At 45.5% G+C, this 269685-nt stretch overlaps 7 protein-coding genes across 17 annotated transcripts; 4 read left to right on the plus strand and 3 right to left on the minus strand.

Moving 5' to 3' along the window:
- Positions 1-33950: 33950 nt before the first annotated feature.
- On the minus strand, positions 33951-46752 carry PRDX5 (peroxiredoxin 5). 2 transcript variants are annotated; one of them, XM_032962662.2, is made up of 6 exons: positions 46523-46752; positions 40754-40888; positions 38991-39122; positions 36006-36044; positions 34972-35036; positions 33951-34297 (listed from the first exon to the last, which is right to left on the minus strand). In XM_032962662.2, the coding sequence occupies exons 1-6, from the start codon at positions 46610-46612 to the stop codon at positions 34192-34194; spliced, it is 567 nt and encodes a 188-aa protein (XP_032818553.2). In that variant the 5' UTR covers positions 46613-46752; the 3' UTR covers positions 33951-34191. The 2 variants fall into 2 exon arrangements, with proteins under 2 accessions (XP_032818553.2, XP_032818554.1); XM_032962663.2 differs by lacking the exon at positions 46523-46752 and adding an exon at positions 46368-46474 and having other exon boundaries at positions 33977-34297.
- Positions 46753-49703: 2951 nt separating this feature from the next.
- Positions 49704-68161, plus strand: LOC116947187 (breast cancer metastasis-suppressor 1-like protein). Its single transcript, XM_032962661.2, has 8 exons — positions 49704-50017; positions 52488-52578; positions 53143-53270; positions 54115-54194; positions 54580-54676; positions 55230-55322; positions 57171-57235; positions 58180-68161. The coding sequence occupies exons 1-8, from the start codon at positions 49876-49878 to the stop codon at positions 58243-58245; spliced, it is 762 nt and encodes a 253-aa protein (XP_032818552.1). The 5' UTR covers positions 49704-49875; the 3' UTR covers positions 58246-68161.
- A 10198-nt stretch (positions 68162-78359) lies between these two features.
- Positions 78360-89207, minus strand: MBIP (MAP3K12 binding inhibitory protein 1). Of its 10 annotated transcripts, none has more exons than XM_032962649.2 (10): positions 89034-89207; positions 88522-88623; positions 85009-85122; positions 84360-84527; positions 83964-84060; positions 83387-83452; positions 82797-82949; positions 82138-82235; positions 81631-81672; positions 78360-80471 (listed from the first exon to the last, which is right to left on the minus strand). In XM_032962649.2, the coding sequence occupies exons 1-10, from the start codon at positions 89190-89192 to the stop codon at positions 80352-80354; spliced, it is 1119 nt and encodes a 372-aa protein (XP_032818540.2). In that variant the 5' UTR covers positions 89193-89207; the 3' UTR covers positions 78360-80351. The 10 variants fall into 10 exon arrangements, with proteins under 10 accessions (XP_032818540.2, XP_032818539.2, XP_032818549.2 ...); XM_032962648.2 differs by having other exon boundaries at positions 88477-88623; XM_032962658.2 differs by having other exon boundaries at positions 88522-88633; positions 89034-89167.
- A 214-nt stretch (positions 89208-89421) lies between these two features.
- Positions 89422-107018, plus strand: NUDT18 (nudix hydrolase 18). Its single transcript, XM_032962647.2, has 7 exons — positions 89422-89972; positions 93577-93811; positions 94482-94695; positions 95829-96048; positions 97553-97678; positions 98457-98610; positions 99573-107018. The coding sequence occupies exons 2-7, from the start codon at positions 93584-93586 to the stop codon at positions 99741-99743; spliced, it is 1113 nt and encodes a 370-aa protein (XP_032818538.2). The 5' UTR covers positions 89422-89972; positions 93577-93583; the 3' UTR covers positions 99744-107018.
- Positions 107019-109053: 2035 nt separating this feature from the next.
- RNF103 (ring finger protein 103) lies at positions 109054-139554 on the minus strand. Its single transcript, XM_032962645.2, has 6 exons — positions 138841-139554; positions 124106-124263; positions 122722-122837; positions 117228-117316; positions 114613-116147; positions 109054-113998 (listed from the first exon to the last, which is right to left on the minus strand). The coding sequence occupies exons 1-6, from the start codon at positions 139064-139066 to the stop codon at positions 113705-113707; spliced, it is 2418 nt and encodes an 805-aa protein (XP_032818536.2). The 5' UTR covers positions 139067-139554; the 3' UTR covers positions 109054-113704.
- Positions 139555-140010: 456 nt separating this feature from the next.
- Positions 140011-166307, plus strand: RMND5A (required for meiotic nuclear division 5 homolog A). The gene is made up of 9 exons (XM_032962646.2): positions 140011-140310; positions 145640-145785; positions 146898-147035; positions 148473-148573; positions 150850-151016; positions 151988-152153; positions 153324-153426; positions 157086-157240; positions 163401-166307. Exons 1-9 carry the CDS (start codon positions 140175-140177, stop codon positions 163462-163464), a joined length of 1176 nt encoding a protein of 391 aa, XP_032818537.1. The 5' UTR covers positions 140011-140174; the 3' UTR covers positions 163465-166307.
- Positions 166308-212541: 46234 nt separating this feature from the next.
- On the plus strand, positions 212542-258386 carry LOC116947180 (pineal opsin). Its single transcript, XM_032962643.2, has 6 exons — positions 212542-213186; positions 240173-240624; positions 246547-246757; positions 248812-248929; positions 249999-250238; positions 252502-258386. The coding sequence occupies exons 2-6, from the start codon at positions 240234-240236 to the stop codon at positions 252880-252882; spliced, it is 1341 nt and encodes a 446-aa protein (XP_032818534.2). The 5' UTR covers positions 212542-213186; positions 240173-240233; the 3' UTR covers positions 252883-258386.
- The last annotated feature ends 11299 nt before the right edge of the window (positions 258387-269685 follow it).

Genomic DNA, 269685 nt, shown 5'->3' on the forward strand with positions numbered 1-269685 from the left:
ACGGAGAGATGAGTATCCACTGCACTGTTCATCTCTGCAGAGGGAGAGAGAGGGAGAGAGAGACACCACCGACTCTTCGACTTATCGCATCCCGTTCGTACATCCCGTTCGTACATTTCTAGGTAGAACATGCCAGCCACTGGAAGACGAAGAAGAGACGTAACATTGCGGGGTTTTTTCTTTTTGGCTTAGATGCTGCCGCGGTGTTCATGGTCGCCACTTGGATTTGCAATCCACGTGTTATCCGGTTCGATCTGCCGGCACAGCAGTTGAAACGACGGCTGAGTAAAATGTTATCATCATTCATCTCCCTCCCAACCCCTCCGCCTCTATCTACCCAGCAGTATGCGGCACAGCGCAATGAGTCGATCAGCATGGGCATGCCTGTGACGAGGTTAAGTGCGGATCCTCTGACCTCTTCCAAGACGTCTTGCCAGTGTGGAAGAGAAGACCTAAATACCCACTTCGAGGGGCTCTCTCGAGCTCCCTCTCGAGGAGGGCCATTCTGCCCTCCGCTGTATTAACAAGCCCTACCAGAATGTACAAACAAATATCCCCCGTATAGCCTGTAACAGACTGTTGGGGCAAGTGCTGTTAGCGAGCAGCACCTATGAAGGCCGGCACGGTACACGGTGGTCAACACCACGCCCGACCGCCTTTGTCTCCCCAGTGGCGATGTTTTTTTTTACGCACCGCACCAGGTCACTCAATTGACGCTTAGTCGACTTAGGGGAGGTCCAAAACCGGTTCAGATAATCGTCACTGGTGTTGGCCGTGATCGAGGAATCGAACTCTGGAAAACCAGGTTCGTAGCGCAGCGCGCTAGCCGCTACACCACCGCTCCCCTTGCACACACGAACGGTAAGAGAGAGAGTGGGGTGGGGGGGGGTGGAAAAAAAAACTGCCCGAGATTAGCCTAATGTTTTGATCAGCAGTTGAACTCTGACAAGAAAACCCCGCACCCACGGTGCCGTGTGTGGACAGGGCTAGGCGCGCTGCCTTGCGCTGAGACGTGGCCGTTATGCGGGGGCCCTTGAGATGGAGAGGGTGAAAGGTTGCTGAGAACCCATCTCGAGCGAGAAGAAAGGAGCGGTTTGAAACGTGGATAACCCCCGGCGGTGGGAGTGTGGTGGGCTTGGCGAGAGAGAGAGAGAGAGGGGGGTGGGGGTGGTGGTGTTTAAAGCAGGAGACGAGATCGAGACTGGCCCATCTCTCTTTCTTCGCGAGTGGTGCCCACAATGTAGCACATATTTTACCTCCTCGACAAATGCTCGCGATTTGAGTTTCGCGATCTCGCGAACGTGAGCTGCTAGCTCAGGGCTCGGCAAAACCTGCTGAGCTCCGGCTCCGCATGCGACTCTTTAAGGACCGCTGCCTCGCGACGTCATTCGTTGAGGCTCACCGTCTCGTATCCACACGCAGTGTGCCTCTTGAAATATTGATGGTGGTGGTGGTGGTGTTTTTTTGTTGTCGTTTACCAAATTCGAAAACAAATGTCTCTTCTTGTTATTTTGGATACCGACCCCTGTGCTAGATACTCGGGCAGTGCTGTCGAGACACGAGTTCGATTCACACCCCCCCATCCCCCACAGCGCACGATGCTGCAGCCACAGCTCACCGCAACAACGCACAGACACACACACAGACACACACACACACCAATAGACACACACACACACACACAGACACACACCCATCCTCTCCGCCAGCCGTTGCAAGGCCCGCGGGCCCCTGACGGCCCCTGGTGGCCTTGAGTGTGGCCCCCTGACGTGCGGCACCCGACGATACGCACATTTCATGTACGGATGTTGAACTTCTATCGCACCTGTCCGTCGCCAACCGTGTTAATCGGAGGCGCGGGATGTAAAAAGCACCCCCCCCCCCCTCCATCGTGCTGCTGCTGTCAAACCCGATGGGTTACGATGTGTGTGGCGGCCCTCGCACCCTGATGATGTCTTATCGGCGAAAGTGGCCCCCCTCTAAGAAAATAGCGAAGACTCTGCTGCTGCTGCTGCAGCTGCAGCATCGGCAATGGTGCACACGTAACAATAACAGCAACAACAGTAACACTCACAACAGCAATAGCAACAATACCTACAATAGCAACAATATCAGCAATAACGACAAGAACAACAAAAAATTGCAACACATCAGTCAATGACAAAGGATATATATATGATAGGTGACGTTTCGGAAACATATCTATAGATAACACTTATTTATAAAGACCGCACGGATTCATATATTTTTGATTATATAAATCTCTTTTGCATACTGTCTGATGCTGCCTCGGCGAAGTGGCAGGCACGCTTAGCACACAATCCAGAAGTTTGAATCCCAAATGAAACTTTTATTTTTCCCGAGTAGAACCCAATTGAGAAGAGACGCTCTTTTTCACCGCACGCTCGCCGCATTCCATCTCCCGGCGCGGAAGTTTTCAACAATGAGCACATTTAATGACTCCCCCTATCCACCCACGTCTTGCGACACGGAAGTATACATAGGGTTAGTACACCACAGCTCGACTGTTGGCAGGTCGCGTGTGGTGGGATACAGTGTGGGTACTCCCTCCAAGATATCTGGCCAGCATGAAAGAGTCGGGCAAAATCTCCCTGCAAGATGTCTGGCAGCAGTGGTAAGAGCATAAAATTGCAGTGCTGCGCCTTTACCCTCACTTTGTATTCACTATGCAGGGACTCCTCTACGTACGAACGAGTTAAGTTCCCGAGGTCTGTTCATAAGTCAATTTGTTCGTAAGTTCAACTTTACTCCTGTCGATTATAAACATGCTGTACGCCATGTACACTAAACACGGGGGATGGCTTTAATAGTTGTATAACCTCCTATAGATGTAGATGGCACTGGTTCTTCACATTCTGCAGATGTAGATGCCATCACCGCCATCTATTGCGTGGCGGTTGAACTTACGACTCTCGGTCTGCACAGGCAACTGGACATACGGACAGATTTGTTCGTATCTCAGAAAGTTCGTAAGTCGAATGTTCGTAAGTAGAGGAGCCCCTGTATCCGTAAGAATAGAACAAATAAATCCTCAACAATCCCTCGCTCTAGCGGACGCTCTTTCACCAGCAGTGCGGTGAGCAAGTAATTGCAGGGCTGCTCCTTTATATAAAAAAAATTAACTTAAATCCATTTAAAAATCGTCCATCGCGTCTATATAGCCTGTATTTTGCTGCGCTTTCATTTGTTGTAAATAATAACACTTCAAATCGCGGACGGTCCTTTGTCAATCCACTGCTTGATGAAGGCGACTGCATTCCTTGTCGATCGCCGTTGTTGCTTGACCATAATTCCCCACGCCGCTCAGTGTGGATTGGTGCAAGGGGTGGGTTGCTCAGGACAAGATCAGATTTCGCTCGCCACTGATGTTAGCCGTGGCCGGGAAATTGAACATAGGTTACAGGATTCGTAACCTGGTGATGCTAACCACTGTGCCACCACTCCCCCGCCCCCACGCCACCAAGGATAAATATAGCGTAATAAATGTATAGATATTTTCAAAAGATGATGGCAGTGAATGCATTGTCTCAAAGTTTAAGTCACTTTAAGTTTAGGCGGATTTGAATGGAACTCAAGTTTATCATACCACAGTGAGCCAAATACTGGGCCACAACACACACACACGTGTTTGTATATGAGAGTGTGTTTTGAATATCGCTATAGAGGGTAGCCTCATTAGCCGGTTTGTGGCCACGTTTGCAGAAGTCCCCCATTTCCACCGCATCGATTATCGTTGCACAGTGCATGTCCAATAATCTACACGCATCATTATTAGTGATTGCACCGAGCTACTAATTGTTTCGGGGAATGTCGCAGTCATTTTTATTTTGTTGGGGTGGTTTGTCAGTTCGCTCGTGACATGAGCACTCAATAGAGAACTATTTTCCACGACTCCATTCGTTTCAATGACGTTACAGACGACGTATGGATGTATGTGGAACTGTAGAGTCGCCGTCTTTCGCCAACACATTTTAACCTTGACGTAAAAATGTTGACTCGCAAAATGCCCCGGATTTAATACGACGACAACAACGATAATGTAAACCCTTTTGTCATTTTGTTCCTGCAGGACGGTTCCCCAAGCGCCGTGTCAGTCCTGGGTGTTTGACCATATTTCACCACACCGGCGAAGGGTTTTGTGGATGTATGTTGAAGTTATTTCGCACCGTGCATAACCAACCGCGCTAATCGGAGGTGCCTAGCTTATCGCAGTTGTTGTGCATAGCTCTCTCTCTCTGCTTCGAGTGGAGCAGAACGCGCGCGCCCTACGACCAACGCGCAGTTCCTGAACGAGCCCCTTGTTCTGCAACGGCCTCTTCCAGGGGATCAGAGGAGAGAGGACCCTGGCTCAACGCCTCACATCAGCAGGGCTGCGGACAGTCTTCCACCTCGTGCAGGCCCCCACCAGCCCAAGTGGAAGACCGCAGCTGAGGTCGCCAGCACCGCTAGGGGACTCCGCTCCACGCTCGCTGGGGAGAATCTGCTGCGGGACGTCGCTCCGCGCCATGAAGGAGCTGCGCCTGAAGCTGGAGGCGCCGTTGGAAGGTGGCGCCCCCCCCTCTCCTTCCCAGAGTTGTGCTTCTCCTGCACGCAGCCCCCCGGCCACAGCGACTCCGGCAAGCTACTGAAGCTCCAAGGTGCAGGAACGTGCCCCTGTAGAGCGCCCCAAGCCAAGCGCTCTACACGTGGCTGTGTCAAGGCGCTGCATTCCCGGGACCTGGCCGACCTACCGGACACAAAATGGAGTGACCATCTCTCTCCCCTCATTGCGGCCGCCCCTCAGTGGAGTCTCCCGTAGCCAAACGCTGCGGTGACCTCCAGTGGAGATTGGCACACTGCACGTTTCCATCGACCGTGTGGCTCAGCCGAATCTCGCCAGGGGTAACAGACTTGGTGCATTTCCTGCGATGCTAGGGAGGATCTGCCCCACCGGTACTTACGCTGTCAGCGGCTCAAACCAATGTTCCGCCTTTTGGCGGACATCTTCAGGAAACTGGGGGTGCCTTTCTACAACAGCAGCTTCGTATATGGGGTGGTGCCTTACCTGGCTAACAAACGCCATGACCTCGCCAACTTCGCCTGTGCTTACGCGAAGATGGCGGTGTACAAAACGAGAAAAGAGATGCTGCAAGGTGACACTGACGGCTGCTCCGTGCTTCCAGTGTTCAGAGCCCTGTTCAAGGCGCGGCTCTGACTGGAGCACGCGTGCCACACACACGTGTCGGTGATGTGCAGCGCGTCTTCTTAGAACGCTGGGTAGCCGGAAAACCCCTCTCTGTACCAGCGTGGACGGCACCCCACGTGTTCACCTTCTGAAGCGCTCGCTCGTCACCGTGGCGTGCGCGATGATCACCACCACGTGACTTTTCTTTCGTGTTTTACGTGGTGCATTTAGCGCCACGGCGTGTGGATTTGTAGCGTTTGTTTTATTTGTGTTGCTGGTGACTTTGTGTGTTTCATATCGGAATCGCCTGCAGCGCTGTTGCTGCTGGCGGCAATAAAAATTGTTTAAAAGTCAAACATCTCTCACTTTCTCTCTCTCTCACTCACGTGTGGTTTCGGATTGTACCGCTTTGCTGTCGGAACTTCTTCAGAAGCTGAATTTCATATTGAGGAACAACTGGCATGTGGGGGGCAATCGTCGGACATAATGCCGAGCAAAACACGCGTTTCAACCCGACAACACGTGGGAGAGGTTGTATAATCAAGACACTCATACTTGGCGATGCTGCTGCGTTTGCAGTGGTGCACAACACGAACAACAACTAAAAACATATTCGTCAACAACACTGTGGCCTTAAAAGAACAAACGTATATAATCGACGACGTTTCGGGCACACATATATTTCATTTACTGGTAAAGCGTCAATTATGAATATTACTACGAAGTCATTTCGCATCGCAGAAATGTCCCTCCTCCTACACAACAAGAAGAAGAAGGGCCATTGCCCGAAACGTCGCCGATTACATGTAAACTATTTCAAGGCTACAGCGTTATTGGCGATCGTGTTGAGTGTTTCTTCACGCAACGGAGACTCCCGGTTTTGTCTTAGTTCAAGCAAAGACTCTGGGCACGAATTCGTTGAGATAATTTTGTATGAGAAACGTGAGGACACTCAGCCATCGGGTGGTCCCTGAATCGGTGGTAAAAGTACACATTCCGTTCACTCGCACGGCACGGAGGACAATTTGGCAGGCCATACCTTTACAGATGCACACGAGTTTCCATTTCAGCACGGTTGGCACATCCGATTAGCACGGTTGGCTACGTACGGCTCAACATACCATACACAACTCTCCCTATTCGCGACCCTATTACTCTGGTTCCTATTATCCGCAAGAACTGTAGGGTACGCGAAAAGTCCCACTATCCGTGCCCGTATTCTTATTATCCGCAATTATTCACTACGTTTTCCCATCCTCTATTGTGGAACGACATTAATGGACAACATTTGCGGATGATAAAATCCGCGATGTTTGAGCCCCACATCACCGCGAATAAGAGGGTTCTCTTGTCCGATATTCTGTCACTCATCACATATATATGTACGTACATACAAAGATCCCTCGTGTAGGCTTTACAGACTTTTGGGGAAAGTGCTGTTAGCGAGCACCTATGATGGCCGGCACGGCACACGATGGGGTGGGTGGCCAACACCACTCCATGCCGCCTTTGTCTCCCCAGTGGCGATGTTTACTACACCGCACGAGGCACTCATTTGAGGCTAGGGGAGGCCCGGGACGGTGTCAAATAATAATCCCTGGTGTTGGGCCTGAGCGGGAATCCAATTCGGGTCGCTGGGTTCCTTGTGCGGCGCGCTGACCACTACAATACCGCACATAGAGTCCACCACACACATAGAGACGTACGCAACAATGAATGAACCTTGCACTTTTAGCTGTGTCATCTGCATGATGCATTTCTTGGCCCGAGATCAACAATGCTGCAGGGAGTTGAGCGCGGCTCGGGGGAGCGAGAGGAAAAGAGGAGCGCAGAGAGAGAGAGTGAGAGAGAAAGAGAGAGGAGAGAGAGAGCGCGCAGAGGGGAGAGCGAACGGGTGTTCACGTCGGAGGATAAAGGAAGCGCTTTGCAGCCAGGAATGAGGAGGTACTGTAGCTGCTGCCCTTTTGTCTACCTTGCAGTAATGAGTGAATGCACCCTTAATTCGGGAGACCTATGGGAAAACCCAAGCCACCACGGGCCAAGAGAAAAGAAGAAGCCATGGACACGGATCGGTAAATTAACGAGGAGGGCCTTTGTATGCGATCCCGTTGATGGGGGAAGGAGAGGGGGGGGGGGAATTTTTTTTTTCTGAGAGGGCATCGTGGGGGTAGTCGAAGCCGGGGTGAGGAGGCAGAGCTTTGGAGTCTCGGATTTGTTGGGTCGGGTGGGTGGGTAGATGGGTGATGGGGTGGATATGGGGAGGAGGGCCAGCGTGAGTGAGAGAGGCAACGTTGCGGGAGGAGAAGGAGGAGTTGGACAATTGCAAGTTCAGCGCACAAACAATCGCTCCGTGCTTACTTGCAGACAATGGCAGGTGCACAATGGGGTCAAGGAAGGGTTTTTTTTTCTTTCCCTCGTGAATAGAAAACTGGAACCCGAAGCGCCGCACGGGGTTGTTGCGCTCCATACCGTGGGGGTTTTGAAAAGGGGTGGTCAAAGTGCGCTCTGCTGTCCGCTGGACAGGTGGTTTGAATTGTGCCGATGCACGGCCACGGCCACGGCGCTGTCACCCACTCACCCTGCCAATGCTCTGGGTGATTTTTGACTGAATACGCCACACGATCAGCAGCATCATCATCAGCAGCAGCAGCACCAGCAGCCATGATTAATCCACTGCTGGCTGAAGGTCTCCCCGAGGCTCCCCCTAACTTCTCACGATTCCACAATGCGAAAATCAACCTGCGAGCACCCTGCACGCGAGCTGATTTTACATCGCTCCATCGCCTCGACGGACCCGTCCCTGCGGGCGCGTTCCGTCTCCCAGGTTTTACGCCACTCCGTTATTATTCACGACCATCGGCCAACGTTGGGCCACGATTACTGCGGTCGAGAGCGGCGGTCGTCATTGCAGGGCCCCTGGTGGCCTTCAGTGCGGCCCCTGGCGTGCGGACCCACCCCGACACAAATAGTAAAAACAGCCCCCATCATCATCGTAATGCCGTCAAACCCCAATGGTGTTTCGAATGTGTGGCGCCACTTAACACACTGATGTTTCATCGGCCAAAGTGGCCCCACCCACCCTATGAAAAATTAGTGAAGAACACCCGCTTAGCCTAGCGGCCCAGTGGTCATCAACCTCCACCCAGCAGAGGCCCTTCCGCCAGCAGCGATTCGAGCAGCCGGGGGTTGGGTTTTGGTTTTTGTCAGAGCGGCGGCTGCGTGTTCGTCCCCACTGCCGCGAAGCTTCCGAAATTGACATCAGCGGACAGCATTGATGCGTCGCTACGCGCCTGGGACTAACAAAAATTGACGTTGCGTCCAGTCGATATTGATCCACGCCCGCCCGCCCAACCTCGAGAGTGAGGGGAGCACGAGTTGTGAGCTGGGATGCGAGTGTCTCATCGGGGTCTCGCCACCCCCAATGTATCTCTCCTTCCCTTCGTCTCCTTCTATGTTGGGCGTCTGTGGACAAAAACAAAGAGCTTTATAGCTCATCGGATTCCGCCAGGCTATGCTCCTTCTCGTCCTCTCGGTTCACAATCCCAGCTGGGCTTGGCTGTCTTCACTCCAACGCTGTCCTCTGGACAGCCCGGTCCCTTCACCTGATGAAGGCCACTTGTGTTGTGGCCGAAATGTCGTGATTTTTGTTATTTTATTTTTACCTACGTGACTTTACCGAATAGAACCAAAGAGTATAAATGCGTCGTTAAACCCGCCACCACCCTACACAGCCAATTCGTAAGGGTTGTCACGTAAACAGCACGTGGCCAATTCGTTACTAGTACAGCAACACCATTGTGTTGGAGAGCCAAGCCACAATATTTGCTGGCGAAACGTCGTGCCCCTACGCGTCAAACAGAATCAGAATCTTTATTGAGCCCGGATAAATCCGATGAGCTATGAAGCTCTTTTTCACAAACTTCCGGTAATGGGCGCGTCAAACAAACCCTCCACACTGGCTATGTTCCGTTCTTCGCTAAAAAAACAACAACAACAACAACAACCTCTCACTGATTATCCCTCGCTGACCCCCAACTCCCCCCCCCCTCTCCATCATGACCACCGCCATCCCTTTGACACAACCTGCCTACCCCCTTCGTCCCACTCGCTCATCATCAACACCTCGTCGTCACCTTCGGCGTCGTGTGTTGCACGCGCCATCATATTCGTCACGCACTAGATTGAAAACTAATTACTTTAGAACGTTTTGTTGTTGTTGTTGTGTTCAGGTTGTTGTCCTTCCACCTCCGATTAGCGCGGTTGGCTACGTACGGTTGCGAAAGAAGTTCAACAAACATACATCTTGGGAACGTATCCCACGCCAATAACGAGGAAAACCAAAATACAGGCAAGGCGCGACAACAGATAAATCATTCTGGTGGTTGCACCTCGCCGTGTAATGATGGTTATGGATCGCGCGCGATCCTCTCGCTCGCTTGATCATTAGCGCTAACCTACTCGTGGTAGCCAGAGGAGGCCTTCAATAGATTGTTGTGTTCCGTGAAAACGTGAAGTGTCTCATTACCGGCTCAACAGAAATGTGTCGCCGTATTGATTCGGAGAGAAGAGATCATCTGGTGCGTGAGTGAAAGGAAAGTTGTTAAAGTCACGCGAGGCTCTCTCTCTCTCTCTCGGCGTTGCCATGAATCAGTGCCCTGGGAGGAGTTCCTGCCGCGCTGCAACTGCGAAGCGAGGAACGGACGGACGGATGATAGGCAAGGCGAGTGTTGTGTGTAAAAAAAAAATGTTAATTGAAAATGCAACGCTCTCATGGAAGAAGAAGAAGAGGAAGAAGAAGAAAAATGAACCGCACACGCACGCGCCCAGAGTGAATGTTTACATTTTTGTTACGCCCCTTTCTTAAAACCCTCGAGTTAATGTTTGTCAAGGGGTAATGTAACGCATGTAGGCTTTCGCGACCAATATCATCCATAATAAAGGGTTTTTTTTGGGTTAGATCGCGTAAATATATCAATGTGTCGTTAAAACCCACCACCACCCGACGTAAATCTGTCTGTCGCCTGATGAAGCTAGTTGTAATTACTGGCGGAACGTCGTACTCAGATTGTTAATGTTGTGGCTTGGCTCTCCAACACACCGGTGTGCTTTACTAGTGACGAATTGGCCACGTTCTGTTTACGTGACAACCCTTACTAGTTGGCTGTGTCGGGTGGTGGCGGGTTTTAACGACACATTTATATATTTACGCGATCTAACCCCAAAAAAACCTCTATTATGGATGTGTATGTATGTTGAACTTCTTTCGCACCGTACGTAGCCAACCGCACTAATGGGATGTGCGAGGGGGACAAACAAACTAAGCACAATAAAAAGCAGTTCTAAGGAAATGGGTTTTCAATCTACGATTTAAAAAGTGCATAGCTAAAGTGGCTTCCTAATACCGGAAGGGAAGAACGTTCCAGACGGCCACATGTGAAAGCGCTCGATGCGGTGACCGTCTTTGTTCGATGGCGCGACAATGATTATTGTTGCGGCGAGGATGACCGGAGTTTGCGTGTTTGTTTATGCTCCTTGGCGAGATCAGCAAGGTGTTGTAGTTCATGCGTGATAAGCACTGTTTGTGTGTAATGAGTGCGACCTCATACAGGGCTATACCAAATAAATGAAAAAGGAAAAAAATTTAACATATGACCAAACCTATATGTACCCGGAATTGTTACCCGGTCTTGTCGTCAGGTCGACGTCGAGAGCTAAGCAGGCGCTGGAGCCTGGAAAAAAAATAAAGTGCTTGGATGGGTGACCAGCGTGCAAAACGACTGGCGCTGGTGGGGAAGTATGGTCAAAATAAACGCCGATACCGCCTGCCCGCTCGCACATCAGTGGGAGGTTCTAATTCAATCCTGCAGTTGATTTGCTTTTTTTGTAAAAAGGCCATGCCTGCACATTTAAAACTCAACACGCAACTCGACAACACTGTGGCATTAGAAGAAAACAAAATGCACAGTCGGTAACGTTTCGGACCACGGCCCTTTTTCATGTTAGATTGTGCCTTCATTTGTCTATCCGTACAGGTTCACGATTTCGACCAATTGCTTGCCAGTTACAGTGATCAGAATCGAAGCGTGCATCGAAATTTTGCCCCTACCGAATATCTTCCCACGCACAGCTTACAGGCGTTCTGCAACACACAGCATTGGCCCCCGACCAAATCACCTCCGAGCGCGACCGATTTGTCAAATTTCAAAGGCTAAGCTGTTTTCGAGCCTGGTTTACTGCTTGGATGGATAGCTAACATACTCTTTGGTTCTATTGGGTAAAATCACGTAGGTAAAAAATAAAATAACAAAAAATCACGACGTTTCGGCCACAACACAAGCGGCCTTCATCAGGTGAAGGGACGAGACTGTCTGGAGGACAGCGCTGGAGTGAATGATGAAGGCCGCTTGAATGATGAAGGCCGCTTGTGTTGTGGCCGCAACGTCGTGATTTTTTGTTATTTTATTTTTTACCTACGTGACTTTACCCAATAGAACCAAAGAGTATGGATCCTTGCAGTCACGAAAGCTTTAAATCTAGAATGGATAGGTAACGACCATGGCTTGCCAGGTGTGGTCGGTTTGAAGGCTGGAAGTTGACCAGAAGACGTCAGCGTTGAGTGTGCAATTCACTCGTGTGTGTGTGTGGGGGGGGGGCAAGATGGGTGGGGGTGTGGGGGGGGGAGTTCTCCTACACGCCAAAGGCTCCTTGGGTGAAAAAATAACGAGTAACAACCTCGTGCATGAGAAGGTTGACAGAATAAACTGTCCCCATCATATGAATGTGGAATTTCCATCCCCCCTGATTCAGTGGTCACCAACAGAAATGAACATCGCTCGTGTTCCCATTGGGTACGAGAGCCCTGACTTTTGACTCTATATAGGAAGACTAGCTTTACTACCCTGCTTCGCCGAAGACTTGTATTCTTGTCTTGGATACACGGCCTACGCGGAGGGTGGGGGAGGAGGGTGCGTGACGTCAAAAGGCACACTGCGTGACGCTACCGCATGCGGGTGACATCACAGATGTGACGTCACCGCTCACTTGCCGTGCAATATATTATATCCATTATTGCGCCCCCCCCCCCAAAAAAATATACAAAGTATATTTTTAGCATCGTGTACAGTCTGGAAGCTACCCACATCCCAAATTTCAAGTTTGTAGCAAGTTGGGATGTATGCTAAACATTCGAACAGACACACATATTCACAAAATTCCCTTTTATATACATAGATTATGATGTGTAGTATTGATAACTGTACGTGTATATGTGCAGGCATTTGTCAAGTCACTGCTGGATGACCTCCCCGGCTCCCCCCCCCCCCCCCCGCCCTCCCAAAGATGTACAAGTCGTGAGGGTTATTTGACCATACTTCACCCCGCTGGTCAGTGCGGTTTGGTGTAGACGGGGAATATTGATATGGGAGCATATAAGCCCAGTACAACAATGGGATTTTATTCACTGACCTGTACTGCCCACTACATATTAGAACGTGTGTGGTGAGTGACTTCCGAGACATGTCGAGTAGAAGGCTTCTTGTTTATTAAGAGCACACAGGGGTGATGCATTACGTAACGCAGCTACACATAGGCGATCCTAATATATAGCCCATCTCCGGCATACGCTATGCCAGCTATCTGACTAGCGCAGCGACGGTGACGGAGAGGGTCTTGCAGAAGAACAGCCACGTGGTCGGAGACGAAGAGATGACGAAGAGCAGCGACGCAGCTAGGACCCAGGACCCGCAACAGCACCCGAACCACTGGTTCGGCCCCCCTTATATGCGCCCCGGCGCGGCCAAGCCCCGCCTCTGGCCACGCCCACTTCCAGAACCTTCGAGCGGGTTCCCGGAGTCTCTGGACTAACTCCGCCTTTCACCTTCACCCCAGATACGCCCCCCTTACAATAAGGCATTACGCAATACCCCCATAACCACAATTACCCCTTCAGGCCGACAGATGTCACCCTGTCATTACACATATAAACGTTGTTTCCAGAATTAGTAGTATTGGCATGAAGATTATTTACCCACTAAAGCCAAACTGAATCTCAAGACTATTTGTGCAGGAGAGTCCAGCCAAGCTTATCACAGTAGGGGGGCGATGTTGCCTTGCTATGTCTAATCCCAATTGCGTATTTCTTTGCAGATATATATTTAGCATTGGAGTGTCAAATATCAGTTACACATTACGTTTTTTTTTACTTATGGGAAGAAATCAAATAACCCGGAGGAAACCCACGCAGAACAGGAAGAAAACATACAAACTGCACACACGAAGGCACCCGTCTCGGTGAGCCTAGCCCAGGTACCTCTCTGCTGTGAGGCCCGAGTGTTTCCACTGAGCCGCCCTGCCACCCAGTATGTACTTTAGATGGAGACACTCATCGACTGAGTCTTACAGGTCACATAGTGCTGTTGCAAATAGACCGGGCATTGAAGGAAAGAAATTGAATTAAGCGCAGTCAATGGCCCACATCTTTTTTTTTCCCCGTGAACAAGCCCTCCAAAAACAACGAAAAAAAAACTAAACAAAAATTTGATTATAACACTAGAAGAAGAAAACGTTTTTTTTATATATATATCGAGCACAAGAAAACAATTGCATTGTGTCTGCCTCAATGCAGAGGAAGTGAATTGTGTCAGAGGGTCTCTTTTGTGTAGAGACACCCAGCGTTGCCAACTCCGAACCAGAGCGGGGGGTGGTGGTGGTACAGCCGGCGAGAAAGCCAACCTTCACTTTCCCACAAGCAAGCAACCACCACCACCACCAATGGTCTCGCAGGTAATCAAAAGCTCCTGCCCCCCCCCTCCCCCAAGCCATCACTCACCGCGGCGCGGCTGAGCTACGGGAGGGGAGCGGGTGTCTGTGAAGGAATACAAGGGGTTGCCTATACAGAGGGGGGAAGAATGGGTCTTGACGATACAGTTTCTTGGGCCTCCGTCACAATAGGTAGCGGGGCCACGGACCACACTATACCACGCAGGCAGCCAAAAAACCAGGCCCTCAGTTTGAAATGAGCAGAATATTCTTGTTTTTTAAAAGCCCGATTTTTACCCCCTTGGAAGGGCATTCATACCGCGGCACCCTTTGTCGCGGCCGTCTCATTATCTGGCTGCATGCAGCTTGTTGTTTTGGTGTTTTGTTGCTAAGAAGGAGCCAAATTCTCCAATTTGTGTGAATTTAAAAGGCTCATTCTTTTTCTTCTTCTTCTTCTTTCTCCACTTCGCCTGTATTCCCTTCTGCTCCCCAATCTGACCTCACCAGATCAACAGTAATGTCTCTTAATTGCCTCACACACACACACAAAAAACTCAACATAAAGGACAGAGAGGGGGGGGAGGGAACTGTGAAAATGTGGCAGCTTGTGAATCTTGCAATAACTTTATTTTTTTAATAAACCTTCTGACAATGTGTAATTGCTCGTGCATATTTTATGAAAGCAGGATTATTTAATAAAAAACACACCCATCAACAATAAAATGTAGCTAGCATTGTAGTCAACGTACATCCAAACATATACGCAACATAGATTGAGGCAGTTAAAGGTACAAAGTAAAGGAGCAGCCCTGCAATGTCTTGCTCACGCCACGGCTAGCGAAAGTGCCTTCATTTAGAGGGAGCTCTAGAGGTATTTGGTCTACTCTTCCATGTTGACCAAACATCTTGCTACAGGTGGGAGTATTCACACATTACGCCACCACGTGGCGAGACCCTCCGATCAACTGTGCTGAAGCCATTTTTAGAAATTGTAAACACCACAATATTGCAAAGTTCATAATTAACATGCTATATCATTCAGTATGAACTGGGGGTGTACAAGAGATGTTTGGTCGAATCCAAAGCATCTGAAAGTGGGGCCTAAATAAAACATTTTGGCAATCCGATGATTTTCTCTATATGTATTTCGGAATAAATGAAAAAAAAACATGACATGACAGGTAGCGTTGTCACTTCCATGACGTCACGTCCTCGCTCTTCCTGCACACAGTGAGCATCCCCTGGCATCGGCTGACGTCACTTTGTCAGCGAGAAGACTTCTTCATAATACAGGGTTTTTTTTGGGTTCATATAAATGTGTCGTTAAACCCGCCACCACCCGACACAGCCAATTAGTAGGGTACTGTCACGTCAACAGAACATTCCAATCTGTTATTAGTACAACACACCGGTGTGTTGGAGAGCAAATCCAAAACATTTACAATCTGAGTACGACGTGTTGCCAGTAACTACAGATAGCATCACCAGGCGGACGGCCAGATTTGACTTCTTTAATTTTCACGATGTGATCGAGCTAAAAAAATATCCTCAAATATCCTGAAAAATATAAAAATCCAAAATGTTTCAATCAATTAATTGAAGAAAAAAAACCTCATCCCGAAACTTACAGGATGAGTTTCTGATATACATGTACACTGTATATACTCAGTCGCGTGTCCTTTAACCCGAACCACCTCGCGAGGAAGGGACTGAGATGGCATTTTTCCGCTGTGCCCTTTTGGACAATGGGATATCTTCGCCTGCCTCGAAGAGTATTTTCCATCGTCACAACCGCGTAAGTTAAACAAGGCGCAGATAGAAACAATATATTTACGCGTCAATGACTCGCCGTCAGAACCCTTCACCTTCGTGTTAAAGCGGCTGTAAATGAAATCTTGAGAGAGCGAGAGAGAGAGAGAAAAAAAAAAATCACCGCTAAACACAAGGCACTGATGGACACGCATCCTATAATGGACTCATTTTCATTCTCTTTTTTATTAAAAAAATAACATGGTTTTCGCTTTTTGTTTTGCTGCTGTTGCTGCCTTTTTCCAGAAAGGAGAGGCCCCATTAAGAAGCCTTTAGACTCTTAAAAATAATCAATGTCTGATTCGGTGCAAGGGTCAGGTCACCGTGAGAGCCCTGGGTTTAGATGGGACATCAGCCCGCGCGCAACCGCGCCCTTCCCTGCTCTTTGTACCGAGAGCAGCTATCCGCAGGAGAGCCATATGAACCTACTATGAGACTAATGAATCTCAACCCCCATCTCTTCATATTTACAGAGCCTCCTCCCCCACACACCTAAGCGCAATCCTCAAAGCACGCTCACAAAGATCAGCCCTGACGCGTTACACAATTAGGGCTAATTCCAGAAATTCATTGTAGCCGTGGGCTTTATAAAAAAAAAGGTATGAAGGAAATGTGCCAATTTGATCTCTACAGGCAATGCATTCTATAATTGAGATATTTAAACAATTCATTATAGTTGTATTATTGATCGCCTGGAATGAAGTATCGTGTTTAGATGCTTTGGTTAAAAAAAAACACATTTGTGTTTTCCTGTTGAGTCGTGTTGAGGATGCTACCGTGGTCCAATGGCCAGCACACTCGATTGGTCATCCACCGTTCTCCAGTTCCATCTCCATCTCCTCCCCCACCCTCCACTCCCCCCACCCCCCGCGCGGTAGTCTTAACATTGAGGGCAAGTTTCTTAAATTCTGAGAATAGGTTTTTCCCCTTTTTCCCGGCAACAAAACAGGTGTTGAGATGTTAAAACACCAAACTGAAACCTTTTACAAGGAATCATGTCTGCATTAACCGCAATACTTGTGGTCAGAAAATCGTACTCTGATAATAAATGTGGCATTGTCCTTGAAACGGATTGGTCCACACCAGAGACAGCTTCCTTTTGAGCTTCGTCCCAAACGGTGTTAGACCAGAGGACGCTAAAAAGGCGTACTTCTTAAATCCTCCCGTGTCTGTCCACTCAGCAGTTTAAATTGAGTACAACACAGCCGATTTGAAGGTCACGTGGTGGTGGGGTAAAGTGTGGTTGGTTACCTTCCCACCTTTGTTTGAAGTCTTCTAGGCCAGCGTGTAGAAAAGTAGGCCAAATACCCTCCAGAGGGAGAATTCCAGAGCTCTCTCTAGTGAAGGCCATTCAGCACTTGCCTCCAAAGTATGTTAAGGCTAAAAGGGGGATCTTCGTCTTGTATATTAAGCATCTATCGCATTCTGTTTGCAGGTTTACGTTTGTTCTAAATAGCTTCCTTACCGCGTGATTCTCCTGTTATTGCCTCAAATGCCACGTTTGTCCTCGCACTCGGGAGAAATACGACATTGGGAGGCGCGGTTCTAAATAATAAACGGCGATAACGGTGATGTAAGTAGTGACAGAAATCCAGACACATTATGTGCGTAACAATGCGGAGGTAAGGCAATGCAATGCACATTTGAAACGACTTAGCATACGCAATTACATTCCAAAAGGTCGCGGTGCAATATTAACTGGTACGGTGACTCAAGGCCAGGTACAATGCATGCAATCCCACCCCCCATATAAACCAAACCAACGATGTATGAAATACGCCCCTTTGTTTACACGTTGTAAGTGAATGGTTGCTGAAACTAAAATGAAGACTGTCGTGTCCTGAGTGTATCACATATTACACGTACCGAGTTCGAGTGTTCACGTAACCAAGACGCCGTTGAAGGGTCGAATTAGCGCGCTGAACAAGACTACCAGACTCGTGTGCTGTGTGCATTGATGCTGCATTTTAGAAACACGCGTTGAGAGTATTTGGCTGCTTGCTAGACATTTCCACGTGATAAGCCACTTCGTTGAGCTATCATTTGTGGCCAGGCAGGTCAGGCCGCTTCTGAAAAAAAAGAGCTGTGTAGCTCAGTAGACCTTACCTGGTCAATCAGAACAAAAATTAGACGCAAACACATTGTTTGCGTGTAGTACTCCCCTCTGCTGTGCCCAGGAGATGTATAAACCTTTCATTTTTCAACATAACCTTTCACGGTTCTGGCTTTCCACACCTGCGATGTATTTTTTTGGAAAGTACATTTGGAAAGGTGTTTAATTGATACGTATTTATATAAACTACACAGCAAATACATTTTGATTTAAAGCTTTCGTGACTGCAGTGATTCATATTCTTGGTTCTTTCGGTAAAGTCACGTTGAAGGGAAACAATAAAACTATAAAATATATACAAAACAATATAATTCTCACGACGTTTCGACTGCAACACAAGCAGTCATCATCAGGTGTGAAAAACCAACCGTTGGTTTTGTATATATTTTATTGTTTTATTGTTTCCCTTCAACGTGACTTTACCGAAAGAACCAAGAATACATAGCAAATACATTGTCAATAATAATAGGGTTTTTCCCCTTTTTTCTGGCAACAAAACTGAAACCTTTTTACAAGGATTAATGTCTGCATTAACCACAATACCTGCAGTGAAATTATTATATTTTGGTACTGGCAAAGGAGGTCTAATGATGTAGATGCTCACCCCGAGGCCTCATTACTTTGATAGTGCATTGTCTTTGAGCTGTACGCCTTTTGGCGTCATCTGGTCGAGCACCAATTGGGTCGAGGCTCCCTTGGTGTGGACCAATCAGTTTCAAGGACAATGCATACATTAGCACGGTATGTTTTTTGTTTGCATTTTAACTGCAGGTATTGTGGTTAATGCAGACATGAATTCTTGTAAAAAGGTTTCAGTTTTGCTGCCAGAAAAAAGGGGAAAAACCCTATTATTACATTTTGGTACCGGCAAAGGAGGTCTAATGATACATTGTCAATGTTACCAACGGGATCACCTTTCTCAATGGGTTTTCACATGGTTATTAATCAATATATATTGATCATTCATTCTTTAATACTCACTATTATGCTCACGGTGACTCCAGAGTTCATGATGATATTTACGCTTGCAGAGGACACATCCATTTACTATTCACACCATCAAACCGCGTCTCAAATTCACTTGTGAATTGGACAACGAACATTTGCGAGCATCTGTTGAGCGACTTGCAGGGAAAAATATCGATTGCAAAATGCCAGCCTCTCATAGGGTAAGCATCTGTCCTGACCTTCCCAGACCGTCCTCAGGTTGAGGTCAGCTGATGTCCTGCAGGAAATCTGTAAGTCTTTCCAAGGACATTAACACATGCGGTTGTTGTCAAAATTGCACAACAATCCACCACTCGAGCCAACGTGTTTGTGTGTGTGATGCTGTCCCTCTGCTGGTGCTATGAGTTTTTTCTTTATCGCGTTACATCCTCCCTCCCAAACCCCGCGATACGTTTCGGTTTTGTTGTACCTCGAGAGGGGTGACACAAACGAAAGAGGAGGCATAGCACGCAAACACACAGACAATGCTCACCATTACTTGGCTCAACCACGTCGATATAAAAATGTACGGCTGGCTGTTGATACACATCAGGGGGTGGCAAGCTTTAGCTCTCATCGCAACAACAACAACAACAACAAAAATCACGGTCCACGTAAAGGGAAGGACTGCCGCACCACAAGAGAAGGGTGGTGGTGGTGGTGGCTGAGTGCGCGTGTGTGTGTATTTAGTGCCCTTTCTTCCCTCTCTGCATTCATACCCCTGAACACACACGCACGCACACAACGCATGAGCAAAACAAAAAATGGGGCCAGACCCATTCCCCCCCCCCCCCCTCTTTGTAAACACGACGCTCTCCTTTAATCAGGCTGCACGCACACAAGTAGCGGCGGCGGCGTGTGTGTGTGTGTCCTCTTAGTTAATTACCCCAACGGCGACTCCATCCGGACACTTGTACCCCCTGGGGCCGCTGTCTGTGCACTCGATCTCTCCCGCGCGCGGCTTGACACAACACGCGGACGGGCATCACAGCGAGACGCGCGCGCGATCTCCCGTCCCGCCACCCCTGGGGGCACGTGGCCCGCTGCAGAAGAAGAAGAAGCAGAAGATGATGCAGAAGATGCAGAAGAAGCCCCGCATCTGCCGACGATTGCTGCGTTGGCAGCGATTCGAGAGCACAATTGGCGCACTAGAAGAAAAAAAGAAACGTAACTCGACACACTCGTTTGTATGTCCTATGAAGAAGGGCCGTTGCCCGAAACGTCGCAGATTATATGCCCTCCCCCCCCCCTTTAAGACGACAGTGTTGTTGACGAGTGTTGAGTGCACAAATATCGACATATTGGTAACCCGCAGCGGTTTCCCGGGGTTGTTGGCGCGTGGTGCTCGATACGATGTCCCACATTCTTTGCTCTTTTCGGTCACGTAGATAGAAGAATACAAATAAAGTGAATAAAAATAAAAAATAAACACTAATGTAGACTGTAGCCTGGTTCTTAATCTGAGTGAGTGTACTGGCAGTTTATAATGTAGACTGTAGCCTGGTTATTAAGTTTGGTGAGTGTATTGGCAGTCTATAATGTAGACTGTAGTCTGGTTCTTAACCTCGGTGAGCGTATTGGCAGTCTATAATGTGGACTGTAGCCTGGTTATTAAGTTTGGTGAGTGTACTGGTAGTCTATAATGTGGACTGTAGCCTGGTTATTAAGTTTGGTGAGTGTACTGGCAGTCTATAATGTGGACTGTAGCCTGGTCTTTAAGCTTGGTGAGCGTATTGGCAGTCTATAACGTAGACTGAAGCAATGGTTATTAAACTGAGTGAGCGTACTGGCAGTCTATAATGTAGACTGTAGCCTGGTTATTAACGTTTTGGCTCCACGCGCCGGGAGCTTCTTCAGCAATTGAATGGAGCGGCTCACCGTTGTTACTCCCTCGACACGCGGAGTGAAAACCAGAGGGAGCTCATCACCGCTTGCTGTTCTTTTGCCTATGTACTATATACCCCTGTGTGTGCGTGTGTGCTCCTTCGTGTGTGTGTGTGTGTCTTTGCGGGAGCGGCAGTGTAGCGGCTAGCGTGCTTCACTATACGAACCCGGCGGCCCGGGTGTACGTTGAACTTCATTCGCACCGTACCTCGCCGTCCATGCTAATCGTAGGCGCGCGGGGGAGAATGACGCAAAACTTAACGCACGCAAGACAACAAAAAGACTGGAAGTGGATGTGAAAGCTTGAGGGCTAAAATCCTCCAGGGCATCCGAAAGAGTCACCACCGGCCCATGAAATGTCACCACCGTCCGTTCCGTCACGTCTCCGCCGGTGATCCCCGCGAGATTCTCTTTTTTTCCACTGTATTCTACTCCGAGGTGCGAGGTTCAGGTTGCAAGCCCTGCAGTTGCATGCTCGAGACACTGCTGGCTGAACAGCCTTCACTTTAAAGGGGGGGCTGTGAAGACCCCCAAGTCGAGGAGAGTTTGCCTCCTCTTCCGAAGCCGGTCAGACGTCATGGAAGAAAAGGTGGCAGGCAGCACCCACACTTTCCCCCCACCCCCGCCACACCACCGCTTGTCGATCCACGAACTTTCGGTGCCACCCATTGCACCGGGCTGCGCTTTTCCCCAACGTTCAACATCTCGGCTCTTCTCGGACAAGGACAGGTCCCGGACGGCCGGCTTGCTTTTCTTTGCGTTGTCCTCTGCCACATCATCAGCGCCATGCAAATGCTGCTGGAAAGGTATTTCAAGGCACCCGCCCTTATCGGATCAATCTCGACTGCGCCACGACGGAGTTTGCATAAAAGATTTTAAAAAAGCCCCCGCGCGTCTCGGCTCGACCTACGCGATATCAAAGCGCCACCGGCCCTTCTGATTGCCCCTTTACCTGCCGCTTGTTATCTTGGCTGTGGCAGAGGGCCCTCCACGAGGAGCCTAAGCCAAGATAAACGCTGGCTCCAATTACCGACGGGCGACGCAGACGCAAACATCAACCGCGCGTCTTTGAAGACTCAGTCTCGACGGCTCTCAAAATGCCCTCCCCCCCCACCCCCACGGCTCAATTAAGCTTGACATCGTGGTGGGCAAGGTGAGCGAGGAAGCGGCCCGGTCAGGCTGATGTGCCCCTCGTGGTGGTGAGATGTTAACTACCTCGCCTGGTGTGCAGGAGGTCGTGGGTTTGATTCCTGACCCAGACGCCTGCTGTATATTTGGAGTTTGCGTGTGTCTCTCTCTCTCCCCGTGGTCGTATGGATTTTTTATCACGGTCCTCCGGTTTTTGCCTCCACATTTAGACTCAAAGCGCATATAGAGTATTTCTCTGCGATACATTTACACTTGATAAGCCACTTCGTGAAGCTATCATTTGTGGCCAGATCGCTTCTGAAAAAAGAGCTATATCGCTCAGCAGAGCCTTACCTGATAAAATAAAAAAAAATAGTTTAGGATGCCAAGTGACCCCCCAAAAAAATCGACCCATCACAAGTTTTTTTTTCCCATACTAATTTATGTTTTAAATAAACATTACCCCCAAAAAATAACACGTTTTAGGGTTATTAAATGTGGGGTCACAATACATCTGCACCACTCTGCAGAGTCGTGTTATCACTTTTAACAACTTCTTATTCATAGCATGGATTGTCTCGGTGTAGCGCAACACCTGTGACGATCCATTGAGGTGGTTGGGCCAGATGATTGCGTCAGGAGTAGCGGAGTGGTGTCTCCCTGTGATGATAGTTCAACATACATACATATATAAACACAACACAAATTAGAACTGATTTTCCGTTTAGTTTCTTGTCCTTCTTCCCGCACCTCCAATTAGCACGGTTGTCTACGTACGGTGCGAAGGACGTTCAACATACACACACACACATTGCATGATACCGCCACTTCCGTATTTGTGAACGGGGTGTTCTTATATATTGCCCGGCCCAAAGTGGCACATCTGGGGAGTTTCGAATTTTTCCTTTTGTTTATTAAGTATTCACATCTGTCACGGTTTATTTTTCTTCTCACGATTCACTTTATCATTTATATATATTTTTTTATGCGATATCAAATTTGGCAAACTGATGATTATCGCGATGACGGTTTCTCGTAAGGGGCCGTCCATAAATGACGTCACGCGATTTTGGACGATTTTTGACCTCGTCACACGGCGTCACAAAAAGTCAGACCCCCCCCTCAAATATGACGTCACAAAGCTCTGCCCCCCCCCCCCCCCCAAAATAAAACATGCTTCAAATCGCTTTAAACTATTTGTCATTGTAGTGCGTATTTAATGTGCCGCTGCACTCTCATGTTGTAGGAGAAAACATTTATGTAAAAAGTCTATTTAATTAAGTAGAACGTGTTTTCTATATTTATTTAAAGTTGCCCATTTTGATGTGACGTCACATTTCTCAACCCCCCCCCCCTCGTCACGCATCGTCACAAATGTCTGACCCCCCCCCCCAGGTGCATGACGTCATTTATGGGCAGCCCCTAACGCTGTAGGTTTAATGGCATCACACTTTGTTTCAGCGCCGCATCGATGATGATGTGCTTTGCTGTCGTTCGAGATGACCGTACCGCAAAGTTGAGATCGGATGGGATTGGGGTGCGTTCCAGATTATTAGCACCATTGGCTACGTACGGTGCGAAAGAAGTTCAACAAACATAAATGAGTGTGTGATTGCAATGACAATTAAGGAGTTTTTTTACTAATTTAAATCATTGAACAGTGCATAGAGATGATTCCATTGTGCTGCTTTTAATACATTTCACACTTACTGCTTATTTTTTTATGTGCATTGGATCATTTCAAAACAAGGATATACATATTAATCTCGATTTGAAGCTTTCGTGACTGCAGGAATCCATACTCTTTGCTTCTTTCGGTAAAGTCACGTGGGTAGAAAATTAATAGATCACGACATTTCGACCGCAACACAAGCAATCTTCATCAGGTGGGACAACCACAGCAAGAAACTACTGCTTCAGCTCTGGTTGTCTCACCTGATGACGGTTGCTTGTGTTGCGATCGAAACGTCGTGATCTATTATTTTTTCTACCTACGTGACTTTACCGATATACATATTCTATTGCTGTTTGTATTATTCATATGTTAATATGCTTTTTTTTTTACAATGTATCACAATACTGTATTAATAAGCATCACCATAGGCAATTGAATGAAACCAGGATTTACAAGTGCAGCACGTTGATTATGTCAGCCCAATCGCCAATGACTGCACAATAAAAACACACACTATTTATGACAACTATAACAACAGGTGGGACTTGTCAATTGACGGGAGGTACAATGCAATGTAATCATTATTGTCAACATCATCCAGCCGTGGTCAGTCCACGGCTGGATGAAGGCATCCCCAAATTCCGCTGCCTTCTCTCACGATCCTGCGATGTTGATAATCCAAGTGCCACCTTGACACACGACTTGATCCTTAATAGACGTTGTTGGCTTAGGGTTACTCTCCAACACCGGCGTGCTGTACTAGTAACGAATTGGCACGTTCTGTTTACGTGACAAAGCTTACTTATTGGCTGTGTCGGGTGGTGGCGGGTTTAACGACACATTTAGATTTTCACGCGATCTAACCCCCAAAAAAACGAGTTGATCCTCATTGCTCTGTCACCTCGGCGGACGTCCTCGATTCCTTGCCTGCCACTCCGTCGTTATTCTTGAACATCGCACGCATCACGCGATCCTTACACAATGCAAACACAAAGACATTGTGGCGGTGGGGGGGGGGGGTGGAACGCTTTACGTATATGTATGTTGAACTTCTTTCGCACCATACGTGGCCCGAATTGAAGGTGCGTGGGGAAGGACAACAGACTAAACGTAAAAAAAAGCTGTTCTAAAGGAATGAGCGTTCAATGTAGATTTAAAAGGGCGTAGCTCCAGTGGCTTCCTAACATCGGATGGAAGAGCGTTCCAGACGGTCGCAGAAGCGTGTTTTTGAAAGCGCGCGATGGGGTGGCCGTCTTTGTTCGATGGCTCTCTGAAGCCTTTAAAAAAAAAATGACAGCTCCAGCACTCGAGTATCCTCACAGAGCACAACAACTTTCCCTGAGCGCCACAATGAAAGAAAAAATCCAGACAAAGGCTGTCAATCCCCCGGCAATCACCTCCAGGTAACCCACACTGCATTAGCAGTCGCGTTTGGCTATTTAATACATTTAACGCTCCCGTGCGCGGCATTTTTACATTCTGACCCTATAACCTGAAATGTTATGAATGCGGGAATTTCAGCATTTGCCGTGTTTTGTTAGAGCAATCCTTGAAGTGGCCAGTGCAGTAATGTAAATGCACATATACAAGGGACGTTGATTATTTACGTGACATTGAGCACGCGACCTTTATCACTGTCCAATGATTTGTGTGCAACTGCAATAGGGATTTAAACCCTGCAAGCACGTGGACCTGACAAGTTCCAGCTGTGAATTGTATGCTGCCCATGAACACGGTGACCCCCCGTCTAATATTGCCGGTTTAATGGCATTTCAGCAACCACACTTTATTTTCTCTGGCATCGTAGTATTCACGTATTGTGTGTGTGTGTGCGTGACAGTTACAGATGCACGTCCAATGACATTGTAGTCACAAGACCTATTCGCAGGCTCGTGAAAAAGAATCAACTACAACCACTCACAGGCATTGTCAACCCCTCACTTACCGAAGGGACATTTCCACCAGCGTGGAAATCCGCTATTAGCAGGTCCTAATAATCATTGTGCAGTCTATATTATTTCACCAGTTACTGAAAGAATCGAAAACACTGAAATAACAAATAAATTGCGACCTAAAGAGTCACAATCTCCCGCACAGTAAACGATCTGGAATTCGAGAGGATTGATGGATGTACAGTACACTATTCCTCAACTTGTTAAAAAGCCCTTGCTACCGTTAACCGTTATATTCTACACAAGACTTGGTCAACTAACATTTTCAGACAGTACCACAAACTGGTTTAAGAATTACCTTCCAGTACCTTTTCAAATTAAATTTCTTTAATAATAGTGTTTTTCCCCTTTTTTCTGGCAACAAAACTGAAACCTTTTTACAAGGATTCATGTCTGCATTAACCACAATACCTGCAGTCAAAATGCAAACAAAAAAACATACTAAGATAATATATGCATTGTCCTTGAAACTGATTGGTCCACACCAAGGGACGGCTTTCTTTTGAGCCTCGACCCAATTGGTGCTCGACCAGAGGACACCTTTTGGCGTTTTTTGGCGTCCTCTGGTCGAGCACCAATTGGGTCGAGGCTCAAAAGAAAGCCATCCCTTGGTGTGGACCAATCAGCTTCAAGGACAATGCATATATTATAATAGTATGTTTTTTTTTATTGCATTTTGACTGCAGGTATTGTGCTTAATGCAGACATGAATCCTCGTAAAAAAAGGTTTCAGTTTTGTTGCCAGAAAAAAGGGGAAAACCCCTATTATTACATTTTGGTACTGGCAAAGGAGGTCTAATGATATAAATGTCTTTACTGACGACACTGTCATGCTAGTACCAGGTGCATTTCCAAACTAAGTCAAACAGAATCTCCAACATGATTTTTCGACTTAATTCAATATTAATTGTGACCCCTTCACCTATTATGGATATCAGAAACAACATAATTGAACAAACGGAGTGCTTCAAATATTTGGCTTTACCGATTGATTCAAAACACATTCCAAACCCATATTGATTACGTCTCAAAGAAAATCTAATAAAAAATTGGGGTTTTTTTTTAAATACGGAAACCAACATTGTTTTCCCATTCGATTGTGCCTGAAAATTCAGAATCAAAATCTGTATTAATACTTTACATCACTTGATGCTTGAAGAAATCTACATTGGGCCCTGTTTATCCATAAAACCCTCATTGACGAATGTGCTCTATACTTAGCCAATTTATTAACCCCATTGTCAAACCCAAAAAAACCTAAGACGTCCATCTAATTGTATGCTAACTATTCGTTAAAACAACAATTGAGGTTGGTGACAAAGCCTGTGCCATTTGAAGCACCAACATTTTGGAACGAGCTTTTTTTTTTCCTCACAGCTTTGTGAATCTTCCTTCAGGAAATATCCTGAAGCAGAAGATCGGTGCCGGATACTGCCACATTTGCCAATGTGATTTGTAACTTTCACCCTTCCTCGTGTATCGAGCGTTCCATTTGCATGTGCAACGTTATTGAGAGACTGCGTGTTGTCTTCTTGTGGTCTAAGACTGCTTTTGTTGTTGTTTTGCTGCCTTACCAAAGCTTGCATTTCGTGTTGAAAAATCGTCAGGAATATGTACTTGTGCAATGGGTACTTATTTTATTTATTTTTATAGCTTTTTTTCTGACTCGCTTACCTTTCGTCTATTTTACACTCCTATAGTTGGTTTTGTATTGTTTGTTTGTTGTACTTTGGCAACCCGCTCCGACTTGACAGCTACTAAAAAAAAGCTTCATAGCGCATCAGATTCCTTCAGGCGAAATATTCCGATTCTGAACAACAGCCGTCATTCACCACCAAGTAGCGGCAACGTCACCAAGGCACTTGTGCCAGGCTAGGTGCACTCCGCGGCCAAATGAAGTGTCAAAGGCTCTCTGCTGGCAGGTCACGTGCCAAGGGTTGACGGAGATGACTGGCAGATATACCACCTGTACCCCCCACTGTCCCAACTTGATGTTTTTAGCCATCCGGTGCTCTGCTTGTTGAGCTTCGCTCATCTGCCATCCAGTGTTGGAGGGCGACTGCCTGCAACTGCCCGATAGCGTCCTTCACGAGCCTCCTCCACAGAGGCCATCCATGACACCGCTCGTACCAGTCTTCACCAATATCATTCAGCTCCAATTCCTCCTGTACTGCATCAGTCCATCTCTTCTCCGCGTATGTGCACGTGGAAGAATCACCACCACAACCACCACCAATTCTAGATTTTCTATTATATGAAGCCAAAAGTTCAATTATTGCAAACTTTATTTGAAGCTTTCGTGACTGCAGGAATTACTCTGGTTCTTTCGGGAAGTCACGTAAAGAGAAAATATATTAAATAATAGAATAGGTTTCGATTGCAACACGTGAAGTGTCGAACGCCCGCGGGCAGGTCACGGGGCAGACCCAGGTGCTACGGGTCGACTGACTGAGATGACTGGCTGGTGCACCACCTGTGCCCCCTACTGTGCCAACCTGCTGTGCCTTAGCCACCCGGCGCTCCGCTCGTTGTTGTGAGCGTCGCTCCTCCACCCTCCATTGTTGTTGGAGGGCGACTGCCTCCAACTGCCCAATAGCGTCCTTCACGAGCCTCCTTCAGAGAGGCCGATCTTGACACCGCTGGTACCAGTCATCGGCAAGTCCACTCAGCTCCACGTCCTCCTGTACCACGTCACTCCATCTCTTCTCTAGTCCGTGCCGCGCCCATTTAGCTCCCTCGATCCGGCGGAACAAAAGCTGTTTCGGCATCCGGTGGCTGGGCATGCGGGCTACATGACCCAGCCAACGCAGCCTTGCCTGCTGGAGGAGCTCACCGATGGGATCTTGCCCAGATCTTTCAAGGATTTTTGAGCTCCTCACACAATCCAGCCTGGTTAAACCCAGGATGGATCGTAGGCAGGCCAGCCAAATGTTTCCAACCGGCGAAAATACTCTATTAAGGGGGTCCACGTTTCGCAAGCGTAGAGAAGGGAGGGAATGACCGTGGCCGGGAAGACCTGAAGCTTAGTGCGGAGCGACAGACCAGGTAGCTTCCACACAGTGTTACGCAACCGATGAAAAGATATTGCCGCTCGACTGACTCGGAGTGAGACCTCTGCTGTTAAACTGGAGTCGGTCATAAGCCCACTGCCCAGGTATGGGAAACTCTCCACTCTCACCACAACTGCCCCATCACCGATTGGGAGTTGTGGGGGTGGAGTGTCCGATGGTACAAAATACCAAGGCAGGTGCTTCGTTTTGGTGGGGCTGATGGTAAGGCCCCATCTCTTAGTGGCACGCTCCAGTCTCAGCAGCAGCGTCTCAAACTCCTCCTCTGAATGAGCAGCTATTACCAAATCATCAGCATACATAACTTGGTTGAGCAATAGGGGGCCATCCCTTGACCGCACCCGGGCATCGATCAGCCTCCCATTATATCTGTACCAAATGGAGATTCCCCCGGTACAGCTATTGAAGGCTTCACAAACTACGTGGTCAAAATAGATGTTAAATAATGTGGGAGCCAGAGGACATCCCTGTCGCACCCCAAGATGTACAGGGAATGGCTCTGACTCCCTCCCATGTAGTTTTACCCGGGCCCGCTCACCTTCATGAAGGTCCTTAATGATCGTGAGCAGAGGGTCAGGGACTCCAAAAGCACGAAGAACAACCCAGAGCCCAAGCCTACTGATGGTATCGTAGGCCTTGACCAGGTCAATAAAGCAGAGATGTAAGTCTTGTTGGAATTCCCTACACCTCTGCTGTAGCAGACGGACAGAAAATACGGCATCTGTGCAGGACCGCCCTTTCCTGAAACCGCATTGGGGCTCCGCAAGCCTCTCCTCAGCTGACTGGCGAGGCGATGTTGAATAATCCATGCCAGGACCGTTCCCGGCACACTGAGGAGTGAGATGCCCCTGTAGTTGTTACAGTCTGTGTGGTCCTCCTTCTTAAAGAGGGGGACCACCAGGGCATCCTTCCAATCCTGCGGAACCCGTCCAGTGGTCCAGACTGTTGTTATGATGTCATATAGGGCAGTCTGTGCACAAACGCCACCCTACCTCAGCATTTCGCTTGGGAGATCATCTCTGCCCGCTGCCTTTCCTGGTCTCAGACTCCGGATCGCCTTCAGTACTTCCTCAAGATGGTACTTCAGCCAGCCACTCACAGGGGGTAACTTCTTCCAATATTTGAGGCACCGCAGCCTCAGCAGGGTCATCCTCACTTTCTGCCACAATGTTTTCCTGGCTGAGGGATTTTCCCTCCCCCAGGACCTCACAGAAATGCTCAGCAAATCTGCAAACCTGTTCCTGGGGGTCAGAGATTGGATCACCGTTTTTTCCCCCAATGATGGTAATAGGTGTGGCGCTGCAGGTTACTTTTTTGATGGAGTTAAAGATTTGTGATCGCGGGCCACTGAGGCAGACTCCATCTCCTCAGCAACCCGCGACCACCACCCATCCTTGCAGCGCCTCACGGCTCTCCGAACCTCCGAGCGAAGGCTGCGGTAAGCCTCCTCATTCTCTGATGTGGGATTCTGTAGCCGATGACAGTGGGCCTGTCGCTTTTTCTCAACCATTCTGAACACCTCCTCTGTCAGCCAGGGTCTCTGGGGAGGGCTGGACCGCGTACCCAAAGCAGCCATTGCAGCTGCATGAGTCACAGTCCTAAACCTCGCCCATTTACCCTCGACATCAGAAGTGGGGGACGATGCCAATCCCAGCCGCAAGCGATGATGAAATTCTCGCTTGCAACTTTCATCAGATAACTGAGACCAGGCCACTTTAGGTTGGAATGGGGTCCTGGGTGTACACCCACCACCGGAGTGGAAGAATGGCAGGCGCATCTTACAGATGACTAGTCGATGGTCAGAGGGCAGATCAGCTCCACGGTAGGTCCTGGTGTCAAGGACATGGGCTCGCATCCGCTGGTCCGTCACTATGTAGTCCAGCAGATGTTCTTGCGTGGACCCGGCATGCATCCATGATGTTGTGTGGATGCGCCGATGCCGGAACAGCGTGTTGGTAATTACAAGCCCATGGGCTGCACAAAAATCTAGCAGCCTCCTACCGTTGTTATTGAGCTGATCTGGCCCATGCCCTCCAATCACTCCAGACCAGGTGCCAGCATCATGACCAACTCGGGCATTGAAGTCACCCAACATGATGACTCTATCCCGAGGTGCCACTTTAGCCAGCACCTGTGACAGGAGGTCATAGAAGGCATCCGACTCATCGGCTTTGCCTGCATCCCTCCACGGATGTTCGTCTTCGGTGGGGGCATAAGTAACCACGACCACCACTCCTCGCCTCCGGTTGATAGGAAGGCGAGCCCAAAGTAGCCTGGGGCTTACAGCTTCCCACACCTTACCGCCACGCTCCCACGCCCCCTTCATTCTTTTGTTCAAAAGAAGTGCCACACCCTGTTGTTTGGCAGTCTGCTGCCCCGAGTAGAGGACTGTCCACCCCTCATGGTGGCAGGAGCCAGAACTGGTCCACCGGACCTCCTGAATGCCACAGAGATCCAGGCGGTACCGGTCCAGTTCCCGACAGAGGAGTGGCAGCCTCTCCTCCGCAGTGAGTGTTCGAACATTCCACGTGGCCATCCGTAGTGGCTTTTCGTTGTTTCTGGAGGAGCCCCGAGGGTAGAGATTCAATCTACTGGCTCCACCAATTGGGGTTTGGCCAGGAGAGGTCACAGACGCCTGTCCCCCCGGGGCCTCCGGCACAAGCTTATTAGTTACATATTTCAGTTAAACTCGTGGTTTAGTGGTAATTAATTGAAGGTGGAGGGGTTACCAGCCCCTCGCACCTGTCCAGAGCCCCCGTTTAGCCACTGTGGTGGACACAGATGCCATGAGGGGAGGAGCCAATCGGAATTGGCCCTCCCCCCACAGCACTGTCCACGACAGAGATGCCCATCCGGCATGGCGAGGAGGTAGTGGGTTGTTTTGCCACACGGAGACACACAGACACACGAGCAAAGAGACAACACAGAGAGACACACATTGTATCCCACATTGTATCCCTCCATGAGCTTCTATTCCGTGCCTCTTCCGAGTCAAATCCATTGCCCCCCAACTGCCCAGAACTCCCCTCGGTTCCTACATAGCGTGCGTACAGATGCGCTTCTGCGCCCGTCTGGAATGCTCTTCCTTCCGATATTAGGAAGCCACTGGAGCGATGCACTCTTAAATATTAGATTGAAAATTAATTCCTTCAGAACTGCTTTGTTGCGTTAAGTTTGTTGCCCTTCATCCGCACCTCCGATTAGCGCGGTTGGCTACGTACGGTACAAAAGAAGTTCAACATATACTACCCTTCACCGGTGTGGTGAAGTATGATCAAACACCCAGGACTGAGACGGCACTTGGGGGACCGTCCTGAAGCAGTGGATTGACGAAGGGGTGTACCAAATCCGCGGCATTTAGGAGTCATAATTTTTATATCAAGGTTAAAATGTGTTGGCGAAAGATGGCTACTCTACATCACCATAGCAATGCACGTGCTCTTTACAGACGCCGTGTTTATGCGTGGGGCTAACAATATAGCCACCTTGCACAAGGTTAAGTTCAGCTGAACCCTGATCCCATTACAACGTTCTTGCAGAAAGGAATGCCAGCGATGTTTCAAAGGGCACAATGGATCCATAATAGGGACGTAAACACAATGCGTTTTAATGGACTTGCTCTGCATACAATACTCGCATGGGAGTGCCAGAAAGGAGATTCGACAAACACGTTCTTCTACACTACCAAAATGTAATCGTCATTGTTAAAATGGAACACTTTAAATGCATTGTAGTGTTTCTTTGTAACCTTCACCTGTTAAACGTGTCAATGCTACGGGAGAAGTACGGTAATCATTCCTCCGACTATACTTCCACTTCGCCTTGATAGTCTCACTGCCTGCATCTGTATCTGTTATCAGCGGTTGCATAAAAAAAAAAATCTCAAATTAATGGGCATTTGATCACAGGTATTCTCAAAATGGTAATAATCATTACGATGATTGACAGGGCTTTCTTTCAATCCGCTGCTGGATGGACTCCCGACATATTACCACTCCCGTGCAGCAATGCCAGCACTCTCCCAACCATCCATGCGAGTCGGCAGCAGCTCCTGCTCTCGGGCGAGCCGACCTCGGCTGCTTACACATTTTTAAGTTACAAATCTCTCACGTGTGCAGTTTTCCTTAGCTGCAGGAAGGCGTGGGGGAAAAAAAAAACAAACAGCGGACAAGCGGGAAGGGCGATCAGAACCCGGAGCCAAAAATGCATCCAAAGCTCTTGTGGGCCTGAATTAGGATGTTCGGTCAACTGCACGAACACGTGTTTTATATACATGTGGGAGTAAACCAGATTACCGGGGAGAAAACCCACACACGTGCGATGTTGGGGAGGGGGTGTGGGAAACACCTCATCCCCGTGCAGATGGAAACAAATTGGAGATTAATACACTTGCTGTACCGCCATCTCCTGGCGAGCCAGGGTATGGCGACCTTAACGCTCATGGAAAGGAAGTTTCACGAGATGCGCGCGATCCACCAACCCCCCGTCTCCAGGTGCTACACTGCCGCTTGTTAAGCAAGAGAAAAATCGATAGTTTACGATTCAATACAAGTCGCAGAACTCACCGATGCATGGGCACGCAAGAATGCAAGCGCAAACCAAGTGAGCATTTTATTTTATTCAAGTGCATTTCAAGCATACCGTTTTGACTTAATGCGATACAAGACCAGACAGCACAATTCATTTATAAAATCACCCTCTTAAGCATTGCATACAAAGAGCTAGTTCATACGCAACACTTGTGCGTATTGCATGGAGGATATGCACATTTACCGTTGTACATCACGTTGTTGTTTTGTTAATTCTTGCAGCATTCATGGGCAAATGTTTAAATTTTATTCATTTATCCAGCACCAAATCTTAACTGATACCCAGTCTTCTTGGTTCTTTCGGTAAAGTCACGTAGAAGGGAAATAATAAAAATAAAACATGATTATTGTTTTTTTATCATTGTGTTTTTATTATCATTTTATTATTAATAAAACATTATTGTTTTATTTGTATTATTGTTTTATTTTTATTACTTTATTATTTCCCTTCTACGTGACTTTACCGAAAGAACCAAGAAGATGAATCCCTGCAGTCACGAAGGCTTTAAATCGAAAATGATACCCAGTCTTTGAAACCTTAAACAAAGTGTTTCAACACTATCTGTATTAGTAATATTTTTTCTAATTTTCTTGCTGTGGTTTTCACACCTGATGATGATTGCTTGTGTTGCAGTCGAAACGTCGTGATAATTTTGTATTATTTTTATTATTTTATTTCCCTTCTACGTGACTTTACCGAGAGAACCAAGGAATATGAATCCCTGCAGTCACGAAAGCTTTAAATCAAAATTTCCCAATTGCTTGGTGATGGTAGCCTTGAACACTACGAGAATGGCACGAAGACCAAATGTACCCAATTACGTCTTCATTTCCAAAGAAAGTGCATCTTCGGTACACCTGAGCATGCACGGCAGCCGCTTACAGACAACATCAATAGCAAGCAGAACCCTACCGTCGAGTAAATCGGGATAACGCAAACGGGCAAAAGCAAGAGCTCGCATAGGGAACAGAACCTTGGGCCCCTTCTGCATGGAGGCGATTGGGCTGGCTCCAGGGCACCAGGGGTGACAGCATCGGCACGGGCTACAGGCGAGAAAGTATGCTCTCGGCGAGGCTGCAGGTGAGACCCGTTCCGTCTGGCTCCACGTTGAGCTGCTTGACGACGCCGTCCTCTACGAGCATGGAGTACCTGCGGGGCCAGGCGCACGCGCAACAAGCACCCAGGCGGTCAACGTCGCGGTCGGTGGCATTCGCGCCGCTCGAAGTAGTTCCGCCGAGCGAATGCATTGTAAGGTCGCACTCATTACGCACGAAGTGCTTGCCACAAATGAACCGCAATGCCTCGTCGATCTCGTCAAGGAGCATAAGCCATCACACGAACTCCGGTTATCCTCGCAGCAACGGCTTTTGGCCAGCCATCGAACAAAGACGGTCACCGCATCGCACGCTTTCAGATGCGCTTCCGCGGCCGTCTGGAACGCTCTTCTTTCTGATATGCACTTTTTATACCTAGATTGAAAACTAATTTCTTTGGAACTGCTTTTTGTTTTTAGGTTGTTATCCTTTCCCTTCGCACCACCAATTAGAACGGTTGGCTACGTACGGTGCGCGAGAGAAGTTCAACATACATATATCGTTCCCCACCCTCCCGCTTCCACCCCCCCCCCCCCCACGGCCATTGTGTGAGGACCACATCATACATGCAGAGGGGAATCATGCCCGATGCTCAAGAATAACAACAGAGTGGCAGTTCATGTTAACGTTACTGAAGCGGAAGTGGAGTCGGGAACGAATGTAGCCGCTGTCCACCTCTATCTATCAAGGCGAGCACGCCGTGGCAATAGGACGCAAACGCCACAATACCTCTGCGAGCGTTTGTTTCCCAGGACCGAGATGAGTGGCTCCTTGTCAATCACCAAGTCCACAGCCTGCGAAAGAAACACAGCGGCAGTCAAGCAAGCGTTTAAGTCCAAACGTGTGTTTTTCGCACAACCTTAAAAGTCCAGCCCATCACGAACGCGCCGCCGCGTTGATTACACACAGTGCAAGCTCAATGGAATGACGCCACAGTTTTAAGTCTGTTGCAAAGCGGACTCGGACTCCGGGTCGGTATCGAACCCACGACCTCCGGCATACCAAGCGAGGTAGTTAACATCACCATCGTGGCGCCCCCTTCTACGTTCACCATCACTCACTACGGGCAGACTAATGCCCAATTGCAGACTGTTACTGCATTCACCTTGTATTGCACAGGGACAGCTGCCACGTGGGGTCCCCCCACCCCCCCCCCCTCCTTTGGCTAGACTGAAGCAGGGCACCGCAATGGTGAGGAGATTAAATATTAGGCGGTTTAGTTAGAGTCAATGAAGACGCCAGAAAAAAAAAAACATTAATTTCACTCGCATAGTCAGCGAAGGACCGTTGTGCCAAACATGAGACCTCTTGCGACACCATTCGCATAAACTGGCCACACACCGGCGTCGAGTGCGAGTGATTTGTTTGATCCACGGATCACGGGGGGGGGGGGGGGGGGGGGGGGGGTGTCGGTCAACTTCAAACGTCAACCGCCAATTTTTACGTCTTTGCATTTGGAAGGTTGAGAATTGGCAGCCTGGGAGTTGACCACATTGAGCAAGGACTTCACGGGAAGTCAAGCAGGGGTCATCCAATGGCGAGACTGGCTCCTGCCATGGGGGATTGTAACATTTCTAGCACTGGATCAGCATGGACAAGTGACAGGCTCAGCTACACTGCTCATTGGCACAAGGAGTGACTCTGTCCCGACTTGCTGTTGTACTTGCTCAGCTTCATGTACATCTGGTTACTACGAGGTTCATAAGCAATGCATCTCGTCACCTCACAGTTAAAAAGAGGATAAAAGCACAAATCACGAGTACCTTTGCGAATGCTCCAGTAGGATCGGCCAACATCTGCACCTAAAAAAAAACACCCATCACAATATCCATTACATTTCGTAAACGTTAAACATTTTCTGTGTCAGATTCACGGCTGTGGTGCTTATATCCCAGACAGATGTGTTTTCGGTGTTATTTTGCACGTTGTCCGACGGTTCGCTCTGCGTTCTGGGAGCATATTCAGCTCCCGAAGAAGTGCCTGAAAAAGGGCTCCCAGTGTGCGAGGCAAAAATGTCGGACATCGCGCCGAATGACAGACAAGAGGCACATCTCGAAATCACATCGGGAGACCTTGAAACCATGCTGGTTGGGAAGAGTGGCCTTCGTCAGTAACAGTGCTTTTGGAAGAAGAAGAGTCGACGGATCAAACAAATGTTGTTTACTGTGAGACTCCAAACTTTAAAAAGGGCCATGAAATGACCGGCACATGCCAATACAGAAAACAAGTCCCATACTCTTTTCACTTGAGGGTTATATTCCACCGTAAGCATGCGTTTTCATAGAGTACGTCAACTTACCTCTCACAAGTAAAAACAACACGTATACGTACAGTGCGGGTTGGTCATGCCAGGCAGCATAAAAGTTGGAGCATAGTGCAGTACAATAATGAGTTGTCTGCCCTGCCCTCTCCTGACAATGTAACCCAGCAGTAGCCTACCACATCTGTTTGAAGCATGGTGTGTTTCCCATCCCAATACCATAAAAGTTCAACCCTGCTTAGCATGGTTGATTTGGGTCACAGGTAAAATACTCAAACACCCATGAAAGAATTGGCCTACCATCCCGAGTGCCCTCCAAATAAAATGCACGTCGAACCTACGGTCGAGGCTATTCCTAAACAAAGGATATTATTACACTTAAAACAAGAAAATAACATGTGCACAAATTTTCTTGTTGTGGTTTTCACACCTGATGATAATTGCTTGTGTTGCAGTCGAAACGTCGTGAGAATTTTATTTTTTATATTTTTATTATTTTATTGTTTCCCTTCTATGTGACTTTACCGAAAGAACCAATAATATGTGCGCGTACCATCGTAAGTACGTTCTGCAACCCCCACTGGACTACAAGTGCCTCTCAAGTTCAGAATGTAATGACATTTCGTTTATCCGCGATTACTGCTGCGTTTGAACATCTGACACATCGGAAGGATGGATCTCATTGGTCGGAATTATCCAAGAGTAAAGCGATGCCTCTATTATTTCTACCGCCCCCTGCCCCCCCTTTCAAAAGATTGGTTTAATTTTTGTATTCCATTGATACCATCCCTCTCTCTCTCTCTGTATTCCCCGACTTTGATATGGATAGACCTATTACAACATGCCCGTGGCCGGGAATCCTTTGCGACACGAAACCTTCTCTTCTCTTGCAACGGGAGACCCCGTGGCTGCTGCACGAGAAACACGCCGAGGCGAACATCTCCCTCTTACACCGATTCAGATAACAAACCAAGGGAGAATGTCAATCACTGTGACGCTGCCGCGGTGCAATGGCGAAGCCCGCTGGACTTGCAATCCAGGAGGTCGCCGGTTCATCTTCGGGCGCGGCGGTTAAAACGACAGTGGCAAGCGTCTTAAAATCACCTCCCCCACAGTCCTCGACTACGTACACCCAGCAGTATAACATGGGTACACCAGGGAGGAGTTTATTGGAAGGTTATGCGGTGGGGTTAAGTGTGGGTAATTCCACTTCTACCAAGACTGTAGGCCCCGAGTGGAGGTCTTTCTGCCAGTTGTGGTCTAAGAAATGTATTGCAGGGCTGCACCCTTATCTTTGACAAATACCCTGTTATGCAACTGACCCCATGACAGATAGTAAAATGGTGATCATCACACTTCTTGTAAAACTGGTGCTACTGCAGATGTCAAGGGCGTAAATTCAGCGATTAATAATGCTTATTAAGCTCACGGTACATGGAATCGGCATTTTACAATTCGTACATCTACAGGGGTTCAACCTTCAGCCACTAGTTGATGCTATATTGACGGCAATGTAAACAGAAAAGCACACGTGATGTCATGTTAATGATATAACATGCGTTTTTTATGGAAGTGGCATCCCATAAAAAGCGCATTAACATGACATCAAGTCTCATGATGGGTCACATTTTCAGAACAATCCTAAACCACAAAAAAAAATCCAGAACATAAAAAATGTAACTGACCAATTTTTTTTTCAAATAATTTCATATTACACTATGAGACCTCCTTTGACAGTAGCAAGATATAGTAATAGGTTTTCACCCTTTTAATTGGCACAAAAACTGACACCTTTATACAAGGGATCATGTTTGCAATAACCACAACACAAGCAGTCAAAATGCAAACAAAAGAGACAACTCTGATAATGATATGCACCGTCCTTGAAATTGATTGGTCCACACCCGAGACAGCTTTTCTTAGAGCCTAGTCTCCACTGGTGTTGGACGCCTTTTGGCGTCATCTGGTCCAACACCAGTGGAGACTAGGCTCTAAGAAAAGCCGTCTCGGGTGTGGACCAATCAATTTCAAGGACAGTGCATATCATCATCAGAGTTCATATTCTTGGTTCTTTCGGTAAAGTCACGTTGAAAGGAATCAATAAAATATAAAACAATAAAATTCTCACGACGTTTCGACTGCAACACAAACAGTGATGATGACTGTTTGTGTTGCAGTCGAAACGTCGTGAGAATTTTTTTGTTTTATATTTATTGTATTACTTTGTTTCCCTTCAACGTGACTTTACCGAAAGAACCAAGAATGTGAATCACTGCAGTCACGAAGGCTTTAAATAAAAAATGATCAGAGTTGCCTCTTTTTGTTTGCATTTTGACTGCTTGTGTTGTGGTTATTGCAAACGTGATCCCTTGTATAAAAGGTGTCAAGTTTTGGTGCCAGATAAAAGGGTAAAAAACCTATAACTACTACTAATTTCATATTAGTACAAAAATCGGGAACATCCCAAGTACAGATGGTCGAACCGTACCTTTCCAGCTGCGTTGTGCGCGTCGCCCCACGCGGTCATCACAAACACGTCATTGACGGCCACGCAGGCGAGCACATCGATCCCCTTCGACTTGAGCTCCCCAGCCTTGGCGATGTAGCCCGGCAAGTGGGTCTGCGGAGCATCAACGGAACGCGCAATTTCTCGTTGTTTTCTATGCCTTTACATTGATGACAGCCTACACGTGGCCCATTCTGCTATCCCTTTCCCGTTCCGATCACGTACGTGCACGTCATCAGTTTTTCTTCCGGTTCTGTTCCGACGACGTACAGGTACGTCATCGGAAGAAACATCGCCGAATCAGAAGGAAAAACTAAAAATAACTTTATCTGTACCGAGGCTCTCACAAGGCCATGTGCGAGGGGGCGTGTGGCACAGTTTGGCACCAGCTATCAGAGTGCGATCGTGTCACGACAGTTCTTTGCCTGCGAGTACAATGTCTTTAAAATCAACGGCGGTGACCGGGACCCATCTGCAGTCGTCTCCAAAACGGGAAAAGGGTTAAGTGAGAAATCATGATTAATCCCATCAACCCGGCGACCGAACATCGATCAATGATCTCCTGGCCTCCGGGAGCAACAACTCAAGGCACAACAATGGCCCTCTTTTCCAGGGCCAAACGACACACTTTCAGATAGGCCCTGCAATGAGGATCCTCCAACTCAACATTGAGGGACTTACCCAGGCAAAGTGCAAGGTGTCTCACGAACATATGTGAAGAGGAGAAATCTACAATGACCAACAGGCCGGTTACTAACATACCCAGGGATACGACCTCACATGACGAGCCACCATAACCCAAAACTTGGTCTGGCCACATAAGGGCCAATCATTAACAAAGCCGTAGAAGAGAACATAATGTATTGTTGGCTAATGTTTCTGAAATCTTACCAAGAGCAGAAAGCAGCCAAAAATGCCAATGAAAAATGTGAAAAGGGTATTATACCTGTGTGGTGCCTTGATGAAAGTTGACATATGAACAGGTTTCAATAAAACAGTTTCCATTGTTAGATAATAAATAGCAGACACAGCACTACAGTCATAACAGATGCATAAACTCAATGTTTCAAATTATAAAAAAAAATAATTGTGGATCCATATCATGAGAGGTCAACTGAACATATGCTTCATTTGTTCTTATACACCCCACAGACAATGTAACCCATATGTTTTATACTTTCATTTTATCATGACTTACATAAGCAATGTGCTACTGCAATTGCGGCTCAGAAACAAATAATGACATAAGGGCAAATGAATTCTGAGCAAGGGTGTTGATGATGATTAAGCCAAGGTAATGTGGTCTTTTAAATACACTTGTGTTTACCAACAGCTGACGAGTCACCACTCAAATGAACGCTCAGCCTATAGAACCATGCGTCTCGATCACGGTTTCAAATTCCTCTCCACACACTGGGCTGCATGGACAAACAAAAGGCGACTCTCTCAATGCACCATGTGTCATGGCTTAGCCAGTGTCATATTTAGAAACATGCATTTAGATGTGGAGGGAAAAAAACTGGAGGATCGGGAGAAAAATCCACGCGACCACGGGGAGAACACGCAAACTCCAAGTACACAGGCGTCAGGGTCGGGGATCGAATCCACGACCTTCTGTATGTATACCAGGCGAGGTTGTTAATGACACCCTCGCCACCGTGACGCCCAATCCCGCACGCATTAAAAGCACGGGGCAAAATGTTGCTCCTCTGCTGTATACTACTCAGCTGTCACTGCCGCCACACCTTTGAGCAGCCAGGAGTGAAAGCCCCGGGTACGGCAAAGAGGATTCCTCTTTTCCCGGAGAAGAGCTGGGCAACGTTGACCGTGTTGCCGGGCTGGCCTTCCTGCAGCTCCACGCTGGGCAGTCGTTCTCCTACCTGCACCAAGAAAAGGGGCAGCGGAACTTAGCAGCAGTGCTTGCGTGACCTTGCCCAACGGTATTGGTAAAGCCTATGTGCAATTTACAAGTGACAGCGTGTCATGTGCATAAGGGTGTTAGAAAGTATCACATGTGACTGGGTGCCAACCATGGCAGACCACTCAACTTGCAGCCTGAATGGGCGCAAGTTCAAAACCTGGGAGTGCGTTCACTCGAGTCTTACATTTCATGCTGGGACTCACGGAGCCACGGCTGAGGTTGAGGCCAGGAGCCTTTTGGTTCGAGACCGGTGTCAAGGTCGGTTAAGGCCGGCTCCTCTAAGTCAAGGCAAAGGACAAGAGCTGAGACAATGCTCTCAACGAGCGAATGCTGGTTTACTCAGGCCATTTAATTTTTGGTTTGATAAAATAAAGTACCACTTTGATGGAAGTCAAAAGTGGTTTCCTTGTAGCAAGACTGGCCTCCACCTTAGTAATGTTCAATTTCCACCATAGGTTCAGAGTCCTAAGTTAACTACCACCCCATGCACACGTAAACAAACACGGTGGACAATAGGAGGCATTAAAGCAAATTGCTGGTGGTTTTGACCAGCACAGGGGTGGAGAGTTTATTATAGTGTCTTACTGTATTATGCTATGCACCGCTGCATCCTCCTCCTGATCATCAACCCTTCATCTGCAGCAGTGGTGGGAAACCCTTTGCGTGCAGACCGTATCCAGTCTGCAAATCCATTTCATATGGTCCATGACCACACGAGGCCTACCACTTTGACACAGCCCACAATCGATATGTATGCGTCACTGCAAGTGTCTCAGCTGAACTAATCAGATAGGAGATGGGGATATGTTCGACCTGCCAACAGAATTTCTAATTCTAGATTTCAAGTTTTCGTGATTGCAAGGATCCATATTCTTTGTTTCTATTCGCTAAAGTTACGTAGGTAAAAAATAAAACAATAAAAATCACAACGTTTCGGCCACAACACCTGATGAAGGCCACTTGTGTTGTGGCTGAAACGTCGTGATTTTTATTGTTTTATTTTTTACCTACGTGACTTTACCGAATAGAACCAAAGAGTATAGGATTTCTAATTTTAGCACACATGTAGTCGCGCTTCTGTCACTGCAAGGACCTCGTGCAGTAGCAAAAACGACCGAGCGCCGTGTCCGTCCGTATCCGTCCGTATGTTGGTGTGGCCTTCAATAAGTGCTGACTAACAGCATTTTGAAAGGCTATAGTGGAGATCTTTGTCTGGTGTGGTTTGACCACCAAATTTAATTAAAAGTCCTATTCGGTTCTCAGTAAGAAAAGCACCTAACCCTGCCCCGAGGGCAATCCATGATGTATTTAGACGCCTATTAAATTTAAAGTGGAGTTGTATCAGCCTGCAAGTAGTGCACATTCATAAGAGTGCATTTTAAAAGTGTTGGTGACCTCAGGCTCAAACAAGGACTGGACAGTGCTCAAATCTGCATGTTTTGTTTAAATGTTCACCACAATTGTGTGGTTAATGCTGACATGATTCCTCACCAAAGGTTTCTGTTTGGCGTTTGAACATCTTAACAGCTGTTTTATTTCCATAAAGGGTGAAACCTTTTCTTATACAAATCTCCATTGTCGACCCTTTGTCACGTGTGCTGTTTTTCAGCCGATGCAATACTGAAAACGCATTAAAAATGTTTCACCGTTTCTACGTTCTCAATTGACAAAATGTTGCAGCACTTAGCGTGAATGGTGGCCCTCAGCCAGTGGTGGAAATTCCACAATCCCATGACTGGGGCCAGTCTCCACTCAGGACTAGATGGCTTCAAATGAGTAACGATATCAGGAGCACGAATGAAATCATTACACTGCAAGATGGACAATAACATACAGGTAGTCCCCGACTTACGATGGTCCGACCTACGATATTTCGATCTTACGATGGCGATAGCGATACGACAAAATTGTAAAATATTTTAAATTTCGCGCGGCAGGCAAACGCAGCAGCGTACGAGGTACGATACTGTACGTTGGGACGCTGCCGGGATGTACGCGTCTCCCGCCTTGTGTGGTGATGCCTCACTCTCAATGCATGCTAAAAGTTTTAATAGCAGATAGGATTGTTTCCTGAAAAAATATATATATTAAATTGCAGTTCATACAGGTAGGCTAAGAATTTACCTTGTTTTTTTGACTTTACATTTTACTGTGCAATACAGTATTGTAATTAATAAATACATACAGTATATAGTTTATACAGTACGGTACTGTAAATTGCTCCGTTTTGCTAAATTATCACCGTTCTTTAAGACTCCTGGGTAGGCTAGGGCCATCTTCGACTTACGATATTTTTTGACTTACGATGGGGTCGTCGTAACGCATCTCCATCGTAAGTAGAGGACTTCCTGTACGTACATTATATTTCAATTGTCAAACCACTGTTGGATGAAGGCGTTAACAAACCCCTGATGGCTCATGGGGGAGTTGGTTGACCATACTTCACCACACTAGTTAGTTCGGGTTGGTTGAAGGGGGGTACCCAGGACAGGGTTCATACATCACTCGCCACTGATGTTAGCCAGGACTCGAACCCCAAGGACACCGGGCTCACAGCGCAGTGCGCTAACCATGCGTCATGGCACTAACATCTCTTTTAATCAATCCACTGCTGAATGATGGCCTTCACCTTACCACGTCCATGGCTATAATCGGGACAGTTTGACCGTACTTCGCCACGCTGGTCAATGCGGATCGGTGAAGTGGGGAGCTTAGGGCTAGATGCATTTACAGTATGTTGAACTTATTTCGCACCGTACGTAGCCAACCGTGATAATCGGAGGTGTGGATCAGATATCACATACACTATACGCAGCACCGAATTAAAAACACACACACATTTACGATATCTTCTATATATAAAAATGAAAGCCTGCGTTCTGAATACAAATCCACACCGTTGAAGCTATCGCCACCAAACTTTGCAGGGGTAACATTTTAAAACCTGAGCTACATGGCGAGCCCACACTTCATATGGGGGGGGGGGGGGGGACGGAGCCCCCCAAACGCTCCAAGTGACGTCATAATCCCTAATCCAGCACGTGTGAACCTGTCAACCCCTGAGCAGTGCCCAACCTTATTACAGACCAATTCAGACCTTATTAGTCACCCCTTGCCCCTTATAAATCTCAACGTTCATCCTACAAAGTCCCACCAACAAGGGAGAAACACAAACAAATCATTCATAATAAAGGTTTTTGGGTTAGATCGCGTTATTTATAAATGTGTCATAACCCTCCACCACCCGACACGGCCAATCAGCAAAAAAAGTGTCACGTTGACAAAAGACAAATAATTCACTACTTTAGCCCACCGGTGTGTTGAAGAGTGAATCCACAACATTTACAGTTTTAATACGACGTTTCGTTGGTAATTACATCCAGCATCATTGGGCAATTCGCCAGAATGCTAAAGCCCTCACTTGCTCCCGGTCTTAAATAGAGCAGCAGGGTGACGTCATCATTTAACTCATTCAGGTGCAGTAATTATATAATCGATTGGTAATCAGTCAATGATTATGATTAGTAATGAGTTGTAATGTGTGTTATTGTGAATATATGCTACGTTAGTAATCCGTTAATGAGTATGTGTTTCCCCTATAAGGAAATGTAATATATATTATTTAATAATACGCTTCCAAGCCGCACTAACCTATAGCTATCAGAGCGATTAAAGTTATATATTTTTTACTTTAATCGCTCTGATAGCTATAGGCTTAGTGCCGCTTGGAAGCGTATTAACGGATTACTAACGTAGCATATATTCACAATAACACACATTACAACTCATTACTAATCATAACCATTGACTGATTACCAATCGATTATATAATTACTGCTCCTGAATGAGTTAATGATGACGTCACCCTGCTGCTCTATTTAAGACCGGGAGCAAGCGAGGGCTTTACCATTCTGGCGAATTGCCCAAAGATGCTGGATGTAATTACCAGCGACACGTCGTACTCAAACTGTAAATGTTGTTGATTCACTCTTCAACAACACACCGGTGGGCTAAAGTAGTGAACTATTTGTCTTTTGTCAACGTGACACTTTTTTTGCTGATTGGCCGTGTCGGGTGGTGGAGGGTTACTACACATTTATAAATAACGCGATCCAACCCAAAAACCTTTATTATGAATAATATTGGTCGCGAAAGCCTACGTGTTAAACTGACAAAACAAATCAACAAAAAACTCAATATCCCCTGTACAAGAATACGGGGTAAACCGAATGGGTTGACAGCTACGATTTCAATTCACAACCTCTCTGCGAGTCACGGTGCCCATCATCTTTATGTGGCGTCGTTCATGGATTATAAAAGTAGCTAAATATATTGTTTAAGTATTTACATTAAAACATTTTTTTAACCCCCACCCACCCTTTTTTAAATGCTCGTGTATTAATTACACCATGTAACACGATTTTTGTTCCTGGGTAGTCGGTGTTATTTTCTAATTGCTTATGCCTCGAAAGTATAGAAAATGGATATTATTCCACGCAAACTTTGCTTTTGTGACCAGGACTTGATGTGAATGAATGACACAAACGCACACCACGTTTTCTCATTGAAAATGAGTACATTTAAAAAATGTCACTGTCCTGTTCACAAAAAAAACAAAGTTTATGGGGAATAATAACCATTTTCTATACTTTTGAGGCATAAGCAAATTATCAAATAACACTTACTACCCAGGAACATTTTTTTTTGTTTTGCTACACAGTGCTATTAATGCAAACCGCTGTTGTTTGTACTGCATCGATGGAACTAACCCAACACGTGTCGATTTAAAGCTTTCGTGACTGCAGGGTATTCATAACATTGGTTATTTCGGTAAAGTCACCGCGTAAGAAGGGAAATAATACAATAAATAGCTAAAATAATAACAATTCTTATTTCATTATTTCCCTTCGACGTGACTTCACCGAAAGAACCAAGAATATAACCCAAACGTGTGTTTGTGTCACCCAGGTGCCCCTAGCCCTCCCCCCCCCCCAACTTTCAATGTTGGCACAGTGCGGGCGACCCCATACACCAGGCCCAAGTGGGGTCGCTACAGAGGGCGTTGATGGCACACGCCGCGCACAGCACGAAACGACTGCTACAACGACTACCAACAGCAACGATCACAATGACGCTGCAGTACGAGGTGGTGGTGGTGGTGTTGGTGATGATGGTGAAGATGATGATGATGGTGGTGATGGTGGTGACGATGGTGCTTAGCGCGCTAGCACTACGAACCCGGCCTTTACCCCAGTTCGAATCCCGCTCACGGTTCCCATTAATCAGCGATGAATATCCGAACCGGTCCTGAGCGCCCACCCCACACAGCCCCCCCCACCTAGGTCGACTCGGCATCAAACGAGTACCCGGTGCGGTGTAAGAACACCAAGACGGCCGCGGCGTTATAGCCACTCGCCCACCCCACGCGCCATGCCGACCTTCATCGGCGATCGCCGACAGCGCTTGGCCCCAGACACAGCGCGTTGCTGTTGTTGTTGTGAGGCTGTAGCTTGTCAACACCGCAATGCGCGTGATTGATGATGATCATGATCATGATGAGGAATCTTTATCCGCGAAGCTGGCGCTCCCTCACCTTGATGGGCATGGCGAGAGCTGCTCTTCCGGTGTGCAGCGGCGACCTTTGGACCCGGGGTAGAAGCGCGGAAGCGACGGTGAGACGCATCACCAGCAGCAGCAGCAGTAAGGGATAATTAAACCCACGAGGTTTATTGTGGGTGTGGTGGTGGGTATGGGTGTGGTGGTGATTTAGAGGGTTTTAGCTCTGCAATGCGACACGGGCAGAGGGGCGAACCGGGGCGAAGTCGCTGGGCCGCCCAGGGCGAGCGAGTCGAGGTGCAGCCCTGCAAGTGCGCGCTCACGCCACTGCCGGCGGAAGAATATCCCTAAGAAAGTAACATCCGGAGGCAGGGTTTTTTTTGACAAACTTCAGATCTTGCGGTCGGTCCACCACTGTATTTCCGCGTTCATCAAATTTACACTCCCCACCCCACCGTACCCCTGCAATATTTAATTTAAATTTTACCTACATGACTTTACCGAATAGAACCAAAGATCCTTGCAGTCACGAAAGCTTCAAATCTAGAATTTAATTTAAAATGAACTCGCCCCACGCTGCACGCGCCCGATGATTGTTAAACGCGTCCAACGTGACGCGCTAATCGATTAATCGATGAACGATGGCCTGCGCTAATTAGAGCCGATTCAAAATCTAGATTTAAAGCTTTCGTGACTGCTAGGATCCATACTCTTTGGTTCTATTGGGTAAAGTCACGTAAGAGTACCGATTCAAATTAACACTGCCATCTCGGTGTGCGCGCGTGGTGTGTACACGCGTACCACATACACGCACACAACGCGAATTGCTCAGTACGTTACGTGGGGACGGCCTTTAGCAATAATCGTATAGGAAATGGTGTTGTTCAACGTGTGTTGGGTTAAAGTGTGGTAAACGCGGAAAGATGTAGAGTGGTGGGTCGCGAGGATGATATAATCGGCCTAACTCCTTCCTCACCAGTTGACCAGTCGTCTGGAATAGTGATGGGATTACCCACACGTTAACCCACCACACGCTGGCTAGGACAGAGACGTCGGGATTTAAGAAACTTCCGATTTAAAGCTTTCGTGACTGCAACGATTCATCTTCTTTGGTTCTTTCGGTAAAGTCACGTAGAATGAGAATAAAATAATAAATTGATCAAATAAAATAACACAATAAAAATTCTCACGACGTTTCGGCCACAACACAAGCGGCCTTCATCAGGTGAAGGGACGAGACTGTCTGGAGGACAGCGCTGGAGTGAGAAAGCCACGCTGAGATCACGACCTTTAAGCTGTGTGAGAAGAAACAAAGAGCCTTGACAAAGGAATTAGCATATAATTTAGCATTGAAATGGCTGAGTGATTAGAGTATAAGAAACTTGCCACAATTGCCACAATTGTTTAAAATGCCTCGCCCCCGGAGATCGAATCTGACCAGTGACCTCTGGATCGCAAGCCCAGTGTGCTCTCCATTATAACCACGCCAGCACAGTGTTGGTGGTGGTTTATTAAAATCATGCTGAGCACGCAAAAAGGCCCAAAATGCCAAGCGGTCAGCAACAAACGGCACTCTCACAGTTGTGTTAATTATATTCTTGGTTCTTTCGGTCGAGTCACGTTGAAGGGAAACAATAAAATAATAAAATATATATAACCCAATAAAATTCACACCTGGTGATGACTGTGTTACAGTCGAAACGTCGTGAGAATTTTATTGTTTTATATATATTTTTATTATTTTATTGTTTCCCTTCAACGTGATTTTACCGAAAGAACCAAGAATATGAATCACTGCAGTCACGAAAGCTTTAAATCAAAATTCAGTTGTGTTAATTGTGTATTTACCCAGGAGAGCTACACTTAGATCAATCAAAGAGCGAAGTTCACAGGAACGGTAACCATTCTAGTAGCGATATAAGAGCGATAAGGAGGTGATTGACCTGCACCGGTCTGCGGGTGAATCAGTCAGCATGATTGATAATGATCAATTTACTTCGATCTTTTCAAGTTGCACCGTACCTAGCCAACCGTGCTAATCGGAGATCCGGGGGAAGGACAACAGACTAAACACAAAAAAAGCAGTTCTAAAGAAATGAGTTTTCAATCTAGATTTTAAAGTGAATAGCTCTAGTGGCTTCCTAATAACAGGATTCTAGCTTCATGTGAGCATGTGCTTTAATTGGTAGTAATAATTGTTCAGAGTTTAAAGAATGCTTTTGAAGTACCGACAGCTAATCTTCTTCGATGCATCCTTAGGCTAGAATAGTAATACTGTATAGCTATTCAATGAAAGATGTGATAAATTGTGGATTTGCCAGTCTCGTAAGATATTATCATTGACTGGGTTTTAGTTTAATGTTACCCAGGATGTTGTCATCCCAATTAATAATCATGTTCAAGTCAATGGTGATTAATAGTGATACATCTATGTGCTCATGACCTTCAGCTTGTGATTTAAATGAGTATGATGCATGGAGTGGCATGCCATCTTGCAACTTTTAAATACATGACTCCTTTTTATTAAAATGTTGTCTTTCTACGTGACTTTACCGAAAGAACCAAATAATATATGACTCCTCTACTTACGAACGCGTTAGAGGTTCCAAGGGTCTGTTCATAAGTCGATTTATTCGTAAGTGCAAATTTACTCCTGTCAATTCCATGTTGTGTCGGCATGTACACTAACCACGGGGAATGGCTTTAAGATAGTATACTCTTCTGCAGATGTAGATGCCACTGGTTCTTCATGTTTTGCAGATGTAGATGCCACCACCGCCATTTATTGCGTGGTGGTTGAGCTTACGACTCTCGGTCCTAACGGCCAACTGGACATACGGACAGGTTTGTTCGTATCTTTGAAAGTTCGTAAGTCGAATGTTCGTAAATAGAGGAGTCCATGTGGAGCGTCTTATAAGGAGAATACGGTACAAGTATTTACTTTTTGCACTGCACTGGGGCATTTGGGGACTTCTGATTGGTCAGAATAACTAGGGGGTGGAGAATCCTCCCGCGCTTACCTAACCCCGCCCTATATAGGGCTCCCGCTCTGCAATTCTCGATTGTGATTGGCCGAAGCCTCGGCTTCTGCTACGTCATGACGTCACACAGTTGCTTCGCGGAAGGACGTCATCACGCTCAGTGAACCGGGGATTGCGTGATTACGTCACTGCGCGCCCTGTGAGTCAACGACTACGACCCGATGACACCCTGGCAGCCTGCGCGCGATCATGTGGTCGCTCAGGTCGGCTTGTGATTGGTGGAGCTCTCCCCGCCCTCTTCCCCCGCCCCCCTCTCGCGCTGGTTATAGAGTCAGGCAAGGTACGCGGCGTCTTTAAAATTTAACGCTGTTCATTGTTAATTTTTAAATAGATTTCAAATTTTACAGCCATGCCGAGCCTCTCAAAGACGGTGGGCAGCAAGAGGGAAGAGCGCGCCGTGGGATACATGAGCCGCTTCGCGCTGGAGCGAGACGAGAGCTCGGACGCCGGCAGCAGCCTCTCCGCTACCGAGGACGATGACGCCTCCTCGGGTAACGTGGCCAGGCGAGGTCGGGGCTTCGGCCTATCCTCGCCTCGGGGTGTGGTGGAATTCGTACGCGTTTATCGCTGTTGGCAACGTGGTGTGCGAAATAAGTTCTATATACATACATGATGATAACCCAGTGTCCTTCCGCACGCACGTTTACCATAGCCTCGCGGTTCCGTGATGTAATAAAAAAAATCAACCGACTGTAAGCGAGCTGAATCCATCGCTCCATCTCCGCGGTGGAGGTACTCTTGGACACGCGGTCCATGCACATCCCGCAATTACACTACAATGCCCTGTGTAAGTGTTGCAGGGTAATAACATGCGATAGGGAGAGGTTACAGTAAAGCCATAATGTACAGTATACTTTACACGTGTCGACCACAACAACCTGGAATGAGCCCGATCCCGTTAGACTTCGGAAGCTGAGCAGGGTCAAACCCAGGGTGGTGCTTTCATTCGTTATCACAATGCGTAAGGTTCATCTTCTGGGTTCTTTAGGTAAAGTCACGTAGAATGGAGATAAAATAAAAAAAAGAACAATAATAATTTTATCTCCATTCTACGTGACTTTAACGAAAGAACCCAGAAGATGAATCCCTGCAGTCACGAAAGCTTTAAATCGAAACGCATAAAGTGTCACAAGGCCACTGGGCAGCGTGGTGGGCATCAGAGGGCAGTGCATCCAAATAATTGTTATATTGTACTTCTATGACCCCTTCTTTCACTAACCAGCACTGACCAGCGTGGCGGAGTCTGGTGAAATATCTTCCATGATCGACGCGGCGTTGGGGGGGGGGGAGACCTCCGTTAGAGTACTGACAAAAAAAAGTGTGAGTGGGGATGGGTATTGGATGGAAGAGAGACCTTCACCAATGAGTCCCGGACGAGTCGGGGCAACACGAATGAATTCCAGGGCAGCCACACAGGCAGATAACGCCAAATGCAGATAACACGAGGCAGTGACGTATGTTATTCGAAATGAGAAAAAATATTTTCCTGGCTGGGCTTCTGCTTGGATTCCTGATTGCCTGTCACGGCCAAGTGTGTATCAGAATCAGAATATTTATTTTTACTCCAGAAATCCGATGAGCTATAAAGCTCTTATTCACAGATGTTCATTGGGGGTTGGTCCCAACGTTGTACTTACACGGTGGTGATGATGTCACCGTGCAGATTTTTGTAATAACGTCGCCTCCACATCCCACAGCGTAAAATGTTTAGATAACACTATAATACTTTCAAATCCTATCAGACTGTTCGAAAAGCATTTAGCTAGCTGGAAAAAAAATGAGGGATGGACAGACGGTTACGTCCAAAATATGTGCAGGCTACCAAATTAGCTTTTGAGTAAAATTCCATTGTATATAATATTATAATAGGTCCGCAGTTGACTTTTTTTTACAAAATGCTGACCATTACCTACTATAATCACCCAGAAATTACTGTCCGTCCTGCGCGTGACGTCACTCCACATGAGGCCCCCCCGCGTGACGTCACTCCACATGAGGCCCACCCCCCCCCGCGTGACGTCACTCCACATGAGGCCCACCCCCTCATTAATATTCATGAGTGGGTGGATTTTTACACCAACACAGGAAGGTCGAGCTGAATAAAATAATTTATTATGCAAAGTCGCTTCAAATATGTTTCTTTACAGAAAGTGACGGTAAAAAATAAATATACGCAGCACATTGCTACATCCGTGCGTGATGTCACTGCAAAAGAGCCCTCCCCCCCCTTAATTAATATTCATGCACGCGTGGAGATTTACACTAACGCACAAGGTCGCACACTCCACATGCCACACCCCTACCCTCATTATTAATCATGAACGGATTACGTCACTCCACATGCCGCATCCCTCCCCAATAACCATTAGCAGGTGACGTCACTCCACATGGCAACCCCCCTCATTAATAATCATGAGCTGAACAATTTTTAAACATGATGCAAACCGTACCGAAAGATATAGGAATAGGTTTTACCCTTTTAACTGGCACAAAAACTGACAGCTCTATTCAAGGCATCATGTTTGCAATAACCACAACACAAGCAGTCAAAATGCAAACAAAAAAGACAACTCTGATAATAATATGCACTGTCCTTGAATTTGATTGGTCCACACCCGAGACAGCTTTTCTTAGAGCCTAGCCTCCATTGGTGTTGGACCAGAAGACGCCAAAAGGCGTGCCAGTTAAAAGGGTAAAACCAATTCCAATATCTTGTTACTGGCAAAGGAGGTCTCATAAGGTACCGAAAGAACCAAGAATATGAATTCCTGCAGTCACGAAAGTTTTAAGTCAAAATTTTTCTATTGACCATTTCAGATTCACTGCACTATACACCCGTCCTTGGACGGGCAAAAAAAACTAGTGGTTTATTGTTTAAGTAAAACACGTTGCTTTGAAAACAAATCGAATATTTAACGTTTCCATGCATTAATGTTTGTGCTTGTGTGTGCCTGTGTGTAGAGCTTGATGAGAATGATTGTGAAAGGAGAAGGATGGAGTGTCTGGACGAGATGTCTGATTTGGAGCAACAATTTATGGACATCAGAGACCAGTATGTGTAGTCCCATACTCATGAATGACTCGTATAATTTCGTGCACTACAGGTCTCATTTTCTTTTTGTGTGCACTCTAAAGTCACGCTCACTGACATTTTTAAATGCTTCATTTATAGGGATGCAACACGGCCGATTTGTTTTCTCTACAACATTACATATTTTTTAAAAAAAATTGCCGCCATCTGTTAGAGGGTTATAATTTGAAACTATCCACATTTGTACGAACAATTTTATTGGAGGTGGTCAATCTTGATTGACAAAGTATAATAACCATTGGAGAATTTTGTCATGTGCTACAATTATTGACTGGCATCTGCCACAGGAACGTAGAATTTCCATGACTTGCCACCAGCAGATATGAGCGACGTAATCATGGGAGAGAAAGTGAGCTGCTCAATTCAGTCCTGAAGAAGCTGCCAGCACATTAAGCGACACGCAAATAATATTGTGGTTCAACCCGTTAACATGTCGGAGAGCTATAAAATACTGAAGTTTAGAACCTGGGGGCCGCACCATTTAGGTTTTGTCTAATATTAACGTGTATTTTGGATTTATTGTAGGCTTTACCGTGAGCGCCTCAATCAGGTGGACAGCAAACTGGAAGAGGTGACGGCAGAGAGGGGACCAGAGTACATGGAGCCCCTCAATGCCCTGAGACGAAACATGGAGATCCGCACAGAGGTGGCAGGTATTCATCATCATTATAATCATCTTCATCGGCATCTTCATCACAATCGACATCTTCATCACAATCAGCATCTTCATCATCGTCCGCATCTTCATCACCATCAGCATCTTAGACATTGTCTACCGAGAGATATTTAACTTGCACTTAAAAGTAACATGAACAAACCATGTTAACTGAATATACATTGTTGCCTCTACGGAAAAAAATAATAGACACCTTGACGCATAGTAATTACGCTTGTGAGAGGCTGTATAGGTTGCGTATTGGTTCAGGTGGCAGTGAGTGACCACGTGGTGACTAGCCAACGGAACTTCCTTAGAGAATATTTAACACGTAGCCCATTGATCATGATTGTAATGGGTAGTTCGTAAGTGTATACGGTATGCAGTATACACATAAATGCTGCGTTAAGGTAAATGCCATGCCCTGAAATTGCTTTCTCACGTGTGTAGACAACTGACGTGTATAATCTCGTACATGCTCAATTATTTTTAGATTACCATCGCTGAATGTTGTAACAAACATACCACAGACCTGATAGGCAATGTTTATCAGGAAAATGTATCGCCTTAAACTTTAAATGCTAAACTTGGTTGTTTTATTACAGTTAATGTTTTCTTCTTGTGTACTGCAGTAAATTACAAATAACCGTGTCTATAATGTGTGGTTATGGGAAAAGGCTCCCACTCACTTGCCCCAGCTACAGCTTGGACTGTCCGGACTCATTGGTTAATTTGTCTTGTAATGCCTGAGCCAAACCACCTCTTACAGTCACATTTTTCAACCAGATATATTTAACAAGATGCTTCACCCACTGAAGTGTTTTTTCTTTGTTTTTTCACAGGCGTCTACAGAGAACTGTGCCTCATTGGTGTAAAAAACAAGTATGAGTGTGAGAAGCAGGCAGCCATGCAAAACCTGCAGGTGTGTGCATGTCTGAGTAATAGTGCTGTGTTGTGTGTTTTAAGCTGATCTGCTTGTTTAAAGCCTCTGGGGGGGAGGGATCCTTGGGTCTACTTTCTCATTGTTTGTCAAGGCAACCAAAGGATTGAGAGCTCGTTTTAGAAGTAAAAGAACACATCCAGCAGAAGCTGTACAAAATAGCATACACTGAATTAAAAGTGGAGTTTTTATATTTAATTATTAAATATTACTTTGGCATCACCATTTAGTTTGTCACGGAAATGTCCAAAACCCTTTAGTTTTTAGAAAACAAAAGTTATTTTATTTAGTCACGTGGTTGTTTGGCTCACTGTAGAACACATTGAGATGAAAGGAATATTTAATTTTCGGCGACCTCTCCTGGCAGAATGAAAAGGTACTTGTGTTTGAAGCTTTGCGCGGGGATCTTGAAGAAAGAATCCGCCGTCTGGAGGAGGATCGATGCAATGCAGACATCACATCTGGTTTGCAAATCATTAACATGAATTCACACACATTACTTTACATCGATGTGGCCCCATTCATAAAAGTTTATGAGATCAACCCCGACCCCTCTGTTTGCCTCCATCCATCCAACAGTATAAATGGGTACACCAGTTAATCGATTGGCAGGCTACGTGTAGTGTGGTAAAGTGATGTATCTCTACTTACTCTCTCAGAGGAGCGCTCTAGTGGAGGCACTTTCGTGAGTATTCTTGTGAGCAAGCGATGGTATGTCTGCAACCTTGACCCAACCGTATGGATGATTAAACGTAAATGTATAATTATATCATGGACCATATGCAATCAAGTAATATAATATTGTTTGATGGGAAAATACAGCCATCATCACAGCTGATTCATTTATACATGAAGTTGAGGTTACCACGTCCATATTCAAGGGGTGGGATTAGCACGACCTACGTACGGTGGGAAAGAAGTTCAACATACATATATACAAGAGCCCTGGACAAGAAGATTACGTATTCTTTGTAATACAGCGTACGACATCACCTCGCATATGAATTTTGTTTGCAGAACAATGGGGTGACGACACGCCCTCCAAGTGGAACAAACGAAAGTCCGATGTCTTTGGTGCTGCGAAACGAAAGAAGCCCGTGACTGTCGCAAATATCCTTTGTGTTGATCGTATGCATCATGCTTATCACATGCACTACTTACCAGTAACATTTTATGAATGTATTTTAATGCAAAATTTGTTTATTCTGTAATACGTTTCGATTTTGGAAAGGTTTGCCTGTTACTCAGTAGCTACTAATATGTAACTTCATATTCCCATATATAAAAAAAAACTGTTCATTAAAAAATATTTATTGTCAGTCCCCATGGTGTAAAGTACAGGCTCCAACTCTGATGTACTCTGAAACGTCACCTATTATACTTTGCCTTGTAAGGCCACAGTGTTATACATGAATGTGTTGAGTATTTTGTTACATGTACTACTCACCGTTGCCCTGTTTGAGGAATATGCATATTCTATACAGGGTTGTCTCAACTTGGATTAGAAGCTTAGTTGCCTCTCTCCACCTAACAGTATTAATGGGTACACCGGTTAGTGGAAAGGCAGGTCGCTTATTGTGGGGTGAAGTGATGTCGTGCTACCATGGAAGAGTAGGCCACTTATCCTCTTAGAGGACCTCTAGTGTAGGAACTTTTGCTAGTAGTAGTGTGAGCAGGAGATTGCAGGGCTGCAACCTTGCTATTACCCTACCTTTATAGATAGCAGTTGACTGATATGAATGTACTTTTTGTTTGAAGTAAATCAGGAGCAGGATATTTCTTTTTCATCACGTTATTAAAACTCAAAACACTAATATGTCCCCATGGTCAAACTAATAATGGGACGGAACTACATTTATTTTATAGGCTTGAGCCAATGTTGAGAATTCCACTTTACTTTAGTGGAGGCCAGTATCTCCATAAAAAAAGTACTGTTAACTTCCATTCACCTAAAAGGGATGATAGATTGTTTAATCAGTCCCTGACAAGGTTTTTAATTTGAAACATTCTAGTTGCAAGTAGGGCACTTGATCCACAGGACAGCCCTGTCTGGTAGACGTAACACTACTAAATAAACCCATAATGCAATCATGACATTGTTTTCAAAGTGCATGTGGGAAATTAAAATTGTTGAAGATTTTTCCAAATGACCACTTAAGGGGTATTGGCACCATTCGATAAAAAAAGGCCAAAGTTGAATTTAAACAATATAATCAACAAATAGGCAGATTAGTCAGTTTGTGAATTAGAACTGAAACTAAAATGCATAATATGTAGACTAAAATGTGGCAAAAACCCACTGCCATCATAGTTGACTAGATTTACTTCATAGATTTAACAATTTAAATGCAAAGTAAAGTTCCACTACTTTCAGTTTCAAGGTGAAAAATGCATTATCATGAATTTTATTTAAAGACAATGGACCAGTGTTATCCAGCAATGAACTGTTGTGCTTCCAGTTTTACAATTATATATTCTTTGTTTCTGAATGCAACTGAAAGTAGCGGTCACGTATTACAATAATTCATTATCATTTGTTTTTCACGTACAATAGCTACAATCAGTCTAAATATATGCCCATTTAAAAAAACTGGTCATAGAAAATAAAAAAGTCACACTAATCAGGCCCCATGGAGTTAAAAGCAGTCTCTAGCCACTTATTAACTCTATCTATTTGGCCTCTGTTTATGTGCAATGAAGACGGTACATTGCCTGAAACGTCACCCTTTCCTTATGTAAGGCCACTGCTGTCGACGAGCGTGCGTTTCGTGTACAATGAAGTAGAATCTTGTCGTGAGGGTTGTTAGGTTTTATTGAGTTTTAATCCTATTCGAAGGCATGTCATTACATACATGGCTTACAATGGTAGTCGGTCCGTGCACAGAGGCGTTTGCAAAGATTATTTTCTCAAGGCCAGCACCACTGCAAGTGTTTTTGTTTTCCTTAATCACTTTGCACGCCCGTACATTGTCTACATGCTGAAGGAGGTGGATATACTGGAAGACTGGACTGCAATCAAAAAGGCAAGGCGTTTTGCATTTTCATAAATAGTGTTCACAGGAGTAGTATTGCTCACTCCCGAGTGCATTGTTCTTCTAATATACCAGCTGTCGGGGTAGTATCACGTGATAACTGGTTGTCACTGACCGGCTCTGATGTCTGGTAGTGATTCAAATCAATGACAGTAATTTCTGCAAGGAAGTTGCAGAGTACTTTGTAAATTGGACGTTAAATAGCCTGTGCCTCTATCTACAATAGTAAACCATTGTTTTACTTGTTTTGTAGTACACTGATTGCGTGTAAAATGGCCAATTTTGTAAAAAGATCCTTACATAATGGCAGGCCACGTGTCTCTTTAAATCGACCGTGATAGGTCCACATTTGGTTACAAAGAATATTGATCGTTGATCTTGCTGTTAAGACAATCATTCAAAGGATTGTAATTTAAAATCTACTTTTAAGAAGTATAAATCAACCAATATGTCTGCACCCGTCCCTAGTGCCGGTGCTGCCCTCTTCTACCCCTCGATGGGAGACGTAAATAACAAATGGCTCTTACCTTGTAGCTGTACATACCAAAGCCCCCCAACCCAGTGTATTGTCAAGAGAATATAAGCTGCATATGTCGAACATGAACGGAAGTGTATAGTTTTTGTGCAAGACCTGACATCTGTATAACCTGTTTCTCTCCCCACAAATAATAACTGATCTTCAGTTGCTTGTTACACATTTGTATTGACAGATGTAACAACATACACAAAAGGTGTGCTGCTCACAAACAGCAGGAAGGCACGACTCGCATTATGCCCTGCATGACCTCCACATTGCATGTCCAATGCTCTAGGCCTTGCCCAAGCCACTTGCTCGGCAGAGCTGAACGTTTGGCCGTATTGTTGTTTTCCCAGTTGTTAGCGATGGGTTTTCTCGTCATTTACACGACGCGTTGGATTTGAATTTGTGTTGACAGTGCTACAACAACCACTACCCGCACTGGAGGGGCATTGGTCAAGAGAACAGGTGGAACCAAGACTGAGCAACTTTGAAGGACTTAAAGAAAGGATGTCCCCCCCCCCCCCCCGATTACTGGGCATGCTGGGATGCTATATTACGTTGAGTGTGTTGTGTTTTTTGACATGGGGGTGGGGGGCGAAACAATCGCGTTGATTTGTGTGCCTGCCAGAAAACTTTAGTGTTTGGCATGTGCTGTATTAGGAGGGCTCCCCCCCCCCCACTCCTCTCACTGATCATAACCCATTGTATAGGCATGCGGGTTCTATTAATGGCGATATGCTGTGCATTGTGTGCCATGTGCTGTTCATTCACAAGAGCTGTGCACTGCACATGTTGGCAGGGTACAATTGCTCACTAGTTTTCCAACGGGAGACTTTCCCCGTAAGAGAATGTTTTAATGGTGAGCTGTAAGTACGGTTGTATTTCTTTTGCCTGCGGTACACGGGCCAATATTTTTTTACGTGTCCATTCAATGCAGTTGCTATCTTCGTAAGTGTTGAAAATGGTGCTGAGCTGTGCATTTCCCTAACAATTTTGAAGCTCTTTAAAAGACATTTCCGCTAAGAACAGGAAATGGAAATTAATCCATTGCATTATACCTTTGGAAATTTTGGGAAGTACCCAATATACCAATAGGTATAGTAAACTAATGTCAAGTAAGGCAGAGGTTGCAGTATAACTAGTTCACCTGAACCTAGTGAGGCCAATACGTGAAACTTAATGGCATAATTAACTACTTTGAATTTGGTAGGAAATTATGCTTAAATGATTGATTTTGTGATTCATGTATGTATGTATGTGCAGTGTTTTACGAGTGTAAATAGCCATTTTTGACATTGGTATATTCATTCATGTGCAGTATAAACATTTTTATGCAATGCAGTTTTTAAAAAAAGAAGTGGTTTTTTTTTCGACTATCGAAATAATATTGAGAATTTATTTTCACAGCTAAGTCAGTTTTGTTTAGGAATCACCTGATTGGTTTATATTGAGGCATTTATATATGCAGCCATTGTGAGCATTTGTGTTGCAGTTTAATTTTTTTGGTGCACCGTTGAGATTTTGCATTCAAACCTGACCGACCATTATGATTCGAAGTGTCGCTGATTGATTATCTCAGCCGGTCACGAATGACTGCACGCAAAAAAAACCCCATGACATTACATTTGAGCATTCATTTAAATTGTATGAATTCCTTCTCCTTGGACTTGAACATTTCATTTTACTTGGCATGCGATGAGCACTCGTTGCAAATAATTTAAGAAGTAGTTCTTTAACATTTTTCAGGGCCATTCTATTAATTTAACATGGAAATATTGTCTCGTAACAATGCCGATACTCACTGGCGGAGCCAGTGGTGGGGGGGGGGGTGTCGGATCATTGGGGTTTATTAGTAATTAATCGGCATTTTTCGCCCCCCCTCTGCCACTGTGTAGCATATTATTACGTGCCAGGGACTCTATGAGATGATAGGACAATAGTCTTGAGTCCATAATTGGCAATAAGTAACGACAAAGCAGTTAGAAGTGACTCACAGAATTGTGCGCAGTTGCGTCTACAGAGTCCACGACTTCCCTGAAGGCATCGACACCTTCAGCGAGCGCGATGCCGATCACACAACAACTCCTTACTAACAACTCCTTACTAACAACTCTTTACTTACTAACAACTCCTCTATCATTTTTCATTGCTGGAGGGGTTGCCCCCCCCCCCCCCACCTGAAAATCCTGGCTCTGCCTTTGCCAATACTGCAATTGGATTGTTACTGTGGGTTAAATGCAAACAATTGCAAGAAACTTTTATTTCAAACCAATAGAATAGTAAAACGAGTAGAGAGCAGCCGTTTTGAAGCAAGACGAATATAATAAATAGAAAATAATTACATTTGACGAGATGAAATAGAGCTCATCTTGTCATCAAAGTTGTCACCAGTGTTTCCCTGCTCGTACAAACGATGGTGCTCAAATCCTGTCCTTTGGTCCCGCGGGAAATTCCGCACTTCCAATGCGTGACTCAGTATCTTGGAGAACACCCACCATGGGAATGATAACACGGTCATGTATTCTATCGTAATATAAAAAGGGAGATGTATTCACGAAAAAAGTCCATGGCTATGACATTGGCTCGTGTTATTTTATAACGGAAACAAAAGTCTCGTCAAACTGCATTGAAATCATAGCCTCATCGTCCTTTTGAATGACCCAAGTAACTAGTTTCAAACGTTAGTTGTTATTTTTTAAGTATGGGTTGTAATACTGACAAATGGATTAACCTTGAAAGTGAAAATGAGCAGAGTTATTTTTATAAATTGCGTGGCCATTTTGTGTAACCGTTTAGCAAGTGTTCTCCTCCCCCTCTTTACTATTTTAAGCAACGTAGCTTGTTACCCCGTATGTGCACCATGTGTGTATGATCTCGTACGTAATGTTAGTATCTGTTTACAGTCGCCAGCAGTGGCACGAACGTGTGCAATATGACGGGCCCGGTGAAGTGTATTTAATGAGGACTTGGTGGTCGATGGTGAACTCCATCTTGGAAAGAGTTAATAATCCGATCAAATAAGTTAGTCATGTAATCTGTTTAACTGTTTATACCGTATTTGAATAATGGGATATAAATATATAGTGTACCGTAATACATTTCATTAGTTGGTAGACGATTTCGCTTTGAGTCGCGTCAATACAGGTATAGTTAGATTTCGATTTAAAGCTTTCGTGACTGCAGGGATTCATCTTCTTGGTTCTTTCGGTCAAGTCACGTAGAAGGGGAATAATAAAATAATAAAACTAAAACAATAAAATATAGTTAGATTGCGAGTGTACATCACATATAACACGGTGTAACACAATTTTTGTTCCTGGGTAGTCAGTGTTATTTTTTATTGCTTATGCCTAAAAAGTATATGAAATGGCTATTATTCCCCACAAACTTTGCTTTTGTGACCAGGACTTAATGTGAACGAAAGACACAAATGCACACCACGTTTTCTCATCGAAAATAGGTACATTTCAAAATATCGCTGTCCTGGTCACAAAAGCAAAGTTTGTGGGGAATAATATCAACTTTCTGTACTTTTGACGCATAAGCAATTAGGAAATAACACTTACTACCCAGGAACAAAAAAAACTGTCGTGTTTCACACAGCGTACAATTACCGCATTAAGTTTACATACCAATAAAAGTACTGACAAAGAAATGCTGACCCATCAAGTTGGGAGGTGTCTCGATGTCATTGGCCACCCGAGTACGAGTTTGGCCGGTGGTAGCGTGAGCCTGGCACTTGTGGTGCAGGGGAGTTGTTGCGCTGGTGTGCTACTTTACCAGGAGACGTTACTTTCGTCCTTTTCTATTACGCGATGAAGTGCCGTGGGTTCGGGTTGACAGTTCGTTTCGCTCACTGCCACGCACATTTGTTGTTGTTAGTATCTCGGTTGTGCTTTGCATCCCCCTGCCGCTTGTTTTTCACTTCGTTGTACCACGGTGCGTGCTGTTTCTGGCTTGGGTGAGCAATCCCGGATGCTCCCAGCCACGTGGAGCAAAAACGTCAAGACGGTCCCAACAACAACAACAACAGCGCGCGCGCTACAAACGAAAACCGCGTGGTGCGCGTAGACTCTGTAATTCTTCAGATTTCCACCAATCAAGTCGCGTGCATGAATTTAAGATACTGCTTTCTTGCGCACGATGGCACGTGTAGTGCAGTGGGTAGTTGAAGAACGCTTTGTTAATTGGTGAATTGTTCAGCGCAACGCCTAGTTATTCGGCTGGACAGAGATGGTGGTACAATGTTACGAGGCTGTTGCAATTACATGCAAGGGTGAGCGCAACAAGTGTGTACATGTGCAGCCGTTTTGTCAATCCACTGCTGCATGGGTATCTCCGCAAGCCGTGTGGGCCGCGGGGGTTATTCGAGCATACTTCCAACGCTGTGTCGGTGCAGGTTAGTTAAGGCAGAGGTCCTATACGTGGGAGCATATAAAGGACAGTACAACAATGGGAAATGTTCTGCGCTGCTGCTGCTGCGAAGCACGTTGCGAAGCACGTTGCTTCGCAGCGGCTGCAAACACGCCGTATACAGGCTCGACGAGAACCGCTTGGCTTTGTCAGAGCTGACGAGATCCGGCGCATGCTGGGTGATTTGGTGATGTGCTCCAAATGTTGTGCGCGTTGAGCAGTGGTTGTCACCCAGGGGATGGGCACGCGGACCCCTGGGGGGACGTGGCAATGTCCCGCGGGGTTACGTGAGTTGGTTTATAAATTCGTGAGATTGTGTCACGAGTAGTCGTCGGCGAGCAATCATGTATGACTGCCAATGTAAAATATCTACGGTAAAATGTGAGATGGTAGCCTGGGACGATGTGAAAGACAGTTTAACACGCAGTCGGAGGCTTTCGCGACCAAATATCATCCATAAGAGAGGTTTTTGGGTTAGATCGCGTAAATATATAAATGTGTCGTTAAACCCCGCCACCACCTTACACAGCCAACTAGTAAGGGTTTGTCACGTAAGCAGAACGTGGCCAATTCGTCACTAGTACAGCACTAAGTGGCACGTTCTGTTTTACGTGACAACCCTTACGAGTTGGCTGTCGTGTGGTGGCGGGTTTTAACAGCACATCTATATATTTACGCGATCTAACCCAAAAACCTCTGATGGATATTAAAGACCTTTCGAAGCTCATTGATCGTAAACAATGCGATTTCCAAGAGTAAGCGGAAAACGTGAACAAGTTACGTCATGCATGCAGAGCTTCCGTTGAATTTGCTTTTATTCGCTTACAGTTACTAGCTGGTTAGGATACCTCACAACAGACGACTGGTTACAATATTGAAGCTTATTATTCATACATTTATTGCTCAAACCATGTTGAGTCACGGTGGGGGTGTGGGGGTGGTCTCGGTTGAAACAACATTCAACGAGGGGGGAGGGGGGTACAGTAGCACCAAAAAAGTTTGAGAACCACGGTGTAGAAAGTGTGAGAATCGGCACTCGTGACAGGAGATCACGAGGAAGATCGGTGTCCGAGTGATCGTGCAAAAATACTGGAGCCGGTGCGCTAACCACTGCACCCCCCCCCCACTACCTGGTTAAGAACTAAGTTTTTATTAAAATCGTGTTTCAATTGCTCGCCTCATCTCACAGTAAGTGGTTGGTAATTGAGTTCCCCACCGGCACTTACCGTGCACAAAAAGTGACGATGGGCCCTGGTGGTACGAGACATTTTCATTTTGGCCAGGAATACCAATATCTATTCTGTTTAGAATTCATTTGGCGTCCCTTTTCCAGGGCGCTTCTCAACGCAAACCGACGACCGCACACAAAGGGGAGCCACAGGCGAGGTGGTTGAGCGGACTTTGAGTTAGGGAGGCGACGGAAGTGATGGAGGGACAGGGGCTGGGACGGCAGCGGATGTTGCAGGGGTAGTGAAGGAGGGACTACGGTGGAGTGTGATGGTGAATGAGGGCGACGAATAGGTGCAACGTGAATGAGAGGCAGCGTGGTACGGTGCACATGCGTGAAGTGATGAGAAAGATGGATGCTATGGCTGGGAGTGGATGAGGGTAGGTGAAGGTTGGTAGGGGCAGAGGTCTGGTGGCCGGACAGTTGGGCTCATTGAGGGGCACAGTGGAGGGCCGGAGGAGAGATGTGGTTAGGCTTCACATAGAGCGAGAGGTGGGAGCCGGGTCAGGAAATAGTCGTCGGAGTGTTACTTTGCAAGGACACACGTGGGTGACTCCACGGTTGACACCTGGGTTCTCGCAAGAGCAAACTCGAGTAACGACCCACTGCACGCAATGTCAGAATATTTAAAATTGACTGGAGGAATCCGATGAACCGGTAAGAGTGCAAAGTATGGGCAAGTTAAGCAAGTCACTAAAAAATAAATAAATCCTGAACGAGAGTGCCGCTGTGCTTTCTGCGATACCATAATCACGGCAGCGTTTAAGTATCGGCACACCTAGGTACTACGAACATTTAATTATTGAACACAGCCTGTATAAGTGTGATATCGAGCATCTGCGGTGTGTTTATATATCCGTATTTGAAAAAAAACAGTTAATATTAATACATAAAAAAGTAATATAAACCTAAACAATATATGTGAAGAAATGTGGTGCTTTAGATCTTTAACAGCTAGCGTGACTTTGCTGCTAAGTGGAGAGCGTTACAAAGTGTGTACAGCGTTGTGAAAAATGCGAGCGATTTGCATAGAACTTGGGACAGGCTCTTTTGATTTATGTCTGAACCGAATAAAGGTTTAATAGTATTGGTGTGAAGAAGGCACAGCCTGCTAACGAGTTGCCAGGGTGTGGTTCTGGCTTGCCTTGTAAAATGCGTAAGGCCGTGCACAAGTGATGGGATGTGGCCCACATTCTGGCTGGTGTCTTGATTTGAAAGTGTCTGTGTTGATGGAAACAAGTGTTTAATTGCATTCGTGTGGGCCATGGTACAATAGTGCGATATTTCTTTTTAACACAAACGAAAGCGCAGATAATGGTTGTTTCGAATTTTTTTTTTATCAAATCCAGCTTCGTCTTTCCTTGGTGTTTCAGCAGGGTGAAGGTCTGCGAACTATGCGAAATGGTGTCTTGCAGGACCATGTGAGATCGCTTCGGGAGGCCTTCATCCAGCAGTCGATGATGACAATGTAATCAATGAAATAAAAATGTTTTGTCGTAAAACCATTTTGATTATCCAGGCTCCTGCAGGAGGATTTTGCATTTGGTGATTATTGATTGCACATTGTTGAGTTTACTTTTTTTAAGACATGCCAGTAACAATAATGATAATAAACGATAATGTACGACCGTTTGTCAATCCACAGCTGAACGAGGGCCTCTGAATGTCGTGTGGGTCATGGGTGTTATTTGACCATAGTTTAACATGCTGGTCAGTATGCAGGTGGTAGATTGATTGGTGGGGAGTGGTGGTTATCGTGCTGCTCTATACAAACCTGATGACCTGAGTTCAATTCCTGCTCACGGCCAACACCAGTACGATTATCTGAACCAGTTCTGGGCCTGCCCTTAGTCGACTCGGCCTCAAATGAATACCTGGTGCGGTTTGTGAAAACATCGCCATTGGGGAGACAAAGGCGGTCGGGCGTGGTGCTGGCCACTCACCCCTCGTATGCCGTGCCGACCTTCATAGCTGATCGCCAACAGAACTTGCCCCAAGTCTGTTAGCTTTGTCTTTGGTAGATTATTAAATTCCCAGCGTCGTCGAGCGGCTCATGTGAGAGATACTCCAGGTTTTACATCGTCATTGGAATATTCTGGATTTAGGAAATCTCTAAATGCAACTGCATCTCAAGATGTACTAGAATGGTTGGGGGTGAGAGGGGGGTTATTGGGGAAATACTTTTAGTAATCGGGAAAGGCTGAACAGATATAGATGAGTGACACGAGAAGGAACGCAGGGCCATGAAGTTGACTCCATTGCAACAGGAAATGACAATTTCCTGGCTCGGCTGAACATTCACCTTGACGTTTTAAAGGCTATCCACGTGGATACAGTGCCAATTATCACCGGTTTTATAGTTGTATCGAAGTAAATGTTTACCAAGAAAGGCAATGATAAATGTGCAATTCTGAAGAATTGACGGTGCAAATCGCAGAACAGATTAGTGTGCAACACTTAGGAAGGATCCATCGCCAAGCGTGAAATTTACTGAGTGGCAAAAGTGTACATTTTTTTTTATAATTTTAATGAGTAATATATACAAAAAAACATGGATTTGTTATCACGTGCCAAATATATTTTTTTGCAAATTTTATTTTAAACTTGACATTGCTTGTACAGGTAGCGTCTTGCTGTTAGTCGTGGAAATCTGTCTCGTGCTGGGGTTTTGACAAGTGCTGAATGTGGAGCTGCTGTACAGTCAGGCTTCCACATTCTTCATAATAAATCTTTTTGGGTTAGATCGCGTTATTTATAAATGTGTCGTAACCCTCCACCACCCGACGCGGCCAATCAGCAAAAAAGTGTCACGTTGACAAAAGACACTTAGTTCACTACTTTAGCCCACCGGTGTGTTGAAGAGTGAATCCACAACATTTACAGTTTGAATACGACGTTTCGCTGGTAATTACATCCAGCATCATCGGGCAATTCGCCAGAATGGTAAAGCCCTCACTTGCTCCCGGTCTTAAATAGAGCAGCAGGGTGACGTCATCATTTAACTCATTCAGGTGCAGTAATTATATAATCGATTGGTAATCAGTCAATAGTTATGATTAGTAATGAGTTGTAGATTAGTAATTAGTTGTAATGTGTGTTATTGTGATTATATGCTACGTTAGTAATCTGTTAATTAGTATGTGTTTCCCCTATAAGGAATTGTAATATGTATTATTTAATAATACGCTTCCAAGCCCCACTAAGCCTATAGCTATCAGAGCGATTAAAGTGATTTCTATTTCTCTCAATTTCAATGGATTCTGTAATTAGTCTTTGCCAGTAATAATTAGTTTTACACAACACTTCAACGTTATCAAAATCAATTGAGTGTCCTTGTTGACAAGCATGTTCTGCCACTGCCGACAGTTGTGTTTGAGATAATTTAATATTTCTTTGGTGTTCTTTTAGTCTTTTGTCAACGTGACACTTTTTTGCTGATTGGCCGTGTCGGGTGGTGGAGGGTTACGACACATTTATAAATAACGCGATCTAACCCAAAAACCTTTATTATGAATAATATTGGTCGCGAAAGCCTACGTGTTCCACATTCTTGCCCATCTTCGAATCTTTGTCATTCGGCGATCTCTAAATACGAATACTTTTTGTTATTCCGTAATCGCGTGGGGTTTTAGTCCACTCGATGTGTTTGTTGAGTTCTCGTCTTTCACTCGCGTTTCATTTCAATATAGTGTTCCACATTTCTCACTTAGGCTGTATGTGTAAGTGTAAATCACGGAAGCGTAATCGTCACAGTTGAATTAAGGACGTGTCGAAGGATCGATTTGAGGTGAAGGAAGAGTTTTCTCACTCGTAGTTGATTGCATGCCCCACTGTGCTGGAGTTCCAGAATTGCCCGACTCCCGAGTGGGGGGTGGAGGGAGGCCTTTCACGCGACTGATTTTTTTGTTTAAATCACGAAACACATCAGGCTGCTCTCACTGGAAACACTTGAAGTCGTGCGGTGTGGATTGAGTGAGAACGTAGAGAAAATGTAGATCGTTTTCATTCATTTCAACAAACTTTGGTTGTCGGTGTTCGTGCATGAGCCTTGTGTTTTACGCCCTAGAAAGTGTATTTTTGTCTTTCATTCAAATACCTTTGCTCACCTCGTCCACTGAATGGTACAAGTCCCAGGTCCATCCTTGTAACGCCTACATTATGTACGTTGGCTGCTGTCCTGCTCTGGTTGAAAGTTTGCATGGAGGTAATGTATCCCAATGTGTGTGCGTGTGACGTGATTTTGCTAGAAGCAAAAAAGAACAACTGTTATACTCCTGCGCTGTATTTTTTTTTGGTTACAAAAATGTACATTTGTTTTTTTAAACTTACATTTGCTTCAAAGGATTTTACTTTTTCTGTGAACATTAAAGCCACGGAATTGTTCCCCCCCCACCGCTACCAGCTCATTAGAACCATTGCATGTTGACATTACACATCCCCGGCACAAGGTACACACACGTGCAAGACGGGTGCCCACGGGCACACGTGTTTTGAATGGAGTGGCGTTGTTGATTGCGCAAGTTTCTATCGGTGGACATGTTTACGAAAACACAAAAAGCGTACCTTGCAGAGAACTTGTTAACGTTGGGTGTTTAAGTCGAGGAGCCTTGGTATGCATTTTTACTGTGTTCACCTCATACGATCCACTGTACTTGCAGCTAGTGACTAGTTATTGATATTGCCTTCGTGTGCGCGTGTGTGTTTTATATTTCCTTGTGCATTTGAAGCCAAATAAAGATTAACAAAAAAAACAGCATTCCTAGCAGTGCCTTGTTTAATTGTCGTGTCATTCCGTCTTGATGGGGGTTAATGTTACTTAACAATAATGTTTCACCATTGAACCGGAATGCCTACATTTTTTTATTGTTTTAATCAAGTCTGTGCTTAATTTCGTCTTCTTCTCTTGGAAGTCCCAATTGTGCCTGAGCATTGGAGCTATGCAAATTCTTTCCAACACGCGTCTGTCTTTGGAAGTATTTCACGCGGGGTTTAGTTTTAGTTTCGTGTTTTTAGCTGCGGCTCGCTCCTCTCGCTGTACCCGGTTTTGGCTGTCTTTCTTTCTGCGCTTGCCCGGCGAGATTCGAGATGCACGACACCAACCACCGAACGCTTCTCCTGCACTTTGTGCGAGCTTGAGCTGTAGGGATTTCCAATGAGTCTCTTGAAATCGTTGCCTTTTCTTGGCATCTACCCCACCTGGTAAGCAACAGGTCCGTGGGTTCGATCCCGACCCTGACGCCTGCTGTATATTTGGAGTTTTCCTGACAAGGCTGGCACGGCCCGGTTTTATTCACTCGGGTTATAATCGTTTTTTTTTTCTAAAACCGGAGCACCTGGATCCTGCCCAAATCCGGTTTTATTCGGTTTTATTAAAGTTAAGTCGGGATTTCAGTCGCACGCACCCCATCAGCGACGTTCGGGCCGGGGCCCGGGCTCAGCCGCCGTGCGCGTGAGCCACGCGGTGCGTTCGGCCCTCGCCCAGACTTTCGTCGCCAGTTCGTCACTCGTCGGAAGCGACTATCCCGCAGCTCCAGAAGATCAGCCATCAAACTGTTCAGCGTGGCCACGTCGACCGCCGCTGCTGCGTCTTAAGCGAAACTTCTAGACGATGGGATTTATCCATTCCGAGTTGAGAAACAGCCTGGCGCCCAAACACAAGTCGAGAAGCTCGTCTTCGTCAAGTCGAACCTCAACGCGTTCCACGACTACCCGACGAACGGCGACAACAACACCGAGTCCAGCGGCGAGGGCGACGACGAAGACGACGCGGCGGCGGACGACGACGACGAGGAGCAGGATTGAAGTGTGCACGAGACGCCGATAATAAAACCAGGTTTTAATCGGCAAAAGCGGGTTTAATTCCATTAAAACTAATAACCCGATTTGTCGGGCAAAAAAATCGGGGTTTTCCCACCCTTGGTTTTCCACGTCTCTCTCCGTGGTGGCGTGGATTTTTATCCAAGCCCCCCCCCCCCTCCGGTTTTCCCCTCCACATTTAGAATCAACATCACGCGTTTAAAGTATTTGGCTGCTATAAATATCCACATGATAAGTCAATTCGCTGAGCTATCATTTGTGGCTCGGTCGCTTCTGCAAAAGCGCTACATAGCTCAGTAGGCCTTACCTGGTAAAATAAAAAAATAGTTTTATAGTTTTTAAAGTTCATAGTTCATGTCGATATCACATTAAAACAAAAACAAATTGAACTTCTTTCGCACCGTACATAGCCAACCGTGCTCATTGGAGGCGCCGAGGAAGGACAGCAAACTAAACACAAAAGCAGTTCTAAAGAAATGAGTTTTAAATCTAGATTTAAAAGTGCACAGCCCCAGTGGCTTCCTCATATCGGAATTAAGAGTGTTCCAGACGGCCATATCGGAATTAAGAGCGTTCCAGACGGCCATATCGGAATTAGGAGCGTTCCAGACGGCAATATCGGAATTAAGAGCGTTCCAGACGGCCATATCGGAATTAAGAGCGTTCCAGACGGCCATATCGGAATTAAGAGCGTTCCAGACGGCCATATCGGAATTAGGAGCGTTCCAGACGGCAATATCGGAATTAAGAGCGTTCCAGACGGCCATATCGGAATTAGGAGCGTTCCAGACGGCAATATCGGAATTAAGAGCGTTCCAGACGGCCATATCGGAATTAAGAGCGTTCCAGACGGCCATATCGGAATTAAGAGCGTTCCAGACGGCCATATCGGAATCAAGAGCGTTCCAGACGGCCATATCCGAATCAAGAGCGTTCCAGACGGCCATATCGGAATCAAGAGCGTTCCAGACGGCCATATCGCATCTGAAAGCGCGCGGTGCGGTGACGAGGATGACCACCTGAGTTTGCGTGATGATGGTTTACGCTCCTTGAAGAGATCAGCAAGAATACCCAGAGTCTCTATGTTACAGTCACAACATGCGATGGATGTGTTGATAATGAAAAAGTGGGATTTGCCAGCTTAAGCGGATGTCTCAGTTGCTCACGTTAATCTCTACAAAGGCACAACCTGCAACCCGATGTGATTTTCTTCCGCCTTTACAACAACAACTTAAGCGATTTCCCACTGTGCCAGACAGCCATCTGAGAACCTATTCTCTCGCTGCTTGCTGCCAGTACATTTACTGCGGCACAGATGGCGAAGCGTTCGTTGTTCCTCGTTTGCCCCTTTTTTTCTTGCTTTCTGTACGGGCTTGGCCGCCTGTCTGTCTAATCCGTGTTAAGTCCGACTCGGTGTAGCCAAACAAGAAAGTTGGGGGGGGGGGGGGCGGCGGCGGGGGGGTGGATACGACCAAGAGAGAAAACAGCCACGGGGCTGCATTTGAATTCGCTTGCTCCAGTGCTCAGACGAGGGCTGGCATTGAGTCCCAGCGAAGCGTGGCCAAGCTGCGGCAACTCGAGGGCACCGGAGCGCGCTGCCTCTCGTCGTCGTCATCATCCTCCTCCAGCGGCAGCAGCAGCGGCAGCTGTTTGCTCAGTGTGTTTTCTCTGCACGTGACAAATTTGCCTTGATCGCTCACGTAGAGGGAGGGGGGGGGTCGGTGGTTAATGGTGGTTGGTGGTGACTGTGTGTGTGGGGGGGCGAGAGAGAGAGACGAGACAAGAGCAACTTTTCGAATTACGCCATCCGACCCAGCCAGCCTAACTACCCACCCGCCCACCAATCTAGATTTGAAGTTTTCGTGACTGCAGGGATCCATACTCTTTGGTTATTTCGGTAAAGTCACGTAGGTATATAAAATAAAATAAAATCACGACGTTTCGGGCAAGAATCAATTGCTGAATTGGGAAAAAAAATTCTCACTTCAGCAATTGTTTCTTGCTGTGGTTGTCCCACCTGATGACGGACGCTTGTGTTGCGCCCGGAACGTCGTGATTTAATTTTATTTAATACCTACCCCACCCACCCACCGTTACGTGGACGCATTGGCAGTACACTGGTGCAGCATAACACACCGGCGTGCATAAAACAGAATAAAAGTGACCTCTGTAGCGCCCCAATCTCTGGGATATTTGTCCTACTCCTCCACGCTGGTCAGATATATTTGGGCGACGTGGGAGTACCCACATTTTTCCCCACCACACGCGACATGCCGACCAACTTAACTGTCGTTAGTTTGACGCGTAGGCTTAATTGTGGTTGTGTCCACTTACCCTGCGAGTGTGTACAGGTGGTGTGTACGATATATACACATGTATAGAGGCGTAACGATTAAATTTTGACAATAACTAGTAGCCCACAAGTCCTATAAACGTGACCGTCCGTAACTGCCTCTGGACGTGAAAGCCAGCCAGCCAGCAACACTTTTCTTTTGTACTCTATAGCATGATACTTTTCACTTGTAAATGGGCACGGTAGTTTTTGTTATTTTCTTTGACCCTATCTCCGTGACTTTACCGAAAGACCCAAAGTAAATGAAAAATGCGCACAGCATTCGCTCGCTCTCGAGAGAAAGTGAAAACGACTCGGAGACACGGCGAGAATCACGGACAAGTGGGAAAGACGGCAGCCACGTGGTGAACCGGCGCCAAGAATTGCCCAAGCTCTGCGGTCCTCTATCTGTAGTACTAAGGTGTTTACCAGCGAATCAATGTGTGTTTACATGTGGGAGGAAACCAGAGGGCCTGGAGGAAACCCACGCGGTTTGTATTCGTGATTTGCTTTGATGATCAACCATACAAGTGGAGCAAGCTTGACGTTACACGCACGGTTCAATGCTTGTATTGTGCGATTCATCATCACCAATAAGTATGGTACATCCATAATAGAGGTTTTTGGGATAGATCGCGTAACTAAAAATGTGTCGTTAAACCCGCCACCAACCCGACACAGCCAATAAGTAAGGTTTGTCACGTAAACAAAACGTGCCAATTCGTTACTAGTTCAGCACACCGTGCGTGTTGGAGAGTAAACCCACAGCATGTACAATTGCAGCGCGACTTTTCGCCAGTAATTACAACTAGCATCAACAGGCGGACTGCATCGTACACAATGACCACATATATACACCACCTGTACACAATCGCATTTCTACACAACTCTGGCTGTGTGCTGAACTAATAACGAAATGGCATGTTTTGTTCACGTGGCAAATCTTACGAATTGGCTGTGGCGGGTTTAACGACACGTTTATATTAACGCGATCTAACCCAAAAACCTATATTATGGATAATATTTGTCGCGAAAGCCTACGTGTTAAGCTGTGCTCTATCCACTGCTGAGTGAAGGCCTGCCTAAGGCGTCACATCTCTCAGCGGTGCGATGTAACGATCCAAGCAACTGCTGCACGCGAGCTCGTTTTAGTCACTCCATCTTCACGGGCAGACCTCCTCTCTCGCGAAGGTTATCTTTCCTTGGCCGCCAATTACCCAGCAAACAGGGGACGTTGGGCTAACGTTGGGCCAACGGTTCCAACTCCATGCTAACGTTGGCCCAACGTCGGATGCTTACCAGGTAGTTGTTCGTCTTCGAAGTAATATGACCGAGCCGAATTGTCTTTGTATGGAAATTTTATTTGCGTGCGTATTTTATTTTGTTCGCTCTTGGAAATGAGACTCCTCTTCTGGTCTCTCGACTTCTAACCTGCTTCAACAAAATAAACGAAACTTGTAATGATTCATCCGAGCGACATGTACTGGTCAAGTCTGCTCCCGGTTCGCTTTTCACAGCTTAATAATGTATATTGACTGGTAATTTAACACGCGTTACATTCCCATCGTACGCCATCCCGCTATGGATTTCGGTGTAAAAGTACACGCATGCCCCCTACAGCTTGCAAATAAAGTTAGCTCTTCTACAGTGGATAAAGGGACATGATGGAAATTGCCAAGTCAAGACATTAACAAAATAAACAAGCAGACAGTATGCTTCCTTCACATATCTGTCTCGTCACGTAAAACATACACAATATGTTCTAAGCATCACATCAACCGCATGGCCTTCTGGGAGTCCATAATTCTAGCAACATTGTCGGTTTAACACGAACGAACTCTGGACTATTTTCGACCGACGGTGTGTCATCAGCAGAGTCAGGCTTGCTTGAACTAAAGATTGCAATGGAATTGATCTGCTCACTTGCAAAGCATCTCCGTGATCAAACGGACATTGGATTGTGCTCACCTCCATTAGTGACTCAGAGCCAGGAGTGGTAGTTACACATTCCTACGTCGCAATACAACATTCACTGTTACACTCGTGAAAAGGTAAAGGCGTCGTCGTGCAATGGCTCGGCTCGTGCCAATGTGGCTGGCAGAAGGGCCCCGCACGAGTGGGAGGTTTAGAGACGCTCCCTCTCTCAAGGTTGTATTTTTTCCCCCCCCCCCCCTCTCTTATTCCACGTGAGCCAAATGCCTTTGAACAGTTGGGATCAAGTACCCAGATTTGACTCCACCCCGAACGACCTGTCGATCTACTTACTGGTTTATATATAAACATTACGCTTGGGTGAGCAGAGGCACGGTTGGCTACGTACGGTGCGAAAGAAGTTCAACATGCATATAGAATATTTATTTATACAATCCGATGAGCTATAAAGCTCCTTTCACAAGTGTCGAGTCGGGGCGGTGCAGAACGTTACAACAACAGACGATACAACAAACGCGATAGGAGCGCAAAAGTATGGGAAAGACAAACAAATCACTACAAAACAAAAATAAAACTGAACAATTAGTTTGATCTTACCAGGTAAAGCCTGCTGAGGTATTGACTACATTTTCAGAGGTGACCTGGCCACAAATGATAGCTCAACAAAGTGGCTTATAACGTGGCAATTTTATGCAAAACTATATATTTTTTAAATGCCCATTATTTCAACTGCCGTGCCTTGGAGATCGAACCCAACCGGTGGCCCTGTACATTGCAAGTCGAGTGTGTCAACCATTACCATCTCTCGACACTCGTATCCACTCCCCAAACATCGACGTATCATCGTTGTTGTTGCTGTTAAGCTAAACACTTCCGCAGATTTCCCACTGGCCCACCCCCCCGCTAGTCATGATTCATGACCGCCGTAACCTTATTGTCCAAACAATGCAGCGCCTACTTCTGCAGGGACAGCTCGATGGGTTTTAAATGCTTGCCTGTAATCCAGCTTTAAACAAACAGAGATTTGACTGCTGCTGCTGCGGCGGCGAGGCGGAGGCTGTTAGGATTCAAGCAGCCAAGCCGCTTTGATGCATTTTTCTCCCACAACTTTGGTGCTGGGGCCAGGGAGGGGGTTGGGCACTGAAGTGGCCCCTGAATTCTCTCTATGACCTCATGTACGTCTCGGGGGGGGGGGGGGTGCTCGAGTGCTTTGGTGGGAAGACCGCAGCCACTTGACGAACCGAGCAAACTTAGAGAAAAGAAATCCACGCTATTAAAATCTGATATTCCCACCCTACCCCCCACTAGGAGCGTCTCAACGTACTGTAGGCATGTTGAACTTATGTCGCGCCGTGCGTGGCCTCTTTGCCACGATCGGATCGTGCGAATGTAATTATTTAACATATTGCAGGTTTTAGTTTCTTGGTTCTTTCGGCAATGTCACGTAGAAGGGATGTAATACAATTATAAAAAAATAAAACATAATAAAATAAAATTCTCACGACGTTTCGGCCACAACGCAAGCAGCCGTCCTCAGGTGAAGAACTGTCGGAAAGACAGCGTCCCTATAGCTCTGTTTCTTCACCGGAGGACGGCTGCTTGCCTTGTGGCCGAAACGTCGTGAGGATTTTATTATCTTTTATTTTTATTATTTCCCTTCTACGTGACTTTACCGAAAGAACCAAGAATATGAATCCCTGCAGTCACGAAAGCTTTAAATCGAAATTTGCAGGTTTTTGTTCATGTTACTCTGCTCGTTAATCCAGGAATGTCACGCTGAGTCTCAAGAATATATTTTTTCTTCTTTGGTTCTTTCGGTAAACTCACGTAGAATGAGAATAAAATAATAAATAGAAAAAAATAAACACAATAAAATTCTCACGACGTTTCGGCCACAACACAAGCGGCCTTCATCAGGTGAAGGAACGAGACTGTCTGTCCTCATGAAAGCTTTAAATCGAAAAATATATTTTTAATGAGGGTTCTGCCTAGTTTTTTGCAGAAGGGGCGATTGTGCTCCGTGTGATGCCAATTCAGTATATTAAATTTTTTCACCTAATGTGCATCGGGATATTTCAGCTAATAATATCTGTCACTTGCGTGGTTTTTTTTTGTAGTCTTCTTCTGTCGTGTGGAAATATCCACGTGTACAATGCGAGAGCGAGGTTTGATATCCAGTCAAGAACATCATCTGACGCAGAATGAAATGTCGTCATCCTGCCGACGAGTGACTCTAAGGGGCGACTTTTCACGCTTCGTCCCGTCGCGTGAAGTCTGATCAAGAAATGATCAGTCTATAATTTTAATGGTAGGTTTATTTGAACAGTGAGAGACAGAATAACAACAACAAAAAATCCAGAAAAACGCATGTCAAAAATGTTATAAATTGATTTGCATTTTAATGAGGGAAATAAGTATTTGACCCCTCTGCAAAACATGACTTAGTACTTGGTGGCAATCACAGAGGTCAGACGTTTCTTGTAGTTGGCCACCAGGTTTGCACACATCTCAGGAGGGATTTTGTCCCACTCCTCTTTGCAGATCTTCTCCAAGTCATTAAGGTTTCGAGGCTGACGTTTGGAAACTCGAACCTTCAGCTCCCTCCAGAGATTTTCTATGGGATTAAGGTCTGGAGACTGGCTAGGCCACTCCAGGACCTTAATGTGCTTCTTCTTGAGCCACTCCTTTGTTGCCTTGGCCGTGTGTTTTGGGTCATTGTCATGCTGGAATACCCATCCACGACCCATTTTCAATGCCCTGGCTGAGGGAAGGAGGTTCTCACCCAAGATTTGACGGTACATGGTCCCGTCCATCATCCCTTTGATGCGGTGAAGTTGTCCTGTCCCCTTAGCAGAAAAAACACCCCCAAAGCATAATGTTTACACCTACATGTTTGACGGTGGGGATGATGTTCTTGGGGTCATAGGCAGTATTCCTCCTCCAAACACGGCGAGTTGAGTTGATGCCAAAGAGCTCCATTTTGGTCTCATCTGACCACAACACTTTCACCCAGTTGTCCTCTGAATCATTCAGATGTTCATTGGCAAACTTCAGACGGGCATGTATATGTGCTTTCTTGAGCAGGGGGACCTAGTGGGTGCTGCCGGATTTCAATCCTTCACAGCGTAGTGTGTTACTAATTGTTTTCTTGGTGACTATGGTCCCAGCTGCCTCCCGTGTAGTTCTGGGCTAATTCCTCACCGTTCTCACGATCATTGCAACTCCACGAGGTGAGATCTTGCATGGAGCCACAGGCCGAGGGAGATTGACAGTTCTTTTGTGTTTCTTCCATTTGCGAATAATCGCACCAACTGTTGTCACCTTCTCACCAAGCTGCTTGGCAATGGTCTTGTAGCCCATTCCAGCCTTGTGTAGGTCTACAATCTTGTCCCTGACATCCTTGGAGAGCTCTTTGGTCTTGGCCATGGTGGAGAGTTTGGAATCTGATTGATTGATTGCTTCTGTGGACAGGTGTTTTTTATACAGGTAACAAGCTGAGATTAGGAGCACTCCCTTTAAGAGTGTGCTCCTAATCTCAGCTCGTTACCTGTATAAAAGACACCTGGGAGCCAGAAATTTTTCTGATTGAGAGGGGGTCAAATACTTATTTCTCTCATTAAAATGCAAATCAATTTATAACATTTTTGACATGCGTTTTTCTGGATTTTCTTGTTGTTATTCTGTCTCTCACTGCTCAAATAAACCTACCATTAAAATTATAGGCTGATCATTTCTTTGTCAGTGGGAAAACGTACGAAATCAGCAGGGGATCAAATACTTTTTTTCCTTCACTGTAGCTGCAGCGCCGATCATCTCGTAGTCATCGCCACTCGTGCATCACACGTGTTCCACATTGCCCGTGGGATGCCCTGGTGCGGTTTGTGATCACCCACTGCTGCAGGGATAGTGCAAAGCCAGGAGGTTCGGCACTACGATCTTCATGCCATCTCAGTTATGAACCGCAACAATTTACGCGCATCCGGGGGGGATGGGGGGGGGCGAAATGTTATCTCTATTGCCTGGTACGCAGGAGGTTGTAGGTTCGATCCTGACCCCGACGATCTCTGTTTATGCCAAGTTCACAGGTTCTTTCTCCCCGTGGTGGTCCCGTGGATTTTTCTCCAGGCCCTCTGATTTTGCCCTCCACATTAAGAGACACGTTTAGTTTATTTCATAACTATAACTTTTCGCATCATATATACTCCGCTTCGATGAGCTATCATTTCTGGCCAGGTTGCCTCTAAAAAAAAAGATAATAGCTCAGTGGGCTTTATCTGGAAAATACAAGTTTAATTTATTCATGCGATGAATTTCAAGGATACCGTTTCCTCATAAACAAACACCCCAATTGAAAGTGCATCAATGATCAACAGGGCAAATGGGTGGTGTTCCCTCTCCTTGAGCAGCCGAGCGGTGGAAATTCCCCATTCCCGAGGCCTACTCGACAAGCGACAATTTGGCTTGCCAGAAAGTGGCACTCGTTTTATTGACCCCAGAAGGATGATTGGCCGAGTCGTCCTCCTGCCGGAATTTGGACCCAATAGCCTTCTGACCGAAACAGGCACACTCACCAAAATGCCGCCTGGCTAAAGTTCTCTTGACTATAGTTCAAGCAATGCTTTATACTTAAAATTAATATACTTATATTTATGGTACTTCTTTGAGGAACTACAAAATAGACAAAACATCGATTTCACATGAGAATAGGTTTTCCTCTTTTTTCTGGCAACAAAACAGGTGTTAAGATGTTAAAGCACCGAGGAATCGTGTCTGCATTAACCACAATACTTGTGGTCAGAGTGCAAACCAAAAACACTGATATATGCATTGTCTTTGAAACTGATTGGTCCACACCAGAGACACTTTCACCGACTTAACATTTGACACATTTATTGAAAAAAATAGACAAACACTTGTACAGAATATATAAACTACTCAAAAGTACCAGACTTGGAATGTTTGTAGATAAAAACACTATGGATAGAAAGTTGACATATGCACATTAGCGGTAGGAATGATTAACCCTCATTTTGATTTCAGTGTTGTGATTCAGATTAAGCATTTTTGTTGCTACCATAGTACATATTGCTGCACCTAGCAAGAGCAATGGTGATGTGAACTCATATACACACAACATGAAACACATTAATTCTTACACATGCCACGTAATGCATGCAAGCCAGAATCTAAAACTACACGAGGCAACATTCCACCTTAATGCCACGCACACATTAAGTGAATCCAGCTTATCATTCATACAGTTTAAATATACTTACACAGTATAATCTTACATAAACAGGCGATTCATATAACGGTCTAAATAGATGGGCAAACATGTATGTTGAACGTATTTCACACCGTACATAGCCAACCCTGCCATTATGCTCAACATCATGGCAGATTACAGGAAAAGGTGTCAAAAGTATATTTATCAACAACAACTACATACAATAATCACAAATCAAAGGAGCAGTAATTCAATATTTCTATGGTTTTGGATACCTATTGAGCGTCTGTGCAGATAATCGATAAACATCGGATTGTCACCCAAGGAGCTCTAGAAACGAGCTGGAAACTCGGGGTGGCCAAACCGCAGTTCATGAGCAGCGTGCTCCTCCTGGACACACTCCCAAGTGTGGCTGCACAGAGACCTGATTTGTAAATTGTCGATACAACTTCATACGAAACAACAAACAGCTGCAGGCGCATGAACAGCCTGGGCCACTCACCACTGGCAGCAGATTCAGACGCGAGTACTCCCAGGGCACTCATGCAGACCTAGAACATTCCAAGCTTCACGGCCAACCAGCACGAAGAAACCGGCCACGTGACGGCCACTCAAACCACAAACATGATAGCTCCAATTAAGTGGCTTATTGCGTGGAAATGTATTGCAGCCAAATACTCTAAACGCATGTTTATTCATGTAGAGGGGAAAAACCCGGAGGACACGTAGGCAAGGTAGTTAACATGTCGCCATTCATGGTTCTGGCTCTCGGTCATATGAAGATATTGGTGTGTGGCTTCTGTTGAGTCAGGCGACATGGCCACCGCTGCTAAATTATATATTGAAATTATGCGATTGTTAATTGTGTACAGCGTGAGATAGAGGCATGGCACAAAGGTCTCCAGTACAACACATCCAACTAGCCAAATAGATCAATGAGTGTCCAGCCTGACAGGTCCCTGTGTGTAGAAATATGCTGAAATAATTGTCTTCTGCGAACATATTTTTCTCATAAAGAATTATGTATTTTATCATCACTGGCAAGAAAAAAACCCGAAGGTACCCTGGGCCCCCCCTTGGTCAACTCAGCCTTAAATGATTACCTGGCATGTTGCATATTAGCCATGGGGAGACAAAAGCAGCCTTGGGCGTGCAAAACTGCAGCACAGCACTACCGCGTGCGTAAGCCGGTCCTTAATAGCAGGGGCGGAGCCAGGGGGGTGACAGGGTAGACAATTGTCACCCCCCAAAAAAATAAAAAAATCGAAAATCTGAAACATTCTGCGTATAAGTGTACGACACTCGGTCTGGCGGACTCCGTGCAACTGCATTGTCAGAGTGTGTCGCCAACCGATGGCGTCTAGTTCAACAGCCTGACTCTCTCATCATTCTTGAAATGTAAATTTGCTGAATGTCACCCCAGCCTGAAACCCTGGCTCCGCGCCTGCTTAATAGCTGCACACCAACATCACAATACTCTTGACAGCCTGTAATGTTAAAACACTGCTATTTTTTTTTTTGCTCAGAGTAATAATAACAACAGCCAACAATAATTAAGCCCTGTCGGATATGAATAAAGATTGTAAATGATCAGCAGTCTAAGAACATTGCACAACGATGAGCGTACGGAGTGTGATACTAAGGGACGTGGTTGGATGGATCAACGTCCATGGTCTGTGCCGGTGCATCGGTACTCTTCTTCAGCAGCATTGCCCTAAGCACGTTGATTTTGGCATCCAGATCGGAGAGAGTATATTTCTGTTGGGTGGGGTAAAAGAGCCAAAAGCAAACAAAAACAATCTTACACATAGCTTACGTATAGCACACATTCTCAAGATGACACTGCTCATGACATGCGTGGAAGAACTCTATGTTAAAAATGTAAATTAGGACTCATAAGAGACTTTGGGATAATATATTATTAATAAGAGATAGTAAATATGTTCAACACCTAGGCTTTCGCGACCAATATTATTCATAATAAAGGTTTTTGGGTTGGATCGCGTTATTTATAAATGTGTCGTAACCCTCCACCACCCGACACGGCCAATCAGCAAAAAAGTGTCACGTTGACAAAAGACAAATAGTTCACTACTTTAGCCCACCGGTGTGTTGAAGAGTGAATCCACAACATTTACAGTTTGAGTACGACGTTTCGCTGGTAATTACATCCAGCATCATCGGGCAATTCACCAGAATGGTAAAGCCCTCACTTGCTCCCGGTCTTAAATAGAGCAGCAGGGTGACGTCATCATTTAACCCATTATTATGAAGATAGTAAATATATTTAATATTATTTGAAATTAAAAAATAGCATTCACTTAAACCAATGTAACTTAAATTAAAAAATCCATGCCGCTGTTCTAATGAAGAACGAGCTCTCAGACTATAATAATAAAGTATTTACAACGGCCATTTAAAAATGTTTTGAACACATTTTAAAATAACGCACGGATCATGTTTAAAATGTTAATTATTGCGTTACAGTCGAATGTCTACGGTTGACATTGATCGCATTGTATGCATGCCATTAAACATTTACTATTTCACTTTCCTTGTTATAAATGTGTCTCAAAGAAACATTGAATGACCGATAGGATGGTGCACTATAACACAAGCAAAATTTCACCACTTCTGCAATGATAATTGCCTTGTTGTAAAAACAAAAAGCGTAACCATAAATGTACAAAATTATTTATTTTGGCAGACACTTCTTGAGTAAAAAAAAGGTGATGAGCTTTTATAATTAGTGCTTGTTACATCAATGGGCTCTTGGCCAGTTGAAAGTAAAGCAACATCAAATTAAAACCCAACTCTTATATATTTAATATAAGTAATTTAAATCCCATGTACTTCCTTTGTACTCAATATTTTTTATTTATTTCTAATCACTTCTAGCATCACTGTCAGTACTTACTTGCGATAAATCGTGAACTTTCTTCCGTTTTTTCAATGAATTCTGCGATAAAACAATCGCTCAATTAAGTTAAATACAATCTTTTGTGATATAATCTTGACACTTAGTACGCAATCGACATTTTCAACAACAAATATGAATGCATCCAATGGATGCTTTAAAATAAATGTATGAAAAATAAAAGCTGAGTCTGGATTAAAAAAAAATATGGACAATATCACAGATAGTCAACCACGTCTTGAGAGCAAAATATTCGAAAATTGCATTCACTTAGGACTAAACATAAACGTGTTGCGTAATGCATAAATGTTGAAAGTCACCGATTTTACAACGCAATTCGGATTTAGCCGGCATGTAAATGAGACCGCATCTAAAGACGCTGTGCAGAAAGAGTGGACGTATTTCTGTTGTGGCGAGGGGGAGCCACATTCGGTGATAGGCCGAGGAAATAAAAGAGGGAAGAGGTCTTGAGCTTGCAGTTTGAGAGAACAATAAACTGGTACTCACTATTGACTCAAAGTACTCGGGGGAAGAGCCCTCCAGCTGGAGAACACGATTCTCCAGCTCCTTCAGACGTGCATACACGCTACCTGGCACCGGACCGCCTGGATACACAGGAAGAACAACCATTGGCAACATACAGGCTGCTGTGCCACCACACCACTAATCAACATTAAGTGATACCTCTTCACCAGAATTTATTTAGTCGGTATTGTTGTTGTTGTTGTTCTAGTCACAGGGTGAGTCTAGTCGACAGCAAACCAGTACAATTTCCAACAAGTCTCTGTCTAGGATTCTGTTTGTGTGATTCTAAAAAAACGTAGCCTACTCTTGGTTATTAAACAGTTGGGTTTAAGAGTAAACAACGTCCTTCCTCCAAATATTATCAGGTCATCCAATCAGTGAACTAACTAAATTATTTTACGAACATAAACGGCCAATTACCACTTTACACAAGTGCAACCCTCTGTGCTACTTGACTCCATAAGTAGCAGTATGAGCATTACACGTAATGTTGACTGTCAAATGTGAAAATTTACCCACACATTACTTACATGGGGAAAAAACTACACGGCGAAATTGTCCCCTTACTGGCAGGCTAATCTCGTCTGTGAACCCCGATAGCCTCACGCGTTGTGAACGGCACAAACACCCAATGCACGCACCATGCCGGAGACGTAGGTGCTCCTCGAGGTTCTGGAGGCGCTCCTCCACGGCCGAGTTCCCACAATCCTCCGAGGCGTTGCCGCCCCTCACTCGGCCGGACTGCGCCACCTCCTGCTGCGTCTGGGGGCCGTACGTGTTCACGACGCGCGACACTGGAGCGGAGGGGGAAAAAAAAACAAACACAAACGCACGTTTGGACCGCCGCCTGAGCACGACCTGCACCAGCCGTGGTTATGTTGACATTCTACGCGGTGTTATGCATGCAACAAGTGGGAAAGCAGTTTCTCTGTTATCGCCTTCAAGGCTGTGGATTTTGCCTACGGTTGGTATGACAATGTTCATTGCAATATCGGCCACCTTAATTGGAGTTAAGGAGAGGAAGACAGAACAAGTGTGGCAGGATGATTACCGTAGAGACAAGAGTGAAGACTTCAATTTCTGTGCAGCAGTGAAATAGATTGTGGTATCGCAAGACTGTGTGGAATATCACGTGATGGCTTGGGGAGGCTTTCATCCAGCAGTGAATAGACCATGGCTGCTGCTGCTGACAGAATAAGTGTGCCTTGAATGTAGCTGTCCGTAAAGGTACCTTTAATGTGGCTTATGCTTCCAGGTCGTGGTGTGAATACAGCATCTGTCCTGGCACAGCTGTTTTCTAAACGGGAACAAAATATTGATTGGTTAAAATCACCAGAATGAGCAGGCTCAGCCATGTGTGTGGAAATGCAGTGGAAATCCAATGCCAGGAAAGACAGCAGAGGACGGGTTAGTGGACCACGCTGAGATGGACCACAAGTGAAAAACAAACATGCAGGGCAAACAGGTTTCCGTGGAAGTTAACAAAGAAAGTAATAAGTAACGCTTGACCAAACAACACACATTTTATTCTGTCAGTCAATAGGTCATCTGGAGCAATATCTACCCCACGGGCTAATGGACCTGTCATGTTTATAACATTTTAATTGTGAAACATACACCTGTTAATGGATGATTACCTGTAGTCCTCCTAATCAGCACATAACGAATTGAGTAGAGCAAGTAGGGTTTCTCACCCTTGTACACATGGTAGCAGGTTTCCTAAACTAAAAAAAAATTACTATGTCAGACTTGGCACGGATTATTTTACATTTATGTGTGACAATACAGCTAAAGGAGATAGAACTGACCTTGGTTTGAGTTGATGACGTTACAGAACTCCCTGATGTTGTTTTCATTCACCTCCAGCTGTTTCCTTTCCATAAAGGCCATTATCCTTCTATCAATCTACAAGTAGCACACCAACAAAACGCACAAGCAGGAATGCGCACAGATAGCGCTCCATAAACACACACGGGTGCGATTCGATTCACGTGTAAAAGTGGACGGCCATTTAAACCCAGCAGAGCAATGGTAAAGTGCTTAAATGGCCCTCCGCCAACATCTGTATAAGCTGATAAGTGAAGTAAAAGAATACACACCACATAGCCGTTTAAGACTCCTTATGAGCTTCAAACACCACCCCGGATTAGTAGCTTGTCCTTCATATAAAGAGTTTGGGATAGGTGAATTGTGGGGAAACGTACCTCTGCTTTTCTAGCTTGGATCTGCACAAGTTTAGGCTCAAGGTCATCTGTCTTGGGCTGAGCGGTAGGCGGCGAGGCTTCTGGACGTTTGCCCACACAGGGTTTTGGTTCTGGGCTGTCAACGTCAATGGGCTCTGGGTTTGCCTCTCCCAGCTTCTGCTGAAGCTCCTGAGTGCGACAAGGGACAGCAGGCAGAGGCACTCACTCCGGTTGCTGCGTTCACACACTGCCCAATCCGCTAATGAGACTGTAACAATTTCCAACTAGCACAATGTACTGGTAAACGACGACGAGGTATCTTTATGCAGTTGTGCTGATGGCGCTGTTTTCGGGTTGTTCAGCATTATGTCCCAACGTTACACTTCACGAACCGGCAGCTTCCAGGTATTCACACTTCAACCTTAACAGCACAAAGAACGATACTGCTTTGATATTGCAAAAGCTGCACATAGATGATGCAGAAGCCGCTTGCTTCAACAACACCTTTGTTGACATACACATTGGCCAGTTGCTAACCACACTCCCCCCCTCCTCCCTTGACCACACACGCGCGTTATGCTCGGTTGGAACTGGGTTTGGTGTCTGGCTTTGTACAAGTGTTTACAAACGGTGCATGTTATGTATTCTGCATAGCGTTCTCTGTACAAACATTCAGGGCTGCCATGTGCACTTGCAGAGCTTGGGACAGCGTGTCCAGACCACAGCCCTTGCCAAGCTTGTCATAGTTGATGCAGAGCTTCACCGCATCCTCACTTAATCCAAGCTGCGGAGAAAACAGGCAGGTTAGCTGCAACCAGTCACGCCAACGGTCGTACGCAAAGTGCACCTTCAACTGGTGGCTACACAGCTCTTGTGTGGATAATGGCGTCCCCATGCTGTGGGGATTATTGAAAGATTTTTATTTTTATTTTACCAGCATTATCCATTACCTATCCACTGCTGTGTAGAGCAATCTAAGGCCTACTTTTCCCAAAGGGAATAGCCACCTAAATTGTGGGTGTACTTTCATTTTACCCCACCACAAACGATTATTAAATTTCAATATGCCATCTCTGGGTGATCTAAAGAGATCTATGTTTTTCATATAAAACAATGCATATAGAATTAAAAGGTTTACTTCCAACACCACTCGCATAAAAAAAACACATTTCAGACATCACATAAATATTTCTATAAAAAATATTTAGAAAATTCTAAATATAAATCTTAAAAATAATACACATCTAAGCCAGAATGTGGGCACTAAATCCACTTTTCTGAACCTCAAAACAGACAATAAAGTTAAAATATCGCTGATACTGATACCCCAGTGACCCACTGATTCTAAAGCCCCAATGAAATAAAACCAACACCCAGTTCATGCACCCAATGCAATTAATCCCAACCTGCTCATTGTGACCCAATCACCGTACCAAAAAAAACCCAGCCTGACTTCACACACTCAAGTTAAACACACCCAGATGCAGACACCCAAACATAAAAATTAATCCATCGCTGTCTTGAACACCCTGGCTCTGTGTGCGACATGGTTCGATTCCAGCGGCCGCCCCGATTAATACTGCGGGGTTTATTAACCCCGATATACAATGCGCTATCTGCTTCACGGTTGACCTTATACAGTGAGAGAAAAAAGTATTTGATCCCCTGCTTATTTTGTACGTTTGCCCACTGACAAAGAAATGATCAGACTATAATTTTAATGGTAGGTTTATTTGAACAGTGAGAGACAGAACAACAACAAAAAAATCCAGAAAAACGCATGTCAAAAATGTTATAAATTCATTTGCATTTCAATGAGGGGAATAAGTATTTGACCCCCTCTCAATCAGAAAGATTTCTGGCTCCCAGGTGTCTTTTATACAGGTAACGAGCTGAGATTAGGAGCACACTCTTAAAGGGAGCAATCAATCAATCAGATTCCAAACTCTCCACCATGGCCAAAACCAAAGAGCTCTCCAAGGATGTCAGGGGCAAGATTGTAGACCTACACAAGGCTGGAATGGGCTACAAGACCATTGCCAAGCAGCTTGGTGAGAATGTGACAACAGTTGGTGCGATTATTCGCAAATGGAAGAAACACAAAATAACTGTCAATCTCCCTCGGCCTGGGGCTCCATGCAAGATCTCACCTCGTGGAGTTGCAATGATCATGAGAATGGTGAGGAATCAGCCCAGAACTACACGGGAGGATCTTGTCAATGATCTCAAGGCAGTTGGGACCATAGTCACCAAGAAAACAATTGGTAACACACTACGCCGTGAAGGACTGAAATCCTGCAGCGCCCGCAAGGTCCCCCTGCTCAAGAAAGCACATATACATGCCCGTCTGAAGTTTGCCAATGAACATCTGAATGATTCAGAGGACAACTGGGTGAAAGAGTTGTGGTCAGATGAGACCAAAATGGAGCTCTTTGGCATCAACTCAACTCGCCGTGTTTGGAGGAGAAGGAATGCTGCCTATGACCCCAAGAACACCATCCCCACCGTCAAACATGGAGGTGGAAACATTATGCTTTGGGGGTGTTTTTCTGCTAAGGGGACAGGACAACTTCACCGCATCAAAGGGACAATGGACGGGGCCATGTACCGTCAAATATTGGGTGAGAACCTCCTTCCCTCGGCCTAGCCAGTCTCCAGACCTTAATCCCATAGGAAATCTGTGGAGGGAGCTGAAGGTTCGAGTTGCCAAACGTCAGCCTCGAAACCTTAATGACTTGGAGAAGATCTGCAAAGAGAAGTGGGACAAAATCCCTCCTGAGATGTGTGCAAACCTGGTGGCCAACTACAAGAAACGTCTGACCTTTGTGATTGCCAACAAGGGTTTTGCCACCAAGTACTAAGCCATGTTTTGCAGAGGGGTCAAATACTTATTTCCCTCATTAAAATGCAAATCAATTCATAACATTTTTGACATGTTTTTCTGGATTTTTTCGTTGTTATTCTGTCTCTCACTGTTCAAATAAAGCTACCATTAAAATTATAGACTGATCACTTCTTTGTCAGTGGGCAAACGTACAAAATCAGCAGGGGATCAAATACTTTGTTCCATCACTGTACATCCACTTCATTAGGCCACGGTGCACCGGTGTCATTGGTCTAAATTGGAATAGAGAGAGAGAAAAATACCCGCAGATTCACTCAATTTGGATTATACACAACTGATATCCACCCCCTCACCCTCACCCCCCCCCCCCCCCCTTACTGCGAAAACATCAGAACATGTATTTAGACTGGAGGAATCTGATGAGCTGCGAAGCTCTTCATCACAGGTATCCAGCAGACAAACTTGGCAGGGCGCGACTTCCCTCGGACAAAGGGAATCGCGAGAATCCGTGAGACTACTCATTGTTTTTTTCGGTAAAGTCACGTATGTAGAAATACAATAAAATTATATCAAAACAAAAAACAATCACGACGTTTCGATCACAACGCAAGCGATCGTCATCAGGTGTCAAGAACAAATCACGGAGGTAAACACAACAAAAATATGAGAGACGAGAATTCAACAAACCTGAAAAAACATTATGTGAAGCACATCCAGTCAGGCCAACAACACAGTTAGACACTTCCTGGCGGACCATTTCAGAAGTGTTAAATTTCGTGTTCAACCTTTGGGTTGCACATACCAGCATAGATATAATGAAAAATACGAGGTACACGGTCGGTAGAAATACATATACAAGTCCACCAAGAGGTAAGGAGGGAGGAAAGACGGACAGGGAGGCATGAGAGAGAGAGGGGTGAGGGGTGCCAGAGGGATGAACAGAAGCTTAAATAGTAAATAAGGTTGGAGGGGCCAGAGCGAGAGCGGCAGCTCAAACACGCACATCTTACACATACAAAACGGCAGCTCAAAAAAAGGACCACCTCTTGTAAATACAAAACGGCAGCTCAAAAAAGGACCACCTCTTGTAGATACAAAACGGCAGCTCAAAAAAGGACCACCTCTTGTAAATACAAAACGGCAGCTCAAAAAAGGACCACCTCTTGTAAATACAAAACGGCAGCTCAAAAAAGGACCACCTCTTGTAAATACAAAACGGCAGCTCAAAAAGGGGCAACATCAAGCAATTGTATGCAGTCACGTAAGCTTTAATACTTTATTAATCCGTGAGACCTTAGTGGCTTGCACAAGCGTGGAGAGTTTGTTTGGGTCCGTCACCTGTTGTACGAACCGAGCCACGCTCCGAAGGAGCCTCGCCAGGGGCTCGGTCGCGCGAGACATCTTCCGCCGCGACGATCCCGAGCGCCAAGGATCAGCAAACTGCAACGTGCTGATAACATGAACACGGGGCACGGCAGCGAAAGGCGAGAGACGTACACAGGAGGGATGACGCGGGAGAGATGGAAAAGACGGTGGGAGATGTGAACGAGGGGAGAGAGAGAGAGATGGTGGGAGATGATGGGAGGGGGGTGGTGGTGCTAGTGGCAGGGCAATAGAACGTGTGTGGGAGAGAGACTGACGGAAGCGATGGGGATGAGAGATCGTTGAGCGATGGCCCGAGATGAATGCAACTCGGGTGGGAGTCAAAACAGATGGGGGCGAATCAATCACCGATGGGGGCGAATCAATCACCGATGGGGGCGAATCAATCACCGATGGGGGCGAATCAATCACCGATGGAGCGAATCAATCACCGATGGGGCGAATCAATCACCGATGGGGCGAATCACCGAGAGTGAACTCAGAGCGAGACGGAGGGCACGAGACGCCGACAACTCCTCGACAACAGCGGCGGCGGCAGCGAGCGGCGTGCCCGCGGTGGTGACGCCATCAGATTGCGACTCGAACCGCCGCCACCGTCGTCCCACCCATCGCGGCGAGCCCGGCATGCCAGACCAGAGGTTTTTCTTATTCTTAGCGCTTTCGGTAAAGTCACGTTGAAGGGAAACAATAAAATAATAAAATATATATAAAACAATAAAAATTCTCACGACGTTTCGACCATAACACAAACGGTCGTCATTAGGTGTGAATTTTATTGTTTTATATTTTTTTATTATTATTTTATTGTTTCCCTTCTACGTGGTGACTTTACCGAAAGAACCAAGAATATGAATCCATGCAGTCACGAAAGCTTTAAATAAAAATTTAAGTACTATATTTATTTAAAGTTGCGAATTTTGATGTGACGTCACACTTCGTCACAGATGTCTGACCCCTCCCCCCAACCCTAGGCGCGTGACGTCATTTATGGACGGCCCCCATACATCTTGTGAATTTTGTTACAATACATTAGCGTATCAGATCAATGGTAACGTACACCTGTCACATATTCCTCTACATTGTTGGTCGCTACATGACCACACTTAGGGGGATTTGCCGATGGCCCCGCGAATCCTGTGCGCGGCGATGGCTGTGATGATAATCGTCAGGAGGGATTCATCCAGCAGTGAATAGAGAATGCCTGTCGATGACGACGACGAAGACGACGATGATGATCACAGAGGGCAACAACCTAGAAATCAGGAGGTAAAACCTCTGATCCGCAGACACACAAATGACCGAGGCAGTCTTCCTGCGTAAACAAACTCGGCCAAGCACAGCGGCGGCGGGGGGAGGAGGAGGGAGAGAGAGAGAGAGAGCTGCCTTCATTCATTCTATCGTCTTATGTAAGTCTAACATTGCTTATTGTACACACACGTAACAATAACTCTTCTACGTTAAAATGCGCAGTGCCGTAAAGATGTTTAAGCTCTAGCAGTCATCGTAATAGTGGGAGTTTAACCTCATTAAAGCACGACGAGAGATTACAATGCGGCTGTCCAGAGTGAGCGAGTCTTAGCCCTGGGTCTCGTCGCGTTTATATATTTAGCGACGTTTTTGCGTCGCTAAAAAAATAATTCCGACGCTTTGAGCGAGGCGCAGACGATGTCGAAGTTGTACTACCACATCGCAACAAAGTCTGCAGCTGCCTTCACGTTTAATTGATTGACAAGACCCGGTCAAGTGTGTGCGTGCGTGTTTTTGTGGAGTGGTGGTGTATTCGTTGTGGTAAATGCTGCTCAATGTGGAGCGGATGAAGTGGTTGTCTTTGTTGTCATCATCACCGCTATGGTAACCGATGGTTATAATAATCAATAAGGCCCACTGCTATAGTAGTATTCCAGTATAGTGGACTGGCGACGGTTAGCGGAGCTGACTTAGCCAGTACACTTTCACCACATATAAATGCTTCAGCAAACATTACTTGACCGGCGTGCTGAAGTGTGGTTCCTGTGGTGAAGTCAGGTTCCTGTGGTGAAGTGTGGTTCCTGTGGTGTAGTCAGGTTCCTGTAGTGAAGTGTGGTTCCTGTGGTGTAGTCAGGTTCCTGTGGTGAAGTGTGGTCCCTGTGGTGAAGTGTGGTTCCTGTGGTGAAGTCAAGTTCCTGTGGTGAAGTGTGGTCCCTGTGGTGAAGTGTGGTTCCTGTGGTGAAGTCAGATTCCTGTGGTGTAGTCAGGTTCCTGTGGTGAAGTGTGGTCCCTGTGGTGAAGTGTGGTTCCTGTGGTGTAGTGTGGTTCCTGTGGTGTAGTGTGGTTCCAGTGGTGAAGTATGGTTCCTGTGGTGATGTGTGGTTTCTGTGGTGAAGTGTGGTTCCTGTGGTGAAGTCAGGTTCCAATGGTGAAGTGTGGTTCCTGTGGTGAAGTGTGGTTCCTGTGGTGTAGTGTGGTTCCTGTGGTGAAGTGTGGTTCCTGTGGTGAAGTATGGTTCCTGTGGTGATGTGTGGTTTCTGTGGTGAAGTGTGGTTCCTGTGGTGAAGTCAGGTTCCAATGGTGAAGTGTGGTTCCTGTGGTGAAGTGTGGTTCCTGTGGTGAAGTGTGGTTCCTGTGGTGAAGTGTGGTTCCAGTGGTGAAGTGTGGTTCCTGTGGTGTAGTGTGGTTCCTGTGGTGAAGTCAGGTTCCTGTGGTGAAGTGTGGTTCCTGTGGTGAAGTGTGGTTCCTGTGGTGAAGTGTGGTTCCTGTGGTGAAGTGTGGTCCCTGTGGTGAAGTGTGGTTCCTGTGGTGAAGTCAGGTTCCTGTGGTGAAGTGTGGTTCCTGTGGTGAAGTCAGGTTCCTGTGGTGAAGTGTGGTTCCAATGGTGAAGTATGGTCAAGCTATCCCCACAACTTGAGAGAGCTTTATATCCAGCAGTGGATTCAAACAAAGGCGGTTCATTGCTCTGTTATCAGTGGTTGTGGGATTTTTTTGCACACAGCGTTGGTGTACGGTGCTTTTTTCAGGAATATTTTGCTGTGTTTTTTTTTTGTCAAGGATTTTCAGTTCGCACAGTCACACATAGTCACTTTAAGATGTTTTTTCTTGTTCGTGTTTTTGTTTTTTTGTTTGTTGTGGTTGCACCCGATTCAAGAGCCGAATGGCTCACGGGGCTATACCAAAAAAAATAAACTGAAATAAATAAACTGAAAATAGACTGATATAAGCAGGCTATAAAATGCAATATATCGGAGGGGTTATATTACACTCGGTGATTGATCATCGTCTTTAAACAAATTCGAACATTGCACCGGCAAATATGTAATTTTACAATGCTGTTATTTGTATTTGGGCACTGTTAATTCATGGCGAGAATTCATGCATGCACGCTTGGGGCCTGATAACAGGGCAATGATGGTTTAAAAATAGGCCTCACCTCATTTATGGCTTTTGACGTGGCTGGCTGCCTTTTAAAATGTCAGTGCCAACATGGTGCTGTGTACGGTATAAACATTGGTATGTTGCTGTTCGTTTGTAATGTTATATTTAAAAAAAAATAGTTCATCCTGCTTGTCATTCGCCTTTTCATTTCACACTCTTGATCCTGGTGCGCATTCAACGATTTTATGGCCCATGGCTCTCATGCAGATTAGATCTCCAATCTTGTCCCCTTCAATTAATTATTTCCCCCATTATAACCACCTCGTCTACAGAGCTGAAACATTTCCACAGATTCCTTCCACCTTTGTACCCTTCACCATGGAACTATGGTGATTGCTTGTGTTGCAGTCGAAACGTCGTGAGAATTTTATTCTTTTATATTTTTATTATTTTATTGGTTTATATTTTTATTATTTTATTGTTTCCCTTCTACGTGACTTTACCGAAAGAACCAAGAATATGAATCACAAAGTGGCTTTATATTACTATAGCTTTGTACTGCTTTTGAACGTGTATAGCTGAAGGGTCGTAACAACGCCATATGTGTGCACGATTTAAGGACATTGTGTTACTCCTGCCAAACAGTCAATATTGCTCAGCTCTTTACCACTAAAATTGCCAAGCATGCACCATTAATGTACACGGTGAATATATCGGGATGGCAGTGCATCGTTCCACGTTATTTTGTTAATGCCTTTTTGAGCATCAGAGCGTTTGCAACGTTTGCATAGCTAATACGTGACAATGCGTTTTTAGAAAGGAGATACAGTTTCCGCTATATTTGGACCAATTTATTCATCTGCCACCGTATGCTTCACATTCTTATCGTGCTCATCTCTCTGAACGGCATAAAAAGGTTCTGAATGTAAGTTTTAAATGTATTTGATGTAATATTTTCAGTGCCTTAAAGCCCAGCATAAGGTACAACAAAATATTAATGTTGACCCGATTTGCTTCCTTCTAAAGCAGAGTTATAAAGCACGTGCCCATGTTTAAATCAGTTTTCCCTCTTGTTATTTGTGCATGGTGTAACTATCATTTCTATCCATATACAAAGTTGACCATTCAGTTATCTGCCCATACCTCAATCCCCAGTCAGTCGGATGTGTGACATTCTTCCTTATTATGCAAGCTCAATATTTACTATCTTCGACTAAGCACCATAGTGAACGATTGAAAAGCACAGTCTTCACCTATAATTGTTGGTGAAATGTAATATTATAGGTGTTATCGTTGATATATATTTGAATATACAATAACATATATTTACATATTCATATCAGAAATAGATTACAGTAAAACCTTGGATTGCGAGCATAATTCGTTCCGGAAACGTTTTTGTAATCCAAAGCACTCGTATATTAGTTGTGATCACGTGACGCTCGGCAGTACAAAGCGTATACGTGCTACTCGTATTGCAAGATCTCGCTCGTTTATCAAATGAATATTTATTTAAAAATGTTGCTCGTCTTGCAAAACACTCGCGGACCAAATTACTCGCAATCCAAGGTTTTACTGTATGTGTGTTTCACACAACCACTCTGAGAGAGAGAGAGAGCGAAAAGAGCATTTCCCATAACTAATAGTGCTTTAAACGCGCAGATGATGGATGCTGCATAGTGCCGCCGCCACCACCACCAACCACCACGCCGGCTGGGCCAACATGGCGAGGATGATGGCTCCGCTGTTGGAGCAGGAGCTGTCCGTGCTGCTGAGGGGCCAGGCGGTCCCCTACACGCAGAGCGACGTGTCGCCCCCCCAGGGCGCGCCCACCGACGCCGTCGCCCTGCGCACTAACGTCTGCTACATCATTGCTGCCGTTATCCTCAATGACAAGGTGCGCAGCGACGTACGGTTGCCAAGAGCACGGTGACATTGAACAATGGTGACAAGTGTTCTCATGTTCGAATGTGAGCCGAGTGCCGGAGAGTGGAGTGAGTATGACTCGCGTTGCCACGTGTCTGGGTTACACCTGGACAGTTCTAGAATTTAGCTGTTTTTTTTTTCCACGTTGCAGACGTTATGCAATCCGCGGAATACGATATCCTCATGCGGGCCATGTATGTATGTTGAACTTCTTTCGCACCGTATGTAGCCAACCGTGCTAATCGGAGGTGTGGGGAAGGACAACAGACGAAACGCAAAAAGCAGTTCTAAAGAAATGAATTTTCAATCTAGATTCAAAAGTACATAGCTCCAGTGGCTTATTATATCTGAAGGAAGAGCATTCCAGACAGTCACACAAGCGCATCTGAAAGCGTGCGATGCGGTAACCGTCTTTATTCGATGGCTTGCAAAAATCTGTTGCGAGGATGACCACCGGAGTTTGCGTCATGGTTTATGCTCCTTGAGATCAGCAGGGCCATGACAGTTATTTCACCATACTTCACCATGCTGGTTAGTGTGGGTTGGTGAAGGTAGCTGAGAACAGCAATGGAATTTTCTACGTTGCAAGCCTGGTTACACAGGTCCGTTCGATCCAGGTTCACATGCCCGCCTCGTTTCAGAACGAGGTGCTGCTGACCCAGGAGGCCAAGCCGAGCTGTCGAGGTCGGTGGTACCTCCCGGCAGGCCGGCTCGAGCGGAGGGAGAGCCTGGTGCAAGGCTTGCAGCGTGAGGTGCGTGAGGAGACCGGACTGGAGTGCGAACCCTACACCCTGCTCAGGGTGGAGGAGAGCGGCCTGCGATGGGTCCGCTTTGTGTTTCTAGCCACAGTCACGGGTGAGTACACACGGACACCCCGTTCACAGTCTTACTGAGGTCATCTCACAAGACAGCCTGTTCTCCTAAAACGCGGTAGTTGCGTTCCTGAAGAACACCACGTTAGGGGAAAATCGCGTTATAATAAATAATATATAATATAGGGTAAAGCACAGTCCGTGATAACACGTGAGATGCTTATGCAGGCTGCACTAAGATTGAGGCATGAAGAATCCAGCAGCATCCCACCTTGTGCAAAGCTACTCCAAGGCAGCCGTACCACCGCTTATATTCCTACTCGCTCAACGTAGTTCTGTTCACTCAATTGCGTTATACATCCAGTTCGCTTACGCATTATAAAAACATTGTTCCCCAATACATCAATCGCATTATAGCAAAATCGCGTTCTGAAAACACGCGTTATAGGAGAGCAGACTTTCCTTGCTACTTGATGCACATATGGAAAATGTAATACTCTTCGGTCAGTGTAGGAGTGTGGTCACCCAGAACAGACCATGGAACATTCACTAATACGAAGGAGGCATCATCACGGCGATACGCGCTGCTACTCCTGACACAATTATTTGGCTCAACCAGCTCAGCATGGTGAAGTATGGCGAAATAACTCTCATGGCCCTGCCGATCTCGTCAAGGAACATGAACCATCACGCAAACTCCGGTGGTCATCCTCGCGACAGATCATTGCAAGCCATCGAAGAAAGACGGTTACCGCATGGCGCGCTTTCAGATGCGCTTGTGCGGCTGTCTGGAATCCTCTTCCTTCAGATATAATAAGCCACCGGAGCTATGTACTTTTGAATCTAGATTGAAAATTAATTTCTTCATAACCGCTTTCTGTGTCTAATTTATGCAAACCGACACACCTGAAGACGACCGTTTGTGTTATGGTCGAAACGTCGTGAGAATTTTAATTGTTTTATATATATATATTTTATTATTTTGTTGTTTCCCTTCAACGTGACTTTACCGAAAGAACTAAGAATATAATTTATTGTCCTTCCTCTGTATCTCCTATAAGCACGGTTGGCTTGGTACGGTGCGAATGAAGTTAAACATGCATTCCTCGTACAACATTGGCTTCATATCCTCTGATCGATGGACTGACACGCGACATATAATCTGTCGCACTGCAGGTGGCAAATTGAAAACGGAGGCGGAGGCAGACGAAGAGTCTCTGCAGGCGTGTTGGTGGGACCGCGTGTGCCCGCTGCCCCTGCGTGGCCGTGACATGCTGGGGCTGGTGGGTGCCGCCGTGGCCTATGCCAGGCTGCCACGACACCCCCACGCGCTACCCAGTGAGCTGCCTTGCCCGGTTGTGTGCCTGCGTGCCACCGTGGTGTGGTGGCCACCTAGGTAAGGGTTTCAAGTCGTAGCTTCTGGAATGGAGCCGCTGCCTCTCGTTTGAATGCTGTCTTTTTGTGCCTGATCCTTGCAAGGGTTTGTGTGTGTGTGTGTGTGCGCGGGGAATGGTTGTGCAGTGGTTGGTGCACTGCGACAAGAAACCAGCAAACGTAATTTTTGATTCCCTGCCATGGCGAGTGATATCTGAACTGGTTCTGGACCTCCGCTCTGTTGACACAGCTTTAAATGTGTATTTGATGCAGTGTACAAACTTTACCACCGGTGAGGCAAAGGCAATTCCCTCAATGCATCATGCTGGCATTGATAGATGCTCGTTATCAGCACTTGTCCCATCGCTCTTTTTGTACATTCGTGTGATCCTTGTCATCGTGTGTGAATAGGGAGTGGGGGACATTGGTGTGTTTGTTAGTGCAGTGTGCAATTGTAGCAACCTTGGTTTGTGATTTGTCTTCGGACGAATACCTTGTGTGGCCCTGCAGGCACAGAGGGATTTAATTTTATATTTTACTGTTGGACCACAATCAATTCCAAGCATTCTCTAAATGTTTTCTCACTCAAAAAACAGACTTGTTCACGTCTAGTTCATGCATGAGTTAGAGTATGAAAACAATATCACCGTTGGTACTATCACTTCCTGCTCCAGGACAACCATTATACACCCAAAGCTTAAAAATACTGTGGATACTTAAACATTTAATTGAGTAATTCATTTAAGTTAATGTTACATTCTCAAAAAAAAACACACGAATACTCATTGGTGCCATTTGTTTGATTTCCCGGCCAAGGAAATATCAGTGGCAAGTGGTGCCTGAACCTCTCTTGCGTACTTCCTTGGTTATGCGAACATCAGCACTGGAGAGACAAAGGTGGCCAGGAATGGGGTACTAGCTACACCAACCCTTTTTCTTCAATGCCAGTCATAGATCTTCTTTGGTTCTTTCGGTAAAGTCACGTAGAATGAGAATAAAATAATACATTGATAAAATAAAATAACACAATAATATTCTCACGACGTTTTGGCCACAACACAAGCGGCCTTCATCAGGTGAAGGGACGAGACTGTCTGGAGGACAGTCTCTGTCTGGAGGACAGAGACAGTCTCTGGAGGACAGAGACTGTGTTGTGGCCGAAACGTCGTGAGAATATTATTGTGTTATTTTATTTTATCAATTTATTATTTTATTCTCATTCTACGTGGTGACTTTACCGAAAGAACCAAAGAAGATGAATCCTTGCAGTCATGAAAGCTTTAAATTCAGTCATAGATGTTCACAAACACAACTTCTGCCGCCTGTATGGCTTAACGGAGCATCTTCATTTTGTTTTAACCAGTTACCCAATGCTTTTAACCTATAACACCTGATCCCTTCTGCCAGCAATATCTTGCCATTTCATGTGGTTTTTGAGTGCACATACTCTAGCACAAGCATCACGGTTATTTCACCGTCGCTGAGTGGATAATGTTTGTTGTTGTGTGGGCGGTATGTTTTTGCAGTATTGAAGAGGGTATGGTGTATGTACTGGGATGTGGTGATCGGGAAGTAGATCCACACCTGCCCGTGACGGTCTGTGGGTTATCACAAGCAGAAGCCTCCTCCAGCATCCAGACAGCAATTACCAGGCAAGACAATATAAAAAATGTGTTCCCATGTGATGCAGTTGCCTACTAAACTATTTTATTTACCAGGTAAAGCTAGCTGTGAACTATTTTTTAGAGATGACCTGGCCACACATGATAGCTCATTGAAGCGGTTTATCATATGTGGGAATTTATAGTAGCCACCAAATAATGTGAATGCATGTTTTCTAAATGTGGAGGGCATAACTGGAGGACCCGGGGAAAAATCCACGCGATCACAGGCAGAGCGAGTCGGGTCGGAATCAAACCCACGACCTCCTGCGTACTCGGCGAGGATGATAAAATCTCACCACCATATTTAGATGCTCTCTATATGTTAAAATAAAAATTGCATTGTATTGTATATCACAAGCATATGTTATCTACATCATTAGACCTCCTTTGCCAGTACCAAAATATAATAATAGGGTTTTTCCCCTTTTTTCTGGCAACAAAACTGAAACCTTATTGCAAGGATTCATGTCTGCATTAACCACAATACCTGCAGTCAAAATGCAAAAAAAAACATACTATGATAATGTATGCATTGTTCTTGAAACTGATTGGTCCACACCAAGGGACGGCTTTCTTTTGAGCCTCGACCCAATTGGCGATGATGAGGAATCACTGAGATGACGCTGTGGGAGGGGAATCGAACCCGTGTTGTTCGCCGTAAAGTCCAACGTTTCGCTGCTGCACACGCTGGGAGCTTCTCGGGCACTGAATTCGTCGGAGAGCTATACGTGTTAAATGCCGCCTGTGTCCGTGTTGCCTGAACCAGGCTGCTCCAGAAGGTGTGGCCCAGCCCTCCCAAGATTCACGCACGAATGTTGGGGCTGCTGGGGATACAGCACTTGGCGGGAGTTGGGGTGGACGGTGGCGCTGATGGGATCTGCTTCAACATCCTGATCACAATCAGTCCCACAAAGCCATTGGTGAGTTTGTTTTACTTCGAGTTCATTATACTCCTCGGAGAGCTGCACGTGGTAATGTATTAACATAGAATGCATTTGAATGCTGTCGTTTTTGCAACAGTTAGCACACTTGGGGTCCAGAAGTTGTCCGTTCATGCCCGGCGCGGCAGTTTAAAAGATGGGGCAAGTTACTCAAATTACGTCCCCCCCCTCCCTTGCCTCTGTTCACCCAGCAGTATAAATGAATACAGCACAGTCGATTGGCAGGTTACATGTAGTGGGGTAAAGTTTGGGTACTTCCACCTCTTCCAAGATGTCTGGCCAGCGTGTAATAGTAGGCCAAGATACCCTCCAGAAGGGCTCTCTAGAGCCCCCCTCTCGGGGAGGCCCTTCTGTCAGCAGTGATGTGGGCAAGCAATTGCAGGGCTGCTCCTTTACCTATCATTGTATTATGAATTAGGGACAGTTTATACTGGTAGGAACCTCCTGGTTACACCAGCCCACAGGGGATTATTGTGTACGTCCGTCCGTCGTGCATCCAAAAATGGAAGGGGTGGGGCTGGGTGAGGAGGGGAGGGGCTGGGTGGGGAGGGTGGGGAGGGGCTGGGTGGGGAGGGTGGGGAGGGGCTGGTTTGTGCCCGCCCTCACTGTCGGGCATATTTGCGGAATGCATCACGTGCCGCCATTGACCCTGGCCATTGACCGAGCAACCCAACGTTCCTACCAGCTCCTTCCGCAGGAATGTGTTACATTTTGCAGATTATATTTCATTCATGGTAGCGTCATGGTTTTTCACATTTACACTTAGCCATGTTCTCCAGTCTTGTACCTTGCAGCGTGAGTTTGACCTAGCCATGAAAAAAAAATGCCGTATCTCATGGCACGAAAATGCCACAACTTACGGACATTCATTTGTTTCGCGAATGCACGATGGGGATGTCCATAAGTTTGATTCGAAAATGATGCATGCAATCTTCACGCAGGCGAAGGAAGGTGGCAGCACTTGCCCTGCAGGCACGCCAGGAACGGACGGTGGCTGCGAGCTTCCAGTGGTAAAGGATCCCAGCTTCTGCTGGCACAAGGTCGAAGGAGAAGATATCAAAAAAGAACTTGCGTCGAGAATTGACGCAAAAGCCCTCATCCCCATTAACTGATGCCTGTTCTCCACGGTACAGCTGAGCCGAGCCATGCTGGGGCCATGCCAGGGTTGTGCCGAGCCAACCCGGCGCAGCTCTAGAGGCACCAAGTTGTATTTTTCCACTGGACGCAATGGACCGGTCAAGTCGCATATAGATGACGCGGTGACGCTGTGGCCTCACAGAGCACCGACTGACGTCACACGCGATGGAACGCGTCGTTAGCCCCTTTCCCTGGCCCCGAGCCAGATTCAGATGTCACGTGGGCTACGGTTTCACGGTTTGGTTCCAGCAGGAGATGGTAAATATCCAGTGGAAATAAAAAAAACCTTCGTACTGTATAGGCACCGGTGCTGGCTAGGCTCAAATGTATTGGTGGCTTGAGAATTAACTTCGGTGTTGGGCAAGCCCTACATTTGAAAAGCATAACTTTGTTTACACTTGTGCAGAGAGTTCAGGAATCTTACACGAACGAGGTTACCAAAGGTAATTGCATATTATTTATGTTCGGCTTGCAATAATGATTATTGTTAATTGTAATGTACCGGTTGATTACTTTTTAGGATTGCTTTTATTTAAAAAAATAAAGTGACTTTAATCGACGATTCAATATGCTAATTTGGGTGGAAACACATTATCTAACTGGGAAGAAAATGTAGTTTGTGTAGTGATGCCTTAGGTGAGTTGAATATGACATATCATTATAATCATGTCATATCATATAGTTAAAACAAATATTTAGTCATCTAAATGTTAACATACTTGGATGATCTGCAGATGTAAATACCACATACTGTACGCCTGGACATTATACACCTCATTTGCATATTGACAGGTGTACATTTTCATCAGGTTTTTGACAATTTGCCGATAGCTCCATTACCAATAATGAGGGGAATGTAGGTTTCATCAGGATGTAAACCTACCACATTTGTATTTGCTCCAACGAGCTGTCAGTCAGAGCTGGGCGATTCCTTCAGGAATCGTATTCCATTCGTGCAATTCCTCCCTCGATTATTTCTGCGATTCTTCTATGGGCGATGCCGACTTGGCAATCTCTCGTTCACTTGAAGTAAGATGGCAGCACTTGCTCGAGTCCCGCTCGAGTACCACTCGAGGTGTATAATAAGATCGAGTGGGACTCGATTGGGACTCGATGGCGGGAGGTCCCGGTGGTAGTTCTGGTCTCGGCGGTAATCCCGGCCGTTTCCCGCAGCCTGCTGGTGTCAACCACGATCACCATTGAAACAGTTGGACATTACATCAATAATAATCATAATCTATAATTTATAAAGCGCCTATTCTATTGAAACTTCTCAAAGTATAGATAAAATTCAATCGAAATGCAGCAAGAGCCAATAATAATGACTGCACCCGAAATATAGCGAGAGTAAAGAAGAAACTAATGAAGGCCAACAATAATAATTACATTTACAGTATGGTGAAAATATCATCGTCAAACTACAGGCTGTTCAGCTGCACGTTTCAATGGCGATCATCATCTCAATATAGGCTGGCTGGAAGCTGGGTTGATACGAGCCGTGTGGCATAAGCCAGAATTACCATTTAAACACGACAAGAGGGCATCGGGGCCTCTGCGTGCCACACCCTGGCTCCGTGCAGCCCGGCTTCTCGACGATGCCACGATTCTGAAAATGCCACCATCCCGCGATGAAATTGTGTACGACTGTAGCAATGGAATCGTGCTTTGAGCCTAGCTATCATGAGAATCTCTCAGCGTCTGTCATCAGCATCATTGTAAAATGCTCTGTCTCCGTGAAATATTTGCCTGCTTCAACCTTGAGCTTTTCGTGCGGGATGTGAATGACGTTTCGCCCGAGTGAGTCGCTGGCATATGTCAGGCTATTGTTTAAGTATCCCCCAGGGGTGAGTGCCTTACACGACTGCCCTTGAGCAGGAAAGGTTAAGCTGATGCAGGGTACGCTCCGGACGAGTGTGTGTGCTCGCGATTAGGCAGAAGCTCTAACTTTGAAAGCATTCCGAATGAAACGACAGATGAAGGGAACGCAGGTTGGTTAAACTATTCGTTAAATGTTAGATCGGTTAGACCAGTTTTCAGTCAAACACTAACTAACTATCGCTGGCTTCAATGTGCAGGGCAGGGTTGCCACCCACTACAGTACAATAAAGGTGGGACATACCACGGGAAGAATAATATCTCAATACCAGCAGGCGGGATAATGACATGTAAAATGCATTGTCTTGAGTGAGTGGTGTATTATTATTCTGTTTATACACCTGACACCAGCGGTGTTAATGTCTCAGACGGACAGATTTCCCAGCACAGCTGCTGCCTTCAAACGGGAGGATAATTCTGGGAAAACCAGAACAGGTGGCAACGCTTGTCTATTTGTAGCTACTCCCCCCCCCCCCTTGATTTCTAATGATCCTTGTACTTTTGAACAGCTAAAGTGAATGTTGTGAAAGTCTTGGCACCGCATCTTGCAGAGGGGAGTGTTAAACGATGCAATGAGGGCGTATAGATTGTTTTTCGTTATTTAAATTGGGTATCGATGAATGGATGACGGTTCAGTTGAGTTGAATTGTAGTGCATATACAGTAAAACCTTGGATTGCGAGCATAATTCGTTCCGGAAATGTGTTTGTAATCCAAAGCACTCGTATATCAAAGCACTCGTATATCAGTTGTGATCACGTGACGCTCGGCAGACAAAGTGTATACGTGCTACTCGTATTGCTAAGATCCTCGCTCGTTTATCAAATGAATATTTAAATTTTTTGCTCGTCTTGCAAAACACTCGCAGACCAAGTTACTCGCAATCCAAGGTTTTACTGTATTGGTCTCTCTCCATTTTGTTGTTTTTAGTAGTGTACATGAAGGCTTTTACGTGATGTGCAAAATGCAGATGTAATGTTATTACATTGCTCCAAAAGTGAAGGAGGGTTAGATCGTTCTCAATAGTGCTTTGTTACAATTTTATCATCTTTTGTGGGGAGGGGGGGGGGGAACAATCTTGAAAAGTTTACAGCAATTATGCTTCGCTTAGGTTGTGTGTTTTGGGTATTTTATAGGAAATGGGGACGCACGTCGTAAACAATGCTGTATGTTTTGATTTAAAGCTTTCGTGACTGCAGGGATTCATATTCTTGGTTCTTTCGGTAAAGTCACGTAGAAGGGAAACAATAAAATAATAAAAAATATAAAACAATAAAATTCTCACGATGTTTCGACTGCAACACAAGCAATCATCATCAGGTGTGAAAACCACAGCAAGACACGGAGACGCGGAGGCACGGAGACACCTGATGATGATTGCTTGTGTTGCAGTCGAAACGCCGTGAGAATTTTATCATTTTATATTTTTATTATTTTATTGCTTCCCTTCTACGTGACTTTACCGAAAGAACCAAGACTGTAATGCTGTATGTTTAGAAACGATGCTCAATGAGTTTTATGACCGAGGTGCAGGATGTTGCTTGTTTAGGAGATAGCACAGTGGTGAGTGAGACAGGCGACGTCTCTAAGTAATGCGGTACTGTTATTAATACTTGCTGGAAGAGGGGGCTCTTTTTATTGTTCACTTCGACCAGGGGGAGGGGGGTAAACCGTGGCTCGCCAGCCGCATGTGGCTCTTGGGCAGCCTCACGTGTGGCTCGACAGAGACGCGGCCGAGTTATCAACTTTCACCGCAACACGTTGATCCCTCTGCTATTGTGCCAGTTCGGTTTGTGAGATTTTTTTTTGTCTTTTTGCACACATGCGGCTAACCTATTTCCACCCAAAGATTTGCTGTATGCGGTTTGAATTCACCGGCACGCGGCTGCGCCAGGAGTTGGGCATCGCGGGTCTCTTGAAATGTTGAGTTTTTTTTTTACACACCCAATTCGAAACAAAATACATCTTGTAATTTCGGTAGGCGACCACCCTGTGGGCTATGCGGTAGGATGCTGGGGAAAACGTTGTATGTACTGTGTGTACGCTACTCGGTCGCCAGCTGTATTCTGCGGCGTATTGCGACGCGGTTTTTGCTTTGTGCGCGCCCCCTTTTCTTTTGGAAACGCATCTACCGCGTAAAGTGAGGGGAACCTGTAACTGTGGCTCCGCCCCTGGCTGTGGCTGAAGTTGTATGGTTGTAGAACGGCAGTTTTAAAATATTGGGGAAATTTTTCAGTCCTTAAAATAGTTTGCGCAAGTCAATTGTCGTGTACGAATGTAAAATATCGCTAACTTTACAAATCCTTGTTCTGAAAGCAAACTGTTTGCCCCATCCACGAAACCTATTTTCTCAATGGGTACTTACCTGGTAGCGTGTAAGTAATTTATAATACCTTCTGGAATGGCATTGTAAATCAAAGGTGTGTGACTGGAAATGTGCTTTATGGATAATCCCGTGGTGTCATGGTAAGCACACTGCGTTTGCAATGGAAACAATGGAACAAGTTTCTTAACCCCTTACCATTTCCCCACCCCTTACCATTTCCCCACTGGTGGTGAGATGTTATCTCCCTCGCCTGGTATGTAGGGGGCGTGGGTTCGATCCCGACCCTGACGCCTGTATATTTGGGGTTTGCGTGTCTCTCCACGTGGACGCGTGGATTTTTCTCCGGGGTCCTCCGGGTTTTCCCTCCACATTTAGAAACATGGGTTTAGAGTATTTGGCTGCTAGAAATTTCCAAATGATAATCCACTTCGTTGAACTATAATTTTTGACCAGCTCGCTTCTGAAAGAGTGATACTGTATATAGCTCAATGGGCCCTTACCTGGTAAAATAATAACAGTAAATGAGTTAACCACGGTCGATTAGCAGGTAGTGTGTGGTGGGGTAAAGTGTGGGTGTGCTTCCACCTCCTTCAAGACGTGGAAGAGTAGGCAAAAAATACCCTCTAGGACTCTCCCTGGAGCTCCTTCTAGTGGAGCCCTTTCCACCAACAGTGGTTTCAGCAAGTAATTGCAGGGCTGCGCCTTTATCTGCACCGCACTTTACAACAGCAGCATCATCACCCGAGGAAAGTGAGTGCTCATGTAAGCATTGTCCAACACTCGCCACTGACCTGAGCCCAGTGGCGGAAATTCCGTTTTCCTCTGGCATTGAATTGTACACAGCACACCTGCGGTCGACTTCCACTAAGTGGTACAGCATCCCCAGTTGATGCTCAGTTTACCAACGCCTGGGGGAGGTGGGGGGTGATGGGCTGAGCCTACCCAGGTGGGAAATTGAGCTTGTAATATCATCATTTTTAGCCAGTGGCATTGTCAAGAAATACATTTGGTATACGTTGTGAAAGTTGCATGTACTTGAATTACGTGTTACATTTTTTTTGTATTCATCAACGATGTTGCAATGGAATGCCCAACTTTTGGCACTTTTACTCTTTGCACACTCCTGTGCTGCATACTTATGTTTGTTGTAGGCGTTGTCTCATTTTGCCATAAGGACATATTAAGCATGCTTTGTTGTGTTACTGTAATTCTGTAATTTATGTTCGATGCACATATTTAATCTACCGTGATGCAAAAGGGTAAGCTCATTAGATTTGCACACCCAGAGGTTCAGGGTTTGAGTCGTCGTCATTGTTGAAAACTTGAGCGGCTGTTAATTTTCTATGTATCTGCAGTAGGGTACACTGCAGCAAATGTTATTGGGAATCACTTCTGGTTGGGAAAGTTGTCCTATGGGGAGACTGGACCCTGCCATGGGAGTGTGGAATTTTCCCCACTAAGGAACTGTCCAACAGTTATGAGGAGTTGCTTGATTGTTTGGGAAAGTTTGACTTTTTATTAATCCGACTTTAAAAATATCGGGCATAGTTACACAGTAATGTGATGTCATATTAAGCAACTTCACTTTTGAAGTTACGTTCATACTTTTATGCCAACAGTGCCATCGCACGACTCACTTTGCTTAAATCGGAAAATATATTTTCTTGTTCACGTTAAAATAAAATAATTAAGTTATTTCACGATTAAACTTCAAAAATGATCACATTCCGTGCATAATCATTAACTTTATTAGATGTTATTCAAAAGTAAATAAAAAAATACGAATAACCAAGTTTTAGGCCCAAGAAACTAAATATCGGAAAATCTGACTTCTGAAAAAATTAAATCTGAACGCATGCCTAGTAGGTATACGTCACCGCTTCCAACTCATCTGGCCAGCATGGGCATTAGTTGGACATTGTCTCCCTCTGCCTACTCAGGTGTGAGCAACATTGTACGTACAAGGCTCTCAACAGTTGGTGGTCCACATTTCCACCACGTAGGCCAGTCTCACCATAACGACGATTGCGGGCTTCTGTGGTGTACTTTTTGAAATTATCGCTCCCAGAGGTATGATAGGTTGTGTCGAATCCCTGTCGGGATTTGCACTCGCAACCTTCGGGTGGCGAGTCGAGCGCTCCAATGAGAGTGCTGCTCAGCTGCCGTTTCGCTTTGTAAATTTGTATCCGTATATTATGCCCTTTAATACATAGAGTAACGTGTTGACACCACCACATTTATTTTGGCCAATCACAAATCTGCTTCGCTACCAAGTGGCTATTGCAACAAAATATCTTGCACATTTACACGTGAAGTTGCGATTCAAAAACATTTTTGCTTTGAAGCATGCTTGAAATTTTTCAAAACTTTTTTGTCGTAAGAATGTTGTTATAACTGTAGTGAAGATGAATGGCTGTCTACGCTGTCTGATATTGGTGCCACGAACATCCTGGGCTTTTATTGCTCTCCGAGGTTATGATTTTTTAATACTCTCAGCTTCGTAAACAATGACTGTATGCAATCAAACAAAATCACATCTGAATTTGCAATTGATGTAGCAGAAGCCTTTCAGTCACAGTGGCAGTACCCCTGTGATGGTAAGGCTCGTAGATAGTTACATAGACGAAGAGGACAGAGGTTTGCGCGAGTTAGATCCTAAAAGGGAATCAACATCATACGTTGCGTCTAACTTTCTAACCAAGGAGATGTCGCTTGGCTATAATAGGGAATCTAGAATAACCAGGTGTGGTTTTCACACCTGATGATGATTGCTTGTGTTGCAGTCGAAACGTCGTGAGAATTGTATTGTTTTATATTTTTATTATTCTATTGTTTCCCTTCTACGTGACTTTACCGAAAGAACCAAGAATATGAATCCCTGCAGTCACGAAAGCTTTAAATCAAAATTTAAATGGAATGTGGTTGGTGAAACATGGCATTTTGGGGTTAATAACGGAGAGGGTTGTGTTTGTGTGTTGATGCAAAATGACAGGACCAATATGGGAACGAGCACGACACAAATTATGCTCAATAAAGTTCATGCAAGTTGATTGTGCTGGTATTTGTTCAATACATTTTAATTGCTAATTCTGATTGTTTCCATAACACAATTAACATCAGTTTGCATGGGTCAGTGAATGAACCAACGTGCTTCGAAGAAGATTGTGGGGGTTATTTTTTTTAAACTGTCACTTTAGAATTTCGAACAATTTTTCGGCCACAATCATGGCAGAGATTATTCACATCAAGTGATATTTTATGACGAGTGAACAACATACGCGCGAGAGGTAACTCGGCAATTTTAGCGTACCGCTCTAAGAACCCGCCGACTTGAGGTCGATTCCCAACCATAGCTAATATTGGTGGTGGGCAATATCCTTAACCAGTCCTGTCCCCTACTCCTCCTTCACCAACCCACAATGAGTGTTGTGGTGAAGTATGGTCAAAGAACCCCCGGTGCCGAAAACATCATGGAGAGGCCTTCATCCAGCAGTGCGTTGATAAAAGTGTTGTAACGTAAATGTTATAAACAGCGCATGGAACTTAAAAGATAGCTTTACATGACGTGAATCTGCTGAGATGGTGTATAACAAATGATCAGGACGAGTTCCATATTTTTTGGGGAACATTTTTTTGTTGCCAGTCCTGTCTTCTGCATGTGGAGTTTCGGATACAGTAAAAAAAACGGTAACTCTGTTGTGGGGATGGTAACCGAACATACTTCCTGTTTAATTCTAGATTTGAAGTTTTCGTGACTGCAGGGATCCATACTCTTTGGTTCTTTCGGTAAAGTCACGTAGGTATAAAATAAAATGAATTAATCACGACGTTTCGGGTGCAACACAAGCGTCCGTCATCAGGTGGGACAACCACAGCAGGAAAAATTGCTGAAGTGGGCAAAAGGGCTGCTGTGACAAGAGGCTATATAGGTAAGAGAGGGGAGAGGAGCCAGGGAGGAGAGATAAGAGAGGGGGGTGTGGGTTAGGGGGGCGCTGCGACAGGGATTTGGCCTTGCTCTCTTCCTAATCCCTCTAGCAGCGCCCCACTCTCCCAAACCCACACCCCCACCCTCAATCTGTCCTCCCTGGCTCCTCCCTCCTCTTTTACCGATATAGCCTCTTGTTACAAGCAGCCCTTTTGCCCACTTCAGCAATTATTTCTTGCTGTGGTTGTCCCACCTGATGACGGACGCTTGTGTTGCGCCCGAAACGTCGCGATTTAATTTATTTTATACCTACGTGACTTTACCGAAAGAACCAAAGAGTACAATTCATGTTTGGTCACTGAACATTCAGAAAATTGTAGTGATACATCATTAAATAAAACTGCATTTTGTATGCAACAGCTATACAGAATCGTGTATGTTTTGTATCGGTTTTTTTTTGCAAATAGACTGTAAATTTGTTAAACGGAGTCAATTGAGACGATTCAATGCGATTTTTCAGTCAAATGACAGTCGAGATAATTGACCATGTCCACGCAACGATGAAAACGAGGCCAATATATGAATCACTGGCTACGCAGAACATTCTCCAAGGACTCAAACTATGTACACTTTGCAAGTCTGGGTGGCAAGAAATGTCACTGCATTCACATTTGTCCCATTGGCTTTCTGCCAGCAATAACACATGGTTTGGCCAATGTTTGTAAGCGAGCAGTGATTAATTTTTGCTCTGGATTCTAGCTCACGGCACTAATAAAACTGCATGTCCGTTCCCAGGAGCAATGCAATTCGTCGTGTTAGACAATAAAGCTAATGTCCCATAGTCAGCTTGTCTGAAGCTCAAGTTGGAATGACTGAGCAATGCCTGAGTATAACAATAACAGTGTCAGAATACGATATGCATCAGGAGGTTGTTGCCAATCACAATTAAAGGTCGAAGAAAACGTGAAAAATATTTTTTTTTTATTCATAAAGGAACATCGTCCAGAGTTCTAGCTTCTTATGCACCACACACGTAATATTTGTGTGCACGTTTCATAACAAGACCAACAGGGCTAAAACAAGCCAACTCAATTTTCTTGTTGAAAAAAGTGTCAGGTTTTAACAGAACACATGAAAATAAACGACGTGGAGACGTGCAATTGAGAACATTGTTTATTACTCGAATGGGAATTTTTGTTTCTTCTTCTGCCTGGTACCCGATGAAAAAAGCATAATCAAGAGTTCCATTGTTCTAATTCTTGGACAGTGTTCCAGTAATCATCGCGGAAATCGGCAAGCCATAACAAGCAGTGGGGGGGGAGGGGGGGGACTTAAGAACCCGAGTGAAGTGAATTAACAAAATGAAAACGCAATCAGTGCACTCTGGTGTTATTGTTCTGTGTTTAGTTTGGTGTCCTTCCCCCACACCTCCTAATAGCATGGTTGGCTATGTAAGGTGCGAAAGAAGTTCAACATACATTCAATATCTTGCAACCCCAACTCTCAGGCACACACAAAAACTGAGAGGATAATCCTACGCTTGTGCAAAAATCCGAGTGAGTCAACGTTGTTACAAGCCATTCCAATGTTGCCCCGTGAAGAGATGTCAATTCCGCTCGGTGTGCAACTTCGTCACGGTATTAAATTCAGAACCTCCGCCGCTTCCTGCTGCCACGTCTTGTTATCATTATTAACTTTGCACTGACGAAGGTGATTTCTCAACCCACACAGGTCACTCACAGGCCAACTCGCTGCTCAGCTGTTAGGTCTGAATACCGATGGCTGCAATCAACTGACCGAGGTAGCTTTGGGCGGAATTGATTTTTGGAGGACGTCAATGCGAAAACTAAATTTCATGGTCTCGCAATCGTAATCTCATTTCACGTTAGACCCAGTTTTAACCTCAGCCCATGAAACTCTCCCACACTACTGGTCCATTGCTCTACAAGCAGTATTTTATTAGAAAGGTCTTGGGTCTAATTAGAAATCGATCCACGTATTCTGGCACTAACTGACCTGCCCTTGACCCTGAAAAAAAAACCCGGCGTAAAACACGTCGTTCGTTGTTTTGCAAAAAGGTGACACCGATTCACGTGGCCTTCACAGCATTGCAGCCACAATGTGGAAAGGTGGGATAACGTTTTGCGGTGGTCTCGTTTGTAATGGTACACAGACTCTGCCAATCACAAAGAATATATTTCGCATCATGGATGATACACGTCATTTAGGTGGTCAACGGCAGTAAAATATTAGGGATAATTTGCACAGTGGGTTGGAACTTATGGTCCCACATTTTTTTCGTACATTGATGTCTTTATAGTCCAAGAGCCCAGGCCAAATATTTGACTTGTTGGTAGCACCTGAGATGGGAAACAGAGTTTTACCAACATCTTTAAATCGCCAATAAAAGTGAATTTGGCACAAACCTCGTTTGATAAAAACATTATCACAATCAACTTTCATTAGCCTTTTGCATAAACTGTTACATACTCTCCTCCAGTTCACGGTCCACTAATGCTTTCTCACATTTAAAACTCGTTCGCACATTTTAAATGCAGAGTGACACTTTATTTTAACGTAATCTATTTAAATTCTTATAGCTTAAGCAGAGGGAACACTTGGACAAGCTGTCCTTGACGAATGGTTTCCCTTGAGGAAAATGCATTTGCCAGGGTGTCGAGAAATATTGTCACTCCTGTCCGACTCCCCCCCTCTCCGTCACACATTCCACGTGGAAAGGAAACCAAAGAGCAATGTTCAAAAGTTACATTAGTCACACCAAAACCTAGGTAAAAATCCTGAGTTTAGAAAATAAATCTAGACGTTCATTTTACACGGTCATTTTTATTTTATCTGTTCATCTTCTTACTGGCCATTGAAATATTAGTTTCAACTCTGCTGTGCAAACATGTATATTATTAGCAGTCATTGTCAAAGCAGTTTAAACTGCCTTACAATGTGGATGATAATGCAATCATAACAGTCCAATATATTAAACTAACAAGGCCTGAAGAACTTTCAACAAACGGCCCAATGTATACAGTTGCCATCTCTCACCAACCTACACATTCAGATTACCCAGAGATAGGACAAATGAGAATAGTTATCTACGCTAGATAATGATGCACATGCCGGCAATAATTATTGGTTGAGTTATTTTGATTTGTATAGATTGGGTAACGAAATACAGTGGTTGGATTTAGTACACCCTTTGTAAGTATCTTTACAAGATGGCTTTCCTTCCATATATAAACCTGTAACCTTGGAAGGATGGGTTTTTCACGCCGACATAGGAAATAAGATCACATTACCATCCACTCCATCTGTCAAGGTGGAAGTGGTCTGAGCTCGATTATTATAAGCGAGTACCGTGTGCAAGTGCCTTTCCCCAACAGCTATAGCAGTGTCAATAAAGTTGGTCCATTTCAGTGCAAAAGAAATCGCGTGGGGCTGAACAGCAAGATGCAAAATATCAGCCACTAAGCACATCTTCCCAGCCGTGGGCTTGAGGGATTCTCACACGGCCAAACCGTGCTGTACTGGAAAAATAAAACTAATGCATATTACCCACTGGAGCATTCTGAGAGTATATTTACACAAACCCTTCTGATCAAGAACACTCGCACTGCGGTCAAATTGCAAGCCTTCCGCGGACAGCACATTTTTACGCACCGGTGGCATGCTTACACGGGGTTTTAATTCGAACTGTGAGACTCGAAACCGACGCGTTTAAATTTACTCGTGTTAATGTGCCAAACACCTCCCCGTCAGACTCGACGAACGCAATCAATCGCACGCACCGCATGCCGTTGCAGTTGATTGCACGTGGTGAAAAGGCACCACAACGAACGTGTGCATGTTTATGCAATGTAACAGAAAATCATAGACCATATGAGCCTCACCTATATTAAAGAGACAGGAAACATCTGGGGTGTTTATTTCTGGCTTAAACTGTTGGGAGGGGGAGGGTCTCTGAACAACAAAAAAAAACAACCAAATGATTAGATAATGCAGATGCTCAGATCACTCTTTTCCCCAGCGAAATGTAACAGAGAAGACCAACGCGTGCAGAATGGAGAGAAGAACAAGAAATAACGTGTCAAAGCTTAAGATGCATCACGTGATTGGGAGAAAATCGACAAATAGGCCTGACAGCTGCGTTATCCTGCGACTTCAAGGTCCAGAGGTCATCAAGGTCAATACTGCCGATGCCTCCAGATGTCACCACTGCTTTCTCCCTTGTGTCGGAACTCACAGCTGTTGCAAAGTCAACACTTGACTTACAATTTCTGCTCTTGCAGTATTCCTCCATCCGTATTCAAGGCTACGCCCCTTATTGACTGTCAATTGGGAATTCGTTCTGCTGACCCGCCCTTGACTGGACATCTCTGAAACGAAAACTTCATAGCTCATTGGATTCCTCCAGTCCAAGTAAAGATTTCTAACTCTGGGTGATCTAAGAAATGAAAAGTAATAATAATGAAGATTTCATCAGAGCACTAGAAAGGACATCAACCCTCACCAGAAACGCACTTTGTATCTCAATGAGAACATGACAGCACCATGCATAATTTATAAGATTACATTAACATGGCGTGGGGGATAACTGTGTCCTTTTCACCTAATTTCACCGAAGTTTAAACTTGAGTAGCTCTTAAATTCGCATTACGCTCTTGAATGTGGTCACTATGTTCACTGCACGAATAGAAGAAACTGCTGACAACGCCGATTTAAACACCAATTCCCACTTGCCCTTACACTGATCTGCTGATCTTCTTCCTCCCGCTCAGGGTATGCGGCTTTATTCACAGCGCACCTGACGTGCACCGGAAGCAAAGCATAGCTTGCGCACAGGCTCTGCGATGTCTGCCACTGAACGTTAAATGGTCAGGTGGCGTTTATCTACGTTTGGCAATGATGAATGTTCGATGCTTCGTTTGAGGAACTGCCCTCAATTACAGTGCCACAAGGCAAGCTTGTATTTGTTATAGGAGTGATTGAAGACACGAAGGTATTTGTTAAGCTTGACAGACGGCTGGAGTAAAGTGTGCTGTCGGTGAGCTGATGTCGGGAGCTGTGGCACAATGCTTAGCGTACTGCACTATTATCTCGTTCACCTAGGTTCGATTCCTAGCCATTGACACCGATGTAAAATTGATATATGCACCTTTGCCGGACAAACACATCCTTATTCCTCTTTTCCAATGGTGCAACCAAGGTGGTGCAGCTCAGGAGGGGGTCACATTTTGTCCCACTGCAGAATCACACGCAATGACAGGGCTGAGACACAGGGAGATGATGCGGTGATGTGTCTGGGTTGTTTGCCGATTGACGTCACACGCAACTAATGCGTTGTTTAGCCATGCCTCTGGCCCTGCTTGGCCCCGAGCTGGATTCAGATGTCTTGTGAGGCCAGCGACATCATGGCCTGGTTCTCGTTAAGCATGGAAAACAAGCCAGTGGAAAACCACCTGTACCGCGAGGAGCCCGTAAGCGTGACATCAGTCAATAGATGGAAGGCAGTGTGATCTGCATGCGTCTCCACTCGTTCATCGCGTGCGACTTTAGCAGCATGGCACCGGCTTCTGCAGTGGAAAAGCAACCTGGCGCCTCAGGAGCTGCACTGGGCTGCATTGGCGTGGGCCCAGCACGGCTCGGTTGTACCGTGGAAAAGAGGTATTTCATTCAACCTTTCATGTAGTGCACTAAGTGCACTCCGCTTTGAGTGGCAGCGGGGGTGGGTGGGTGGGTGGGTAGGGGGCAGATGGATGGGTGGGGTAGAGGGCGGATTTTACGAGTGACGTTTCCCCTTCAATCGGCGTGCTGGGTGAAGCCGGGTGGAGCCGGGGGGGCGGCCTGCTGGGGTCGTGCGCGGAACGCGAGCCATCGGCACACGGGGCAGCAGTGGCGGCCGCCTTCGAGCCAGATGGCAATGCAGCGAGCGTGGAAGGCGTGGCCGCAGGGTAGGCACGTGAGCAGGCAGCCCAGCGAGTAGGCCTCGAGGCACACCACGCACTCGGAGCCGCGCACCGAGCCCCGCGGCCAGCACGACCAGTCGGCCTCCACCTCCCGTTCGACCTCCGAGTCGGAGGCGCTGCTGTCGGCCTGCGGCACGGAAACAAAACCGCGGTTTGGACGCGAGTCCTCCAGTGGCTGCCTTTGGCGGGGTTTGTTTAGGAGCCGAGCTGGCTAGGATTGAGCCAGGGAACATGGCCCACTTTTCACCCAGACAACCGGACCCAGAGAGCACAGATATATTCGATATTTCTTGACGTGTCGCTATGACAACAAGGAATTGCGTTTATTTAAGAATGTCCTCTTTAAAAAAAATAAGAACAAAAATATAACCAAGACATGCAACCTTCTCAAAGATAATGCGCTTCCGATTATCACGGTTGGCTACGTATGGTGCAAAAGAAGTTCAACCTACGTAAATATATCCCAGCAGGGTCGTAAAATTAAGCACCGCTTTGTGGGAAGTGGAAAGTGGTAGTCCTTACCTTGAGACTGCTTCCTCCCCACCCCGAACAGAAAATTAGTGCGCCTTCGAATAAGAAGACACGTTCACTTTTGGGTAATAATAGGCTGCAATGTATTTTGCTTGACTGCATGAAGCTAAAATATCCGGACACATCATTCAAAAACGCCACGCACTCACTCTTGAGACGAGATGGGCTCAAAAGCTACATGACGAACGAACAAAATGAATGTCTGCTTACCACGACGCGAGGGTCTGTGGGGGGAAGGCGCCGGGGCCCGTCGGGCTGCCCACACGGCGATTCAGCCTGCGCCGGAGCCGCCCCCACGCGACCCGTCGGCTCAGTCCAACCGCCGGAGACAGCCCCGCCGCGCTCGCCGCCTCCTGCTCGTCCGCAAACGCAGCGGCCAAATTCCCTCTCGCACGCTCCGGCGTTTCGACTACAGACAGGGGAGATACGCGCCGCGTCGCCGTCACGTCCGCCGCGTGCCCCGGCGGATTTACACGAAGGGCAGGCGCCGTGGGGGGGCACGTGGCTTGCTCCGCGTTCGCGCGAATGTTCGCCGTCGCCGCCGTCGTCGTCGTCGTCGTCGTCCGCGCGCGAGGCAGAGCAGCCGCGGCACCCCTCGTCCGCGCCCGGTCCGGGCGCGCGTGTGCGAGCGGCAGCACGGGCCGGCGTTATAATGCGCTCGGCGCACTTAAATTCCCACGTCGGCAGATACTTTATATAATCGGTCGAAATTGACGGTCGCAGCCAAAGGTCCGGCACGGCGAGTCGCTCCAGCAAAACGTCGATGCCGTCCTCCAAGTCGCCGTCGTAATAACTGGTGGGGTAGCCCGGGAAGGAGCCTATGGGGCGGAACAAATAATTAGAATAATATTCCCAGAGACTCGACAGCCAGTCCAAATTGTTCTCCATCAGGATCTCGTCGTCCTCGTCGGACAGCTTGCGTTTCTTCTCGATGAGGTCGACGATCAGGCCGTGCGCCAGGTACGTGCCCAACAATATCGCGGGGTGGGACGAGTAGAACATCCAGTCCGTGCGCACCCACGACGCTATCTTTGTGGTGTTGGTGAAGCGCAGAAACTTCAGGCTGTACTCGTAAAACGTGTCCAGGTGGGGCAGCTGCAGGAGGCCGACGATCGGCAGCCAGGACAGGATGAGCAGCGTGTTGTAGGTGCCCAGGGTGCTGATGAGCACGACGAAGCGCTTGATGGTGGCACCCTGTGTGATGAAGAGGTCCATCCATGCGGCGGCATTCACCAGCACCAGGCTGAGCACGAACAAGTCGTTTACCTCCGGCTGCAAGAAGCGCAGGAAGATGTCGAGGGCGCGGTGCGAGAAGTGCTCGCCTCGCAGTGTGCCGTACTCGTACGTGCCCTCGGGCGTCTGAATGATGTACGCGGGCAGCTTGCGCAGGTTCAGTTCCCCGCGCCGCTCATAGTCCTCCTTGCGCCAGCTGCGCATGTCGACGAAGATGAAGCGGACACGCCCCGTGAACTTGACGCTGACGGCCGACAGGAACATGGGCGGCCGGTCGAGGTTGGCGAACAGGAAGACCTTGACGCGGCTGTTGCCGGCGCCCACTTTGTTGCCCCCTCTGCCACCGCCGCCGCCGCCGCCGCCGCCCCTTCCTGCCTTGGCGTCGCTCGTGCCCGGCCTGCGCCACTCGTCCCAGAATTCCGCCGGCTTGCGCACGGCGGCGATGCGAGCCGCCACGCTCGCGTGCACCCACTCCAGGATGTGCTGCAGCCCCTTCACCCTCCCGTGGAACTCTGATGTCAAATTAAATGGCAAAAAAGGAGGAATGAAGCGCGCAGATTTAGGATGCATCGTCAGGTAAAGTTGCAGCCCTGCAACTGCCTGCTCATGCCGCTGCTGACAGAAGGACCTCCAGCGGAGAGAATACTGGAGAGCCTCGCTAGAGGGTATTTAGCCGACTCTGATGTTGGCATCAGAGTCTTGGAAGAGGTGCGAATGCCTACACTTGACCATTCCATACACTTGACCATACCATACACTTGACCATACCATACACTTGACCATACCATACACTTGACCATACCATACACAATCTGCCGATATTACGGTATTCCACCATCCGGCTGTGGGTATTCCCATTTCTCTCCAGCCTCATCATGTGCATCGCTCCCTCCTCTTCCTCATTACATTTACAAGAGTCCTCAACTCACGAGTAGAAGACATGAGTTCGAATCACAGTTCGGGCTTGATGCAGTGCCTCATTATGGGAAGTCAACAGTGGTTATCCTACAGACTGGCAAATGCCATGGGAATGTGGAATTTCCACCATGTGCTCATATCTGATGAGAGAGAGGAATGCGATCCAATGATGAGGTGAATGTACATACTTTGACTTTGTAAAGGCCTCCTGGCAATGGCAATAAGAAAACAAGTCACTGTGTGTCATGGCCAAATTATAGCACGTTAAATATCGACCCCAAATTGCCAATGAGTGATACATGTATGTGTTGCTTGGGAAAGAAGCAAAATCACAGCCAGAATTGCCCTTGACAGACTTATGAGAACTTAATGAAAGTTAAGCCACAGAGAGTGAAAAAAAAACTAAATTCAATTGAATGCATTTTCACATAAAACAAGACGTCTTGTTAATTTCCCCGCATTTGGACGATGAAAGCAAGCCGCAGCACAATGAACAGAATTGGCACGCATTGAAGGTATCTGTGTATATATTTATATATATAGAATCAGAATTGTTGACGATGGGTTGAAATAGATCATAAGATTATACATGGTGTTAAAGTTATTGGATAGAAGAATGCCCCTTCATGTTGTTCAGAGCAACACCATTACATTTAGAATGAAAGTTAAATTACCTTTGAGGACCACCTTTCCCTTGGAGGTGTTTGTGAGAGGCACGGCCATAATGAGACTTGGTCCAAGCCATCCCCGCTTCATGCAGAACCTGTAACCAAATTTGCAAGGCAAATGCCAAGAGGACGCATCACACATTCAGAAAAGACAACAGCGTACACAACTTCGTACAGTCAAAAATCAGAGTGCCTTCATGCTTAAAGGATCAATAGCTCATTGAAACAACAACCGCAGTTCATCACTAAGTGGCGGTGACGTCACTACGGAGGTTGTGCCATACGAGGTGCACTTTAATTCCACGTGAAGTGTCGAAGGCCTGCTGGCAGGTGATCACAGAACAGACCCAGGTGCCATGGGTTCACTGACTGAGATGACCAACAGATGCACCAACTGTGCTCCCCACAGTGCAGACTTCTCTGCGTTTTAACCACCCGGCGTTCCGCTCATTGTTGTGAGCGTCGCCCCTCTGCCCTCCGTTGTTGCTGGAGGGCAACTGCTTCAAAATCCAGCCCATTGCTCCATCTGCTATAACAGCACTGATTTCACGTCACATATGTATCTACAGCCATTGTATCAATCTACTGCTGGTTGAGGGCCTCCCTACGCCAACGTGGGGCCATATTTCCCCAAGGTTGGTCAGTGTAGGTTGGTAAAAGTGGGGAGCAGAGATGTGGGAGCCTAGTGGTGGATGTTGCCGTACTGCCCTCCGCTGACAACACAGTCCCGCAGCAGCATGCAGTGCCTGTGTTCTGCATAGTGATTCTCCATCAAAGCACGAAACAGGCTCAACCCTGGCTTAGCTTCTGAGATATACGTATGTATGTTGAACTTATTTTGCACCATACTCGTTGATTCTATTCGGTAAAGACTTTGCCGAGTAGAACCAAAGAGTATGGATCCTTGCAGTCACGAAAGCTTCAAATCTATAATTATTTTGCACCGTACGCAGCCAACCGTGAGATATAACAACAATGGGTCCATACCGGGAGAATTGGTTAAAGACAGGCTAATGATAACTAGAAATAATCATTTGCATCCCTTTCTCAAACCCGCATCTGGATTAAAGACCTCCCCATGTGGTGTTGCTGTGTTGTTTTGACCATAGTTTACCACACCGGCCAGCGCAGGTTGGCATTAGGGCAGCACCGGTTCAAATAAAACCTGTAGCTGATGTTAGCCACAGACGGCGTAATATAATTTTGTTCGCCAGGTTCACGTCACAGTTCGCGATGCCATTTGTGCCGCCACCTCCATACCCAGCCCAATGTTTTCGGTGGGAAATTCCACGTTCTAATGGCAGGGGGGCTCGTCACGCACCACTCTTTACTTTCTACAAAGTGGTGATAATTTTACAGACCCTGGACAGGACGGTGGCGTTGAGTTGACCCACAATTTACTTGTGCAATGTGTACTTCTGTACTATTTATTTATTGCAACGTGCTTTACCTTTCGTCTATCTAGTTCTCATATCGTTTTTTCTATTGTTTGTTCATGTAAGCCGCTGACCCGCCCCCTACCGGACATCTGTGAGAAAGAGCTTCATTGCTCATAGGATTCCTCCAGTCGAAACAAATATTGTGGACCAAGATTTGTGTTCGCAGCCGTCCGACGCAAGCACCCCCCTGGACACAATGCCACCCTGCCAGATAACCACAACATTATCCAGAACATTCAGTATGGTAGGTACACTGCACATTGATCGATTAATACTGCTCACATTGATGTTAAGATATTCAGAGCATCCCAGGGCTGCCTAGAGTTAAACCAATGCAGTTTGGTCACGATAATTTTTTCCTTCCGTTCGGGTATTCTTGCCGATCAGGCTGTTTCAGGTTGTGGAAAAAACATCGCAAACAAGAAGAATTATCAAAGTTCCATATGTACCAATCACTCCGGATTCTAAGGCGCTTCGGAAAATAGGACACATCCCAATCTTGCGCCTCGTGTCAATAAAGTTATATAAATCAGGTCACGCAGAAACACACACATCTACCGGATTATATGAGGCACCAAAAACTTTTTCTTTCAAAATACAGGGTGGGTGGGAGAGGGAAAGTAAGTCTTAGAATCCGAAGAAAACAGTTAATACGATAACCCTGTTTATGAGGAAGCTTGAGAAATGCGTAAGGCTATTTACAAGCAGACGAAATCATATTACATGAATGTAAATTAAAAAAAGACCAAATAAAAGTAAAAACTCTGGAGCAAATACAACAAAGGCACTCGCTGAGTACACATTGGTAATTTACAAGTTCCAAATGTTATTATGTTACACCGTAATTTAGTTTCTTGACTTGAAATCTGCTCGGAAAATGAAGTCTAACTCAATTTTGTAATCACACATATGCCGCCTGCTACATAAACATTTGGCAGCTGCAACTGTTTTGAAGTACCGTGCACACAAAATGAAATAAATTCCAAAATGCACGGACATCCAATCACACGGAGACACTCAAAAGTGTAACACCAATAACTACCCTTCATTTTGGAGGCAAAACAAAACTATCTTTTTTTACACCTTTTACCCATAATTCTCCGCGGCAATGCAGAATGAATTTATGTACGTAACACATAGCAGGCTTTTTGCAGCCAATGTTATGATTCGTAAATTGATTTGTGGGTTGGGTAGCTACCGAACAAATTTGTGTCATTAATAATCCTCCACCACCACTCGACAACCAATGAAACAAATTGAATTCTCACGCGACGTACAACCGTTTAACGCTACAATTGTTATTGTCTATACTCACCGCGAGTAAGCCGAGATACAATTCTAACAACCAAATGCAGCACTTAGATACAAATGCCATATGGAATGCTCTAGTCAGTAACATCTGGTAATCCGGTAGCATTTGTTCAATGAGTCTGCTGATGAGCACTGTTTGCTTGCTAAGACAACTGCTTCCGGGTAATATTTATCCAGAAAGACAATAGGTTGATGGTCTTATACGTTTTTAATATGTGAAGCCGATAAAAAACATGTAGTTCTGTTTATATTTAATACGTTTTATTATAATTGTTATAAACTTTCTGAACGCATTTTGCATTTTTTTTATTCTGGCAGCGCTGAAAACTAAATTTATGGATGAAGGGGAGAGGTAAATTTATGACCCTATTGTAAACGTCTATTTGTGCAGTGCGAGCATGCTTATAAAATCCTGTTAAAATTGTGACATAAAGCCACCTAAAAATGTATCGAATTTGTGCTCAAACTCACGGCAGCATTATGCAAAATCAACCTTGAACAGAGTGCCGCATTGTTTTCTCGGTATAAATTATTATCGATCTATTTATTTAGTGTGGGAACGGGTCTTGGAGACATTCAATCTTTCTTAAAAATAAGCTTCGTAGAAAAAAAAAGAGCGTATAAAAGGTAAGACGCATTCCAAAGGTCTCAGATTGTTGTTTTTGTACAAAATAGACATCAAAACGTATGTTGTACAATAAAGAAAATACTGTATCGTAGTAATGTAAAAGAGTGGAAGGTGGATAAAGGCACACCTGATATAAAACACAGTTCTCGTATAAGCAACACGTGCTAATGTTACACTGGACAGGGAAAGGTGAAGGAAAACTTCTGAAACTCCACATTAGTTAGGATATTGGTACAGAAATACACCTGGCCCTGTTAGATATATTTGCAGCTTCTACTAAGTACTGATGAAGTGATACAGTACCTGTCTCGCAATTGGAAGGTCATGGATTTCAATTCCATTTTAAGGATTGACTCAGACCATCACCCTTCTGGGGGTCAATAAATTGAGCACCTACATTGTGGGAAGTCAATAGGTACTCGTGATTATAGAAAATTTGGCCACAGCCAGAGGAACTATAACAAGTTTCCACCACAGGCTCAGGCGTCACAAACGGAGAAAAACACCACTCCGTGAATTTGAATGACGGAGACAACGTTGGGTTCGATCCCGATCTTGACACCTGCATCTATGGAGTTTGCGTGTTCTCCCAGTGGTCGCGTGGATTTTTCTCCGGTCCTCCGGTTTTCTCCCTCCACATTTAGAAACATGCATTTAGGGCATTTAGCTGCTCAAAATTTCCACCTGATAAGCCACTTCGTTGAGTTACCATTTGTGGCCAGGTCGCTTCTGAAAAATAGCTGTATAGCTCAGTGTGCCTAACCTGATAAAAATACAAAATAATTTAAATAGTATTTTAGTAAAAAACAAAAAGTTTAGTTGTAATTGTCATTGTTATACAGTCATCCTTTTATAGGCAACACACGAAAAAAAATCTGTAGATACTATAGAGATGTTTTTTCATTCAAAGCCTTCACATCTTCGACCAATCTCATTATGCTTTATATTCTTAGTTTTTTTCGGTAAAGTCACGTTGAAGAGAAACAACAAAATAATAAAATATATATAAAACAATAAAAAAAAATTCTCACGACGTTTCGACCATAACTCAAACGGTCGTTTGGTCGAAACGTCGTGAGAATTTTTATTGTTTTATATATATTTTATTATTTTGTTGTTTCTCTTCAACGTGACTTTACCGAAAAAAACAAAGAATATGAATTACTGCAGTCACGAAAGCTTTAAATCAAAAATTCATTATGCTTTATTATATCGTTTAACACTCTCTTCTGTAAGATACAGAGCCATCACTCTCACTATATGTAATCAACTATTGGGGGAAAAAATATTAGGGGTCTTAAACATCAGCAGGGTGTCTATAAATAAATCATCAGCCAATTGGGTGAACACTTTTCATAGTTTTCCTAAGATCGCCCTCTTTTTGAGATAGCCATCCTGAGAAATCTGATAAATTCTGTTGCATCACAATACACCACTCACTCAAGACAACACATTTCCACGTAGTTCTCCCCTCTTCTCATATTATAAAACATTATTTCTCCCCAACAGAGCAAGAGAGTCATTAGAAATCAGTGGAATATCTATAAGTTGATCACCATGTACAATTCAGGTCGTCCTCGACTGAAGAACAGGTTACATTCATGAGACGCGTTCGTAGATACATTTGCTCGCGTTTAATTATTTATTCGGTCAGCGTTATAGGCTGTGTTATGGTCAAACAAAAAAAGGGAAGCATTGTTAAACTCATAAATAAGAATAAATATTGGGATGGTGGGACTCATTACATCGCGCGGAGGATCGCTCCGCCCAACTATAGAACTCTGGGGTTGGGTTCGTAACTACGATCCAACGCAATTCGGATTGTTAAAATTTAGAAAATCTTACGGCGGTTTGTTCGTAAGTACGGACGTTCATATCTCACGGACTGCCTTTATACAATGATTAAAAAATCGTATTGTACGCTATGCATTAACTGTAAAAAAAATTTTTTTTACCCCAATTCAAAAAATCTACAGCTGCTGTGATTGAAATGGGTATATTGTAGGTTTGTTGTCCTTTCCCCCGCTCCTCTGATGAGCACGGTTGGCTACGTATGGTGTGCCAAAGAAGTTCAACATACGTTGCCGTGTGCAATGTTTGGCCGGCAATGCATCATCTTCACCTGGGATCCAGGGAGCAGTGAAAGGTCCCTGTTCGTATGCCGAAGCGGGAGACTTTTTTGACCACCTCCTTCCACTCCTTCGGCTCCAGCATGAAGTGTTTCTTCTTGCACGAGATCTGTGCCCCACAAGAGGACGAAACAAATGAAAACACTTTCAATTCCCCAACAGTCATCTTCAAAAAGTACCCAGTTCTGGCACAAAGGCACAAAGCCTACCATTTAATGACCACGATAAATGTTCCCGGATAACCACAATTGAGACCTGATTCGTGATTCGTTTCTTTGGGGTTAGATCAAGTAGCAATGTCATTTATTAAAACTGTCCATGACATTATACCTCCACGATCTAATACGAACGAAACAAATCACAAATCGTAATATTAGTCGTGAAAACCCACGTATATAACTGAGACTTGTTCGTCCAGCGATAAATATTGGTGCAGTGAATTATAACAGTGAACCAGCTGTGGTGGGGGGGGCAAGGAATAAGTGCTCCCTTGCATACAACCTGTCTGAGCAAGCCTGGCTCTGCTGCTGAGACGCTGCACGTCGAAACTGGTCCACAAATTGCTTGTGCAGAGAACCGATGCTCCTGAAATAATGAACTCCGAGAGGGCCGAGTGGCCATAGTAGTCCCCTAGGGTACGGCGAATCGGAGCGATTGCCCAGTGTCCCGCGCTCTGGGGGGGCCCCCCCGTGCTTCGACGTCACGGCGTCAAATGTTATACTTCCTGGTTTAGTTTGAAGGCATGGGGGGGGCACACACTGGGATTAACGGGCCCTGCGCCCCCCCTATGGACGGCCCTGTGAGCGGCTAATGGGATGTGTATGAAATATTTATCTACTTTTAGGTTGATAAAGAGGCGCATGGACTGCTTAATTAATTTGTTGACCAAAATGGACCATCGTGAACAGGAGGGTATTGACTAAACCATATTTGGACCCGCGTGTGGAGGCGCGGAGAACAGAGTTCCACTTACGTGCGATTTTACACATAACGCTCCACAGCAATGCAGAATGAGTTCGTACACGCCACGACCAGAGACAGGGAGGAGGGCAAACGTTCGTTCAGCCTCATCGTCAGCCAGCCGCCACGTGTGTGTGTGTTGAACTATTATTACCCAAAAGTGAACGTGTCTCTTTATTCAAAGCTGCACTCATGTCCTGTTTGGGGTGGGTAGGAAGCAGTCTCACCATAAGGACTACCACTTTGGACTTCCCACAAAGCAGCACTTATTTTATTGGCCCTGCTGGGATGTATTGATGCATGTTGAACTTATTTCGCACCGTACGTAGCCAACCGCGCTGATCGAAGGTGCGGGGGAAATGTGATGGATGACGGAAGAGAAGAGGAGAGAGGAAAGAGCGAGAGAGAAACCGTTACCTGCACGAGCCACACGCCATCCTTGGTGTCCTCCACCTGCTCGTAGAAGTGCATCTCGCTGGTGAAGTCCGCGCTGCTGCTGCTGCTGCTGCTGGCGTTGTCCACGTCTGCCTCCCCCTCGGCCAGCGTGGAATAGAGCTCTCCCTCGCTCACATCGCCTGCACGTACCACCCAAAGCGCAGACACGCGCGTATCAACCTGGCCAACACTGAACTAAAATCAAACTCCAGAAGAGGGTTTCTTTAGGTTAGACCGTGTAAATATAAACGCGTCGTTAAACCCGCCACCACCCGACACAGCCAATTAGTAAGGTTTGTCACGTAAACAAAATATTCCATTTAGTTACTAGTTCAGCACACCGGTGTGTTGGAGAGTAAACCCATAAAATGTACAATTCGAGTACACCGTTACAAGCAGCCTCATCTGGCGTAGCATCGCACAAGGCGGGATGCTGCTGGATGCTACTAGATGCTACCCACGCTCCTCAGTATTTGCTCAGCCTGCGTACGCATCTCACGTGTTATCGAGGACTGTGCTTGACCCTAATGTATATATTATTTATTACAACGTGTTGTTTTTTTTTCCATAATGCGGTTTTCTTCAGGAATGCAACTACCACGTTATAGCAGAACAGACTTTACTTTCCTATTCGCTACGCCACCGATAGCAATGATCATCACACGTCAGTTGAGCCAATGTTCCATCCTCAGATCTGGAAATTAGCCAAAATGCAGAAGCGAATGTAACACGCTTTATTTTGTCTTTATTGGTGAACGGGCCGACAGCGTGAACTCGCTAATACACTTGAGAAAGTGGTTTAATCAGAAGTGGCTGAAACCTGGATAAAAAAACGGGGATCTCAGTGGTTCCTCGTTATGACCTCTGATTCACCCAGCCACCTCTAAAGAAACATCAGATCCTTGAATATTCAATTTGAAGCAAGTGTAGCACGCTTAACAATCGATGTCAATCAATGACTTGATGCATCATTAATACCCCAGCTCATGCACGCATTTAACTGTGTGTGTATGTAAGAATCGGTTGTGCGAGACTTGCGCAAACTGTACGCTTCAGGCTGATGTAATGAACGAGACGTAAAAATGTGAAATACACAACAGTGGGAGGGAAATGCAAATGAGAGTATAAATGAGACAAAACGAATCAGGATTCTTGCATACAATTATGACCTCGAGAATTCAACAAATTACAGGGAAAGAAGGTGGATGATGAAATGGGTGCCTGAACAGACATGAGTAAATCGGTATTGATATAATGTATTCCAAGTCCAATCATTTACAAGCCTCCTGAGATTTCTATTGCCCTTTTAAAAATAAATTATGTATAAACATAGCTGTGTTGGGCCAGTTATTATATTTTACAATTTAGCTGCGAGTAATGCCTCCTGGGGTTTGGTGCACTGCGCTATGAACACAGCCAGTGACCTGCGTTTGAATTCCAGCCATGGCTTATACCTGTGGCAAGTTCCTCACCAACCTGAACACACAGTGGGATGGTATGGAAGTATAGACACCCGAGTTTGATTCTCGGCCACGGCTAAAATGAGTTGCGAGTGATGGCTCAACGAATCATGCCCACTCCCCTCCCATCAACTTGCATTGACCAGCGTGGTGAAGTATGGTCAAACAATACCCACGACTGACATGGGAGTTCTTCATCCGGCAGTGGTTTGAAAAAGGGCCATAAATGTTTGTTGTTATTAACCCTTTCCTGTTCCGATGACGTACATGTACATAATTGGAACGGAACCAGAAGAAAAAACTAAAATAAAAAACTTCATCAGTACCGAGGATCCCACAAGGCCATGTGGGAGGGCGTGTGGCATAGTTTGGTGCCAGCTATCAAAGAGTGCGGTCGTGTCGCTCCAGTTCTCTGCGGTGAGTACAATGTCTTTAAATTCAACATCGTAATGCCTCTAAATAAAATTAACGCTAACCGCTTCGTGTTACGAGATTCAGCGGTGAACGGGACCCTCCCTGCAACTTGCAGACATTTCGGAATGGGAAAGGGTTAATTCTAGCTCAGCACCTCTGTTCTCAAATGCGGTTTTCCTGGTTTGCGTCTCGAGCGTGTCTTCTCTCAAGCTTTCGCCACGCACGACTGGGGGAATCTTCAAAAGGGGAGTTCAAATTGTTTTAAACTTGCATGTCAATTGGGTGCCTCTGCATTTAGCATGCCAGACTCACTATTGGAAGTTGCACGTTTGAAATCCTGTAAAGGTATCCATAAGAGGTTTTTGGGTTAGATCGCGTAAATATATAAATGTGTCGTTAAAACCCGCCACCACCCTGCACAGCCAACTAGTAAGGGTTGTCACGTAAACTGAACAGGTAATTTGCTGTAAAGCTAATTTACTTAATCCATTATCCCTCTGGGGGTGTCTACAAAATAAGTGCCACTGTGTGTCATGTCCAAGAATGGACATCGTAGTCAGAGACTTAAATTGGCCATGGAAATGTGGAAATGTCACTGCCGACTATGTTCTGCCAATTGAGATGAACACTGCCACCCAATACTTGAGTGAACATGGATATACACGTCGACTTGAGCTTGAACCTGGTTAAAATCCATCCGACTTTCCCTCGGAAACAGGGAGCCTCTCACAGACACTGCTTTTCACGATAGCGAAGGTACTTCTGCTTACTAACACCGCAGCAAGAAATTATGACACTGAATTTTAAAAGTGCAATTCGCTTGTTTACACTGTCCTCTCAGAAAAAATATGAATGTAGAATGTTTAGCACGAAACTTAATTACATTCGTACATCCTATTTGAATAAAAAGGTACAGCGACGATTGTAAAAAAGGGTACACAATCTAAAATATGCAGTATACAGGACAGCATTTTAACTCCAAATGGTTATACCATGAAATAGATTGTGGCAACAACACAACAGGCATGTCTGGGCATGATTCCATGCCCATGCAATTCCATTTGGCTCCATATGAACAACTGCCCTCAAAATTATCACACGTATTGAATCAAAAAAATTATGGAAAAAATTTGATTCAATATAATTGTGCAAAAAGTTAAATGTGTTTTAGTCTGTCGGGTTATTGGCCTTCAAAATGCACATTAACCAGCAGAATGCATTTAAGTGTGCAAACACTGGACCAGTTTGGACCTTCTGGGTCTCACATCAGCATGCTAACAAAAAATTCTGCTCGCTTTCTGGTTGTTACTGTTAATCAAGAACTCCCTCTAAATAACGTTGACTTTCCAGTACAAAAGACAACATTGTACGAGCAGTATTGGAGCATTCTGGATAACCGGATAACCGAAAAGGGGCAAACCCACTCCAGAGTTTGCATGTTAAACAAATGCTAGGCTGTCTCACATTTACTCCATGAGACCCAACGTTTAATAGACTGAGAATATATTTTATATTTACAGGAAGGGTAGATTTATGTTATTTCTTTCAATAACTCGGAATGATCCTTCACCGCATATTAACTAGTCTTCATGGCAATGCTACAATTGTGAATGAGTCAATGCAGATGAAGAAAAAAAACCCAACAATCTTGACAAAACAAATATTAATGTCACGGAGATGAAATAAAAACCGCAGAGAGACAATATGTGTACATGACAGTCTGTCCCATTTCATTCATCAAAACGTCCTGGCCTTCCACATACAACTTAGCCTTGCTCTTATTTTTATTTATTGTATCAGCAAAACAGTTATAGTGTGACTTATTAACCGCCTTTTTGCTCAAACAAGCATGTGGTGCAGCTCATCTAATTTAAGGCCGTGAAGTGGCGAAATACATTCCACCTTCCCATGGCAAGGGCTTTTCTATGCACAGGAGGAGAAAAAAAAAACACCGTTTACTTCCCAACAAGCGGGACTTATGTTATCGGATCTCGGATACACTACAAGTCAAAGATCATCAAGTGTGTGCGCTACAATGATGCCAAGGACATGCCACTAATGACGGATCAGTGCTGCAGAGCAAATGGATGAGAATATTGCAGCGGGTATCACATCAGGAAGAATTAGTGTAGTGTTGCAGAGGAATAATAAACTAAAATCCTTCGCCATTTGTGATATCCCCGTAGACCCATGGCGGACCGGTGTCCCCTTCAAGTGTAAAGCAAATTACCCCTAATTAAAGCAATATTTATTTTATAATGACTCTAACATCGCAGCTTAATGCTCCCAGCAGGTACAGCAGGCAGCAATTACAGAAGCAAACAATTCCTCTAGATCTTCTTGGTTCTTTCGGTAAAGTCACGTAGAAGGGAAATAATAAAATAATAAAAATAAAACATAATAAAATAACATTCTCACGACGATTCGGCCACAACACAAGTAGCTGTCCTCAGGTGAAGAAACAGAACTGTCGGAAAGACAGCGCTCCAATGAACACTGCTAAGCTTGGCAGCGTATTTTAAGCTGGGTGGGAGGAGCAGAGCGCCTTGACAAAGGAGTTAACATATCAACAGAATAATTTAGCATTGAAGTAGCTGTGTTAATGTGATAGAATAGCAGGATGTTAAAGTCAAAAATTAGCATGTAACTGGGAGATTAGCATGATGTTAGTGTGAGGAATTAGCATGTAACTGGTCACGAAAGTAGCTATGTTAAAGTCAGAGTTTACATATCAACAGAGGCATTTAGTATATTGACGCTAAAGAACTGCAACCACCCAACTATCATACAATAAACCGATGTGAAAGAACTAAATATAAACTACATCAATGATCAATGTACTCAATATATTCTCCACTAAGCTGAGCTACTAACAATAAGTCATTATGCATTACACTTCTATGTCGCAAAAAATATTATAATATGCCTCCAACTAATCATTTTATTATAAACTGCTATAGACAGACCCCAACATTGAATTATACACTGCGTTACTATACACTACCCTATACCTTAGATGATAATATTAGACTTGTAATATTACACTATGTATTATTTTACCAACCCTACTGTATACCACACCGCTGTATATTCACTAAATCGAAATTCCTCTAGATGTTGGCAATGGCTCCCTACAACTTTCCACAGTACTGCAGTATATTAAGCAATGAACGACGACTGTAACAGTGCACTGCATCTAAAACTCACAAGGGGAAAAGATCATTATCACTGTTAATTTGCCATGTACAGTGAGGGAAAAAAGTATTTGATCCCCTGCTGATTTGTATGTTTGCCCACTGACAAAGAAATGATCAGTCTATAATTTTAATGGTACGTTTATTTGAAGTGAAAGACAATAACAAAACAATCCAGAAAAACGCATTTTAAAAATGTTATAAATTCATTTGCATTTTAATGAGGGAAATAAGTATTTGACCCCTCTGCAAAACATGACTTAGAACTTGGTGGCAAATCCCTTGTTGGCAATCACAGATGTCAGACGTTTCTTGTAGTTGGCCACCAGGTTTGCACACATCTCAGGAGGGATTTTGTCCCACTCCTCTTTGCAGATCTTCTCCAAGTAATTAAGGTTTCGAGGCTGACGTTTGGCAACTCGAACCTTCAGCTCCCTCCACAGATTTTCTATGGGATTAAGGTCTGGAGACTGGCTAGGCCACTCCAGGACCTTAATGTGCTTCTTCTTGAGCCACTGCTTTGTTGCCTTGGCCGTGTGTGTTGGGTCATTGTCATGCTGGAATACCCATCCACGACCCATTTTCAATGCCCTGGCTGAGGGAAGGAGGTTCTCACCCAAGATTTGACGGTACATGGCCCTGTCAATCGTCCCTTTGATGTGGTGAAGTTGTCCTGTTCCCTTAGCAGAAAAACACCCCCAAAGCATAATGCTTCCACCTCCATTTTTGACGGTGGGGATGGTGTTCTTGGGGTCATAGGCAGCATTCCTCCTCCTCCAAACACGGCGAGTTGAGTTGATGCCAAAGAGCTCCATTTTGGTCTCATCTGACCACAACACTTTCACCCAGTTGTCCTCTGAATCATTCAGATGTTCATTGGCAAACTTCAGACGGGCATGTATATGTGCTTTCTTGAGCAGGGGGACCTTGCGGGCGCTGCAAGATGTCAGTCCTTCACGGCGTAGTGTGTTACCAATGGTTTTCTGGTGACTATGGTCCCAGCTGCCTTGAGATCATTGACAAGATACTCCCGTGTAGTTTTGAGCTGATTCCTCACCATTCTCATGATCATTGCAACTCCACGAGGTGAGATCTTGCATGGAGCCCCAGGCCGAGGGAGATTGACAGTTCTTTTGTGTTTCTTCCATTTGCGAATAATCGCACCAACTGTTGTCACCTTCTCACCAAGCTGCTTGGCAATGGTATTGTAGCCCATTCCAGCCTTGTGTAGGTCTACAATCTTGTCCCTGACATCCTTGGAGAGCTCTTTGGCGAGTTTGGAATCTGGTTAATTGCATCTGTGGACAGGTGTCTTTTATACAGGTAACAAGCTGAGATTAGGAGCACTCCATTTAAGAGTGTGCTCCTAATCTCAGCTTGTTACCTGTATAAAAGACAACTGGGAGCCATAAATCTTTCTGATTGAGAGGGGGTCAAATACTTATTTCCCTCATTAAAATGCAAATCAATTTATAACATTTTTGACATTCGTTTTTCTGGATTTTTTTGTTGTTATTCTGTCTCACTGTTCAAATAAACCTACCATTAAAATTATAGACTGATAATTTTTTTGTCAGTGGGCAAACGTACAAAATCAGCAGGGGATCAAATACTTTTTTCCCCTCACTGTATTGCCCAGGGGCAGTTTATAACACAAGACTCCCTTGCTAGCTGAGACAATAAGTCGACAACCAGCATGTGCTGGAATATGAAACACACGATTCTGTGCAGATAATTACAGTTCACAGATTTTGCCATTCATGACATTCATACAAAGGGCACGTTTCATTGGGAACAATGTTAAGGATTACTTAAACGTCCATATTAAATTAGTGCCGACTTCAGGTCGCTCCCAAAGAGCACAATGACAGCAGAAACACAATTATGAGCATCGATATCGACGGGACCATAATTGTAGATCCTGTAATCCACGGCACACCGCTGAGCAGCGTGCAGTCCCAGCCTCAACATACCCCAATCGACGCCATCTACGATCATCGCCCATGGCGATCTGCTGCTGTACCCGGGCGAAAACGGTGCCGCGGCGAGGCCAACGCGGTTTTGGGGTCTCCAGCCCGAAGACCTGGAACTAGTTACCGGCAGATGTTTGGGAATCCATCTTCGAGTCCGAGCCAGTTTTGTAACATACAGTACTTAAAACAGTGTTGTTGTTGTTGTTGTTGTTGTTATTCTACAGAGCTTACTACGTGTGATCAGTGCACATTCACGGTGGACTGGACGAATATGAGTGTACGATAACAAGTGTTCAAACTTAATTACAGTACTTACCGCAGAGGTGTTAGGCTTCTAATGTGCAGAAAAACGTTCGTGCCGACATGGTGTATGGCAAATTATGGGAAGAATTAGATGCGAGATTTCGTCAATTTGCAAAAAAATTGCACGGGAAGTGTGGCATGTGACTAGTGGCTAAATGAATACATGAAAAACTTGTGAATTATACGGTTACGGTTTTTCTAAGACACTACTGGCACACATTTGCTGTATTGGTGTGTGTTAAGGGATGTTTTTTGCATTTTTCTTACCAATGAAGTAAAAAAAAATCCTTTTCTGCTTAACAAATCACATCAGCATGGCTTAGTCTGCGCTGGTAAAAAAACAAAAAATGGCAAAAAAAACCCCCAGATCTTATCTCTACAATTCCCTGCAGCTCCACCCCTGCAGCTCTGCCGTTCACGCTGCCCACTTCTATGGATCACGGTCCGCAAAGCGCTCTCAATCCGCCGCGGTGTGCCGCGCATCACGGGGGCAGTCGCGAACTGCCACTAATCCGCGAATTTGCAGGGATTCGCGGACTGTTGTATTTCTGCTGTTGTGGGAACTAGCCAGGTCTGTGATTGCAGAGCCTGAAAACACACACTCAAATGCCAACCGCGCAGACAACTCGGAACTCTAAACGATAGATATGCTGTGGATACAAAAATAAATATCCCCCGTATAGCCTTAGACTGTTGTGGCAAGTGCTGTTAGCGAGCACCTATGAAGGCCGGAACAGCACACAACGGGGGAGGGTGGCCAACACCACGCTCGGCCGCCTTTGTCTCCCCAATGGCGATGCTTACACACCACACCGGGTACTCATTTCAGGCTGACTCGACCTAGGGGAGTCCCAGGATTGGCTGAGATAATTGTCACTGGTGTTGGCCGTGAGCGGAAAATGAACCCGGGTCGCTGGGTTCAAAGCGAAGAGCACACACCGCTACGCCACCGCTCAGTACAGGTAAAGACACAATACCCAATAACTGAATTAAGTTTCAGCTAAATGTCAGCATACAGTAAGTACAGCATATTGTTTGGTGCCCCACCAACATTTGACAGTGACCTCATTGCTGTAGAAAATATTTGCACTGCGATTCAAATTTTTACATGTAGAAATTTAACACCTTACATGCATTATGGAAAATGGAATGGAAAGAGAACCCGTCATCAGTGTGTTTATGATAGAGCGATGTTTCGTTTTCTATTACGCTTGTGATAAGTTAGGCTGAACATGAAGCAACATGAGAAGTTAGGCTGAACATAAGGCAACATGAGAAGGGACTGCACCCTGTGTTTAATAATTGAGCCTTATTACGCCCTTCGCTATAATGCACATCCTTTGCACGTGAAGATACGTACAGCACAAGGAGTGGTTGAAGCCTCAATCGCACCAATCTGCAGGATGCAAGCACCTGCTGCTGCATGCATTTCCACTCCGTAGCAATACCACTTGCAAAATTAGCGTTTAATTGTAAGGCTGTGTAATTACAATCCCGCGTCTCCAATGTGAAATGCACTCCAGCAAAATTGCAGGCCGCACTGCATTGCAAATGCGTCTGCAGTATATTCAAGGTGCACTTCGCACTGTTTATAAGCTCAGCTTTGGAAACAGTGATCCATAACCCAGGGGAAATTCTCTACGTTTTATAGGACGAGTTTCAGATTTATGGATTTTTAAGACCGATTTCAGAATGTGATTGGTTTAAAATAACACGAAATCCCATTTTGGGCAGGGAAACAATGAAAATACTGCAACATTAAAAAAATCCTTTAAAAAATGTGCACCGAACCTTTTGCAGTGTAAACAGTTTGTGTTTAGTTTGTTGTCCTTGCCCCGCACCTCTGATTAGTACGGCTACGTACGGTGTGAAAGAAGTTCAACATACATACAATGTACATTGCAGGAGAACTCTCATCCACTGTGATGTGGAGGACAAACATCACAGATCCTAAAAAGTGGAGATAATAGGATGCATTTTCCCACGTGACTCCGCTTATCAGCAAAAAACAATTATGTGGATAATTCGAAGTCAATGCACAGTGCAGGAAAGAAGCATAATCGCAGATAATAAAAAGAAAAGAGGCACGGATGATCTTTTTGAGACGTTACAGATAACAGGGCATCGGATAAGGGGAGTTATATATAAGAATAACAATGTACATGCACAGCATTTAGTACAATGCCATACAGTAGTGTAAATTGGTGGTAGTTTGGAGATGTGGAAAGAGCTGTGAAAAACAGACAGCCCTTGATGAAGGTGCCTTCGCCCATCATAGAACTTATAGATCACTGTACGCAGCCAACCGTGCTACTCAGAGGTGCGGGGGAAGGACAACAAACTAAGCACAAAAAGCAGATCTAAAGAAATTAGTTTTCAATCTAGATTTAAATGTGCATAGCTCCAGTGGCTTCCTAATAATCTTGTCAGCATTGCAATCCCATTCCAATTCTGGATGGAGCATGCAGACAATGGTGCTGACACAGTACTGAACTATATTGCCGACTGGTGCATGCTGCCTAAAGCAGCAACCAAAAAAAAATACATTCGCATTCAGTGTCAGAAGCCTCATTAATGGCAAAAAGTAGTTGTCAAGAATGAAAGCGTGGCTTTTAGATTCGACGGCACGGTGCCCTGAAGTGAACATATCACGTGTGCATTGCAGCACTGCATGGGGCCATCCGTTTAGTAGGTACGCAAAAATCTCTCAAAAATTGACCCCTCCCCATTCTCCCTGTACGCACGCGTACTTTTTACACCCCCCTCCCCACCTGCGTACGTAGACTTTGACGTACGGCCGATATTTAATCCACGCAGAAACGATCAGGGATTAATAATATTAACGGGTTTAAGAAAACAGATAGTCCACCGCCGGACTATCTAACTCATTTGAATGCCAATGTAGACAAATTATTATCGAGGCTTCACCCCCCCCCCACCCCCCGTTTGGGGGGGGTCTACTGACAATGTCCGTACATCGTCAGTAGACCCCCCCCCCATACGCAAGCATACGCATTTGGGTTACCCCCCCTCCTCCATGAGTACGTACTAAATAGATGGCTCCTATATCTAATGCCAAAGATGTGAATGAAGGAGCATCCAAGCGGATATCATTGACACTTCACTCTCTCAACTTGTGTACATGCACTTAAACTGCAAGTAAACCCATGTCATCCCAAAACTAACACGCAGCCTCAACAATACGTCTCTGACTTAATGTGAACCCACAGTCTCAGTCTCAACACAAACCCACATCTCAATACTATACTACAAATAAAGACTCCACACGAAACAAGAGCCTTAACTCCTTCACCCTGCATCCTCAACACTAAGCAAGAGCTTCAACATGAACCCACAACCTCTACACAAACCCAAATCCTCAGTACTAATCCACAGCCTCGACACTAACCCAGAGACACAAAATGAACCAAAATGATTTATATTTAACCATCCGGACCAGGAAGCTCTTTAATGCGAGAGCAGAGCTTTGTTAACACCTGGTGATACTGGTTTCATCTCCTTCTAAGCATCGTGCAAAATTGTCAAAAATGTTGCTTGCTGTGCAACGTTCCGGTCTGCTGCAAACCCAAATAAAAATGGCATATCTGCCCACGTGACAACTTGATTTGAGTGGCTCTGTAGAGTGGCTGAGGGTTTACAGTTGAAACATTGCCATATTTACATGCCCTAACCCAAAATAACCCAATTATGAATCAAGAGACAAACAGCCTCAACTTACACCAACGGCTTTAACGTGAACCCAGAGCCCCAACACGAATCCACAAACCTCAACATGAACCCAAGCTCTCAACATGAACGGACAACCTCCACGTGGACCCGCAACCTCAACACAAACACCCGAGCCATGCTGGGGTCCCCATGCCTATATTTACAAGGTGAGAAGGACCCTGAGACCTCGCGACTCCGTCACTACATGATAGGAGGAGCTCCAAGTTATTCTATTGAACTCGGCACATGGAGGGGGGTTGGAGTTGAAAACCTTAACGGTGACACACAGTGCTTTAGTGAGGAGCTGTAATTTACTACGTGAATCGGTAGTTTGTTTTTATTAACAGAAGTAGATTAGAACTGTTTGAATTGCCTTAGATCAATATTGTTATGACAATGCACTAAAATAGCATCAACACGCGCCAGCAGTTCCACGGCTGGTGTAGGCCTCTAGCGAGAAGAATAGCCTCACCCGCAGCTTGTTAGAGCAGATACAAAACAAAATGAATTGCAACTTTAAAGGTGCATCACAAAAACCAAGCAAGGATACGAGTTTGTTTTTCTTCAGAAGTCCAATGCCGCGGCATCTCAAAGCTCCTTACAAAACACAAAACCAGGAAAATACGAAAGCCTCCGACACGCCATGAAGCCAAACACTCACTAATGGAATTCATGGCCAAACAGCCTCATTAATGCCGACCAGTTAGGCTTTCCTGGTTAAAAATGTGGAGTTCTGCATCATCATTATCATCATCATCATCTCGAGCAGGGCCATGCACCACGGTGGTGAGATGTTATCTTCCTCGCCTGGTATGCATGAGGTAAGGGGTTCGATCCCAAACCATGACGCCTGCTATATATTTCGAGTTTGCATGCTCTCCCCGTGGTTGCGTGGATTTTTTTTTTATCTCCGGGTCCTCCGGGTTTTCCCTCCATATTTAGAAACATGCGTTTAGAGTATTTGGCTGCTATATATTTCCACATGACAGGCCACTTTGGTGAGCTATCATTTGTGGGCAGGTCGCTTCTGAAAAAGAGATAAGTGGGCTTTGCCTGGTAGGACGGGGATGGTTTAGCTTAAATTGTATGTGTTTGGGTGATTTGTTTAACGTTCTTGTCCTTTGCACAGCTATCATGTTTTTGTACCGTTTGTTGTTGCAACGTCCTTACCCGTCCCTATCGGATTCCTCCCGAATAAAAAAAATAATATTCTGATTCTGGTATTTAATGGTGCATGCAATGGCACGGAAGATCCCCCAATCATCATTCCTATCGCCACCACCATCCATCAATCGCTGTCATCATCACTCGTTGTAGCAGGAGATCCTGTACTCGAGTCTCTGACGAGGCGGGCGCATACCCATCGCCATCATCGGCAGTATTATTGAACAGTCCTCATCAGCACCATCACCGCTACCATCATCAACGGCACCAACAGTCACAGTACTGTAGAGTAGTTGCCGGATTCCATGAGGAGGTGGACAAGTCACCATCTGCACCACCATCATCACCACCACCATCATAGTCAGCGATGGTGGTTACCGGAGTCTATATTACCACTACAATCACCACCGTCACCACCACCGATATAGGAGTTACCGCCATCTATGACTAGGTGGGCGAGTTCCCATCATTACAATAACCACTAACAACACTACCATCATCACCACCATCACCAGGAGTAATACCACAGCACAGCAATAGTAAAGCAGTCCTCTAATAGGCGGGAGAGTCGCCACTATCATTACTGTCAAAACCATCACCAGTCGTAGTTGCATCCAAAAAAAGTAGTAGTGAAGGAAGTCCCAATCTTCACGACCATCAACATCACCACCACCACCATTACAGTAGTACATTAATCAGCGGGATCTGTGACTATAGGTGGGCGAGTTCCAATCATTAACACCACCACCACCAGACTGTAGTAGTTACCCGGGTCTCGATCACCACTGCCATCACACCACCAGTAGCAGCAGTACGAGAGGCAGCGCGAGTGGTTAGTAGTTACCAGTCCCCATCATCACTAGCACCACCTTCACCAGTAGCAGTACTAGAGGCAGCACGAGTAGTAGTAGTAGTTACCTGAGTCCCCACCACCATCACAGTACTAGAGACGTCACGAGTAGTAGTAGTAGTAGTTACCCGAGTCCCCACCACCACCACATCACAGTACTAGAGACATCACGAGTAGTAGTAGTAGTTACCTGAGTCCCTACCACCATCACAGTACTAGAGACGTCACGAGTAGCAGTAGTAGTTACCTGAGTCCCCACCACCACCACCATCACAGTACTAGACACATCACGAGTAGTAGTAGTTACCTGAGTCCCCACCACCACCATCACAGTACTAGACACAGCACGAGTAGTAGTAGTTACCTGAGTCCTCACCACCACCATCACAGTACTAGACACAGCACGAGTAGTAGTAGTAGTTACTACCTGAGTCCTCACCACCACCATCACAGTACTAGAGACATCACGAGTAGTAGTAGTAGTTACCTGAGTCCCCACCACCACCATCACAGTACTAGACACAGCACGAGTAGTAGTAGTAGTTACCTGAGTCCTCACCACCACCATCACAGTACTAGACACAGCACGAGTAGTAGTAGTAGTTACTACCTGAGTCCTCACCACCACCACCACCATCACAGTACTAGAGACATCACGAGTAGTAGTAGTAGTTACCTGAGTCCCCATCACCACCATCATCACAGTACTAGAGACGTCACGAGTAGTACTAGTAGTTACCTGAGTCCCCACCACCATCACAGTACTAGAGACGTCACGAGTAGCAGTAGTAGTAGTTAGCTGAGTCCTCACCACCACCATCACAGTACTAGACACATCACGAGTAGTAGTAGTAGTTACCTGAGTCCTCACCACCATCATCACAGTACTAGACATCACGAGTAGTAGTAGTAGTTACCTGAGTCCCCACCACCACCACCATCACAGTACTAGAGGCAGTACGAGTAGTAGTAGTTACCCGAGTCCCCACCACCACCATCACAGTACTAGGCACAGCACGAGTAGTAGTAGTAGTAGTTGCCTGAATCCTCACCACCACCATCACAGTACTAGAGACGTCACGAGTAGTAGTAGTAGTTACCTGAGTCCACACCACCACCACCATCACAGTACTAGACACAGCACGAGTAGTAGTAGTTACCTGAGTCCCCACCACCATCACAGTACTAGACACAGCACGAGTAGTAGTAGTTACTACCTGAGTCCTCACCACCACCACCATCACAGTACTAGACACAGCACGAGTAGTAGTAGTTAGCCGAGTCCCCACCACCACCATCATCACAGTACTAGACACGTCACGAGTAGTAGTAGTAGTTACCCGAGTCCACACCACCACCATCACAGTACTAGAGACGTCACGAGTAGTAGTAGTAGTTACCTGAGTCCCCACCACCATCACAGTACTAGAGACGTCACGAGTAGTAGTAATCTGAGTCCCTACCACCACCATCACAGTACTAGAGACGTCACGAGTAGTTGTAGTAGTTACCTGAGTCCCCACCACCACCACCATCACAGTACTAGACACATCACGAGTAGTAGTTACCCGAGTCCCCACCACCACCATCACAGTACTAGAGACGTCACGAGTAGTCGTAAGTTCCTTACCGGAGTCCTCTACGAGGCGGGCGAGTCCCCTCTTCTCGAGGAGCCCCGCGTGGCTGAGTCCGCGCGACTCGAGGAGGCCGCGCAGCTTCCTGAGGCTGAGCGCCACGGGGTCGACGAGGCGAGAGGCGAAGATGCCGGTCTCGCACCACGACACGGCCTCGAAGAATCGCGCCAGCAGGAACAGCACGCACACGTAGAGCAGCAGGAACAGCAGCTTGGCCCACATGCTGCCTATGGTAATGGACGTTGAGTGTTGGTGGTGATGGTGGCGGTGATAGTTGGCAATGGAGGTAAATGTGGTGGTGGTGACGATGACGGTGGTAGTGGTGGCGTGAAGATGACGGTGGTTGGTTGGTGGTGGTTATGATGAGTGCTGTAATAGTATGCCCGGGACGGGCAACAGCGGCGGCGTCGGCGGCGGCTGCTGCTGCCGTGTCAGTGACAGCAGCCTGGGGGCTTCTGTCAACAGCGGCTGATGCTGACGTGTGCAGCCCCCTACAGGAATCATTAATGAATGGAGGGAGATGGGAAATGGCTGTGATATTGGCGGCGCGTTTGATTCCAGCGCCGGTTTGAGGGCTCAGTAGGCGAGAGTTAAAATCGAGAAAGAAAATTAGGTGATGTTGGTGCGACGTGCCCCTATAGGGGATTTGTTTTGGTGTCTTTGGTTAATTAGTAAATGGCAGTGACGTCACGCGTGTTAAACGCCACACGTTGTGTAGGGGGGGAGGAGCCGTCCATGTGAGGTGGAGGGGGGGTTATTTAAGAATATATATTTTTAAAATTCTGAATACGCTTTTCAACAGTATTAAAATACAAAGAGTACGTTGGTCATTAATTATAAATCGTTAAATTAACTACACATTACAATCATTCTCGATAACATTCCTTTTTAACGTAATAATGAAAAATGTTGCACACAAATAAACCCCTATTGTCTTAATGGTACAGTTCGCCCCTACGTCAGTTTAGCGTCACCAAAACATAAAAAAACCACCCTACAACAACCATTTAGAAACCCTAACACCGATACGCGACTCGAGCGATTCGAACCACCCCCATTGGGCCGCAGCCAACGGCGCGTGCAACGGCCTCGAGCCAATGGGAGGCGCCCTCGCGACCGACCGGACCAATCGGCGAGGCGGCGGCGGCGACGGCTACGCGCACTCGCTGTGCGAAATACAAAGCGGTCGGCCACGACGAGACGGTGGTTGAAGTCGGGGTGAAGAAGAAGAAGAAGCACAACAACAGCGGCGGTGGCGGCCTCCGCGGCGTCTGTGGTGGCGGCGGCGGCGGCGGTGGTGGCGGTGGAGGAGAAGAACAACAACAACAACATGGAGCAGTGCGTGAACGTGGAGCGGGAGGTGGACCGCGTGCTGCAGAAGTTCTCCGCCTATGGCGAGCACTGCGAGAGAACCCTGGAGAACCTTGCGCAGTACGTGACGGGCATTCGCCAGGAGCTCGCGGGAAGTGAGTGGAGCTGTGTAGGCCTCGGACAAGGCCAAGCACCCCCCCCACCACCACCACCACACACACCGGCCTCGTACCGTTGCTGACACTTTGTTTGTGTCATGCGCGACCGCAGTTTTTGTGTAGTAATTGTTTTGTTTCACGTGCTGTGTGTGTGTGTGTTTTGATTTGTATCGTGATGGCTTGTGCAGACCCAGACTGGTAGTGTTGGATTAAGGCCTCTGCCCACGCCGTGCCAGTCATGGAGGCGGTTTGTTCGTCCACAATTACTTCAACCCGCACGTTGCTCCATGCGAGTTAGTGAAGTGGTTGTAAGGATGAGGGTACCAATAATGGCTCGGCTATCACGACTGTGTGGTGTACAGTCCTTGTTCAAATCAACTGCTGGATGAAGGCATCCCAAGCCGTGCGGGTCGTGGGCGGATGGGTTAATGTATCGCCGTGCTTTTGAAGGCCGTTACGGGTTGGTGAAAGCGAAGGGCATAGAGACGCACAGTACAACCCGTGGGGTTTTTGTTGTTGTTGTTGCACAGCCCTCTCTGCTACCCACCACGTACATAATTTATAATGAAGTTTGAAGTTATGCTTGCTAGCAAAATGGGAATGTTGATGCTAATAATAGCGAGGATGCTACTAATAGCGTTGAGTGCGACTGTTCTCCGTCTTACCCAACAACGATTCGATTCAGGAGTGTATCATATTTTTGGCTCGTTTTGTATTGTTTGTGCTGTACATTCTTTTGTTTTTAGTCTACTTTCTACCCTTGTCCACTACCTTTGTACCCTATGGTTTTGTCGTTCTCTTCACTTCATTTTACTACCGGAACTTTCACGTCTATACACATCGTGTCTCGGTTGTTTTGTCTTATCTATCGTCTGTTGTCTGCTGGTCTACAAGCCTGTCTCGTCTTCACAGTCTGTATTGGCTGGGGTGTTTGTGTCGTCGTCTGTACCGTTTACTGTCCCTAATTTGCGCTGTCCTTAATTCTAGATTTGAAGTTTTCGTGACTGCAGGGATCCATACTCTTTGGTTCTTTCGGTAAAGTCACGTAGGTCACAAAATAAATTAAATCACGACGTTTCGGGCGCAACACAAGCGTCCGTCATCAGGTGGTACAACCACAGCAGGAAACAGCTGCTGAAGTGGGCAAATAGAGGGTTTGTGCTGTCTTGTTTGATTTAGTGCCTGCACTGTCCCATTTTTTCTGTACTGTACTCTCTTTGCTGTACTCTTGCTCATTCGTGTTGTCCGCGCTGTCTCGTTCATTTCCCACTGTCCCCATTTTCCTATCTCTCTCTTGTATACTATTGTTTAGACTTCCTGGCTTGTACGGTCTTGTGTGTCCAGTGTTTACCCTCACTCTACTGTGCCCGCCCTCTGAAGTGTCCGTGTGGTAGTACCACGTGGCACGCGAGAAGTAATCCCCCCCCCCCAACAAAACACGTGCGTGGAGTCTGTAATTCAATAACGCGTCTAATAAAAGCTGTTGATTCTTAAAGAAAGAGTCAACGCAGGAGAAACAACGTATTGTTGACACGCAGCTGGGGTGGGTGGGGGGTCCTGTCAATGTCTTGAGACGGTTATAAGCTTCCCTAATGAGAAGGATAAAACTAAATTGTCGTGCGGGATGCAATAACATAGAACTAGATTTAAATTATTGTACACACCTTTAGAATTACTGCGTCACCGCAATGCCATTAATGTGCTAGAATGTAGCACCAGAATCATGCCTGGGGTCAATTGTAAATGACTATTCTACAGCAGTGATCGCTGTTTCAAGGTGATGCCATCCCATGCGCAGTGTTTAAATGTCTATACAAATAATTTCAATCTCGTTTTTTTTCTCTGTAATGTGATAGCATCTCACGCTGTAGTCTTAAAGGGTGCTTTTTTTCCCCCTACTCATTAGCAAAGCTTCAATCCACGTCGAGACACACACCCCTGGTAGTGTACAGATCAAAAATGCCATTCTCCCCCCCCCCCCCCTCATGTTGACTTTATTTAATAAACAATGGCTTGTATTAGATATGTTACTGAATTACAAACCCCACGCGTGATTTTGTTGGGAAACTCTTTAATCAATAACACTGCCTTAAAAAGAAACATACATTTTGTGGCGTTTTGTGTGCCTTTGCCCTAAATTACTGTACGCCTAATTATGCATTTTTCTTTTAAGGCATTGTTATTAAACTCGGCACCACCGAATATTTTTTTTATTTCAAACGGGCTGTGTGCACTGAACATTCACTCTTAAAAGCGCACAGTAAGTGTAGGGATGTCAGTTTTGGCATTGTTAGCTCCAGGTGTTGAAACATAGGAGTCATGTATTATTTTTGTTGTCAAAAGCATGGGCATTTGTTGACTGAGCTTGTCATCGATCGCTAGTCAAACGCTGGATGTTGATTGGTCACTGACCATGTGAATGTGGAATTAACAACCACAGGCTCAGGGCTGCCAGCTGAGATGGACACAGCCATAAGACTGTTCCTCAACGCTGAAACGACCAAAGTTATGTTATTATCTGGCTTACCCAAACCCATCTACCAATCTCTTCATTTTGTTGCTTTGGATTTGCTCCCTTTTGAGCAAGTTGACACATTTAAAGATCTAGACATTCTGGACTCGAAACTGTATTTTAAGATCCACATTGTCCACATGGCTAAACAATGACAACTAAATTGGATTCCTTTACAGAAACAAATGCTTATTCCACCTCAATTTTGGATGAATGGCACCATCCTGCCAATATTTGATTATTGAGACACCATCTACCACCTAGCTGCTAAATTTGCCTTAAAACGTCTCATTCTATTATACCGTTAACCGAAAGAAGTTCAGCATACATACGTACATTAATTAAAATCTGTCCCCCCTGGATATACGGACCATCACTGTGCTAGCTTCACCCTTAAAGGTCCTCTTAAACAAATCCACCAGTTACCTAAAGGGCCACATATTTCCTCCAACTCCCTCCGGTAGCCTCAGAAGTGCCTACAAAAAAATAAATGTGCTAAAACTTTGATTATTTTATTTTATTTCCGTGTTGCTGCTCCACGTTTCTTGAATACTCGTGCCGCTCTTTCACAGCTTGGTTCCTTCCTTCCATATTAAAATAAAACAGAGCATACTTGCACCTGTACCTCACTTATTCTGGCGCCTCTTGCTCCCACATGTTCAATTTGCATGTGTTTGTCACTTAGACTAAAATATAGAGCTTACCTGCACCAGTCCCTAACTTTTCAATTTTACATTTGCACTGTTTTTGACTTTCATATCTTTCGTTTACGATAATTAAATATATTATTTAGTGTGCAGTATTCCTAAAGGACCCGATACTCATTCTCTGCAATCTTACTGTTTTTGTTTTGTTGTTGCTGTGCTCGCACATCATGGATCTCCCCTGTAACATAGCCGGGCAACTGGATAAACAGCGTCATCCATGTGTAGTGAGTCCAACTGAGTCGCAGACGTTATCTTGGGAGCGACACTATTTATTCCGCAACTGAACACAACATTACACATTCTACATCGGGTCTCGAATTCCCATCTAACCACACTACGGCAGAACTAGACACAGTTCGCTATCCCGGCCCGGACCACAAGCTGGGTCCCGGACCGCGTGGCTAGAGGCTTCTTCTCCCCGATGTGGATCTTCGTAACACCAGCACGCGAAGAACCTCGAGCTCCTCACGGGGCCCCCGTTATATGCCCCTCGGCTGGGGCTGGCTCCGCCCTTCACCCCGCCCACCTTCCAGATCTCTCGAGCTCTTTCTCGAAGGTTCCCGAGAGCTCTTTTATACCACGTGACCGCCCAGCGGCCCCACCCCGTCCACCGGTGGCTCCCCTCCAATATCATCCGGTCACGTGTCAGCAGGTCAACCAGCGTATCATGCCCCAACGTAACCCTGGCTGGCTGACGCTCCCTCTCGTTCCCACACCGGGAGCCCACACCGCACGCTGCTCGCGCTGACCAGCGCTCACCCAAGCCCCGCTAGGGCTGGTACTACACCCCGTAACCGGGCTGCACATAATGACAACACATTATCCGCTGTGGCTTCGTAAGCCCGGCACCACAGTGACAATTTCAGTCACTACAAGTCACAATTGACATTGTGACTTGTTTGAGTTAGTGGAAAGTATATTTGCTCATTGCCAAATAAACAATCCAACGTCAGCCATAATTGTTCTTACCATACGAGTGACAGCTGTAGCTATGTAGGTTTTCTTAAAATTTCCATAGGTTATAAACATGTTAAGGGAGTGCATTAGCAAGGAGGGTTTTGTTTAGCATGGTCCTGGCACAAAGGCAGTGGAGTCATATGTTTCTGCCGCTTATTGTGCACATGCTTGGTGTAAGGAATGTTCATTATTACTGTAATGCATTGCATACAGGTTACAGCTGTGTGTGCTTTTTATATACTAGCATATGTTATGTATTTGGCAAGTGCGGTTTTGCTTCTCTTTGGGGATTGTGCGTGTTGTGGTGCAACTGGTACGTGGTGATGGAGAGGACCTTGTTCTTATTCATATTCTTAGCTCTTTCGGTAAAGTCACGTTGAAAGAGCTAAGAATATGAATTACTGCAGTCACGAAAGCTTTAAATCAAGACCTTGTTCTTGTTAAGTGTATTCAAATGTAGTAGTGTGTAATTTTTTTGTTCACAAGTATACATACCTCCTATAAAAGTATCTTTTTACTGAAAGTGATGGTATTGCCAGCATCAGCTTATTGAAGTGGTAGTCGTGTATTTTGCCCTCTAAATTACAGATGATCTGTGTGAAAATCAAAAGTCTTATCTAATCCAATTAAGATAATAGGGTTTTTTCTCCTTTTTTTCTGGCAACAAAACAGGCGTTAAGATGTTAAAACACCAAACTGAAACCTTCCGCAAGGAATCTTGTCTGCATTAACCACAATGCTTGCGGTCAGAATGCAAACAAAAAAAGTGAATATATGCATTGTCCTTGAAACTGATTGGTCCACACCAGAGAGACAGCTTTCTTCGTCTCAGATGGTGTTAGACCAGAGGACGCCAATTAACTTCACCATCACTAATCACGTACATCTCTCTGAAGCCTCATGTTAAACTGGTTAGTACAGTATTATGATAATATACAATCTTGAATTATGTTTTTGATCTGTGGCGACAAGTGGTTTTCGGTTTTTTTTACGCCTGTTATACTGACACCACAGTCCGTCTGAGCTTCTTAGACCAATGATATATAATTGTGTTTATACATTGACTTTTTTTTCCCCCCCGAGCATTGTGCCGCACAATGTGCAAAGCGGTCTGACTGGTTGTCCACGTTTCTCCCCCTCTTTGCGAAAGTGGGCGACGAGGCGGAGCTGAGTGCCACCCATGCCCTGGTGCTGTCCCACTGCTGCAAGAAGATCCGTGACACGGTGCAGAAGCTGGCGTCCGATCACAAGGACATCCACGGCAGTGTCTCCAAAGTGGGGAAAGCCATTGACAGGGTGAGGGCCAAGCTTATGATGGGATTTAATTCGTGTCCAGCACAAGCTGTGAAATGGCATTGTCAAGTTTGCTTTAATGCACCGCAGCACGTTTAGTTGACTTTTTGTTTTCCGAGAATTTTGTTTTGTCTACTCGTGTAATGTCCTGTTTTTTTATCATAGTTGCTGAGCACAAGCCCAAAGGCCCAAAAACGCCAAACAGCTAAAAACTAATGGCACATGTAATAGATCATTGTTAACTTGGGAACGGAGAGATGGGAGGGAATTACAAAGACAAGCAGTGTGAGGAAAGAAGCAGCCATATAAGTGTTTGACTCATACCTGCAATATGGTGGTTGCAGGTATGGGTCCGATGGGCTGAATCCTGTAATGGTGTATATATGTATTTCTGTGAGTCGGCTTTGCTGGAGTTGATAAAGCCTATAAATGTTCAGTAAACCCATGAACTGTCTAGATGTGCCATATGCTCCAAATGGTCATTAAACACCCTATGAGATATTTGTAAAGTAAACTCCTTGTGGTCCAGTTTTGTAGGTCAATTATACAATTTACCTCCAAATAACATTAAAAATAAATGTATTAATTGCCTCTCATTTCCTTGTATAATTATTATGTACTGCCATTTGTCAGTCCACTGGAATGAAGGCCTTCCCCATACCATAACAACCGTGGGGGTTATTTGACTATACACCACGCTCATCAGTACGAGTTACTTAATTGAGGTTGGATGCCCAGGACTGGCTCGGATATCACTCGCTCGTGATATTAGCCATGGTCAGGAAGCAAACTCTGTATCCGGGCTTGTAGCAGTGGCACACTGGTGATAACAATGATATCTAATTCTCTTTAACCTGTTTGCATTTTAACTCTTTGCATTTTAATATTCAAAGTGCTCAAACAGCCACCTCTGTATTTATATCCTTCTAAAAGTGTTCGACTATTAACGCCCGAACACGACTGTTGCATACAAGAATTGGATCACCGTGTTCACTCAACAGTCTTGAGTGCTGCTTTGTGAGAGGCGTCATTCGAACGTCGTCTTCAAGCTAGTCCCTTGGTCGTTTTGGGGTCATTGGAGCACGAGCATCTCCTGGTCACTGCCGTCCTTGTAGAATTTCGAACCCGACATCAGCAGCGTGGCGGTGGATGGGGTGTTCAGCACGCCCGAGAGACAGCAACTCCTCAACGATGTGATCGTGGAGCACCTGTTCAGGCAGGGCATGCTGGATGTTGGCGAGCAGCTCTGTCAGGTAAGGCATGTCATGTTCTCTCTTTCTCTCTTCCCCAATCCCAAGACGTTAGTCCCAAGCTGTGTGCCTGTATACTTGTGTAACAGTTACCCAACATGGACATGTTCACCCTGTCTTATCAATCCACTGCAGGATGAGGGCCTCCCCACACCCACCTTGTGGGGCAGTGGTGGATACTCAATTGTACTTCACCACGATGGTTATGGTGTGGGTTGGTGAGGATGCTTGGGGGCGGCGGGGGTGGGGAATGCTGAGAAATACGTTTTTCAGGGCTGCACATTCACCCTAGACTGGGTAAGTGAGCAGTTCAAATTAATTGGCATTCAGGAGATGAATGCCAGTGTCGAGGTCTGCTGCTTGCCGCAACAAGAGGGCTTCAGATGTGAGCAGTGTGTCAAGTGCATGTATGAGTCGCTCTGATTAAGCCATTTCGTATGCATCTCAATGCCGCCGACTTAGTTTTTTGTACTAGTTGCAACGACTTAGGGACGTGTTTCTGAAGTCTGTGAAGAGCGTCGCTCTGTATGGTCAGCAGTGGTCATCCTGTCAGTGGACTGGCTCGCACCACGTGAATGTGGGATTTCCTGTCATATGGCAACAACTGCCTTTCCACATCATTGTGTATATGTATAAGCCTCTGTGTGTGTCTTAATGGCTAACATGAAAGCTCTCGTGGCTCTAAAAGCACCAGCGTAGTCTTGCGTGCGCATCACTTGATCATGTGTGCATTTTTGTGGCGTTCATTCCCTTTCCTCATGCGTTTGTAAGCATGCGTATTTGTACATTGCACTCACGTGTTCTTGGCGTATAGGAATACAATGCTCTATTTCAGGCAAAGCGTCTCCCTAAATGTGAGCAATGTGGTGACACTAATTTATGTCGCCCCTGGTGGAAAGTTCAAATTCTTGTGGGTGTGGGCCAGTTTTTTGACAGGATGACCAATTCTCCTAAATATACTGAAGCGGTATTCTTTTTTTATTAACCTTGGAACAGTGACGAGCTGACCTTACACCATTGACCACACTGACAGGGCAGTATATACAACCTTCATCCAGCAGTGTATTGACCGTGGCTCATGATAATGAGTATACAGGATTATGGTATGTTATAATTAACATGGAATTTCATAAGCAATGTATAAAAAATTTGGTTTAAAGCTTCCGTGACTGCAGTGATTCATAATCTTGGTTCTTTCGGTAAAGTCACGTTGAAGGGAAACAATAAAATAATAAAATATATATTGTGAGTATTTTGTTTCCCTTCAACGTGACTTTACCGAAAGAACCAAGAATATCAATGTCTAAAAGTTAGTAAACATTGTCGAATGTGTGTTCTTGTACAGTAATTGCACGGTCGTGTTTTTACAATATTGCCTATGAGATATTGTGTCGACATTAAGCACTTGTAAACAATGTGCGGATGCTTGTGTGTGAGTAGGAAGCTGGGCTACCTCTTGACCAGAATCAGAAGGAGCCATTTATTGAGCTCAATAGGATCCTGGAGGCCCTGAAGATGCACGACCTTCGACCTGCCCTGGCGTATGTATTGACAATATCCGTGACAATTATAATTTATAGTCATTGATCAACTAATCATGCTGGCTGTAGGAAACGAGCTCCCACCCTGTGAAGGGAGATGTCTGGGTTGCTTTCTAGGCAACTTGTACGCATCACTGTGGTTGTGGGGTGCTGTGATGGCAAATTAATTTGTCTGGGAGAGAGCATGGCCTCTGAAGCCCTTTTAGACATCCATCCCCCTCCTTCCCCTTCACGAATTATATCGGTAACGTACTCGTGCTAGCCACCAAACATAGACGGTCACTGCATCACGCGCTTTCAGATGCGCTGGAATGCTCTTCCGATATTATCAAGTACTGGAACTATGCACTTTTAAATCTAGATGGAAAACGAATTTCTTTAGATATGCTGTTTGTGTTGAGTTTTTTGTTCTTCCCCTGCACCTCTGATTAATGATCACGGTTGGCTACGTATGGTGCAAAAGAAATTCAACATATATACGTGCCCTGGCTGAAATGCCTGGTTTCTCTTTCAAGAAGCGTCACTTCCATCACACAACTAGTGGCACACAGCCTAGGCATAGACCTAGAACATAGGACCTACGTGTTGTTTGAGTGATCTTATTCATAGCCCTTTTTGACTTGTATATGTTCTGTGGCCGATTATTTAACAGTCGGCAAAGTTTCCTGAAGATGTGAGAGCACTTTGGTGGTAGGCCATTGTGAATTGATGTCATGGCCGAATTGGTAACTACAGTACTATAAATACATATTTGCATAACATATCTATTTATATGCCGGCTTTAGACAGATGAATGGCTGGATCTTGATTAACAGGAGTCGCTTGCAGATAATGTAGGAGACGATGCCAACTAAAGCTTTACAGTATTGTACCTAAGAGCTTAGCTGACTCAGATTTTTAATCTCTTTCACAGATTTAGCATTTTCATAGCAGCTTATAAGCTGCATAAAAAAATGAAATACTAATAAGTCCGTGTAACAATTGTTTTGTGAATATGCTAAGTGGACTGACTCCCAGTTCTGTTTTATGCTTAAAAAAATGAATCAGCAGGAGGAGCATTTGGATAAAGGTTTCAATACTTTTTATTAAAATATAAATTCCAAGTTTGCATCTTCCCAATAGGCACATGTGGAAAAGTTGATATATACTTGTTTACATGTAGCATAGATATAAAATAACCCTTATGTGCTAAAGTTACTAATGGGATCTTCAGTAAGAATTTGTATGTCATTGGCACTTAAATGCCATGGAATTTTAAAGAGCCTTTTTACGACAAGGTCACGACCGTGATGTAAAGGGGGAGAAAAAGACGGACGTAAAAAAGGAGACGTCTCAGACGCTGGGGTAAATGATAACCTCCACACGCATCCCCGAGTGCTGCAGACACCAAAACCCACATTATCAGAAGAGGCCTAGAGAAAATCCATAAATGTGATGGAACAAGAGGCCAATCAAGCCCATCGTCTCAACAAATAAGCATTGAATAGCAAAACTGCAATCTTGTCTTCATTCAATTTAAAAGTTAGGTCCATTTCATGGAAAGATATAATTTACCCTTTAGAACGGCTAATAGAGATATGAGCATAACCCCCACTGCCTGCTTGAGACGAGAAATACAGTGACTTTTTTAGTTGAGACCTGAGTGACACTTTCGTCGATACAAGTCGCTCAAGAGCTGGAATAAACTGAATGCAGTCCAGCACAAAAAGTAGACTTTCTTTGCCCCATTATATGTAACATGCCATATCACAACTTGGCATTCAAAATATCCTGCGACACTTCTCGTGGATACGTAGGCTTTGAATGAGGCTATTATCGTTCTTGCCTTAGTGCCCCAACCCAGGCCATCTGCCGAATCACTAGCCACACCTCACTTAAATTTCAGGACGTTCGTATGTTCTTATTAACCCTTTGCCATACTGAGACGGCTACAAGTTGCTAAGTGGGTGTCCCGCTCACCGCTGAATTTCGGAACACGCAAGGCTTTCAGGGTTAATTTTATTGAGAGATGCATAGTGCTGTTGCTTTTAAAGACATTGTACTCACCATTGATAACGTAGCGACACGACTGCAATCTACGATAGCCGGTGCCAAACTGCCACGCCCTCCCGGATGGCCTTGCGTGAGCCTCGGTACCGATGAAGTATTTTTTTTGTATTTTCTTCTGGTTCGTGACCTACGTATACGTCATCAGAACGGAATCGGAAGAGAAACTGATGACATACACATACGTTATCGGAACGGGAGAAAGGGTTAACTTTAGTATTTTTCACCAGATGGGCTGTGTCGAACCGCGAGCGCTTGCTCGCGCAGAACAGCTCTCTGGAGTTCAAGCTACATCGTCTCTACTTTATCCAACTGCTGTCGGGCGGTGGAACTAAGCAGCGGGAGGCATTGGAGTACGCACGCAATTTTCAGCCCTTTGCCAGCCAGCACCAAAAAGGTATGGGTGTTTGCGTGTATGTGTGGTGAGCGGAGCGCCGGGCAGCTGAAACGCAGAGTGTTGGCACAGTGGGGGAGCACAAGTTGGTATATCTGTCGGTCATCGCACTTGGTCAACCCATTGCACCTGGGTCTTTTCCGTGACGTGCCAGCGAGCCTCGACACTTTACGCGGCCTCAAAGTGCACAAGCACCGTCGTGACATCACCACCACTTAGTGGTGAACGACGGTTGTTGTTGGTGAGTGGTAGCGTAGCAGTAGACTCACTGCGGTACTCAACCTGGAAATCTCGATTATATTCACGGCGATGACCAACATCAGTGATGAATATCTGAACTGGTTCTAGGTCTTCTCTAGTTCTAATCTTAATCTCTGTCTAGTGGAAACCTGCCTACCAGCAGTGGTGTGAGCAGCAATTTCAGGGCTGCAGACATTCCAGGGCTGCACCTTGATCTTTATATAAGTTCATATAGTATTGTATATAACATGTGAATAGGGTTGTACACATCTGTGTAGGCATTCATGAGCCATTGCTGCATATTCCACATCGCTGTGGTAGGTATCAGATACTGTACAATAAAACCTTGGATTGCGAGCATAATTCGTTCCGGAAACGTGTTTGTAATCCAAAGCACTCGTATATCAAAGCACTCGTATATTAGTTGTGATGACGTGACGCTCGACAGAGTATATGTACTACTCGTATTGCAAGACCTCGCTCGTTTATCAAATTAATATTTATTTTAAAAAAATTGCTCGTCTTGCAAAACACTCGCAGACCAAGTTACTCGCAATCCAAGGTTTTACTGTACTCGGTTTCACTGCATTGCAAGGAATGGTCCACCCATATGCAGTGGCTTGTTGTGCTTTGGTATCGGTGCCCTTTGCAGTACTGATTTGGTGAAGGTGTTGTGTTAAGAGTAAAGTTGAATTGTCTCTAGAAAGTTCTTTCATCTTCCTATTTGCTTGCAGATATCCAGGTGCTCATGGGCAGCCTCATGTACCTGCGCCAGGGCATCGAGCATTCTCCCTACACCCACCTGCTGGACACAAATCAGTGGGCGGAGATCTGCGACCTGTTCACCCGCGATGCCTGTGCTCTGCTCGGGCTATCTGTTGAGTCGCCGCTCAGTGTCAGGTACAGTTTAACCCCTGAATGTTGCACTACCGTCAAAAATGTGGATTGTGTCTATTAGCATAGGCATTGCCGATTCATAATGGTCTTATCAGGAGTGTGATTTATGACTACGCAACTGAAACTGATCGTTTATAGTAAACCCTCTCCTGAATCACTCCCATAAATAGCAGACCTCGACATTGGCATTTAGCTCCTGAACAAGAATAGTCAGGTCAAATGAACGTTGAATGTGTTCCTCCATTGGTGGTTCTGAGTTGGTGGAACTTCCACTGTTATCCACTGATTGGGATTGAACATGCAACCTTCTGATTGCATGTGAAGCACTCTAACTATAATGCCATCGCGTAGTGGTGCACTCGTATGCAATCCAGTGCTTTGCCGGAAAGGGTAAAACTCTTATATTTTCATACTTTGATACTGGAAAAAAATTCCCATTTTGTAGCTGCTCACCCAGAGTTTTAAATGCTCTGATAGTGCATTGTCTTTGTATTTCGCCTATTGGCGTTCTCTGGTCTGACACTGGTGAGACTAGGCCCTAAAGAAGGCTGTCTGGTGTAGGCCCATCAGTTTCAAAGACAATGCATATATTATCAAAGCATGTTTGTTTGCATGTTCACCACAAGTGTGTGTGGTTAATGCAAACTTGATTCCAACTGGATCAGCCGTTCCATTGTTGCAGCCTGCATCTTAATGTCTACAAAATATTAGCCAATGGTGCTCCCTGCAGTAACGTTGTCAATTAGCACGGTTGGCCACTTACGGTGTGAAAAGTTCACCGCACATACAGTGCCAATTAAAAGTGTCATAGCATTTGAAAAAAGTGGCTTCTTTGTGCCAAAAATAGCTTTGGCCACATTTCAAAATTAGAAAATCACCAATGGTTGTATTATAAACAAAACCTACACTTTTCCGTATCGACAGTTCCCTTGGGTCTGTCTCTTTTACTCTTTGGTTCTATTGGGTAAAGTCTATTGGGTAAAGACCAATAGAACCAAAGAGTATGGATCCTAGCAGTCACGAAAGCTTTAAATCTAGATTCTGCCTCTTTTGCAAATGCGTGTGACGGAACTCTGAAATGACGGTCGGTAATTAAAGTCAGAATGAATATTGTGTTAACGGAGATTGCTTTGCTCTCCACCATTGAATTGTTGTTTATTTGCTCCCTTGTAGTTTTTCCGCTGGCTGCATTGCCCTGCCGTCCCTCATCAACATCAAGGCGGTGATAGAGCAGAGACAGTGCACGGGCGTGTGGAATCAAAAGGATGAGCTGCCGGTAGGGGGCATGTTAGGACTGCGTGCGTTATCCGTGCGAGGAGCTGTTAAGTTGTTTTTCACTGCACAGGCATGCGGGCAGCAGGGTTTACCCACTCACAGGGAGTACATCCAACCTCTATCACAATTTCTCAGTTTTCATCTTGGTGTTTCATGACGCTGGTGCGGATTGTGTGCGAATATTTAGTCTGCGCCAGATTTGATAGAATTTTGTTTGCAGTTTCGATGTCGTCATAGTCTGCTGGCTTGAGTGATGTTAATTGATGTACACTTCAGTAAGAACATTTTAATCATTTCCCGTTCCGAGACGGCTGCAAGTTGCACGGTGGGTCATGTTCGCCGCTGAATCTCGGAGCGTGCAAGCAGTTAGCATTAATTTGATTTATAGCAGCAAAGCACTGCTATTTTTGAATACATTGTACTCGCTGCAGAGAACTGCACCAACACGACCGCACTTTATGATAGCTGGCACCAAACTATGCCACATGCCCTCCCACGCATGGCCTTTTACTTCCGATTCCGTTCTGATAACGTACACATCCTGTGCAGACACTTTGGCTTCCACCGTCGGAATGTGGAAATTTACTCCGCTGATTCAGGGCTGCTAAACCCCTTGGCTGTTTTAGAAGAGAGACACTGCCCTTTTTTTAGGAGCCCGTTTTAGTTTAATCATTGTGCACATGCATGAGGTTTTTACTCTTAAATTACGAAGCTATAATTGCCCTAACATGTTAATTTCCCATTACGTCGTGTGACACTGCAGAAAGTAAAATGCATTACTCGCCCCACATTTTTTTAATGGAAATCTGATCGCACGCGCACACTCCCACCAGATAACACGCGCCCCCCAACTTTTGATTTAAACTACATGGAAAAAAGTTCCATAATCCTGAGAATTTGGTATCACTAAATATATTATCAGCACAAGTGATCATTTATTCACGTGCATTTTGATCGGTAATATTAAATATTTTACGGAGTTTTGTTATTTATTTTCTATTATTTCTCGAGCGTTTTTTTTCCCCCCCAAAAAACTTTAACTTTGCCCTCAATTTTTATGTTCGTGTAATTGTATCCTTGCTAAAAATATATTAGTCAAAGCCCCTGAGTGTTAGGTTCATGTGATGGGTGACCAAACTTCTTGACCCTATGAGCCCTATGCCAGCATCTCTATTTGGCGTTGAGTCACAAGACGCACGATGACTTTACACCAGCGTTCTCAGGCACGGCCAGTTCGCTGCTGACGCTTGCTTGCTAGCTGGCCTGCCGGCCGTAGAGTTTTGAAATTAGAAGTTCGAAGTCTGTGGTGAGGTGTGGTTAACATCTTACCGCCGTGAGACACGAAGCTGAGGTTTTGCCACCCCCGGTCTAATTAATATTTTTTTAAATGCTGTCCACTGTGTTCGCCAGGGGGCGCTTAAACTCGCCAAAACTACCTGACTTCACCCAGTCCGCTGTACACTCTGGTTGGATTAAGAAAGCGTCGATACATTGACACTTTTGACACTGTCCCACAATGAGGATATTGTTTTCAGCTGTGCACATGAAATTTGATTGAAACCTGACCATTACTGGTCTGGTGGTCTTCTAATGTACCTCCAATCAGTATTATGAATTGTATGTGAATTGTGTGCTGTCAAAGCAGTGAAAAGCATGAAGCGGTGTTAATGTGAAGAGACCAGTACAGAGTTGTTTGGAACTCTGCTGTACTTTTTAATGTATGTTGGATATTCCAGTTGGATAGCATGCTTATCGCTAAGCCAATTGGCAACACATTTACTGTCATATCTGACTGCAAGTGTTGTATGATTTTCTTAGCACATGTTGCAGAAGTTAACACCCTTGGTATGCAATTTACAAGAGTTTGTAATTCGGTAACACCGTTGCATACTGTTATCACCCGTTAAAATGTATTAACAGTGCAAAAGTTGATCTTGCATTCATCTTGTTGTTATGTCTGACTTGTAAAATAGATGCTGTATTTCAATCTTCTTACACTTTGTAATAAATTGGGAGCTTTAATTGAAAAGTCCTTCAAGTCACCATTGATTTAAATCAGGCATTCTTCATATAACACACTATCGTCCATGCTGGTTAATAAACATTAATTTACATACTTTTTTTAGTTTTATAAGGTTCATGTTAAACACCATTTGTGCCAAAACCAATATATATTAAATATATAAATAGTCTGTGTAGAAGGAATTGTGGCACAGTGGTTGGTGCACTGTGTTGTAAATGTCAGTGTCCTGGTATCAATTCCCAGCCAGGTACATCAGTGGTGAGTAGCTTTTAAACCTGGCCAGAGCCTTCCCATAAAACAACTCCGTTTTAAATGTTTCCTTGGCAAGATGTATACACACCGTGAGCTGGCCGAACACGGTGCTGGCCACACCGTCGCCAGGTCAAGTGTCATGCCAGCCTCATGTGCTCGCTATCAGCACGGGTCACCACTGGATGTGGCTTCTCCACATAATGGTGTTAATGCAATATTTTGTGCTGCTCTACCCCAGCTCTGGGGTGCCTAGCCCAGCGTTGTGCTGCTCCCCGTCTGTGGAGTGTCTTGCCCAGTGTTGTGCTGCTGCCGCCCGTCTGTGGAGTGCCTAGCCCAGTGTTGTGCTGCTGCTGCTGCTGCTTGTCTGTGGAGTGCCTAGCCCAGTGTTGTGCTGCTGCCGCCCGTCTGTGGAGTGTCTAGCCCAGTGTTGTGCTGCTGCCGCCCGTCTGTGGAGTGCCTAGCCCAGTGTTGTGCTGCTGCTCCCCGTCTGTGGAGTGTCTAGCCCAGTGTTGTGCTGCTGCCGCCCGTCTGTGGAGTGCCTAGCCCAGTGTTGTGCTGCTGCCGCCCATCTGTGGAGTGCCTAGCCCAGTGTTGTGCTGCTGCCGCCCGTCTGTGGAGTGCCTAGCCCAGTGTTGTGCTGCTGCCGCCCGTCTGTGGAGTGTCTAGCCCAGTGTTGTGCTGCTGCTCCCCGTCTGTGGAGTGCCTAGCCCAGTGTTGTGCTGCTCCCCGTCTGGAGTGCCTAGCCAAGTATCGTACTGCTGCTGCCTGTCTCTGGAGTGCCTTGCCCAGTGTTGTGCTGCTCCCCGTCTGTGGGGTGCCTCGCCCAGTGTTCTTAAAACCATGCCTCGACGCATTTGTTTTATTTGTCGGTTCTCTCAATTAGCTCCAATGCCTCTTAGTTTTACCTCCCCTTGGCCAACGGACTATCCGTTTATTAATTTTTGTGATGATCATAGTCTTGAATGTAGAAAATACAGTCTATAAATGTAATATATTCTCATCAAGTTTAAGTGTTGATGGTGGATAATTTTGACTTGTGTATCTTTGTCTTTATAGTGTGGGGGGCTGTAGTGCAACAGTTAGCACGCTACGCTATGAACCCGGCGATCCGTACTCGATTCACGCTCACGGCCAACACCAGTAACGGTTATCTGAACCTGTTCTGGGCCTCACCTAGGTCGACTTAGCCTTAAATGAGTACCTGATACAATGTGTAAATGTTGCCACTCTGGAGACAAGGCGGCCGGGCGTGGTGCTGGCCACCCACCCCCTTGTGTGATGTGCCGGCCTTCATAGCTGCTACTCGCTTAACAGCGCTTGCCCCAACAGTCTATTAAGGCTATAACGGCGGGTCTATGTCTTTGTGTCTGCGTGTTCGTCTGTAGATCGAGATCGATCTGGGCAAGGGCTGCTGGTACCACTCGGTGTTCGCCTGCCCAATCCTCCGACAGCAGACGACGGAATCGAACCCCCCGATGCGCCTCGTGTGCGGCCACGTCATCTCGCGAGACGCCCTCAACAAGCTCGTCAACGGAAACAAGTGTGTGCTCGAGCCAGGGGAACAAGTAATCAGAGTCTGGAGGATCTGCGTTCGCAGCGATCCATGGCAACTGGGGAACTATCACCTTCAAGGGGAGCCGTGGTGGCGAGATGTTAACTACCTCGCGTGGTGTACAGGAGGTCGTGGGTGTGATCCCGACCCTGATGCCTGCTGTATATTTGGAGTTTGCATATTATCCCCATGGTAGCGTGAAATTTTCTCCGGGTCCTTTGGTTTTTCCCTCCACATTGAGAATCAACATGCACTCGGAGTATTTGGCTCCTGCTATACATTTCCACGTGATAAGCCACTTCATTGAGTTATCATTTGTGGCCAGGTCGCTTATGAAAAAAAGCTACATAGCTCAATGCGGCTTACCTGTTAAAAGAAAAATAATTTATAGTTTACATCCGTCAACATAACAGCGTACGATAGGCAACTCGGTTTACAACTACCGTTGCTTCGGGGAGCGATGCGTAGCCAAGGTGAGGCCGGCAGGGGCGGGTACAAGTTGTAATGTGTAATTGGATTGAGATGTGTGGGGTGTTGTGCCAATTCCCCCCCACCGTGCCATCTGACTATTAGCGATGCGGTGTTTCAAGAGAAGCACCCTCTCATTTAGCGAGGAGATGGATATATATTCTTGGTTCTTTAGGTAAAGTCACGTAGAAGGGAAACAATAAAATAATAAAAAAAATAATACAAATATAAAAAAATAAAATTCTCACGACGTTTCGACTGCAACACAAGCAATCATCATCAGGTGTGAAAACCAGAGCAAGAAAATTTGACAGTTTGTTCAGATGGACGAGTCCATCTTTGTTCGGAAAAGAGGAGGGGGGAGACGAAAATAATGGACGCGGTCTGAAAGCCACCGTAAGCGTGAACAATCAATTAAGACCCGAAATGGTTTATCAAATCCTTCCAATATAAAATTTTCTTGCTGTGGTTTTCACACCTGATTTAATTTAATTATCTTATTGTTTCCCTTCTTCGTGACTTTACCGAAAGAACCAAGAATATGAATCCCTGCAGTCACGAAAGCTTTAAATCAAAATTTGAGGAGATGGCTATTGTGTTAAATCGCCAATTACGTTCCAATCGAAAGTGAAACAAAGCCCTCAGCAGGCAGTCGAGTTTTGCATCGCGTTTCCCGGAATGACTTTGGAAGTTCAACCGTTTCTTCCCCTTCTTAAATTGACTCTTTCGGGTTTGCTGTCTGTCTTTGCAATGCACAGTTATACAATTGTGCCATTGGCTCAACGAGGTGAAATCACCATTACTCGACGGTGTTTTTGAGCAGCCATTGATGACGGTGCTCAAGAGTACGAAATAGCCAAGAAGTGAGAACCTGATTATATCGAGTGGGGCAGTCGAAGATCCTCACCTCTCTGTGGTGTCGGGTTCGTAAACGGTTTTCCTTCATCAGTGGCTTGTCACAAGTCTCGTATAATGCAGGAGTAGCTCTACGGTATCGCCTAATGGCACAGTAGCCCGGGCAGAGCACTTCAGCCAGCGCTGCTGAGATTGCCGAGCATGCAACTCATGCCGCCACGAAGCATGCGCGTGTTTCCGTGACTTTTTCAGTATATAATGACCATTTACCGCATGAAGGAAACCCGTTCAAGTAACATGGGTTTGGTACTTAGTTTAGTTCAACTTGGCAATTAGGGTTATCTGTACACGTGCTTCATTATTCCCTTGTATGTGTGTGTGCCAATTTGAACAAACTTACACGAATCCAAAAATCTCGGAAGTCACGTCAGCACTTGAGTATTTTTTTCTTCACTGTGCTTGTGCACCAGTTCACTGTGCTTGTGCAGCATCGCCAAATAATTTGTTTATACAAATCCACATTTTGACCAATGGACATTGCACTGATGTAGACTGCAACATTCAAACCCTGTACCCTAAAGCACTTGTGCGCTGCAAAATAAATAAATAAATATATGCTGGTATTAACTAGGACCAATTGTCACGCTGGAAACATGTTGCCTAGGGAACAGCTTCCATAGAAACGGCTGGCTGAGAAAGTCATAGGAGAGCATCAGCAGGGAGGCTGGTGTAGAGGTACTGGTCAGCCAATGGGTCCCTGCATGAGAGGCTGTGGCCAGTATGGGCATGCCTCTGAGTAGGATAGGTCTATAATGGTTCACACCAAGCCACATTTACTCCTAGCTAGAACCACTCAGATTCGCCCCCTCCCTCTGACTACAAGGGGAAAGCTGGAGCATGTACCTACAGGTCATGTGATACAACAGTTACACAATAGACACACAGATTGTCAATCGTATAAAAACTAATTACGATTTGTGGGAAATAGTTTGCCTGTAAAGTAAGTGGTAACAAAATCCAATTTAAAGTGCTAACAATAGTGTACAATACCCTTTGCTATTCATGGTTAGTGTTCGTCTGTTCGTACTATAAGGACCATGCTTTCTGTCTGTCTGTTGTCCATCCATCATGACTCACCAATCACAACACTCCCCATTGGCAGTCCGTTTTTTTATGGAGGTCACCTGGTCTGCACTGCCCTGCCCCCTGATTGGCCAGATTCAAAGTTCCCACTAAATGCTAGACCAGGGGTCGGGAACCTTTTTGACTAAGAGAGCCATGAAAGCAAAAAATTTGGAAATTTATTTCAGTGAGAGCCATATAATATATTTTAAAAGTGAATTCAACTAAATGTCAGTATAATAAGCCTCTGAATTTATTCTTTTAAATAATGTTGTTATAACACTCACCATTAATGCGACTTCTGGTGCTGCATGGATTTGCTGATGTCTTTGTAGTCGGGTTGGTACTTGGTGAGGTTAAGCTTCATGCAAGCGTTGAGGCTTTCATCCGTTAAACGTGATCGTAGGTTGGACTTGATGTTTTTAAGATGTGAGAATGACTGCTCACATGCATACGTAGATCCAAACATGGTCAATACAGCAATACTCACACGCTGCAGTGTGTGGTATGTGACAGGAAGCGCGTTCTAAGTTTTGAGAATCAGCTGGTCTTCGGGTTGGAGTTTTTTCATTTCTGTCCACATGTGCTTGCTCGCCAACTCCGCTTTCTGTCGTGTGATTCTTTCCAAATCTTCATTCAGTGACTTGAACTTATTCACCCACATGTCTGAGGCCTTCAGGTCAGCCACTTCTGCTTCAAAATCTCTGACGGAGACACCAGGGATGTAATTCAGGTCGGCTGTGTTCAGTGAACACTCGTTTGGATGGGTGATGAACTTAAAAAGACGAGTGTGCTCACGAAATTCTCCAAAGCGTGCTTTGAAGGACTGTAGGAGACTGGATGTGCAGCCAGCTAGCTGGTGGAGATCAAGGTTTTGAATGGGCTCACTTGCTGTGCATGCATCTTTAAATTGGCTCAGTTTTTCAAAATGTAGTAAACGACCTGTTTCAAGATCCGTGATGAAAAGCTCCAGCTTGTTTTCAAAAGCAAATACAGCTTATTGAAGGGATAACACTGTATTTCCAATGCCTTGCATTTTCACGTTGAGCTGGTTCAGATGTTCAGTCAGATCTACGAGATAGTAAAACTTGAGGAGCCACTCGGTGTCGGCTAGCTCAGGATGCCCGACGCCTTTCATTTCAAGGAAAGTCTGGATTTCGTTCAGGCAAGCCGCAAAACGGCTAAGCACCTTCCCTCTTGACAACCAACGCACATTGCTGTGCAAAAGCAGACCAGGATAGTTATTTACAACTTCATCCAGCAGTGTTTTAAACTGGCGATCATTTAAGGCTCGGGCAACAATAAAGTTGATCACACGAATGACCAGCGACATCACTTCGCCAAACTGCCTGTCACACATCTGAGCACAAAGTGCCTCCTGGTGTATAATGCAATGGAAACTTAGGATGGGTCTATTTTCATGTTCACGGAGAAGCGCCACAAATCCTTTGTTTTTCCCCACCATACACGGAGCACCATCAGTACACACTGAGAGAAGTTTATCCATAGGTAGACTTTTTTCTTGAGCAAACTCCATGAAAGACTTGAATAAATCCTCACCTCTTGTGGACCCTTTCAATGGCAGAACAGCAAGACTTTCTTCGCGCAGTGTGTCACCAACAGCATATCTTGCAATCACGCTGAACTGCGACAAATGGCTCACGTCTGTTGACTCATCCAAAGCCAGAGAAAAGAACGGCGCTGCATTTATGTCCTTCACTTGCGTTTCCTCCACTTTGTTTGCCATCACGATGGTACGATCATGAACAGTTCTTGCCGACAGAGGCATGTCTTGTATCCGTTTGATTATCTTGTCTTTGTTCGGAAGATCATCAAAAAGTTCATTGGCTACATCCAGCATGAACGTTTTAGCATACTCGCCATCTGTGAATGGTTTTCCGTTCCTCACTATTGCTAAAGAACCAGCAAAGCTAGCCGAATTATAGTCACCTTGCCGGGTCCATACGCGGAGTTGCTGCTGGCTAGCTTGCACCCTGCTCAGAAGCTCTTGGCACGCTTTCTTTCTGCTGTCTCCCGCAGGGTATTTTGATGCAAAGGTAGCATGGCGCGTGTCGAAGTGCCGCTTTACATTCGACCGTTTCAACGATGTAATTTTGTCATTGCAAATTAGACACACCGCAGAACCCGCTCTCTCCACAAAGGCGAATTCTTCGGTCCATTCGTCCTGAAATGTACGATACTCGTCGTCTTTTTTTCTTTTCGCCATCTTCTTCGTCGAAGGGTTAGCTTTGAGCTAATGACCGAGCAGACGCAGTCTCAGACTGATTCAAAAGGGGGCGTTTACCTGTTTTACCCAGCAACGGCAAACGTAGGCCAGTATCATCCAATTAAAATAATGGACAATTGCTCCTGCAGCCCTGAACAGGACATGCGCAGTGAAAAATCGATGGATGGATTAAAACAAGTGAGAATATTTTGTTTTATCTGCGAGCCATATGCAATCATCAAAAGAGCCACATCTGGCTCGCGAGCCATAGGTTCCCGACCCCTGTGCTAGACCAATCCGCATGCTGTTTGGGTGCATGGGATGGGCAGCGCAAGGTCACTAGTGTAAAGTTAGAAATGTCAAGTTTACATTTGGCGGTTGCCAAAGTGAAGCTTGAAATGTCGGGAGTGTATGACGCTTTGTGATGTTGGTCCATCAACACTGAGCATGTGGTGAGTGGTCTGGTGGATGGTAAGTTTTTGGGTGAGTGACTAGTGAATGTCTGGTGAGTTGGTGAGCAGTGAGTGGTGGGTGAGTTGATGTCTGGTAAGTGGTGAATGGCAGAAGTGGGTCATCAGTTGCCATGTCACATCACCCCGTCTATTGGACGGGCTGACATCTCTTATGCATAATATGTAGCGTGTGATATGGAGCAAACCATTTATTCTGTGCATCATAAATGAGTGTCGTGATTTGGTAAATGAGGCACAATAAAAACAACTGAAGTGCTTTGGTGTACCTCCCAGACACTTTTATCGTGCATAACCTGATGCGAAGTTGTGTGCAGGGGGAAATAATAAAGTGGTTGGAATACTCCTTAGCATTATTTCAGTGATAATTTGTGCCGTATCTATTCCCTAATAGTGAAGTTGTGGCTGTCATATAGTGAGGGAAAAAAGTATTTGATCCCCTGCTGATTTAGTACGACAAAGAAATTATCAGTCTTTAATTTTAATGGTAGGTTTATTTGAACAGTGAGAGACAGAATAACAACAAAATCCAGTATAACACATCAAAAATGTTATAAATTGATTTGCATTTTAACGAGGGAATTAAGTATTTGACCCCTCTGCAATACATGACTTAGTACTTGGTGGCAAAACTCTTGTTGGCAATCACAGAGGTCAGACGTTTCTTGTAGTTGGCCACCAGCTTTGCACACATCTCAGGAGGGATTTTGTCCCACTCCTCTTTGCAGATCTTCTCCAAGTCATTAAGGTTTCAAGGCTGACGTTTGGCAACTCAAACCTTCAGCTCCCTCCACAGATTTTCTATGGGATTAAGGTCTGGAGACTGGCTAGGCCACTCCAGGACCTTAATGTGCTTCTTCTTGAGCCACTCCTTTGTTGCCTTGGCCGTGTGTTTTGGGTCATTGATAAAAAACATTCCATGATACAAACATTCCATGCAGATGCTCGTATTTCTTTGGTGGTCATTTGACCTCATTTCGTGTTTTCCCCCCTCTTCTTCCAACAGGCTTAAATGTCCCTACTGCCCCATGGAGCAAGCTCCCAGCGACGCCAAGCAGATCTTCTTCTAGGAAGATGGCACGGGCATCAGAATACGGCGTCTTGTTGGTTCGGGTCATAGGCCGCGCTCGCCCAAGAAGGGAGGGATGGGGGTAGTCCACATTTTAAAAATCCACGCGTCGGCCGAAACGTCACACCGCCACGTTTGTCACCACGGGCCGCCCCCTCATAACGATTGTCGGTGTCCCCCGTCGCGCTATGCCCGACCGTTGATTTTTTTGTTTGTTTTGCACACGGGGGGGGGGGGGGGGGGGGGGATTTGGGATTTGTGATCGCGTAAGTTTTTTTTTTCCGAATGAACGCGACGTACATAGCAGAGGGCAAAAAGTAATGCTGTTGCGAGAGAAGCTCTTGGCACGTGGAGCGAAACGTCGGATGTCATCCCGGCCAACGCGCGGGTACCAACCCGAATACGCATCTGAGAGGACCCGAGTGGTAAACCTTTTTTTTAAAGCGATGCACTCGGTCATCTCGGGCGACCCCCCCCCCCCCCTCCATAATCGCAACTGGTCATTGTATGATTGGCTGCTTGAGGTCATGTGGTCCTCTGTAGAGGCTGGAGAATGGGCGGCGAGTATACATTAAGTGTAGCTTTATTTGGTTCTGCTGTTGCATTCGAGTATTACTAGAATAGTAACACGAGGTTATTTATTATGTATTTGTAAAGAAATGAGGCAACATAACTTAAACACGCATACATCTTTGTGATTGAAAGAGTAGAGTTTTATATAGTTTTTTTTTAATTTTTACGATTGGGTTTCTGAAAGTGATTGGTTGAAAAGTGGTGTATTGAGATATGATGGTGCTTTGTTGTGCATGCATTCATTTTCTATTATTTCCACTCAATTAAAATGATAATAGAAACGTTTTCAGGATAAAAAGTCAGCTTTTGTTTTGGAAATCGTAGACCTTTTACAATAAACACTTGCTTCAAACTTTCTCCCAAGTGACGGTGTCTTGATAAATGTGCTTGGGGTTCGTGCTTTACATCGTTAATACTACAAGTTTGTGGCATAACTGATAATTTCCAGAGTTCTATATTTAGTTTAACACGTAGGCTTTCGCGACCAATATCTATAAGATATTTTTTTGTTAATGTTGTGGCTTGGCTCTCCAATACACCGGTGTGCTGTGCTAGTGACAAATTGGCATGTTCTGTTTACGTAACAACCCTTAACTATTTTGATTTAAAGCTTTCGTGACTGCAGTAATTCATATTCTTAGCTCTTTCGGTAAAGTCACGTTGAAGGGAAGCAATAAAATAAAATATATATAAAACAATAAAAATGTTCACGACGTTTCGACCATAACACAAACGGCCGTCATCAGGTGTGAAAAAAACAACGGAAAGAAACATTTGAAAAAAAAAACCCGACACTTTCAAATGTTTTTTTATTATTTTATTGTTTCCCTTCAACGTGACTTTACCGAAAGAGCTAAGAATATAACCCTTAACTGGTTGGCTGTGTCGGGTGGTGGCGGGTTTTGACGACATTTACACGATCTAACCCAAACAACCTCTTAGTTTTCGGGGAAGGCAAACGCAAAATGAATTATAAAGTACATTTTTAGCCCCATTGCTGCTTTTTAAAAGTTTTTTTTTCTTTTCGGTTTCTCGCAGGAAAAAAACACTTTGTGCTGAAACCAATGCAGTATCATCAACTGCTGTTTCGTCTAAATTTCAAAGTGGTACTCCATCAAAGAAAAACCCCACTGGCTCACAACCTTACACCCTACCCAACACATTGACCTCATCACTCGATGCCAATATAATTTATGAAGAAAATCAACGTGAACCCTTGCATGCTGTGGGGGTGGAGGCCGAGGTTCTGCTAATGTTATGAAACAAGTGTTCTGTCTTCACATTCAGTGTACAACTTTCTAGTTCATCTTCTTTGGTTCTTTCGGTAAAGTCACGTAGAATGAGAGTAAAATAATAAATTGATAAAATAAAATAACACAATATTCTCACGACGTTTCGGCCACAACACAAGCGGCCTTCAGCGCTGTCCTCCAGACAGTCTCGTCCCTTCACCTGATGAAGGCCGTTTGTGTTGTGGCCGAAACGTCGTGTGAATATTATTGTGTTATTTTATTTTAGCAATTTATTATTTTATTCTCATTCTACGTGACTTTACCGAAAGAACCAGAGAAGATGAATCCTTGCAGTCACGAAAGCTTTAAATCGAAATTTAACTTTCTAGTTGTTTTGCTCATCCAATAACACCACCTCCACTGGAAATAGCCCAACGTAAAAACAACAACTTTTCAACAATCTGCTTGTATCTTCGGGAACCTAAGGGTTTTTTTTCGTTGGCGTGGTCATGCTGTTTTTAGTTGGATGCTACATACATCAAATGCTGCATGCAACTAACTTTCAGGCTTTGCTCAAGAAGGGATAATTTGTGTGCTTGTTAATGCCACTTTGCTGGGTAAAATTACATTTGCCCCAAGTTTATTTGTTCTCATGAAATGTTGCATCGAAAGCAGAATTCGGCCCCTTAAGTGTATTTGCTTTCGTTGGCTGGATTAATCATTCAATTAAAACAACTACTCGTTCATTGATGTGTGATGCCGTGTACACCATGCCCATCCCTACCTTCCCGTGTGGAAACAAAGCAAATGCATTTCCAATTTCATTTAAAGTACACCCCAATCTTCTTTCTTAACGTATGGGTGTAAGAAGCTGCAATGTTGTAAAACTACACTGTGCCATATCTAAATGTAAGATTGCATGCAATGGCTGAATCTTCCCGGTGTAGAATGTAAGGAACTAATTGAACATGACCTTCATTTATCTTGTGTTTTTTCTCTCTGTAGATATAAAGACTGAAAATAAAGTTTTGTCTGATAAGGATGAATGTGACCTCTTCAATTACAGATATTGCCTTTGGGCATTCCGTTTGTAGGCTTGAAGCCATTATTAAACCTTCACTGTTGACACAACGTATGACATGTCTACAGGTTTTTTGCTTCGCCACGAGAGATGTGCTGCTGTATTAGTGGAAGAGGTGTGATGGGGTTAGCGTGCTGCGCCACGAACCCGGCGACCCGACTTCGATTCTCGCTCACGGTCAACAGCGATCCCTGGGCCTTCCCTAGATCGACTCAGCCTCTTTTGAGTACCTTGTGTGTTGTGTAAACATTGCCACTAGGGAGACAAAGGCGGCCGGGCGTGGTGCTGGCCACCCACCCCCTCGTGTAAAGCTCTGGCCTTCACAGGTGCTCGCTCACAGCACTTGCCCCAACAGTCTGTGGAGGCTATACGGGGTATCTGTCTTTGGGGTGGGATGGAATAATGTGCAAGTTTGAGAGGCTTTACTGTCATGTTCAACTTATGTGGAAACGGATGCTGTGATTGCCATATGTCCAAACTTTGTCGACTGAAACATTAAAAAAAGATAAATACGGAACGATGTCAATGTAATTCATTGTATTGCATATGCTCCTATATTGACCATAATTTGCACTCCTTGCTCGAGTGGGACCCCACGTGTTTTTTTTGTTCTAAAAACTGATACGCTTAGGTATGTCTTTGTGTCATTATTATCCGCTTTCTTGACTTGCTTAATGTTACCGATTGAGAGTGGATGGATATAAAAAGTTAACTTGAGGTTTGTACTTTTGGTAATTTTTTACCAATATCGAAATATGATTAATTGTAATGGCCAGGTGGTGTGATTGTTAGATCACTGGAATCAAGTCAGAAGGTGGTTTTCAGTTAAAATCCCATTTAGGGAATAATCATGATTTAGAGCCTAGCAGCTCATTGGCCTTTCCTGCTGAGCATCTACAGTGTGGGAAAAAAGTATTTGATCCCCTGCTGATTTTGTACGTTTGCCCACTGACAAAGAAATGATCAGTTTGTAATGTTAATGGTAGGTTTATTTGAACAGTGAGAGACAGAATAACAAATCCAGAAAAACGCATGTCAAAAATTGTATACATTGATTTGCATTTTAATTAGGGAAATAATGATTTGACCCCCTCTCAATCAGAAAGATTTCTGGCTCCGAGGTGTCTTTTATACAGGTAACGAGCTGAGATTAGGAGCACACTTAAAGGGAATGCTCCTAATCTCAGCTTGTTACCTGTATAAAAGGCACCTTCCACAGAAGCAATCAATCAATCAGATTCCAAACTCTCCACCATGGCCAAGACCAAAGAGCTCTCCAAGGATGTCGGACAAGATTGTAAACCTACACAAGGCTGGAATGGGCTACAAGACCATTGCCAAGCAGCTTGGTGAGAAGGTGACAACAGTTGGTGCGATTATTCGCAAATGGAAGAAACACAAAATAACTGTCAATCTCCCTCGGCCTGGGGCTCCATGCAAGATCTCACCTCGTGGAGTTGCAATGATCATGAAAACGGTGAGGAATCAGCCCGGAGCTGCACGGGAGTATCTTGTCAATGATCTCAAGGCAGCTGGCACCATAGTCACCAGAAAACAATTGGTAACACACTACGCCGTGAATGACTGACATCCTGCAGCGCCCGCAAGGCCTCCCTGCTCAAGAAAGCACATACATGCCCTTCTGAAGTTTGGCAATGAACATCTGAATGATTCAGAGGACAACTGAGTGAAAGTGTTGTGGTCAGATAAGACCAAAATGGAGCTCTTTGGCATCAACTCAACTCGCCGTGTTTGGAGGAGGAGGAATGCTGCCTATAATCCCAAGAACACCATCCCCACCGTCAAACATGGAGGTGGAAACATTATGCTTTGGGGGTGTTTTTCTGTTAAGGGGACAGGACAACTTCACCACATCAAAGGGACGATAGACGGGGCCATGTACCGTCAAATCTTGGGTGAGAACCTCCTTCCCTCAGTCAGGGCATTGAAAAATGGGTCGTGGATGGGTATTCCAGCATGACAATGACCCAAAACACACGGCCAAGGCAACAAAGGAATGGCTCAAGAAGAAGCACATTAAGGTCCTGGAGTGACCTAGCCAGTCTCCAGACCTTAATCCCATAGAACATCTGTGGAGGGAGCTGAAGGTTCGAGTTGCCAAACGTAAGCCTCGAAACCTTAATGACTTGGAGAAGATCTGCAAAGAGAAGTGGGACAAAATCCCTCCTGAGATGTGTGCAAACCTGGTGGCCAACTACAAGAAACGTCTGACCTCTGTGATTGCCAACAAGGGTTTTGCCACCAAGTATAAGTCATGTTTTGCAGAGGGGTCAAATCAATTTATAACATTTTTGACATGCGTTTTTCTAGATTTTGTTGTTGTTATTCTGTCTCTCACTGTTCAAATAAACCTACCATTAAAATTATAGACTGGTCATTTCTTTGTCAGTGGGCAAACGTACAAAATCAGCAGGGGATCAAATACTTTTTTCCCTCACTGTATCTATTTGCTGTTTGAACATGTTAACTGCTTCATTGCCAGAAAGGGTAACACCTATTACTATTTTTCATACTTTGATACTGGAAAATAAGGTCCCATGATACAGCTGCTCAGCCGGAGCTCTCCATTCTCTGAAACTTGTATTGTTTTTGTACTGTTCGCTATTTGACGTTCTCTGGTCTGGCACTGGTAGTGAAACGAGGCCATCGAGAAGGCTGTCTGGTGTAGGTCAAGCAGTTTCAAAGACAATGCATTTATTATCGGAGCATGTTTTGGTTGCATGTTCACCACAAACAAGTACGTGTGGTTAATGCGAACTTGATTCCTTGATAAAAGGTTTCCATTCGGTGTTTGAACATCTTAACACCTGTTTTTTTTTTTGGCCAAAAAGGATGAAGACTATTCGCGTTTTTTCATGCTTTAGAGATGAGTTTTCAGTCTCGATTGAACAGTGCTTAGCTCAGGTGGCTTCCTAAAAATCCGAAGGAAGAGCGTTCAGATGGCCACAGAAACGCATCTCAATGCGCGTGATACGGTGACCGTCTTTGTTCGATGGCTGGACAAAAGCCGCTGCGTGGATGACCGGATGGTTCATGCTCATGGACGAGTTCAGCAAAGGGGCCGTCCATAAGTGACGTCACGCGATTTTTGACACCCCCCCCCCCTTCGTCACACGACGTCACAAAAAGTCAGACCCCCCTCAAATATGACGTCACAAAGCTCTGCCCCCCCCCCCAAAAAAAAATGCTTCATATCGCTTTAAACTACAGTATTGTCATTATAGTGCGTATTTCATGTGGCGCTGCACTCTGATGTTGTAGGAGAAAACATTTATTTAAAAGTCAAATTAATTAAGTAGAACGTGTTGTCTATATTTATTTATTTAAAGTTGCGCATTTTGATGTGACGTCACGTTTCTCAAACCCCCCCCCCCCTCGTCACACATCGTCACAAATGTCTGACCCCCCCCCCCCCCAGGTGCGTGACGTCATTTATGGACGGCCCCCAAGGTATTGTGGTTCAATTTCGATTTAAAGCTTTCGTGACTGCAAGGATTCATCTTCTTTGGTTCTTTCGGTAAAGTCTCGTAGAATGAGAATAAAATAATAAATTAATAAAATAACACAATAAAATTCTCACGACGTTTCGGCCACAACACAAGTGGCCTTCTTCAGGCGAAAGGAACAGAAGCTCTGTCGTCCCGACAGGTCTGTTCCTTTCACCTGAAGAAGGCCACTTGTGTTGTGGCCGAAACGTCGTGAGAATTTTATTGTGTTATTTTATTAATGTATCGTGGTTCATTTGTGGCAAGCACGTGTGTGTTTATGAGTGCGACCTTATAGTGTATATTTGGCAACCGAAAGCCAATACAGCTCGGCGAGCACTGGATGGACACGGGTAGATCTTGCAGCACCCGTCACAACACGTGCCAGAGAATGTAATACACGCGAATGCTCATGCCATTGCTTGTGATATGGCGAATTGTAATATACAGGGTGTTTTACAAGGATGGACCCAATTTCAAAGCAGTATATTTCACGATGTCAACGTGTTACAATTACACAAAACGTTACAAGCGGTTTAATGAGTTATCAAGCTTTACTAACCATTTGATAAATGCTCTATGTGCGCCCTCCACCTGCTGTACGGACTACATCGAGACGAGAGTTGAATTCGTCCCAAACGCCTCTCTCTTCTCACGTTTTCCTCCGAAGGTGCGTGGTCGCCCTGTGCTCTTACCCTTACATAAAAGCCTACGTGTTAAACTGATGAACAGCCCGTTTCCTCAAGCTGTCGGTACCAACGACGATTGCTCTCTGACATCGGCGGGTCAATGCCAAAACGCCGTTGAAACGCACGCTGCACCGGAATTACGGATTTAGTCTTGCTGGACTGCAGAACGCAATGTATGTATTCCACCACTATCTTAAATTTCACACTTAACTTACAATTTAACAATCTTTGAAATAGCGTATTCAACAAGACCATGCGTTAATTGTGTTTTAACCGACCGTCTGTGTTGCTTTATACAGTTTCCAAATTTTGCTAAAACCCTGTTTGATTGTGTGATGTTCCGTCTCTCTGTATCCCCTGGTATATCTGTGTTAATTCCCTCTACTTAAGATCTGTATATATCTGCGGTTATGTGTTTTCTCTACCTGACGATGATTGCTTGTGTTGCAATCGAAACGTCGTATATTATGTAATTTTATTTTTTCTTATTTCTACGTGATTTTACCGAAAAAAAAACAAAGATTAATTCCTGCAGTCACGAAAGCACCAAATCTAGTTAGATATGAGTAGATTCATTTACTGCAAAGTACGTTGGCCCGTGAGTCAATAGGGGTGCTGGCTGCAGCTGTAACTATTACAAAGGATACCAAAACGTTTGCCAATCATTTCTCTCACTGAAATCAATTTGAATTGTTATACAGTTGCATACTTGTTATTTTTGGATTATTTTATTATGTGAATAGATTTATAGTTTTTTCCTTCTTCGTCTTCAGATTCTGTACCATCGTGGGATTCAGGAGGTACACCACTTTTCTGGGGTCATTTAGACCGTGGGCTTAAAGAGGCCAGTCATCATTTAGTTGTAGCCATTAAATAGCTACTATTCTACAGTTAAGCCATGCATAACAAACAACTGGAAGTCCTGGACGGGGAGTGCTTGGCACTCGGATTTCAGCGGGACAATACTATACCCGGCAGTTGTCATCTCCGATACAGGCTATTTAGTTTGTTGCCCTTCCCCCGCACCTCCGATAAGCAGAGTTGGCTATGTAAGGTGCGAAAGAAGTTCAGCATACATACATGTGCATGATATTCTCCGATCGGATCAAGCTCTGGCCCTGTGAATCATGGATACTTTTTTTGGGGGGGGGGTTTAGCCATGTAACCATCTGACGCAATTTACTACTATAATGAGCCAAGACTGTCTGTGTCCCGCGCGTGACGTCACTCCACGTCGGCCAGCCCCCCTCATGAATATTCATGAACAGGTGACGTCCTCCAAATGGACACTTGCAGCTGACGTCACTCCGCATGGCGGGCGACGCGCCTCCTCCTCCCTCCTCGGCGTCAACTTACAACCCTCGCTACAAAGGCAGAACCCTCACGTCATCACGTGATCTCCGTGACGCTGTTGTTGAGACATCAAAGTAAAAAGGACGTCATGATGAACAAGGGATTATAACCTTAAAGTGAAATAGGTCTGTGTCACCACGGCATTACAAATTGCACACGCGTTGATGCAATTAATATCACGTCGCGGTCTGATTTTCACTTTCAAGTTTCAGATTTACTGCAATACACCCGTCCTTGGACGGGCAAAGAGGCTAGTCTGTTATATTTGTTCTGAAGAAGGTGCCCTTGTCCGTAACGTCACCTATTCTTTTTTTTCCCTTTTAAAGCCAGAGCGAAATTAACGAATGGCGTTTACATTTTGAAGTCACCCGATGTGTATGAGGATTCCTCCACTGCCACTGATGTTAGGGCTTCGTCTGCCATCTGCCTGCCTCGTGCAGCTGTCGAACCGCCTGACTGGGCATCCTCCACCTTGTGACCCCAGGTAAGGGAACGCGCCCAGCTGCTAGAGCCCTCCGAGTCAGAGGGAAATCCAAGCTCATGGAAGAGATACCTGGAACATCCCCCCCGACATGCCTCACACCAAACACAGGTGCAGAACGGTTGAACTTTAAAGCAAAGGAGGTCCCATAATGTTATATTCAGCTTCGTGTCCGCTCAATGAATCGTGACAAAATAATGATCGTGTTTTTTTCTCAGATGCCTGCATAAAGAGGATGGCAGCGCAAACAAATGAGGCACGGAGCTTTTGTGCGACGATTCTGCCCGTGGAGTTCGTGCAATCTGACGCACGATAGGCAGGTATTGCCGTTGACTTGTTCTTTCAATCGTATGTGAAGTTTTAAGCGTGGTGATGGATAATACCGAGGGATGTTGCTTTTTTTTGTGATGTAAAAAAAAAGTTTGGGTTCAAGCGTAGGACACGAGTGTTAGAACGAGCATGCTCCTGTTTCGAATTAGACCAGTGCCTTTTGCATTGTGTCACTACACAATGATTGATTGTAACGACTTTTAGTCGTGGGTGATTCTGCCGTGGTGTCACTGTCAGCACACTGCACTTGCAATCCAGAGGTCGTCGGTTCTGTCTCCCGGCCCGGCAGTTGAAACAACGGGGCAAGTTTCCTACACCTCCCAGTTTTTGGGCACCACGGTTGTGAGATGTGAACTACCTCGCCTGGTATGCAGGAGGCCGTGGGTTTGATCCCGACCATGAAGCCTGCTTGATGTGTTGAGTGTGCGTGTTCTCCCCGTGGTCGCGTAGGAATTTTCGCCGAGTCCTTTGGGGGTTTTCCCTCCACAATTGGAATCGACGCGCGTTTAGAGTATTTGGCAGCAATACATTTCCACGTGCTGAGCCACTTCGTTGAGCTATCATCTGTGGCCAGATCGCTTCCGAAAAGGGCTAGATGGCGCAGGGGACCTTACCTGATACAATAAAAAAACATTGTTGAGTTTTAATAGTTTAGTTTCATATCCACCCTGCGCTGCCTCTGTCCACCCAAAAGTACAAAAAGCTCGTCGATTGCCAGGTCACGTGTGATGTCTGGCCGTCAAGAAAGAGTAGTACACACCCAAGCACTTCCACCTTATTACATCAGACACATTTGTCTCCTCAACTCCAAACACTCCTCCGCCTCCAACCACCAACAACCTACCCCTCCCCCCAAAAAAAAAAACAGGGTTGGACAGATCTTTCTCCATTGCAGCACCACAAAACCTCTGGAACAACCTCCCCGAAGCAACCCGCACGCTCAGGACTCCATCATTTTCAGAATCAGAACATATAAATATCCTGGAGAAATCCGATGAGCTATGAAGCTCTTTTTCACAGATGTCCAGTAGGGCCTCGTCAGACATTCACAACAACAATCAATACCAAAAAACGATCATGTCGCAACTCAAAACCACATCTCTCTGCACTTGCATGCAACAACTAACTCACAGCCACACCTGCTATGTTTATATTTAATGTTGTATGCTTTTATGTTTATATTTAAACAACTGTTAATAGTATGCATACATCTCATTGTTTCTAATATTTTATTTTATTACAATGTGATGACGGAACTTTGAGTGGCAGATTTGTGCCGCAAAGGCACCACGTGTGTATAACAAGAAAATTAGATTCATTTGACTTGACTCGGAGGCCAAATACCATTTAAACAAAGTCGTTTCAGGGCTGCAACCTTTACCACCCTCTATCCTCAGTGTGCCTGCATCAGAAGTGTGCGTTTTACAGAATTGTGCTTCTATCAGCAGTGTACGCACGTGTGTCAGAAATAAAAAAAAATTATTGTTAAACGAAACATATACCGTTGCGTAGAGAGGGCATACAGAGCACGCTTGAAATGTTCGCATCGGGTAAGTAAACTGGAAGATTGTGTGATTACCAATTTCTTTTGGGGAGCTGAACGGCAGTTGTCATGCTTTGAAACGCCGGCTACTGCCACAAGCAATGCGTCACTTTACCACAGTAAAGTCGGGGTCACCAATAACGACACGGTCCGCTCCATTGCTCGTGGGAGCAAGGGCGCATTTTCACTTTTTTTTTTTAAACGTCATAAAAAAAACGCCCCTGGATACAGGGACAAATTGAATGTCCACATTCTTATGATCGGTGAGGGTGGCAGGGGGGTGTGGATGGGGTGGGGTGCTGAGAAAAACAGGATTCGAACTGACTTAAAGCTTGCATGACTGCAGGAATTTCATATTTTTGGGTCTTTCGGTAAAGTCACGTAGATAGGTTCAAAAATTGTTATTTGTTATTTTCTTTTAACCAATCTACGTGACTTTACCAAAAGACCCAGGAATAGGATTTGAACCCACGACTTTCCGATTGCGAGCTATTCCCTGCAGCGCCGGGAGCCACCTCGCCAGGCGGTCACGCAATTCACCAGAAACTTTGACTCAACAAAAGAAAAAGTGTCCCCATCGCAACGATACACCACTTTCCCACCCCGGATGATTACGTGCGAACGAGTCACAAGACCCGGGCTCGTAGCGATAACAATGACAGACTCGCGGAGGCACGATTGCAAGCATTTTATTTCGTATGACATTTTCACAATGTCCAAAAGATAAAAGGTCAACCATTAGCTCGGCGATTGCGTGCACCTAACCGCACTCGTGACTGCACCAACAGCGACAGCAGCCTGTCCCAAATGCATCGCAAATGCCCTTTGTGTCAGCGTCACGGGAAAACGTGCATTGTTTGGCGTCTTGAAGCGTTGAGTTCATTCGTAAAAAAATATATAAACCACACACGCGCGCGCTGAGCAGTGAAGCGCACATTTTGGCGTAAAATGTGATCGTTTCCCGATTTAAAGAACTCTAAACTCATGCGAAAATGTTGGTTGGGTTGAAGAGAGGGGCAAAAGGAAGTTTATAATAAGGTTGGGGGTATACGACTGCTATCGCCGCTCAAGCGTACAAATCAAGTGTGGTTCTTCTTGCCCCGCTACGGTTATGATGAATGTAATGGGAGAGAGAGAAAACACTGTCAGACCGATTGCATTCCAGACGCATCGGCACCGTCCAGACTGTCGAAGCAGCAAAGCAAATGGCACTTACATAAGGCGCGAAATTGCGCGGCGCCCGATGTTATACATCAGGCGCCGATGTATAACGTCGGGCACCGCGCAATTTCTCGCGATATGGCAAATAACATTGTGTAACACAATTTCTGTTCCTGGGAAATAAGTGTTATTTCGGAGTTGCTTATGCCTAAAAAGTTTTGAAAAAGTCTTAAAGGTTCTTGAAGGCTGTCGACTCCTTATCTACAGCTCTGGCAAATTGTTTCATGAGGCCCAATTTGATGTACAGTGGTGGCATCAGCCCCTTCCAGGGGTCCACCAGTGGCTCCCACTTGACGTTGTTCCTCCCTACAGAGAACTCGGTCCGCTGTGGCCAGTCCCGCCTGTGGTAGTGCGCCTTGGTGTCCCTGCTGTCCCAAAGGCAAAGATAGCAGGGAGACTTGGTAAAACCGCCTTGGAGACCATTCAGGAATGCCACCATTTTGAAGTCTCCGATGACCTCCCAGCCGTACTCATCATACTTCAAGGCGTCCAGCAAGGTCTTGATGCTGTTGTAATCCTCTTTGAGGTGCACCGAGTGAGCCAGGGGAAGAGACAGGTACTTGTTACCATTACGGAGCAGCACGGCTTTGAGGCTCCTGGATGAGCTGTCAATGAAGAGGCGCCACTCATTCTGGTTACTGGTGATTCCGATTGCATCGAACAGACTGGTCACATTGTGGCATAAACAGTGCCCATCTTGGCAGGTGAAGAATCTGCAAAAAGGTTGGTGATGCTTCCTCTGATCTGCGACTTGCACACTTTCATCCAACAAGTTCCACTGCTTGAGCCTAGACGTCAAAAGCTCGGCATTGGACTTGGAGAGACCAAGATCTCTGATCAAGTCGTTGAGGTCTTTTTGGTTGGGGTAGTATGGGTTTCTCTCCTCAGCTCGACCTCTGAAATTGTCATCTGGATCTACAACGTCTTCCTCGCTCTCTGACTTGCCGCTCTCTTCTAAAGACGGCTGCTCTCTCTCCGGAGGAGTGGGTACGGGGAGCTCATGGCAGTGTGGCACCGGGGCGATTGGATGAAGGAAGGTCTGGATAAGTGATAGCAGGTGCATTCTTGTCAGTCCGACGTTTGAAGTAGCAGTTGCTTGAGTGGTCAGTGGGTTGCCGCCAAATTCTTGGGATAACGAACTTCATGGCTCTCTTTTCTCCACTGTACCATCCTACAAAAATATATTTATTTCACCCATGACTAATGTGCAAGAGATTCTCGCAACATTTTTCATATATGACATATTTTTTCAATAACATTGAAATTTGTAAAACATTTTAAAATAAAAAAGTTTTCCAATATATATTTTTTTTAAACAAATTTGATAACATAAAATTCCGAGCAACAATTGTCCATCTTACTTTCCAGAGTTTTTTTTGCATTGCTCGCAGGTGAAATGAGGTGCCCAGGGTTTGTCTTGATCCCGACATGCCTAAATATGCCTTTTAGGCCTCACACATTTTAGCAGCTGCTTCAACAGAGTACTTTTTCGCTCTAATCTTGATAAATTGGCCACAGACATGGAAAAATGCGTCTGCCGGATGCTTGCAGCCTCTTGATGCCATCTCAGAAAATTGTAGATATGTATCCACTTAGGCAGCTGGAACTAAACTGGACTGGTGGGCTTAAGGCCCCTGTATTTATACTACTATTTATATTACTGGAAAGTTCTAGAATGTTCGAGAAATTACTCCAAGTTTACTCAGCACTGAATAGGTACATTTCTAAATATCAATGTTCTGGTCACAAAAGCAAAGTTTTTGGGGAATAATAGACATTTTCTGTATTTTTGAGACATAAGCAATTAGGAAAGAATACTTACTACACAGGAACCAAAAAAAAAGTGACTGTAATTAATGCTCTCCGTGGCAAGCAATGAGGATTTTGGAGAATTTTCTATTTAGTTGCGTTACAGCGGAGCAATGCCCCATGATTTGGGGGAGGGGGGACATTGATGCGCGATGTAATTATTTGAGGGGCAAAATTTGCTTGATTTTTTTGTATTGTTGTCTTCAAAATATAATACATAATTGTGACCTTTTGGCAGACAATGTGTGCATTACCCCGCTCGCAATTCACAGAAGGAGACAAATTGTCAGCAAACCTTTGACAATTAACTCCCAATTTTTTTTTATTCATAAGAGGATTGCGTACAAAGGATGCAATTATGTATTGTTATAATCTGTGTAATATATGTTACGCAGGGAAGCCAGATAAAATTAAGCTTTCCTGACACACACACAAAAGTGCAAAAATGCCTCCTCGCAAACGCTATATATATACTTACCATAGTTGTACACCGTCTTAGCGAGTGTGCTTGCCTCAAGGGCTTGATGTCAACAGGTTGGAAAAAAAAACAACGCACTAATAATTATGTGCTGTGGTGAATTATCAACAGGTCTGACTTCTGAATGCTCATCGCATTCGATAGATAATGCGCTGGGAGTTCACGTGAAATTCTGGAGAAATGTGGTGAAATCATGGGTCTTCCTTTGCCTTTGCTAGTACCAAAATATGAGAATAGGTTTTCCCCTTTTTTCTGCCAACAAAACAGGTGTTAAGGTGTTAAAATACCAAACTGAAACCTTTTACAAGGAAGGCGTCCTCCAAAAGGCGTCCTCTGGTCTAACACCGTTTTGAGACTCGGCTCAAAAGAAAGCTGTCTCTGGTGTGGACCAATCAGTTTCAAAGACAATGCATATATTATCAGAGTATGTTTTTTGTTTGCATTGTGAGCACAAGTATTGTGGTTAATGCAGACATGATTCCTTGTAAAAAGGTTTCAGTTTGGTGTTTTAACATCTTAACACCTGTTTTGTTTCCAGAAAAAATGGGAAACCCTATTTTCAAATGTGGTTATGTTTCTTGGCCTGATCAGAAGGTTGCAGTGCTGTTTACGGTTTTTTTCCCCCCCAACAAATGTTTGTGAGAGTTGCTATGCCGTACAGCTAGGGCCGGATGAAAGTTCTTGCAGGCCCTAGGCACTTCTGTTTCGTAGGCCTTCAAGTCATACTTTTTATAGTTGGTACTGCTGCCCCATGCTACTACTACTCTTGTGCAAATCACGACGCGGAGGCAGGCCTTCAGGTAAGGGCTTGCGCCGGTTTATTAATAGGGGTTGTGATAACTTCCACCAGGGCTAGGTGCCCTACACTGGGTCCTTCACGTGGAGCCTCGGCTTTGTCCGTCCCTAGCTCGGCTAGCTCTTGGGCTCTCTCCCTCGAGTCGGGATCGGGGGATCAGCCAACACCGACCGACCGGGGAGAGCAGCACCTTCCACAACTTCAGCCGCCTTCTCTCCAGACTCCCTGAGCTCTGTCCCTGGCTGTCCCTTCAACCTCTCTCCATCCCGGGCTCCCACAACGACCCCGCTTTCGTCACGGGGTCCCCCTTAAGTACCCCGAGGAGACATGGCGTCATCGCACCTCACAAGCGCGTATGACGTCACGTGCCCATATAACTCATACACTACTACTACTACCGCCGCTGTCAACTCCGCTTGCTTCACGTTGTACTTCGTCCATCCGATGGATAGATGTCGTTACTTATACGTTGTCGAAAGAAAACACCATTGGAAGATGCTATTGCGAATGTTGCAATGAACACAAATCTCGAAAAGTCCATACCCAATGTTAATTTCTCTCACCTTGTGAAAAAAAACCTATTGACATTGACATGAGTTTGCCTCGTTGTATATACACTGTGCCTATCCTTGCTATAGACATACATTTATTCAATAATATAAATTGGTTACATTTTTTTACCATGCAAACAACAACAACAAATATGGTAATATTTTTTTTTCATAGGACCTTTGGTTTTCGTAAGCCCGAGGCACAGGGCCTACTTTGGCCAATTGGATAATGCGGCCCTCCGTGCAGGGGGAATGCGGTCGTGGTGTCATTGTTGGTACAATGGACGTGCACATCTCTTGGTCTGGCAGTTGAAACAACGAGCATGCAATGTACAGCTTTTAAACGTCATCTCCTTTCATGGCCTTGAGCCAGTATGGGAAATTCCAAAAAACCACACCAGGGGCCATACAAAAAACACATCTATTTGCTTTACACGTGCTTATTTCATTTTGTAAAAAAAAAATCAATAACATTAAGCACACACAAAATAATTTGTCACTTCAAAAATTAAGGCCATGTTGTACATTTTGAAATATCCACAAAGTTATTGCTGGAGCACTTAATAAGCAGTGGTGCTTCATCGTAATATATCTGGCTCAGTTCGAGAGCGAGTGGCTCACAGACGGGGTTGATTCAGCCCATCACCTCTTTGGGGATGATAAAATAAACTCCGCTTTGTGGAGAAGTTTTATGCAAAGACTCAGTCCTGCCATGAGATTGTGGAATTTTCACCACTGGATCAGGGCTGTGAACAGGAAATGAATAGCAATGCCTCGATGCTCATTTGAGCAGAAAATCACTTGGACGTGTCTCTGTGTTTGCTTCGTAATTATAGCCACCAATTGTGAAATCAGCCACAGCAGTGAACAAAGCCAGGATAGGGACCTGAACCTTAAGGGTACACAAACGTCTCACCCACCTACATTAAGCCTCTCTCTTTAAAGCAAACACACAAAAAATGTTCAAGTGCCTACTGTGCATATTTGTCGAGGACATTATTAGCGCAGAGGTTCTCAGCAGTACTTAAATCCTGCTGCCTCGACCGTGGGGAGGTCTTAGCCCCAAGGTACGTAACAGTGTGGATACATTGCCAGTTCCAATTAAAAATTACCTTCACGTCGAATATTATGCAAAGCGAATGTCAAATATCGAAAATTTGATTGGGTTTCCCCCGTCCCTGTTGTAGGCCACCATGAATACGTCAACTTGGTAGCTTCGTGTTAACACAATGCTACTTAAATTTTGATTTAAAGCTTTCGTGACTGCAGTAATTCATATTCTTAGTTTTTTCGGTAAAGTCACGTTGAAGGGAAACAACAAAATAATAAAAGTATATATAAAATATATATTTGTTTAATCGTTGTTTAATCGCTCATTTAAAAAAAAAGGTGCCGCCCTGCAATTTCTTGCTCACGCCACTGCCGAGAGAAGGGTCTATACGAGAGGCAGCTCTTCGGGAGCCCCTCTAGAGGGAATTTGGTCTACTCTTCCACGCTGGCTAGACGTCTTTGACGAGGTAGGAGTAACCCACACTTTATCTCACCCCATGCAGCCTGCCGATCGACGAACTGCTGTGGTCTGCCTGATGCGGTTTTTTCAGAGTGTATTCGCAGCTTTGTTTGGTGGATGCTATTGCGAACCTGTTATTGTCACGATAATCACGTCGCTGATGACCTTGACTCACAGAGAAAGCTGCTGGCGGCATGCTATTATTTTTGGGCATGTCGGAAATATTTGACATAATTTTTGATGGATTATTGCAAATTCCCAGGGCTTAGAAATACAAATTGGAAGGCCAAACCAAAATACGAAGCGTTTGTAAAGTAGATTTGTTCACCATGTTTATATTTACAAGAACGTGGAACAGCTCAATGTGCAAAGTCAAATAAATGGTTTGTTTCATACTCAAAGGATGGAAAAGGCAGCATTCACCTGAAATGGAGGCTCCGAAGCAGTGGTGACAATTACACATTTCCATGGCGACTGTCAGTGCTTATCCATATTGCAGACGGCTCTTGGATTCCCAGAAGGTGACACTTTATTTAATTTATTCTGGAATGGTGATAGGTTGAGTGAACCCCTGGACAGTGTTTGAACTTGTAAGCTTCAAGTTATAGGTCAAGCACTCTAATCACTATGCTCCGCGGTCTGATAGTTTAAAGTCAAATAAATATCCTGAATAGTGAAAATGGCATATGCATGTACAGTGAAGGAAAAAAGTATTTGATCCTCTGCTGATTTTGTACGTTTGCCCACTAACGAAGAAATGATCAGTCTATAATTTTAATGGTAGGTTTATTTGAACAGTGAGAGACAGAATAACAACAAAAAAATCCAGAAAAACGCATGTCAAAAATGTTATAAATTGATTTGCATTTTAATGAGAGAAATAAGTATTTGACCCCTCTGCAAAACATGACTTAGTATTTGGTGGCAAAACCCTTGTTGGCAATCACAGAGGTCAGACGTTTCTTGTAGTTGGCCACCAGGTTTGCACACATCTCAGGAAGGATTTTGTCCCACTTCTCTTTGCAGATGTTCTCCAAGTCATTAAGGTTTCGAGGCTTACGTTTGGCAACTCGAAACTTCAGCTCCCTCCACAGCTTTTTTATGGGATTAAGGTCTGGAGACTGGCTAGACCACTCCAGGACCTTAATGTGCTTCTTCTTGAGCCACTCCTCTGTTGCCTTGGCCGTGTGTTTTAGGTCATTGTCATGCTGGAATACCCATCCACGACCCATTTTCAATGCCCTGGCTAAGGGAAGGAGGTTCTCACCCAATATTTGACGGTACATGGCCCCGTCCATCGTCCCTTTGATGCGGTGAAGTTGTCCTGTCCGCTTAGCAGAAAAACACCCCCAAAGCATGTTTCCACCTCCACGTTTGATGGTGGGGATGGTGTTCTTGGGGTCATAGGCAGCATTCCTCCTCCTCCAAACACGGCGAGTTGAGTTGATGCCAAAGAGCTCCATTTTGGTCTCATCTGACCACAACACTTTCACCCAGTTGTCCTCTGAATCATTCAGCTGTTCATTGGCAAACTTCAGACGGGCATGTATATGTGCTTTCTTGTGCAGAGGGACCTTGCGGGCACTGCAGGATTTCAGTCCTTCACGGCATAGTGTGTTACCAATTGTTTTCTTGGTGACTATGGTCCCAGCTGCCTTGAGATCATTGACAAGATCCTCCCGTGTAGTTCTGGGCTGATTCCTCACCGTTCTCATGATCATTGCAACTCCACGAGGTGAGATCTTGCACGGAGCCCCAGACCGAGGGAGATTGACAGTTATTTTGTGTTTCTTCCATTTGCGAATAATCGCACCAACTGTTGTCACCTTCTAACCAAGCTGCTTGGCAATGGTCTTGTAGCCCATTCCAGCCTTGTGTAGGTCTACAACCTTGTCCCTGACATCCTTGGAGAGCTCTTTGGTCTTGGCCATGGTGGAGAGTTTGGAATCTGATTGATTGATTGCCTCTGTGGACAGGTGGCTTTTATACAGGCAACAAGCTGAGATTAGGAGCATTCCCTTTAAGAGTGTGCTCCTAATCTCAGCTCGTTACCTGTATAAAAGACACCTGGGAGCCAGAAATCTTTCTGATTGAGAGGGGGTCAAATATTTATTTCCCTCATTAAAATGCAAATCAATTTATAACATTTTTGACATGCGTTTTTCTGGATTTTGTTGTTGTTATTCTGTCTCTCACTGTTCAAATAAACCTACCATTAAAATTACAGACTGATCATTTCTTTGTCAGTGGGCAAACGTACAAAATCAACAGGGGATCAAATATTTTTTTTTCCCCTCTGTGTTGTGTAAATGCAGGTACACAGCACATAGCAATTACAATTATTGACGGTTTTACGACTTATAAATAAGTAAATATTTTTTTCAATAAACCAGCATTCATGGAGGTAATAAAGCACCAAAAAAATGTATCCTCGTGTAACCTTGCATTAAGATTCTCAAACAAATCAGAGAAGATGTACCAATGATGGTTTCACTCTGCACGCGAATACATTACAATCAGAACAACATCGGCATTCATTTATTATTTAACATCAGCCTCTTTGCAATACAGTTGCGTTTTGTTGACATGTTTAATCATAGGGAGTTTAATGCAATTGCAGTGCACGCTGTTGCCTGCAAATGCACTATTTTCAATGCTCTCAACGCGAATGTCGTTAACTTAGTTACGTATTAAAATGACAATTTTGGCCAAACACACTTCTTCTTCTTCGTATGGCTGATGATCATGTAGAGCAACAGCTATGATTTTAACATTGAGGTGGTTGAGCCAGATGATTGGACATCTGTAAACTACTGTACATCTGTGACAAAGAGCTTCATAGCTCATCGGATTCCTCCAGCATAAATACATATTCTGATTGCGTCAGGAGCAGTGGAGCGCATCGCTGCGATGATGCCTCCTTCGTATTTGTGAATCGGGCGTTGAATGGTTCTGTGTTCCTATGGTTCTCTTTTGCTTGACCACAGTCGGGCACCATAGAGGGTTTTTTTCCTCTTCCAATTTGTCCATCAAGTATCCGCACAAGAGAACTCCTCTGAATCAATATCTCTGATTTTATTATCCACGAATTTGCTCCATTCATGCATGGGTGATTTTTTGGGGGGATAATCACGGATAATTGGGTTAGAGTTAGGGGCCACTTGAGGTAATGACAGGGGAGTCGGCCTACAGTCCGAATGCACTAGTGACTACGGGTGGTAATGACAGGGATATCAGTTGTGAGTGCGAAGGGACTGGTGGCTTCTGGAATGTTCGAGAAGGGAGCGTGGTCACGTGACGGAAGAGGACGGCGGAGTCTGCCGGTGGAGCGAGCGTCCAGAGTCAGCGAGAATGATCGAGAAGGGGGGCGTGGCCTCGGTTGGTCTATGAGCGGGTGATGCACGGGAGCTTCGGGGCTGTTGCAGTGGGGGTCTCCGCCTGATGTCAGGTGAACGTGTCTTCAATAAAGTTCCATCTCAAGAAAAGTGTGCCAAGTCGTCATTACGCGTGTTTGAGCTTTGAGGGCCGGTTCCAGCTTGGATCGAAGCATGGGTCCGCCCCAAATAGGTTTGCCTCGAGTTTCAATTGGAATAAATTTTGCTCTAGGATTCGTATTATTAGCCTCTAATCCTGCTCCACAACTCCTTATGTGGCAACAACGACCGTCATTCGCCACTAAAGTGGCGGTGACGTCACCACGACGCTTGTGCCAGGCTATGTGCATGTTGAGACCACGTGAAGTGTCGAACGCCCACTGGCAGGAGGTCACGTGGCAGACCCAGGTGCAACGGGTCGACTGACTGAGATGACTAGCTGATGCACCACCTGTGCCCCCTACTGTGCCAACTTGCTGTGTTTTATCCACCCGGCGCTCCGCTCGTTGTTGTGAGCGTCGCTCCTCCGCCCTCCGTTGCTGTTGGAGGGCGACTGCCTCCAACTGCCCAGTAGCAGCGTCCTTCACGAGCCTCCTCCACAGAGTCCGATCTTGGCACCGCTGGTATCAGTCATCGGCAAAGTCCACTCGTGTGTCAAGCACACACCCAGCAACATCGATATTTCACCATGTTCTTTCTCTCGTTCTTTCTCTCGTACGGCCGATGTAGACGCAGAGCAACAACAGCAATTCAACATTCAGGTGGTCAAGCCAGATGACCGCTTCAGGAGCAGCGGAGTAGTGTATCATTGCCGTGATTTCTCCTTTGTATTTGTGGATCGGGCGTTGCGTCGTTACAAGTGGTGCGTTCTGTTCTGGGTGACCACAGTCGCACAGTGGAGAGTTTTAATTTGCAATAGGGAGGGGCAGGTATCCGCATCTGCCGTGGTTTGTGCAGTGGATGCGATTTAGGGTAGACCATGAGCTTCGTAGGAGATCAAACCCAGATATCTTCTGTGTTGAGTCTTTCGCAAGGTGTATTTGACCATGATACACCTTATTGGCATTTTGATCATTTATTCTTATATATATCTCGAGTTCATTTAGTCACTCTAAAGCGCCCATAGTGGTTTGGGTCTTCATATTTCACAGACTCCAAATTCGCTACTCTTCTGCTCGGCTCATGTCACCACCGTGCCAGCATTCTGAGGTCCACACAGATGGATTCGTGTCTCCATTTGCTGTCCTGCCATCTCCTGGTCTCCTCTCAGCTCGTTCAGTGCATCTTGAAATTTCATAAATGCATATGTTTCACCCAATGTTGTTTCAAAACCGCCAGATTACAGGCATGTACCTCTGTTTATTATTGTTATCATCATTATGCTTGTTTACCCAGGAAGGTCTCACTGCTTCTCACGACTCTTTTTCAGAGGGGTGCTACCAAGTTTTACAGGAGGGCATGATGGTGGCAAGATGTTAACTACCTCGTCTTGTATACAGGAGGTCGTGAGATCGATCCTGATTCTGACGCCTGTATATGTGGCGTTTGCAAATTCTCTCCGTGGTCCTCGAACATTTAGATTCAACATCACACGTGTAGAGCATTAGGCTGCTATAAAATGTCCACGTGATCGGCCACTTTGTTGAGCCATCACTTGTGGTCAGGTCGCTTCTGAACAAGAGCTATGCAGCTCAGTGGGCCTTACGTTTTCAATAGGAAAAAAAAATGTTGAGGAGTTTAGTTTTAGCATATTTACAATGGAGTATCTTCTTTGGTTATTTCGGTAAAGTCACGTAGAATGAGAATAAAATGATAAATTGGTAAAATAAAATAACAATAAAATTCTCACGACGTTTCGGCCACAACACAAGCGGCCTTCATCAGGTGAAGGGACGAGACTGTCTGGAGGACAGCGCTGGAGCTAACAAAGCCAAGCTCAGATTGCGACCTTTAAGCTGTGTGAGAAGAAACAGAGCGCCTTGACAAAGGAATTAGCATAGAATTTAGCATTGAAATAGCTGAGTGATTAGCTTGTGACTGGTCACAGAAATGGCTATGTTAAAGTAAAAAGCATACACAGAGGCACCCCTTCACAAAGGAATTGGCATAGAATTTAGCATTGAAATAGCTGAGTGATTAGCTTGTGACTGGTCACAGAAATGGCTATGTTAAAGTCAAAGCATAAACATTCACAGAGGCACCTAGTACAAATCAAACAGGAGAATTTAGCATTGAAATAACTAGGAGAATTTAGCATTGAAATAACTGAGTGATTAGCTGTGACTGGTCACAGAAATGGCTATGTTAAAGTCAAAGCCTACACATCTGAGCTATTCACAGTAACTGGGTATACACTACACTATATAATGAATACTATATAGTAAACCAATAAAAAAACTAAAATATAAATTACCTCAATGTTATCAATAAACTCTATATATTCTCCAATCAGCTAAGCTACCAACAATAAGTCGTTATATATCACAATGCTATATGGCGAAAAAATGGGTGGATTCTTACCCTCAACTTTAGCACCACGGACAGCCACGAGTCCGCCCAGACGGACGAGCCCATCCACGGTCGGAACGGAGGAGGGGGAGAGAGACAGCCGCGAGGCGCTGTTATACTCCATGCTGCAAACCACAACACCATATAGCATTGTGATATATAACGACTTACTGTTGGTAGCTTAGCTGATTGGAGAATATATAGAGTTTATTGATAACATTGAGGTAATTTATATTTTAGTTTTTATTGGTTTACTATATAGTATTCATTATATAGTGTAGGGTATACCCAGTTACTGTGAATAGCTCAGATGTGTAGGCTTTGACTTTAACATAGCCATTTCTGTGACCAGTCACAGCTAATCACTCAGTTATTTCAATGCTAAATTCTCCTAGTTATTTCAATGCTAAATTCTCCTGTTTGATTTGTACTAGGTGCCTATGTGAATGTTTATGCTTTGACTTTAACATAGCCATTTCTGTGACCAGTCACAAGCTAATCACTCAGCTATTTCAATGCTAAATTATATGCTAATTCCTTTGTCAAGGGGTGCCTCTGTGGATGTGTATGCTTTGACTTTAACATAGCCATTTCTGTGACCAGTCACAAGCTAATCACTCAGCTATTTCAATGCTAAATTCTATGCTAATTTCTTTGTCAAGGCGCTTTGTTTCTTCTCACACAGCTTAAAGGTCGCGATCTGAGCATGGCTTTGTTCGCTCCAGCGCTGTCCTCCAGACAGTCTCGTCCCTTCACCTGATGAAGGCCGCTTGTGTTGTGGCCGAAACGTCGTGATAATATTATTGTGTTATTTTATTTTATCAATTTATCATTTTATTCTCATTCTACGTGACTTTACCGAAAGAACCAAAGAAGATGAATCCTTGCAGTCACGAAAGCTTTAAATCGAAAAATACAATGGAGTAATTTGTGGCTCGTTTTTGTCTAATTTTGTCCATGCGAGCCGTGCTGATGATTAATAATGAAAATCAAATAAATGGGGCGGCACTCTTCACCATCAGTGTCCCTCAGCCAGTGGTGTAAATTCCTCATTACCATGATAGTGGGGGCATTGTCTCTCTCGCAACAGCACGGTAACCCTCCCACACAGTGAAAGTCACTCAGGCTGAGTTAACCCGCAATGAGAATTTGTACTCAAAATATCATGACTGCAAAAGCTGTAGCCAACATATGCCAACCTAGATAGTTTGTTTTGCCATACTGTGTATTCATGAATTAATTATCAAACGTGCATGATTCTTTTAAAATTATTATAGAGATGAATTGAAAAAGTTTTGATGGCGTGCTTGTTAGTTTGTCTGTTTATATAACGACTACGGTAATTATTTTCGGGTGAACTTTGGATGCCAAATAAATGTATAATATCATAGATAATTATTTGAGCACCAGCTCTACGGCTGTTGTCAAGATAATCCTTTGGTCTCAATGGACTGTCGCGTGTATTTTTGACGTTATTAAATATTAGACTATACTTGTTTCTAAATTATAATGCATGATGGGGGCGGGCAGGCGTGGGGATACATCATTTAGAAGAACACGTCAGTCTGGTAAACTCCATTTGCTTTACATACAATTGTGCCAAAGGAGTTTACACGAATATTTGTTTAAAGTTTTAAGTTTGTTTAAGATTGACTGTGCCGTGCCCCCGCCCCCCCTAACTCGCCATGAGGTGTCCATGCCTGCCCCCCCCCCTCACACTCTCACCGCTGCAAACAAGGTTACACGACATGGGTTGGCTGCTCCTCGTAGCTATTTTGGCCCTGGCTTCGCTGGCCCTGAGTTGCGGTGACGCTGTCTGTTGCCCTTTCCCTCCTCCCCCCCTTGTCTCCTCCCCTGAGCCCCCTCCCCTGATCTCCTGAGCCCCCCACCCCCACCAGTAAATTGGACCCTCGCCTCCGCCCCATTCCACGTTCTCGCCCCACCCACCCCCACCCCCAGTGTTGTTCTCACTTCTCTGAAGCATCTTGAGATCCAGTACCATGTTATTTTTTTCAGATTTAGAAAATTACATGGAACATTTTTTTTTTTACAGAGGAGTGTAGGAATGCATGGTCGGTACATGTTTTTATTCGGGCTGAATCATGGGGAAAATATGAGCAGAGCACAGTGTTAAAGCATGGGTTAAAAAAAAAAACCCGCAGCTCGAAAATCATACAGAGGCTTTCAAATAAGCAATGCATTGGCAAACGCCTGTACATTGTTATTTTCATTATTTTTCAACCATACGCCCACCAAATTTGGCACAAAAAAGACACTTGAAAGTTGAAATATGCTCCCAGTGTAGGACAAGTCTTACAAGACGTGACACATCACTCGGCCTATTTGCAAAAGCAATACGCTGCAATTGCCATGCTACTGAGGCTAAGGGTAGTCTTATAACAGCCGCTTGTTAATTTCACAAGGCGCAGGTTTCAAACGTTAAAGCCACTTTACCTTTAAGGAAATAAGTTTTTGACATTCTTCATAATAAAGGTTTTTGGGTTAGATCGCGTTATTTAATCATGTGTCGTAACCCTCCACCACCCGACACGGCCAATCAGCAAATAAAGTGTCACGTTGACAAAAGACAAATAATTCACTACTTTAGCCCACCGGTGTGTTGAAGAGTGAATCCACAACATTTACAGTTTGAGTACGACGTATCGGGCAATTGCCCGATGATGCTGGATGTATTTACCAGCGAAACGTCGTACTCAAACTGTAAATGTTGTGGATTCACTCTTCAACACACCGGTGGGCTAAAGTAGTGAATTATTTGTCTTTTGTCAACGTGACACTTTTTTTGCTGATTGGCCGTGTCGGGTGGTGGAGGGTTACGACACATTTATAAATAACGCGATCTAACCCAAAAACCTTTATTATGAATAATATTGGTCGCGAAAGCCTACGTGTTAAACTTTTGACATTCTGTTCAGCGATGTGGAACAATGCGAAATGTGCCGTGCCATATCTGGAAGTGTATCTATGGACAGTGAGGGAAAAAGTATTTGATCCCCTGCTGATTTTGTACGTTTGCCCACTGACAAAGAAGTGATCAGTCTATAATTTTAATGGTAGGTTTATTTGAACAGCGAGAGACAGAATAACAACAAAAAATACAGAAAAACGCATGTCAAAAATGTTATAAATTGATTTGCATTTTAATGAGGGAAATAAGTATTTGACCCCCTCTCAATAAGAAAGATTTCTGGATCCCAGGTGTCTTTAATACAGGTAACGAGCTGAGATTAGGAGCACACTCTTAAAGGGAGTGCTCCTAATCTCAGCTTGTTACCTGTATAAAAGACACCTGTCCACAGAAGCAATCAATCAATCAGATTCCAAACTCTCCACCATGGCCAAGACCAAAGAGCTCTCCAAGGATGTCAGGGACAAAATTGTAGACCTACAGAAGGCTGGAATGGGCTACAAGACCATTGCCAAACAGCTTGGTGAGAAGGTGACAACAGTTGGTGCGATTATTCGCAAATGGAAGAAACACAAAATAACTGTCAATCCCCCTCGGCCTGGGGCTCCATGCAATATCTCACCTCGTGGAGTTGCAATGATCATGAGAACGGTGAGGAATCAGCCCAGAACTACACGGGAGGATCTTGTCAATGATCTCAAGGCAGCTGGGACCATAGTCACCAAGAAAACAATTGGTAACACACTACGCCGTGAAGGACTGAAATCCTGCAGCGCCCGCAAGGTCCCCCTGCTCAAGAAAGCACATATACATGCCCGTCTGAAGTTTGCCAATGAACATCTGAATGATTCAGAGGACAACTGGGTGAAAATGTTGTGGCCAGATGAGACCAAGATGGAGCTCTTTGGAATCAACTCAACTCGCCGTGTTTGGAGGAGGAATGCTGCCTATGACCCCAAGAACACCATCCCCACCATCAAACATGGTGGTGGAAACATTATGCTTTGGGGGTGTTTTTCTGCTAAGGGGACAGGACAACTTCACCGCATCAAAGGGACGATGGGCGGGGCCATGTACCGTCAAATTTTGGGCGAGAACCTCCTTCCTTCAGCCAGGGCATTGAAAATGGGTCGTGGATGTGTATTCCAGCATGATAATGACCCAAAACACACGGCCAAGGCAACAAAGGAGTGGCTCAAGAAGAAGCACATTAAGGTCCTGGAGTGGTCTAGCCAGTCTCCAGACCCTAATCCCATAGAAAATCTGTGGAGGGAGCTGAAGGTTCGAGTTGCCAAACGTCAGCCTCGAAACCTTTATGACTTGGAGAAGATCTGCAAAGAGGAGTGGGACAAAATCCCTCCTGAGATGTGTGCAAACCTAGTGGCCAACTACAAGAAACATCTGATCTCTGTGATTGCCAACAAGGGTTTTGCCACCAAGTACTAAGTCATGTTTTGCAGAGGGGTCAAATACTTATTTTTTCTCATTAAAATGCAAATCAATTTATAACATTTTTGACATCTGGATTTTTGTTGTTGTTATTCTGTCTCTCACTGTTCAAAAGAAACCTACCATTAAAATTATAGGCTGATTATTTCTTCGTCAGTGGGAAAACGTACAAAATAAGCAGGGGATCAAATAACTTTGTTCCCTCACTGTATGCATGCTGCGAGCTATGCAGATTTTGTTTGGCTATAATAAATTAAAACCCTTGCACGACAATTATAATAATGATGCAAACTATTCACGATAAAGTTGCTTGGGTTAGGCCTTGTAAATGTGTCGTATACCCACCTTCACCCGACACAGCCAATCAGCAATGCTTGTCACGTGGTACAGAACCTGCCAATGCATTAATACTTCAAACATTTGCAATTGAGTACGACGTCTCTCTGGTGATTGCAACCATCATCATCATCAAGTGTTTGCTAAAGGATGCAGCCCTGCAATTTCTCACTCGAGCCAATACTGGCAGGAAGATCGCCAACGAGAGGGCGCTCTAGAGCCGAATGTATGTTGAGTTTCTTTCGCACCGTACGTAGCCAGCCGTGCTAATCCGAGGTGCGATCAGCGCTTTGGCCAGCTATGTTTGAGGAGGCGGGAGTGCCCACATTTGACCCCATCACGTGTGACCAACTCTCTTGTACCCATTTGTACTGTTGGGTGGACAGAGGCAGGGGATTGAAGGAACAGCCCATTGGTTCAACTGCCGTGCCTGGAGAATGAATTTGAATTTCGTACATTGCTTGCATTTAATTAATGGCAATGAAAGTTTTGCAACAATAGTGACGATGCAAGGTCGCAGTCGTTAAAGTGCTTGCCACAAATGAGCCACACTTACCTCGCTGATCTCGTCAAGGAATATAAACCATCATCACGCGAAATCCGGTCACCCTCGCAGCGGCTTTTGGCTAACAAGAAATCGAACAAAGACTGGAATGCCTCTCCCACATTATCAAGCCACTGGAGCTATACACTGTTGGACCCAGATTGAAAACGAATTTCTTCAAAACCGCTTTTTTGTGTTTAGTTTGTTGTCCTTCCTCCGCATCTCCAATTAGCACCGTTCGGTTCCGTGCGGTGCAAAATAAGTTCAACATACACACAGATTGTAATTGCTCATGCGCCACCTACAATCTTGAACACACGCACGCACGCGCGCGCGCGTGTGCGCGCGCTCGCATCACGAGTCTCCATGAGGTTCACTATGAGGTTCATCATGTTCTTCAGTTGCCGCTGTTTTTTTGCCAGATTTGCCGGCGCGTTACACATGCAGCGGAACACATTCACGACGTGTTCCTTCCCTCTCCTTTTATTCATTGGCAGAAAGGCCTCTTTGAAGATAAATGAAAGAGATTTAAAACATGTTTATTGCAACTCGCGAGCCAACGTTACAGCTCAACAGGCTTGAGGAAATATCGCGGTAATTAATGGCACGAACTGAATTTAAATGTTTCAAGCGGCAGGTGTGACCTTCATGCCATCAACTTTTTTTTTACTTCCCGAGAGAAATGCGATGTTAAAATTAAATGGAACTTTTCAGTGTTACGCAGTGGTTTTAATGTGAGGATGGAAGCGCCGCTATGGAACATATCAGCTCCGACAGCAGCCCACGTTCACTGGCGTCTCACCTTCTGCGGATACATCGTCGCGCTTTGTAGTTATAGCGCTACGCACGCATGCACATCGAACTTATTTTGCATCGTACGTAGCCAACCACGCTAATAGGAGGTGGGGGGGGGGGGGAAGGACAACAAACCAAAAATCCGTTCTAAATAAATGAGTTTTCAATGTGTAGGTTTAAAAGTGCTTCGTAATATCGTGACCGACAAAGGTAAGGTGTGTGTGGGGGGTGGGGGGGGGATATAAATGAGTGATTGCTATTGTTTGGCTGGAAGCGGCGGGTGACTGGGAAAGCGTGGGTACCTGTGGAGGGTTGATTGTGTGGCGATGCAATTGGGGGGGGGGGCACGGATTTGTAATGAGGGAGTGCGGGGAAGATGATTGGAGGGGTAGAACAGCAAGCAGTTGCATTGTGGATGAAATAAAGGAGAGCTGCCGCGATGAATCGTTGTGTTTTTTTTTAGAAGGGCATCTTGGGTGAAGCGTTCACACACACACACACACAGCTACTCTCACTCAGGTAGTCAGCCGGTTCTTTTATTGTCTTTTTTTTGTGAGTGGTGGCTATCACAATAAAGGAATACCACGAAGTATGAAGATGTGTTTCCGTGGCCATCACACTCACGTCGGAATTGAGACACACAAACTAACTTTTGTTTGGCATTCTTCTCCATTACTCATTTAGATTATTAAGATTACTTTGCAATGAATGCCCACATAATAAGACAATTTCGTTGAGCTGTCATTTGTGGTAGCCAGTCGATTCTGAAAAATAAGTGATTATATGGATGGGTTTCGATTTAAAGCTTTCGTGACTGCAGGGATTCATCTTCTGGGTTCTTTCGGTAAAGTCACGTAGAATGGGAATAAAATGATAAAAATAATAATAATAACAGAATAGAATTCTCACGACGTTTCGGCCACAACACACGTAGCCTTCCTCAGGTGAAGAAACAGGACTGTCCGGAAGACAGCGCTTGAGTGAATACTGCCAAACATGGACAGCGTCTTTTAAGCTGTGTGGGAGGAACGGAGCGCCTTGACAAAGGAGTTAAAAAATAAATGAGCATGTAACTGGGTGATTAGCATGCTGTTGGTGTGAGGGATTAGCACCACGGAGAGCGACGAGCTATACTCAGACGGACGAGGGGAGGGGGGAGAGGAGTTTACATATAAATCAGCATGTAACTGGGGGACTAGCATAATGTTGGTGTGAGGGATTAGCAGCAGTTTACATATTACATCATGCTTTGGTTGGCCCAATGAAGATTGGCGAGCCATGAATGAGGCCCAGAACGCCACCTCTGCTCGACGTTGCCTTCGCAGGTCCGCACAGTGTTCACGAATGGGAATGATATTTTGTTTTATTAGGGACAGGCAATAGCAAGCACTGCGACCTATCGTGGAGGAATAGGAACGACGCTGAAGAGTCTCCGGCGTGTACGCTCGCTGCTCTGCCTTGCGGGGGACGTGCCGGTGAGGCGTAGCCGTCCGATGTGCACGCGCCCGCACATTCCCACAACCAAAATCCGTCAATATATCTCGACAGGGTGGTCCAGATGTATTGTGACAACCCCCCCCCCCACCCCCAATTAGTTGACCCTTCAATTTTTTTTTCCTTTGCGTATTAATTTCTGTTTCGACTAAACCTTGCTTTAAAAAAAAAAAAATTACGTGGTTTTTTTTTTTAGAAAATGAAACGTGAGGGTCACCAGACACCTGGGACCACCTTGCTTGTGCAGCTGTATATCAACAAGTTACTAATCCCCGTGTTAAACACAATGACCCACGAGAACCGATTACCAGTAACATTATAGCAACCCAACGGCGCCTGTCCACGTGTTGATCGGACTCGTAAAAGAACACATTTCCCACCCCACCCACCCCCCCCCCTAAGATGTATCCGAGGCTGCTGCTGTGCGAAAGTTCCGTCACGTTCAGTACGTAGCGTCTAGTTGAACTTCTTTCGCGCCGTACGTGGCCAACCGTGCCAATCGGAGGTGCGGGGAAGAACATCAACAAACTAGCAGGAGATATTTGTGCCTCGCAGAGTGAGGCCGGGATCCGTGCGTTTCCCACAGCGCCGCGTCTCACACACGGGGCCGTCCATAAATGACGTCACGCGATTTTGGACAATTTTTGACCCCCCCCCTTCGTCACACGGCGTCACAAAAAGTCAGACCCCCCCCACCCTCAAATATGACGTCACAAAGCTCTGCCCCCACCCCCCCTCCCCTCTCAAAAGCATATTTCCATTTTGAAAATTAAAACATGCTTCAAATCGCTTTAAACTATTGTCATTGTAAGTGCTTAATTAATGTGGCGCTGCGCTCTGATGTTGTAGGGGTGTTGTTCTAACAGTTAGTGTTGTTATAACAATTCTATATTTCTATATTTATTTAAAGTTGCGCATTTTGATGTGACGTCACATTTCTCAACCACCCACCCCCCCCCCTCGTCACACATCGTCACAAATGTCTGACCCCCCCCCCCCCAGGTGCGTGACGTCATTATGGACGACCCCCACCCGCACCGTGCACCCACTCTGCTCATTATTTGGGATGAGTGGATCACGACGAGGAGGATGGTGCATTGGTGCTCGGTGTTGCAGTAGCGGTGTGCTCACCACTGTCAACTCTGAGCGGTGTGCTCACCACTGTCAACTCTGAGCGGTGTGCTCACCACTGTCAACTCTGAGCGGTGTGCTCACCACTGTCAACTCTGAGCGGTGTGCTCACCACTGTCAACTCTGAGCGGTGTGCTCACCACTGTCAACTCTGAGCGGTGTGCTCACCACTGTCAACTCTGAGCGGTGTGCTCACCACTGTCAACTCTGAGCGGTGTGCTCACCACTGTCAACTCTGAGCGGTGTGCTCACCACTGTCAACTCTGAGCGGTGTGCTCACCACTGTCAACTCTGAGCGGTGTGCTCACCACTGTCAACTCTGCAGTTCATCTCACGAGGAGACGAAACATTGAAATGGGAGGACACTGTTTGGGATCCCGAATAGGCCAGAGCCACCACTTCTGACCCACTACCAGCCCAGCCGCCTTTGTCTCCCGCTTGTTGATCATTTGCATCGTGCAACGAGGCGGTCAAACAACAACTGATGATTAGGATAATTAACAGAGAAGTTTGTCAATTTACATAAACGTTAAAGTTTTGTTTTTTTTGCCATGGAATTAGCATGTTATTTAATCGCCAGTAATTCAAACGGTTATTTGACTTTGAGAATTCCATGGCCAATGTAACACGAAAAATGCAACGCTTGGTCCATGTGATGTAGGTGGAACAAGCGCAGACAAGTACAAATGCGGATACATCATTGACATCCAGCCAACGTGGTCAATTGAACCGTGGGTTTATCACAGCCAGAAACGCATTTTGTCAATAGCACTACCCCATAGAGAAACAAATATACGCAGCCATAGGTGACGTTTCGGACAATGGTCCTTCTTGTATGTATATGTGTATATTGAACTTCTTCAGCACCGTACGTAGCAAATCTTGCTAATAGGAGGTATGGGTTGAGGACAGCAAACTAAACAGAAAAAGGCAGTTTTAAATGAATTAGCTTTCAATCTAGATTTTAAATGGCATAGCTCCAGTGGCTTCCTAGTATCGGGAGGAAGAGCGTTCCAGACGGTCCGTTGAAGCGCACCTGAAAGCGCGAGATGCCGCGATCGTCTTTGTTCGATGGCTAGCAAATATCTCTACGCTATGAAGAAAAAGCCATTGATCAAAATGTCGACTATCCATAGCAGAGATGATAATAGCAGAAGCAATTTCCCTGTTATGAATAATGAGTGCCACCTTTTCCACTGTAGGCCAAACCCGGACGTTGCCTCAGCCAGGACTAGTTCTATGCAATCTGGGCAGTAGCAAAATTCAACACAATACCGGTACCAGATCTCGGCTACAAAGTTAATAGCTACCCCCTGAACGCAGATGTCAATTCCTGGCTTGTCCTGGTCAAACCTGGATAGGTGGCAGCTCTAAATTCTCTGGATATTGTTCGTAGCAAAAAGCTATCGGGTTAATGGACACAATGGATGTTTGCCTATATGTGATTTAATCCCATATACCATTCGGTCAAAATGTCAATGTAGATGCATTCAAACTATAGATCCTTCAGTTCAATGTCAGTGCATTTCCCCTCTACAGAAAATTAATAGGAGCCCTTCTGTAAAGTGCCGGTACACTGCACGTGGTGGGTGTTGTTTTTGTCGTTGTGAGAAACCTCTTACTCTGTCTTATATCTGGATAGTGTGCCCACAGTGATCATCATTCTGCAGAATGGAGATGAGCACTACGTCACGCTCTAAACCAGTAGTCCTTCTTAATCTAGGGTGCACGCACCCCCTGGGGGTGCGAGATGCCCTTTCTGGGAGGTGAATCATAGAAACGTAAATTAGGCACGGGTGCGTAAGTACAATTACTTTGTTTCATCAGGCCTATGTATTTATTAACATTATAATGTTTTTTTTTTACGATTGAGAATGAAAGGGGTGCATGGCTGCAGTAATGGTTAACAACCCCTGCTCTAAACGAAATGTATATGTTATTTATTTATTTTGCCAGGTAAGGCCCACTTAGCTATATCGGAGCTCTTTTTCAGAATCCACCTGGCCCCAAATGATCGCTCAACCAAAGTGACTTATCATCATGTGGATTTTGTTGTTGTTGTTGTTATAGCAACCAAATACTCTAAACGCATGTTTGTAATTGTGGAGGGAAAAACCTGAGAAGAATCCATGCGACCACTGGGAGAGAGAGAGAGACATGAAAACTCAAAATATACAGCAGCAGGCGTCAGGGTCGGGGTCGAACCCACGACCTCCTGCATACCAGGAGAGGTAGTTAACATCTCGCCACCGTGGCACCCCCACTCAACTGGAGCGAGAGGATAATACGGATTTTCATCTCGTGATGATGGATAATAAATGTTGCGAGTTCCAGGCATAGTTGTTCGTGGTGATTGCATTGGGTGGCGTCTCTGCTGTGCAGGCAGGGTCGCCAAAGTTGTAACGGCGTGACGCAACCCAGGTCTTCCATAGTAAAGAGTTAATTAAAAAAAACACATCCATATAAGATTCTAAATACGATTGATAGGGTCATTCAACTAAAACGTACATTATGTGTCCGTGTAATCTATTAAATATAAATGTTATTCTTATAGTTCAAAGTGCATTGTAAAATGACGCATCTGTGGATGTTTTCAAAATGTTCTGGTGCTGCAAATGTTTATTATCAACTACTGCATGTGAATGGTTATTCCAAAATAGCAGGATTTGGAAAGCTCTGTCCTTCTGCATAATACTACTACTACTACTACCGTTCTTCCCTTTGTAAAATCCATCGCTGGATGAGATCTCCTCACGCTGCGTCAGTAATATGAATACGATGCGGAGTTTATTAACATTCCTCAGGCAAATCCAGCGAATCGTGGGAAACGTGCGTCTGCCCAATCCACCAGGATCTCAGTCACGTCCCTCGACACCACCATCAACGTGTGAAGTTACTCAAACCCTTTCGGAGCCACGAGTTTAACTTTCAACAATGGCAACTTGTAAGTACGCTGGCGATGATTGGATATATACGAATGAAGTTCACAAGAAGTCGCAGGCGCTTCGTGAAAGACTCGCCACGGAAAATCCCCAGAAGCTTCTCGTTTCGAGAAGGGTCGGGGTCGAACCCACGACCTCCTTCTCGTTTCGAGAAGCTTCTGGGCCACAGCCCCTAAACCGCATCGACTGCCCAAACCATAGCGGCAGCAGCAGCTGATGTGGATTTTCCTTGATGATGAGGATGACGATGGTACAAATGGGGGGAAAGAAAAAACCCTTTGGTCAGTGTTCGGAGACTGTGGTCATCCAGAACGGAACCTTGGGATGTATAACTTTGACTCAATGCCCGATTCACTCAAACGGAGGAGGAGACATAACAATTTCAAGCTTTTAAGTTTCATTAATTTGGCATAGCCCTGTGAGCCATGCGGCTCTTAAGTCGGGTGCAACCGCAACAAACAAAATATGAACACAGAACATCCCAAAGCGACTACGCGCAACAGAAACATCCTGGAACAAACCGGCAAATATTCCACACAAAAAAAACGTATTAAAACGCTGTGTGCAAAAATCACAATGTGGTGCAAGCCAACAACAACAACAACCATGAGACAATTTAGATTTACCATATGTTTTCAAATCACCAAAATAAAGCTATAAAAACAATGTATCGACAGACATCATCTTGACGCAATCACGTGGCTCAACCACCTCAGTGTAAATGCAATAGTTGTTGATCTCCATCAACATCAGCCATACGACGAAGAAGTTGTTATCACATGCTCCACTTCTGTATGTATACACGTATGTTGAACTTATTTCGCACCGTAAGTAGCCACAACTGTGCTAATCGGAGGTGCGGGGAAGGACAACAAACTAAAGCCGAAAAACAGTTATAAAGAAATTAGTTTTTCAATCGAGATTTTTCAATCTACTTCTAGGAGCCATGTACAGGAACTGTGTTCCCGAAATATTTGCCATTACCATTGGTAGCCAGATCTGGTCTGACCCATGGACTGCAGGCAGTGTGCAGTGATTGTGGTGGTGGCCTCTTTGGAGGCCCCAATATGTGCAAATTTGATGCATTGCCAAGGATGCAAAACACTGTCCTCACGACTGTGGTTGTTAATTGGTAACCCTTTTAAGAATCAGGAAACGGTCATTCCCAGTTGAATGTTTCATGACGAATGCACCGATTCGCGTTTGCATGATTTAGTTTAAAAAAAGTTAATACACTTGCAACGAATCGATGAGAATGAATCGGATGGTGAGTGCATCTGCACGGGCAGACCTTCATTCTGGAATGTGAGACAATGTGAACATTGGAGACGATGATGGTGGTGGAGAATTTAATCCAAGAATTGTAGTTTTGTGTGGATGTTTTTTTCAATTTCTAACATTGTCTGTTGTAAGTGTGTGCGTTTGTGCAAAATAACACAATTTCCTTCAGCGACCATGAGATGCATATGAGTTTTAAAGTGAGGCAAATCACTTGGTACTTTCAATTACGTGACATTATTTATTTTTTTAAAGTTGTAATTTGTATTCGTTATCAGACAAAATGGACGAGCGTCTGTCTACAGCGTAATTTAAATTCAATTGACCAATTTACACACGAGGACTGCGCTATTAAATTAGGGGCGATGGAAAAAAATAGTAAAATACAAGAATAAATAATCTATTTTTGGGAAACGTGCGTGAAAATTGTAATGCAGTATAAATAAAATATCTGGGACTGGCAGAAATTACCAATTTTCATTTCTGATTGGGCTGCTATAATAATGAGGCGCAATTCAAAATAAAGTCGCATTACATTGGACAGAAGTCACCCATGACTATTTATGACTTCTATTACTTATTGTGCACGGCTCTTCGGCGTGCACTTCAAATAGCATCGTAAATACCTCGGCGAGAGAAGGACAAAGTTTCCCCGTGTTGCTTTGGACAGACTGTTGGGGAAAGTGCTGTTCGTGAACACCTATAAAAGGCCTGCATGGTACAAGAGGGGGTGAGTGGCCAGCACCACGAGCCGCCTTTGTCTTCCGTGTGGTGATGTTTATACTGTGAGAATATTATTATTTTATTTTATCAATTTATTATTTTATTCTCATTCTACGTGACTTTACAGAAAGAACCAAAGAAGGTTTATACTGTACTCGTTTAAGGCTGAGTCGACCTCGGGGTGGCCCAGGGCCGGTTCAAATATTCGCCATTGTTATGATGATAATTGCCATTTGCAAGGTGCATTTCGTCCGTAGCGCGTGAGCGGGAATGGACCTCGGATTGTCGAGTTCATCGCACACTGCACTACCGCTCCCCGTAGACACACACACAGGAGCATGCAACCTGGTTGAACGTGCATGGCATAGCGATTCTATAACATGGCAATGTTAGCTTACAGCACCTAGTTAATCCACTGCCTCTCCACATCTCATGTTCGTCGTGGGGGTTACTCGACCATACTTCACAACGCTGGTCAGAATCGGTTATTGAAGGGAGGGGAGGACGAGGGGGGGAGGCGTTGGAACCTTTTTTTCAAAAATTGCTTTAATGAACAAACGATTGAGGTACACACGGAGGGCACGTATGGGAATCGACACCGTTATAGACACAATACTAAGTACAATGATAACACTATGTAACACAATTTTTTTCCGAGGTAGTAAGTGTTATTGCGTAATTGCTTAGGCCAAAAAGTATAGAAAAAGGCGATTATTCCCCGCAAACTTTGCTTTTGTGACCAGGACAGTGATATTTTGAAATTTAACTATTTTCAATGAGAAAATGGGCGAATCTGTGTCTTTTCGTTCACATAACGTCAGAAAAAAATGAACATATGAATAAAAAATAACATGTATTTATACTAAAGTAATGCAAAAATGACTACAAAAGATTTAGAAGCGAGTAGTTTTCCGAGATTTACGATTATACAGTAAATCACTTTCACGAATCAGCCCCAAAATGTAGTCTCCCATCATGTTCTGGTTATACTGTTCTTGGTAGCGGCATGCAAAGTCCAGTATATCCTGGTGGAAGCGCTCGCCTTGCTCCTTCTAGTACGCTCCCATGTTCTCCTTGAATTTATCAAGATGAGTATCAAGGATATGGACTTTGAGGGACATCCTACACCCCATTGTGCCGTAGTTCTTCACCAAAATCTCAACCAGGAAGCCACAAACCACTGCGACAAAGCTGTTCCAAGCCGCTTTCTCATTACTAGTGAGCTTCTTGGGGAATTCATTGCACTCCAGGATCTTCTTTATCTGTGGTCCCATCAAGACATCGGTTTTGACCTTTGCCTCAGACAGGTTAGGGAACAAGTCTTGAAGGTATTTGAAGGCTGCTGACTCCTTATCTACAGCTCAGACAAATTGTTTCATATGGCCCAATTTGATGTGCAGTGGTGGATCTGCGACTTGCACACTTTCATCCAACATGTTCCACTGCTTGAGCCTAGACGTCAAAAGCTCGGCATTGGACTTTGTGAGACCAAGATCTCTGATCCAGTCGTTGAGGTCTTTTTGGTTGGGGTAGTATGGGTTTCTCTCCTCAGCTCCACCTCTGAAATTGTCATCTGGATCTACAACGTCTTCCTCGCTCTCTGACTTGCTGCTCTCTTCTAAAGACGTCTGCTCTCTCTCCGGAGGAGTGGGTACGGGGAGCTCATGGCAGTGTGGCACGGGGGCGATGGATGAAGGAAGGTCCGGATACGTGATAGCAGGTGCATTCTTGCCAGTCCGACGTTTGGAAGGGTCCATCATGCAGAAGTAGCAGTTGCTTGAGCGGTCAGTGTATTCCCGCCAAATTCTTGGGATAGCGAACTTCATGGCTCTCTTTTCCCCTCTGTACCATCCTACACAGATATATTTATTTCACCCATGACTAATGTGTAAGAGATTTTCGCAACATTTCTCATATATGATATTTTTTTTCAATAACATTGTAAAACATATCAAAATTAAAAACTTTTTCAATTGTAAACATTTTTACAAATTTTATAACATAATTCCAAGCAACAATTGTCCATCTTACCTTCCAGAGTTTATTTGCATTGTGTGTGTATGATGGTGTGGTGATGTGCACTCTGTGTGTGTGATGGTGTGGTGATGTGCACTCTGTGTGTGTGATGGTGTGGTGGTGTGCACTCTGTGTGTGTGATAGTGTGATGGTGTGGTGATGTGCGCCCGTGTGTGTACCTGGCGCTGCCTGAGTAAGGCCTCGTTAATCGTGCACGTGGCACAGCCTGAGTGAGGCTTATGGATTTCTGCACATGACACAGCCTGAGTGACGCCTGGTTGACAGTGCACCTGGCGCAGCCTGAGTGAGGCCTAGTAAATCGTGCACCTGGCGCAGCCAGAGTGAGGCCTAGCTGATCGTGCACGTGGCACAGCCTGAGTGAGGCTTAGGGATTTCTGCACCTTGCGCAGCCTGAGTGAGCCCTAGTTAATCATACACGTGGTGCAGCCTGAGGCCTAGTTAATTGCACACATTGCGCAGCCTGAGTGAGGCCTAGATATTCGTGCACCTGGAGCAGCGTAAGTGAGGCCTAGTTAATCATGCACCTGGTGCAGCATAAGTGAGGCCTGGCTGATCGTGCACCTGGCGCAGCCTGAGTGAGGCCTAGTTAATCGTGCACCTGGCACAGCCTGAGTGAGGCCTAGTTAATAGTGCACGTGGCACAGCCTGAGTGAGGCCTAGCTGATCGTGCACCTGGTGCAGCCTGAGTGAGGCCTAGTTAATCGTGCACCTGGCGAAGCCTGAGTGAGGCCTAGTTAATAGTTAACGTGGCGCAGCCTGAGTGAGGCTTAGCTGATCGTGCACCTGACGCAGCCTGAGTGAGGCCTAGGTATTTACTGTACATGACACAGCCTGAGTGAGGCCGAGTAAATCATGTACCTGGCACAGCCTGAGTGAGGCCTGGTTAATCGTGCACCTGGCGCAGCCTGAGTGAAGCCTAGTTAATCATACACGTGGTGCAGCCTGAGGCCTAGTTAATTGCACACATTGCGCAGCCTGAGTGAGGCCTAGTAAATTGTGCACGTGACACTGCCTGATTGAGGCCTAGCTAATCGTGCACCTGGTGCAGCCTGAGTGAGGCTTAGTTGGTCATACACGTGGCGCAGCCTGAATGAGGCCTGGTTGTGCACATGACACTGCCTGGGTGAGGCCTAGCTGATCGTGCACCTGGCGCAGCCTGAGTGAGGCCTAGTAAATCGTGCACCTGGCGCAGCCTGAGTGAGGCCTGGTTAATCGCGCCCATGGCGCAGCCTGAGTGAGGCCTAGTTAATAGTGCGACGGACCACAAGCTGTGTTCCTGCCAAGGCAGCATTGCCACGAACCCCAAGGTGTGCTCCTGCCAAGGCAACATTGCCACGGACTCCAAGCTGTGTTCCTGCCAGGGCAGCATTGCCACGGACCCCAAGCTGTGTTCCTGCCAAGGCAACATTGGCACAGACCCCAGCTGTGTTCCTGCCAAGGCAACGTTGCCACAGACCCCAAGCTGTGTTTCTTCCAAGGCAACATTGCGATGGACCTCAAGCTGTGTTCCTGGAAAACTTCACGGAGATCGTCAAGACGGCCAAGGGTCGTGAATGAAGAGTCCCCTGTGTGGGCTTTAGTGGGGCTGTCTGGTTGGGCAGCAGAGACACGAGAGGCCAAGAAACGACATTCCAGTCGTGGGCTGAGCTCAAGGAGGGCTAGCTCAAGCACCATCCTGCGGCGGGGATAGGAGGTGGTGCAAGTGGTTCAGCCGAGCCCACAACAGCCAAAAATCTGCTGTCCCTGTCTGGGGGGGGGGGGGGAGGCGGTGCTGTTCAACCCTAGCATATGGTCGAGTGCAGCAAGACATTTTCTCGCGCTCGGCCTACAAGTATATATCTATGTTTTTTCTTTTCCGCTTGTGTGTTAATCTGTGTTTACCCCGGATATTTTAGAGATGTCAATTCTCCTGCTGATCATGCACCTGGCGCAGCCTGAGTGAGGCCTAGCTAGATTGTGCGCCTGGCGCAGCCTGAGTGAGGCCTAGTTATTCGTGCACCTGGAGCAGCGTAAGTGAGGCCTAGTTAAATCATGCACCTGGTGCAGCATAAGTGAGGCCTGGCTTTTCGTGCACCTGGCGCAGCCTGAGTGAGGCCTAGTTAATAGTGCACGTGGCACAGCCTGAGTGAGGCCTAGCTGATCGTGCACCTGGTGCAGCCTGAGTGAGGCCTAGTTAATTGTGCACCTGGCACAGCCTGAGTGAGGCCTAGTTATTCGTGCACCTGGAGCAGCGTAAGTGAGGCCTAGTTAAATCATGCACCTGGTGCAGCATAAGTGAGGCCTAGCTTTTCGTGCACCTGGCGCAGCCTGATTGAGGCCTAGTTAATAGTGCACGTGGCACAGCCTGAGTGAGGCCTAGCTGATCGTGCACCTGGTGCAGCCTGAGTGAGGCCTAGTTAATCGTGCACCTGACGCAGCCTGAGTGAGGCCTAGGTATTTACTGTACATGACGCAGCCTGAGTGAGGCCGAGTAAATCATGCACCTGGCACAGCCTGAGTGAGGCCTGGTTAATCGTGCACCTGGCGCAGCCTGAGTGAGGCCTAGTTAATAGTGCACGTGGCGCATCCTGAGTGAGGCCTAGTTAATCGTGCACGTGGCAAGGGCCTGAGTGAGGCTTAGGTGGTACTGCACATGACACAGCCTGAGTGAGGCCGAATGAATCGTCCACCTGCCGCAGCCTGAGTGAGGCCTGGCTGATCATGCACTTGGCGCAGCCTGAGTGAGGCTTGGTTAATCCTGCACGTGGCGTAGTCTGAGTGAGGCCTAGCTGATCATGCACCTGGCGCAGCCTGAGTGAGGCCTAGTTAATCAAACACGTGGTGAAGCCTGAGGCCTAGTTAATCGCGCACATTGCGCAGCCTGATTGAGGCCTAGTAAATTGTGCACGTGACACTGCCTGAGTGAGGCCTAGCTGATCGTGCACCTGGCGCAGCCTGAGGGAGGCCTAGTTAATCATACACGTGGTGCAGCCTGAGGCCTAGTTAATTGCACACATTGCGCAGCCTGAGTGAGGCCTAGTAAATTGTGCACGTGACACTGCCTGAGTGAGGCCTAGCTAATCGTGCACCTGGCGCAGCTTGAGTAAGGCCTAGTAAATCATGCACAAAGCGCAGCCTGAGTGAGGCTTAGTTGGTCATACACATGGCGCGGCCTGAGTGAGGCCTGGTTGTGCACATGACACTGCCTGGGTGAGGCCTGGTGGATCGTGCACCTGGTGCAGCCTGAGAGAGGCCTGGTTAATCATGCACAAGGCGCAGCCTGAGTGAGGCCTGGGTGACAGTGCACCTGGCGCAGCCTGCGTGAGGCCTAGTAAATCGTGGACCTGGCGCAGCCTGAGTGAGGCCTGGTTGATCGCGCCCATGGCGCAGCCTGAGTGAGGCCTAGTTAATAGTGTGACGGACCACAAGCTGTGTTCCTGCCAAGGCGGCATTGCCACGGACTCCAAGCTGTGTTCCTGCCAAGGTGGCATTGCCACGGACTCCAAGCTGTGTTCCTGCCAAGGCAACATTGCCACGGACTCCAAGCTGTGTTCCTGCCAAGGCAACATTGCCACAGACTCAAGCTGTGTTCCTGGAAAACTTCATGGAGATCGTCAAGACGGCCAAGGGTCGTGAATGAAGAGTCCCCTGTGTGGGCTTCAGGGGGGCCGTCTGGTCGGGCAGCAGAGACACGAGATGCCAAGAAATGACATTTCCAGTCATGGGCTGAGCTCAAGGAGGGCTAGCTCGAGCACCATCCTGCGGCGGGGAAAGGAGGTGGTGCAAGCGGTTCAGCCGAGCCCACAACAGCCAAAAATCTGCTGTTCCTGTCGGGGGGGGGGGGGGGGGGGTCGGGGCGCTGTTCAACCCTAGCACATGGGCGAGTGCGGCAAGACATTTTCTCGCGCTTGGCCTACAAGTATATGTATTTTTTCTTTTCCGCTTGTGTGTTAATTTGTGTTTACCCCGGATATTTTAGAGATGGCAATTCTCCTGCTGTGTATCCTACTGCTGTCCCTCCCGGCCATATCTAGTGCCATACTCAACTCTACAAACAGCTACCCTCGTTACTTTGCGTCCATACTTGTTGCTCGATTTGCCACTGCACCTGCTATTGGAACAGCTTATAGACACTTCTACACTCCATCATTGTATCCTTTTAAACCCTATCTTTGTCCCATTACTTCACCAGCACTCCTTCCAAACTTCATTCTGCTCTTATAAATAACACCATCTGCGAGCTCTAGCTATTCGTCCAAGGTTCGCCGCTCTTCATACTTTCACAGAAAATACTTGTGCAAACTATGAATTCTACTTTTCTTATTTCTGGGTGGTATTGAGCTTCATCCTGGCCCAAATGAAAATAACTCCTATAATTCTGTAGATTTTTCTGGCAGGAAAGGTGTTGGTGTTCTACATGTCAACATCAGAGGGCTTGTGATTAAATTAAGTCAACTAAAACTAGAAGTGGCAAATCTTGACCCGGACATTTTTTGCCTAACAGAAACATTTCTCACTCCTGCCGTCAATCACTTGCAGATTGCGATTGACAACTACAACCTTTTTCGGCTTGACCGAGGATCTAAAGGAGGTGGAATTGCCATCTATGTTCGTAATACTATTGCATGTTCACTAGCTCACTCCTTGTTTAAAAAATGTTGCTTTGAAGGTCTGGCTCTCAAAATAACTCTCCCAAATAATCAACAGATATTGGTACTGTGCTGCTATCGACCGCCTAGTGGGAAGGATATTGAAGCTGCATCTGCACTGAGAGAGCTTTTTGGGGGCCTCCCTAAAGGTGAAATAGTTTTAGTGGGTGATCTAAATTGGAATTGGCTAAACCCGCCGGCCGTGGCCACAAATTTTGCAGATGAATTTAATCTGTTTCAATTAATAAATGTCCCCACAAGACCCAACCTAAAAATCTGGCGGTTCATTGCTCTGTTGTCAGTGGTTGTGGGATTTTTTTGCACACAGCGTTGGTGTACGGTGCTTTTTTCAGGAATATGTTGCTGTTTTTTTATCATGGATTTTCTCTTGGTACAGTCACATAAAGAACCAAAGAAGATGAATCCTTGCTATCACGAAAGCTTTAAATAGATGTTTTTTCTTGTTCGTGTTTTTGTTTTTTTGTTGTGGTTGCACCCGATTCAAGAGCCGAATGGCTCACAGGGCTTTACCAAAATAAATAAAACTGAAACTGAAACAAAGTGGCAGGCTGAGTCGACCCTATTGAACATCGCTTTAAATTATATTCCTGCTCTGAATGAGTTAAATGATGACGTCACCCTGCTGCTCTATTTAAGACCGGGAGCAAGTGAGGGCTTTACCATTCTGGCGAATTGCCCGATGATGCTGGATGTAATTACCAGCGAAACATCACAGTACTCAAACTGTAAATGTTGTGGATTCACTCTTCAACAACACACCGGTGTGGGGCTAAAGTAGTGAACTAATTGTTTTTTGTCAACGTGACACTTTATTTTGCTGATTGGCCGTGTCGGGTGGTGGAGGGTTACGACACATTCGTAAATAACGCGATCTAACCCAAAAACCTTTACTGTGAAGAATCTTGGTCGCGAAAGCCTGCTATGTGTTAAACTTATTCCTGCTCTGATAATAATAATACCACGGCACCTTTGACACCCGTTGCGAAGCAGAGTTGGAGCGCCGTCGTCCTCATTGTTCGCGCACGCCGCGGTATTCACGAGGGGCGGTCGCGGCTCCTCGAACTGCGAACCTCTATGACAAGGGGCAAGCGCACGGACCCCCTCCGCGCTTGTGGCCACGCAAACCAAACGATGGACCGTGCAGTAAACCAACCGGGTTGCTGTATGCACTTAAAAAAAACATCTATTTTGAAAATGTACTTCTTTGAAACTAATTCTAGATTTGAAGCTTTCGTGACTGCAAGGATCCATACTCTTTGGTTCTATTCGGTAAAGTCACGTAGGTAAAAATAAAATAACAAAAACACGACGTTTCAGCCACAACACAAGTGTCCTTCATCAGGTGAAGGGACCGGACTGTCCAGAAGACAGCGTTGGAGTGAAGACAGCCAAGCCCAGGTCTCGTCCTTTAAGCTGTGTTTCGTTTGTTGTCCTCCCCCCGCACCTCCGATTAGTGCGGTTGGCAAGGTACTGTGCGAAAGAGGTTCAGCATACGTACGTACACACGTAGTCTGCGCTCCTTTAACAGAGGAGGAGGAGGAACAACGCATATTCTTGGGTCTTTTGGTAAAGTCACGTAGGTAGGTTCAACGAAGATACTTTTTTTGTTATTTTCTTTGAACCTATCTGCGTGACTTTTACCGAAAGACCCAAGAATATGAATTCCTGCAGTCACGAAAGCTCAAAGTCGAGGAGGAACAACACTACTCCACGGTCTCTCTCCTGAAGCTCACTCGTCGTGGCCAGCAGACCTCGACATTGGCATTGAGCTCATGCACGTATTGCTGCCCGCATGCGCAATAACAGAATGCCTTTGCTGGCTGCGAAGTCTAGGAAGAATACTTCTGTCGAAGCCCTCCACCACCCAACATGGCCAATCAAGGGATTTTTCACGTAAACAAAATGCTAAATAGTGACTATTTCAGCCCACCGGCGATAAGCAGTGCCATTATCGATAGTTTAATGATCAGGTCACGTTATATTTTCGGAATTTCGACTTCGTTTGCATGCACTACACGTGATGAGTTTTCATGTGAGACCTCGTTTATTATCATGGAGGCGGCGGTCCAAAAACGATGCATCCTGATGATAGAAGCTTGTTGTGTGTTTAGGGGCCGTCCATAAATGACGTCACGCCATTTTTGACGATTTTTGACTCCCCCCCTCGTCACACGGCGTCACAAAAAGTCAGACCCCCCCCCTCAAATATGACGTCACAAAGCTCTGCCCCCCCCCCAAAAAAAATGCTTCAAATTCAAATAACTTTAAACTATTGTCATTGTAGTGCGTATTTAATGTGGCGCTGCACTCCGATGTTATAGGAGAAAACATGTATTAATTAATCTATTTAATTAGGTAGAACGTGTTGTCTATAGTTCTTTAAAGTTGCGCATTTTGATGTGACGTCACATTTCTCAACCCCCCCCCCCCCCCTTGTCACACATCGTCACAAATGTCTGACCCCCTCTCCCCAGGTGCGTGACGTCAATTATGGACGGCCTCTTATTTATTGTTATGCCTCACGCTTGTTGACCCGTGGAAGCTTCACCGAGTCGCGTGACGTGCCACGTTTTCACAGCAGGGGGCGATGATCGCTAAGCACATTCCCGGACAGTCTTTGGAGGAGATCGGAGTGATTCAGACTTCACCCCACCGCCTGCCCGACCTGTCGATCAAACTCACTGTGGTGAAACCCATTCACGCAATGCGGTGTGGAGGACGCTCGTCCCATCGTTTAAGGTCGCGGCTCGCCCGGAGATCGAATCATCAGTCGAATCCCTCGGCCTCTGCGTAGGTTGCAAGCCCTTGGTTTAACAATCGAGCAAAACGCGAGCGCAATCTCGCGCTCACTTGAGCGTAGAGATGTTGAATTTGTTTCACGAGACCATTCTAATTGACGTATTAATAACAAGTAATGCCGATTCGTTTACCAATAACTGGAGGTGAGGGATCGTGCAATCTGAGCGACGCGGTGGCAACCAGCGGTAAGTTCATTTCGCTTTGAACTCGGCCATTTTAGTTACATTTCTGGCCACCGTTAAACGTAAGGGGCTGTCCATAAATTACATCATGCACCTGGGGGGGGGGGCAGATTTTTATGACGATGTGTGACGAGGGGGGGGGGGGAGGTGTTTGAGAAAAGTGACGTCACATCAAAATGCGCAACTTTAAAGAAATATAGAATTGTTATAACAACAACACTCCTACAACATCAGAGTGCAGCGCCACATTAAATACGTGTGGTGCCACAGCAACGGAGCAACTCCGCCAGCGCTGCTATCCCCTCGCACCCTTCCACACGAACGCACGCGCACCTCCACTAAACACACACATGCACCCACGTAGGGTCCCGTGGGGGGGTCACCTGGTACCATGGGTTTTTACCCGAGGGGCTGCTAGCCGAGCGAACCGCAACGAGAACACTCACAGCACAGAGAGATAGGGCCTCGGGGGCAAACACGCAGCGAGCAGTGCATAAGAGGAGGTGGGAGGGAAATTCATGGACTGACTGCAGCTGCGAATTCCGTGGCACGGCCACCCATATCAAACCGGTTGAGTCCGGGGTGGGGAGGACGAGGGCGTAGACAATGGATCGAGGCGTAATGGAAAGCAACGCTCCAGGCAGGGGCGGGGCATCGGTTTAAAATCAAAAGGTAGGCGCCCGATTGGCCGCGCAGGATGACACCACCCTGGATCTTTGGATTCCAAGGGCATAAAAGAAGGGAGGGAAAAAAATGTTGGTCAGTGCTCCTGCAGCCGTTGAGCCACCCGGTCGGACTCCCAGCCGCTCGCAGCGTCCGAGGGATGCTGGCGAGTGCAGCTACGACTCGATCCCAGGCAGAGACCTCTCGTACCCTCGACACTCCGACTCCCACCACGTCCATGCGACACCGTGAGTACGTCCGCGTGGTGAGAAGTGGAGCAAGGGTACACCCAGGGATTGAATGGGGATAGGTTAGGCCAGGGGTGGGCAAATTTTTTGACTAGCGGGCCACAATGAGTTCTAAAATTTGACAGAGGGGCCGGGCCAGGAACAGATGGATGGGAGTGTTTGTGTGAACTAAATATAAATGACATCTAAAAATCATTACATGAAAGGATTTGGCCTTTAACAGGTAGCAAAGCATTTACTTGCAAGGCAATTTAACAAACTGCACGAACATGAACAATACAAAAACTTGTCGTAACTCCTGGTCAAAGTCCGCCATCTAATGGTGAAATGGGGGCATTACAGAAGAAAGGTAAAATTTAACTTAATAATAATATTTGGACAAGTTCGGCGGGCCGGATTAAAAAGCCCAACGGGCCGTATACGGCCCGGGGGCCGTATACGGCCGGGGGCCGTACTTTGCCCATGTCTGGGTTAGGCGCTGCTCGCTGAGAACTTTGCTCTGGGCCACGCAGGGTGTTTTCTTTTCTTCAGGCGCGCCATTCATAAAGTTTAGCACAGAGGATTCGTGCGGTGTGATTTCTGTGGGTGTGGGGAAAATATCGGCGTAGTGTGTGATTCGAGCGTATGTGTGTGTGTGTGTGAGGCAGTTCGGGTAGTAATTCATTAACGGCTCCCGTGTCCATGCAGCCGCGTGATTAATAGGGCGATGGAGGGGTTAGTTAAAACCCGTTCGCGTGCGTGTTTACACAGCGCGTTTTGCGCAGTGTGTTTACGTAGCGACGATCGCATCAACGGCGGGGCGCGCATAAATTGTCATCAATACGGCCGTCGTTTTGCCCGCGTGCCTGTGCCCGTGCACGTACTTACGCTCCAGCCGCCGCAGCGGATTAAGGCCGACCCATAGGAAGGGGGAGGGGTGCGTGCATATTCATGCGGCTATTTTTAGCGCGAGCCGTGGTGAGCAACCCGCACGGGCACGCGCGTGCACGCAGCCACCTCCGCGTTAGTGGTGGTGTACGTGGGGAGCGTGTGGCATAACTCCAGGCGGTGGGGAGCCAGCCACTAGCCATGTCCCTCAGAGAGGAGGCTGGTGCAGGGAGGCCGATCACTCGATCGGCGGCAGCCAGGCGAGAAGGGCGGAGGAGGAGGGGGGAGAGGAGGAGGGGGGGGCGTCAGCCCCCAGATACGCACTACAATGACAATAGTTTAAAACGATTTTAAGAATGTTTTATTTTAAAAATGGAAATATGTTTTTTTTTGGGGGGGGGCGCAGAGCTTTGTGACGTCATATTTTAGGGTTGGTTCTGGCTTTTTGTGACGCCGTGTGAATAGGGGGGGGGGGGTGGTCAAAAATCGTCCAAAACGCCGTGACGTCATTTATGGACGGCCCCTAAATGGCGAGTCACGTCTCGACTGTTTCTGAACCTGCCAACTTAACCAACTCGCATTGACCAGCGGGATGAAGTATGGTCAAGCAACCCCCCCCCCCTTCCCACCATGACCAACACAGCGTTGGGAAGACCGTCATCCAGCAGTGGATTGTCGTTATCCACGTGAGACTCACTGAGCCCCAAGACTCCGCTCAGGAGGATTCCGTATCGGGATGTTTAATCAGCTACCTTGATGAGTGTTCTTTACAGCTTCTACGATGTGTTTTCGCGTTGGTACCGCGTGTTGCTCGGCACGATGTCCGACGTTTCGCCCCACGTGCTGGAAGCTCCTTCACCAACCGAGTAACCCTAGTTTGGTGTCAGGAGCATTTCAATTGCTAACTTCGGGTTTATTCAGCTCCCGAAGAAGCACGTGGAGCGAAACATGACGGCGAACAACACGAGGCACCAACCAACACGCATCGGGGAGCCTCTGAAAACCTACGCAGAACTTCTTGTTAACAAATGTAAAAACAAAACAAATATTTAATGATACTGCATTGGCAGTGGTGGACAAAGCTCATATTCGCCAACAAGAAAAAAAAATCAGCACACATGACAATAGCACTCCCATTCAAAATTATATATATGCTAGGCGACGTTTTGGGTAAATGCTCTCCTTGATAGCTGTGCTTTCTTGAAATGAGCATTGAGTCGCCGCCGCCGCCGCTGCTGCTGCAGGGCACGACACTGCTCCAATCGCTCTGCGTGTGGTTTACAGCTAAGCACGCTCAAAAGCAAAGTGCGAGGGAGGTTCGCACAAGAAAGAATTGCAGGAGGAGGGGGAAGGAGGGAGGGAGCGGGTCTCAAAGTCAGCATGATAACACCGCTGGTGATGATGTCCCGTGACATCTGTGAACGCACGTGGGCGCACATCTGCAGCGCATGAGCGCTGTGTATAAATAAGCCCGCTCGGAGCGCCGAACTGACGAGAGTTGAGCGGCGATTCGGCGGATTTCGCCTTTCATGGTCGCACGCGCGTCCAGCTGCACCCCCAGCACGCCACTCACTCACTTCGTCTCGCTCGCTCACCCTCCTTGGCTCTGTCTCCTGCAACAAGTAAGTGTTCAGCTGCTGCGTTTAACAAGTTCGTCGGCGTTGTATATGCGTAAAGACATAGACTCCCACCCCCCCTCCCCCTATATAGCCTTAATAGACTGTTGGGGCAGGTGTTGTTAGCGAGCACCTGTGAAAGTCAGTGCGGCGCAAGAGGGGGTGGGTGGCCAGCACGACGCTCGGCCGCTTTTGTCTCCCCGGTGGCGATGTTTACACTCCGCACCAGGTACTCATTTGGGACTGAGTGGACTTATGGGAGGCTCGGGAGCGTTTAAAATATTCGCCACTGGGGTTGGACCGTGACAAGAAAAGTGACCGATCATTGGGAGTGGTACGAGTCTTAGGGTACCGTCCATCAGGAGATGGAGCGATGAAATTACTCCACACGCAGGTGGAGTATTACTACAGGTCGCAGGATCATGCGAGGTGGTGGCTGCTAGGGGATTAAAGCCCTCATCCAGCAGTGGATTGACCACGGCTGCTGATGATGATGATGCTGAATGATGTCTCAAGTTGATTAACTCCAGCAAAGTGTACCGTTGGAATGTATACTGTATCGCGTTGCACGATCGTATACAGTCGTCCAACCCTCGTGTACATGGAGAGGGGGTGGTGGGGGTGGAATGTTATACTTTAAATGTTGATCGCCAAACAGCATGCGAGACGACGCGACCTGTGCGTGTTTATCGTGAGCTCTCTGCTCTCGCTGTCACCCCGCTGTGTATTTGACCAAAGGCTGCGACCCGAACATATCATTGGACCATAATATCTTCCTTGGTTCTTTCGGTAAGGTCACGTAGAATGAGAATAAAATAATAAAATAACACAATAAAATTCTCACGACGTTTCGGCCACAACGCAAGCGGCTCTTCACCGCTTGCGTTGTGGCCGAAACGTCGTGAGAATTTTATTGTGTTATTTTATTATTTTATTCTCATTCTACGTGACCTTACCGAAAGAACCAAAGAAGATGGATCCTTGCAGTCACGAAAGCTTTAAATCGAAATTTGGACCGTAATAATTGGGAGAGGGGCCGAGCTTTCAGTAGGGTGGTGGTGGTGGTGGGGGGCTCAGCTCCCTCCAGCCCCCCTGTCGCTATAGAGCTGGAGTAACATGTTTATAGGGGTTTATAAAACAATATGCTCACATGCCATTGACTTTTCCAAGACAGAGGTTCTTTGTAAGCCATCTGGCTACCATGAGAGATTCGTTCATGAGGCTATCCACATATACAAGCACAGAGACAATTTCAACCGAGAAGATGGATTCTATCTTAGCAATCATTGGAAAGATTTGATAAACCATTTCAGGTCTTAATTGATTGTTCACGCTTACAGTGGCTTTCAGACAGCATACATTATAAAATAAAATAAAAAAAATTCGTCTCCCCCCTCCTCTTTTCAGAATATAGATGGACTAGTCCTAAATAAACTGCCAAATCGCTGCGCGTGGCGCTAACGTTTTTTTTTATAAATAAATAAATGCACCGTTTAAAAATAAATTTATGCAAACCAACACACCTGAAGACGACCGTTTGTGTTATGGTCGAAACGTCGTGAGAATTTTTATTGTTTTATATATATTTTATTATTTTGTTATTTCCCTTCAACGTGACTTTACCGAAAGAACTAAGAATATGTGTGGATATTGTCTAAGTTAGGGGCCGTCCATAAATGACGTCACGCACCTGGGGGGGGGGGGTGGTCAGACATTTGTGACAATGTGTGACGAGGAGGGGAGGGGGTTTAGAAATGTGACGTCATCAAAATGCGCAACCTGAAATATATAATGGTTATAACAACACAAATTTGATTAATTTCATTATTAACTATTTGATTATTTAAATTTACTAAGGTCACCATTCATTTATTCCACGAAGGAGCATTTTGCTTCTCCATGGGAGAATGGAGAAGCATAAATGATTATTTTTTTAAATGTAATGATTGTTATTAAACATTTTTATTCTAATTATTCTACCAGGGCTTTTCATTCTGTGGAATGAATATATGATTGTTATCAGAATCAGAATCAGAAAGGGTTTTATTCGCCATGTAAGTTCACACCGACACGGAATTTACTTTGGCAGGATGGCGCATACATTCAACATATAGGAATCTAAAATCTTAAATAAGTTTTAAACAAGTCTTACTATAATAAGGGTTAAAAGTCTAACACCAAGGGGCTGAAGTATATAAAATTAAATAAATATCGAATATAAAATAGCTTTAAGATATAATATAATTTAAAAATAAAAAATACAAATAGGGTAACATAGTTAATATCAGCAAGGTGTCGTTATGTAGATCGAAAGTTAAAAACAGTGTTAGCCCTTGGCCTTGTTTAACAGGCCAGCAGCAGATGGGAAGAAACTGTTTTTATGGCGTGAGGTTTTGGTCCTGATGGACCGAAGCCTTCTGCCGGAGGGGAGTAGCTGAAACAGAGAGTGTCCAGGGTGGGAGAAATCGGCCATAATCTTCCTTGCTCGCCTCATGGACCTTGTCGTGTGCAGGTCCTCGAGGGTTGGTAGATTGCAGGCAATTACCTTCTCAGCAGTGTGGATGATACGCTGCAGTCTGCTCTTGTCCTTGGCAGTGGCAGCAGCGTACCAGACGGTTATGGAGGAGGTGAGGATGGATTCAATGATCGCTGTATAGAATTGCACCATCATTGTTTTTGGCAGGTTGAATTTCTTCAGCTGCCGTAGAAAGTACATCCTCTTTTGAGCTTTCTTGGTGAGGGAGCTGATGTTCAATTCCCACTTGAGGTCCCGGGAGAGAATAGTGCCCAGGAAGCAGAAGGACTCTACAATTTTGACTGGGGAGTCTAACAGGGTGATGGGGTTGAGTGGTGCTGTATTCTTCCTGAAGTCCACAACCATCTCAACTGTCTTTAGAGCATTTAGCTCTAAGTTGTTCTGGCTACACCAGGTCACCAGATTGTCAGCTTCCCACCTATTGTCAGACTCATCCCCACCAGAGATCAGCCCAATGAGGGTGGTGTCATCCGCAAACTTCAATAGTTTGACGGACAGATGATTGGAGGTGCAGCTGTTGGTATACAGGGAGAAGAGCAGAGGGGAAAGGACGCAGCCCTGAGGAGTTCCGGTGCTGATGGACCTGGAGTCAGAGACTTGTGTTCCCTGCTTAACGCACTGCTTCCTGTCAGACAGGAAGTCTGTGATCCATTTACAGGTGGTGTATGGCACGTTCAGCTGGAAGAGCTTGTCCTGAAGCAGGGCAGAGATGATGGTGTTGAAGGCAGAGCTGAAGTCCACAAACAGGATCCTGGCGTAGGATGCTGGGGCGTCCAGATGCTGTAGGGTGAAGTGGAGGGCCATGTTAACTGCATCGTCCACAGACCTTTGGCTCTGTAGGCAAACTGAAGGGGGTCCAGGAGAGGGTCTGTGATGGCTTTGAGGTGTGCCAGGACCAGGCGCTCAAAAGACTTCATTGCCACAGATGTAAGGGCGACCGGTCTGTAATCATTTAGTCCTGTTGGCCTTAGCTTTTTTGGGCACAGGGATGATGGTGGAGGACTTGAGACAGGCTGGTACATGGCATGTCTCCAGGGAGGTGTTAAAGATGTTGGTGAACACCGGAGACAGCTGGTCAGCCCAGTGCCTGAGGGTGGCTGGAGAGACAGAGTCCGGCCCGGCTGCTTTGCGTGGATTCTGCCTCTTGAAAAGTCTATTAACTTCTCCCTCCTGAAAGGAGATAGTCGTCTCTGTAGTATTGGTGGGGGATGGGGCCTCTTGGATTGGAAGGGGTGGTTCAGGACAGTCCAATTGTCTTTCAAATCTACAGTAGAACTCGTTCAGGTCGTTGGCTAGGCGGGAGTCGTTAGTGGTGTGGGGGGCTCTGGGTTTGTAGTTGGTGATCTGCCTGAGCCCTCTCCAGACAGAAGCAGCGTCGTTTGTAGAGAACTGGTGTTTTGGTCTCTCTGAGTACAGTCGTTTAGCCTCTCTCACCGCTTTGCTAAACCTGTTCTTCGACTCCTTGAATCTGTCTCTATCTCCACTCCTAAACGCTTCCTCCTTCTCCAACCTCAACCTTCTGAGCTTTGCTGAGAACCAGGGCTTATTGTTGTTAAAGTTCACACTGGTACGTGTTGGGATACAGCAGTCCTCACAGAAGCTGATGTAGGACGTCACAGCCTCTGTGAGTTCATCCAGACTATTGGTAGCAGTCGTGAACATATCCCAGTCAGTACAGTCTAAGCACGCCCGCAAATCTTCCACAGCCTCACTGGTCCACTGTTTAGATGTCCTCACAGCAGGTTTACAGAGTTTTAGTTTCTGCCTGTATGCAGGAATCAGGTGGACCATGGCATGGTCAGAGTGTCCTAGTGCTGCTCGGGGGACGGCGTGGTAGGCTCTACTGACTGTAGTGTAGCAGTGATCCAGAGTGTTCCCTTCTCTGGTTGGGCATTTAATGAATTGTATGTATTTGGGGAGTTCGTGGCTGAGATTACCTTTGTTAAAGTCGCCATTTGCTTCGTTCTACTACAAAGTTTCAAGTATTTTTTTATAGTTATAATTACTTTAAATATTTTATAATTATAAGATAATTTCAATATAATATTTTGAACATCTGTTGTTTTAGTTAGATGTTGAATACTTTCAAGTGACTTTTATGCTAAATTTAAGCTTTCCAACGTCTCATTTTTAATACGTGTTTTCTCCAACAACATCAGAGTGCAGCGTCACATTAAATACGCACTACAATGACAATAGTTTAAAGCGATTTGAAGCACGTTTATATTTTCAAAATGGAAATATGGTTTGGGGGGGGGGGGCAGAGCTTTGTGACGTCATAGTTGAGGGGGGGGGTCAAAAAATCGTCCAAAATCTCGTGACGTCATTTACGGACGGCCCCTTAGGCCACCACAGCTCAAAAAGAGTTGAGGACGTGTTATCCCAACAACAGGCAGCAGTGAAGCAAACACAACTGCAGACCGGCCTCACACTCATCAGTACAGCACAGGCACCCGTGTTCGGCGCTACCTTACGCCTCTTGCAGTGCTGTGTGCAGCCAGTGTCGACACTGTGCGTGACATCACGTCTAGACTCTCGCATGAAGCCCACAGCAGCCGCCACCAGTCTTACGTCTTTCATCTCCAATGTCTTTGTGTACAGCTACGCCGAAGGCATGGTTTGGTATTTTTTTTTCCAAGCTTGCATGGATAGTGGATGGCGGGCGTTTGTTCAATGATGAATGATACAAAGAGTGACGTGCGTTTGGGTGGAACTGTGGCATGGCACGATGACCAGTGGTGGACGAGACTAACGGTGACGTGGAAGCCAAGGAGGGAACACACCGGTGAAAGGACGTCCACCACAAACTAAACTGAAACGAAACAAGAAAAAAAAATATTTGAACAGGTAAGGCCCCCTGAGCTATTTGGCTGTTTTTTTTTTTCTTTCTTACAGAAGCGGCCTGGCCGTCACAAATGATAGCTCAACTTTGTGGCTTATCACGTGGAAATGTAGATCAGCCGCGTCCTGCAAACGCGCGACGTTGATTCTCAGATGTGGAGAGCGAAAACCGGAGGGCCCGGAGAAAGAAACCACGTGACCACCATTCGTCAGGGTCGGGATCCAACCCACGAACCTCCTGCACACCAGGCGAAGTAATTCACATCTCGCCACCACAGTTTGGTCAATGTGTTCGGTCAACTAATTGCTGCACCAGCAGAGGCGTTTAAATGCCATCGGGCGTGGGTGAGTGGAGGTAGGAAGCTAGCGGTGGGGTGGGGGGGAGCGGGATGGGCACCGGTCAATTGGACTTTATTTTTCGTGGGGGCCCTCCCTCCCTAGTTTCATCCAGACTCCATTTGATATCTGTCTGATCTGGTCGCGATCCTAACAGATTCACAGACGCGCGCGCGCGGGCGCGGTCATCGCAAGGGGGCTACGCAGTGAGAAGCACTGGCACGGTATGATGTAACACAAATACAAAACGTGAGCGTGAAATGTTATTTTTTACTTATTATCGAGGACAATGCGCGGCGTCCCCGTTACATCGCGTCGCGGCGCACGTATACACAGCCAACACAAACTAGATCGGTTAAAAATGAAAAAGCAGGCGATTGAAAGATGGGGAGCGGATCTGCTGCCACGCGTGGAATCCAATTTTGGCGAGTGCATTGTTGCTGCTATGTTTTTATCACCCCCCCCCCCCCAATTCTGTTTTAATTATCTCCCCAAGAACACAGTTACAAATTCCGTGTTTACACACGCCAAAGAAGTTGGATTTAGAGGAATATGCTGCCTTACGCAGTTTTATAATATATATAGACGTGGCAATGGCCTGCTGCTTGGGTTTGAGCTTGTTAGTCGCTGGATTGCGTCGTAATAAATTTACTTTTTCTTGAACTTTTTTTAAGGGTGGCCATGGGAGAGAGAGAGAGAGAAAAAAAAAATTGGCAAAGGTTTAAAGTTTGAAAACCCAGCACGCAATTTTGTGAGAAATGACAATTGCAAGTAGTTAGAGTACTTGAAACGTATATATGTGTAACGAAAAAAGTCGAAAGAAAGTGATCGTTTTGAAAGCCAAAGCCCCCGTCGTCCCGTAGCGGTGGTGTTGGATAACGTGCCCCACTTCCGCGGAATTCTTACGAACAACAACAACAGCAACAGCACAGTAGCCCGCGGCCCCGAAGGGCTAAGATGAAGTGTGATAAGCCGCGTCTCTATCTGTTAGCCCGTGTCCACTGCCCACACGACCGCGGGGTGAAGCGGTTGATACGCTCAGGTCAGAGGGTCATTCGCTGCGTTGACAAGTGGTATTCATGATGAGGATGCATAATGGGTTGATTTTTTATTCCACTTCCCCATTGGTTAATCTTGCAATCGCCCGGGGTTATGATTTGCTGCTCGACATTGTGTTTCTCGAAAGCGTTACGCTGTCACTTTGGCCGATATGAAATATTTTTGTTTGTATTCCTTCACAGCAAATGCGGGGCTCCTTAACTCCTAAATGTTAATGCAGATTTATTGTAACATTGCATTATTGTTTTTGCACGTAGATAAACATTTCGGGAGGCAGTGATTATCGCCACCGAAGCTAGCTAGCTGGGTGGCTGGCTGAACTGGATTTTTAGTGTTAAAAACCGCAGAGTTCAATTTAAATTGCGGTAGAAGGTCGACTGTGTTGCGACATCGCAGGGATGAGACTAACGGATACACAGCAGCGACGCTGTTCGTTTAAAATCGCTCTAACTTCTCAATGTGCGTCTCCTGTTCGTGCAACTCATTCACCAGGATACTATTTAAATCCTAGAGAGTATGAGAAGAACATCACAATACATATTTCTTGGCATTTTATTACGTGAAAAAAAGCAATATTAATTCGAGTGCTCCGAGGACAGGAGGATTGTGAGATGAGTATGAGAATGACAGCTGCCTCTCTTATTATCTGTTGCAGGGCAATGGGTTCTCTACTCATACAGAAACAAAATACTGCTCCTTTGTCACTCCACTGCTGGATGCAGTCCTCCCCATGAAATGCCAATCTTAGGGAAGCTGCTTTCACCATACTTCACCATGCTGGTCAGTGTGGGTTTAGCGATGATGAACAGTTGGGCGGAGGTGGCTGGACAGGTTCACATACCGCCCATCATTGGTGGGTGAAAACGGACATCGGGTTCATAGTGCAACGTTCTAACCGCTGCAAAGGCAAAGACCCCCGTGTAGCCTTAACAGACTGTTGGGGCAAGTGCTGTTAGCGAGCACCTATGAAGGCCGGCACGGCACACGAAGGGGTGGGTGGCCAGCAACACGCCCAGCCGCCTTTGCCTCCGCAGCAGCGACGTTTAACACATCGTACCAGGTACTAATGTTAGGCTGGATCGACCTAGGGGAGGCCCAAGACCGGTTCAGATACTCGTCAAAGGTGTTGGTCGTGAGCGGGAATCGAACTCGGGTCGTCGGGTTCAGAGCACAACGCACTTACCGCTGTGCCACCGCCACTGCTGCTCCATCCCTTTCCAGTTTGCATGCAACTTTTTGATAAACATTTTGACAATGCAGAGAGTCAGAGGTGTCTACATGCTCAAAATACTCATTGGAAAGCGCTCATCTCATCGGTGGCCCAAAGCCAGCGGCGAGAGTGCCACAGGCCAAGGACCTAATCACCGTGCCTGGTATCATTACATCTTGGAAGCTGAGTTGAATTGAGACTGGTTAGCACTTGGATAAGAGGTTGCCTTAAAATGCCACGTATTGCATGTAGCCTTGGGCTGCGAGGTACCCACGAGATATTAGTATAGAGATGAATTCTCCGATCCATCTTGTGGTGTTTTGTGTGTTATCTCGTCTTACGTGTGGTGGGATTTATCCGGGGTTTTGTGGTTTCCTCCCACACCAAATGCTCGCTAATGGCATTGGCCCAACATCCCAGCGTAGAACCCTCCTGCAAAAATATTGCTTAAACTCGGTGTTGCTTTTCCTGTGGAAGGGACAAGTCTGTCTGGAGCGGTGGTTCTTAACCTGGGGTGCACGCACCCCCTGGGGGTGCGTGATGCCCTTTCTGGGGGAGCGTGCACCCCCTGGGGGTGCGTGATGCCCTTTCTGGGGGAGCGAGACATGCCAGATTGCTATTTGGTTCTTTCGGTAAAGTCACGTAGAAAATTCAATCAAATAATAATAGAATACGACGTTTCGGTTGCAACACAAGCAGCCATCATCAGGTAAGAATGAATGATAAAACACAGACACGGAAACAACATACTGTACGCAGACACAAATGCACTCGCTCGGTGTGTCTCTGCATGTGTGTCTGCCTATGTTGTTACTCACACCCCCCGTCATAGGAATGTGGAATGTCGTACACTGGCCTCTTAGGCTCTGAAATGGAAATGAGCATGAACTGAATGGTAATTTGTTCCAAAACATGACTTTAAATCCAGAAGAGGTTTTTTTTGGGTTAGATCGCATACATATGTAAATGTGTCATTAAACCGGCAGCCAGATTTGTGGAGAAGTCCGCCTGTTTCGGTCCTTATATAGAGGCGTAGATGTGGTGACCAAACTGCTGCGCTCTTGAGTTTAACAAATCCGGCTGATGAAGCTGGTTAAAATTACTGGCGAAACGTCGTGCTCAGATTGTAAATGTTGTGGCTTGGCTCTCCAACACACAACCGGTGTGCTGTACTAGTGACGAATTGGCCACGTTCTGTATACGTGACAACCCTTACTAGTTGGCTGTGTCGGGTGGTGGTGGGTTTTAACGACACATTTATACATTTACGCGATCTAACCCAAAAAAACCCCTCTAATATGGACATTGGTCGCGAAAGCCTACTACATGTTAAACTGTCTTTAAATGTTTAAGTATTCATTTGATGTATTACATTACATTGAATTCAACCATCTATCATATCGCCCAGGCAGCATTGAATGCAACAGTAGTGTGATGTTAACGACTTCACTGGTATGCAGGAGGTCGTGCGTTCGATGCTGACCCTGACGCCTGCTGTTGGATATTTGGAGTTTGAGTGTCTCTCTTCCCGTGGCCGTGTGGATTTTTCTCCCGGGTCCTCCGGTTTTGCCCTCCACATTTAGAAACATGCATTTGGCTGCTATACATTTCCACGTGATAAGCCACTTCGTTGAGCTATCATTTGTGGCTAAGCCGCTTCTGGAAAAGAAGCTAAACGCTTCGCGGGCAATAGCTGTTTTTATAAAAAAAAATAATGTTGTGCAGCCCAACCACGCAGAGACGAGGAATTATATAAGTGCTCGCAGCCGTTTATTAATACATGCTCTCACACTGCATCCTACACTCACACCAGTGTAGGTGCACTCCATTCTCCGTCCTTCACTTGGACCTGGGATAACTTTTACGTCGGGATCTCTTCGGCTACCCCAAGGGTCTCTCACTCGTCTGCCCGGGGCGGGGGATCAGCCAACACCGCCCCGTGACGACAAGAGAGAGAGAGACCTCTTCCCGCCGATCCTTACCCTGGCTCCCCACGACGACCACGTGTCCCTCACGTGGTCCCCCTTAAGAACCCTCTCGGTAACTCCTCCCCCCTTAGCTCGGCCCCGCCCACTTTCTGGAAAGTGCTTTCCGAACGTCCCCCCAGATGTGGCCCGTGACGTTACGTCATCCTTGGCCTCGCATAGCTCTCCATCCACTCGGCACTTCCTTACGCTCATCCCTCATTGGCTACTCACAGTACTCCTCTACATATGCATATATTTAATGATTTGCTTACCTTTCTTATACTTTGCACTCCTATCGCGTTTGTGTATCGTTTGTTGTAACGTTCTTACCCGCCCACACTGGACGTCTGTGAAAAAGAGCTTCGCAGCTCATCGGATTCCTCCAGTTTAAATACATATTCTGATGATTCTGATATTACACACACAGTGCGCCGTTACTCTCTGAGTTTGCTCTTGCGAAAATCCAGGTGTCATCCATGGAGTCACCCACGTATGTCCTTGAGTATTCCTGCCAAAAGTGCCTCTTAACACCAGGGCCATTGACACATTTTGTGCAAAGTAAGTGACAGTTGGGGGAAACTCAACTACGAACGACTTCCTACGCGAGATAAGGCAAACAATTGTAACCCAATTTTAATAAAAAAAAACTCAGTTGTTCAGTGGATGGAGGTGGGTGGAAGTGGTGGTGCAGTGGTGAGCGCGCTGGTCTTATGAATCCGGCCACCCGAGTTCGATTCCTCCCGGCCACGGCTAACATCAGTGTTGAGTGAAATCTGCAATGGTCCTAGGACCCGCCGCCGTTTCTCCCCCAAACCTGCACTGACCAGTATGGTGAAGTATGTTTTATACTTTTACGTGACTTTACCGAATAGAACCAAAGAGTATGGATCCTTGCAGTCACGAAAGCTTCAGATCTAGAATGGTAAAGTATGATTAAACGAGGCGGCACGGGGAGAGGGAGTCCTTTCGTCCAGCAGCTGGTTTGACAAAGGGCCCAAATGTAGTATTGTTATTCAAGTTTGTTATGAAACCAAGTAAGCGGGTGAGAGTGCTAGTGATGGGAACACACACACTCTGCTTTGCCGCACACGTAATAATGACAGCGAATTCGTAACTATTTTTTTTGTGCTGGCAGTTGGCAGCTCTGCAGTTTTCACAGCGAGGTGTATTTATTTTTCTACATTACAGAAGTGTACTGAGAGTGCAGCTGCCGAAGAGCACAGGGCAGCCTTGAAGCTAATTGCACACTGCAATATACATTGTTCGCAACACAAAGTGCGTTTGGCAGAAAAGGAAACGCAACAACTCGCGGATCTCGTCAAGGAGCGTAAACCACCATCACGAAACTCCGCTCTTCATCCTCGCAGAAAGAGGTTTTTGGCTCGCCATCGGACAAATGCGGTCACTGCTTTCAGGTGCGGCTTTGCGACCGTCCAGAACGCTCTTCCGTCCGAGGTTAGGAAGCCACTGGAGCTATGCACCTTTAAGATAATCGTCTCGATTGATAACTTATTTGTTCAGCACTGCTTTTTGGGTGTGAGATGTGTTGTCCTTACAACCGCACCTCCGAATAACACGGTTTGGCTACGTACGGCGCGAAAGAGGTTCAAAATACATACAGAATCGGAATATTTACTCATGCTGGAGGAATCCGATGAGCTATGAAGCTATTTTATATTTTTTTTAATGTACAGGTGGGGGCGGGTAAGGACGTTACAACAACAAACAATACATAAACACACGATAGGAGTGTAAAGTACAAGAAAGGCAAACAACACATACATTCAACACTGAACCATCCCCGTTCTACCAGGCGAAGCACACTGAGGTATTCACCTTTTTTTTTCTTCCAAAAGCGAACTGTCCACAAATGATGGCTCAACAAGGCGTCTCATCATTTGGACATTTATAGCAGCAAAATCATCGAACTAGTCTAAACGCATGCCACAGGACCTCCGTGTGATAGCCAGTACTCGACATTTATTCTTATTATTGGCAAGCCTAACGTTTAGTTGTATTAATCACATTATTCATTTACATGGGCCATCTATTATAAAAGCCCGGCGTCTCGTTTGTCGACAAAATTATGAGATCCTTTCAGAAGGCCTGAATCAAAAAGTTATATATAAAAAAAGAATGGACCCCCCCCTCCAAATAAAGTTGATCCGACAGGTTTCCAAAAATTGTCGACCCTCCCCCAAATATATAAATATATATCACTCCCCCTCTCCCCCCCCAAAAAATATATATCACTCCCCCTCTCCTCCCCCCAAATATATATCACTCCCCCTCTCCCCCCCCCCCATATATATCACTCCCCCTCTCCCCCCCATATATATATCACTCCCCCTCTCCCCCCCCCCAAATATATATCACTCCCCCTCTCCCCCCCAAATATATATCACTCCCCCTCTCCCCCCCAAAAAATATATATCACTCCCCCTCTCCCCCCCAAATATATATCACTCCCCCTCTCCCCCCCAAATAAATTTATCACTCCCCCTATATATCACTCCCCCTCTCCCCCCCCAAAAAAATATATCACTCCCCCTCTCCCCCCCAAATATATATCACTCCCCTCTCCCCCCCCCAAAAAAATATATCACTCCCCCTCTCCCTCCCAAATATATATCACCCCCCCTCTCCCCCCACAAATATATATCACTCTCCCTCTCCCCCCCAAATATATATCACTCCCCCTCTCCCCCCCAAATATATATCACTCCCCCTCTCCCCCCCAAAAAATATATATTTTCTAGGCATATATGTCTACACTCCCTACATACAATAGAGTCAGTCGTATCTACTATCTACTGACTCTATACATATATACCTACACACCCTACATACAATAGAGTCAGTCGTATCTACTATCTACTGACTCTATATATATACCTACACACCCTACATACAATAGAGTCAGTCGTATCTACTATCTACTGACTCTATATATATACCTACACACCCTACATACAATAGTCAGTCGTATCTACTATCTACTGACTCTACATATTTATACCTACACACCCTACATACAATAGAGTCAGTCGTATCTACTATCTACTGACTCTATATATACCTACACACCCTACATACAATAGAGTCAGTCGTATCTACTATCTACTGACTCTATATATATACCTACACTCCCTACATACAATAGAGTCAGTAGTATCTACTATCTACTGACTCTATATATATACCTACACTCCCTACATACAATAGAGTCAGTAGTATCTACTATCTACTGACTCTATATATACCTACACACCCTACATACAATAGAGTCAGTCGTATCTACTATCTACTGACTCTATATATATATACCTACACACCCTACATACAATAGAGTCAGTAGTATCTACTATCTACTGACTCTATATATACCTACACACCCTACATACAATAGAGTCAGTAGTATCTACTATCTACTGACTCTATATATACCTACACACCCTACATACAATAGAGTCAGTCGAATCTACTATCTACTGACTCTATATATATACCTACACACCCTACATACAATAGAGTCAGTAGTATCTACTATCTACTGACTCTATATATATACCTACACACCCTACATACAATAGAGTCAGTAGTATCTACTATCTACTGACTCTATATATATACCTACTCACCCTACATACAATAGAGTCAGTAGTATCTACTATCTACTGACTCTATATATATACCTACACACCCTACATACAATAGAGTCAGTAGTATCTACTATCTACTGACTCTATACCTACACATCCTACATACAATAGAGTCAGTAGTATCTACTATCTACTGACTATATATATATACCTACACACCCTACATACAATAGAGTCAGTAGTATCTACTATCTACTGACTCTATATATATACCTACTCACCCTACATACAATAGAGTCAGTCGTATCTACTATCTACTGACTCTATATATACCTACACTCCCTACATACAATAGAGTCAGTCGTATCTACTACCTACTGACTCTATATATATACCTACACACCCTACATACAATAGAGTTAGTCGTATCTACACACATTGGTGGGTGGGTGGTGGACATCAGTGGGGGCGACGGGCGAGGCACGAAGTGATGAGAAACCCCCCCCTACCCCCCCTACCCCCCCACAGGAGCTGTGATAAGGCGGCCGTAGGCTGACGAAATTCCAGTATCGTAGAACTCTGCAATCTGCGCTCCTTCATCGGAGGAAGATAAACAATCGACACGAACTCTCTCCTGAAGCCCTTTCGTGGCTTGCAGACCTCGACATTGGAATTCAGCTCCTGAACACATTGCTGCCATATGCAGGTATAAAAATAAAAACTTAATTTTGCAATATGTTTTTTTTCCTGCATTCGTTTCCTCTGTCTGTTATGCAGGCTGAGGTGCGCAGCGTCTAGAGACGCTTGTATATACAGTATACTCTTTGGTTCTTTCGGTAAAGTCACGTAGTTAAAAAAATAAAATAAGTCACGACGTTTCGATCGCAACACAAGCGGTCGTCCTCAGGCAGTCAAATCAAGGATGCTTGTATATCTCGATTTGAAGCTTTCGTGACCGCAGGAATCCATACTCTTTTGGTTCTTTCGGTAAAGTCACGTGGGTATAAAAAATAATTGATCACGACGTTTCGATCGCAAAACAAGCACTCGTCATCAGGTGGGACAACCACAGCAAGAAAAAAAAACTGCTTGCTGTGGTTGTCTCACCTGATGACGGTTGCTTGTGTTGCGATCGAAACGTCGTGCTATATTATTTTTCTACCCACGTGACTTCACCGAAAGAACCAAAGAGTATGCTTGTATATGTTTGAAAATATAAGCATTCAGATTGTATTTCTGTGACACAAATAAAAGTGTGTTCCAACCATTTGCTCTCATTTGTCCGCCACTCACGAGAAGAAGAATTCCAGTGGGCTCATACTGTGCCTCTTTTGAAAGGAGCCTGATAATTAAAAATGCAGTTATAATTATTCCTGAGATATAGCGACATGGCCACAGATGATTGCTCAACGAAGTGGCATATCACATGGAAATGTATTTCAGTCAAATACTCGAAACGCAAGCCCGGGTGGACCCAATAGCTCTGTTGGTTATCTTTCCACACGGCATGTCCACCTTAATTTTGATGCAAATGAAACCAATACCGAACAATCAAAAATTCAGACCGAAGAGGACACGAGAATTAAGGTGTGGCCTTGAGAATCTTCTGATTCTCGATTATGGTTGATGGATTGCCATGAAACCGCTCTAGAGAGGAAGACAAAAAAACGCCTGACAAAAATACACTCCATCATTACGAGGAAAATAACTCCCCTCAAAAACTTTTCTTTGGGTTTAGATGAGTAACGGCAACTGGGTACAATTGCCTATTGGAATTCCCACGTGTTCTCAAACATCAATACATGCCGCACTATTAATATCGTGGTCGTGTAATACATTTGAATAATTATGCAACAGCATAATTACGGCTACTTCTGTTTGGCCATGATTTGATGTTTGGCCTTCAACACATTATTGTATTTTTAAATCGGAAATTTAATGTATATTTTCTGCCTCAATCCCACCCACCACGCACCTGGGGTCATGGGATCACCCGTCACACCAAGAGCGTTTTAGATCAACGGGTCCATGCTTCGGTCCTCTTATCTTGGGTGAACAAAAAGCAAAAATAAATACTCTTTGGTTCTTTCGGTAAAGTCACGTAGGTATAAAATAAAATAAATCACGACGTTTCGGGCGCAACACAAGCGTCCGTCACCAGGTGGGAAAGCATCGTATTTTATTTGATTTTATACCTACGTGACCTTACCGAAAGAACCAAAGAGTATGGATTCCTGCAGTCACGAAAGCTTCAAATCTAGATAAAAAAATAAATAACCATCAAGCAACGATGTTTTGTTTCATGCTGATCTTTAAAAACCAAAAAACTTCGACAACAACACAAAGACACGCAGCGCCAATATAGTCCTGGCTGACCCACAGGCATGAACGCCATCGGGGTCAGCCCCTCCCGCGAGCCAACGAGAGAGAGAGACGGAGAGGGAAAGAGAGGGAGAGGAGTAGGAGATAGAAATGTACGCACGTATGTACAACTTCTTCTGCACCGTACGTAGCAAACCACGCTTATTGGAGATGCGGGGTGAAGGAAAAAAACTAAACACAAAGAGCAGACAGAGGAGTTTAAAGGAAGATGGAGAAATCGATAAATGGCGGACAGGTCTTATTAGAGACAAATGGACGCTACTCAGAATTTATTTCTCGCTAAAGTCTTCTAGCTATAATGACAGCATGTCCTCCCTTCATTTGTAAAATGTTGACTTGCCTTCACCTCTTCCCTATAGTTTCCGATCTATAAAGAGACTCAGCCCTAACTATTAAGTTGCCACTTTTGCCGAGGTGACGGGCAGCTTCGGAGGTCAGAGCGCTGAGTTGGCCTCGCCAAAAGCCTCATTTAGAATCCGGACGTCAGCCGCCCGTGATTAAACTGAGTTCTCAAGTGCAGCGAGTTGGTGGTCTCAGAGCGCCGTCTCCGATGGCCCCACCTCGTCGTCACCTCAACCGATTCTGCAGATAAATTCCTGATCTTTTTCCAAATCAAGGATGTTTGGTTTCACCCTCATGCCACGATGATTGCTCCGCAGCAGGGCGGCACACCGGAGTTTAAATGAGGTTGCCAACCCCGAGCCTAGCCCATGCCGCTACTGCAACTCCTTGCCTTCACCCCCTAGGCCTACCCCTATCTCTACCCCAACCCCTAGCACTACCCCTATCATTACCGTACCCTCATCACTACCCCTACCACTACCCCTATCACTACCCCAACCACTATTACGACTCCAACCCCTATCACTACCCCTAGCATTACCCCAAACCCTATCAGTACCCCAACCCTTCCTTAACCACTACCGTCTGTTCTCGTAACTGGAAGATTTGACTGTTTTTTCCTGGATGTTTCTGTTGCACGTCATCACTTTAAGATGTTTATTCGTCAATGTTTTTGTTTGTTGCGATTGCACCCGAGTCAAGAGACTCATGGCTCACAGGGACCTGATAAATGAAACTGAAAACTGAAACTGGCCCCATATCTATGGGACATTTTTTTCCATGATTTTTTCATAATTTTTTATACTTGCAAAAAGGCCCCAGAGATAGTTTAATCTTAGTAATGAAATGTATTAATGTGGGAAAATATTGGACATTTGGAAATTAATTTAAGATGTCGGTTTTGACGTGGGAGAAAACCACAGGTTCCTGGAAAAAAAAATCCATATACACGAGGAAATAACGCGTATAGACTTACATGGATATTCTCCCAACTAAATTGGCTGTATCATGGGACTTTTTTGCCAGCATGAAAAGGTCCCGTGATATAGCTGCTCACCCCGAGCTAGAAATGCTCTGATAGGCGCATTGGCTTTGTACTGTTCTTTGGGTCTTTCGGTAAAGTCACATACATAGGTTCAAAGAAAATATAAAAAAAATAACTAAAATCTACGACGTTTCGATCACAACACAAGCGATCGTCATCAGGAGTTAAAAAGAGGGGGAAAGCTGCTGAGGCAGGCTGTTTTAAAGGCTCAAAATGGGCGTAGCCCAAGGGTCATGAGCGAAGTGGGCGGGGCTAGTGATGTTAATGTGATAAATTAGCATGTTAATGTAAGATCAGAGAGCGGTCTTCAAGACGAAGGGCGCAGAGAATGTGAGAGATTAGCATGCTAATGTGAGATATGCGTATGTTAATGCGAGAGATTAGCATCCGAATGTGAGAGATGAGCATGTTAATGTGAGAGATTGGCATGTTAATGTGAGAGATTAGCAGGTTAATGTGAGAGATTAACATGTTAATGTAAGAGATTGGCATGTCAATGTGAGAGATTAACATGTTAATGTGAGAGATTAGCATGTTAATGTGAGAGATTAGCGTGTTAATGTGAGAGATTAGCATGTTAATGTGAGAGATTAGCGTGTTAATGCGAGAGATTAGCATGTTAATGTGAGAGATCAGCGTGTTAATGTGAGAGATTAGCATGTTAATGTGAGAGATTAGCATGTTAATGTGAGAGATTAGCATGTTAATGTGTTGGATTAACATGTTAATGTGAGAGATTAGCATGTTAATGTGTTAGATTAACATGTTAATGTGAGAGATTAGCGTGTTAATGTGAGAGATTGGCATGTTAATGTGAGAGATTAGCGTGTTAATGTGAGAGATTGGCATGTTAATGTGAGAGATTAGCGTGTTAATGTGAGAGCTTAGCGTGTTAATGTGAGAGAGTAGCGTGTTAATGTGTTAGATTAGCATGTTAATGTGAGAGATTAACATGTTAATGTGAGAGATTATCATGTTAATGTGAGAGATTAGCATGTTAATGTGAGAGATTAACGTGTTAATGTGAGAGATTAGCATGTTAATGTGAGCGATTAGCATGTTAATGTGTTAGATTAACATGTTAATGTGAGAGATTAGCATGCTAATGTGAGAGATTAGCGTGTTAATGCGAGAGATTAGCATGTTAATGTGAGAGATCAGCGTGTTAATGTGAGAGATTAGCATGTTAATGTGAGAGATTAGCATGTTAATGTGAGAGATTAGCATGTTAATGTGAGAGATTAGCATGTTAATGTGTTAGATTAACATGGGAATGTGAGAGATTAGCATGTTAATGTGAGAGATTAGCATGTTAATGTGAGAGATTAGCGTGTTAATGTGTTAGATTAGCGTGTTAATGTGTTAGATTAGCATGTTAATGTGAGAGATGTTGATGGGAGATCGGAGGGCAGCAATGTCGAGATCAGCGAGCGAGGTGGCTGTGTTGGTGTGGAAAATGTAACCTGCTAATGTGAAATCACAGAGCCGAAAATAACAACTAACATCGGAAGGTGGTAGGATGGGAACATCACAGCCAGTTATGACTTAAACTGGTTGATAACATCCTACCAATGATTGCTCAGTTCATACCCATCTTCTCGATTTAAGTTGTGTCTGTATATGTGGATGGCTTCATGAACGAATCTTTGTTGATAGCCAGTGGGTTTGCGAAGTACCTTCGCCTTAGAGAAATACATTTTGTGTGAGCCCAACGCATGAAAACAATGATCAGCCACGGCCGAGGTATTGGTCCTAATGTGTTTCAGATCTGCCTTATGTTCATGGACCCGGTCCGAGACATGTCATTAGTTTCCCCAATGTACTGTTTTGTACTGTTTGCCTTTCGACGTTCTCTGGTCTGACACTGGTGAGACTAGGCCCTAAAGAAGGCTGTCTGGTGTAGGCCCATCAGTTTCAAAGACAATGCATATATTACGCTATGTAACACAATTTTTGTTCCTGGGTAATAAGTGTTATTTGGTAATTCCTTATGCCTAAAAAGTATAGAAAATGGCTATTATTCCCCACAAACTCTTATTTTGTGACCAGGGCAGTAATATTTGGAAATTTACGGATTTTCAATGAGAAAATGGGCGAATTTGTGTCTTTTCCTTCTCATAAAGTCATAAAAAAACAACATAGGAATCAAGATGAACATGCGTTTATATTAAAGTAGTACAAAAATCACTACAAAGATTTAGAAGTGAGTAGTTTTTCGAGATTTAAGATAATACTGTAAATCACTTTCACGAATCAGCCCCCAAATGTAGTCTCCCATCATGTTCTCGTTATACTGTCCTTGGTAGCGGCGTTCATAGTCCAGTATATCCTGGTGGAAGCGCCCGCCTTGCTCCTCCGAGTACGCTCCCATGTTATACTTACATTTATCAAGATGAGCATCAAGGACATGGACTTTGAAGGACATCCTACAGCCCACTGTGCCATAGTTCTTCACCAGTCTCAACCAGCTCCACATACAGTAGTTTTCAACCTTGTGATTGCCCAGGAAGCCACGAACCACTACGAGAAACCTGCTCCAAGCCACTTTCTTCTTACTAGTGAGCTTCTTGGGGAATTAATTACACTCCAGGATCTTCTTTATCTGTGGTCCGACGAAGATACCAGCTTTGACCTTTGCCTCAGACAGCTTAGGGAAGAAATCTTAAAGGTCCTGGAAGGCTGAAGACTCCTTATCTGCAGCTCTGACAAATTGTTTCATGAGGCCCAATTTGATGTGCAGTGGTGGCATCAGCACCTTCCGGGTGTCCACCAGTGGCTCCCACTTGACGTTGTTCCTCCCCACAGGGAACTCGGTCCGCTGTGGCCAGTCCCGCCTGTGGTAAGCTATTCACACAACATATTTCACATGTGATATATTTTTTCAATAACATTAAAAATTGCAAAACATTTTCAAATTAAAAACTTTAAATTTTTCTTTTTACAAATGTTATACCATAAAATTCTGAGCAACAATTGTCCATCTTACCTTCCAGAGTTTAACAAATTTCATCACGTAAAATTCGGAGCAACCATTGTCCATCTTACTTGATTTGAAGCTTTCGTGACTGCAGGAATTACTCTTTAGTTCTTTCGGTAAAGTCACGTGGAAGTAAAATAAATAAAAACAAAATAAATAATAGAATACGACGTTTCGATTGCAAAACAAACTACCGTCATTACGTATGAATGAATGAGTCCATCTTACCTTCCAGAGATTTTTTGCATTGCTCACAGGTGAAACGAGGTGTCCAGGGTTGGTCTTGATCCCCGACAGGCATGTCTAAATTTGCCTTGTAGGCCTCACACATGTTAGCAGATGCTTCCACAGAGTACTTTTTTGCTCTTGTCTTGATAAATTGGCCGCAGACATAGCAAAATGCGTCTGCCGGATGCTTGCAGCCTCTTGATACCATCTCAGAAAAATGCAGATATGTATCCACTTCGGCAGCTGGAACTAAACTGAACTGGTGGGCTTAAGGCCCCTGTAATTATACAACTATTTATATTACTGGAAAGTTCTAGAATGTTCTACAAGTTACTCCCAGTGTACTTAGCACTGAATCTATCTGGAATGTTCTGGAAAATAGGTCAATTTCAAAATATCAATGTTCTGGTCACAAAAGCAAAGGTTGTGGGGAATAATAGCAATTTTATGTACTTTTGAGACATAAGCAATTAGGAAATTGCACTTACTACCCAGGAACAAAAGAACATTGTTACACAATGTTATCAGAGCATGTTTGTTGCATGTTCACTACAAGCCCGCGTTCTTAATGCAGACTTGATTCCTTGCAAAAGGTTTCTATTTGGTCTTTGAACATCTTAACACATCCTGTTTTAATGCCAGAAAGCGTGAAACCCTGTTTCTTATTTTTCATAAACTGTCTGTACTGCCATCCCCTGGCCATTTGACAAATGTGTGATCTGCCACCCCTCGCGTTGCCGAAGCACTCACTTGTTGTTGATGGGCTAAATCGAGAGCAATCAGAGGTGGTTTGATGAAGTTGATTATTTTTTTTTACCCGTGAAGAGATGATGCATGTTTGGAGTTATATCGAGAGACAGAACGAGGAAAAAAAAATCTGGATTTGAGAGCGTACGGAGGTTGAGCACCATCACATTCAAACTGTTAAGAAAATTAAGTGAGGGTTTGGGGCAGGATGGGTCGCTCGTAGGGATGATGGCCAATGGTCAAGAATAGCTGGGTGCATATGCTCCACGCACTTCACTACGAACCCGGCCACCTGAGTTCGATTTCTCCAAGCACGGCTACTGACATCAGTGGCGACTTATTCGACAATCCGCACAGGCCAGAGCAGTGAATTATGGTCAACCCCCCCCCCCACCCCCCATGACATTATATTTGTCAGATTATAAGACGCATATACTCCCCCACCCAAACGCCTCCCTCCGCCTGTATTTTCAAAATAACAGTTGGGGTGCGTCTTATAATCCAGTTTGTGCACGTGTGGGCCAAACCTGTATAACTTTATTGACACCGGGGCGCGTCTTACTTTCCGGACCGTCGTCTTGTGTTCCATTCTCTTCTCTTCTCGCGTTTGGCAATACGTTCAGGAGCGAGGTGCCAATGCCGAGGTCTGCCAGCCACGACGAGAGGGCTTCAGGCGAGAGAGAGAGCAAGAAAGACGGAGAGTTTGCGCGGTTCTGCTGTTCCATCTCCTCTGTTGAAGGAGACTCCAGCGTTTTACCTTCGGCCCATGGTTTGGGTTCATAGGCCACAGTCGCTACAGCGGTGGCTTATATACCAGTGTATCGCAACACGGTTATTTTTGTTAATTTTTTGTTATTGAAACTATACGAAAAACTGACAGTGCTTCATTAAGCGGATTTCCTAAAGGAATGCGCTTTTTATACTGACTGCAAAGCAAAACCAACATTTGCGGATGATTTCTAATGACTTTCAATTTTGCATTTCAAATTGGAGTCCAAGCGAATGGCATTAATGACTGTGAGCTTTCCCCAGTCTCCCCCATTGCAATGTGAAGGCTACGGAAATGTAGCGCTTCTATCACGAGCTGTTTTCAAACTTCATTTTCCAGCAAAGTTGATGAAAGTTCTTTGAACATTCCCCAATGTTAATTATCAATTTTGATCTCCTGGACACATTTTGCACGTGACAGGTATTCGAGATAACTTGCATTTATGCAACGCTTTCGTGTTAACAGTGCTTCTTGGTCATTTGAATTTCAATGGCCTTAAATTTTCCACATCAGAAGCCCCCCTCACTGAAGCCTTGCGGGCCTTCAAATTGTCTTACTGTTTCAAAGCAAGATTTTAATCATAGGCGTATATAGGTGCTGGTTTCCAACAGGGAGAGAGTCCAGCTGCTGGCACACTTTGAAAATAGATTGAGCAAAAACCTTCAGGCATCAGCTTATCTCGCAGAGAAAATTGTATATTCATGACATAATTATGCGTGAATAGTTTATATCCCTTAGTAATTCCAACTCCTGCATGAAGACCCCATCATACCTTGTCAGTGGCTATATTTTAGAAACGTAATATCCTTTTCACATTGTATCTTTCGAGATTATACTTGCCGCAACACGACTTGTCACTCCGTTAGTATTTCGTTATTATTATTATTTTGCTATACAGATGTGTTTACTGAAGTGCAACGGAGCGCAATGAAGCGCTCTTCATCGCGTGGCCCGCGGGTCACTGATGGCCCCTGGTGGCCTTCAGTGCGGCCCCTGACGTGCGGGCCCCCGACAAAGTCAGTGCCGGTTTATCCCGGTAGCAAAAGTCGCTACACAAGTAGCAGCTACGGTCCCCGCACTTTCAAAGGCCCCGCGCTAAACGCTTTCAAGCTATCAATTCCGGTACAGTGAGATTCTGCACTTGCTCCATTACTATAGTGCTATGCTACTAAAGTCACGTAGGTAGAAAAAATAATAAATCACGACGTTTCGATCGAAACACAAGCACTCCACTTGTCCCACCAGTATTGGGAAGCCATCCGAGATATTCCCCCGTTGCTTCACAGTTTTGACGAGTCCTCGATCCACCATTCGTGGAGGAAACAATCCCCAGCACCACCTCCTCCTCCTCCGTCGTTCCCTGTGTTGGTGGCGCACGGTAGAGAGCGGTCCCCGCTGCCATCGGGGTGGCGGAGAGAAACCAGGGAGGGGGCTTCAGTGAGGTTCTTGTTTCGGGCGTCGCTGTGTGCCTCACATCTCGTGTCCTCGTCGAAGTTTATTCAATTTTAACACATTTGTTGAGCCGATGAATTGCGTGCTCAAATTTGGCCAACAACAACAAGTGACTACTGTGTGACGAACGGAATTGTTTAGTAATATTTTTTTTATCAATCGTGAAATGTGTACGGCGTTTTAATAGTCCTGTATGTGATTTACGTAAGCCGAAAATAATCTAAATTCAAATGAACGTATTCTATTTCAAATCGGTGTTTAATAAACCAATCGGAAACCAAAGTGTCTCCCTCATCATATAAGAAGTGTGGCAGTGCTCATGAAGTCAATGGTGGAAATTTAATATTGCCATTACGGGGCAAGTGTATCCAAAGGATGGCCAATTTCTTAATATTGTTTTATATGTATAGAGCGCCTTGGCTCAAGGCGCTTTGCATAGCTTGAAAAGCGGAAAACAAATAATCGAGTGATGTCGATGGCAGAGGCGTGGAAGGGCCGAGGAATGAATGACCGGAGCAGAGGACACACGAGGATCACTAAAGGGCTCTGTGGGAGCGACAGGGAGGAGTGGAGGGGCGAGGGGAGGGAAGAGGAAAGCGAAATGGTAAACTAAATACGTGAAGGCAAAGGTGCAGGCCTGCAATGTCTTGCTCATGCCACGACTGGTGGAACAGCCTCCACGAGAGGGAAATGGGGCCGTCCATAAATGACGTCACGCGATTTTGGACGATTTTTGACTCCCCCCCCCACCTCGTCACACGGCGTCACAAAAAGTCAGACCCCCCCTCAAATATGACGTCACAAAGCTCTGCTCCCCCCACCCCCTCCAAAAAATGCTTCAAGTCGCTTTAAACTATTGTCATTGTAGTGCGTATTTAATGTGGCGCTGCACTCTGATGTTGTAGGAGAAAACATTTATTAAAAAGTCTATTTAATTAAGTAGAACGTGTTGTCTATATTTATTTAAAGTTGCGCATTTTTACGTGACGTCACATTTCTCAAACCCCCCCTCCCTCGTCAAACATCGTCACAAATGTCTGACCCCCCCTCCCCTCCCCCAGGTGCGTGACGTCATTTACGGACGCCCCCTTTACTGCTAATGGTTACAGTGGTTTTCAGCACGTCTGAGCAGTGTGGAAGAGTAGACCAAAACCCCTCTAGAGCTCCTACAAGTGCATGCAGCGGTGAGAGCAAGCGACCACAGGGCTGTACCTCTTGCTATTAACTGAGGAAACGAGGGCAAATGCACCACCTACGATGCCATCCGATGTGTACGTTTGCAAACGCCAATCGGTGCATTTGTCACGAAACATTCAGCTGGGGATGACCGGCTTCCTGACTTTCGGGAACCGATTCTTAAAAGGGTTACCGGTTAACAACCACGGTAGTTAGGATGGTGTTTTGCATTCTTGTCAATGCACCCAATATGCGCCACCAACACCATCACCACCACCACCACAGTACACGGGCTTTAGTTCATGGGTCAGGCAAATATGTGGATACCAAAGGTTGTGGCAAACATTTCGGTAACCCAACTCCTGTACATGGCTCCGAGAAGTAGATTGAAAAATATCGATTGAAAAAAAAAAGAATTTCTTTAGAACTGTGTTTAATTTCTCGTCCTTCCCTGCACCTCCGATTAGCACAGTTGGCTACGTACGGTGCGAAAAGAAGTTCGACATACACATACATACAGAAGCGGAGCATGTGATAACAACGTTGTATTCTTCTTTCACGTAATACGAAATGCGTGTACAAATCATACATCGATCTCCGAGTTAGAATTCCATTTGATGACTTCATGTCACAGTGAATGGATTTCGCGCGGGCCTCAAGAGAAGGAATGTGGCGCGCAGGGGTTTGCCAAGCGATCGATCATAACGTAATTAAAATGAGATTGCTTAATTTCCAGAAAACTCAAAAGACACAGTTGTCCGCGGTTGGCAGAACACGCGTCAGGAAGGGCACGCAATTGAAAGTGATGTTACAATCCTGTGTTAAACGACTTATTGTTGGCAATGATGAATGAAGGAATCAAATGAATTTGAGACACTAAATACTGTAACTGCAATGCGGCTGACAGCTATGAACTGTGTGCTGTCTAAAAAAAACTATTTTATATTGATAATGATAAGCAGATTGCCGATTTAAGCAATCTTATTAAATTGCACAACTTAATTCATGATAGCATTACATAACTCTGTTCAGGTTAAATAAATAGGTCACTCAATTACTATAATGTAACACCAACGATCTGTTCAATGCGCCATTATCACAAAAATATCATGGTGCTAATCTCCACGGTTCAAATTAAAGTGACATCGTAAAAAAATGTTGATAAATTAATGATTTATTCATGGATACCTCACTTCAATTATAACAGCGTGACACAATCTTAGCTTTTTAATTTAAAGTCTTCCGTTATATAATTACAATAACGTCAATAACTAACACTATCTTTTACGAACTTTCCCAATATTACTGTGGCCCAGAAGCTTCGTGGACGACCCAGGCCCGGGATCTTCTGCGCCGTTGGGTCTTTCACGAGCAGGCGTTGTGTTTGCAGACTCCTCGTGAACCTCCGTTCGGCTTTTCAAACATCCTCGCCAGGGTTCAAGTTGCGTTGTCGAAGGTTAAGCGCATCGGTCCACGGGTGCTTGCACAGTGGCGAGATGTTAACTCCCTCGCCGGGTATGTATGAGGTTGTGGATTCTATCTTGCGTGTCTCTCGCCCCGCAGTGTTCGCGCGCGGAATTTTTCTTCGGGTCCTCCAGTTTTTCCATCCACATTCAGCATCAATGCGCTTTTAGAGTTATTTGGCCGCTACAAATTTCTACACGATAATTAGCCACTTCGTTGAGCTATCGTTTGTGGCCAGGTCGCTTCTGAAAAAAGAGCTGCTTAGCTCAGTGGGCCTTACCTGGTAAAATAAAAAGTAGTTTAAATTAATTTTGACAAATCACATCGCGTTATGAAATGTATTTTAAACGTTGAAACGCCTTGCAGGAAGTAGTCCCGGAACTGCGATAACAGAGCACAAATTGTCTTCATCTCGATCGGTCATGAGCTATTGGGTGGCCCCAAAAGTCAGGGACATTTAATTTAGCCTTAACAAATGTTCAAACTAGCTTCACATGAACATTAATGCGCGATGCATTCTTTTTTATTTTATACTTATAAAAAAACGATTACCGCACACGTGTAGTCTTTTAACGATACAAACACATATTCTTAGCTCTTTCGGTAAAGTCACGTTGAAGGGAAACAATATATATTTTATTATTTTATTGTTTCCCTTCAACGTGACTTTTCCGAACGAGCTAAGGATATGAATTACTGCAGTCACGAAAGCTTTAAATCAAGATACAAACACATGTTTAGGTGTCGTGGTGGTGACGGTGATGGACGTTATTGAGACCCCTGGCCGATTTGGCGTTGGGGGGGGGAGGTGGAGGTGGAGACGTCTCCCTTGCAACACACGCCGTGTCTCCCTACGCAGGCCCAACAGTCGGTGGCGATTGGGAGGAGGGTGGAGTGGTGGTGGTGGTGGTCAATCCGGCATGGACGCCCTCCAGGAGAGCCCACCGTCCCACCACAGCCTCCCGTCGGCGCTCCCTTCGGCCACCGGCGGCAACGGCACCGTCGCCACGATGCACAACCCCTTCGAGAGGCCCCTGGAGGGCATCGCGCCGTGGAACTTCACCATGCTGGCGGCGCTCATGGGCACCATCACGGCGCTCTCGCTCGGCGAGAACTTCGCCGTCATCGTGGTGACCGCTCGCTTTCGCCAGCTGCGGCAGCCCCTCAACTACGTGCTCGTCAACCTGGCGGCCGCCGACCTCCTGGTGTCGGCCATCGGCGGCAGCGTCAGCTTCTTCACCAACATCAAGGGATACTTCTTCCTCGGCGTCCACGCCTGTGTGCTCGAGGGTTTCGCGGTCACCTACTTCGGTAGGCGGACTTCCGCGCACCGTGCCTGGCCGGCGGGAAAGCCGAGCGTGCCGCGCCGGTTGGCCGACCGGCGTAAGGGCCCGGAGGCTCAAACAGTTCCGTCTCTCTGCGTGCCCGTGTGTGCATGTGTCAACGTGCGGGCAGCGGTCGTGTTAGCGGTTAGCGCGCTAACCCGGCGACCCGGGTTCGATTCCCGCTCACGGCCAACACCGGTGGCGATTATCTGAACCGGTCCTGGGCCTCCCCTAGGTCGACTCAGCCTCAAATTAGTACCTTGTGCGGTGTGTAAACATCGTCACTGGGGAGACAAAGGCGGTCAGGCGTGGTACTGGTCACCCACCCCTTCGTGTGCCGTGCCGGCCTTCATTGGTGCTCGATAACAGCACTTGCCCCTACAGTCTGTTAAGGCTATATGGGGTATCTTTGTCTTTGTGTCACGTCTTTTTTTTAGACACCTCGATAATCGTGGCCTCTCCATAATTCTCCATAATTCTCACTTCCTACTGACGCCTGCTATGGAAGATTGCAGTGTAATAGATGGCGTTATCTGCAGCATGCTTACTTGCAAGAAGAAAAAAATCTTATTATGAATAGCAGACGCTGTGAATTAACCTGTGTGTTTGTACATCGCTGCCATGATTATACACTGTGTAACAAATTGTGTTTTTGTTCCTGGGTAGTAAGTGTTATCTACTAATTGCTTATGCCTCAAAAGTACAGAAAATGGCTATTATTCCCCACAAAATTTGCTTTTGTGACCAGGACAGTGATATTTTGAAATTTACCTATTTTCCAGAACATTCCAAATAGATTAAGTGTTGAGTAAACTTGGAGTAACTTCTGGAACATTTTAGAGCTTTCCAGTAATATAAATAGTAGTATAAATACAGGGGCCTTAAGCCCACCAGTTCAGTCTAGTTCCAGCTGCCTAAGTGGATACATATCTGCATTTTTCTGAGATGGCATCAAGCGGCAGCATCTGCTAAGATGTGTGAGGCATAATTCGGCATGCCTGTCGGAGATCAAGACAAACCCTGGGCACCTCATTTCACCTGCGAGCAATGCAAAAACACTGAGTCATGGGTGAAACAAATGTATTTTTGTAGGATGGTACAGAGGGGAAAAGAGAGCCATGAAATTCGCTATCCCAAGAATTTGGCAGAAACCCACTGACCACTCAAGCAACTGCTACTTCTGCATGGTGGACCCTTCCAAACGTCGGACTGGCAAGAATGCACCTGCTATCACGTATCCGGACCTTCCTTCATCCATCGCCCCGGTGCCACGCTACCATGAGCTCCCCGTACCCACTCCTCCGGAGAGAGAGCAGCCGTCTTTAGAAGAGAGCAGCAAGTCAGAGAGCGAGGAATACGTTGTAGATCCAGATGACAATTTCAGAGGTGGAGCTGAGGAGAGAAACCCATACTACCACAACCAAAAAGACCTCAACGACTTGATCAGAGATCTTGGTCTCACAAAGTCCAATGCCGAGCTTTTGACGTCTAGGCTCAAGCAGTGGAACTTGTTGGATGAAAGTGTGCAAGTCGCAGATCAGAGGAAGCTTCACTAACCTTTTTGCAGATTCTTCACCCGTAAAGATGAGCTCTACTTCTGCCACATTGTGACCAGTCTGTTCGAGGCAATCGGAATCGCCTGTAACCAGAATGAGTGGCGCCTCTTCATTGACAGCTCATCAAGGAGCCTCAAAGCCGTGCTGCTCCATAATGGTAACAAGTACCCGTCTCTTCCCCTGGCTCACTCGGTGCACCTCAAAGAGGATTACAACAGCATCAAGACCTTGCTGGACGCCTTGAAGTAGGATGAATTTGGCTGGGAGGTCATCGGAGACTTAAGAATGGTGGAGCACTACCACAGCGGACCGAGTTCTCTGTGGGGAGGAACAACGTCAGGTGGGAGCCACTGGTGGACCAACAGGAGGTGCTGATGCCACCACTGCACATCAAATTGGGCCTCATGAAAATTTGTCAGAGCTGTAGATAAGCAGTTGGAAGCCTTTAAGTACCTTCGAGACTTCTTCCCTAAGCTGTATGAGGCAAAGGTCAACGCCGGTGTCTTCGTCGGACCACAGATAAAGAAGATCCTGGAGTGCATTGAATTTTCCAAGAAGCTCACTAGGAAGGCGAAAGCGGCTTGGAACAGCTTTGTCGCAGTGGTTCGTGGCTTCCTGGGAAATCACAAGGTCGAAAACTATGTGGAGCTGGTTGAGACTGGTGAATAACTACGGCACAATGGGCTGTAGGATGTCCCTCAAAGTCCACAACCGTGATGGTCATCTTGATAAATTCAAGGAGAACATGGGAGCGTACTAGGAGGATCAAGGCGAGCGTTTCCACCAGGATACACTGGACTTTGAATGCCGCTACCAAGGACAGTATAACGAGAACATCATGGGAGACTACATTTGGGAGCTGATTCGTGAAAGTGAGTTACAATATAATCATTAATCTCGAAATTCCTTTTTAGTCATCTTTGTATTACTTTAGTTTAAATACATGTTAACTTTGATTAATGTTTTTTTTTTCTGACTTGATGTGAACGAAAAGACACAAATTGCCCGTTTTCTCATTGAAAATAGGTACATTTCAAAATATCACTGTCCTGGTCACAAAAGCAAAGTTTGTGGGGAATAATATCAAATTTTTATAACTTTTAAGCATAAGCAATTACAAAATAACACTACCCAGGAACAAATATTGTGTAACATAGTGTTATCTCTCTCTTTCCCTTTCTGTGAGCCGTGTCCTATCTCAACGACGAAATGGCCTTCCTTCTATTCAGCTCTGGCCATGATATTTACTGGGAGCATCAAATGCTCCCTGTTGTGTCCAATTGTTCACATTGCTGACTTAATTAGCTGTCATCCCTGGCTTCCTGTTGTGCCTACAATATTCCCAATCAAAGTGTCGTGAGTTCAACTGAGTTGCGGACGTATACTTGGAGGCAACACATTTATTTAACTCCAATACACGGGGTAACTTTCCCCGAACAGAATAACAACCTGTGGTGGTGACCACCAGGCTAACTACACTAATTACAATGTAACTGGTGTAGTTAGCCAGGTGGTGACCACCAGGCTAACTACACTAATTACAACGTAACTAGCTACTATGGACCGGGACCACAGCTCGGGTTCAGGTCCACGTGTTGGAGACTCTGTACAACGTAGAACGTAGACTAAGGTTTCTTCAGGATGAACAACAACGCCGGCCCCTCTGGGGGACCCGGCTTCTATTCTCTGCAGCGTGGCTGGATCCGCCCTTGGCCACGACCACCTTCCAGAATCCTCGGGAAGGATCTGGATGCTAACCACGTGACCACCCCTAGCCCCCACTTGGGTTCCTTTGTAGACTTAAACGGTCAGTCACGTGTCCTCTCGGGTCAACCAGAGTGCCATGGCCTCAAGTAACCTCATCCTACGGCCAGCACTCACACACCCTGTCCTGTAGGGTTGGCATTGCACTCCAAGCGTGGTGCCATCCAGCGCTATCCATCAGCGCTCACCGGGCCCCTCTAGGGCCGGTACTACACCCACACCCTCGTGGTATCCGCGATGTCGTTACACCGCACGCCGTGACCCTCTAGGGCCCGCAACGCAAAGTGACATCTCGTGATGTCAATACCATAAAGAAATTACATTCAGTTTCTTGTTTTATAACAAAATTTCCAAGAAATCTAAATTGCCTTTCTCTAATCGCCATAAATGCCTTGCTGTACTTATCTCGTCCGTCCATCAAATGCTTAAAATCCTTTTTGAAGATTTCTGTTGCTGTCGGGTCTTGGTAATTGTCCTGCTTTCACATCCAGCAACAATGCAACAGTACTCTTAAATTCGTAAGAGAGGAGAGTTCATGCGTGGGTTTTCATGAGTATGCCGTAACAGTACTCTTAAATTCGCAAGAGAGGAGAGTTCATGCGTGGGTTTTCATGAGTATGCCGTATACTCTATAGCTCTCCCATGTGTTGTCCCTGACATAGCTCCCAGGGCATGGAGCGAAACGTCAGACATTGTGCCGAACGACACGCGGTACAACCCCGAAAACACACACACGAGGGGGTGGGTGGCCAGAAACACACCGGGCCTCCTTGGTCTCCTCAGTGGCAATGTTTTACACATCACACCAGGTACTCAAATGAGGCTGAGTCGACCTAGGGGAGGCCCAGGACGGGTTCAGATAATTGTCACCGGTGTTGGCCATGAGCGGGGTTCGAACTCGGGACGCCGGGTTCGTAGCGCAACATGCTAACCGCTCCGCCACCCCTCTCCATTCAACCAGACAATAACAACCATCCACACACAACCGCCTTTTCATTCGGTTTGGGAGCCATTACGAGTCAAGGAGAATTTCCCCTTCAACTGGGTTTTTCAGGTGGACACCATCCCCGGATGTGGAGTGAAACCTCTAAGCCAGAATAACTTGGGGGAAGGGAGAGAGAGAGGGCCTTTCTGGCCATGCGAAATGTCAAGCACATTGAAATAATTAATGCATTCATTATTATCGAGCTTTTATTATATTCACACTTAATATTAAGTAGCTACATTTTTACATATATTGTTTTATATTTATTGACATGGTGCTGCAGTGGTAACACTTGTGACTCACACCGACAAATGCCTGGGTTCGATTCCTGACTTGGGCACCTTTGTGTGAGGAGTTTCTATGTTCTGTTCCCCTGTTCTGCATGGGTTTTCCTCCAGGTCCTACGATGTCCTTCGCATAGATAAAAAAAAAATCCAAAATGTAACTGGCATTGGCCAAACATCCAAATGCTGAAAGATGTATCTGCAAATTACTCGATTGGGATTACACACGGCAGCAACGTTGGCCCCCTCTCCTGCGAGAGAACACGAAAAAACAAAACCTGGCAGGACCCTCTTTGAAAAGAGTCTTGAGACTCGGTGAGAATTTGCTGGGTAAACAAGCAGCATCACAATAAGAGACACGAAACGCATCATTTCGTGATGCTGCATTTCACAGTGGTGTACAAGCACAAATAACGTCCGTGAAAAAAAAAACTCAACATATTTGTTAATAACACTGCCTCAAATGTCTCCAATTCTTATCACTCTGGCCTCTATTTGCTATGAAGAAGAACAACTGCCAGAAACGTCGCTTTTATATGGTATGAGTGTCGACTGTTAAGATCGTATGAGTGACGCAAGCGCAGCAATAATAATAATAATGACACTTTAAAAATCGCAACGTGTGCCGTCCACTTTTAAAACACTGAGCCTGAACCAGATGGGTCATGTTCCGAGCTTAACAGATGGGAGCATTTCCGAAGGGCTTAGAACATTTATTTAGTTTCTTTGTAGAACTAAGCACCTTCGGCAATAGAGCCCAACCATGAGCACCTATGCGGTATCCTTTAATCGGTAGCTCGTGCATATATATGTATGTATGTTGAACTTCTTTCGCACCGTACGTAGCCAACCGTGCTTATTGGAGGTTTGGGGGAAAGACAAAACAGCACCTCCCATCACTGTGCGTTACTCTCGCCGCGGTGGCGAGACGTTAAGTACCTGGTATGCAGGAGGTTGTGGGTTCGATCTCGACCCTGACGCCTGCAATATTTGGAGTTTGCATGTTCTCCCCGTGGTCGCGTGGATTTTTCTTCGCGTCCTCCCGTTTTTTGCCTCCACATTTAGAATCAACATGACGCGTTCAGACTGTTTGGCTGCTATGAATGTCCACACGATAAGCCACCTTTTTGAGCTATCATTTGTGGCCAGGTCGTTTCTGAAAAAAGACAAATATAGCTCAGTGGGCCTTACCTGATCAAATAAAATAAATCGTTTAGTTTTAGTTTAGGGTGAGAGAGGGAGTGATGGTGGTAGTGGTGTGGAATTGGTTCTCTTTGTCTCTATGCACGTGTTTGGTGCGGGACTCCCCACACCCCCAGGCGTGGTCGCCCTGTGGTCACTCGCCCTGCTCGCCTTCGAGCGCTACTTCGTGATCTGCCGTCCGCTGGGTAACTTCCGTCTGCAGTCGAAGCACGCGGTGCTGGGTCTGGCCGTGGTGTGGGTCTTCTCGCTGGCGTGCACCCTCCCGCCCGTGCTGGGCTGGAGCAGCTATCGCCCGAGCATGATCGGCACCACCTGTGAGCCCAATTGGTAAGTGTGATGATGTCTGTCGTTGTGCGATCCTGATGACGGCGATAATAATACAAATCGTAACGATCGTCGTGGATGGCAATTGCTTAAGATTTCTGAGATGCACCGATCGCGCTCCAGGTTTCGAACCTGGGGTGACCATCACGGGGGTTTTGTCCGCAAGGCGTTCAGGCTCTGGGGAATTCATAGCCCCCTGGAGGTCAGGAGCTCGCAGTTGTTGGGGACTTTAAGTCGCGACTGAATACCCCCACCACATCTGTTTAACATGGCCTACTCCCCTCCCTCTCTGTGCCTAGCTCTCTATCTTGTCACATAAAGTCTCTCTATAACCAGTTACTTCCCACTTATTTTATTCGTTTACACAGATAGTGCTTTGAGATCCATTGCTTTTGGGTGCTTTAGAAATATCTATTAATATTAACCAGGAAAGAATATCTGAGCGTGAAGAATTGTTTTTTTTTACAAGAGTCCTGTATCTGGTAGAGGGCAGCTGCCGTGGTGGTGGTTTTGCACGCTCGCCCAGCATTCCAAACGCTGCAATCTAGTGGTTAGATGTTAATTACCTCGCCTGGTACACAGGAGGTCGTGGGTTCGATCCTTGCCGCTTGAATATTTGGAGCTTGCATGTTCCTCCCGTGGTTTGCGTGGGTTTTTCCTCCAGGTTCTCCGTTTTTTTCCCTCCACATTTAGAATCAACATGCATTTAGAGTATTTGGGTGTTATACATTTCCACATGACGATCCACTTCGATGAGCTATCATTTGTGGCCAGGTCGCTTCTGACAAAGAGCTACATAGCTCAGTGGGCCTTACCTGATAAATCATTTTTAAAAGAAAATTTCTTTTAAAAGAAAATAAATTGTTGCCGGTTTAATTCAATCTCCCGGCACAGCAGTTTACAAAACGAATCCCTGCCCCCCCCCCCCCCCCCCCCATTGTAGAAGTCAAACTGTGCCTATGGTTGAAACCATCATAGAGGTTTCTTAAACCCCAGCCTACTCTGTTCACCCAGCAGTGTAAAAGGTTTACACTAGGGCTGAACGATTTGGGGAAAATATCTAATTGCGATTTTTCTGACAGATATTGCGATTTGATTTGCGATTAAATTTTTTAAGTCAAGCTTCAGTTCAATATTCACTCTGTAATAGATTTAAAGCATGTGATGGAGCATTACCACATGATACCATCAAAATGTGAACTGCTCTATATATTCTAATGCAAGGATGAGAACTTAAAATATATGATTTGCTTCCACCATGTATTTATGAAAATTTTGTAATTGTTCAGTTAAATAAATAATTTTTTATTTAAAGCTTTCGTGACTGCAATGATTCATATTCTTGGTTCTTTCGGTAAAGTCACGTTGAAGGGAAACAATAAAATAATAAAATATGTATAACACAATATATGAAGGGAAACAATAAAATAATGAAAAATATATAAAACAATATATATTATTTTATTGCTCCCCTCAACGTAACTTTACCGAAAGAACCAAGAATATAAATAAATAAAGTTACAATCATAAAAAAATAAAACAATTCCATTAAGAAAGTAACGGGACTTTTCAAATCGCAAAAAAAAAATCGCAGCCCTTTGCGATTTGCCAATCACATTTTTCAAATTGCGATTTCGATTTGAAATCGATTAATCGTTCAGTCCTAAGTGACGACACCGCCACGGTCGGTCGATCAGCAGGTCGGTAAAGTGTGCCTACCCGTCCCTCTTCTAAGACGTCTCGCGAGCGTTGAAGGACAGGAGAAATGTCCTCTGGAGGACGCTCCCTGGAGCTCATTCGAGTGAAGGACCCTTCCGCCAGCAGTGACTTCAGCAAGCAATTGCAGGGGCTGGTAATGTGGAATTATCTACAACTGGCGAAGGTCCTCCAACAGGAATCAACAACTGTTACCCCCTCGTGATCAGTGAGGCAGGGAGACACTTTGAATTGTGGCTTCGACTAAAGAATGCAGTGTTTAAAAATGGAATGGTTGATGATGGATTGTATTTGCCAATGCTGATAAAGTTTAGCCTCATGTGTATATTTTATCTTTGCAGGTATTCTGGCGAGCTGCATGATCACACATTCATCCTGATGTTCTTTAGCACCTGCTTTATATTCCCGTTGGCTGTGATATTCTTCTCGTACGGAAAGCTGATACAGAAGCTCAAAAAGGTATTTTCAGTGATCGCACCGACACTTTAGACAGAACACAGCTTTAATTGTATGCCTGATTAACCCACACCTCCGATTAGCACGGTTGGCTACGTACGGTGTGAAATAAGTTCAACATACGTGCGTGCAAACATATATGCAGTCATTTTATTTCAATTGAATAACATAATTGTATGTTTCGTGTTAAAATCGGACGTAGCTTTATGATTGATTATGTGTGGTTCGGAGAGTTTGATGAAAACAAAAATCAGAAGATTGTGAGTTTTAATTGTGGTCCGGAGTCACCTCAACTTATTATGCCCTTTGCAGCAAATAAAAATGAGCACCACTTGAAATAGAAAATCAACAGTTGTCAACCTTCACGTTTCCTCCCAACATAAGAATGTGGAAATCCATCACTGGCCCAGTGGCCAACCAATGGAAAGTTTTTTTGTTTTAATTTAGTGTCGCTTCACGTCGCACACCAAAGGCATTGAATGTTGGTTATAATTGAATGGCCTTGATGACTTTAATAGCGTTCTCAAGCCACAAATAGCTGAACGGGTGCGATGCGTTTGTAATACTGATTTCCATGAATGATGGGATAGAATTCCCAAATGGCCAAGCAATGCAATGCAGTAATTGACTTGTACACGAAAAAAATACACTTATATATAAGACAACAGCTCATCACAGAAAAAGAAAAAAATTTCTGGCTTCAACCTTCGCACATGATATGCACGAGGGGGCAGGGGGAGGGGTGTGGGGGGCAGTGACGGGGCGTGGGGGGCAGGGGGGCGTGGGGGGTAGAGGGGGCGTGGGGGGCAGGCCTACCTGAGTCGTGGGCAGAGTGGACAGAGTGGACAGAGACAGGAGGCAGGGCCAGCGTCAGAGGACAACGAGTGGCCGATTGTGTGTGTGTGTGTGTTGGGGGGGGTGGGGGGCTAGCGATCGGGGACTAGTGACCGAGTCAGCGTAGCTAAGTAAAAATAGGCGAAGCTGAGGGAGTGAGACTGGCCCGCTTGGCACGTGTCCCGGTTGAGCCTCCCGGAATGTTGAGGGCGCTATCCCCGTTACGCCCGGCGGCCAGGCGTCGGAGACGCAGCGGGGGCTGGAGTCAACTCGGCGCGCCGAGCAGCAGGTGACGCGCATGGTGGTGGTGATGATCCTGGCGTTCCTCGTGTGCTGGATGCCCTACGCCACCTTCTCCATCGTGGTCACCGCGTGCCCCACCATCCACCTCGACCCGCTCCTGGCGGCCGTGCCGGCCTTTTTCTCCAAGACGGCCACCGTCTACAATCCCGTCATCTACATCTTCATGAACAAGCAGGTGGAGCGCTCGGCGTGCTTGGGCAAATTCCGAGCAGCTGTGGAGGCCGGAACGGTACACGAAGGGGGGGGGAGGGGGGTAGATGACCAACACCACGCCCGACCGCCTTTGTCTCGCTCGTTGGCGATGTTTACACGTAGCACCAGGTGCTCGTTTGAGGCTGAGTCGAACTAGGGGAGGCCCACGACCGTTTCAGATATTCGTCAAAGGTGTTGGACGTGAACGGGAATCGAACTCGGGGCGCCCGGTTCGTAGCGCACTGCAGCAGTAAGCACTGTTCCACTGCTTCACCAACACACAGGCGCGTACAGGCAACAACACCAATGATGCCCCATGTGGCTTTAACAGGGCCAAGGGCCGTTAGCCAGTAGCAGCACCTATGGAGGCCAGGACGGCACACGAGCGGGCCGATGGCCGGCGCCACACATGCACAGAGACATGCATCCGGCAGTAGAGCAGGTGGGCTTGTGAATGCGTCTTGTTCAGCGGACTTTCATGAAGTGCTGTCACTTCTCGTATACACGGTGTGTGGCGCTGCATTTCGAATAAGGAACTTTATGATCTAAAATTACGATGATGATGTTAAGCTCAGGCTGCATGCTGTTAGTGACGATGATTTGTGAACCAACATTCCAGCGAACTGAGATTATTTATGGGGATTTAAAAAAAAAATCACTGTTGTTGAGTACAGGCACAAAGACCCACAAATAACAAGCAGCCAGCAATAAACAGCACTCATGAAGTTGCAATAGATACGAGTAGACAGTTTATTAAAAAAAATTGCCGGTATCAATTTTTTTTTTAAAAGTCCCATATGTAACAGCTCAACCCGAGCTATTAACGCTTCGATTTTCCCATTGTCGTTGTGCTGTTCACCTTTTAGCAATCTCTGGCCTAACGTTTGTGAGACAAGGCCATAAAGGAGTCTGTCTCGTGTTGGACAATGCGCTCCAAGGACAATGTGCACATTTTCAAAGCGTGCGTGTTTGCATGTTTCACCACAAGCGTGCATGGTCAATGTAGACTTGATGCCCTGAAACAGGTGGCTACTTGGTATTTGAACATCTTAACATTGTATTATTGCCTTTTCTGTTTTCATCGTATATATTTGATTATTTTATTGTTTCCCTTCAACGTGACTTTACCGAAAGAGCTAAGAATATAAATATAATATTTCATGAATGGTTTATCTCAATCTTTAACTGTTATACATTTATAATGATTTTGATTTAAAGCTTTCATGACTGCACGGATTCATATTCTTGGTTCTTTCGGTAAAGTCACGTAGAAGGGAAACAATAAAAAAATATAAACAATAAAATATTTTTTTAAATTGTTATTTTATTGTTTCCCTTCTACGTGACTTTACCGAAAGAAGCAAGAATGTAATTATAATGATAATGAAGGGTGGTCCAAAAGTCAGGACACATAGGGCTATTTAATTTATTCAAACAATGCCATTAACACATTTCAAATAGTTTATTCTTTAAATTAACATTTTAATCTATTGTCATTATTCACGTCTCTTTTCCTTCCCTGTGGGGGTCACCACAAATCTGTCGTTTACAAAACTCGATCCAGAACCTTGAATGGATCGAGACTAAACACAATTGATGAATGTTCAAAGGTTACACCTGTAATTGTAAAATGTTTTTTTAAGAGTTAGAAATTAACTCATGCATCATTAATGTTCATGGAAGCCAGTTTTAACATTGTTAAAAAAATAGATAAATGAAATAACCCTATGTACTCTGACTTTTGAGCCACCTTATAACTCACGACGAATCGAGATGAAGGCAACATGTGTTCTGTCCTCACTGCTCCGTGACTGCTTCCTGCAGATACCTCAACATTTGCGAAAGAAAATCAAATAACCGATGTGAATTGTTTAAATAAAATTAACTAAATTTATTGTTTTACAAGGTAAGGCCCACTGAGCTATAAAGCTCTTTTTTCACAAGGGACCGGCCACAAATGACAGCTGAACGAAGTGGCTTATCGTGTGAACGTTTATATCAGCTAAATACTCCAATCCCATGTTTCTAAACGTGGAGGGAAAAACCGGAGGACCCGGAGAAAAATCCTTGTGACCACAGGGAGAACACGCAAACTCCAAACATACAAGCGTCAGGGTTGGGATCGAATCCACGACCTCCTGTATACGAGACGATGCAGTTAACATCTCGCCACCACAGCGCCAATGGATCACGAGATGAGATAAAGGCGCTGGTGCTTTGACCCCCCCCCCCTCCCACCTCCCCAGTTCCGCGACTGCTTCGTGCAGGTGTTGCCGTGCAAAGGCCTCAAGAAGGTTTCCGCAACCCAGACGGCCGGTGCGCAGGACACCGAGCACACGGCCTCCGTGAACACGCAGAGCCCCGGCAACAGGCACAACATCGCGCTGGCCGCGGGCAGCCTCAGGTTCACCGGCGCCGTCGCGCCAAGTCCGGCCACTGGGGTCGTGGAGCCAACGATGTCTGCGGCCGGCTCCATGGGGGCCCCTCCGAACAAGTCGACAGCTCCTTGCCAGCAACAAGGGCAGCAGCAGCAGCAGCAGCAGCAAGGGACGCCAATCCCGGCCATCACTCACGTTCAGCCGCTGCTCACCCATTCGGAGTCTGTGAGCAAAATCTGTCCGGTGTAGGGGCATCGCGCGGTAGGGCAACGCACCAGCGGGACGGGGGCAGGGGGCAGCCTTGAAAGGAAAACGATTTGGGTGCACTGCTCCCTCTGGGCAGTCGAGCTGCGTCAGATGCAGGTTGACCGGAGGCTGCATCGTTGGGGAGGGGAGGTGGGGGGGGGGGTCCTTAAGGACAACGGTGCGATGGTTGGTGCAGTTGGCAACGTGACGAGCGGAGTTACGGGCAGGGGGGGGGCGGGGGGGGGGGGAGCCGCCGGGACTATTTCAGGAGCGAGAGCCGTACGTGAGTCTACGGTGCTCTCATGAGAATTTGCCATGGTCTATGTGCTCACGCTAAGTGATTTTACGTGAGCGTCGTACGCCCCCCCCCCCCCCAACACATACGCCTTCGACAGCACCACCACTCCCCCCATATCTGGCCAGCACCTGGATGTGACCGATTATTATTATTGTTATTATTACTGGCTTTTCGCACCATGTGCGAAAGGGTAAAATCTTTTGTCCTTTACGTTGTGCCAGCAAGCTTCAGATTCTCCATTGCAAAGCAATGTTACCATGTGAGACAAGAGCTGCATTACGTCGCACATGTATGCATATAGTTAGTTTCAATGGCGATGCCACTACCGACAAGGGGAGGGGGTGGGGGGGTGGGGAGGGGGAGCAGCACTCTTGCCATGCTGCGTTCAGTCCATGCATCCACAGTCAAGCATTCTAAGAGTTTGACCTATCCATCGTTTCACATTTAAACACAACGATGTATGTATAATATCGATGTGTGTACATGCGGTGCCACTCTGTTGTGACGTCACAATGCGTTCCTGTAAACCCCGTCGTCGTAAATCGGATCGTCGTCAAGAGGACCCCATTTTTTCGAAGAAACAGTAGCAGCATCACTTGTCGATGTATGTCTCGTTTTTTTCTCTTTCTCTCTTTGGGCGTATTTAACGTGGTCTAATAGGTAAACAACCACAAAGCACGCTTGAGAATAACGAAAATCTCCACGCCAGGTCACATCGGGAACCAAACCGACTCTGTTTTAAGACGCGTCGTAAATCGATGTATGGTGGCATATAAACGTCATAAATGTGGATCATCCTAAATCGAACCATTGTATACCGGAGACTACCTGTATATGTGTGTCTGTGATCCTGCATTGTAAGCAGTGCGCAAGTCCCTGGATAACACTTCACTAAACATAGATTGTTCCCTTTAAGGGCAGTGCTGTTGACCAGCGGTCCCCAACCTTTTTGGCACCAGGGACCGGTTTCGTGGAAGACAATTTTTTTTCACGGACCGGGGAGGTTTTTGGGGGGGTTCATCATTGGGTCTTTCCCCCTTTTCAAAGAAGCTCTCCAGCGACGTTTGTTTTTTTGACTCATTTTGGCTGTAAGGGGTTAGAGCTCGTGGGCTTTATACCAACACTGTGGCTGAGACAAGCGCGCAGTGCGGGAAAGAGGCGCGGACGGAAGCGGCGAATAATAAAAAAATGGGGGCGGGCCACGTGCGGACTCACCGCTCTCACCTCCTGCTGCTGCTGTGCGGCCCGGTTCCTCCTACCAGGCCACGGACCGGTACCGGTCCGCAGCCCGGGGGTTAGGGACCTCTGCTGTTGACGGTCGCTCCTCTTCATCCGGCGCTGCTGAACCTCGTGGCAACAGTTCCCGCATTTCCACGGCCCGCCGCATCCAATTCTTCCCCAGGGAGGACAATTTCCAGCGTTGAGTGCTGAAAAAGCGCCACTAATTGTGATTCACCCGGAGGGGAGCTGGTGGGCCGAGTTGATCCCCACAGCCTTCCTGTCGCACGTGGGTCAAGCGCTTCAACCCGCAGCGTCACGTGGCACTAACGTCCGTCAGTCTTTCTCAATCCACTGCTGGACGATGGCCTTCCCACAACAAGTTGCTCGCCATAGCATCGTGCACACTAGCTGCGAGTGTGCATTTCTGGTCTAAATGTTGATATTTGTGATTGTTGTTGTTGTTGTTGTGGGTTTTATCCTGAATGCAAATGAAACACAGGTGCATTCCCTGGTCCGACTTTTTCAGAGCGGTTGATTGGGCTTCATACTTGCAAACGGAAGCTTGAAAAACGTTGAATTGCGCAGCCCTGCAATTGCTTGCCCACATCCCTGCTTGGGGAAGAGCCTCCACTAAAAGGCTATCAATAGGGATCCTCTCAAATGTATTTGGCCTACTCTTCCACGCTGGCCAGACGTCTTAAAAGAAATGGGAGAAACCCACCCCCTTACACCACCAACGCTGGACTAACCCAGTCATACGGCTGGGTAAACAGCAGTGAGCGGGGTCTAGAAATCTAGCCCCATTGTTTGGAATGCCATGTTGGAAGGTTAAAACAGTGACCTATTGATTGCAAGTCACAGAGTGCTGACCATTACCCATGGCAGCATTGAGGGGATCCTCAGGCGGGGGTTGACTCTGCCCCATCATTCATGAAATATTAATGAGTCACTACCAAATGCAATGAGCCCCTGCCTCCACTTATTTAAGCAGGGGGACGCTTTCAACTTCGGAGTCCCCCCTGTAATGAAATGTAAATACGTTGAAGCGATCGTAGTCGCAATGCCGGGGTTCGTTGATTGGTCATCACAATCGGGTTGCAACGCACGTGAGAGATTGAGGTTTCACGCTAATACTGGTAGGAACGAAGTTGTAAACTGAGTGTACCAGCCTGCAATAGATTAATGTGTCCGTCCGTCCGTCCCCTTTCAATAATTTTAACGAAGTGAAATCTCGTGCTGTTGGGTGTAAAATCAGCAATAGACAGCGCAGAGACTTGTCCTACCAGCCCACCCTGCAGGGACCTGTTTATAGAGGCGCCCTGTTGCTTCTCTTCAACGTGGAGTACAATGCGTCATATCAGACTCGCTCGCAATTAGGCGATATGTGAACTGGCCGTTCGTTTGATTGTTAATCCGCTTGTCCTGGTGACGGTAGCGGCTTGCAGCGTGTTGAGTAGGGCGGTCTGGACCTCCCTTACCCTAGCGACAGACTCTAGCACTACAATACTATACACTCCACTACTATACACTACTATACATTACACTACTATACACTACTATACACTACACTATACACTACTATACACTACACTATACACTAGTATACAGTACACTATATACTACTATACACTACACTATACACTAGTATACAGTACACTATACACTACTATATACTACACTATACACTACTATACTATACACTACTATACGCTACACTATACACTACAATACAATGCACTATACACTATACACTACAATACTATACACTACAATACACTGCTATACTATACACTACAATACACTACACTATACACTAGTATACAGTACACTATACACTACTATACACTACACTATACACTAGTATACAGTACACTATACACTACTATATACTACACTATACACTACTATACTATACACTACTATACACTACACTATACACTACAATACAATGCACTATACACTATACTATACACTACAATACTATACACTACAATACACTGCTATACTATACACTACAATACACTACACTATACACTACTATACACTACACTATACACTACACTATACGCTACTATACACTACACTATACACTACTATACAATACACTATACACTACTATACACATACTATACACTACTATACACTACACTATACACTACAATACACTATACTGTACACGACAATACACTAAACACTACAATACACTACACTATACACTACAATATACTATACAATACACTACTATACACAGACTATACATTACTATACACTACAATACACTATACACTAAAATACACTGTACTATACACTACAATACACTATACACTACTATACACTACACTATACATTATACACTACTATACACTATTATACACATAATATACACTACTATACACCACACTATACACTACTATACACTATACCATACACTACTATATACTACACTATACACTACTATACACTATACTATACTCTACACTATACACTACAATACACTACACTATACACTATAATACACTACACTATACACTACAATACACTATACACTACACTATACACTACAATACACTACACTATACACTACTATACAATACACTATACACTACAATACACTACACACTACAATACACTACACTATACACTGCAATACACTACACACTACAATACACTACACTATACACTACTATACACTACACTATACAATACACTACACTATACACTACTATACACTACACTATACACTACTATACACTATACTATACACTCCTATACACTACACTATACACTACTATATACTATACTATACACTACTATACACTACACTATACACTACTATACACTATACTATACACTACACTATACACTACTATACACTACACTATACACTACTATACACTATACTATACACTGCTATACACTACACACTACTATACACTACACTATACACTACTATACACAGACTCTAGCTCTTCCTGGGGAATTCCCAGGCGTTCCCAGGCCAGCCGAGCGACATCGTCCCGCCAGCAGCAGCAGCGTGGTCCTGGGCCGGCCCCGGGGTCTTGGCCCAATGTGCCGTGCTGCTGCTGCTGCTGCCCGGGAGAGTTCCAGGGGGAGTCTACCGGGGGGCATCGTCACCAGGTGCCCGAACCACCTCAACCGGCTCCTCTCGATCCGGAGGAGCAGCGGCTCGACTCTGAGATCTCTCCCGGGTTACAGAGCTTCTCCCACGATCACGGAGAGTGATGAGTCCGGCAACCCTGCGGAGAAACCTCATTTCGGCCCCTTGTGCCCACGATCTCATCCTTCCGGTTATTATCCAAAGTTCGTGACCATCGGCGAGGCTGGAAACGCAGATCGACCTGTAAACCGAGAGCAAATCGGACAACACAATGATCGCGGATCTTTTATCGTATAATGTATCATCTGAGATGCCGCAGTGGGGAGATGTCATCTCCCTCGTCTGCCAAGCAGGAGGTCGACGTTTCGATCTCGAATCCTGACGCCTGCTATATATTTGGAGTCTGCATGCTTTCCCCGTGGTTGCATGGTCTTCCGTTATATTTCTCTCCACATGTAAACACGCGGTTTACAGGATTTGGCTGCTGTAAATTTCCACGTGATAAGCCACTTCGTTGAGCTCTCATTTGTGGTCAGATTGCTTCTGAAAAAGAGCTATACAGCTCAGTGGGCTTTTCCTGGTAAAATAAAAAAAAATAGTTTCGTTTTTAGTTTAGTGTCGTATTATCGTTACATCGTGGCAACCCCTCATGGGGGGAAAAACAACTCGACAAAACCCGTAGTCATTATTTTGAAATGTGTTTGCCTTGCGTCGCCTGTCTTGAGAAGGTTTATTGTTTATTGTACTGTTTGCTTTTCAATAGTAATCTACATGCGGCAGCGTCCGTCCGTTACACCCGGTGTGTAACAACTCTGGATCTTGCATGTGAATTGACTTGTACAATAATAAAGGATACGGAGTGCATCGATACTGTCGCATGCCGTCTTAATTACGCATTCGGGTGAATATCCGGTGTCGCGTCCTTTATAATCATGTGTTACATATGAGCCTCTTCTGTATGGATTTTAAATCTGTGCGATTACACGGACCCCTCAAACTCGACTGAAGAAGCAACAGAAACGTGTGTTCTGTTTTCTTTTTTTAAGAAGGATGTTAAACATTTCACGGACAGCCACGAGATCTTACTTTACATTTTCAGGGCACCTTAGCTCAAGACACTTTACATAGTTGAAAAGCGGTAACAACAATAGAGTTATCTTAGATGGCAGGGGGCAGTGCAAGTGCTGAGGAATGAGTGACCTTAATGAAGGGCCACGTGGGGGGGGGGGGGGGGGGGGTGGTCACGAAAGGGCTATCGGGGAGGGATGGGACGGAGTGGAGGGGCGAGGGGACGCGGAAAGAAATTGACAATGGAGAGGAGGTGAGGCTTTAAGAGGGGTGGTTAAGGAGGGGGACTGTTTAATGCACAGAGGAAGTTTGTTCCGGTGGCACGGTGCAACATTTATTGTGGAGAGTACACGGCAAGAACGTGCAAAATAAGAATTAGAAACAGGTTGGTTGGATTTATGGGACTTGCAATGAGGTTGCATATGAATGTGCCTTGGGAAATTATAGCTATAAGACTCTGGGGAATACAGCCAATTTGGTACAATCAACAATCTTCACAATTGGATGCAGCTGGGAGGGAGCATTGAATGCAATGTTCTTGAGTAAATATCATGGCGAGAGCTTAATGGAAAGAATGCCATGATGTATTTGAGAGAGAGGACACGGCTCACAGAAAGAGAGAGATAATCGTGACAGCGATGTACCAAACACATGCAAGTCAATTTAACGTGTCTGCTATTAATAATTAGATTTCTTTTCTTCCAAGTAAGCATGCTGAAAATAATGCCATATAATACACTGCAATCTACGATACCAGATGTCAGAAATAGGTGCAAATTATGGGGGAAAGAGAGGATACTTAGTGTATCAACTAGCAATTTCCATTATACAGTAGGTTGTGAGATGGGCGTTCATTTGCACACAGATTGTGTTATCTGAGTGGGCTGTTGATGGCCTCTGGGTGGACTGTTGATGGCCTCTGCGTAGACTAATTTGGACCATGGAGGGAGCAACCCTACTGGTGAGTGATTTGAACCAGTCCCACTCACCCATCACCAGCCAACACAACCGCCCAGCATGAGGTTATGGACAATAAACCCCTGTGACAGCAACGTCACGGGGGGGGAGGGGGTGGGGTGGGGGAGGGTCTTCATCTAGCAGTGGATTGACAAAGTGTTGTTGATTATTAAACATTGCATGCATCATTTGAACGTGTAACGCGCAGAGTATTCGCTCACTCTCGTAGAGAGAGAGAGAGAGAACGGCACGAGAGGCACGAGGAAACAACAGACACGTGATTAGCCGGCAAACAACAATTGCCCGAGCTCTGGAAGTCCTCTACATATGGATGTTGTGATACGTCAGTGTTTACACGTGGGAGGAAACCTCAGCACCAGGAGATAACCCACGCGTGCGAGGGTGAAACACTCTACCACAAACAGACAGAGCAGGCCAAGTCCGCATTGTTGCTGTATTGCCTTCTGGTACCAAATACAAACACAAAGATTCCCCGCATAGCCTTAACTGACTGTTGAGGAAACTGCTGTTAGTGAACACGGATGGAGCCTGGCACGGCACACGAGGGACTTTGTTGTTTCCCAAGTGGCAATGTTTACACACCGCACCAGGTACTCATTTGAGGCTGAGTCGACCTAGGGGAGGTCCAAGACCGGTACAAACAAAGGTCACTGGTCGTGAGCGGGAATCGCGCTTGTATAGCCAGGTTCGTAGCGCATCACGAAACACCACTACACTATGGTAACCTATTCTTTGGTTCTTTCGGTAAAAGTCACGTAGGTATAAAAATTACAAATAAAATAAATTAAATCACGACGTTTCGGGCGCAACACAAGCATCCACCATCAGGTGTGACAACCACAGCAAGAAACAACATTTTTTTGCCCACTTCAGCAGTTGTTTCTTGCTGTGGTTGTCACACCTGATGATGGACGCTTGTGTTGCACCCGAAACGTCGTGATTTTATTTATTTTATTAAAACTTTTCTACCTACGTGACTTTACCGAAAGAACCAAAGAGTATGGATCCCTGTAGTCACGAAAACTTCAAATCTAAAAATTAAACAAATAAAAGACACTAATGTAGACTGTAGCCTGGTTCTTAATATAAACGAGTGTACTGGCAGTTTATAATGTAGACTGTAGCCTGCTTTTTAAGCTTGGTGAGCGTATTGGCAGTCTAAAATGTAGACTGTAGCAATGGTTATTAAACTGAGTGAGCGTACTGGCAGTCTATAATGTATATTTATTCTTTGTTTTTTTCGGTAAACCATGGTACCCACCACCTCAACACCCACGTGGAGTTTGGCAATATTTGTGCAGTCCCTCGAAGCTTGCTGCTTCGACAGTGCTGGGTTATAGACCACCATCACCAACCCACGGATGAACTCATTTATAACTGTTCCTGCATGGTGGATATAAACTAGAAACTATTTTTATTTTATTTTACCAAGTAAGATCCACTGAGCTCTATCGCTCTTTTTCAGAAGCGACCTGGTCACCAATGATAGCTCAACAAAGTAGCTTGTCGCGTGAATATTCATAGCAGCCAAAGAGTGTACACTAAACGCATGTTGATTCTAAATTTGGAGGGAAAACCCGGAGGACCCGGAGATAAATCCACGTGACCACGGGGAGAACATACAGACTCCAAATATACAGTAATAGTTTTTTACCCTTTTATCTGGCACCAAAACTGACACCTTTATACAAGATATTATTTTTGCAATAACCACAACACAAGCAGTCAAAATGCAAACAAAAAGAGACAACTCTGATAATGATATGCACTGTCCTTGAAATTGATTGGTCCACACCCGAGACGGCTTTTCTTAGAGCCTAGTCTCCACTGGTGTTGGACCAGATGATGCCAAAAGGCGTCCAACACCAGTGGAGACTAGACTCTAAGAAAACACCGTCTCGGGTGTGGACCAATCAATTTCAAGGACAGTGCATATCATTATCAGAGTTGTCTCTTTTTGTTTGCATTTTGACTGCTTGTGTTGTGGTTATTGCAAACATGATCCCTTGTATAAAGGTGTCAGTTTTGGTGCCAGATAAAAGGGTAAAAATCTATTACTATATCTTGCTACTGGCAAAGGAGGTCTCATAATCCAAATATACAGGTATCAGGGTCAGGATCGAACCCACGACCTCCTGTATACAAGGATAGGTAGTTAACATCTCGCGACCGTGGGTTGGTGTGGGGCGCCTCCTTTCCCCACCGTTGTAACAGTTGGGAATTTATTTTTCATCTCAACTCTCGTTATATGGTCACACTGCGTCTGGGGAGACGAAGCGCGATTCCCTTCACAGCAGAAGCTGCTTTCTTTTGCACAGCTCCGGGAGGGAGTTCACGTGGGGCTACGTTCCATCGCAATTTAAATTCAATATATTATTTGGCGCCGCCGCTGCTGCTGCTGCATTGGCAAGTGGTGTACAAGCACAAAAAAAACTAACTCAAAACATTTGTCAATAAGACAGTTTCAAAAGGAAAGGACATGACGGTCAATGTTTCTGGGGCAATTGTGCTATGAAGAAGAGTCGTTGTCCGGAAATGCTTCGAGTTTTTGTTCGTGTCAATTTGAATTCCATCAAGCATTTCTTGGCATTTGTGTGAACAACATCACGCACGCACGCTAAAAAAGCCAGAGTTCAGCTTGAGATGCGCAAGTTATTCCCATACATGTGGCAGTTGGAAAGTCGTAACTCCATGGCCTCTGTGATCACAGAAATGCCCTTTGTTGTAGATGTGTTTTCATTGTTCTCATTCGGAGACTCGGATAATCCAGTGTGGGAAAGTCTGATGCATTTAGCCGCCATATTAACAACCAAAGAGAAAATATATGGCGAGGCTTAAGAGATTCCGCTTTGGTAAATGTTCAGAAAAGTTTAATTAAGGATTACAATAATTTGTAGGGCTTTGGACGCACATTTGGTAATGAGCTTCATTCAAATTGTGGCCACTGATTTTCCAAGTTTTATTTTTAAGCTCTAAGGTAGAGGTCATGTTTAATTGCACGTAAGCCCCACGTAATTACCAGTTTGTGCTGCTTCATGTAATTGGTGACATTTCAAAGATAAACATAGTGTGCCCGCTTTAATGGTCTGCGATATGCACTGCCACACACACAAATTGTGTATCTCGTGTGTAACTTGCAAACCACAGCTGCAGTTCGCACCTGGCACATTCGAGGGCAACGTTGTAGCCTTGTGCCTCATAGCAGAACAACCCTGAGTTTGATTCCCGACTTGGGCACCCTGCTGTGTTGAGTTTGTGAGTTCTCACCCTGTTCCGCATGGGGTTTCTCTGCATTCTTAAATTTATTATCATAGCTACCCCCCCCAAATTCCCTCCCGAATGCAATGTTACTGGCAATGGCCAAAATATCGCAATGCTGAAAAATGTCCTGAAATTACTCAATTGGGCCACTACCGAACATTGCCCCCCCCCCCTCTACTGCGAAGACTTGGCAGGATAATCCTGAAAAATAAGCTGAAAAATAATTACACAAAAGGCCTAGGAAACGTTTAGATGGTTATATTGATGTACATTGTATTCCTCCTGATTGTTCATCCAGTTGCGTTTCTGGCAAAGGTTACGAAGATAATTCATTGATTCCATTATCAGAGCCAACAACTGACAGCCGCGTCGTGGTCTAACTTGGCACGAGCCACCCTGGGATCAGACGATGTACCATTGATTCAATTGCCCTTATCTCAAATGGTCAAGGCATCTTTATATAGGGACAGGTGACTAGGTTTGTTTCCTCCCTCCATGAGCGTGGTTGTTTATTGTCATATTCTGAGAGTGGAATATGTTTTATGGAAGCACGATTTCTTTTTTTCTCTCAAGGTGATTTATTTTTTATGTAAAGGGTGAAAGTGCAGCCCTGCAATTGCTTGCCCACGCCACAGTTGACCAGATGGGCCTCCAGCCAAGAAAGTATGTCGCTCAACCCTTTAACCGCTGGCCAGGTGCCTTGGGTGAGCTGGGAGTAGCCAACACTTAATCCGAGCACACGCGACCTGCCGAGCGTCTAACTGCGGTGTAACTATTTACACTGCTGGGTGGACAGAGACGATGGGGCGGATGGTTAGGAAGCGTAACTCCATTGTTTTTAACCAGCGACATCTGGATTGCAAGTCCAGTCGATGTTTTATTTTTGTGTGCGTGTGTAGGAATGGATACATACGTTCGTCACATGGGGGCCAACGTTTACAGTTGTATATATATGTATAAAATGGAATATTAGCAGATGACCGTTTTTATAGAGACTGGCTCCCATCGGAATGTGGAATTTTCCAGCACTGGTTCAGAGCTGCCAATGGGGGGAGAGCGCACTTGCCCCACGCACTATAGAGCGTGAGACACTTTTTATTTGATTCAAGTTGAATGTATAAAATGCGCCGACAGCATTGGGGGGGGGGGGGGTGCCGGGGCGGATGCTGTTGGTACATTGGACTTGCAATCCACAGCTCTCTGGGCTGTAACAGTGGTACTGATTCTTTAAATCCTACCGCCTTTGTCCACCGAGCAGCATAATTGGGTGTACGAGTTCGCAGTTGACGAGCGGGTCGCTCGTGGTGGGGTAAAGCGTGGGTACTCCCACCTCTCCTCCAAGAAAACTTGCCAGCTTGAAAATGTTGGCCAAATACTCTCTGAGAGAGCGGCGTTGTTCATTGCGTGGCCCGCGGGCCACGGGCGGCCCCTGGTGGCCTTTAGTGCGGCCTCCGACGTGCGGACCCCCGATAATAATAATAATTTACACTTATACAAGCGCTTTTCCACCCAGAGGTCGCAAGGCGCTGCACAGAGCTAAAATCAAGTAAGTAAATAACTCACGCAATTCTAAACCCTAACATAAGCACGCAGGCTCATGATTTGACCACATATGCAAATAACCCCCCCCCTCCACACTCCCAATAAACAAATAGTGAAAAGACCCCTGACAGCCGGTCTGGCGGTCCTCGCACTGACGGTGTCTTATATCGGCAAAGAGTGGCCCCCTCTGAGAATGAGTGACGAGCACTCAGCTCTCAAAGTGGCCCCCTCTGAGAATGAGTGACGAGCACTCTGCTCTCAGAGGGGCTCCCTCAAGCGCCCTCTGATGGGAGGCCATTCCGACAGCAGTTGCGTGAGGAAGCCATTTCACGATTGCACCTTTACCTTAAATTGAACCCAGAGCACCGACTCCCATGATACGGGGGGGGGGAGGGCAGTTGCCTTAACCATCTCACTTTAACCGAGAAAGCACTCGATACACACAAAGGGCTTTGTCACAAATGAAACACAACAGCTTGCCGATCACGCCAAGGAGTGTGAACAATCACGCGAACTCCGCGTCATTCTCGCAGCGGCTTTTGGCTACCCATTGTACACAGACGGTCGCTGCATTGCGCACTTTCAGATGCACTTCTGTTGGCCGTCTGGAACGCTCCTCCTTCCGATATTAGGAAGCCACTGGAGCTATGCACTTTTACAACGAGATTGAACGCTAATTTATTTAGAACTGCTTTTTGTATTTTGTTTGTTGTGTTTTACCCGCACCTCTAATTAGCGCGGTTCGCTGCGTACAGTGCGAAAGAAGTTGGACATACGTACATATATACAAAGCAGTAGCACATGCCTCCTGAACAGTGTACATTTTTCAACAATATTTCTGCGTGTAAATTAATTCACTGGAGAAAGTTGCCAGGTTTTATGAAGCCTCTGTTCCTCTCCCTGCGGAGGTCTAAACGCTCCAATTAAAGTGTAGTGTTGTAACGACGAGCAGATTTCTTTAGGAGGCACACTCTGTTTATTGTATTATTTCCTTATACAATGCTTAACACACACACAGGGATATACGGTCCCCTCACCCGATACCCTAGGGAGGTACAGCCTGCGGACTTAGCGGGACTCACACGTCTACCGCTATCCTAGTCCTCCGGCTAGGACCTAGGGGAGGCTATCTGACCCACCGCTGGCCCGGTGGGTCCTGACCACTGGGTATGCCGAGCCTTAGCCCTTAGAAGGGCTGGAAGGCTGGTCCAGGGTCCTAGCTAGGCTCCAGTTCAGTCTTCTGTCTTCGTGTAGGGAGAGAACTCCCCGAGGTCCGTTGGGTCACCCGTCTTATACTCCTTCGTGGCCAGGCAGAACCAATCATACATTCCCACGTGGAACCGTCTGACTGGTTCGTACCAAACCCTGGCTACGATCCGTTTCACCTCGACTGACCCCAACCGTTGTACCCAGGGGTAATGCTGCACTGCCCTGGTGGCAATGCAGGTTACGCAACAGAGCGTAGCTAACACCTCTACAAAAGCATCGTAGTCCATCTTCCTGGGTGGTGGCCATGGTGCATCTCGTAACTTGCTCACCCGTCCGTACTGGACATCTGTGAACAAAAAGAGCTTCGCAGATCATCGGATTTCTCCTGCAGTCTTAATTAATATTCTGATTCTGAAAGATTCTGATTCTGAGTTAAAGCTTTGGCTTTCAATTTTAAAGTTTACTTCACAGCTGGGAATCAAATTAATATAATCATCACCTCGGATGCCGATGCAATGCATTGTTGGAAAGCCACAGGTCGACATTTTATGCAGAGGCTCGCCATAGGAATGTGTAAATTCCCGCTGCTGGCTCAGGGGCCAGTGGTTGTTGCTAGCCGAGACGGACCACTCAACAGAAATATATGCTGGGAAATCACGTTTGTGTGAAAGACTGTAGTGGCTTGCCTGGCTAAATAATAATAATAATTATAATGAAGATAATGCATTAATTAATGAACAATAACTTTTGTTAATGTGACTATAATGATTTGATACTCCTGAATTCCTTATATATTTTATCACAATTCAAATGTGACAGCTTATTTCTGGTGCACTCATTGTTTCAATCCTAGGGCTCCTTACGCTACTTGGGGCCCCAACACTTTTGCTCAGTCTTCTTACGCCGAGAGCCACCGGCACTACTCACGGCTCGGATGGAGATGAGAATTTCTCCGTCCACCTTTTGACAGCGATAGCTTTGTTTTAATGCGTTCGTTTCATAACCAATCTTTTAATTATGAGTTTGAGAACATTAGCCATTGACCATCACATAGTAGTGGCATTTTGTTTTGTTGTGGAAAACCAGCTTACGAGTTGAAAGTGATTCTCTGCAAAATTATGAAATGCCCTCTGAACGGGCTCTCTACATTGGGGCCGTCCATAAATGACGTCACGCACCTGGGGGGGGGGGGGGGGCGTGGTCAGACATTTGTGACGATGTGTGACGAGGGGGGGGGGTTAAGAAATGTGACGGCACGTAAAAATGCGCAACTTTAAATAAATATATAATTGTTTCAACAACACTAATTGTTATAATAACACTCCAACAACATCAGAGTGCAGCGCCACATTAAATACGCACTTACAATGACAATAGTTGAAAACGATTTGAAGCATGTTTTATTTTCAAAATGGAAATATGGTTTTGGGGGGGTGGGGGGGCAGAGCTTTGTGACGTCATATTTGAGGGGGGGGTCTGACTTTTTGTGACGCCGTGTGACGAGGTGGGGGGGGAGGGGTCAAAAATCGTCCAAACTCGCGTGACGTCATTTATGGACGGCCCCATTTCCCTCTCGTGGAGGCTGTTCCACCAGTCGTGGCATGAGCAAGACGCTGCAGCCCTGCACCTTTGCCTTCACGTATTTAGTTTACCATTTCCCTTTCCTCTTCCCTCCCCTCGCCCCTCCACTCCTCCCTGTCGCTCCCACAGAGCCCTTTAGTGATCCTCGTGTGTCCTCTGCTCCGGTCATTCATTCCTCGGCCCTTCCACGCCTCTGCCATCGACATCACTCGATTATTTGTTTTCCGCTTTTCAAGCTATGTAAAGCGCCTTGAGCCAAGGCGCTCTATATATATATAAAATAATAATAATAATAAATTGTCCATCCTTTGGATACACTTGCCCCGTAATGACAATATTAAATTTCCACCATTGACTTCATGAGCACTGCCACACTTCTTATATGATGAGGGAGACACTTTGGTTTCCGATTGGTTTATTAAACACCGAATTGAAATAGAATACGTTCATTTGAATTTAGATTATTTTCGACTTACGTAAATCACATACAGGACTATTAAAACGCCGTACACATTCTACGATTGATAAAAAAAAAATATTACTAAACAATTCCGTTCGTCACACAGTAGTCACTTGTTTTTGTTGTTGGCCAAATTGAGCACGCAATTCATCGGCTCAACAACTGTGTTGAAATTGAATAAACTTCGACGAGGACACGATAATGTGAGGCACACAGCGACGCCCGAAACAAGAACCTCACTGAAACCCCCTCCCTGGTTTCTCTCTGCCACCCCAATGGCAGCGGGGACCGCTCTCTACCGTGCGCCTCCAACACAGGGAACGACGGAGGAGGAGGAGGAGGTGGTGCTGGGGATTGTTTCCTCCACGAATGGTGGATCGAGGACTCGTCAAAACTGTGAAGCAACGGGGGAATTTCTCGGATGGCTTCCCAATACTGGTGGGACAAGTGGAGCGCTAGACTCAGCTGCCATCCTGGATGCCATGGAATAACTTGCGCATTGGGATCCTAGGATGGAATGTGCATTATTATTTTTTTATTATTATTCATAAAAAAAACTTCAATTGTAGCCACGTTGTTTTTTTTTGTCATCTCCAAACGCCTATACGAAACAAACCGAAGGCGCTGACGATTTAAAGGATGAATACATATTTTTCTATAAAAAAGTCACATCACATGTTGAATTATATTTACCACCAAAGAAAATGTTTAAACAAAACACAACGTTGTTTTAAACCAGAAAATTTTCACTTAAACGTACTCATTCTTAGCCGCAATGTTTTTTCAGCAATTTGAAAGGGGAAAAAATTCCCGTGCCGCAATTTGATCACAACATATGTGGAGCGTAACGCATCGTCAATTCACTCACTCTCAAGAGGACGAATCGTTTCACCTGTGAACAGGGATACATCAGTCACAGAGGGCTCCTCTGCGTGCATGATCTCACACAAATGCGCACACGGGACACGGGGATACGCTCAGATGCACAACAAGCAAGCGTACACACACACGTGGGCACAGACACCCATCCCCTTCGAGCCTTCAGACTCAAGGCGCCGGGTCTTGGTTGCATAATACAACTTAGGTGGAAATTTCATCGTAAAACGAAGGTGAAATTGTACTTTCGTACGGTTCGTCCCCTCCCTCCCCACTATGTACTGTGACCGGCTGCGGAAAACATGATAGGTGAAATTGTACTTATCATGTTTTCCGCAGCCGGTCACAGTACATAGTGGGGAGGGAGGGGACGAACCGTTTACCCACATTTACTCATTCATTATAGATCACTCCGATCAGTGTGCCGTCTGTGGTCACCCAGAACAGATCGTGTAATATATAACCACAAAGGATGCATCATCACACCGATGCACTCTGCTACTCATGACGTAATCACCTGGCTTAGCCACCTCAGTGTCAATGTATGATTGTTGTTCTACACCAACATCAGCCTTACGAAGAAGAAGAAGAAACACATTCCTGCATCAGAAATGGTGTTGTTAAAAAAAAGAACACACTTGCAACCAATCGATGAGAATGAATCGAACGGTGATTGCATCCGCATCAACAGCACGGGCAGACCTCCATTCTGGACTTTTAGACAATGTGAACATTGAACACGGTGGTGGGTGGTGGTGGCGGAGAATTGAATCCACGAAATTAAAAGTTCGTGTCGATGTTTTCTTTTTTTCGCAATCTATTTACGCACTACCGTAGATCACCGTTGTTACACGACACACACACACACACGTACCTCAACACTAAACTACGTTGTAGTTAAATTTTGATTTAAAGCTTTCGTAACTGCAGTAATTCATATTCTTAGTTCTTTCGGTAAAGTCACGTTGAAGGGAAACAACAAAATAATACGATATTTATAAAATTGTTCACGCTTACAGTGGCTTTCAGACAGCATACATTAAAAAAAAATTCGTCCCCCCCCTCCTCTTTTCAGAATATAGATGGACTAGTCCTAAATAAACTGCCAAATCGTTGCGCGTGGCGCTAACGTTTTTTTTTTATAAATAAATGCACCGTTTAAAAATAAATGTATGCAAACCAACACACCTGAAG

This window comes from Petromyzon marinus, chromosome 29 (genome assembly GCF_048934315.1).
Source record: "Petromyzon marinus isolate PM22_M1 ecotype Great Lakes invasive population chromosome 29, UKy_Petmar_22M1.pri1.0, whole genome shotgun sequence".
NCBI classification, from domain to species: domain Eukaryota; kingdom Metazoa; phylum Chordata; class Hyperoartia; order Petromyzontiformes; family Petromyzontidae; genus Petromyzon; species Petromyzon marinus.

Coding starts and splice junctions, on each gene's coding strand:
- RMND5A (XM_032962646.2), top strand. CDS start 140,175: ATGGAGCAGTGCGTGAACGTGGAGCGGGAGGTGGACCGCGTGCTGCAG. Junction 145,786..146,897: donor TGGGGAAAGCCATTGACAGG/GTGAGGGCCAAG, acceptor CCGTCCTTGTAG/AATTTCGAACCCGACATCAG. Junction 152,154..153,323: donor GAGTCGCCGCTCAGTGTCAG/GTACAGTTTAAC, acceptor GCTCCCTTGTAG/TTTTTCCGCTGGCTGCATTG.
- PRDX5 (XM_032962662.2), bottom strand. CDS start 46,612: ATGCGTCTCACCGTCGCTTCCGCGCTTCTACCCCGGGTCCAAAGGTCG. Junction 40,889..46,522: donor CTCTCGCCATGCCCATCAAG/GTGAGGGAGCGC, acceptor TTCTTGGTGCAG/GTAGGAGAACGACTGCCCAG. Junction 36,045..38,990: donor CGCACAACGCAGCTGGAAAG/GTACGGTTCGAC, acceptor GTTTTTTTTTAG/GTGCAGATGTTGGCCGATCC.
- LOC116947187 (XM_032962661.2), top strand. CDS start 49,876: ATGCCGAGCCTCTCAAAGACGGTGGGCAGCAAGAGGGAAGAGCGCGCC. Junction 54,195..54,579: donor CAGCCATGCAAAACCTGCAG/GTGTGTGCATGT, acceptor CTCTCCTGGCAG/AATGAAAAGGTACTTGTGTT. Junction 57,236..58,179: donor ACTGGACTGCAATCAAAAAG/GCAAGGCGTTTT, acceptor TTGTGTTGACAG/TGCTACAACAACCACTACCC.
- LOC116947180 (XM_032962643.2), top strand. CDS start 240,234: ATGGACGCCCTCCAGGAGAGCCCACCGTCCCACCACAGCCTCCCGTCG. Junction 246,758..248,811: donor ACCACCTGTGAGCCCAATTG/GTAAGTGTGATG, acceptor TTATCTTTGCAG/GTATTCTGGCGAGCTGCATG. Junction 250,239..252,501: donor ACATCTTCATGAACAAGCAG/GTGGAGCGCTCG, acceptor CCACCTCCCCAG/TTCCGCGACTGCTTCGTGCA.
- MBIP (XM_032962648.2), bottom strand. CDS start 89,192: ATGCCGGGCTCGCCGCGATGGGTGGGACGACGGTGGCGGCGGTTCGAG. Junction 85,123..88,476: donor CGCTTGTGCAAGCCACTAAG/GTCTCACGGATT, acceptor TTTTCTCCGCAG/CTTGGATTAAGTGAGGATGC. Junction 84,061..84,359: donor TCCAAGCTAGAAAAGCAGAG/GTACGTTTCCCC, acceptor TGCTACTTGTAG/ATTGATAGAAGGATAATGGC.
- RNF103 (XM_032962645.2), bottom strand. CDS start 139,066: ATGTGGGCCAAGCTGCTGTTCCTGCTGCTCTACGTGTGCGTGCTGTTC. Junction 117,317..122,721: donor CACTGCTCCCTGGATCCCAG/GTGAAGATGATG, acceptor ATTTGGTTACAG/GTTCTGCATGAAGCGGGGAT. Junction 113,999..114,612: donor CCACAGACCCTCGCGTCGTG/GTAAGCAGACAT, acceptor TCCGTGCCGCAG/GCCGACAGCAGCGCCTCCGA.
- NUDT18 (XM_032962647.2), top strand. CDS start 93,584: ATGCTGCATAGTGCCGCCGCCACCACCACCAACCACCACGCCGGCTGG. Junction 93,812..94,481: donor CCGTTATCCTCAATGACAAG/GTGCGCAGCGAC, acceptor GCCTCGTTTCAG/AACGAGGTGCTGCTGACCCA. Junction 98,611..99,572: donor TCAGTCCCACAAAGCCATTG/GTGAGTTTGTTT, acceptor ATCTTCACGCAG/GCGAAGGAAGGTGGCAGCAC.